Source organism: Lissotriton vulgaris, chromosome 1_1 (assembly GCF_964263255.1).
Source record: "Lissotriton vulgaris chromosome 1_1, aLisVul1.2, whole genome shotgun sequence".
Taxonomy (NCBI): domain Eukaryota; kingdom Metazoa; phylum Chordata; class Amphibia; order Caudata; family Salamandridae; genus Lissotriton; species Lissotriton vulgaris.
In genome coordinates this window covers 1,075,873,125-1,076,161,482 of record NC_141685.1, presented here as the reverse complement: position 1 = coordinate 1,076,161,482, position 288,358 = coordinate 1,075,873,125, and the positions used below count along the sequence as shown (strand labels likewise).

Here is a 288,358-nt window from a genome sequence, read left to right as displayed (position 1 = left end):
CAAGAACCAACACTTCTCAGCAGGGCTGCAATACTTTACACTGTCAGAACCAACAATTCTCAGCAGGGCTGCAATACTTTTCACTGTCAAGAACCAACACTTCTCAGCATGGGTCAAATACTTTTCACTGTCTGAACCCACAATTTTCAGCAGGGCTGCAATACTTTTCACTGTCAAGAACCAACACTTCTCAGCAGGACTGCAATACTTTTTACTGTCAGAACCAACACTTCTCAGTAGGGCTGCAATACTTTGCACTGTCAGAACCAACACTTCTCAGCAGGGCTGCAATACTTTTCACTGTTAAGAACCAACACTTTTCAGCAGGGCTGCAATACTTTTCACTGTTAAGAACCAACACTTCTCAGCAGGACTCCAATACTTTTCACTGTCAAGAACCAACACTTCTCAGCAGGGCTCCGATACTTTTCACTGTCAGAACCAACACTTCTCAGCAGGACTCCGATACTTTTCACTGTCAGAACCAACACTTCTCAGCAGGGCTGCAATACCTTTCATGGCTAGTACAATACTTCTCAGCAGAGTTGCAATAGTTTTCCTGGTCAGTACTAATACTTCTCAGCAGAGCTGCCATAATTCTAATCACCAGTACCAGTACTCCTCAGCAGAGCTGCAACAGTTTTCACAGTACCAATACTTCTCAGCAGTGCTGCAATATTTTTCACAGTACCAATACTTCTCAGCAGAGCTGCAATACTTTCACTGTCCGTATTAACTCTTCTCAGCAACGCTGCAGTACTTGTCATAGTCCGTACCAACACTTCTCAGCAGAGCGGCAATACTTTCAAGGTCAGTATCAACAATTCTGAGCAGGTGCAGAGGTACCTGTGCGCACCAAGTGGCAGCTACTGATGATAAAGGGAGAGGAGGATGCTTCAAAAAGTGGGAGAAGATATGGTCTCCCTGGCGAAAATACAGAGACATGTAAAGGGGGCGAGATTTTGCTAACACACTATTCCACCCAGCAAATCACGTCATAAAGCAAGCTAAGAACGACTCATGCCTCACCCATGCTCCACACAGTATGGAACTATAAGATTCTTATGTAGCTACTGTTGCTCGACCCCACTACACTGTAATACAACATGGGAATTCATAATTGGTAATGTATATGCAGACACCTTCATCCTTGTGATGCATTATGAGCTTGTTTAATAAAAAGGTTTATAAAAAAATAAAAACAATTCCCAACAGGTGCAATATTTGTCACGGTCAGTACCAGCGATTTGCAGCAGGACTGCAGTGCCTTGACCCTGGCAGTATCTTCCGCTTCCCAAAAGGGCTGCAACATTTCCAATGCTCCATCAAAGTCAGTTCGCTGTAGGTATTTTGTGAATATAACCACATCTCTCTCCCTTCCACTGGAGCACCTTCCTCCCTTGGGTGATGCTGATGAAACACCCTCAGTTCAGCCCATATTTAACTAGACAAATAACTTCCAGTGGCTTTAATGCAATTGGCCGAAGAAAATATATATATGGTCCAAATTCTGAGCTTCTGTGCCTGGGCAACAATAAGTATTTCTCCAATACTTATGAGATAGGTCTAAGAATGATGTGCTTGCTGCTGACAGCTGGGTGCAAGCTGCAAGTACAAACCATGGTCAGGCTGACTCACCTTCTCCCTTCAGAGATTGTTAAAATGAGCACTTATTTAGGTTGGATATGGATCATAGTATGGTATATGCTACTTATATTGAGTACAAAGTCTTCCAGTGCCTTGGCTTCTTAGTGCTAAAGGCTATCTCAGCAATATTGGTGGACTGAGTAGTGGTTAGCACTTGTGTATCCGGTGTGCCCTTTGCATTTTGTTTTTTCCAGTACCCCTTTACTCTTGTTCCAGTGACAGTGTCCAACAGCGTTGTGGCTTCTGGGCCCAGTGTTCCAGACTGCTTCTTCTTGTCTCTGTAGTAGGGTAGTCCGGCATCCAAGTTTTCCCTTACTAGTGTCCATATTACTCTCTACGTACATCTCCTTCTCCCAGTGTTTGTGTCTCCTTGTCCCAGTATGTATGACTACAAGACGTCTCAATGACTTAGAAGCTTGCTGTTGACCAGTCATGTGATCTGCAAGTTCTTTGTTGGAATCCCAGCAAGACCAACTCATCCTTCCAAGGTCAATTAATTGAGCGTCATTGAAGTGGATAATAGTAATATCTGTTATTTACAGTGTTAAGAAACTGTAAAGGTGCAATTTGAAGCACTATATAAAAGCAATTTATCGAACCAGTTAATATCTGTGCCCCTTGTACCTGTGTATGTGCAATTCACCCTGTATCAGTTTTTTTCCTATTCTCACCATGACTTCCCATGTTAATGTCTCCATTTCTCCCTGAGGCAGTGTTTCCCCACAGTAGCATTGCCAGTGTGCTATGGATCCTAGGGCTAGGAAGAAAATGGACCCATGGCTGCTGTCTGAATTATGAAATACAGCAATAATTAGGGTTCAGTGGACCTCTCAGACCACTGCTCCTGCTGCACCAATGAAAGCTACACCCCTGTATCCCTATGTCCATATCTTGCTGTGAACACAACAAGATGATGGACGGACTGCTGAAAACTTTCACCCACTCACCCCAGTCAAGAGATCCAAGTTCAATCCATCGTACTTAAGCTCACTTCGCCACCCCAGTTTGTACCCAGCCATATGCAAATCAGTCTTGACCCTGCTCCTCATGGAAACAGTCCAGCCCGATCTGCCAGACCAGATCCTCCCTGGTTGAGAAACAAGCATCCTAGGACCGGTTTCGGGGTATCACCCCTCATCAGCCAGGCTAGATTGAATTCAGTGGCACAGCGAGCAAGGGACCCACGTGTGGGCATACCCTTGACACTTAGTGTGAGCATAGCAAACACAAGATGATGGACGGAGTGCTGAAAATTTTCAACCACTCATCCCAGGCAAGAGTTCTGGGTTTAATCCATCTTTCTTTTGCTCACTATGTCACCCCAATTTGGACTCAGCCATATGAAAATCAGTCTTCACCCTGCTCCTCATGGGAACAATCCAGCCCAAACTGTCAGGCCAGGTCTATGTTTGCCCTAAGTGGCCAACGGTATGCACAGACGTCAGGCCCCTTACAAATACATGCGCCTAAGACTTGGTGGATCCCCCCCTTTTTGGTGACCATGCCTTTGTTGAGGGGACCAAGCGCTGCTCTCGCTGCTGGTGACAATGTATTGGGGGGAAGGGGTCCCTTTGTCGGTTGTGGCCCCTGGAGACCAGTGCGTCACACAATGCCTGAAGTCCACTGTTTCAAATTCACCTGTGGGTCAGGATTGACTACTGGGATGAACAAACAACCTGGGGCCCAAACATCACAGGGCCAGGTAGACAAATTTACTCAGCTGGGGGGTGGTGGCTAAAAGGGATGCCGGCTGTGGTACAAAAGGGGGTGGTGATGGACGGAGCATCTGAATCAATCAAACACACTCACACCCAGTCAAAAGATCTGGGTTTAATCCATCACCGTTCTTTAGCCCACTCTGTCACCCCAGTTCAGACATGGCTATATACAAATCAGTCTGACCCTGTGCCTCATCGGAACAGTCCAGCCCGAACTGCCAAGCCATGCCTTCCCAGGACCGGAAACAAGCTTCAGAGGACCAGTTTCTGGCATTCCAGCCGTCTTCAGCCCGGCTTGCTTGAATCCAGTGGCAAAGTGAGCAAGGGACTCACGTCTGAGCATACCCTGCCACACTTATGGCGGCTGTGGCACCCCACCGGACCCTCAGCTTAAATTTTGTAAGTGATCCAAGACCTGCACTCCTCTCTGGAAGGGAAAATGGGGGAATTGAAGGTGGATGTGTTGTTGTTGCAGCAGGATCTGGATAATACCCCGGCGAGAGTGGCAGGGTCCAAGGGTCATATCTCAATAACTGAAGCCAACTTCCGTTCCTGGCATACTATGGTCTCAGGTCTCCAAAAAACAGTGCACCAGCTTGAATTGTGAGGGGAGGGCAGTTCCCGGCAGAATTGTTGGGAATCCAGAGAGTGTAGAAAGGTTGTCACTGACCCAATATGTAACCAACTGGCTGACATCATGGCTACCGAAGGGGGAGCTGTCACCATTCTTTGCAGTGGAGAGAGCACACAGATCTCTGGCAAAGAAGCATCTGCCGGGCACGCCTCCCCGACCTATCATAGCTCGCCTCTTCAATTTTGCAAACCGGGTCAAGTTTCTGAAGGACTTGCTGCTGCAGGGAACCCTGACTTTACCCGGGAATGGTCTTTCCCAACTACACACCTAAGGTCCAGCAGCTGCGACGTTCCTTTCTAGAGGTCAAGCAAAAACTGCGTGCACATCAAATCCAATATATGCTACTTTTACTGGTACAGCTGAAGGTCATCTTCCCAAAAATTCTGCTCTTCTTTGAAATGCAGCTTGGACTTGGCTGGAGGAGTGACCCTCCTTCTGGCAGGCGGAACACCCCTTGCCTGCCCATTGGGAAGGCCCAAAATGAAGTCTGTGCTGGGGCTGCCACCCTGCTACAGATTTGCCTGTATCTCCCGGTCCCCCTCCCCTCCAGATCTTTGGATCCAGGCCTGACACCCAGAGGAATATCTCCTTCTCTGCCGGTGGCTAGGGGCCTGGCCTCTTGCCTCTACTTTGTGCCGTGACCTCCATTGGACCAGATTGCTTTGTCATGATATGGGTAGCTCGCTGTGGATCACGCCGACCCCTAAGTTCTTTCTTTTCTTTTTGCTGTCTGTTTTATTGTGAGTTGTGCTCTTGGGTTTGCTTTAGGGAATGGAGAAAAGGAACTTCATTGGGCTTTGGTCGCCATGTTTGAGATGTTTCATAGTTTATTCCGGTTCATGTTCTCGAGGTATGGGGTGAAGGTGGGTTGGGGTTATTACTATTAGTATTGTTAGGTTGGTTTGCTTATTTTTCACTTACACCAGACTACACTACGCATACCGCCAGTCGTCACCGGGCCAGGACTCCCTCTCTTGGTATTCTCCCACTATCACACTAACACATATCATGAGCAACCAAGCTTGTACAGTGAGACAGGGCATGTGCCTCCTTCTGAAATTGAACGTCAATGGCATCCTAGACCCTGTTAAACGAGAGAGAGTGTTAAAACAGGCCAAAAGATACTCTGCAGACATGCTCCTTCTACAAGAAATCCACTTGGTGGGCAACAGATGCCCATTCCATTCTTGCAGGGATACACGCAGATATATCACGCTGGGTGTACCCCAGGGTCACAGGGGATGGCCATTCTGTTGCACAGACACTTTCCACTTGAGGTTGACAAGGTTTAGCATGATACCCTCAGCCGCTACACGGTGATCTCTGTCCTCCTCCATGGGCACCCAATTGCACCTACCAGCATTTATGCCCCTCCTCCACTTACGCAAAACTTCTTAAAAACCCTGGGAGCCTTGGGGGGGGGCAGTTCCCCGCCCGACACTAGGTCCTGAAGGGTGACTTCTATAGGATTGTGGACTGGGAACTGGTCAGGATATCTAAGACTGAAGGGGTGGACCGAGGGCCTTCTTCCCTTGCACGATTTCTTGAAGCTATGGGTTTGGTGGATGTGTGTGCACACCTGAGGGGTGGGAGGGGGGGGGGGGGTAATAGTAGACTGTGGCATCAGCTTGGGGTTCCTTGCCTGCGGGCCGCAGTCGGAACTCATGCTGGGCCTTGCGACCTACCGGACTTTATTGCACTACCCCTGTTGTGGGTCTGAGACCTGGAGGGGAGCTGCCTTTTCGTGGCCTCCCCCTTCCAGCTGCCTCTTACTAGCTAGGGTGGCTCTGATGCTGTGGGCGTGGCCCGGGAAGGACTGATCGGCCTATGTGGCAGCATTGTGGGATCAGAGAGGCCTGAGGGACGCTCACAGTGGTAGAACCAGCCGCTCTGTCACCTGTTGTTGTTCCATCGTGGGGGGCACGAGGTGAGGGTCAGTGGCTGAGACCTTCTGCGGCCCACTGGTGGTGGGCTGGCCCGTTTCGGTGGTGCCCCCCTCCTCTCTACCTCACGGACCTCTGCTGTGTTGGCACCCGGGCATTGGGGCGGCCCGCATACAGTGTACAGACTAAACTCTAGAGGGGTTCCGCCGACCCCTGGATGTGGGCAGCTTGCACTCATTCTACGGAACCACACGTGGAGCTGCTGGTGAGCCTTGCTTTTGACCAAGTCGGCATTCGACTAAGTACGCTGGCCCTACTTACACCTAGTTCTAGAGAACATGGGCATCGGCCCATGGATTCCTGATGGCCCCAAACCTGTTACACCTCCCCCAAAGCCAGGGTGTATGTGAATGGAGTGATGTTGGCACCATTTGCCTTAACATATGGAACCAGTAGGCCTGCCTTCTTTCCCTATTGCTCTTCGCACTCTACATGGAGCCTTTTGCAGTGAAGGTTCGAAGAAATCCCTGCACAGCGGGCATCCCTATGGGTGGGAGAGAACGCAAGGTCATGTTTTATGCAGACAATGTCCTCTTGACCCTCACCGATCCAGATAACACCTTAGCAGTGGTGATGACAGAATTGACGGCATTCAGTGTAGCCTCAGGGTTCAAGACCAATTTACAGAAATCCTCGATCCTTGGCTTGACCATCCGCAACTTGGTGAGAGCCCGGCTTAGTTCAATATTTCATTTTCAGTGGGCAGACCAAGGAATTCCCTACTTGGGATTACAGATCCACTCCACATATCTGGCCACAGTTGCAAACAACTATGGGAACCTCCTTGCGGTACACGGTGCGATCTTACCACATGGAAGTCTCACGACCTCTCATGGCATAGGCGTATGCAGCAGACAAAATGACACAAAATGACACAAAATCCTTTATGACCTGCAGATTTTTCTCCTTCAAACCCCCCACGGATGCTGGACAAGTTACAATCCCTCGTTTGGGACTTCATCTGGGAAGGTAAGCTGCTAGGATAGCCAGAGCATGTGCTTACCTCTCATTGTCAGCGGGGATTCTGGGGATTCTAAATCTGCGCTGCTATTATCAAGTGTCACAGTTACGTTACATCGTGGAATGGTCCCGACCATACACGGAGAAACACTGGTGCTTTATACACCAGACAATCGCAGGCATCCATATTTGGAAAGTTCCTTGGTTACCAAAGCCACATAGTCCAGCCAGTGTTTTTGTCTCGCCAGTAGTGAGAGCTTCAGTTGGGGTCTGGGGCAGGGTACAACTGAAACACAGCCTCTCTTCGCCCTTGTCCGAACAGAAGACTTTGATAGGCAACTCAGACTTAACACCCACTGCTAATGGTGAGGTATTTACGGCATGGCAGGAAGCCAACTGAATGCAAGTTGGGGACTTGTTCAATGCTGAGGGACTTATGGGTTCCCAGACATTGCAATCTGCCTATAAACTCCCCGACATGACACAATGGCAGTACTTGATAGTCGCCCATGGGGTGACACAACCTTGGCTCCGACCACACGCTAGTTTAGTGCTCACGCCCTTTGAGAAGTGGCTGCTTACATGCTTGACTGGCAAAATACTCCGGTCCGACCTCTATGCATTCCTTGTCACACCTCAGATTCCCCTAAAGTCCCTCGCTCGAGCTAGATGGGAGATGGAATGTGGGCGGCCGTTTACAGATAGAGAATGGAATGACATCCTATACCGTGCTCACACCTCAGCCCTTAACACCACTAGTAAAGAGATGTTTTTGAAAATCGCCCACTGTTGGTATCGTACCCCAGCAAGGTTCGCCACTTTGGACCCTGCGAGTGGTGGCAGCTGCTGGCATCAACACGGGCGGCAGGGTACCCTTACCCACCTCTTATTGTGTTGCCCCCAATTGGAATCCTTCTGGGAGGGGATTGTGGAGGTGGTGAATACCATGTTTGCAACTGATAATCCCAGGTTCGCTAGCTACATCCTGTTGGTTCGCCCCAATCCACTCACCTACCCGCTACGATCTAGTAGAGGCAAAGCATGCATGCTGGCACTGGGAGGAGTCAAATAGATTATCCTTGCTAGATGGGGTACTGAGGCACATGTAGACTGGTTACACACATTATGGGAAATACTAGGGACTAGTTGACCGCAGTAGCTACGCACCACCTCCTCTTCCCCCGTTAAGATGTGGCAAATATGTTTTAAGTACTTATCTGCATAATACTGAGAACTGTCCTGCCCACGCTATCTACATATATTGCCCTTAACAGCAGCTGACGATCCTGACCCATGCTAATCCATCTGAGAACATATCTGCATGCAGTGGCGCCAGTGCAGGCCCGGAGCAACACCACTTCCTCGTTCTGCACCTATCCCCCCTGCCCTCTCTCTACGTCTTTCCATCTCCTCCCCCTTTTTCTGTGATGCATACATAGTCCGACTGTTGTTGTTTCACCACTGGCCAGTGGATGTAGGTGGGTCAATCTGTTTTACTTTCCTTTTTATAATAATCAATAAAATAGATCTACAACCTAATATTGAATTATATGTTCAAGGATGAGCTGGAGAAGTAGAAATAAGAAAGACAAAGTTCACTATCCAGTGTCCTCTTGTAAGATGGGGGCCTTGGGAGATGCACACTTTACCCATACCATAAAACGTCTCTGTATCCCTTGTAAAAAAAATATACTGGTGCTACAATAACAAAAACGAGTATGCCCATCTGATAACCGTGTCCCAGTGGAAGATAAAAACAACTGACAATCATATGCAAAGAAAATGAACACTACTTGATTATACTGTCCTGTAACATAATGCCAATTACCGCCCCAGTCCCATTTTATGAAGTATCAAAACATATGTGCTACAAAATAAAATACCTGGCAAGGTGCTACCTTTGGTTACTTGGCTGCTTCCAAGGTGCTGCCCATATAAATTAGAAGTGCTACTCAAATATATTAGGCTACAGTCAATTTCATTATTTTGCTGCTCAGCCACGGACTCGTTTTGCACACAGTGATTGGCTGGATCTGACAACCAGGAGAGCAATGCATCCACTGCAGGGATCTGTATTTGACCCATGGACACAGTTTCAATGCTCAGCATGGTCACTGAGCCATTCTTTCTTCTGAGGTTGATAACATGAGTAACTTTGGGTTGAGTAGAAATGAACACATTATATGACTCGGGCTGTTCTCCACCAGAAACCAGCATGACAAGAATAGACCCCCAAAACCCTACTTCAACCAAGCACTCACACCTAGTAAGCAAAGAAATTTCCAAATTCAGAAGGAAGCTATTGTCATCTGCTTTGGATGCAGATACCTCTACAGATATGGACATGCCTTTTAGGGTCAACCAATCACAATCAGCTGGTATTTTTTTGTGGAGGGTCATCATCCAAATCCACCCCACGATTCAGAAAATGTACTCTAAAACTCCAGGAGTACTCATTCATTGTCCTCAACTGGCTATGGTGCTGGATCGCAGTGTACTGCATCCCACCATCCCCAGCCTGTAACCAACATCGATGCATTCCCATACCATGTCCACCTGAGCTTGGTCCTCTCCCAGGTCCTGGTCCACTTACTGGTTCTTCTGGTCCTGCTGCAGGCCCCCTCGCCCTCCTCCCTCTGTTCTTCCTGGCCTTCTTGGTCCTGATTCCTCTAGTCCCGGTGTACCTGGAACTCCTGCTCTGATCCTCCTGGTCTTGATCCACCCGGCCATAGTCCTCCTTCAGGTCTTGGTCCTATTCTCAATTTGTTGATGCTGGTTCTGCCCCTAGCCCTCCTAGGCCTGCTCCTCTTTTTTTTAGTTCAGTAAAATTTTATTGAATTTTAAGAAAGGAGAAGTACATAAAGACATACAAAAAAGTGAAGGAATTCATTAAAATACAAAGAAGCGAAAAAGAATAATCATAAAAATACAGTCAGCAATAAAATTCATCGCAAGAAAAAATTTGCCAATTAAAGGAAAACAGAAGAAGGGGAAGGAGGGGAAGGGAGGGGAAGGGAGAAGGGAAAGGGAAATATACATTTCATAGCATAAATACTTAAATAAGTAGAGTTACCAATACTACATGAGCAAGAAAACAACAGTAATTATAACTGTACATATGAATCTATAGGAGACCAGAAAGATTGAAAAGTTGAAGAATTATGATGAACACCTTGTAATGACAATTGTGCACCTCTTCTTGTAAAGATAATCCAGGACCACCAAGCATGGACTGAAAGGGAAGAAGCATCCTTCCAACAAAAAGTGATGGATTTTAACGCAGCCGATACCAGAAAATTAAATAATTTTGCTTCAATATCATCAAGGGGTACACTCAAAGCAACAGATTTACATATAACTAAATTATAAGAGGGTAAATCAGAGATAGGCAAAATTTTCTTTATCACATTCCATACTTCAGACCAAAATTTTAAAATAGTCGGACAATCAAATAACATATGACGTAAGGAACCAGGATGTAAATTGCAATGCCAGCATAGATTAGATGGTAATAAGTGAGCTTTAAATAAACGCAATGGTGTCCATAAGGAATTAAACAAAATATAAGCATAAGTTTGATAAATAGATACTGGTAAACATCCAGAAATAGAAAGGGACCATATTAATGACCAGGAATCATTTGGCAATGATAAAGATAATTCATTATTCCAGAAAGTAGAAATTGTATCAACATTGGAACCTAAGGATACGGTGAGTTTCCTATAGAAGACAGACACCGCTTTAGAGGATAAAGAAACAGTGTTAACATAAAGCATAAAATCAGCTGTCATTTTTGAAGGAATGCCATTGGGGAAGGAATCTAAAATAGATTACAGAGATATTGATATTTTGACAGATCAGATAAAGGCAGATAAAATTTTGATTGGAGTTGAATAAATGGAATAAACTCATCATCCATGAAAACATCTCTAAGATAAAAAATACCTTTAGCAATCCAGGAAGACCAAAAGGAAATATTTCTATTTAATTTTATCAACGCACTATGCCACAAGGACAAATGTACTGTAGAAAGTAAGGGGGATTCAAGATTGGAATCTAAATCATTAAAAATTAATCTTGATGATTTAATTATGGAAGAAGAATGCACAATTTTAGAAGCGGGAGACATGGTTAACAGGAATAATAAAGGAAAAGGTTTAACAAGGGAAGTCTCAATATGAAACCAGATAGGAGGAGTAAGCATAGGAGATATATTGAACCATAACGAACTCTGTTTAAGGATAAATGCTTTATGATACAACAGGAAATCAGGTAGGGCAAAACCAATATGACATTTGGGGATTTATAATTTTTTATAAGCAATACGGGGAGGCTTATTATTTCATAAAAATTTCGATAACAGTTTGTCAACATCTTTATAAAATTTGAGTGGAAATTGAGTCGGGATCATTGCAAGAGAATAAAATATTTTTGGGGCAATAGTCATTTTAATAGATTCCATTCTCCCCCACCACGAAAGATGAAGGGAGGACCATTTGGATGTTTTTTGTTTAATATAATCTAGAAGGAAATCACAATTTAATTTTAAAGTAGCATGAAGGGATGATGAAAATAATATTCCAAGGTATTTCAATTTGCTCTTTTGCCAAACTATATCTGGGGAGGGCAGCATATCAGGAGTACATAACATATTTAGTGGAAAAAATTCAGTTTTAGTAACATTTGACTTATAACCTGACACAGTAGAATACTTAGAAATAATATCAAGCAAAAAAGGAACAGAGGAAACAGGATTACTAATAAATAATAACATATCATCAGCATATGCTAAAGTTTTAACAGTAACATTATTGATATTAATTCCCTGAATGTTATCACATTTTCGAATGTAATTAAGAAATGGCTCTATACCAAGTAAAAACAAAAGAGGGGAGAGGGGACAACCCTGACGAGTTCCTCTGAAAAGAGAAAATTGGTTAGTAATCTGGCCATTAATAAATAATCGAGCTGTGGGAGCATAGTATAAAGCAGAAATCATACGAATAAAGGAGGGGCCAAAATTAAAAGATAACAAAGTTTTAAATAGAAATTGCCAAAGGATTTTATCAAAAGCTTTTTCAGCATCTAATGCCATAACACCAGCAGGGCTAAGGATAGTGGGGCTTTGCTCAATAATATGTAATAACGTTCTCGTATTATTAGCAGAATATCGATTTTTCATAAAACCAGATTGGTCAGGGTGAATAATTGAGTGAAGGATAGGTGCTAGCCTGGAGGCGATAATTTTAGCATATAGTTTACAATCTTGATTAATCAATGAGATGGGCCGATAATTAGCAACAAGGGTAGGGTCTTTATCAGGTTTGGGAAGTACAACAATTAAGGCCTCAGAGAAAGAACCAGAAATGGTACCTGAGGAAGAAAAATGAGAAAAAATCTGGCTCAAAAAAGGTAAAAGATGATGATGAAACTCTTTATAAAATTCGGCAGGAATACCATCAGGACCAGGGAATTTTTTCTTTGGAAGTGATTTAATGGCCGAAAGAATTTCTTCCTTAGTAATGGGTAAATCCAACTTAATTTTATCAGAGGAAGAAATGTGAGGTAAATCAGAATGTTGTAAAAAGGAATCAATTAAAGAATCATCACAATCATCAGGTTTATTATATAAAGTGGAATAAAAATTCAAAAACTCATTAGCAATCTCATTATGGGAAAAGGCAATTTTACCCTGAGGGCATTTAATGGAAGTGATCTGAGTTTTGTCTCGTTTAATACGTAAATAATTAGCTAAGAGTCTACCAGATTTATTGGTGTTAAAACGAAATTTAGCATTGGATTTAGAGAGTTGTATACCTGCTCTAGTGCTGAGAATAGCATTGAATTCATACCTCAGCTTTTGCAATTTTACTTTATATTGGGGATCATTAGACGAAATAAATAAACGCTCAAAATGAGCTATTTGCTTCTCTAAAGATTTAACCTGTGAATTAAACTTCTTATTTTCATGAGCCATAATAGAAATAGTGGTTCCCCTAATATAGGCTTTAAATGCATCCCATCGAGTGATAATAGAGGTGGAACCTTCTGGATTGAAAGTGAAATAATCCTGAATAGCCTGAAGTATTTTGGGTTTGTGAGTGTCATTAAGAACAATGTCGGAATTCATACGCCATCTAGACTGTTTAGTAAATGATGAGGATACATTTAAAACAAAAGAAATCATAGCGTGGTCTGAAATGTCGATGGTACCAATGGTAGGATTATTTGCAAATTGAATAAGGGAAGGGGAAAGGAAAAAATAGTCTATTCTGGAATGGGAATTATGAGGATTGGAGAAAAAAGAAAATTCTTTACCAGTTGGGTGGTGTAATCGCCAAATGTCAGCTAACTTGGTGGTTTGAAGAAAAGTCTTAAAGGCATGAAAAGTCTTAGACGGTCTAAATCGAGATGTAGACAGTCTATCCAATAAGGGATCCACAAAAATATTGAAATCACCACCAAAAATCAATGGAGCATTTCCCAACTTTAAAACTTCAGACGTAACAGTTGACCAGAAAACAGGATCCTCAGACGTAGGGCCATAAACATTAATCAAAAAGAAAACAGAGTCATGAATTTTAACTTTAGCTATAATATATCTGCCATCAGAGTCTGAGATCTTATGCAAGACCTGACAATGCAACCTTTTGGCACAGAAAATAGCGACCCCATTCTTTTTACCTGCAGCAGGTGGAGATACAATAGAGTCCACCCATTTTTTGTTCATATAACTTAAAACTTTATCATCAACATGTGTCTCCTGGACAAAACAGATGTCAGCCTTAGAATTACCTAAATAATCTAAAATTTTTAAACGTTTTACTGGATGTCGTAAACCTTTTACATTAAGAGAAACAATTTTAATATTATGAACATTAGCCATTAGGATAGTAGAGAAGGAAAAGAAAGAAATGGGAACAAGAAGAAGGCAGGATAAGACAGGTTAAGAGAGTAACTCTGATTGAAAAATAGGAAAGGGAGAAAGAAAAAAGAGAGAGTACGCACAAACATACAACATTAATAAAGACAAGGAAACGCACACCCGTTCCTCAAGCATGGCCAGTTACCGTTGGAGCCCATAAAGAAATTTAGTTATAATCCTGCCATAAGAATCCAGCGAGATGCAGTCAAGAATTAGGGTCTTGTGTATCCATTGATGGAGGAACTTGCTGCTCAAGGAAAAGACGAAGATCTTCTGGACGCTGAAAAGATTTAGAGACATTGTCTTTCCAGACTCGCATTGTAGAGGGATCAAATAGTCCATATTTGAAGCCAAGGCTCCTCAGTTGTGGATGAAGAGAAGAGAATTCTTTACGAATAGCCACAGTTTCTTTAGCAAAATCCTGATGGATGAAGATTTTGGTTCCATTCACCAGCAATGAAGGTATTTCACGAACAGCTTTCCGAATAAGAACCAGATGATGATGACGTAGGACCTTAAATATCATCTGCCGTGGCTTTGAATGACGAGGATTACGATGTGACGGAACTCTATGAGCCTTATCAATTTCAAATTTTTCTGCGAACTTAATATTCAAGAGACCAGGCAAAAGAGATTCAAGATAAAGTCGACAATTGGTCCCTTCGATTTCTTCAGGCAAATTAAAGATGCGTAGATTATATTGCCTATTGCGATTCTCTAAGTCCAGCATCTGAGAATGCATTGGAATAATTCTTGCCATTAAAGGTGTAAAAGCATCCAACTTATTCTTATTATCTTGGATTTTAATGGCATTATCTGACATCTTCATGGACATAGAAGCCATATCTTTACGAACATTTTTAATTTCTGAGGCAATGGAGTCAGTATTCAAACGTAAGGCTTTAATTTCCTCCAAAATCAGAGCCAAAGAAGGTTCCGAGGATTCCACCACTTTAGATTTTGTTGGAGGAGGGGAAACCTGTTGCTTCCTTTTATTTGTGGGAGGATTTTTTGAATCCATTTTGAGGAGAAAATATGTTCCTTAATATGAATAAAAATAGACTGAGACAAAATTACCTCAAAATGTGAGGAAAATTGTAAATATGGACCAATGCAGCATAAAACACTGAAAAAAACCCAGGTGCAGCAGCTAAACAGAGCTGTAGGTGGAGCTAGGCCCAAGCCAGCCTCTTTCTTAATTAACTCTCCGCCCCCAGGCTCACAATCTCGGCAGGACCTCGAGGAGCAGTATGGAGCAGAAGCATAGGAGGTGAGGAGAAAACTTCCGCCGACCAAAATCGCAAGAAAAAGCACTCACAGGTGAGCAGAGGCTTCAGGAGGCAAGCGCTGGTATTTTCGCTGGGTTTAATGCAGGAAATCGTCGTTAAAACGAGCTAAAAGCTCCTAGGAATCACGGAGCTCCGGTGGCGGCGGCCATCTTGGTTGACGCGCTCGCGCGTCTCTGGCCTGCTCCTCTTAATACTAATCTTCTTCATGACGTTCCTATTGGCCCTGGTCACAGTGTTCCTGAAGCTGGTCCACCTGCAATTTCCTGTTCTTGTCCCCCTGGTTCTGGTCTTTCTCGTCTTGGTCCATCTGGCCCTGGTCCACTGGCCCTCCTGATGGTCCTGTTTCTCCTGGCGATTGTGGTCCTCCTTCCTGGTCCTGCTCCTCCTTTCCTCTTGCTGACCAACCAGGTAGCATGTTCACTCCTGTCATTCGGGTTTTTCTTTTTCCTTGCTTTTAATGGCTTCTGGACTTTGGGGTGGAGGAGGGTGGGCGGAAGGCTGGCATATCCCCCTCTCTAACCCGTTTTATTTTTCTATAGGCGACGTGTCCACTAAAACACTTGGTTTACACAGCCACCGCAGAGATCTATGTGTATTTAAGTGTATCCAGCAAGTTTCAAGGTATAACAGTACATTTAATCTGGTGAATAATGCACTTACTGGAGAAAACTGTGCTTTCTTGTCAGAGGTTTGAAGCATCGTCAAATAGCTCAAAGCATTAATGTGCTTGGCTGAGAGCATAGCAATTAAAATGTAGGTCTCAGACATATGTTTTTTGCAAGATAGCACAGTGCTGTAATAATGTTGTTGCAGATATTCTGGTGCTGCCTCGAGACTAAAAGTTACAATCCTGGCAAAATAGACTAGTGAGTAATGCACCCACTTCAAGCTGCTCGCTGCAACCTGCAAGGCATAAGTTTGAAACCTTGCAGGTTTTAACTCAAACTTTCATTATTGCTAGTCTAAGGTTCATATCATGGCTTTCTTTGCATAGTACTTACCATTTACAAAGTGCCACAAAATGCAATTCCTCGATGGGCCAAGCATTAGGCTTCAGCTCTGTTTAGTTTGGGCTCCAACTAATCCCAGCCAGGAGATAATTTGGACAAAAGTAGTGACTAAACCATTAAGGGAGGTATTTGCTTTTTTCCCCCAAGGGAGCTCATAGTGAATTGCATGCTGTGTCCTATGTGCTGATGTCAGATTTAGCATCAATCTTTAAGACACAGATGGGATGATTTTCTGGAATCAGTCTGGGTAGCTGATCCAGTTCAAGATTCGCTTCTGAATCTGGAATTTGGTTGAAACCAATTCTGTTCCAACTCGGCCTGTGACCATGGCGGGTCTACTCCTAAGAGACAGCTGCCTGGTAATCTCATCACTTCCCAAAAATCATGTTCTCCAGTTTGGCCATGTTGATCAACAGGGATTTGTGAAGACCTAATCCAGATTGGGGATTAAAGTCGGCTATCACTAACTCTTCAACATGTTAGACACAATAATAAAAGAATGTCTAATATGCCAAGCAGGTAGTCAGCCTGATCATTCAGCTTATATCTTCACCGAGAACATTCCACATCACCCATGAGTCTGAGCCATTCGGACTGTAGCTACATTACAGGCGGGATATGCTATCTATTTGTCATAGATCCCTACGACAAGGAACTGGAAGTGGAGGTTATGTTGCCCAACGAAGCCAAATAATCAATTTGCAAGATAGAAAATATCCTGGATTCCTAGGGGTTACTGAAAGAGTTGCAGGCCAACAATAGACCACCTTTTCAAAACCAAGAGCTAGCAAATGACCTTGGTTCACACAGGATCAATCAAATTTGTATAATTCTCTAATGCTCCCAGGCCAATGATGGAGCAGAGGGGTTTGTACGTACCTTAAATAAAGTTCATCGCTTAGCCCATGCCACAGGGCAAAACCCAGGGAGGCTATGTAGTCATTTGTGGGGAAATATAGTTACACTCCTCGCCTGACCACAGTACATTCTCTTGTACAACTATGGATTAGACGGTTGCCAACACCATCCCACATTACACCACCTAGATTCCAGCCCTTGCTGCTGACAAAACCACCTTACATGATTTAAACCAGTGCCAGTTGTTTATCTTGAATATTTGAGATCAATGTACTGCAAAAGGTGCTGGTAAAGAAGAAACATTCAGGGATTAAATTAAGACTCCCTTATAGATATTGCTCCTGGGTAGTATCAGAAATAAAAAGAACACTAATAATAACTGACGTTGACGAAAACACAGACACAGGAAATGTATCATTTTTCAAGAGATTGCAGGGGCCCTTGGAGCTATCCACAAGAATTAATCAAGACGAATCATCTCAAGAAGAACTCACTTTCTGTGGTTTAGAGCAGTGTTTCTTACCCCTTTGATGTATGTTGACCCCCAACTTGATCATATCTAGACCCGGTGACACCTACAGAATCTTTATTGGAATCCGGGGACCTCACTGAGCCATTACTGTAGGCGGAGAAATCTGAGATAAGCATTTTAGATGATTTCAACTGCAAAACAATACACAACATATAGAAACAGGCATTCATCAAACTAAGACAGAAATGATGAAACATTTTGTTTAAACACAAGCAAATAAATATATTTTTAAATGTTAATAGAAAGGTTGGCACTTTTCTGATTTCAGTTGAGCCCACTCATCATTCATACTATATTCTGTTTTATGCACTTGCACTGCTCACACACATCAATCTGAAGATACTAATTTATTTTTATCCTCCAACTTCAATGTCCTTCACATTTGCAGAATGCTTTAAAATGTTCAGTTGTACATTTTGCTTCTTTACTTATATACACTTTATTATTCCTAATATTGTTTGATTTTCTAAGCAGTAGGGGTCCCCCTGAGTAGACTTCACGGACCCCGGGGACCCTGGACCACAGGCTAAGACCCACTGGTTTAGAGGATCCTTTGGACATGCCACCCTCTCCTGGGGCCCTGAGTATATGTAATTCGAACCTTGCTCCCATCTCTGTGACTATTACTCAGAGGTCCTATTTTCCTGAACCGAAGTACGCTATGAGGATTCCTGTCTCCCCAGCCTTTACCTAACCTTGGACCCCTCATCCATCCAGTCATATTAGATACAACATGAAATCTAATCCGGTGCTTTCCCAGAATTAGTAAGACTTTGTTAATTAAACTCAGTCGTTCCAGGCATTTGCTAACTGTTGATGAACCGTAATTGCTCTCGTTCTGATTTGGGGAGTGATGTAGTGTTGCGGATGTTCATTAGCCAGATAAACACGCCTGTGGAGTGTAGTTATTGGTTTTGTCCGCAGGTGAACTGTTAAATAAAAGGCTCGATCAAATGTGCCGGATTCGGTTGTATGATAAAAGATGAAGTACGAAAATGCAATGGTGCAAAGATATAGTGGACAAACGTTGGCTGCAAATATTTAAGCTTTACATGCATCTAGTGTAAAGTATCAACACAGCATCTACAAAAATATTGTACCTAAACTAAAATGTAATTTTTTTTAATGACTACTTTTAAAATATATGGAAAATAAATACCATTTATACATTCATTTATTAAAACTAAAACATTTAAAAAAAATATGTATGACTTTAAAAAAAAACTATCAAAGGATAAAAGGAAATTTTATCATAAATTACAATAAATTCACTATACATATGAAAGTAATTCTTAAATAAAAGCATATCATATTAGTAATTTGTATTACAGGAAAACACACAGCACTTGCATACAACTATCATTACATTTTTTTAAACTATAAAAACATATTATAAATTTAGTCAACAATTAGTAATTTCTGAAAATGTGTAACAACATTTTTTAAAACACTAAAAAGCATAGCAAAATATTACAAATGTATTAAAAAGCAAATACAATAGAAACATGATTAGATTTAATAATATATATAATTATAAATTAAATGTTTTAAAACTATTCAAAAATTATTTTCAGGATACAGTAATATAGTAATCTAACACCATTCCAAAATAATTCAATAATAAATATATAAAAAAGCTATTTAAATACACTATTCTAACATCAATTCTACAACCACTGGGGCAAATGCATGAGGGGTGGGGAGTTACATTTACAAATAGTGGGGTACAAGCATATATTGGGGTAGGGGCAGATTTACTATTTTAACTTCATTCTAACAAGCCTCAGAAAAATGCATACATTGAGCAGGGTCAGAGTTACTATTCTGACTTCAGGCAACAAATATTGATGAAAGTGAATGCATTTTAGGGCGAGGGGGTTGGAGATGGGGAGCATTGGACATTGGGCAAATGTGCTTTTCTGACACCTGTCTAACAAACACTGGGAAAAATGCATGCACTGGGACGTGGGAGGGGGACGTGTGGTGGAGGGCAGGAGATCTACAGTTTAATGAGCATTGGAGAAAGCGCATAAATTGGGGAGGGGCATATTTACTATTTTAACTCTAGTATAAAATTGCTGCAGAACGTGTTTACATTAGGAGAAGGGGTGCCTGACTTACTATTTTAACTGTAATGTCACTTAAATTGGGACAAGCGCATTTAATTTAGCGGAGAAGAAAATTACTGTTCTTTTTTTTTATAATCAATTTTATTGGTTTTTGAGCCACAACATAGAACAGTGCATCACTGTGATATACAATACAAACCGTCATTTTCCCTGATTTAGCCCGCAACCTATATATCCAGAATGATCCTGTACTGCCCTTCCCGGACCCCTGACTTTAGCCAGGGTATTGTCAGTTCAACAAGCTCAACCATTTGCCCCATATGCGTTCATATTTGGCTGGGCAGCCCTGTGCCTCGCAGACAGATTTTTCTTCGATGGCGCACCAGTCTAATCCCTTACACCATTTCTCAATAGATGGAGATGTAGAGTCCTTCCAAGAGCTGCAATGTCTCATTTGGCCACCATGTTAGCCATCCCTAGGAACAGTTTATCAGCGCGGGAACTGTCCATTACCTCCATGTAGATGGGAGAGAGGCCTAAGAGGGATCGCCCAGCACAGTGTCTCACTCAGTTCGGCCACTATCGCAGACCAGTATTTAGAGACGGAGGCAAAGGACCAAACCATATGAAAGAAGCCTGCAGGTTCTGCCTCAAATTGCGGGCATCTCAGGGTCAGGAGGAAGCCTGCATGATGCAATCAAACAGGGGTGAGGTACGCACAATGGAGATAGTATATTTGAATTGGACGAAGCCTGGCCGATATCGTAAGTATCATAGGTGCCATCAATGCGTCCCTCCAGTCCTCCTCCTCTAAGGGGCCGAGCCAATGTTCGCAGCGGGTCTTAAGAGATTCTAGGGTGGATGAGGAGTTGTTTATCAGAGACTGATAGATATGAGACGCCCACCCTTTCCCTAGATTACCCATGAGGAGCGTAGCTTCTAACGGGTTGAACTCTGATATTGCAGTATTTTCAGGAATGTGAAGGGTGATAGCGTGCCGGAGTTGGAGGTACTTATAAAATTGAGTGGAGTTTAGAAAGTATACTTGCTGGAGGGCTTGGAAGGAGGACAGGTGTGCTCCCTTCCATACTAAGTGTGTGATTCCTATCAGGTCCCATTTTCAGAGATCCATCAAAGTCGCTACCTCTTTCAACCAAGTACCATGCCAGAGGGGCGTCTGTAATGTGATTTTGGCCTTCCAATGTGCTGCAGTGCTGAGTGCCGCGCCAGATGTGATATTCTAGTTACTACTGGCAGAGGGTGGGGAATTGGGGCCCCATAGAACATGGCTTGGACCAGTGGAAACCGAGGTTCTCTAATTTCTGCCGGTAGGCCGGATCAGACTGTTGAACCAATCGTGGATCACCAAGAGACGAGTGGCTAAATAGTACATGAAAGGGTGCGTCATCCACAACCCTCCGTCGTATGGAGCCCTCTGGCAATATGCAGGAGCTAGTCATGACCTCGAGCCACCCAGAGGAAGGTCATGGTCACACCATCCAATCCGCAGAACCAGCTACTGGGAAGTTGAATTGGAAGGTTTTGGATCAACTATAAGAGGCAGGGGAGTACCATCAATTTGAATAGGGCGATTTTACCAAGAGGATTGAGGGGAAGAGTTTGCCACAGACCGATCTCTTCTTTTGTATGCTTAAGTAGAGGGTTAATAATAAGAGACTAGGTCAACTCTGAAAGAAGCAGGACCCAGATACCGAGATTCTTAAAAGAGAGTCGTCTTAAGGGGATGATTGTTTGCCAATCTACACAGTCTCTCGGAACATAAAGGGGCACCAAGGTTGACTTGGCCAGGTTAAGGCGCAAGCCCGACGCTTCTTCAAAAGGTTGGAGGATTTGGAGGCATCTATGGCCGGAGTGAGCTGGGTCCACGAGGAAGAGCAGGAAGTCATCCGTATATAAGGCCTGCAGTCTTCATGGGAACCCTGCCAGCGCCATCCTTGTATCTGCCTGTTTGCCCAAATGATTGATGAATTGCCAGGGCAGAGAGGAGGGAAGAAAGAGGGCACCCATGCCGGATTCCTCCCCTGAAGACCTCTGAGAGTGCCCTGTTGATGAGGACCCTGGCTGATGGGTTTGAGTGGAGGACCTTTACCAGCTTTCTGAATTGCGGGCCACAGCCCGCTCTCTCCAGCACATTACCTAGGTATAGCCAGTCAACCGTGTCAAAGGCCTTTTCAAAATCAAGTAGCAGTAGGGCCAAATAAGGTGGAGGAGATGGCGATGGGTGATGAGCGAGTGCCACGTGGAGGCGTCGCAAACAGTGCCTTGTACCTCAATACAGCATGAAGCCACATTGATTAGGGTGTATGAGAGTATGGAGTACCCTCTTGAAACTGGTGGCAAGAATGGTTGCATATCTTTTAATTTCAGTGTTTATAAGGGAGTTCAGTTGGTAGTGGGAACATGAGGTCGAGGGCATGTCAGTTTTGGGGGGAAAGGCGCCTCTCTCTAGCACCTCCTCAAATAGGGCGTGTAGTCGTGGGATCAGGATTTCTCAGAATGTCGCATAGTACTCCGCTGGGAGACACTCAGGACTGGGGGTCTTATGGGTAACGAGTAGCGAGATCGCCTCTCCAATTTCTTCGCCAGTAATTGAATCATCCAGGGCCTGGGACTCCCTCTCTGAGAACCTCGGAAGAGGGATTTCCTGCAGAAAGAGTGAGCTAGAGTCCAGCATCTGTGACTGGTCCATGGAATAGAGCTCCGTGTAGTATTCTGCAAATGTTTGTGCAATTGCGGCGGGGTGTGAAAACTGCGTCACTGAGCACCTCGGAATTCCGGAACTATCCGGTTGGCCAGGAGGTGGGAATCAAGCCAGTGCAGCAATTTGCCATTTTTGTCACCCCAGCCGTGGACTCGAGCAGCCGAGGACCTCCACAACATTTTGGTAGATTTGAGGGATATGTGCTTAATCTCTTCCCTTAGTAACTGGAGCTGCCTGTGTTCAGCTTCTCCAACTGCCACAGCCGTGGTCTGTTCTAGGCGAAGCTAGCTGGGATATATGGTGATCCTGCCTTAATCGTTTGTGTTTAAGGAACCCTTTATCGTATCCTCGGATTGTAGCTTTACACAGCTTCCCAAAATGTGCCCTTGGATTGTACTGTACCCTCATTATTGTGGAGATATTGCTTAAGTACACCCTCAATCATCTTCCTATATTCCCGTTTTTGAAGAAACCAGGCATTCAGCCTCCATATAGGCCGTGGATCGCCCATGGGGTCCCCCAGCTGGAGGAGGAGTGGGCAATGATCCCATATGCCTTGAGCTAGAATTTAAATATCAGTGACCGTCTTACAGTCGGGAGCTGGCATAAAGATGAGGTCAATTCGGGAATGGGTGTGGTGTGCGGCAGAAGTATGGGTATACTGGAGTGTTCTGGAGTTCCAAGTGCGCCAGACATCAGATGTCCAATCTGCAAGCTGCTTCACGCTCCTCTTTCTATGGGAAGATGGTGTCCCCGTGGCATCCCTCGTGGGTTCTAAGACTGCATTAAAGTCCCCACTAATCACAGTCAGGCCCTGGGGGAGGGAGGATATTACATCTACAATGGCTCGTAAGGTGTGTTCCAGATTTGCTGGGGGGATATAGAGCGATACTAGATAAACCTTGGCCTCTCCTAGGGAATCCGTAAGGGTCACAAAGTGGCCCTGATGATCGTGAGATGTTTGGACCAGTGTGAAGTTGAGGGAGCTTTGCAGAAGGATCGCCGTTCCTCTGGATCCCCAAGAGAATCCCAAATGCAAACCCTGTCAAATCCCTGTTGTGTTAAAAAGGGACACTGATTCTGCAGCAGGTGTGTCTCTTGTAACAGAAAGACATCAGAGGTAAGTCTCCGTGCATATTTTTGGATTGCTGCCCATTTGACTTTATCCTGGAGCACATTGACATTCCACGAGGGGACTCTGAGGGGGTCACCCTCTCTGTAAGACCTTCGCATTATGGCTAGGTAGCATTGCGTGGGACCAAGGGTCTAGGCAACCTAATGGCTCCAAGTGACAAGAACCTAGGAGCAGATGGGTGTAACCAGCCATGCTACAGGGGAGGCCTGGGAGAGCATCATGAACATTATTCACAGTGTTGCAGATAAACAAAACAGTGATAGCAATAGCAGGGATAACAGCCCCTATCCAACCCCCCAACCAACAACCCACCCTATACTTCCTCAGTTGAAGCATCTGTTGCCCGATAGCCAAACACTAAGGGGCCGATTCCGATGCGGTTGGAAACGGCTCGGAAAAGTCGGTCGGAGCCGTTCCAACCGCATTGGAAAAGGCTGTTCGGATTCCTTTCCCACCAACCCGTTTTGATGGAATCCAAACCGGATTTCCGAATGGCTTGCCACAGGCTTGGAGAGCCCGGCTGCCATTCAGAAATCCTCCATCAATCACTCGGGTGCCTTTTTCTGTCTGAGAGAGTCCGGTGGAAGATTCCCTCAGCCTTTCTGTGCTGGGCTTTCTGACACAGAAAGGCTGTCAGAATCCTACTTTGGGGGACCCCAGCAGAGCCTCCATTGGTGTAAGGCCTCCAAATGGCGGCCTAGGGGGCATCTATGGTGCCCCTTGTTGATCCCTGCACCCGGTGGCAGGCACCTTGAGGTGCCTGCCACCTGGTGCATTGCTCTTTGCAATGAGAGCATGCATACCGTTCAGAATGCATGCCCCCATTGTAAAGTATAGTATTGTGACCGAACAGGGTTCGGTTGCATTCTACTGGCGGGGCTGTAACCATTATAATGGGGTAGGTCGGAATGGAATCTGAACCGGATTGCCGAATGGCTTGCAATGGCCTGGGAGAGCCCGGCTGCTATTCGAAAATCCTCCATCAATCCCTCAGGCGCCTCTTTCCAGATGAGGGATTCTGATGGAAGATTCCCACAGCCTTTCTGTGCCGGCCTTTCCGACACAGAAAGGCTGTCGCAATCCTACTTTGGGGGCCCCCAGCAGGGCCCCCATCATTGCAAGGCCTCCAAATGGCAGCCGAGGGGTCCCCTATGGTGCCCCTATGGTGCCATCCTGTTGATCCCTGCACCTGGTGGTCGGCTCCTTGAGGTGCCTGCCAAGGGGTGCCGGGATGATCTGCACCTCTTCTCTTTGCAATGCGAGCATGCATTCCATTTGGAATGCATGCTCCCATTGTAAAGTATAGGATTGTGACCGAACAGGGTTCGGTCGCATCCTACTTGCGGGGCTGGAACCGATGACAGGAAGTCATTCGGTTCCAGATCCCAACAAATGTCGGACGGACTCCAGTCCGTCCGACATCAGTATCAGTATCAGCTTTTCTATGCGATGACGACCTTTCTTTCAGACCCCAGATCATTGGGCTGTCAGGGAAATGCTTCTGCATTTTGAAAATGCTGCGGAAGTTTCTTCCGTTGTTGTCTCTGCAACATAAAAAAATCATTGTTCAGGCTTTGATAGGCTCGCGTCTGGACTACGCAAATGCCCTTTACCTCCTTCCCAAATATCTTCTGGCACGTCTGCAGATCATGCAGAATTCTGCTGCAAGAGCCATGTTTGGTCTTCAGCGCAGGGCAAAAGCCTCGGAGTTGCACTGGCTTCCTGTCTCTAAGAGAATTACTTTCAAGGTTTTGACCCTTGCCTTTAAGGCCCTTCATTCGATTGGCCCAAAATACATTGGGAAGCGTATGGCTTTTTACGCTCCTAAGAGGACTCTACGGTCGGCCTTGTTGGCCAAAGCCGACGTTCCCTCCATCAGACATGCTCGTATTGGAGGTCGCTCCTTTCGATACTTGGCACCTAATGCTGGAATGAGCTTCCCGTCTCCCTGAGAAAAGCCAACAGTCTGTTCTCTTTCAGAAAGGAATTGAAGACCTGGCTTTTCTCCCAATAATATTCTTTCGGCCCTCAGTGAGTTGCTGTGTTGTGTACTCCTTTCCAGTTCTCTTTGCCAAAGAGCTGTGCACTATAAAAGAGACCATATAACATAACATAACATCGGGCCCTTAATGTGTAAAATCAACTAGCTTATGAAGCTTAGTGTAGAGGACACGTGGGGGACCCCTCTGTATATCAGGATCTTCCAATCCTCCAGTTACCCAGGTCCATGCCGCCTGCAAAGTATTGAAAAAATAATTCTTATTGTGAAAGATCATCTTGAGGTGGGCCTGGAAGAGGAGTCTGTAGGGCAAGTTTAGGGCTCGTAGTTTCTGATTTACAGTGAGGTATAATCTTCTCAGTGTCCCCTTGGTGAGGGATGCAAGGCCCCCTCTGAGCCTGGGAAACCTGAAATGGGAGCTCCGCTGCTTCCGTTACCTGGGGGTCCACATATTCCACACTGTGGAGGACGTGAAGAAGGGCAATATAGGGAAGGTGCTCTGCTCGCTTAAAGGCACAATCACTTTCTGGGGGAACTCACCTTCTCGGTGATGGGTCGCATCTCACTACTTAAAATGGTGCCACTTCCCCGGCTGCTCTACTTTTTTGTAACACTACCAATTTGGATATCAGTGGCCTGGTTCAGAGAGCTGGACTCCTGCAAGTCGGCTTTTATATGGGGTCAGGAAGCAGACGGTAAGCCCGTAATACATTAAAGCATCCCAGACTGGGGGGCGGCATGGCAGGTCTACTACTTAGCAGGACAACTGCAGAGATTCACACAATGGGTTGCAGGAAGCAGGGAAACCAGACAGGTGGGTGCCCCCGTTCGCCCTGGAAGGGTCCGCTGTGTTCCGAACCCTGCTAAGGACGATCAGGCCCCAACAAATCAGCAGTAACGAACACAAAGTGATACATCGTTACTGGGGCAGGTGCCTGCGGAAAACCAAAACAAAGCCACCATGTTCCCCAGAGATGGCGCTGCCGCTACTGGTAGCCCTTCCCCACGGAGGACAGTTGCCAGGCCTGGATGATTGGGTTGAAGCAGGCGTGACAAAAGTCGTGGATCTTTTCCGGGACGGGGAGCTCCTCTCCTTTGAGGACTTCAGGGCCGACTGGGACATACCACAAGGGCACTTTCTCTTATATGGGGCCGTCATGGGAGCGATAAGGCGACATTGGGGTGCGGGGACGATGGAACCCCCGCGACACTACACATGCGAATATATGAGCTTGGCGGGTGGAGCCATCAAGGCTGTGGCCTGCCTCTACAGGGCTATAGGATGGGACTCCATGCAACCACTGGACAGATTACGACACAAATGGGAGGACGGCATTGGCAGGCCACTGGATGACAAGGTCTGGGACAATGTTTTAGAGCGAACTGCCAAAGTATCTCGGAATGCCCGGTTTAGACTGATCAGCTTCTATACACTCCATCAAGCCAATTTAACCCCAGAACGTATCAACCGATATTTCGATGGTGCGCATGTTAGATGCCCGAGGTGTCAGAAACAGGGGGCGACTTTTATACATATGATGTGGAGCTGTGCCTCCTTAACCCACTATTGGCAGAAAGTGACACAAGTGACAACGAGGGTGACAGAAGTTAGAGAAGGTAGATAAACAGGCACCGTCTCTTAGAAATCAGAGCAAATGTCAAACTTGAGAGGTCAGGTAAATGTCTTACGAACAAATGTTGCAAAGAAGATACTACTTAAGATTGGGCGCACCCTTTATGACAAGGTCAATATAGGTGAGAACCCTATGGGTGCGGCAACTGCACATACAGAATGCAATAAGATTTATTAAGAGGATAAGGTGGTGTGTGGATGCCTGATGGTGAGAAGGGGAGAAACAAGAGAGATCAATGTAGGAAATTCCTCCTGGCACTGTACTCTTAAAATGTGTAAGATAATGAATGGATTGAGGAATACGTGCCATCATTCAATATATTATGCCCAACTTGACTAGCCAATGATGGGAGGAATTAGAGCAGTCAATAGAACAGCCTGAAGTCAGAAGTCACTGGGCTCCACACTTTTACAGTACAATTTTATAAGACCTACATTGTCCTACTGGTGGAACCCTTTACCATATTGTATAACATTTTCCGTAGCCAGGAGGGAATCACCACTTCTATGCAAGGGGCAGGCTTGATTCACAAGCTAGGAAAAGGCCCAGATTGACGCACATAGGCCATTTGCATTATTTGATGTCGACCTAAAGATCTTCATGAAGATCTCAGAAGATAGATGTTGGTGCTCATGCAGGGGCTAACAGATGCAGACCAAGTAGGATTCATAAAAGATAGAGAAGAAAGCAACAATGTAAGGAGAATAGCCCACTTAGTAGAGGCGGTGATGTGTAAGAAAATCCTTCATTTCTACTCAGAGTAGACGCCAAAATGTAATTTGACTGGGTGAGTTGCAAGTATCTGGAGGCGGCCATTGTGAACCGGGTGAATTTTACCCCAAATGTGTTTCCGGGTTTCTTGCCAACTATAAGAGCCTGGAAGCAAGGGTCAGGGTTAATGACACCCTTCGCAGACCTTTACATTTTGGAGGGTGCTCACACAAGGATATCTGGTGTCCCTCCCCCTCTTTGCCCTGGTGGTTGTACCACTAGAAATTGCCCTAAGACAAAAGAAGGGAGTCAGGAGAATCTCACCTGGAAGACAATAGAACAAAACCTTCTTTTTCACTGGTGATGTGATGCTCACTCTTACTGTCCCAGAAACATCCCTCCCAACAGTAGTAGATATACTTAGCTGACTTTAAAGCGGTATCAGGCCCTAGGGTTAACCTTGGGAAATCTGAGCTCCTGAAGCTGGCACTGATGGGTGAGGACCTAGATTGGGTGGTAGTAGTTAGTCCCTTACGAATGCTACTAATTTACTAGAGCTGAACATTACAGGAACAGTGGAATTCTGATACAATGTTAACTGGCCGGAATTGAGAAAGCAAATAAAGGATGAACTCCATAGATGGAACCCCCTTTACATATAATGAATAGGCAGGATCTAAGTACCCAAAATGACTGGTGTTGGGTCTGCTTTCTTTCCCACACTCTCCCAGTAGCGGTGCCGGCAGCACAGCGTACATCGCCCCGAAAAGACATGATGCACGTTTATGGGCAGGAAAGAGAGAAAGAATTCAAAGGTACACTACGCAGACCTCCCCCTATAGAAAAGGAAGACTAACCTAACCTGATATTATCACATATTACAGAGCTGTATGCTCAAGGTTCCTGGTAGAGTGGATGGCCATGGAAAAGGAGAAGTGGATTTTCATGGATAGGTCAGTGGTGGGTAACGATCTATGGGATCTCCCATGGTTGATCAACCAACATTAGCCCTGGAATATGTACATGTTAATACCCGTCAGGTCTATCCTTGAGATATGGATCATTGTCTCTGGAAGGGAGGAATAACAACATTTACTTTTCCTAACACACCAAAACACACAAATCTAGACTTCACACCAGCCCTGGTAAGAGAGGAATACTAGAACTGCTCACAGAGAAGATGCTCGGTGATATCCGATATATTTAAATAGGGGGTGATAAAGGCATTTGAAATGATTATGCTATCCAAGGAAAAGACAGGATGCAGTACTTTCAAAATATGCTTCAATGGGTAATGCACCCTATCATTAGACAGGCAACAGGAACCTAACCCCCATGAAAAGGTTTGTGAGAATACACTTAGGCATCCGGGGAATGATCCCAGGCTTATGCTGGGTTTTGCAAGAGGCGGTGGACCAGTGACCTTAACATGGAAATGCCAGCAGGGAGACTGGAGCCAGGTATGGCCACCCAGCTGTAGAGCTGTAGAATTTACAGATGTGCTCCCCAGAGGGAGACTTCATACAAAGTGCTGTACAGGTTGCACTTAACCCCAGCCTCATTGCGTAGCCTCCATCCCAATGCTTCGGAAAAACGTTGGAATTTGAGAAACTGAGAAGGGAACCAAGTTGGTTGTTTGGTGGGGAAGTCCAGCCATCACTATTTTTTCAAAGGCGGGCATAACACATTTAATTACTTTCAGTCTGTTATGCCGACTGGCATGTACGGAAGCAGCAAAGGACCCCCACTTCTGCTTGTCTAGGGAACGTTTCTGTAAGGTGCCCCAGCTGTGGTTCAGGCTTTTCATTTCTGTTTCCCCACTTCACCTCCAGGTGTTTTTTGGACTGTCTATCTTATGTTTGCCTTCTGGGGTCCACAGGAGAGCTGTTCTTGTAATGGAGTCTTGTTCTCTTTTGATAGTGTATCCTGTCCACCTAAATATTTTTCTCATAATGATGATGTCCTTGCTCTCTTGCTTGCATCTGGAGAGCAATTCCTGGTTGGAGATTGTTCATGGCTAGAAAATAATCAAGATTCCTTTCATGCGGTCTTAAGCCACATTAAAAAAGTCTTGCGCAGTGTGAGAGGTTGGCCTAGTATATGGCGCTCACTTATTTAAGTGAAGCACCCTGCACTAATCCAGACAACCCTTATGGGGATTTTAGTGGTCTTACACAACCTTAGAAAGCTCTCTAAATGGTAACTGTGGAGAGTAGCCTCCAGGCTTAGTCCAAAAGGAGAGTAGAGCAGCTTGTTTTACCAGTACTTATTCTTATGGCATGGGTAAGTGAAAAATAATTACACAGTGTAGTTATAAAAATATGTCTTTTGTTACAAACACTCACTAACACAATTGTACTATCTCGTACTCTGAGATGGAAACACAATACACACAATACTTAGGAAATAGAGCATGTAAGTAGCACAAAGACACAGTGGTCTCTAGGGGGAGACTTAACTATATACTAAAACAGTGGAATGCGAACCACGACTCAAGTCAAGAATGGACCCAGAAGACATAGAAGAGCCAGGGACCCAAGGAACCACCCAAGATGAGTATCTAGGAATCCCATGGAGGTCGTGTGCAGAGTGGGAACACAACGCGTGCTCAATCTCAGTCAATAGGTAAGTCACAGTTACAATTTTAAAGAAGAAGGACCCTTCACAGCAGATGCCCACCAATGTCGGAGATGCAGGTGAGGTTGACGGTGCCCTTGAACTTGCAGCTGTGCGGACCGGCGATGCTGTAGAAGACCAGGAGCTGTTCACGAGTTGTCCCATGTCGTATGTCGAAGGCCAATCGGTCGATGTCTGACAGGGGCAAGAACAAGCCTTGGCAGAGGCAAACAAAGTAGTCGACGAACAAGGTACAGTGTCAAGACCAGCAAGCTCCAAGTGACTCACCAGGATCACGTAAGTTAGAGCAGGCCCGAGCAAGCAGGGGAGTCCACTGAAGCCAAAGAAGACCCTCAAGAGGACCCACAGGCCGAAGGCACAGAAGTCGCAAGAGGACCTTGAGCAGCTCACCAAAGAGCAAGGCCCACGGTGCAGAGGAAGCGGTCAGGGCAAACAGTTTGGCTGCAGGAGTTGCCTGAGGTTGGAGCTTCTTGGAGCCCAAAGATCTCTGGAGGAGAGAGTCAACAAGCCTTGGCAGCAGCTAGTCGACGCGGTGCACAGGGGTTCTGTTCCAGGGATTCCAATGAGGGATACTGGCCTCAAACTCGGTATGAATACAGTGCAAGCCTTGAGGGAGTTGCAAAACAACCACCTGTTTTGCTGAGCTTTTTGGAGTCCATAGTTGCCCAGGATCAGCAGACCGGTCAGCTGCGTTGCGGTTCCTGCAGATGCAGTTGAGTGACTCCTTCACTCCCAGGTAGAATCGTTCAGGTGTCTTGGATGTGCACAGGCCTTGTGAAAAACCTTATGGAGCACGGACACAGACATTGCAGTAGACCAGAAGGACAACGAGACCAGGAGCAGTAGGAATCTTCCCCTGTACAGTTTCGGTTCCGAAAGTGAAGTCCAGCAAAGTCCAGAGTGTCCAGACGGTCGAAGATGCAGTGGTATGTGATCTGAATCTTGTCCCACGACAAATCTAGAGACCCACCCACAGTTAAGCTCTTAAGTATCCTTAGGAAAGGGTTGGGGAGTTGCAGAGGTCCATCCTAGAAGAAGGCCTGGACAGTGGGGAGGTTACTCCCATGTCCTTTGTCAAGTTACACGCCAACGGCTCCCTGAACTGGTTTGAACTGAAGTATGCAAGGGGGCATCAAATGTGCCCTTCAAGCTGTCTCAGTGGCGCTGGTCAGCACCCCCACCATGTACCAATACACTAAATCCTGTCTGGGAGGTGGTCACACCTCCCTGTCACAGAATACCTATAATTCTGCCTTCCCCTGCTCGAGCTTGGCTCAGTAGCAGGAGGGCAGAAACGTGTCTCTGGCTGGCAGCAGCCCTAGCTTGATTACCGCTTCTGGAAGAATGGTCCCGGGAACACTGAGGGCCCCCCGGAGGAGCTTTACAGTGCAAGGAATCACACCCCGCACACTGTTTTATGGTGTGGGAGGTATGATTCCAACATGTTTGATATCAAACTTGACAGGGTTCATTACAGCCATTTTAGAGAGGGTCATTGTGTAACTATGCATGGCCACTCTATATGTCAGATGGCTGTTGCACTTACAACCCGGGAGAATGGACTCCAAAGGTTGTAGGGGTGTCCTACTCATGCAGGGACATCCTCACACGTAGGACCCAGGACCCTGCCTTCAGGTTTGAAAGGCCTACCTTAGGGGTGACTTATAGGTTTTAAGTGTAGTGACCTCAGATATAGGGAAACCTATATCTGTCGAAAGTGGTGCTAGCACCAGCTTACACAGGCTGCAATAGCAGGTCTGTAGTCACAATTTGAGTGGTATCTCATGGGTGGCATAACACATGCTGCAGCCCATGTGAGACCCCTGGTGTACCTATGCCCTGGGTACCTTAGTACCATATACTGGGGACTTTCAAGGATACACCAGTAGCAAATCTCGAAGGTATCTAAGCACTCACTGTGTCCAATTTAGAGAAGAAGCACAGAGACGGGGGTCCTGATTAGCAAGATCCCAGTCAAACTAGTCAGGATAACATAATGACATCAGCAAAAAGTGGTGGTGACCATGAAGGTAACCCTCGGCGGGTAACTCCGTTCCACCACCGGAGTTTGTGGAGATTTGCCTTCTCCACGCTCCGTGGCGAATGCGGAGTGGCAAAAACACTGCCTCAGTGGCGGAGCGGAGTTAGTCGCTTCCTCCCTCCTCCCAAATGCTTTAAAAAGATATAAAAAAGGCACTTACCTGTGTTTCTGTCACCTTCCTGCCTGGCCGCTCTCCTTCCTGCTCTTCTCGCATCCTTCTTCATAGAAAAACCCACTACGTTGTACGTCTTGCAGGAGGGAGCTACGTGTAGCTTCACAGAGGTTTTTTTCAAACTCCGTGGAGCTACTCGTAGAGGCACTACGCTAGCTGCGCCAAGGCCAACAATAAAGCAGATCCTCCTTTCATACAGGCAGGGATGTGCCAGCTGACCCTGGTGTGATTCCCTTAAGCAATCAGGTGAACCAGCTAGACTCACACATGCAGAATGATATAATCCTACTTTGGCACATGCTGGGAGTGGCTAAAACTCCGGCAGCCCTGCACTGAAAAAAAGAAGGCCTTACCTGTCCTTGCCGAGTAATTTAAAACATCGTGGCAGCTACTGGCCCTTGACAAATTGACTCATGACACTGTAAAGAAATTCATGAAGATATAGACCCTACCCCTACAATACCTGTCAAAGATGAACCTTAAACAGTTTGATCCACCTAGATTATGACCCTTGCAATTATTCTTGTGAGAAATGTTTATGAGAGACTGTTCATAATTGCTATGAGAGCGAGGGGAGGGCTACCTGTAAGATTGTGTGTCTTGACAATATTGTGTGTAGTTATATGCTACTAAAAGATCGTTGGAGGCTAGAGACAAGGGGGAGTTAATGTTACATGTTTGAGCACATTGTGCCTTTGGTTGTTTAATATGCTTAAAACTTCAATATAAATATATGAGTAACAATACTTCATACATTTAAATATAAAACAAACCTTGTAAATATATAAAAAATAAAAATAATATTTCACAAAATAACAAATACATCATAATTGCACTAAAGTATTTTAGATTTTTTTTTAATGTGTAGTTAACGATTTTTAATTATTTTTGTGTAAATTACGCCATTTGCCATAAGGCCCATTAGAAAAAGTTACACATTCTTGTGAATTGTGTGAGGATAAGAGAAAATCATGAGAAAATCTTAATATTACTCACAATGACATGACCATTTCTTGGAATTTCAACATCAGTCTTAAGTTAAGAACGCTCTTAAAGTTTTTAAAAGATTTTCTTAAGTTAAGAGACTTTATTAAATTGCTCTGTATATTTTAAACTTCAACATTATGGTTAAACAAAAAAAAAACAATATACTTACCTTTGATATTTGTGTGCAGGATATTTTTATAGCCTCGATATTTTAAACACATTATTATGGTAACAATATTTTTGTGTTCATATTTCAATGGTTCACCACTGGGCACATGGTGTATGAAGATCAAATGAACACGTCTGTTTCAGATGCAACCCCTCCTTCCCCTGTTTCAAAAAGGGACCTCAAACTCCATCTCCTTAAAAATACTTTCCTGAACAACGTCAACTGACCTAGACCTCAATATTCCGAGTTGACTCCCATTCAAGGATTGTTGGTGAATGGACTATGCTAATCACCTTCTTTTCTTTTTATTTTTTCTATCCCCCTCCGTTGCACAGTTATTTATTGTTCATGCTGTATTCTTTATCCCTGGTTTGCTTACTTACTGTCAGCCTTCTAGGTAATGTAAGGTTTTTCTTTTATTTCTTTTCTTTTCACAATGTGTATGTGAAGCGCTCTGATACCTACGGGTCTAGCTAGCGCTATACAAAACTTTTAAAATAAAAATAAATAAAAGACACATGCTTGCAATCTACAATGCAACAAGCGCTTTCAACTAATAGAGAGTGGCCAATTCTTAAATCCAGGGCCAACCTGATACTTTTGGCCTGAACTGCAAGCGACCTGCAGCTTCTGGTTTCAGGCTTTTGTTGTCAACATTTGTGTTTCTGTTAAGGCTGATAAAACTAGAGTTATTTTTTTTAAACTTACTCCAAAGCCAAGTGCTTCTTCTTGAACGCTGACCTCATTTCCTGTACCCAAAGGTATAAAGCCATTAAAAAAATAGGGGACAAACTTAATAAGAAAAGCCAATTCATCATGGTTAAAAATATGATATGTGAAAGAGACTATTAGTTATGGATTCCTTACCTTAGAATTACCCCCAGCGTCAGACTGGATCCGGAGAATTTTTCTTCAACAGTACCCCTGCGGGTCGGTAGGTGGCATCAGTCAACTCTGCATTTGTCGTTGGCGTCATGATCGCCGGAACAACATTGCAGTATCTACTTAGATGCCACCTCTGCGCGCTGACGTCGGTTCTTACTTTTTACGTACCAACCAGCGCCGATCTGGAGAGGGCGGCACCCTTAGTCTTTTTGACTAGAGTTTTCATTTTTTTAGTTGTTCGACTCCTGTGCAAGGGATGTCACATCGACGGACCGGCTTCAAACCATGTGACTCCTGTCACAAGTTGATGTCGGTCACGGACCGACATCTCGTGTGCCTCTGGTGCTTGGAGCGCAACCACAACCCGAAGTCATGCTCCGACTCCCGGGCCATGAACTCAAAGTCTTTAGGAGAGCGGTCCCAAAGACTTCTTGAGGCCTGGCAGTCAGTACTGTGCAGCTCTAGGTTCCAGTCAAGAGGTAGTATGCGGGACTGGTCGTAGAGTCACCATCTTCACTCCTCTTCGAAGTGTTTGTCTTCGGGTAAGTCGAAGCACAAGAAGTAGGCGAATAAGTACCACCGCTGTTCACCTTCTCCCTGTCCGTTGGCAGACGCAAGCGGGATACAGAAGGTAGTCATCCGGCTCTGCCCGCAGAGCCTGTTGGGTCGGCTCCGAGCTTCCCTCCCTTTCAGGGAGCTGGGGCAACCCCTGCCTAACTTCGTAGCTTTTACAAAGCCCTCCAATCCATCTTTGGCAGCCTGACTCCACTGGCGCCCCTTCGGGCCCCGCAGACTCGGCTGGGGGTTGTAGGCCTTCGATGCTGGCGGCTATGGCTGCGGCGCCGTAGGGCCCCCAGGGATCCAGGCCTGGATCCGGATTGGCGCCAGTCAACCTTAAGACACCTCCTCCAGCGCCTTCCGACGCCGGCTGTGTCCCCAGCCGGCATCGACCCCGGCCTCCCCCTAAACATAGACATGGAGCCTGACTAGCACCGTCTGGTACTTTTGTATCTCTGTTGTATCCTGGCATTCCTTAATGCCCTGAGTGTCAGCCAGAGGAGGTGAGGAGGACTGGGAAGGGTCTATTGACCCTCTAGCAGACTAGTTGGAAGACCTGGACTGGAGAGAGGAACTGGGTGAAGCCAGTGGTCTGGATACATCCACAGACCTTGGTATGCTATTGAGGAGGGAGCCTCCTACGCTGTGGTGTTGCCAAGGGTGGCTAAGGCCTTGGGCCTTGAAATACCCATGGTGGCAGTCAGGACTAACCTCCTGACTGAGGTGCTTTAACCAGCAGCAGCCTCTTCAGAGCCCCTGGTGCCGTTCAATGAGGCCCTTTCAGACATCCTTCTGGGCACCTGGTCCAAGCCCAGCACAGGGTCTCCTGTGGATAGGATTATTGCCTGACGCCACCGCCTGGCCCTGGGCGTTCCCACTTTCCTCTCTCAATGCCCTACCCCTGAGAGCTTGGTGGTCCAAGCCTCAACGTCCAAAGGCGCGTTCCCTACTGCTCCCCCAGATAGGGAATCAAAGAAGCTGGATGATATTCGGAAGAAGATGTTTTCTTCCGCCAGCTTAGGACTATGTTCGGTGAACGCTGCATGTCTCTTGGGCAGTTACACCCACTCTGTGTGGGACACGGTCGCGCAGGTGCTGCCACAGTGCCTGGAGGAGGCCCGTCCGTTCTCTCCCGTGCAGTTGCTGAGGCTAGAGATGCAGTGATGTTCACCATACGATGTGGGCTGGACAGCGCCGACTCGCTAGGCAGGGCGATTTCAACATCAGTAGCCCTGAGACGCTACGCTTGGCTGAGGTCCACTGGCTTTTCGGGTAATGTCCAATCGATTCTCTTGGACATACCCTTTGATGGCTATTGCTTGTTTGGCGACAAAGCGGACAATACGCTTGAGCGCTTTAAGGATTCTAGGGCTATGGCCAGATCCTTGGGCCTCGCTACCACCTCTCGCCCCGCGCAGTCTGCTCTTTGCCCCTTTCATGGCTACAGAAGGGCAGCTCCACCATGTTCCACCCAGAGCCACAGGCCTGCGCAAGCTGGCTAGCCTCTGCACGGCCAGGGACATGGGCCCCAGCATTGTGGGTGTGGGGGCCAGTCCACCAGTGTCCCCTCTGAAGCAGCCTCCAAACCCTCCTAGTCTGACCTTTCAGTGCCACCAGCTGAAAGGGGGCGGCAGGATCTGCCATCACCTCCCCAACTGGCAAACCATCACATCGGACAGGTGAGTTTTGCAGATAGTCCGAAGGGGCTACTCCCGCCCTTTTGAGACTACCCCTCCGCCCAAGCCAACTAAGCTCCATCGCATGTCGGAGGATCACTTGGCCATTCTCTGCCAGAAAGTTATGGCTATCTTGGCTAAGGGAGCTTTCCAGCAAGTCCCTGCCCCAGAAATAGGTAGTGGTTGTTACTCCCAATACTTTGTGGTCCCCAAGAAGGACAAAGGCCTGCGTCCTATTTTGGATCTCACGACGTCAACCGTTTCCTCCAGAAGGAGAAGTTCAAAATGTTGACGTTGGCTCAGGTCCTGTCTGCCCTCAACCCTGGAGACTGGATGATAGCGTTGGACTTGCAGGACGCCTATTTTCACATCCCTGTCTTGCCCGCATACAGGCGTTACCTAGGGTTCACAGTAGGCCATGAGCATTTTCAGTTTACTATGCTCCTCTTTGGTCTTACCAGTGCCCCTCAGGTGTTCATGAAAGTGATGGCAGTGGTTGCAGCTTATCTGCGCAGATCAGGGGTTCCAGTCTTACCCTTTCTCGACGACTGGCTGTTGAAAGCGGGCTCACCCCAGGCTGTAGTCTCCCATCTCCAGACTACAACGGACCGCCTGCATTTGCTGGGGTTCACTATCAACATGCGGAAATCGCACCTGATTCCCTCTCAGAAGCCCCTTTTCATCAGAGCAGTTCCGGACACAACGCAGTATCGGACTTATCCTCCCGAGCAGCAAGTCTGGGATATTCGGGCTATGATTCCGATGTTTCAGCCTCTATCCTGGGTTTCGGTGAGAATGACCCTGTGGCTGCTGGGCCTCATGGGCTCCTGCATTCTGCTGGTAGATCATGCCGGTTGGCATATGCAGACTCTGCAGTGGCACCTGAAGTTCCAGTGGGCACAGCATCTGGGGAACCTTTCCGACTGCATCCAGATCTCGAAGAGCTCTGCACTCAAATTGCAGTGGTGGCTAACGAACCAGGATTAGGTCAACAGCAGATCCCTCTCCCTTCCCCAACCAGACTTCACTGAGTGACAGATGCGTCACTTCTGGGAGTTCGGCCACATGGGAGAGGCGAAGATCAGAGGCCTCTGGTCTACGGCGGAGTCCGGCCTCCATATCAACCTTCTGAAGCTTGGGCAATCCATCTTGCACTGAAGGCATTCCTCCCCTCTGTCAAGGAAGAGTAATGCAGGTGTTCACAGACAACACCACAGCCATGTGGTACTGCAACAAACAGGGCGGGTGAGGTCATGGACCCTATGTCAGGAGGCTCTTTGCCTTTGGACATGGCTGGACCATCAGGGCATATCCCTGGTGGTTCAACACCTGGCAGGTTCCCTGAATGCCAGGGCGGACAAACTCAGCCGCCAGTGCTTGATAGATCTCTCAGAGGTTTTGCAAGGTCTCTTTCAGCAGTAGGGTGAGCCTTGGTTAGATCTATTCGCCACCAAAGAGAATGCGCAATGTCAACAGTTCTGTGCGTTGGAACTTCCAAGGCTGCACTCACCTGGCGGCTCTTTTTGGCGCGAGTGGAGTTGCGGTCTTCTTTTCGCCTTTCTGCCTATACCTCTTCTGCCCAGAGTGCTGGAGAAGATCAAGCGTGACCGGGGCCAAGTAATTCTACGTACTGGGCACAAAGAATGGTATTCTAAGCTCTTGATCATGTCCATCAATACTCCGATCAGGCTGCCCCTTCGAGAGGATCTTCTATCGCAGCAGCAGGGGATGTTCCTCCACCGGAACCTGTTCAGCCTCCACCTCCTTGCGTGGAGATTGAGCGGCGGCAGTTGACAGCCTTCGACCTTCCTCCTGAAGTCTGTAATGTTATCCTGGCAGCCAGGCATCCCTCTACTAAAACAGTATATGCCTGTAGATGGAACACATTTGTGGCATGGTGCGCAGCAAAGGCTGTGGATCCCATTTCTGCCCCCTTTCTGATGTTCTCCTCTTCCTACTTTCTTTGGACCAGCAGGGCTCTGCTCTGGGCACCCTCAAAGGCTATCATCCGGTTATTTCGGCCTTTCTTCCCCTTCCTGATCAGCCTTCTCTTTTCAAGTCCTCTTTTGTAAATCCTTTCCTTAAAGGCATTACTCACCTGTTTCCTCCTATTCTTTTCGAAATGCCCCAGTGGGACTTGAACCTTGTTCTGACTTACCTTATGTGCTCTCCCTTCGAGACGCTACATAATTGTCCTCTCAGACTCTAGACTTTAAAGACTGATTTTCTGGTTGCCATCACCTCTGCTCGCAGGTTGAGTGAGCTTCACACTATTTCTTCTAAGCCTCCTTTCCTTGCTGTTCATCCAGACAAGGTTGTCCTCCAAACTCGACCTTCCTTTCTTCCCAAAGTGGTTACCTCTTACCACATAAGACAGACCATCACTATAACCACTTTCTTCCCAGCCCCGCATCCTTCTAAAGAGGAGGAGAGGCTCCACCGTCTGGATCCAGAATGCACTCTCTCATTTTAACTGATTCGCACAAAACAATTCCGGGTGGATGATCAGCTCTTTGTCGGCTATGTGGGCGCCAGGAAAGAGTCAGGCAGTGCAAAAACGAACCATCTCTCCATGGGTCGTTCTTTGCATTGAAATGTGTTGTTCCTTAGCGAAAAAGGAACCTCCAGTAGGGTTGTGTGCCCATTCTACCAGGGTAACAGCAGCCACTACTGCTTTGGGATGCAGAGTCCCCCTTCATGTCATCTGCCTGGCAGCCACGTGGGCTTCATTGAACATGATCACTAAACATTACTGCTCGACAGCTAATTCTGAAGGGACGGCTTCTTTGGCTGCTCCGTTATTCTAACGTAAGGAATCTATAACTAATAGTCTCTTTCAGATGAACAAGTTACTTACCTTCGATAATAATATATCCGCAAGAAACATATATTAGTTATGGATTCCTTACCGCCCCACCCATCCTCCCCGTTCTGCGAACTGACCTCTAAAGTAAGGGACTCCCTTTCAGGGCCCTAGTTTTATGCACCAGTGGTCAGTGTCTTGCATGGCTCTGCGCTTCTGGCGTGGAATGTCGTGTAAAGAACTGTAATCAGCGCACAAGGGCAGTGTCTAAGTAGATACTGCAATGTCATTCTGGCGATCACAACTCCAACGACGAACGTGGAGTCGATCGATGCCACCTACCGACGCGCAGGGGTACTGCAGAAGAAAAATTCTCTGGATCCAGTCTGACGCCTGGGGGTAATTCTAAGTTAAGGAATCCATAACTAATATATGTCTCTTAAAGATATATTGTTACCAAAAGTAAGTAAATTTTTTATGTGGAAAATGCTTTTGATTGGTAAATCTGGCAGAGATGAAAATGACAACAGTACGGAATATGATCACAGACACACACAGGCGGGAAACATTCTTTATGACGCAACTTTTACCACGCAGTACCTTTACAACGTAGGTTTTTCAACGCAAGTCATTACAACGACTTGCGCTGGGGGGGCGCTCTAGGATAGGTAATAGTTTAATGTACTATCCAACATCTTCCCTACTATCCACGGGGACTGGAGTTGGAATAGTAAATTAAACTATTCACTATCCAGCACCCCCCAACGCAAGTCGTTGTAACGACTTGCGTTGAAAAACCTGCGTTGTAAAGGCATGCGTGGTAAAAGCATGCGTTGTAACAACGTACATCCCACACAGGCACATAGTTTTGTTCTTCTGAGTGAATGATTCATTAAAACGATACAATAGCAGGGAAGAAATAGAACTAGAGCAGCGCCATGAAGCCTTTGGTATCAGAGCGCTATACAATTTTCAAATCAAATCCAGTTAAGCAGGACGATTTACAGTTTTGAGAACCAGTAATAGCTTGGTGTAAAATGTGGGCGGATTGTAAAATTATCCTACCTCATTGAGATTCAATCTGATGTTTTATTGAGCCGAGGCACATATTTGACAATTGCATAAAGTCCTGAAAAAGCACCCAATCTATAGCATAATCAAGAGTTTATTAAGAATTGTATGCAAATCAAACCAACAATAGTTCTTCACGCATAACACAAAACGAAGACCTAAAGCGGGACCGAACTTGACCATTGATGGGCTGGCCTTTCAGGAAGAATGGCACTGCCAAGTGGGCCATCTTGGAAAGGCTGAAAGCAGGCTAGTCCAACACTGAACTCTACTTTCACTTTAACCAACGGGAAGCATTACTGAACTAGACAACCATTCTCAACAAAACCAAACACAAATAAATACACCCAGGCAGTCATACACAATAGAGGGGTTGCCCAGACTAGGAAAGCGCTAGGATTCCATTGTAAATGAGGCAATACCAATGTTGCTAACATAACATTCCTGCAGATTTGCGCCTTTCAGAGGGGCCTACGTACGGGGAGGCCCTTTAAAGACGTAGCAAGTAACCTGTCAAGCTGAGCCTCCTTACGATCCGTCTTCCGAGGCAAGACGCGCGAAAAGATTAAAGGGTCTTGTGTATGAGGAGAAAAAAACAGAAAGCGCAACATTTTGAAGCGTATGGATGCTTGTTGCCTGTTTGTCATAATGTGAGTCCTGAAGCCACGAAGAACTACAAAAGAAAAGGAAAAGGTGTCTGTTCATCTTGTTAGGAGTGAAGCTGAAAACGAAATGCAGAAAAAAAAATAGAAACAATTGAGAGCAAATAGAAATTTGTTGTGACAGCCATAAAAGAGATTTGCAATGGAGGCAGACTGCTTTGCACCACCCAAGTACAGGGCCATCGCTGTACTCATCATTATCCCTTGTAAGGCCCACTACTCACCACACTGATGGAAAGGAGACAAAGAAAGCATGGATCAGGCATCCACGTCTCATTGGGGTTCCACAATGATCACTTCAGATTTATTATCGGTCCAGGTCATAGCTCCTTCAGTCAAAAATCCCTGGTCATTTACACTCTGGCCAGAAATGCTCCTCAAACACACCAGGCTCCTTAAATTACCAAAGGCAGTGGTTACCTCCCATGGAACCTCGATAGCGTGAAGGTCACTATTTTGTGCATTGCCCTGAGATTAAGGGAGACAAGTTGACAATGTCACCGTAGTGGCTGTGTGTGCTTTTACCTGGATTGGGCTCCCATGTTTTCGAAGGCCTTCCTTCCACAATGCTACTTACACTGAGAGTTGAGTAGGTTCAATCTGTTTCATTGGTTTAACAGGCATCTGAGAAGGTTAGCATGTTTATGTGACAGCATGGTACAGGCATGATTAAGCGTAGTGCTCAGGCCCTGCCTCTCTTAAAGCAAGGACAGGGAAGGAATCATGGGGTCTGATTTCCTCAAGCGAAAAAGATGACAGAAACAAGTTAACTCAATCTTAATCATCTAACCAACATGCCTTTAAGTTTGACCAAAAATTGTAATCTTTAACATTCTAGGATTTAGTCTTGGGCGGGAACCGCTATGGTTGGTGGAAGAAATGTGTCTCAGGTGCTTTCAAGCAATCCTGACCGTGTTCAGGACAAAACTGACATTAATCTATAATGGAAGCAACCCGTTTCTGGTCGTAGAAGATCCAATCTCACTGAATAGTAAGCTGAAGTCATTAATGTGGAACCGAAAGGTGTTGTCAGAATTTGAACGCGGATGTCTGATCCACTGTTTCTTTCTCCTCATACTATCAATGTGGAGTAGGCGGGATTCTTGCAACGGATAATGATGAGTGCATCTAAGGCTCTGTAATTGGGTCTTGTAGAGCCGCCGGTCTGCCATGACATCCCTTGGAATACTTTGTTGTGGCTGTCACTTCACATTTCTGCGTGCATCCTCTGCTTTTTGTCGTTATTTTTTATACTTCATGCCTCTTCTGCTACTAACAAGATGAACACATATTCATACAAGTCTTTTGTAGTTCATCATTGCTTCCTGACGCGCATCATTTATTGCACAGCCAGCCTTCATGCACTTCCAGATGCAATATTTTTTATATTCCTGGTACACTCATCTGTCTTGTCTTCCTCGCCTCTTTTTATCTCTGAAAATAGAAATTAAGGGCTGGAAGAACCGCTCAGGTCTCAATGTGGATTGTTTTCTTTGCTATTTTCTTATTGATCCCTTTTAATGGGCATAGTTTGTGTATCAATTGTCATTGATAAAAATGTGCTAGAAGATTTGCTTATAGCCAACTGCTAAGGGCCTTACTGGTTGTTTAACCACTTCGATGCTGATGACGAGCTTAGCCTGTCATCAAGCTTACCTGCCGTGTGCTGATGACAAGCTGAGCTCGTCATGTAACGCGGTTATTTTAAAAAATGCCGCACACAGCGGGAAAAGCCGCCGCAGCGATGCGTTTAAGGCACTGAACCGAAGTTATAGGCCCAAGCTGCAGGTGAAGGCCTATAACGAGGGTGAGTGCCTTTTTACAACCGGTATAGCCCCAGGCCGAAGGGCTAAAAGGCTATTAAAACATTCCACCCACTCAGGGTACAATGTTATAAATTAAAAAGGGAGAAAGAGAAAGACAAACATTGGAATGTTGGAGCAGAATGCTTATACCAGCCGTTATAAGTCTGGCACCACTCTATTTTCAATGGAGCTCTCAACTTTCCAGTGTTCCAATATAGCCTTACTGCCCACTGCCAAGGGCTATACTGATTGTTAAAGGCCCTGCACCCGAGTTATAGGCCTGAGTCACAGGTGAGGGCCTAGAAAAAGGGTAAGGGCCTTTAACAACCAGTATAACCCAAGGTAGAAGGGCTGTAAGGCTATTAGAACATTCCACCCACTAAGGGTAAAATGTTCTACATTAAAAAGAAAGCAAACAAAAGAAAATATATTTGAATGTTGGCACAGAAGGCTTATACCAACAATTATAAGCCAGAGCCACTCCATTGTCGTCAATGGAGCTCCCTACAGTCCAATGTTCTAATATGGCCTTAGAGTCCGCCATTAAAAGCCTGATCCAGCGTTAAAGGCCTGAGCAGAAGGGGAGGGCTTCTAACAAGAGAGCGGGCCTTTAATGGCTAGTAGAACTCGCTATGGAGGGCTCTAAGGCTATTAAGACATTCTGTCCTCAGAACATTCCGCCCCTAGAGGGCAGAATGTTCTAATTTGAAAAACAAATGCCTCACAGAGCCCAAGGGAGTTGAAATCCCCTCTGGCTCTGTGAGGCCTTTGTTCACAGCTGTTGCTGAGAACAAACATTGGAATGTTGATGCTCCGGACTTCTACCAGCCGACTTCTCCTTGTCGTTTGCCCGATCCGACGAAGGATGCGGGTGGTGCCCCTCCCGCGGCTCCGTGTGCGGATCCCGACGAGTCAGCTCCGCTTTTCCCTCCCTTTCCGGGACCCGGAGCGACTCCTGTACAGCTTCGTACGTTGTACGAGGCGATGCATGCCATCTTTGGGCAGCCTGGACCCGCTGGCGCACCTTCGGGCCCTGCGGAACCGGTTGGGGGGGGCCTAACCCTTCTACTGACGGCACCAGCCGGTGCCACAGGCCCCCTGGGATCCAGGCCTGGATCCAGATTGGCGGCGGTTGACCTCATTACACCTCTACCAGCGCCGCTTCCTCCGGCACCATTACCGCATTCGACGCCGGTCAGCCACCCGGCTGCGTCGACCCCGACCTCCATCCCAACGTGGACCTGGAGCCGGACTGACTTCGCCTGACCCCGGATCCAGCACAGACAGGGGTTTTTGAGCCCCTGTTTACTCCTGGGGTCCCTTTTCAGCCAGATTGGTACCCAGAGGATGAGGAGGAGGACTGGGAGGGGTCAGGAGACCCTTTAGCTGATCAGGTAGAATCTGAGCAGGACGGGAGAGAGGAACTGGGGGATGCCAGTCGTCTGGACACCTCCCCTGACCTTGGCATGTTGTCTCCTCCTACTGTGGCTACGGAGGAGGGAGCTTCGTACGCAGTGGTGTTGCGTAGGGCAGCCGAGGCTCTCAACCTCAAACTTCCTACCGTGGTAGTCAGGACTAACCTCCTGACAGAGGTGCTTCAGCCAGCGGCGATCTCTTTGGAGCCTCTGCTTCCGTTCAACGAGGCCCTTATTGACGTCCTTTTGGGCACTTGGTCCAGACCTAACTGGGGGGCTCCCATGGATAGGATGATTGCCCAACGCCACCGCCTGGCCCTGGGCGACCCCAATTTCCTTTCCCAACACCCCACCCGTGAGAGCTTGGTGGTCCAAACCTCTACTTCCAAAAGCACATTCCCTACCTCCCCACCGGAAAGGGAATCCAAGAAGCTGGATCATTTTGGAAAGAGGATTTTCTCTTCTGCCAGCTTGGAACTGCGGTCCGTAAACACCGCATGTCTGTTGGGCCATTATTCCCACTCTGTGTGGGACTCGTTGCGCAGGTGCTGCCTCAGTGTCCGAAGGAGGCCCGGACAGTGCTCTCCTAGACTGTTGCCACGGTGAGGGATGTGGGCAAGTTTGCCAACCATTGTGGACTGGATACTGCCGACTCTCTGGTTAGAATGATTCCTACGTCAGTAGCTCTTAGACGCTACGCCTGGATGAGATCCACTGGCTTTTATGGGGATGTCCAGAATACACTCATGGACATGCCCTTTGATGGCCGTTGCCTTTTTGGCAACAAAGTGGACAAGGCTTTAGAGTATTTCAAGGACTCACAAGCTACGGCCAAGTCCTTGGGCCTCTCCAGCCACCACGCTCAGTCCGCTTTTTGCTCCTTGGATGAGATCCACTGGCTTTTATGGGGATGTCCAGAATACACTCATGGACATGCCCTTTGATGGCCGTTGCCTTTTTGGTAACAAAGTGGACAAGGCTTTAGAGTATTTCAAGGACTCACAAGCTACGGCCAAGTCCTTGGGCCTCTCCAGCCACCACGCTCAGTCCGCTTTTTGCTCCTTTCGTGGCTACGGAAGGGGTGCCCCGCTACATCCCGCCCATGGCCACAGGCTGCAGCAAGTTATCCAACCTTTGCGCGGCCGGGCGACGTGGGAACAACCGTCATGGTTCCGGGGGCCAGTGGGCGGGCCAGTCCAGCAAACCCCTTTGCAGCAGCCTCCAAACCTTCCTAGTATGACTTTTCAAGCCCATCAAAACCCAGTGGGCGGCAGGATTCGCCATCACCTCCCCCACTGGCGCACCATCACTTCGGAAAGGTGGGTTCTGCAGATAGTCCGAAGTGGCTACTCCCGCCCCTTTGAGGCTACCCCTCCAGCCATGTCACTGCAATACCACCGCATGTCAGAGGATCACCTGGCCCTTCTCCAGCAGGAAGTTTCGGCTTCCTTGGCCAAGGGAGCCATCAAGCGCGTTCCTGTCCCAGAAGTAGGTTGTGGTTGTTATTCCCACTATTTCCTGGTTTCCAAGAAGGACAAGGGCCTGCGTCCTATCTTGCATTTCAGGAACGTCAACCGCTTCCACCGGAAGGAGAAGTTCACGATGTTGACGCTTGCTCAGGTTTTGTCTGCCCTCGACCCGCAAGACTGCATGGTAGCAATGGACTTGCAGGGCGCTTATTTTCACAACCCCATCCTGCCGGCCCACCGGCGTTACCTGCGATTCACGGTAGGCAACGAGCATTTTCAGTTTACCGTGCTCCTCTTTGGCCTTACCAGCGCCCCTCGGGTGTTCAGAAAAGTGATGGCGGTGGTCGCAGCTCATCTGCTCTGATCAGGGGTTTCAGTCTTCCCCTATCTCGACGACTGGTTGTTGATGCCGGGCTCGCCCCAAGCAGTCGTCTCCCACCTCCAGACTACGGCAGACCGCCTGCATTCGCTGGGGTTCTCAATCGATGTGCCAAAGTCACACCTGGATTCCTCTCAGAAGCTCCTTTTCATCGGAGCAGTTCTGGACACTGTGCAGTTTCAGGTCTATCCTCCCGAACAGCGAGTCCAATCTTTCAGCCTCTATCCTGGATTTTGTTCAAAATGACCAAGAGCCTGCTGGGCCTCATGGCCTCCTACATCCTGCTGTTCGATCATACCAGATGGCATATGCGGGCTCTGCAGTGGGACCTGAAGTTCCAGAGGGTGCAGCATCAGGGGTAACTGTCAGACTGCGTTCAGATCTCGGAGGGCACTGCTCGACAACTGCAGTGGTGGCTCACAAACCAGGATTGTCAGGCAGGCAGGTCCCGCTCCCTTCTCCATCCAGAACATACTGTGGTGACGGATGCATCCATTCTGGAATGGGGTGGCCACATGGGGGAGGCGGAGATCAGAGGCCTATGGTCTTGGGCGGAGTCCGGGCTCCATATCAACTTTCTGGAGCTCCGGGCGATCCATCTTGCACTCAAGGCATTCCTGCCCTCTGTCCAGGGAAGAGTAGTGCAGGTGTTCACTGACAGCACCACCACCATGTGGTACTGCAACAAACAGCGCGGGGTGGGGTCGTGGACCCTATGTCAAGAGGCCCTCCGCCTCTGGACATGGCTGGAACATCAGGGCATATCCCTGGTGGTTCAACACCTGGCAGGTTCACTGAACGCCAGGGCCGACAAACTCAGCCGCAGGTGCATGATGGATCATGAATGGTGTCTTCACTCGGAGGTGGTGCAAGGTCTCTTTTGACAGTGGGGAGAGCCTTGGTTAGATCTATTCGCCATCGAAGAGAACGCGCAATGTCAGCAATTCTTGGGGACTTGAACCTGGTTTTAACCTATTTAATGTGCGCTCCCTTTGAGCCGCTTCACAACTGTCCTTTGAGGTTTCTAACTCTTAAAACTGCATTCCTGATGGCCATCACTTCTGCCAGATGAGTGAGTGAGCTCCAGGCACTTTCTTCTAAGCCTCCTTTTCTGTCTGTGCATCCGGACAAAGTTGTCCTCAGAACTCGTCCGTCCTTCTTGCACAAAGTTGTCACTGCCTTTCACATCGGGCAGACCATCACTTTGCCCACCTTCTTTCCGCCTCCGCTACCTTCGAAAGAGGAAGAAAGGCTCCACCGTCTGGACCCAAAACGGGCGCTTTCCTTTTACCTGGGTCACACCAAACAGTTCCAGGTGGATGACCAGCTCTTTGTAGGGTACATGGGTGCCAGGGAAGGTTCGGGGCGTACACAAGCGTACTATCTCCCGATGGTTCGTCTTGTGTATCAAAATATGCTATTCTCTTGCTAAGAAGGAGCCTCCAGTGGGGCTGCGCGCCCATTCCACCAGGGCGACGGCAGCCACTACTGCTCTGAGACGAGGCGGTGCTCTGAACGACATCTGTCAGACGGCTGCATGTGCATCGCTGCGCACCTTCACCAAGCACTATTGCCTGAACAGTCATGTCCGGAGAGACCGCTTCTTTGGCCATCCTGTTCTCCAGGGCTTTCTGGTGTGAACTTGGTTCACAGACTCACCTCCAGGGTTGGTATTGCTGGGGTATCTATTCTAAGGTAAGGAATCTATAACTAACGTGTTTCTTTCAGATGAACAAGTTACTTACCTTTGGTAACAATATATCTGTAAGAAACATTAGTTATTTATAGATTCCTTACCGCCCCACCCATCCTCCACGTTCTGTGAACTGATTTCTATGGTTAAGGTTATCCTTTCAGGGCCCTAGTTTTGTGCACCAATGGTCAGTGTCTTGAATGGCTCTGCATTTCTGGAGCAGAAAGTCGTGTACAGAACTGATGTAAGCACGCAAGGGCGGCGTCTAAGTAGCTGCCACAACGTCATCCCGGCAACACGACGCCAACGATGGACGCGGAGCCGACCGACACCACACACCGACGCGCAGATGTACTGCTGAAGGAAAAAAGTTTGTCTACAATATGTGCATTCTATGTTTGCTTTACTAATGTTTTAAAATGCTTTACGTTACACAGTTAGAGTTATTTAGTTACATTTTCACATTGTAAGATTAAGGATGACTTGAAAATTCCATTTCAGATTTTAAAGGGGCCTTCCAGTGTGGGGGGGGGAAACATTTCTCTTTACACAGTCCTGCATTGCTATCAAAAATCAACAAACAATAGGCTTTCTAGAACGTTCCTTTGTTTGATGACGTCTTCTTTGGTTTAATCTATGATTACATTACACAACGCATGGCACCTTTAAGAGCCTTGAACTGAGCACCTTACCAGCGCCTTGACATTAGGATCGAGGTACAAGAGACAACGGGAGCCAGAAGACCTACACCGGCCAACGCCCACTGTTCACCGCTTCCACCAGTCGCGCCGCCGCCCCGGGACTTCACATCCCGGCAGCCTTCACGGTGGCGCGTTCCCTGATGCGCTAGTCGCGACAGGAGGGGCTACAAAGCAAGCGAGCCCTCGGTGGAGCGGGGGGATTTGAACTGAGCACCTTACCAGCGCCTTGACATTAGGATCGAGGCACAAGAGACAACGGGAGCCAGAAGACCTACACCCGCCAACGCCCACTGTTCACCGCTTCCACCAGTCGCGCCGCCGCCCCGGGACTTCACATCCCGGCAGCCTTCGCGGTGGCACGTTCCCTGACGCGCTAGTCGCGACAGGAGGGGCTCCAAAGCAAGCGAGCCCTCGGTGGAGCGGGGGGATTTGAACTGAGCACCTTACCAGCGCCTTGACATTAGGATCGAGGCACAAGAGACAACGGGAGCCAGAAGACCTACACCGGCCAACGCCCACTGTTCACCGCTTCCACCAGTCGCGCCGCCGCCCCGGGACTTCACATCTCGGCAGCCTTCGCGGTGGTGCGTTCCCTGACGCGCTAGTCGCGACAGGAGGGGCTACAAAGCAAGCGAGCCCTCGGTGGAGCGGGGGGATTTGAACTGAGCACCTTACCAGCGCCTTGACATTAGGATCGAGGCACAAGAGACAACGGGAGCCAGAAGACCTACACCGGCCAACGCCCACTGTTCACCGCTTCCACCAGTCGCGCCGCCGCCCCGGGACTTCACATCCCGGCAGCCTTCGCGGTGGCGCGTTCCCTGACACGCTAGTCGCGACAGGAGGGGCTACAAAGCAAGCGAGCCCTCAGCGTCGCGGGACGCGAGCGGGACGCCCCGGGCTAAGCCCGGGCAAAGGGCGGGCCCTCTACGGCCCTCATCGGCCAAAGGAGGCTGGGCTGGGCCACCCCTCTAAAGTCATCCAAGGCATTGCGCGAACGAGGTACCTATCTGTGCTTTAAACACTTGGCCAATTTAACCTATTGACATTGCATCCTCTTCTGACATATTATGAGGAAGCCAGTTAAAAAGCCAAAGATGCCCACACTAAGATCAAGCACAAAACCGAAAGCGGACCCTCCACAACCACTACCAACACTAACCGCCATTGATAAGATGTTGAAACAAACTATAGGGGCGGTATCAAATGCCATTGCAAACACGGAGAGAAGGATGTCCCTACCACCTATGACTATTGTCCAAGACACACAGGAAGCACTTATCAATCTATCTGCAGTCTCCTTAGACCCTGCAGATGATCCTGACACTAGTTTGGCTATTACCCCATCCTCTTTCGTCAATCTCCCGTGCGCCCAGGCTCCCACCGAAATCAGGAGGGAGCGAACGGACTCACACAAAAATAAGAGGAAATTAAACACCACGGAAAACAATTGGCCCAGGGAAGGTTCGAAATGCGGAGGAGAAAAAGGCCAAACCAAAACTACAAATCATAATTTGGTGACACCTATAAATCCGCCCACATCAGGAATACCCTGCTGGATTACCAACATGGTGGCTGACCTCAAAACGGATCTAGAACACACCATTACCGCACTGATTAAACCTCTTATAGCCAAAATTGATAGGCTAACATCTCTTGTAAACAACAAGGGTGTTGGCCCCAAAGGCCAATCAGGACAAGATGGCACCTCAATAACAACAAAACAGGATGGGGGCCTAACTTAAAAACCAATGAAAGATAAGGCCAACCCAACAACGGATTTGGCATCAAATAACCCCCCCAGAGCTCCACAAACAAGCACAAAAGACACACAAAAGGTCATTACATCACCGAACACGGGTAAGACCAACAAACAAACAATTTCCCAAACAAACAAACCATGCCAAGGATCTACTCAAAAATCACTTGGAAATAATGACCAAACTCCTAATGTGAACCCTAAGACAAATCCGACCCCATCAGCAAATGCCAAAGAAAATAAAACAGCAACCCGCTTCAGGACAATTAATCTCCCTCCTGAAGCTTTGCCCTTCGTAGTCGTGCTGACAGGAGTCCCACCCCTAAGAGAGGGCAAAAGGGAAACACAAGTAGAGTTAAAAAACAAATGTGCACAGTGGCTACAAATACATAGACCACTACCCCTCAATATTCACGGAGAAATTCTCTCAGTAAGAAGGGGGGAGTGGATCGGTAAAGGTACAAAGACAATAGCAGGGGACATAATTACAGTGAATTTTAGAGACATTGCAGCAGTTAACTTTATCTGCAATGCTCCCCCCAGCAGTGCCCACTCACAAATCCACCCTGTACATTTATCTTACTTCTACCCCTATGCACCTCAAAGACCTATGCAGAGAAATAGACTCCCGATGAATAGGATCCCCCAAATGGATCTCCAATATAGACCGACCCAGTGGCAAATGCCATATTATGCGACCCCAAATTACGATCCCTTTTTATTGCAGCACGCACACTGGAACAGGTTTGGCGCACTTGAAGAGGTCGATTGACATGCATGGGGAAGACAAACTCCTAAACACACAAGGTTGAGTGAGGTAGGGACTGTCCACAATAGGAACAGGAATGGGGGTTGGGAACAGGTCAGAACCCGCTCATAGCAAGGAAGGCGGTAATAAGTTTCCACAAACAAGTAGGGGAAGATGCGACCTGACAAAAATTCCAGATCATAGGATAACCATTGAACAGAGTAGATTAGCTACCCACAGCAGCCCACAACCCTGCATTGATACACCAACCACAGAAGAAGACCAGGCAGTGTACCCATTAAGAGGACTAGCAGAACAACCCAAGGTGGATACTTACGAAAACCTACAAATTGTATCCTGGAACATAGCAGGACTAGCGGCCAAATTTGAATCTCAAGAATGGCTCAGTTATATAAATAAATTTCAAATCATATGCCTGCAAGAAACATGGGTTGCTGAACCAAATGATTATAGTCTAGAGGGATACAAATGTTTCTCCGTCCCGGCCAAAAAGGTATCTTCAGGGAGAGCTAGTGGGGGACTAGTAATATATGTTAACCTACACATCCAGGGTACTTGGTCAAATCTTAACTGGGTCTCACACAATTTACAAGTAGTAAGGTTTCGCTCCAAAAGACTAAATCTTTTTTTAGTTAACTGGTACAACGCTGTTGGCACGATGGAAAAGGGAGCAGCTGTAAATGAACTGGACTCTTGCTTAGAAAATCTGAATTCCTCAAACAAGACACCAAACCCCCCAAGTTTAATACTTTTGGGGGATTTTAACTGTCACCTTTGCGACAAATTAAAACCTTTTAACAAAGATTGGTCAAGATGCACCATAGTGAAAGGGCCACATTTTACTCATGCAAAAGAGGGATGGGACCTTGAGAGACTAACGAAAAGGCACAATCTGACCCAAACTTTAGACCTCGCTGAGCTGGGCGAAAACGGAGATCTCAACCCAACATACAGAGGCAGAGGCTGCCAGTCTTATATTGACTACATCTTAGTCTCGCCCGTACTAAAAAGAAACATCAGTAAAATTACAATAGATGCAAGCATCTTTAGCGACCATAACCCGGTGACACTCACAATAAAAGGGTTTGATTTTAAATTAGGCCCAAAGAGAACTGACGTAATAGAAACGGCAGTGGATCAAGGAAGGAGAATCAAATGGGCCAGGATTGATGGGGACACATTTTATAAAAGACTGATAACAGAGGGTCTAAAAGCAATAAACACATGCCTCGATCCCAGGGCGGAAGGAGTCCTAGTGGTCAGGGCATTTGAAGAAATTGCATCACACGTAAATAATCTCCTGAAGACTTCCAAAACTAGCAAAGTGCCCTCTACCCCCCGCTGGTTTGACTCCCTTTGTACAAAGGTGTATAAAAAATTGAAACTTAGCCTCCATGCTAAACCAAGGGACAAGTTTACAATAGCACAGAATAGATCTGAATACAAAAAAGCTTTGAAAACTCGAAAGAAAAGTCTACAAATTCAAGCCTGGGAGGACCTAAGGGACGCTGCAGAAAGGAGAGACACTTCAAGCTTCTGGAAGGTTATCAATACCCCATGCTTCCAGGACCAAGGAGCACCAAAAATAATGAATATCATCTTACCAGAACAATGGCAGAATCACTTCCAGAGTCTTTATAACCATACAGGTCACTCAACTCAGGGCGACGAACCAAGGATAACACAGCCTGCAAAATTGGATTTTTCCCTGAAAGAAGTTGAAATGGGAATAGCAGGGCTTAGTAGAAATAAAGCACCCGGCCCGGATGGAATTCCCCCTGATCTATTCCTAAGCAAACCCGATCTATGGGCCCCGTTGCTAACTAGGGTTTTGAATGAGGCAGTGGTGGCAGGATTGCCTCGTTCCTGGTCAACAGCAACCATAGTTCCGATATACAAAAAAGGGAACCGTGACGACCCTCAATGCTATCGCCCCATTTCCCTCATTGACGTGACTGCGAAAGTATTGGGGCGAGTCATCTTACACCGTCTGCAAGAATGGGTAGTGGAGCATCAGGTCTTTTCGGACATCCAATATGGTTTCAGGGAGGGCAGATCCACCACTGACCAATGTCTGAACTTATATCTTCTGACAGCAAAATATACCATCGCTGGCAAGGGGTCCATTTTCATGGGGTTTATGGACCTTTCCGCGGCTTTTGACCGCGTAAACAGAAGAAAGCTCTGGTCCCTGCTTATAGAACTAGGAGTGGATCAACCCCTTGTGGACACTCTGCAATCTCTTCACTGGAATACATCTGCAAGCGTGAGGTACAACCAAGAGGGAAACAAGACCGACCCCTTTGCTTGCACCAGTGGAGTGAGGCAGGGTTGCATCCTAGCGCCCTTCCTTTTTTCCATATATATTAACTCCCTGGAAAAAGATCTCCTGAAATTAAAGGTGGACTCACCCCAAATTGGTCATCGTGCAGTGCCGGTACTTCTTTACGCCGATGACGCGGTACTGCTAGCCAGAACCCCCCTAGGATTACAAAAGCTGATTGACGGTTTTGTCGAGTTTATGGATAAGCTGGATCTAGCGACAAACCTGGAAAAATCCTACATCATGTCAACAGGGCCAATGAAAAAGGGGAACTTTACCCACCATATTGGGTCACATAAAATTGATCAGGTTAAGACTTTTTCATACCTGGGGGTACTGTTCGATAACCATCTTAATTTCAAACCTTTGGCGGAGAAACATGCAACGAAACTGGCGGCGTCAGTAGGAGCCATCATGGGGTACGGCCAAAGACTGGGAAGGTGGTCCCCAGAGCAAATACTAAACCTGTATAGATCAATTTGCTGTGCGAAGGTAACCTATGGTGCGGAAGTATGGGGTTTCATAGACAACAAAGCACAGCAAATACAGATAGAAGAAAATAAATTTCTGAGAAGAATCCTGAAAGTGCCCCAGAGTGTCCCGGCCTACATTATCCATGAGGAAGTGGGAGAACCTTTTATAGAAGACCGAATTAAAGTTAAACCTCTCCTGGCATGGGTTAAAATATGGACCAACCCCGAGGCGGCTTTAACAAGACAAATTATAATGGATTGCCTCAAACGTGATAAAGGACACAATATACCCTGGCTGAAGTACGTTAAGAACTCACTAGCAGAGATTGACTGTATAAACCTCTTCACGTCCCCAGAATCTCTAACTGTTGAGAGCAAAACAATGGTAAAAAAACTCTTTCCTGAACGGTTACGGATAATTAGGGCAGAGAGTGAAAGTCACAAACCCACTGTTTTATCTTATTGTAAACTTACAGCGAAGCAAGGAATGGAACCATATCTGAGGGTCATGTATAATGCTCAGGATCGTTATTTCATGACTCGCTTCAGACTTAACATGCTCCACCATTTATTCGCGGTTCCGGCTGGGTTCACTCACACAGTGGAGGAGAAGGGTACCTGCGGCTGCGACAACAGGTCTCCGCAGGATACCCTTCACTTTGTTTTATTGTGTCCATCTTATACAGTCCCAAGACGTAAGTTCCTGGCGGGGATTCTGAAAGAATCAAAGTTTAGACAAGCAAAACTGGCCCTGAAGTTCCTACAGGAAGCTGAAGACGCTTACACTCTATTCTGCACTATAAACTTTATCCGGATAGCACTGCGGCTAAGGAACACCAGAGAAATAGGACTTTAACATTACCTGACCCCTTAAAAAAATGAACTCCTTTCTCCATTAGCCTATTGAACAATGGTTTTAGCTAAACTCACCTTTTATCTTTTTTTTTAATCAGAAATTCATTTTTATAACATTTGTGTGTATATTGTATATGTGCTTTTATGGTGTCTTTTTAAGTACCGAATAAAGATTACAAATTGAAATTGAAAGAGCCACACAACCCCTCACTAGTTAGGTGTTTTTTATCAGCAGATTGTGGAATCCTAAAACCAAGAAGGCTCAGTATTGAAATGGGAGATACCTCAATTCTATACTAATTCATTGTTAATATGTATTAACGGAGGGAGTATAGGAATGGTGAATTTTACTGGTCTGTTCGACCTCCTGTGCAGTACTGGGAGGGGAAGTTGGCAAGTTGTCATAGCCTCTTTGGCATATTTAAGATCTTGGGGGGTTTGGGCAGGAAGGGATACTGAAAGCACCTATGATAGGATGTATGATTTGTAAAAGCTGAAGGCATGGGAGTCTGTTTAACACGAGATGCAGGAGCAACAAAGTCTTGACGGTATTCAGATTTCAGCAGCTTCTCTTGACTAAAATGATGCTAAGGCACAGAAGGCTGTGCACACATTTGCGATGTGCATTGGTTTGTTATCACAAATGTCGGTGTGTATGTTTGGATGGTAATTTCAGCTCCATGGTATATGGGCATATTCCCTTGCCCTGAGTGCCCAACTGTATGTGACTCTGGGGTCCTGACTTTTCTATAGGCCTTGGTGTGATGCTATACTAGTGTGTGTGCAGAAACCTAGGCTTGTCCCTAAAAACATGAGGTCCACAACCTGTCCTGTGCTGGGTTCATCACCTAAAGCAGTGGTGGCAGCATGCCATATATGATAATGTGTAGTGTGACCTGACCCCTCTCATGTAAAGTTATGCTGTTAGGTGAGATCCAGCTCCTAATGTGTATGTTGAGTGTATATATGTGTACAGTGACGCTGTGATACGTGTATGGTAGTAGGACATGTGTGTGTTCGTGGGTGAATGTGTAATGAGGGGCACAGAACACTGATTCTCCGCCATGCCACCACACGTTTAAACCTTTGAGTTCCAGAGGAAAATATTTATAAGTAATTGATGTATACGTGATAATCCATGACAACATATTCTAAGCGTCTAAATGTTCTGGCTCATTGTAAAAGGACCAAGGCTGGACTGCCCAGCCGGGCAATTCCCCGGTAGGCTGGAGCCCCCGGGGGCCGGTTTTGACACTTGGAGGCCGGGTTCAGCCTCTAGAAATGGTGGTGCTCATAACTTGAAAGAGTTGTTTTTATTCTAGCGCACATTAGGACGTCTGCCCATGCGGGCTGAATTTTTAATTTTTTCCAGGCCTGTTTTAAGTTTCCAGTCCGGTCCTGAAAAGGACTGATACTAACTCACATACAAATAAACCCCGTCCATGTATTATTGAAGATATACAAGAATAAATCATTATGGAATATTCCTCTTAAATCCAACCAAAACTAGTCAATAAAAAGAGGCTTTATCACATGGAGTGGTGTTGAATATTCGTTAAATTGCTTACCTATGACTTTATAGGAAATTATAATACATAAGGCCTTTGCCTCTCATAGGAAGTGCACAAAAGGCCTCCCTTCTAGCAGAAGGCAGTGTATTTCTCGAGGGAGTAGTACTGCTGTACCACACAAGGAGCAGGACCTTGGACGAGGGGCAGAGCGAGAAGCAGGCGGTAAGGAACTGGCATAGGAGGTCACAGTGGCAAAAAGGCACTGTTGGTAAGTATGAAGATAGGGTTAAGTGGCATGGATTGGCAATGAGTTGTATACAAGGTCACTGGAATTATGTGGCAGGGGAGAACCAAATTATGTGTCAGAGTTGACTAAACAATGCGGTAAGAAAACGTAAATTATGCGGCTTAATGCAGCATATTTCATGATAATATTACTTAACTATTTTCTAATTTTCACTCATGCCAACACTGGGCAAATAGTTCACCTCATTAGCACCAGTTTACCAACCAAATATAGCAATACACAACTGAAAGGGGACCAGTCAACTTTTTTAAAGGGCCTTACACTGAGCGGGAACACTTGTGATGTTTCTAGCATCTTCTAATCCATGTTTACTAGAAACAAATGTTTTTTTTGTTAAAATCTACAGATTATGCAGCAGATTATGGATTCTTTGCCTAATGCAGCAAATCCATAATTATGTTGAAAACACTGCAGCTTCAGAATCACATCATTTGAGTGGCCATGGTTGTATGTCACAATGTTGAGTAAAAAATATCATCCGGGGGGAATATTAAGTGCAGAATATCTACTACCCTTATACTGTCATGGTAAGTACAGCTACGTAAGTGTAGATTTACTATACATATTTCCACATCTGCATACCTGAAAGATCTTAATATATGGCACATAGACGTGAAGAGCAATAAATCCATACTTACCTATCTATATACTTACCTTGGTGTTATCCATAGTCTTAGCCAATAGTCTGCCCTTATTATTCCTGTAGAGAGGTAGTTAAAACTCAATATTGCGGTATCATACCTGGCAGGTGGATAGCTTGAGGAACTAGTGGTGTGAAATGCAGGCACCAGGAGGCAGCACGAGGAGTGCCTAATGGTTAGCAGTGTGAGTAGCTGGCAGTGATGGGCACTGTAATGATTTTTCCCTATTGGACAACGTGATGAGCTTGCCATTGGTGTGCAACGTGGGAGATGGCGCTGGTGATCAGTGCTAGTGGCTCCCATGGGTGTCAAAATGGATCCACTTCCTGATTTTCATACACAAAACGGGCCTGATTCACAAAGGTAAAATTACTCATTTGTGTAAGTTTACGCTTTTTCAAAATATACATAAAACTGCATTTAATGATAAGTTTATGAGTGCTGATACTTCACAATGGGGGCAGAGAACTCCACACATAAAAAGATAGGATAGGTCTGTATGTGCGAAGTTCTTCTCCCCGAATGCCGAGTCTCCGCACTCATAAATTTATTGTTTAAATGCAGTTTTGTGAATACTGAAAAAAAGTAAAATTGCACAAACATGTAGGTTTACCTTGTGAATCAGGCCTTATGTGTTGTGCAACACTGGATTACTTTGTGATGATAAAGAGATTGAAGTGAATTGGGGAAGGGAGCAAAGATACAAACACCATGTTACTGTACAAGGTACTAGGAAAAAGCCATCGAAAAGTATTTTCCAGACTTTCCTCAAGCTCGATATGTAAATAAAATATGTTGCTCTGTGAGCATGTTCCTAGCTATGTTAATATACTCATGCTGACCCATTATAGCACACTAAGCGACCATAACCTTTTGGTATTTACTGATAAGTGTTTAATGAGACCCAACGGGATCCATTTGTCAGTCTTCCAATTATAATAGATTGAAATACAATTATCACATGCAGGTTTCCTGGGGGTGATTACTCACTTAACTATTTTACCAGAATTATACATTTGGACAGGTAACACAACGATCTCTGCAACAAAATCCTTCATCAGCTGAGCTATCTTACCAAAAACAGAAAGTTGTGGCCTACAAATGCCTGGTTACTCACCGGTAATCGTCATTACTCTGAGTTCTGGTCTTCCCGTCCCATTCCTTAATCACTGATAAGGAATGGGACGGGAAGACGGAGGAGGAGGTAATTATACTTTATGCTCTGCAGCGGGCACATGAACGCTCCCTACTGCGTTCTCTTATGATGCTTCAGGCTTGCTACAACCAAAGATAGCATGATTGACTGTGGTGGTTAATGCACTTGCTGGAGAGAAAACTTTTCACCATTTTAACCCTGAAACTTGCTGAATACTTGTAGATCTATGCATATCCCTTGACCCCAGTGTGTCAGTGGACAGATCCTACCAGTGTTCTCAGCACTAAAGTATAAAAAAGCACTAGCAACGTGAAAAGGGGCTGTTGAGACGGTACTGCTGGGCTCTTGTTTTCAGTTTTATACAGCTTCCCCAGTCTAAATATTTAGAAGCCAGTATGCGCAGAGCTCTCAAGTTGTCCAGGTCCATGTAAGAGTAGAACATGTAGTCCAGGTTTTGGCTTTGCATTCTGGTACTTATAGCCCTGCTTATATAATGGCATATTAAATTTGATTAACAAAAAAGTGGTTCTGTTGGGTAGTAACAAGAATTACTTTAAAGGAGGCTGAAACAGCTCAGAAACACAAAACAAGCAAGCCTCTCTGAAGGAAAAGTTTTTATATATTAAAAACAAGGATAAACAATACACGGGAATTACTTCATTCCGTTTTAGTACTGATAAATACTTCAAATTTGTGAATAGTGACTGTGGTGAACAAAGTGACTAGTGCATTGCATATAGTGACACTTATATACAAACATGTATTTACAATAAAACCACAGGGGGGGAGAGGGGAGGGAAAAACAAACAAAGTGTTTTCTGTCGTTGTAAGGCCAGTATTGCGAAAGTAAATATTCCAAGGAAAGCAGATGGTTAATGTACAAGTTCCTGGAGCTATCTTGGCCAAGGAAAAGCGTTGACGTTTCGACCCTAGTTGTGCCCCAATTGGTGGTCGCAGCGGGTCTTTATCAAGACAGGGGGGCTGGAAGGAAGGGAAATAGGTATCAGAGAGGTGCTTGTATTTAGCGTCAAAAATTTGACAAGAGTCGCTCAAGGTTACTTACAAAGGGATCGGTCGATCGGTAAGTGGTTCCAGAGGGAAGCCCGTCGGTCAACCTAGATGGAAAGGAACTATTTAGACCATGTGGAGTTAAATTGTTATGACCACATAATTAGTACAGATCAATAATGGAGGGGCAAATTTCAAAAGTGCCTAGGTGATTTTAGAATAAAGATCGAAGTGCCTTGGTGATAAGGTTAATTAAGTTAACCTGGTTTAACCTTGAGGATTACTATTGGAAGGGAAGAAATTATTTAGGAAGTGCCTAAGTGATTTTGAGCTGGCAAGAGTAGTGCCTAGGTGATTTAGATTAAACTCGGTGCAAGTCCGAGATCCGAGGTCTAGAGAGATTTATTTAAAACAGCCAAGGTAATGCCTCGGTGATTCGGATTAGTCTCGGTAAAAGTCCGAGGTCCGAGGTCCATAGAGATTAGTTCAAAACAGCAGATAGGATCGCTTACCCTCTGTGCAGTATTTTCAGAAATAAGTGTTAGCGAACAGGACTGAGCGCCAAACGAGCTATCCGGGAAAATGCTCGAACTGAGAAACCTGAGCCCGGGACGTTAAATATGCTTGTAGCCAGGCAACCCGAGTCGGAAGTTATGACAAACACCGACTTGTCCAATCAGAGTGGAGGCGTGGGCTGAGGAGACGTAAGACTCGTCTCCTCGTGGACGCACGAAGCGTCGGTTACTAAGCAACATACGAGAGTTGTGACGTGCCGATCCTCGCCCAATCAAACAGGGGGCGTAGGAAGGTGAAACGTCATGCTCAAAACTTCGAGGGCGTTTGCTACATGAGTAACTGCAGGAGCTGCACTATATCTGGCCCATGCTGTCATGGGCTCGTGAATTAAGGTGAAGGACAATTAACGCACTTCAAGTGAATTATTATCACAAAAATTCAAAATTGGGAAACAGCATCCAAGAATACATTTTCAGAGGGGGGTGGGTGGTTCTGAGCAGAATTCATGTTTAAACCAAATATACATTTTCCAAGGGCGGTGGGTGGTTCTAAGCAGAATTCATGTTTAAACCAAATCAACATTCATGTGTTACCATATGTTATGATCACAGTAAAGGGATAGCGATTATAAAATTGCAACATAAAGAAATGCATCAATCATTGGCTAATTTCGAGAACAAGGAAACAGGGGAAAAAGGTCCATATTTAGTCTCTCAGGGGATAAATGTACCCTGCTTACAGTAAGGCCATCTGTTTTGAAATTTCCTCGTGTTCATTCAATCCCTGACTCACAGAGTTCAATGTATGGATCCATTTGCACTCCTTTCTGCTCAGTGTAGTGGACAGAGACCCCCCTCTTGGGTTTGCATTGATTTTCTCTAGGATGCGCCAGCGCATACTTTCAGGATCATGATTTTGAGTTACAAAATGGTCTACCATGGGTGCACCCTGCACCTTGCACCGAATCCTGCTCATATGTTGCAGTATGCGGGCCTTCACTTTCTGTGTCGTCTGTCCCACGTAGGGTTTATTGCATGGACATAGGATGATATATATGACGTTGGAAGTATTGCAGTTTGTCAGGATAGGCAAAGTATATGTTTTGTTGTTGTAAGCAAATGATGGTCCATCCATGCACAGAGGGCATGCTTTGCAGGTACCACATCTAAAATGTCCTTTTATAGGAGGTAGACCCAGATGGTCTCTGAGGGTTGCTGGTTTGGGTGGTTCCAAGAAGGCTTTAACCACATTATCTTTTATATTCCTACCCCTTTTAAATGTAAAAAGTGGAGTCACATCGGTATTGAGTTCAGATGCCACCAAGTTCCAGTATTTCTTTATTGTTTTCTTCATAACGTTGCTCCTTGAGTGGATGGTGGTAACACAGACTAGGCCAGCGGCGTTGAATTTTTTGTCTTTGGGGGTCATTAGTTCTTCTCTCAGGCAATACCAGGCTCTTTTCTTAGCCCGTTTTAAGAGTCCTGATGGATAGCCACGTTCACGTAGGCGTTTAGTGAGTGTCTCACATTCATCGAAGAAGTCTGTTTTTTTGGTGCAATTACGCCTAATCCGCAGATACTGACCAAATGGCAAATTGTCACGTAGATTCCGTGGGTGATGGGAATCATATTTCAGTAGGGTGTTTCTCTCCATGGGTTTCCTATAGAGATCACAAATTATTAGACCATCCTCTGTTTTGAACGGAAGATCCAGAAATGCAATGCTCCTTTTGTCATAGCTTATGGTGAATTGTATGTCTTTGCACCTTGCATTAAGCCAGAGAAAGAAGTATTTTAAGTCAGCTTCAGAGCCCGTCCAAATCATGATCACATCATCGATGTAACGTTTCCATATCGATATGGAGCTGATGAATGGATTCTCTTCTGTATACAAGTGATGTTCCTCATACTGATCCATGTATAAATTCGCCAAGCTTGGGGCATAAGTCGCTCCCATTGCTACTCCTTTACATTGTAGATATAATTGCTGTTTGAAAACAAAATAGTTACGCTTCATGGCGATCTCCAGGAGGTCAATCAAAAAGGAGGTAGGTATCCAATGTGGTGCAGGGCGTTTTTTCAGTATGTCCTGTATGCCCTTGATTGCATTGTCTTGGGTAAGCATGAGCGAATTTTGCGGATCTCGCGTTCGCGAATTTTGCGGATTTGCGGATTCGCAATCCGCAAAATCCGCGAATTCCCGCGAATTTGCGGATTTTTTTTTTTTTTGTGTTCGCCCGTGTTTCTGCCAGTTCGCGAGGGTTTTGTACACTTTCGCAAATTGCGAACTTACCTGTCGGGTCGCAAGTTTCGCGAACTTGTTGTTTCTACGTGTCCAGCCTGTTTGGGACACTCTTCTTCATCACTGCCACTCTCTGTCACCACTGCCACTCTCTGACTACTCATGCCACCCTCTGGCCCACCCATGCCACCCTCTGTTTCATCACCACACCCTCTGGTTGTCCAGTGTACATTATTTTCGGCAAAGCAAAGCACACCTTCCCTGCCTCAAGTGACCTGAATTAATTTGGGGCTGATTCATGTGTCACAGAATATTTTTTTAGCTGGCACCTGCTTCCTTAGTGCGCCCTGATTAGTGATCTTTTGCACTTGCTAAGTGCTTTCATTGTTGCAAAATTAGTTACAACACCTGCCCTGCCCCAACTGACAATAATGAATTAGGGGCTGATTAATGGATTTTAACTTCCAGCCTGGCTCCTGCTTGTCTCCCTTAGCTGTAATTCAGGACCTTTGTGGCATATGTGTAACTATTCTGAGGTTCAGAGCAGGGTCACATACTAGTTTCAACTGGCAACTGAACTCTGGAGGGGCCCCTCAGGAAGCACTCCAGGAAATGGCTACTAATGATGAGCCTGAACTTTTGAACCTGGTAAGTAGTTACTTTCAGTTTTGCTAAAATCGTATTTCTGCAATTTTGCACTTATTCGCGGGGCGCGAACTCACGCGAACAGTGCGAGCAGTGCGAGCAAAATCCGCTGCTCGCGGATTTGCGGATTTTGCGGGAAATTCGCAAATCTCGCGGATTGCGGATTTCCCGAAAATCCGCAAAATCCGCGAGCGGAACGGATTTTCCGCCCACGCCTAGTCTTGGGGTATCGATGTATACAATGAAGCAACATCTAATGTCACCATGAATTGTGTGGCTTCATCATCATCGTTTATATTCAATGCGCAATGGTCCGTGATCACTGTCCCATTCAGGGACCAGAGTGTATGAGATATTACGCGCTCAATTGCCGGCCTATTCACTTTCCTGAAACATTCGAAGTGATACGATTTCACCCAATGGCTGTGTAAATAGGCCGGCGTTTGAGCGCGTAATACCCCATACACTCTGGTCCCTGAATGGGACAGTGGTCACAAACCATTGCACATTGAATATAAACGTCTTTCAGACTCTGCGTTTGAGATAAAAACATTTAAGAAAGTGCTGATCGATCAGGGCTTACATAATTCGGAATTCCCGTTTTGGATTGTGTGACCTATTTCTTTGCCCTGAAGAAGCCCGCAAGGGTGAAACTCGTTGGCTGATGTATATTTAATAAAGAATAAAAGGATCTACAAAACCATCTAGTGAAAGACTCAGCATTTCTGTCATCGCTGTCTTTTATCATCTGTGGGATTTAAACCCTATGAATTCTTGCCTTTGTAACAATGCCTCTCTCAGTTTTTGTGTTTTCATGTTGTATTTGAAACCATAGTAGGTGGCTGGTTTCGGGAGGTGGGCATTGATTGTTCGACATTATACAGAATATTTTCTGAATTATTTATAACTAACACTGGTAGTTGGTGCAGCAAAATATACCCTGCCGCCATTCTTGTATGTAGTAGACAAACTAAAAGATCAGAAGAACTAGACCTGGAATGTTAGGAACAGAAAGAACCAGATCCAACAGTAAAAGGAACATAACCACGAGGACCAAAACTAGGGAGACCATAAGAACTAGGGCCAAGTGAATAAGGACAGGGGACCAGTGCTAAAAGCACCAAGAATAGGAATAGGGGATCACAGCAGGAAAGAGCAATTGGACAAGGGCTAGGTGTTTTAGACCACGAGGATGAAGGAGCAAGGAGGACTAAGAGAGCTATGATCAGCGGAAGAAGGAGCAAGGCCATAAAGACCAGGACTTTAGGAAGAGCAAGACCAGATAAACAGGAACGAACAAAAAGATCAGAAGAACTAGACCTGGAATGTCAGGAACAGAAAGAACCAGATCCAAGAGTAAAATGACTAATTTGAAACGAGAAGTAGGACCAGGAGGATTGGGAGAGGGACCAGGTGGTGGAGTACCAGGAGGACAACCTGGACCATGAACAAGAGAATCCAGGAGTTTCAGACGATCAGGGAGGACAGAAGCAACACTAGGAAGGTTGAAAGGAGCAGGAGAGCAAGGACCAAGGGACCAGAACAATAAACCACCGGTCCAGGAGGAACAGGACCAGGAAGACCAGGATAAGGGGCAAAGGATATGAGACCAGGTGTAGCATCCTCAGGAGGATTCGAAATAAGAGATACAGGAGGACTATGAGTAGTAGAACTAATGCCTGGAGCACTGTCAATACGCTCCGGACCTGGAGAAGCATCATGACCAGCAGAACGAGGATCTGGGCCACAGCAATGAGGAGGACTAGTATCAAGAGGAACAGGGGGTGGGCAGGAGAGAGACCAGGAGGATCAAAAAGACTTGGACCATGATAAGGAGGCCCTGGACCAGGAGAACTAAAACCATAAAGACGAGGGCCAGGAAGATAAAGAATTGTTGAGGCCCATAAAGACCAAGACCAGGAGGACTAGGACTGGGGAGAAGAGGACAAGGTGGATCATGACAGGGCCAGGACAGGCAGGTGCACTAAGAAGAAAGCCAAGAGGATGATGGGAGCGAGGATTCAGAGGAGGAGGGAAGGCTAAGAAAGAGGAGAAGAAGCAGGAAGTGGTTTATGATGACGAGGAGGGGTAGAAGGTTCAAGGGTAGGGGGATGAGGACTAGAAAGAGGAAGCCAATGTGATTCTTGGTCACATATATAAGTATATACATGCATGCCATGCCCTTAATAACCAATGCCACTCCTCTCTTAAAAATCTTATTTGCTCTTATTTCTGCAGCCTCTTTAGAAACCCCACACTTTTCATCCCATATAGGACTTCTTAACCCCCGCAACTCTCTTAAAATGTAGTCTGTATTCGACCACTACTTATGCTGTTGGTAGATCCAACGCTCATAATTTCACGCTTTCTCTTTTTTTCAGCTAGTACATATTTGGGGACTCCCTCATCTTTCACAGTTTTGGGGGCACTTTCATACCCACAGTTTGGAGGCGTGGATCTGTCTGTGTGGTCGCCCCAATTTTACACTTTTGTCAGAGGGAGACATTTTTAACACATTTATCTCACTGTGACTATTACGCCCTTGTGTGATTTCTTTGCCTGCAAAGGTTCTGATGGACTCTCTTAATTACATGCAAACTCACACGGTTTATGGGGACATTTCCGGGAGCACTGCACCCTGAAACGGTCCCATGAACAGACAGTTTCAGGGTGCACGTTCACTGCATGCAGTGTTTTGGGGTGCTCTCCTTCCTTGTATTGCTCCAAGGACAAGTCGTTTCAGTGGGTATCCCTCTATATATAACACTGCTTGCTGTTTGCTTGGGTTTGGAGTTCACTCTCTTCCCAAAGTTTTTTCTGCGTTTTCCCTCTGTTATTTGTCTCACACTTGCATTTGGAGCACTCTTCCCCACGGTACAGTTTTAGTTTGGGATGCTCGTGCACAGCACTAGAGCGCCCTGGTTTCCCGCGTACTGACCTCTCATGCCTGACCTCTGACGTGGCCTGGCACGGCGCCGCGTCCTCCGTTCACACCGCGCGCGCTACGCCTCGAGCGCTCTCGTGGCAGGCCGCACCGACAACTAGTCAATAGTGCTCTGCGTCTGGGAATGTGGGAAAACAATGTCCTTGTACTGAAACACAGGAGTGTACGCAGTGACAAAAGTAAGTCAGCGTGAGCGTTATAAAGTATGCGCACAGACATTCGTGCATATTAAAATACGTTTGTTTTATCGCAGCAAGTGTAATGACAGCAATTGTGCCTGTGTGATAAATTCAGTGTGTACAGCTAATGTAATTCGCGAACGCAACGCGCTATTTCTCACTACTCTTCTATCACTCTTTTGAGGAAGCGCTGAATCTCACCACGATACGTACGTGTGCGTGTCACAGTGTCAGTCAGAGGTCGAAGTGGGCAGGATCCGTGGGGCTTGACGTCCCCATACGCCTTTTTTTTAAAGTTTAAAAATAAACACTTCTACATTTTGTGAAAAAACCACCGTCCCGAGATGGTAAATTCCGATAGTTGAAATGCTTCTGCTGAAGTTCAAGGCAGTGCTGTGAAGCCAGAGGCGGGCTAGACTGCTAAACAAGAAACGACCCTTCATGTCAGGGTGGCAATTTGATGAAGGAAATGTAAATGTGCACAACTGGTTAATCTGCAAATGTGCAGGGTGCTTGAAAGCCCTTGTTGGGTTTAAATGATACAATCACCTAAAGCTTCCAGATGAAACGGATTTATTCTCTGTGAGTGGTATTGCACTACATATAGTCTGGATATTGCTAAAATCTATGTTTTGGAAGCACTTTTTTGTATTAAACCTATTTGTACATTTTGTAACACAGCCAACCTTATACTGTGTGTAATGCAAATTTAAAATAATGACTTGCATATTCACAGTGTTTTCTGTAATGGGCTGGGACCTCCTACCACTAAAAATACACAAATCACTATTATCCACCGCACAGTATAGATTCAATTCTGTGGCTCTCTGGTTTGCATTAGCAAAGGTTTTGTAATGTAAAATGGTGCACTTCTCCCTGATTAACTTAACTTGTATTTATTTTTCATTAAAGCTGTGGGTCATTTTATATGTAGTTACCTGGAGGTGAAAGAACAAAAAATAAGTTACAGAATATTTTTTTTGCCATGCCTTTGACCCCCCCCCCCCCACATGCTCAGTGACCCTGCCCCCCCCCCCCCCCCTGCACCAACATCTCAATTTTCATACTTTTTTAATTAACTTTGACCGCTGGTGTGATCACAGTGAAGTGCATGTGTGTGTGGATACAGTGACGCGTCTGTGCAGCTACTGCAGGGGGTAGCTGATGTGGCTGGCTGCATAGGGAGTAGATGGCGTGCAGTAGCTGATGGTGTAGCACACGGTGTGGGATGGTGTAGGGTGTATGTGTTGCATTTGTTTTATTTTAGGCTTTTCTAAAGGGCTGACGTAGGGGAGTTGATGAGTTAACACATAGGAATCTAGGTAGAAAACGATAGAAGCAAAAGCTAAAACATAATAGAAATTGAAAGTTTGAAATGTAATGTTTATTAGATTGGCAATAAATTTGAAAGGCAAAAGTAGATTTTGTTTAGAATTGTTCTAACAATATTCCTGCACAGTAGCTTAACTCTAAACAACAACCCTAGCACTAATACTAAGCCTGTCATTTGCCATATACTGGTGTGTTCCTTCATCCTAACCTGTAACCCACACTTCACATTAACCCTGTTACCTACCCCATTTCTATCCAGATCACTAAGCATGACCCTAACCCACTCCATCATCCTCACCCTACCCTTAATACTATACACAATCATAACCCTACCTATCCCTTACCTTTAACCCTACCCAATACATACCAAACCCTAACTCTTCCCTTAACACTATCCCTATTTAAAATAATTTGAATCATTTCTAGACTATTTTCAGGCGTCCTACCTGGGAGACCTCTCGCCTCCCAGCTGCTCCTCCCTCCCACCTCCTCCTCCCTCCCACCTCCCCATATAGGCCGGCCGCTGCGCGGTGAGGAGAGCGACCCTTGACCCTACCAGGTAGGTCGCTCCCTCTCCGCACAGCACCGCCTGTGTGTACCTGCCCCAGCTGCCGCCGCCACGGCTAAGGAAGTTCGAGGTCCTTCACCACCTGCAGGCTACCACCTGCGCCTCATCCCTGGTGGCCAGTGGTAGGCCGTAGGTAGGTTTGTTCATCCTCTGCTTTGTTGCTTTTATTGTATTGCCTGTGTTTTCATTGTTGTGTCTCCGACTGCTGTTGTCTGTCTTCCCCTGCTGCCTGTACGTGGTCCGTGCCCCTTTTTCTTCCCTCTGTTCCCCTCGCTGTCCCCGTGCTCTCTCTGCCCGGTCCTTCCTTCTGTGCCCCTCGCTGCCCCGTGTGCCTGCCCGGTTTTCCCTTCTGTTCCCCTCGCTGCCCCTGTGCATCTCTGCCCGTTCTGCCTTCTGTTCTTAGCTGCCCCTCTATTTCTGTATTCTGTATTTTGCCCTTTTTGCCCTCTGTGCCACTCGTTTTTCCCTAGTTTTTGTGTCTCTTTTGCCTTCTGTTCCACTCGTTTTTTGTGCCCTTCTGCCCTCTGTTCCACTCGTTTTTTTGTGCCCTTCTGCCTTCAGTGCCACTCGTTTTTTGTGCCCTTCTGTTCCACTCGTTTCTTGTGCCCTTCTGCCTTCTGTTCCGCTCGGTTTTGTGTGCCCTTCTGCCCTTTGTGCCACTCGTTTTTCCCTTGTTTTTGTGCCCCTTTTGCCTTCTGTTCCACTCCTTTTTTGTGCCCTCTGCTCCACTCGTTTTTTGTGCCCTTCTGCCCTCTGTGCCACTCGTTTTCTCTCGTTTTTTGTGCCCTTCTGCCCTCTGTGCCACTTGTTTTCCCTAGTTTTTTGTGCCCTTCTGCCTTCTGTTCCACTCATTTTTTTGTGCCCTTCTGCCCTCTGTTCCACTCGTTTTTTTGTGCCCTTCTGCCCTCTGTGCCACTCGTTTTTCACTTGTTTCTGTGCCCCTTTTTCCTTCTGTTACCTCCGTTGTCCCTCACCGCCCTCGCCGCTGCTTCCCCTGCGGCCCCCCCCCTGACTGCCCAGTGCTCATTCGCTGCCCTCGCCTCCCAGCTGCTCCTCCCTCCCACCTCCCCATATATGCCGGCCGCTGCCTGGACTGTGCCCAGTGCTAGAACCCCAGGCCCCCGCACATTTCACGACGACCGCCGCCACTACGACACCAGCTCTCTGCACGCTCTCGACTCCTGACTGACCCACACCTGCTTCAAGGCCACCCCGAAATGCACACATGGCCCCTTAACCTGCCGGAACTGCAGCTACACCAGCCTCAGAGCCGACGAACCACCCGTCAAGAAAGACCCCAACCACCTCCGATGCATACTACTGAACACCCGCTCCGCACGCAAGCATGCCGTCGCGCTCTGGGACCTGCTCGACACAACATCCCCGGACGTCGCCTTCCTGACAGAGACCTGTTTTAACGACTCCTCCGCACCCGACATCGCCATAGCCATCCCAGACGGCTACAAGATCGCACACAGAGACCGCATCAACGGAGTTGGAGGCGGAATTGCCATCGTCCACAAGAACAGCATCAGGGTCTCGACTAGCACCGCTAAACATGCATTTCCAGACCCACACAGACCCTGACTCCACCCTCAGAGGCACGCTTGTCTACCGCCCCCCCGGACCCCACCCCCACTACAGTGACTACATCGCCGACTTGGTCAGCATGCACGCCCTGACCTCCACCGACTACATCCTCCTCAGAGACCTGAACTTTCACCTTGAGAACAACAACGACAACAACTCCACAACCCTGATCGATTAGCTCGCCAACCTCGGACTGAAGCAACTCGTCACAATGCCCACCCACTCCGTCAGCCACACGCTCGACCCCGTCTTCTCCTCAAGCCCACACGTCTTCGTCGGCCACACCACCAAACTCCTCTGGACCGACCACCGCTGCATCCACTTCCCCTTCCAGAAACCCACCACACACCACCGCACCCTACAGATCCCCCCCGCCGCTGCTGGAGCAAAATCACCGAAGACCAACTACATGCATACCTCGCTTTCAGCCCACCCACCGAACCCTCCAACACCGACGACGCTGCCCATAGCCTCAGACGCTGGATCGAGGACTGCACCAACACCCTCGCCCGCTGAAGAAACCCCCCCACTGAGACACCAGCAAGAGGGACAGCCGGTTCACCCCAGACCTCCTAGCCTCCAAGCAAGCCTGCCGGAAACTAGAGAAGAAATGGCACAGTGAACAAACTCCGGACAGCCACGCAGCACACAAGGACGCCATCCACAACCACCACCACCTCATCAGGGTGGCCAAGAGGACCTCCTTCAAAGACCGCCTCGACAACAACGCGCACAATAGCAAGGAGCTCTTCAACATCGTGAAGGAACTCTCCAACCCCAGCTCCAACACCAACGACATCCCGCCGTCGCAAACCCTGTGCGACTCCCTCGCCACCTTCTTCCACCGCAAGATAGCCGACATCCACAACAGCTTCAACACCCAGACAGCCCCAACAGACAGCAACACAACAGACCCTCCGCACACCATCGACCACGACCCCTGCTAGCGTGGGCTAGCGTGAGAATCAATGACACCATTAAGACCATGCGCACAATCCACTCCGGCCCTCCGTCAGACCCATTCCAGCACCACGTCTTCAACAGAGCAAGCCGCTCCATCGCACCCCACCTGCACAACTTCATCAATCTCTCCCTCGAGACTGCGACCTTCCCAGAGATCTGGAAACAGGCCGAGATCAACGCTGTGAGAAAGTGCCATCTTTCTTGCCTTGGTATGCCCCCACTTTATTCTGAACTGCTGATGTGCTTTGACTGAGTGTGCCCTGGGTTCCTGCCAACCAGGTACCCAGGGCCGGTGTTCCTTCCCTAAAACTGTGCTGAAACTAAAAACCCACTTGGCCTCTCTGGCCACCTGTCAGCCCCTAGTTAATGGTACCCTAGGTACCCAGGGCATGGTGACCAGAGAAGACCCCTGAGGGCTGCAGCACTTATTGTGCCACCCTCAGGGACCCTGTACCCTGGCACCCACATGCTGCCCTTCCAGGCCGAGTGCCTAAGTACAGAACTAAACCAAGAGTCGACATGGCACACATCCCTGTGTGCCATGCCCACATAACCCAATGCCCTGGCATACTTCAGTCACCCCTCTAGCTGGGTGCCCTATGCCAGAGGTGTGGGCACGGGTGCATGAGCCCTGTGCCCCTACAGTACCCAGGGCCATTCCTGGGCACTGTAAGTGCAGTGATGCCATTAAGAGTATATGGTGCTGGGAGGTTGTCATTACGAACTCCACAGCACCATAATGGCTACACTGAAGACTGAAAAGTTTGGTACCAAACTTCTCAGCACATTAAACCCGCACTGATGCCAGTGTGGGATTTAATGTAAAATGCACCAGAGGGCATCTTAGAGATGCCCTCTGAAATCCTAACCTACAATCCACGTCTGGGCTGAGTGGCTGCAGAGGTTGCCATACATCCGACATGTTGCTCCTGGGCGGAGAGCCCCCCGCTCTCCTGGGCCTGCAACAATGCACATCCTGGGCGAGGTACTAGGTCTCCTCCCCCAGGATGGGCAGGGGAAAGCTTCAAAGGCATGCTGCCTCTGCAAGCTTCTCCAGACCATTTGCTGTACCCATCAACTGGCCCCCACCAGTTCTAACTCCCACTCTGGCGGGAAGACTGGCGGGAAAAACTACATCAGGAAGGAGGGGGGGGGTGCCAGCCTGTGCCAAACCCACCCCTCAGGTGGGGGAGACGAGGTGAAGCACGACCCCGGGATGCAGCCATCTTGTAGATAGGGAGCCCTGCCCAATCCCAGCTAGGCTCCTGCCCCCCTCCCACAGGAGAGGAGCAGACTGGGGGTGTACTCACCCCAGGACAGGGACCCGTGGGTCTCTCTACTTGCCCTACCTGTAACGCCCCTAAATTCAGTATTTAGTGGCTCCCTGAACCTTCCTTTCTCAGATCTCTGATACAAAAAGAAGAAAGAAGATCAAGAAGAAGAAGACCCGCTGTGCAGCTCCTAACAACAGGACGACAACAACTGATTTGGCCCCAGCCCTACCGGCCTGTCGATCCTGGAGCCTGCTCCTGCCTAATCCCGGCGACTCCTGCGGACAGCAACCTTGGGACACCCGGAGGACCTGCCTGCCTTGAACCTCTTAAAGACTGGGACTCCTATAAGCAGAGGTTCTGCTGCAACCCCCACCTGGTGCCAACCAGGAAGCTCCAGACCAGCCCACTCTGCACCCGCCGAGCCCGGGCCTGGCCCAACCGAACCAAGACCACGAGGACGTTCCCCCGGCGACTGGGACCCGAAGTCCCGTGCCCAAAGACCCTCCTCGACGAACCAGCCGACGCCTGCAGACTCAGAACCAGGGGCCATCCCAACCGCGACCAGCCGAGGGTAAGCTTTTCCGACACCCAAAGACACCCCTGCACCCGGTGCCCTACAGCCCCTTGTGCCTCCCTTTGGGGTAACTACCTGTGCTCCAAGATCCCAACTTACCTCTCGAAGTGCTGGTCGCCCCTGGAGAGTCTTCGTCCCCGAGCCTGCAGCCTTTGTTCCTTTTTGACCTTTCCCATTGGATAACATTGAGTGCCCGACGGCTCAAGAGCACCCTGCACCCAGCCGCCCGAGTGCCACTGGCTGTGCCACCTTTGTCCTATCCTACTTCCCCCCTTGCCCTGAGCAAGTGACCAGGAGCCCAGCTCCCACAGCCGCGTGGCCTGCTAGCCAGCAGCCACCAACCGGAGGCCCCCTTTCCCTCACTGGATATCATTGGGCCTACCTACCTCTGCACCCGGACGGCCCTGCGCTGCTGGGGCGGAACAACTGTACTTACCTGACCCTGGGGGACTCCTGAGTCTATACCCGGAACCTTAACTTCACCAGCCAAGTACTCACCTGGAAACCGGTAACTCACTTGCCTGCCATTGGGTAAGATTGACCCATTTTGACTCGAAAATTTTCTAAATGTGAAGTTTCAAAAACTGCAAATATTCATATAAAATCAGCCGAAGTCCGAATTCCGAAGTACTCACCTGCAAGCAGGCGAGAAGCCAGTACTGTACTTTGTAGCCCAGTACTGAACCGCAAAAGTAATCCTTACCAGGTTTACTAGTTATCTGTATTTTCTCCATAGGAACCCATTGTATGCTTTTGAAAACTTGAAATATTCTTTAAAAATCATACGAAATACTGAAACGCAATTACCTACCTGTTTTAAGTTCAGACCCCAGTGCTGGCCCTAGAAGCCCAGTACTGGATTACAAAAGTAACGCAACCATACTTTACCTGCAACCTGAATTTTCTCCCATTGAATAACATTGCCAGATTGTCATTGAAAAGTTTCTACGTATGAACTTTTAAAACAGCTTTATATTCATGAAAATTCACCACAGTAACTAAAACGTAACTAAAAGTTTTTTGCTAATCTGGTTTCAGCTTAGACCCCAGGACTGAATCTAGGATCTAGTCCTGGAACACTAAAGTAATCTGTACTGTAATCAACTGTTCTTTTATGGTAACCATCCATTGAGCTCAATGCTAAAGTGTGTCTAGACTTGAGTTGCCTTCAGCAACTCCTGTACCTATTGTGTTCACCAACTTCATTGCTTCCTTGCAAAGTAATTACATAAGAGTTCTCATATCTAGCAAAGTATATTTTTATGCCTGTTGGTTCTAAAAATAAAACAACTATATCTTTGGATATAAAAACCATTGGCCTGGAGTTCAGTCTTTGAGTGTGTGAAATCCTTTGCTGACTGAGTGGGTACAACAAATACATAGCACGGCCCTCTGGTACTGCCTTACTGCTCGACCAAGCTACCACTTTTGAGAGTAAGGTCAGTCCTGACTTTAACCTCTGTTATACCTTTGGGGTTTGTGGACTCTATACACACTGTACTTCATTATTGTCCAGTATATATAGAGCCACTTTCTCACAAACGCCCTACTCAAAAAACCTAAGGCAGACCCAAGAGACCTCAAGAACTTTCGGCCCATCTCTCTGTTCCCCTTCCTGACCAAGGTAATCGAGAACACTGTCAACAGACAGCTAATCCGATACCTCGAAGAAAACAGAATCCTGGACCCTTCCCAGTCAAGGTTCCACAGCAACCACAGCACCGAGACTGCCCTCATCGCCGCCACCGATGACATCAGGACCCTGCTGGACAACAGCAAGACCGCAGCACTCATCCTCGTAGACCTCTCTGCCGCCTTCGACACAGTCTGCCACCGCACACTACGCACATGCCTCCACGCCACAGGGATCAGAGACAAGGCTCTGGATTGGACCACCTCCTTCCTCTCTGGCAGAACCCAGAGCGTCCGCCACACCCTATCTGGTCCAAAGCCTCCGAGATCATCTGCGGTGTACCCCAGGGATCCTCCCTCAGCCCAACGCTGTTCAACATTTACATGGCCCCGCTCGCACACGTAGCCCGACAGCACAACCTCAACATAATCTCCTACGCCGACGACACTCAGCTTATCTTCTCCCTCACCAAGGACCTCATCACCGCCAAAGCCAACCTCCACGAAAGAATGAAGGCCGTCACCGACTGCCTTCATGCCCTTGGGCTAAGTTGCGCATTACAAGACTCCATTCATTCATTCATTCATTCATGAATGAAGACCAGCCGTCTGAAGCTGAACTCGGACAAGACGGAGGTCCTCATCCTCGGCTCCAACCCTTCAGCCTGGGACGACTCCTGGTGGCCGACGGCACTGGGGGCAGCCCCGTCACCCACCGACCACGCACGCAAGCTGGGACTCATCCTCGACTCAACGCTTACAATGACCAAGCAAGTCAACGCCGTCTCCTCCTCCTGCTTCAACACCCTTCGCATGCTCCACAAGATCTACAGATGTATCCAGACAGATACAAGAAAGACAGTCACCCGGACCCTCGTCAGCAGCAGACTCGACTACAGAAACGCCCTCTACGCGGGAGCCCCAACCAAGCTCATCAAATGACTACAACGCATCCAAAATGCCTCGGCACGACTGATCTTCGATGTACCACGCCACGGCCACATCACCCCCACCTGAGAAACCTGCACTGGCTCCCCGTCAACAAGAGGATATCCTTCAAGCTCCTCACCCACGCACACAAGGCACTCCACAAGACCGGCCCATCCTACCTCAAAAGACGGCTCTCCTTCTACATCCCTAACCGCCAGCTACGCTCCGCCGACCTCTCACTCGCCACCGTCCCAGCCATCCGAAGAACAACCACCGGTGGGAGATCCTTCTCCCACCTCCCTGCCAAGACATGGAACACCCTCCCACTGAGCCTACGACAGACCCAAGACCTGCTGACCTTCAGGAGAATACTCAAGGCCTGGCTGTTTGATCAGTAGCGCCCCCGTGTCCTCTCCCAGCACCTTGAGACCCTCGCGTGTATGTAGTGCGCTTTACAAATGTTTGATTGATTGGTTTTTCATACATTTTGTTTGCAATATCTTGTTTCCTTCTAACTTTCCAATTCAAATCTTCAATATTTCTGACTAATTAATTCAGTCTTATGACCAAGTATCTGGCCATAGGTCATCCTACAGCTCTATTTTGGGATGTTTGCACTAGCACAAAATAAATATTTATCATGAAATATTAATACCATAATCTAGGTAAATACTTAAGAATTCAGGTCCTAAAGGTACAGCGCATATGTATCAAGGAATTGCTGAATATGTGAAGTACTCATGAGCTGCTACCTCACATCCCACAAATGCAATTCACTAAGGTATGGACGGAGATCTCCAGCTAAGCTAGTTCTATCTCTTGTGCACAAGTTCTCTGCCACAATGTACAATGTTTTTGGTGTACGCGTGGGAGAGACAAGGGGAAGTGGCTGGAAAGGGACATGCAAATTGAAAAGTTACTAACCTTCAGTATTGCTCTTTCTGGTGGATACTCTATCTAACCACAGATTGCTCACCTTCTGTACATTACAGGCACCAGGATGTATCCAGTTTTTCTTGCCAGCAACAACTTCTACTTGCCAACAAGTAGCGTTGCATGGCTACACAGCAATCTCGTACCAGCCCATAAGTGATGGAGCGGGCCACATATAGGCCCCACCCATGAACACTAGCATCAATCAATCAATCAGTCAGTAGTTTGTTAAAACGCAACTACTCACCCGTAAGGGTCTCAAGGCGCTAGGGGTGGGGGGGGGGGTGCAGGTTCCATTCCATCAAGGAGGGGGTCTGTCGAAGAGCCAGGTTTTGAGGTTTCTTGCGAAGATGGGGAGCGATGTTGTCTGTCTGAGGTGGAGTGGAAGGGCGTTCCATGCTTTGGCCGCGAGGAAAGAGAAGGAGCGGCCTCCCGTGCTGGTCTTTCTGGTGCGGGGGACCTCGGCGTAGGAGAGCTGGGCTGATCGTAGGGTCCTTTGGGGTGCGTGTAATTTGAGCCGGCTGTTCAGGTATGCTATTCCGGTGCCATGGAGGGCCTTGTGTGCAAGGGTGAGCATCTTAAAGGTGATTCTCGCCTCGACGGGGAGCCAGTGGAGTGTGCGCAGGTGCTGGGAGATGTGGCAGTGTTTTGGCAGGTTGAGGACCAGTCTTGCGGTGGCGTTCTGGATGTTCTGTAGCTTGCGGATGAGGTTTTTGTTTATTCCGTCGTAGAGTGCATTGCCGTAGTAGAGTCTGCTGGTGACCAGGGCGTGAGTGACTGTCTTTCGGTGTTCGAGGGGGATCCATTTAAAGGTCTTACGAAGGAGGCAGAGGGTGTGGAAGCAGGAAGATGAGACAGAGTTGATCTGGCGGTCCATTTTGAGCTCAGAGTCCAGGATGATTCCCAGGTTGCGTGCGTGGTCTGTGGGGGTTGGCGGGTTTCCGAGGGCGGTTTGCCACCAGGTGTCGCACCAGGCGTCGGGGTTTGGGCCCATGATGAGTACTTCTGTTTTGTTGGTGTTTAGTTGTAGGCAGCTGTTTTTCATCCATTTGGCGACGGCTTCCATGCCTTCTCGAAAGTTGCGTCTGGGGTGTTGGGCTCGTTGGATAGGGAGAGGATGAGCTGGGTGTCGTCTGCGTATGACACGATGTTGAGTCCGTAGGTTCTGACGATGGGGGCAAGTGGAGCCATGTAGACGTTGAAGAGCGTCGGGCTGAGGGATGAGCCCTGGGGGACTCCGCAGGTGGTAGGTGTGGGGTCTTAGAGGAAAGGGGGAGTCTGACCCGTTGCGTCCTGCCGGAGAGGAAGGAGCAGATCCAGTCGAGGGCCTTGTCCTGAATTCCTGCCTTGTAGAGTCTGCGTATTAGGGTGCGGTGGGAGACTGTGTCGAACGCCGCTGATAGGTCTAGGAGAATGAGGGCTACTGTTTCTCCTTTGTCCAGTAGGGTGCGGATGTCGTCTGTTGTGGCGAGGAGGGCGGTTTCCATACTGTGTTTTTTTATGAAGCCGGATTGGGAGGAGTCGAGGATGTTGTGTTCTTCAATGAATGTGGCGAGTTGGCTGTTGATGGCTTTCTCAATTACTTTCGCTGGGAAAGGGAGCAGGGAGATGGGTCTGTAGTTTTTGAGGTCGGTGGGGTCCGCTGAGGGTTTCTTCAGGAGGAGGTTGACCTCGGCGTGTTTCCAGTAGTCGGGGAACGAGGTGGTCGCCAGGGAGCGGTTGATGGTGTGGCAGAGCATGGGTGCGATGGTGTCAGCGGCTCTGTTGAAGATGTGGTGGGGGCAGGGGTCCGTGGGGGCCCCTGAGTGGATTGACTTCATTGTCTTCAGTGTGTCTTTGGTGGTGAGGGCTGTCCAGTCATCAATCGCTGGTTTCCGGGTGTCGGGGTGGTTGGTGAGGGTTCAGTGTGTTGGTTGTCTTCGTCGAAGTTTCTTAATCTTTTGCTTTTCGTGCTCTCAGATGTAGACAGTTGTTAACAAGATGTAGATAACAGTGTGGCCTTATTGTGCTCTTGTAATATCCAGTCCACCGAACGGAGAAGAGGGAGTGCAGTAGCGAATATGTGGTTTTGTAAAGTATCCACCAGAAAGATTGCTAAGGATAAATAACTTGTTCCTCTGATGAATACTTCTAACCACAGGTTTCTCACCTTTAAAATAAATAATATAGCAGTACATCCCAAAGCTGGAGGGTCTGAGGACTGGACTCAAACCAGGAAGTCTTGCAGGGCAGTAAGTGCAAAATGGCCCTCCTCTCTGCAGGCCTGGCTATCACGGCAGTGTTGCTTGGTGGGCAAATGCATCGATGCCCAGGTTGCAGCATGGCGGATGTCCAGGACAGGCACTCTCCTTGCCAACACAACTGTCGCACATTTAGCCCTGATGGAATTAACCATTGTCACAGAGGTTCCTGTATATGCATTGAAAATCTGCTGTGTCGCTCTGTCAACGCGTCAGTGCCATAAAACAAACTTTCAATATCTTTTTTCTTTTCAAAAACAATATCCCAAAGGGGCATTTTCTTTTTGAAAAGTGACCCCCTCAACGTGGGAGTTTTCTTCCTTGGCGTGGGAGATCATTCAAATATTTTTACTTTCACTTACCATCAGATTGTAGAGGCAGTGTGTGAATGTAAAAGCTGTCCATTTGTCCTTCCACTCTACATAGGGCGGGTGGATAAAAGGCCAAACCTCTGACGGTCATTACACTGTCGAGCCATCGGAGGAGGATTATTTCAGTGGCAGAGACGGGGTGGTCTCTATGTCTGACATACTTAAGTTGCCTGGCTCTAATTGAGTGGGGTTAGAAATTAAGTTTGGTGGAGAGGGTATTCTGTTGCTATTGCGAAGGAGTGTTCTCTCTGCCAAACACCAAATCATACCCTTAATCTCCACACATAGTGAAGATTTAGTTGTAGACCCCTCCCCTGTTGCTGAGACAGGAGGTCCTCCCTAGAGGCAACGGTATGGGAGAGCAGATGTTTAGGCTCAAGAAATCTGGGTACCGCACTATCTGAGCCTATTCCAGGGCAATCAAGAGGTCTTGGGCCCTGTCTGTCCTGGTTTTCTTCAGAACTCAAGTCAGGAGAGGTAATGGTGGCAATGTGTAATGTAGAACATATCCCATTACAGACAATATGCATTTCCCAGTGACTCTTCTGGAGGGAGCTCATAGGCACAAAAGTTCATTCTAGATGTTTTCTGCAGTGGTAAAAAGATCTAGCTAGGAAAAGCCAAACTGATGGCAATGCCGAATGCCACCTCCGTATGGATGGGTCGATAGTGGTTCGCCAGCCAACACTTGCTCAGCTCATCGGGTCTGGTGTTATGAGACAATGCCAGTTGGTGGGCCACCATAAAGTGCTATTTGTAAGACTGTCTATAAAGGTGCAAGGCATCCTGGCATAGGGTCAAGGAACCCACTCCACTTTGCTTGTTGCAATACCACATGGCCTCATGTTAGCCATGAACACTTTTAACTACTTCCCCATGGTGGTTGTCAGGAAGGCTTTCTAGGCTAGGTGGATTTAATTAAATTCCAAAAGACTGATACGGAGCTGATGCTCTGCTGAGACCAGAGGTCTCCGATGTCCATCTCTCCCAGATGATACCCCCACCGTAGCAGTGATGTGTCTGTCACAACCGTGAAGACTGGGTGGTAAAGGGGGAGTGGCCTTCTGTCTGCCACCAAAGAAGATCCTGAGCTCTTTCTTGAAAGGTTTTGTTGAATTTGGAGAGACAGCCCGATGCTGGGCTGACTGAAACCTAAGGTTCAACTGCAAGGACCTAAATTTGCAATCTGATATGGTGGGTGATTGAAACTAAGAGCCTAAGAAGTGTCAGAACCATCCTCATCGAGACCTAGGACTGAGCTTGAACCATCAGGACCATATTTCGAATGTCTCAAACTCACTGCGGTAGAGGAAGAGCCTTCAAAGCCACCATATGCAGATTAGCCTCTAAGAAGGGAAATCTCTGCCTAGAACTCACGTGGGATTTAGGCACGCTGATGGATAACATGAGGAGGTCAAGAGAGCGGCCACTGTCCAGAGGTGATCAGCGACTGACAGTGCTGCGTCCTCACTGAGCCGCCAGCCATTGAGGCATAGGAATACATGTATTGCTGGCACCTCCAAAGATGAGCTGCAACCACCATAATCACTTTTGTGAACACCCAAGGTAAGGCAGAAGGGCAGCCCAACAAATAGGAAGAATCATAGGGCCAGACTAGCTGATAAAACTATATTTTTGTTAGAAATGTCAATACATTTTGATTTACTGTCTGGGGTGGGCTTGAAGGGGAGACTTTTAGATTCACCTTACTTATCGATGCCTGCACTGCCAGGCTTTAAGACATACAGGGCCAGATGTAGGAGCCTTAATACCGGTCGGAAACGGCCGATTTCGGCCGTTTCCGACCGGTATTTGGCTTTTGAGATTTAGGGGGCATCTGATTTACAGAATCGGTAAATTTACCGATTCAGTAAATATACAGAATCGGTAAAATACCGAATCGGTAAATTTACCAATTCTGTAAATCAATATGTAGGTGGCACTTCACAGAGTGCCACAGGCCCTTTAGGAGTCGGTATTTACCAACCAATCCTATTGGGTGGTAAAATACCGAATTCAGGTGTGCATGCACACCTGTGTCATGTGACACACAGACATGCCCTTAGGGCATGTATGTGTGCCACATGTCACACAAGCCTGTACTTGGGGTGCTAGAGGGTGTCAAAGTGACACCCCCTGCACCCTTGCAGGATTCGGTATTTACCGATCCGGTAAATACCGAATCGGTATTTCCTATTGATTCCTATGGGCTTCAAGGCCCATAGGAATCAATGGGCAATACCGATTCGGTATTTACCGAATCGGTAAATACCGAATCTTACAGATTCGGTAATTGTGTTTTAAAAATTACCTACATCTGCCCCCTTCTAATTTACTGATTCATAAATACCGAATCGGTAAAATTCGGTATTTATGAATCGGTAAATTAAATTTACCTACATCTAGCCCACAGTGTTTTGTCGGAAAAATCAGGGCTGCCATGGGCTTGCCGATATTGCCATAGTTTTGACCAAGTGGCTATGAAGGTATCTGTGAGAACCACGTTAGTGACAAAATAGGCTCTAATGAAGGGAGCCCTCTTTGGGAATATCAGTCATCAATTTGGCTCTTTTTTTCAACCATAAGCAGTTGTAAATCTAGCGCCTCTGTCGCTCTTTGTACTACCACTGCAAAGGTGGCACTTGTATCTGTTTGTGGGCCAGTTGATGAGTGTAGCTTGGTCTTGGGAAAAGTGTCTAGTCCACTGGTATTCTGTAAGACTAGATGAAGACCTTCATCATTGTCATGATGGGGGAGTAGATTATTCACCACTTGATCATCAGGGTGCTCTGGAACATTTTGTAGGTCTGCAGGGTGTCAGAATTTAATACAAATAGGGATTCTAGTCTCTGATAATAATGCCATAGTGCCATAGTAGAGGAGGCTGAGGATCTGGCTGAAATACCACTGGTTGTACCTGGACAATCTTATATTGCAACACAGGCTTACCGTGGGCCAATACCGGTTCAGGGTCAGAGGCCAGTATTGGGATCAGATCTGGCAGGGACAGTGACTCAGAAAGGACTGGTGTTGACCCTAGAGACAGATTTAAAGCCTGCACTGACTATGGTACAGGGCCGGAAGTGGGTCCCAAGGGACCAGCTGGCTCCAGGGGAGATACAGCAGATTTAGGCACTCTAGAAAGGAAAGTTAGGCGGTGCCAACATTATTATATTCAGTCTTCACTTTATGTGGGAAGGTTTTGCATGGGTGAGTGGAATGTGTGCCTGTATATGAACGGGGAAATGTCTGCCGTTTGAGGACAATGTAACATAATTTTGGATCTGGAGCTAGTTGAGATACAGAAATGTACGGCTCTTACTTTGCCTGGCTTTTTGATTCCCTGTAAAGGGCATGCTCTCAGCAGGTCAGGTTGCACGGTGAAGAGGATGTGCTCATTGACGGGTTGTGATATGGAGGCATTATCGGAGTGCACCGCCAAGTAGAGTCTTTGCTGCCTCTGTTGCAGGAAGCCCATTCTTCACCCACCTACTCTCATCCTGCCATTTCTTTTTCGTACCCCCGCAAGGCGTACCTTAACTCCTAATGCATTCACCCTGTCAGTGATCTCCTGCTACAAGGCCGCTTATCTGCTTCACTTAGGGAGTGTGGGGGCAGAACATGCAGTTCCCTATAATGATCCTTTCCAAATTTAACTACAAGTTCTGTGTCCTTCTCAGTGAAGTTCCTCTTTGTCTTAAGTGGAATGATATGGACCATGGTGGCTGTAGGTGATGTGTGGCTTTACATCATCTCACTGCACCAGGTAAGGTGGCATACGCTACAGTGTGGGCAATGCACATTTGCCTTCAGTAGAAACATTTGGCAGGTGTGTGAGATTTTCCTCAGATGATTTGTTCTACTCTTTTTAATTCAATATTTTACATAGCCTAGGCAGGCACCTAACAAATGCCCATAAAGCCACCAATTGTAAATGTATGGTCGTATTTTGAGTCGTATGTTACCCCACCCATTCTCAAAAGTGGGTGAGAACCATAGCTCCTATTACCAGGCATGAAACTCTACTGGGAGTTTCTGAATTGCATCTAGGTAGAGACTTATGCTCAGGCTTAGGCGGCAATCTGCATGTGAGGAGATCTCCACTCATACATTTTCCTTTGTGAATAGGCAAATAGCGTATTAAATGACTTTGTATTTTGTGAATGGTTATAAAATATCAGGACAGTATTCATGGAGTTGATAGCATTTAAATAAATAGACAACCTGGCCCCTGCTTACTTACCAGCTATATACCAACATACTGATTGAGGAGTACTAATGGGTCTTTGCTGGTAGCGCCCACTATCAAATTTTCTTGGATAGGAGGATTTTTTTCCAAATTCATTTTGCAACAACACAGAACAGTCTCTCATTGAACTTAAGAATCAGAAAAATGATTTGAACAGTTAAAAGTGCAATTAAAAGCCTATCTGTTCTGCATCCATGTCTTTCTCCTCTCTGTAAGAAGGTAAGAGTTACGATGACCAGTGCCACTAGACCATAGATTATTCGGCACTTTCAAAATGCAGTTTAGTACCACTAGTTGCAGCAGTAATGACTGTAACCATGGAGGTGTAGATGTCACAGACTTTTCTTTCAAGGTCCTGGGACTCTGAAACATTTCATTGGTTCCAAGTATTCCTTTTTGCATCTTGAGTCTCCAAAAGGTAGTATGGTTGGGAAGTCAATGATTACTCTGAATGGTAAAGATGATTTGATACAGTGATCCTCCGTGACATATATAATGTCACTTATTAGTATCACCGTGTGCAGAACAGTAAAAACAAATATTCGCTAAACAACAGAAGGTCCTAGCACATCCCCAAGGTGAGATGCAGCTCCAAGCAGTTTTAGAGTTTGAGTGGAATGATTCTGTCATAATAATAATATTAATAATCCATGGACAATATTATCATATAGTGAACACATGAGTCCTCACCTGTTCTTGTTTCTCAGTTGCTTTAGTATTTTTTTTTACAGTGCACAGTAAGTGGAAGAAAGGTGACAGAGAATTCTGCAGTGTATGTAGGGTCTGTAGTATGGCCCCCCTTTCCTCTTGGTTCTCAGGCCCATGGGTGCAAGGAGTAAACCAGTGGGTTTGATCCCCGGAAAATTAGAAGCTGACAGAAATGTTGCAAAGCACTGAAATGTATAGAAGGCCCAAAAACCCACCTGACCGGGGCTGACTGGACTTCTCACGCAAAAAACACATTTGTACCTTAGTTGTCAAAGAGCTGATCAGAAGCAGAGTCCCATTGTCTATTCAATGGGGCTACCATATCTTCAGTGCTCAATGCCGAGGGGCACTGACACAGTTCAACAGGAGCTATTTAGTTTTCCAACTGTTCCCCTGAGGCACATATCAAACAGGGAGGGGACTACAGGCTTCGTGCAATTGATTATAGTATCCTGTAGGAATCAAAAATTAAGGCAGTGTACCTTGTGAATGGCTGTCTCTGCGCGAAGATTTCAGGTGGTAGCAGTTCCAACAGACCTGACCCACTCTCTGGACCCACTCATTCCCACTTGTTTGCAAATTGGGACAGTTATGAACTTGTAAAGACACACTGTATAATGTTTTGCAAGGCATGGAAGACAGCATAGATTTGAGCTGGCTGTAGGCAAAGTGTGCTTAAATTTAAGGCTCATTAATAGTGTAAAGATGGCCTAGCAGACCATAAAACAGGCCCACAAACAGCCAAAAACCAGCCTACACACTGACCTGTTGGACTAGCCCATTGGGCATTGTCTCGTTACCCTATGGGCCAGTCGACCCTGCTCGGTAAATAGCACTTTATCATACTGAGGCATTGCGGGTAGATGCATTAAATGGAGGTCTAGGTTCAGAGGATCTGTTGATGCTGGCCTGGTGTTGTGACGTTTATTGCTTGGATCAATGGATAGTGTACTGGTGATAGTGCATTACATACTAAGACATTGCTGATAGTGCCGTGAGCATAGCGCTTTACCTAATGCGTTATTTAGGATACTGCCTAAGGAAGGTGCTTTAGGAATTGTAGCTTATGGTCTGGGGATAATACTATATGCACTGGGGCTTTGTAGAAAATGGCTTCAGGATGGGGCACTTCATGTTGGGCACTAACGAATCGGCCTAAGTGCCTGGTTGCTGGAATACTAAATTCGTTTTTGTGGCCCGGGCATATTTTAGGCACAACTTAGACGAACTACTTTGAACTTATTATCCTTTTTCATCTCATTCAGGCCCTAATGATGTCCAAAAATAATGAATTATATGTTCAGCTTTCAGGCAATGGGCATGCACAAACATCCAGAAGCTCATGCTGCCCAGCGTCAGGCGGCCAAATAGTTCAATCAACCAATCAATCAGGGAATTGGCGCTACTCACCCGTGAGGGTCTCAAGGCACTGAGGGGAGGGGGGGTCCAAACGTAAGCTGGAACAGAGATTGAGAAAGTAGTTTCTTTTTGCGCTTGAATCTGGATTTCTCTTGTCTTCCGGCCAACCATATTTTATGTGAAATTCTGTGTCTAACCAGCCTCATCATAAAAAAAACCAGTGGATCTTTAGTGAACTAGTGCATAATATTATGAAATATCATTTTAATTTCTGAATATTCGCAATCACAAATATATGCCCTTCTTTCATAAGTGTCACTCTCACAGCAACAGTGAAAATCAAAGCACTGTTCGGAGGGCTTGGGACCATCTTTGTGAGACACCTGTCTTTTTTCTTTAATTCTCCTCCTATGTATGGTCCCTCCTTTCCTCACACTGTGTACACTTCTCTGACTAGATACTGACCTCTGCGGAGTAAAAATTAGATGGGGCAGGAGACAAGGAAACGAAGGGAGTAAAGGGAACAGAATATAGCGAGAGAGATGTAAAAGAGGGAGGGGGAGATAGTGATAAGGTAGAAAGATGTGGGCGAGCTATGGAAGGACGTAAGTTATAGAGAGAAATGTGATCCTGTAGGAAAAAAAGATGTAGAGAGGGAGGTAGATGAAGAGGAAGGGAGAAAGATTGAAGTAGAGAAATTGGAATGCTTCCGAGTGAGATAGAGAGAATTGGAGCTGGGAGAAATAAATATGTAGAGAGGGACAGAGTGCATGGCATGTTGAGGTAGAGCTCAATGCAAGTTAGAAAGAGATGCGAGTCAGAGAGAAGTAAAGGCAGAGAGAGTAGAGGTAGAGACTAGAGGGGACATGAGGTAACACGAGAAGCATAGATATATCCAATACATAGGGAGATTGGTGAGGTAAAGAGAGGGGCATACTCAAAAGGGATTCAGAAAGACAAGTCAGATAAACTGGAGCAATGAGGCAGAGAAATATGGCAGGGGTGGAAAGAAAGATTAGATGCAGAGAGAAAATAGGTAACATATAGAGTGTTAGAGGTGAGGTATAGAAAGATAAGTATGTGAGTATGAAGCAGAGGTATGTAGAGAGGGTGAGGTAGAGAGAGTTGTGAGGTACAGAAAGAGGTAATGACAGAGAGGAGAGGTAGAGAGACGTAGAAAGATAAATATATAGAAAGATAGATGAGGTAGAAAGGGTTAGTTGAAATAGACAAGAAGCTGCAGAGAGAGAGGAGAGAGAATGAGGAGGTGATGATAAAGAAAACGAGGTTGAGGCAGGAAAGAAGAGGTGGCAGGAAAGGAGTAGGGTAGCAAGAGAGGTGAGGTAGAGGGAACAAAGGTAGAAAGAAAGAGCAAAATGAAGAGTTGTGCTGTGAACGAACAGTAAGTCAAATTGTAAGGCCAGCAAAGTATAGCCCCTTTTATAATACCCCTAGCCTAGGGAACTTCAACCCCACTCAAAACGTAAGGTTCTTGGGAATTATTGTTGAATCAGACTTGGCGTTCAGCCCCATAAATGCTGTTGTAAAATAAATGAACTTCCACAAGCCTCTATCAAATCTTCAAACAGGCTACCGAGCACAGCTGACCAGATCACTAGCAGTGGTCTTGCTGGCCTACCTCTGTGTAGTCTAGACAGGCCTACCCAAGGCACTCGTTGACTTGCTTCATCATACACAAAATCCGACGGTAATGTTTGCCCTCAGTTGTAACGAACATGACCATATCAACCCCAGCTTAAAAGCATTCTGCTGGCTTCTGTTGTAGCCAGGTTCAAATTCAAAGTAACATGCACCATGCTCAAAGCTCTCTGAAACAAGACCAGAGTACATGCAGAAGTGTGGAGCTAGGCTAGATAACTGCGAGCAACCTTTAAACTGCCAAAACAAAGGCCACTTGCCAACTGAAGGTAGAAAGACTAAAACACCAGGACACGTCCTTAGGAGTACAGTGCCCAAGCCTGAAGATGGTTGCCTTAGCGATGGGAGGGTACAACCAAAATGCCCAAATCTTTTAGACCCTATTGAAAATTAAACTGCTGAGCCACACTTAGCACATAGCCACACAAATATATTCAACTGTTTGATTTACTTTATGGTACTGTGAAGTGTTATGTTATGTTAATTTATTTTTTCTAATGCGCACAGCTACCCAACAAGGGTTTCCCAGTTCAGGCCCTGAAAGAAACTCTGAAAAACTAGATAAGAATTATTGATTAAATAGCCACGTTTTTAATTGCTTGCGAAAATTGGGGTACAAATTCTCTTTCCGCATCACGTCAGGTAAAGAGTTCCACAGGGTTGGGTCAAGAAAGGAGAATGAGCGACCTCCCATTCTCACCAATTTGAACCTGGGAATTTCGAATTTCTCTTCCGTGGAGGAACGTAACAGGCGGGCGGGATGATATGGGCGTACCAGATCTTGTAAGTATTTGGGTGCAGAGGCATTCTTGATTCTAAACACATTTGAATTTTGTACGGTTTTCCACTCTGAGCCAATGCAATTCTCTCAGGGCATTAGACATGCTGGACATTCTAGGAAGTCTGCACAGCAATCAGGCTGCAGAATTCTGCACCACCTGAAGCTTACGCAGCACATCCCTGTTTGCACCCAAAAAAAGGATGTTTCCATAGTCCAGGCGAGATGTTACAAGTGCCTGGACTACCGTCCTTTGGGTAAAAACAGGGACATCCAAATGATTTTCTTTAACCATTTGAGGATGGTAAAACAGGTGGCCGCAGTTTGTACTGCCTGTTGTTTTATTGACAATTAAGTGTTGATAATAAAGCCAAGATTGCGGACCTGAGAGGAGGGCATAGGTAAAGGCCCCATTTCAACGGGCCAATGTTGAAGGCCCCAATGTTCTTGCCAAAAATGAGAACCTACGTCTTTTCTCCGTCTTTTCCCCATTGAGCTTCAGCAGGTTAGATTGCCTCCACGATGCAATATTACGCAAGCCCAATCGCAAGCCCAATTGCAGGATAGAGGGACCCAATCTCTTGCCAGCCAATAAGGAAAAGATTATCTGAGTGTCATTGTCGTACGAGAAAAGCGCCAACCCTTGCTTCTTCAGCAATCACTGCCAGAGGTTGCACATAGATGTTGAAAAAAAACTGACTCAAAATTGAGCCCTGTGGCACCCCGTACGGGGAAGTATAAGACTTAGAGGCGGCCCTGGAGGAGAAGACCTGGAATGTTCGCTCAGATAAAAGTGCCGATCCAGAAATGCCCAGAGCATGTAGTGACTTTATTAATACGGTATGAGAAACCGTATCAAATGCGGAACCATGGTGGAACCATTTTGGTGCAATATATATATATATTTTCTACAGCGCTAGTGCAGGATGTCTGACTCTTCAGAGCACTTTAAAGGGAGTCAGGAAAGGGCATAAAAGGAAATGTGTGGAAAAAGGAATGCCCAGACATAAGTGCTGTGCTCAATGTGCCCCTGGAACAAGCTTTGGGTTGCTTGTGTTCCGGTTCAGGGAAGCCCTGGCTTTGCACGTTGGGCTGGACTGTTTCTACTGAAGAGGATCAAGGCTGACTTGCGTATGGCTGGGTCAAGTTTGAGGTGCTTTGTTGGCAAAAAAAGTGATGGACTGGGATCCGGCCTGAGAAATTACCAATGGCTGAGATTAATTCAAGCATCCTACTCATCATTTTGTTGTTTACTTCAGTGCAAAGCCCTAAATGTGACTGATGTATGCCCAGAAGGGGTCCTGTGCTCGCTCTGCTACTGGAACCTAGAAGCACCCAATTGAAGAGTCTCAAGTATGGTAAGACCAGATTTGGGTTGCTTGTGTTCCAGTTCGAAGGAGACCTGGCTTTGTAGTTTTGGTTGTACTGTTCCTATTTTGGGCTGGGTCTAATTTGAGATGGCATGGTGGACAAAAAAATGATGGACGGGGGTGAAGCCCGAGTAATTACTAGTGGCAAAGATGAATTCAAGCATCCCATTCATCACTTTCAACCCATTCATAGATGGGTAGTTTATTGCATACAATATGTTTATGTGGTCTTGTCATGTTACATAGGCGATACCATATAAAGGGTAGATGTTGGTACAGTGGTATGCAGTTGATGCCAATAGATGGTATAAAGATGAGTCCATATTCTGGGTAAATACTGCAGTTTGAAGGTATGCAATTCATGCCAAATAACGGTACAAAGAGCCGCACACTGGGCACTCACTGATGCATGGCGACACCTAAACCCACATACCCGCCTATACTCATTCCACTCCGTTCCCCATAATTTACGGGTGCGTCTGGACAGGTTCCTTTGCTCCGCGCCGATTCTCCCTAAGATTGTCTCCAGGGACTTAATTGGGCAGGATTGTCTCGGACCATGATGCTCACATCGTGCGACTCAACTGGTGCCCCCCGCACCCACCCGTCCCCACCTGGCGACTACCCCGGGAGTGTCTGACCGACCAGGTCTTTCAACACGCGCACACGCAGAGTGTACAGGACTTCTTCATACTCAATGCAGGCACAGCTTCATCGGTATTGGTGGAGTGGGATGCATTCAAGGTGGTGGCACGCGAGAAATGTATCAAACAAATCATCGGGGTTTTACGCACATTAGAGTAGGCACTTCTCAAGGCGGAACAGCATCTTGCCACGGTCACTAAGCGGGTCGACCTTTCCGAGGAACATGCTGCGCTTACGGCCGCGGCAAAAACGGCTAACTAGGCGGCTTGCGCCGACCTTCGGAAATATAATTTCAGGGCTTATGCCTCCTGGGTGCATAGAGAAAGGGATAAAACAGACGCGATGCTTGCCTGGTTGGCGCGGCAAGACACCGATACCAAGCCAATTACTGACATCATCAATCCTGGTGGCATCCTAGTGCACTCCCAGAACGAGATCCTCTTAGCGTTCCAACACTATTACGCGGCAGTGTATGGCACTCCGACCCAGTCCTCCCCGTGCTCAGTGGATCATTACCTTGATCCGCTGCCGTTACCCGCGATCACAGATGCCGACAAGCATGCGTTGGACTCAAAGATAGTGCCAGCTGATATCACCCAAGAGATACGTGCCCTGTCCCGTAACAAGGCCTAGGGCCTTGATGGACACCCGCTGGAGTACTACACGGCATTCTCTCCTTTATTAGTCCCGCAATTAACACACATGTTCGCAACGGTCCTTGAGCAAGGGGTGTTACCCCAATCCCTGCGGGAATCTATAATCGTGACTTTTCTGAAACCGCATTGGGACCCACACCTCATGGCGTCTTATCGCCCCATTACGCTTTTGTCCGCCGATTGCAAACTCCTAGGGAAAATCTTAGCCGATAGATATATTCAAATAATACGCCCTCTAGTCCACCCGGATCAATGCAGGTTCGTCCCCGGCAGGAACACCTCTCAGAACATCCGCAGCGTCTTTCATGTGCAAGATCAAGTGAAAGACATATACCCGCGTTCCGCCTGCCTCATCCTTGACCTTGAGAAGGCTTTTGACACCCTCACCTGGCAATATCTATTCTCTGTCTTACATCGCCTCAACATTGGCCCCACTCTCATAGCGTACACGCGACTATTATACACAGATCTAACTACATCGGTCCGAATAGGGAGACACATCTCCGCGGCCTTCGAGGTTCGGAGGGGAACGATGCAGGGCTGCCCCCTTTCGCCTCTCCTCTTCGCCCTAGCGGTCGAACCACTGGCCATTAGATTGCGCCAAAAGGGCATCCCACTCGCTGGCGTCACTCATAGCGTTTCCATGTACGCTGACGATCTTCTAATCTATGTGCAGGACATCTCGGCTGACCTGACCTCCATATGGACGACGCTCACGGAATTCGCGGACACCTCCGGCCTCCGGGTCAACTGGGACAAGTCTACGGTGTACCCATTCCACAGGGACTTACCCCCTCGCGACGTCTGGATGGGGTCAAAGAGGGTGTCCTGGACTACAGAGGCTCCCCTATCCCTCGGGGTCCGACTTTACCATTCTCCTGCAGACATATTTGGGGGCAACCATTGCAGAGCGCTCGCTAGCCTTCGTTCGGCGGTCGGGTTTTGGACCAAGCTCCCACTAGCCCCGATTGGCCGAGTGGCCTTAGCTAAAATGGTAATGCTCCCCCGGCTCCTGCATCACTTTACGAATCTGCCGGTGATTCCACCCAAAACTTTCTTTCGCGACTTCAACTCCCTTCTTGGTACACTCATCTGGGGATCAGGCAGACACAGAATAGCGCTGAAGACCCTCTAACTGCCAACCATGCAGGGGGGGCTTCGGGGCCTCGTCCTACGAGTCTTACTTCCTAGCGGCACAACTCCAATGGCTGTCTTACTGGATGGCGGGCCGGCACGCACATGAAACATGTACCCCAACAGATAGGGTTCCCACACCGGAGCTTACCCGCCTCCTTCTCACGGGCACCAAACCGCAACGCACATATCCACTTTACTCCCGTTGGCTGGCTGGCCTAGACTCGAGTCGTACTTCCCGACCAACATGCTCACGGCATGGACAGCGTGCGGGATCACGGACATGGAGTCCCTATTTGAAGAAGGACAGCTTAAACCATTCCACCGCCTGGTGGCTGAGTACGATCTCCCCCGAGTCAATTCCTGCGGTATCGCCAACTCCTCGAGGGCTTCCGTCCCCATCACAACCTCCACACCGGAGAACCAGACACACATCCAGTCATACATGCTATCTTGCGCATGGGGGTAGGTCGACACTTAATCACCTGGTTATACAAGGCGCTACGCGAACTGGAAAATACACCCCTGGTGACTTTACGTGCCCCATGGGAGGAGGACATCGGACGTCCACTGCATGAGTCGGAATGGGTCAAGGCCCTTGAGGCCCCCAAAAAGATATCTAGGAAAGCCCGATTCAAAAACATACAGTACAACATACTCCATAGGGCGTATCTGACGCCAGCACGTTTACAAAAATTCTATCCCGACACTCAATTCCTCTGTCCCAGGTGCCACTCCCCGGACGCTGACTTTTGCCACATGTTTTGGAGCTGCCTCGACCTCCACTCCTTATGGCGGACTGTACATGATACTCTGAGAGACCTCATGGGACATACGACCCTGGCCACTTGGGAAGCTAGCGCGTTAGGCATATTCAGAATACAGAAGCATCTTAAAGCGCATAAGCGTTTCATCTCACTAGCATTACTACTGACAAAAAGATGTAAAGCTATGCACTGGCGATCTCCCACGGACCCCCCTACAGAGGCTTGGGTGGGAGCGGTATGTAAATGGGCAACGGCAGAGGAGGATGCTCTACGCGAAGAGGAGATTAAGGGAGCCCGAAAAGACCCCATTTCCATGGAATGGGCCATGCTACTCCACCGCTTTAGACAGGTGACACGTGACGTAGACCCGGATACACACTCGCCTGCTCCCGCTGCACCTCCTCCTCCCGCGCAGGCACGTCCGCGATCCCAGAACCCCCGCTGATGACACACCTGTGCTGCCTACAGTTGCATTCTACACCCCGTACTTCTGTCGACTGGTCCCTGCACACGACCTGACACAGAAACTCCACCCCTCTAGCAACCCTGGCATATTATCGCACGACTCACTGACCCATTAGTCACCCGACCCGTATCCTTCCTGATCTGCTCGCACTCTGCGCCCACATGCATCTTTCCCGAGTTTACACCCCCCCAATTCTCCAACGATGCTGGTACATGGACTCTACAGATTCAACCCACTTGCCACCGATATAATGGAACTTTGTAAGAATGTTCTACTTTTTATTGCCTATATATCTAACAATAAGATCTGTATTGTTCAAAGAATAAAATGCCAACAAAAATAAGTTTAAAAAAAAATAACGGTACAAAGAGGATTACAATTCTAGGTAGATATTGACATATGATGGTACGCAGTTTTCATCAAATGATGGTAGCCAGACAATTCTCAGTTATTTGCACATATTAGTAAAAATTAATTCAGTTCATTTATTGATTAAGACCTCTACTGAGATCAACAATTAATATAAAATAGTTTGAAAACAATATTTTAATAACAACCTCTATACAATCTAAAAAGTTTCAGAAATTAGTTAAACATGTAAAAAAACATTGTCACAGGCAAATTCTTCTGGAGGAAAAAGAATTACATTAATCAAAGCATCCCCATTAGTTATATTAAATTTAAAGTATAAAGAGAAAATATAATTAATGCAAGGTTGTGCAATCTACGGACAAATAAATAAAACATTATTTAGGTCTTAGGTCCCACCTTTACACAGGTCACAGAGACCAGTCACATCTTTCAATGAAGAATAGTGCCTTTTATAAGCATTCAAAGATATAATGTCTAACCTGAGTGCTAAGATAACCCGCCTGGGTCAATGATCAAGTGAAAATGAGAGCGACTGTTGTGGGTGCATAAACTCTACTTTATTTGGTAAGGATGAAAATAACTAGTGATTTACAGTGGTTACTATCCTCCATGAAACTAAGTCTTTGGATAGCACTCTTTAAGAAATGCTTAAGTTGTCCAGGAGACGTGTGAAGATATTCTAACTTACACTTTAGTCTTTCCAGGACAAACCTAACATTTTAGTAAGTGTGAAATTCAAATTAGAATTGACAAAATACTATTGTAACAAATCTTCTGTACCTTCTGAAGCATGTAGTAGACTGTAGGTCCAGTGTATAATGCTAGCCATGGCAAATGTAGCAGAACTAATTAATGCTAATTCTAGACATAAGGCCTGAACTGGAGTTTTGTGACTAACAGTTGTAATTTTTCGCAAGGCCTTCCCTTTATACAGGTGAAGAGAGGACCATTTCTCAATAGGGTTATGCTCGCTTAAAAAAAGTCAGTCAAAAATTAATACAATTTACTCAAATTTTGTTGCAAACCAAATTGGAGTTCAAATCAAACAGAACAACGTTTTTAGTGTACATGAATGAATGAATGAATAGCGTTTTTATACCGCGCAAAACTTAGCCCCAAGGGGCATCAAGGCGCAATACGAACAGACATGGAAAGTCCAGACTCCAGATAACTAGACCAGACGCCATTGGGAGAGCAAGAATCTAATATGCTTGAGAAAAAAGCCAGGTTTTGAGAAGTTTTTTGAAGATTGTCAAGCAGGATTGACTGGTAAGCTCAAGGGGAAGGGAGTCCCACAGTTTGGGAGCCAAGGTGGAAAAGGCTCTACCTCCCCATCTAACCTTAGCAAACCTAGGGACTATCAGCCTATTCTTTGAAGATGAACGAAGCGTTCTAGTGGGGGTGTAGGCACACAGAAGAGATCTAATGCCTTCAGATCCTGAGCCATGGATAGCACCATGGGCCAGACAGAGAATTTTGAAGGAGATCCTAGATGGAATTGGGAGCCAATGAAGGTCCCTTCTGGCCATTGTTGCAGACGTCCTCCTAGGGAGGCTAAGAACCAATCTGGCTGCAGCATTTTGCACCATTTGGAGGCGATGGATAGAGCCTTTATTGATGCCACCGTGAAGGGCATTACAATAATCTAGCCTCGATAGTACTAGGCCAGTTATTGCTTGTTTCCGGGCTGCCAAGGACAGGTAAGGGGCAATTTTCATCAGTAAATGGAGGTCCTAGGAAGCACAGTGTGGGAGAACGTTTTGTTACATCTAAAAATGTAGCTAATAAATCATGTAAGTAGATGGAAAAAAGAAGAAGAGACATGAGAGACATTTCTTTTTTAATCCATTCCCAGTACTGATTTTAGGGGTGAGCTCTTTGTTCCCCCTTCAACTCTCTGCACTATGTTGAGGGGTGGAGTGCTATAACTGCTATCAACAGCTTCGGTGGGATGGGACTCTCAGTCCCCGTAGGTTTTTCTAGAGCAACTTTATCAAAGGCTGTGTAGAAATCTATAAATGCAGGATACGGAATTTGTGACTTTCTAATTACGTATTTATTTATTAAAGTTTTAACAGTCGCAATACTGTCAGTAACAGAATGGTTGGGACGAAATCCTGCTTGTTCCCGTGGTATAATCCCAGTAGCAAAAAAAAGAATATTGCCGTTGTCCTAAGATGCAGCCTGCAAAAAGGTTCCCTGTTCCATCAAGTAGCGCAATCTAGCAGAAGTTACTGGGTAGGAGCAGTGAGCCTTTCTTATGGACGGGAATTATGATACTGCCTTTCCATGAATTTGGGGATTAGCCTGTTAAAAACAGTATCTAAAAAGAGGAGTTAAGAATTTCCCCTGCGTCGGTGGCCCTTTTTGTTACTATTACTGGAATTCCGTCAGGGCCCATAGCTGAAGAAACTCTTGTTTTTTTATTTTTGCAATCACCTTATCTTGTGTCGGAGGAAAGATCTCTCCAGAGGTGGTTGATTCAAACTGAAAAGCAAATTGATGACATACAGTAGATCAGTTTTTGCTACAAAGATGTGAAATGTAATCTGTCCAGACTGGGCCGGGGATAGGAACTTTATAAGGGTTTTTTTTGGTACCACTTTGCGCAGCAATCAAAGATCAGAAAAGTCTGGACATCTTCCTATTAGCCACCTGCTGTAAATCAATCTAGTTTTTGTCAGCTATTCTCCGTTTTCTGGCAAAGCAGATCCTTTTTCTTTTTTCCAAAGGGTTCGGATTTCTTTCTTCTTGCTAGGGGAGTGGTTCACAAATTGGAGGCGAGTGAGATTGTTTATATCTACAGAAAGTTTCTTAATAATGGGATTCATTAGGGTAAAATTCTTTTTTTTAATCTAAAGTGTTGTCATTTTGGAACTTATTTACTACTGCAGTATAAGAGGTTCATAGTGGTTAATTGGGTTTGCCATTTGCAGAGACCGTTAAGAAATAATAGTAGAGAATGGAAAGTGAATCCTTCTAAGATCCACATAGAGCTTTCCCTGCCTCATATACACAGCTGCTGTACTGTTGCCAGGATTCAGGGACTATTTTGCTGTTTATTCTAGCTTTAAGACCAAGGTCATATGAAGAGTGCCGTAATCGTCCCCTTAAGTGGGGAATAACTTCTATTGCAAGAAATAATGAGTATAAGTCATAACTAGGGATTAGATAGTCAATGATGGAAGCACCAAATTACCTCTTCTTGAGGGAGAGGCTGGAATATCCGGGTCGACCCTCCCATTCAGTACTACTGTTTATTCCGAAAAGTGATTCTAGTAGGATTCTTCCTCGTATATCTGCTTTAATTTCCGTTGGGAAAGAGGCTTCTTCTAGATCTTTAGCCCTGGTTAGATTTAATAATAATGTGCCTAACATTTTTGTGTTAAAGTCCCCCAATAAGAGAATATTGTAGTTATTACCTCTACTTGGGAAAGAGTCTACCAATTGGATAATTTGATTCACATTTTTTTTATTTTACTGATCAGTAGGAATGTAAGCATTGAAGAGGAGATGGGAATTATACTGCTTACAAAAAGAATTAGGAAACATTATTCAGACCCCTTGCAATTTACTAGATGGCAAAACAAGAATCTTGTATGTCCAGTATAGGTTAGTAAATAACAAAATGGCGAGACCCCCTTCAGCATAACCATTGGTGGTAGGATCAGTAGGAACATAACCTCTAAAGAATGAATCTAAAGTAAGATTTCTTGTAACCCAGGTTTCCTGAAGACAGATGTTTGAAGGATTTAGGAAGAGAAGCAATTTTTCATTCAGAGAAACCCGCCATTTTCCAAGATATTATATTAGGATTATTGCTAAAATGCAGGTTTTACTATTTTGTTTTAATTTATTCCACCAGCAATCCAGGACCAATAAACTCCCTCATTTCTAGTTGAAGCTGATTCCGCTCTCTGTTGTTTAGTTTGTCTTCCGATTGGGCTGACGTGCACAACAAGTGAATCAGAGTAAACCTTAGGGTGTGAGCATGAACGGAGTATCTAAAAAGGCCTGATTTGAGAATTAATTGTTAGTCAAGAGACTATAGGTATTGTTCAAGATTGAATACAAGATACTGCGGACTTCATAGTAATTTTTATATAAAACATCGCTATCACTTAAGATTATTGAGGGGATCTAATTTGACCAGAATTCAACTTGCACAGTGGTAAGGGATTGTATTTCTGGAAAATTAACCAGTTTTACTTCCGCAGATGAGAGTGAATGGGGTTGGATGTATCGATGCAAAAGACGTGATAGTCTTTGCCTATTTAAAGGACTAATGTTTTTGGGAGAAAGGTCTTTTATCTCCATTATTGGAGAACACTGGGACAGGAGAACTTCTTCTGTTCCTACATTTATTTTATTAGAGTTTGTTACTACCAGAGGAACGTAAGAGAAGGAGAGAGTACTCTCAGAAGTATGAAGACCGGTTCTAAACTCTGGTGCCTGAGGATTTAGGGAACAGTCAACATTAGTTGAACTGGGTAGAGAGGGAAAATTGGGAGGTTCAGAGGTTTGGTCTAGGATTACTTCTGGAATTTCATTGCTTCTGTTGTCACCTTTTATGTTCGAACTTCCTTTTCCATTGATGAAAGAGGCTGTTTAAAAATGGGAAAATAACGGGGGAGATTGAGTCTTTTGAAGAGGTGAATGAGAAGGTTGCTACTCATCTGGAAACAGCTTTTGCAAAGAGAAGACAGTGGCTTAAACATTACCCTCATCCTTGTTTTTGACCAACCCTTTTCCTTGTTTTTGACCCTCACATACGCTTTTCCTGCTTGGGTAGCCCATGACCTTCTCTTTGTTAAGTTCTTGTCTTGGGAGGCATTTACCTACCTTTGATACCTCATGTGGATCCTCTGGCATACTTCCCCGACGTTATTAAAGGGGAGGAGGCCGCTTTTTTCGAAATGAGGCAATTTAAGATTGCTGATAAAGTTTCCAAGATGTGATCCGTTGTTTTTTTGAAGAGCTTCATCATTGACTCCAAGATTCTTTTAAGAGTCTGTAGAGCATCAGAAAGATGCACATAATCTTCAGGCGGATGATAGGAAGCAATTAATGAAAAATGGGGTGAGCAAGAAAGGTCATGTGTTGGAACTGGTTCCTCGCTTAAGGTACTATTAAATAGATTAAAGGTTTCTTTTTGAACTTTATTTATATATATGTTTTTTTTACCTCGAGAGAGTGAACTCAGGTCTATGTCTGAAGAGGTGAAGTCCGGAGGCAGATCTTCGCCTATTTTCTTAGTAGTCTTAGAGGAACTGTCCAAAGGGTAGAGACTCTGGGTTTAGGCGAAGATTTTGCCTCAGATTAATTTCAATGGCTACATTATGTGAAGCCGCTGGATTTAGCCGAAATTTTTGTCTGGGATTAACTTCAGTGGCTACATTGCATAGAAAGAGTTGAAATAGGGAAGCAACGTCCTGACTATCTTTCTTGAGAACCGCTAACTCATCTTCTTCCCGAGGTCTTATTTTAGGTAAAAAGACTGGGATAGTAGTGAGGTCACTAGGATAGTAGACGGGACCTCTACAAAATAGTAAATATCTTGAAATATCTACCTACCATTGAATGAAATCATCATTCAGTCAAATATATTTGCCTACGAGTCACAGTGGTACAAGTTATTTACAGTGCTACAAAAGAGCAAACAGTGGTTTGATGCTATTGCTATGTGTAAAAAACAAGTTATAATTTATTTATTTATTTAAACTTGTATTGCGCACAGCTACCCTCAATGGGTTTCCCGGCGCCAGAGATAGATAGAAGAAAGAAAACAAGCAGAAGGCCCAAAACAGAACTGGCTATGCAGGGAAATTAATTGAACAGAAGAGTCTTCAGTTTTTACGAAAAGGAAGGAGATCAGTCTCAGCTTTCAAAGCCAGCGGGAGAGCATTCCACATCTTTGGGCCAAGATAAGAAAACGAGCGGCCACCCATTTTGGCCAGTTTAATTCTGGGAACAAAAAAATCGCCACTAGTGGAAGATCTTAAAGTCCGACCAGGCTTATAGTCTTGAACCAGGTTCTGCAAGTATTTAGGGGCAGAACCCTGCCTGATTTTAAAAAGGAGGCATAAGGTTTTACATTTAAATTTTACATTTTAATTGACATGTGTATGGCATTGTATTGCATATACTGCATGCCGTATTGCACCATGTACTGCTCCAAAAACCATCTATGTGCTATGGTAAGGAAGAAAAAGAATAATTACTTGTAAACGTAGTTTTCCATCTTGAGCCTACGCTATATATACTTGTGGTCCTTGATTGCACCATCCAATGGCTGAGTCTGGAAAAACATCTTGTTTACATGTCTAAAGTTGCATACGAATGCTGCTCATCATATTGAATGATCTGGTTACTGCTGTATGGCATAAGTTGCGTACCACCATATCATAGCTATAACTGATGATTTGAATTCATCTGTGAATTGTTGTAAGGCACCTTCTTCATAACATTGTATAGTAATATGTACCCATCATATGGAAAGGAGTTGTACCATCGCACAAGAACAACTGGGTGGGTGAGTTGCAATATTTTCTTGGAAGTTTAAGAGCCAGGGGCTGCAAATTTCCGGAGCCAAAGCAATATCTCTGAGCAAAGATTTGGTTTCATTTGGAATGAGATTGGCGAGGAGGGGCCATGCTTTTTTATGTGCGGAGGTGGTCATGTACAGACTTGATTGAGTTAGTCTGTTGGCACAAAAGGACTTGTTAGCCCAAGGGCTTTAATTGTAGTTTCAGGATAATATGGAACTCAGAGGGACTCCATATTCTAGGGACTTGCCTTGGGAAGTCTCGCCAATTTCACAAGTTTAGAATACGTTTTTAACAAGGGATGTGACTTGTTGCAGGGATGGGTCCGATAGACTGTTCTAGATTTGGTGGTTGGTTTCTGCCCAAGGAGGTTGGCTGCAACTATGTGCTCATGGAGCTCAACTGAATCAGCTAGTTTCAACAATTTGCCATCGAAGCATGGGTTAGCAATGGACCCTGGCATTTTGCAGGTCAGTAAGGTCTAGTGTTGGTTTAAGGAGAAGGTGGGTTACTTGGCTGTAGATGAAGGCTTCGGGACATTCATGAATAGAAAGAGCGTTGGTATCATCTAAAGATGGAACACCTGGCAGGAACCAGTTTAAACCATTATGTAGCTTGTATTGTTATGAGTGCATCACATTACCCATTGCTGTAAGCAGTGTGGAACCATCTTTTTTTAGAGAGGTTTGATTCTAGAATTGCTGCCATCCTTTGAGCCCCAACTTCGAAGAATAATTTGTTCTTTTATAAGATGTAGTCACCTCTGCCGAAAACAGCCAATGGAGAGATCTTATAACCAGAGAAACGTGACAGAAAGGGCAACATTTGTGTGGCCCTGGGCTCAAACAACGCGGACAGCAAGCAATGTTTCAGGTGGTTTTATTATATTAACCCCTTCTGTGCTGGGCTGTTTCCCCCGCTGTGCTGGGGGGGCGGGGTGGCGCGTACAGTGCCCCGGTGCTCATGACAAGGTTAGCTCGTCATGAGCTACGGCGCTCCGGTGCTCATGACGAGCTGAGCTTGTCATGGCCACACCCGTTCCAATGGAACGTTCAGCACAGCAGGGGAATCAGCCCAGCATGCGAGCGTTCCACTGAACGGGCGAGGTCATGACGAGCTCAGCTCGTCATGAGCACCGGAGCGCCGTAGCTCATGACGAGCTGACCTCGTCATGAGCACCCAAGGGGTTAAATGGCAGATAAAGTATGAATTTGAGTCCTATGGTCTTTCTTGTTGGACGTTGTCCCCTTTCAAGTGAGCCGTTCTTGAGGGAGCCTTTCTTGGATTCATGGACAGTAGGCGCTCCTCAGAAAAGAAAAGAACAAAAAGAAAAGCTCAGTAAGAGAGTTGTCTGGGTAGACCAATAGTGAAAGGGAAAAGGAGTGGAGAAAATTGTCACCCGTTGTCCGTCTATAATAATCAATGTAGTGGGAAAAAGAAGCTATGATCCATTCGGCTTCCAGAGGTTTCAATAATAATCAAAGGGAGAATGGATCACTTGTCCTGTTAAATCAGGGTCTTTGTCAGGTTGGAACCAATTAAAAAAAAACCTCATAAAACGTACACAGGCCGGTGGCGGTATATCTTGATTCTCCGCCTCGGTGTAGCGTTACAGCATCATCATCGTCAGTCTAAATTGATCAGAATGGTCACCCCTTACATCCATAAGTGCCTACTTAGTCATACACACCACACACACATTTAAAAATACTGTGGAGTCATTATACAAACCAATGTTGGCACAAAACATCCGTAGTAAGGACTAATACATTTGATTTGCCAATACGGGGCTAATTTAAATCTATCTACATGGTTACTCCCCATAGAATGATACACGGTGTATAGACTAAAATTAGTGATACATATTATCTCACTGAGTACTAAGTCACATTTCCACCAAAAAAAGGTCAGCCTTAAATGACTAGCGTAGTTATTTAATATATTAAGAACTGACAAACAACTTTGTAGTTATTTATTATACTAATGACTGACAAACAACTTCGGGAGATAAATCTACTGTGCTTTTAACTACGATTACAATATTCAGTGGTTACAACGAGTGTGCAATGCGATATGCCAACCAAGTTGCCAACCAACATGGTTGGATTAGTCCTTCTGTGATTTTCATAGCTTCGCTATGTAAATCGTCGCTCTACGCGGCCCCGCGTCTACCGGGACGCCGCGCAGAGCCAGAACAAGCCACGGACTTGACGGGGCGGGTAAGAGAATGATAAACATTGGATTGAAATTCTCGGTTAAGGTAAGAGATATGGCCACTTTACTCTTGCCTTTTTTCGAACATACTCCGCTTCCCGCTCGGCGGCATCCTGAAGAACGGAATAGTGACACATGATTAATGTAACCGCTCTGTTTGTTTACTTATTGCAATTAACTCCCGCAGTTTGTTTGTTTTTTCTTTTGGTTCTGCTAACTACATGAAGCCACAAAGATTACCACACAAACTAACTTTGCTCTCACAATAAAGGTGATGACGATGATCGTCTGTGGGGCCTAAACTAAAATTATAGACTTGACCTCCTACCCCAATACTAGTTTAACCCGTGAAAGTACAATCAATCAAGTCAGCACTTACTAATACACTACTTGTCTGATTGGTTAACTATTAACCAGTCATGCCACCTCGTTTGCCTCCTAAATAGGGTCCAGCCAGGTGTTTTAAGGCTCTACTTTGAACAATCTACATTTAAAAACACTATAGCATCACTTACATACCGGTAACAATATAGATTACCTCAGACATACAGGGTATATATTTGAAAACTATGATAGTATCAATATCTTCTTTTGTTTGCAATTCCAGATACTACAGATCTGATTCACTATGTAAGTGGTAAGTTAACCACTACAATTAGGGGCAACAATAAGCACCCTATATATTTTGGTCCTGAAGAAAGCCTCGAGAATGCACAAGAGGGCTGAAACATGTTGACCCAATAGTGCAGTAGACTGGCAACTTGGCCTACAATCGCACCCTTTTATTTTTATTTTCTCACATCACTCTTCTCAAGAATAAAATGTTCACGCTATATTGTGATGTAGATAATTTTAATTCACAGCACTTGAGCACCTGCACTCTTTCCACTTAGTGCATATTTCTGGACACTACTGGAAAATCAGTTGGTCTACCTCCGGGTGGAGGACAGCATACTAATTATCTTAGAACCCTATGATGATGCTGTAACCCTACACCGAGGCGGAGAATCAAGATATACCGCCACCGGCCTGTGTATGTTTTATGAGTTTTTTTTTAATTGGTTGCAACCTGACAAAGACCCTGATTTCACAGGACAAGTGATCCATTCACCCGTTGTCCGTCACCAGTGATTATGCGGCATGCGTCGCCCCGTATTGTTGGATCGCCCCTGACACGCAGCAGCAACTAGGAATCGCTACAACTTGGGCAACCCCTCTTTCATCCCCTCCCTTAACGGGTTAGCGTTTGTGCTTCCCTTCCCCGGAAAACCTCTGAGGCGCATACGTACCTTAGATAGCCATCCCCAGAAAACCTCTGAGGCGCATACGTACCTGAGATAGCCACGCTCCTCCAGGAACGTGGCTGGCCAATTTGCGGTGCTCGAAAGGGTCTGACTCCTTCTTTTCCTCAGATACTGGGAGCTCTGTGCTCAAATCCTCTGCCGTCTTGGACTCCGCCCTCAGGAGTGAGTTGGTCCCCTCCTTCTCGGCAGTGGTCTTCCGTTTCTCCTCCGGTTGCTCGCTGATATTCAAGTCTGGTGTCTCTGGCTCCTTTTGGCGAGGGCAGTCCCAATTTCAAAGACATCCCGTCATAAGCCCTGCGCCAATTGGGGCATGTTTCCCGAAAAGAACATCAGAGGGGACTGAAAATAGAGGACAGGTGAGATGAAAGGGGGAAACTGTTCGACATCCTCCTCCTCGGGGGGCGGTTCGTTAGGCACCTCGTGACAATTTGGTATCCAGTTCCACCCCGTATTCAACGCCTCTTTAAGGCCTCAATACAAAATTTCCTTAGCTTACTCGTGGGCACTTTTTATACAACGCAGTGTGGTGTCTTGAAACTAGGAAGCTAGGAAAAATCCAAGTAAAACAAAGACTAGGGGTGAGAGTTAATAGGCCTCTGCATGCCGACTTGGACCAACGTGTTTTAGCTCGTGTCTAAGAAGCATTGGATCTTCTAGCACTTTAAGGTTTGAGGTTAGAGGAGGCATTCCAGAATTTGGTTGCACTCACTACAAAATCTAAGCTAACCAATTTAGTTAAAGTACTGAGGTTGGTTTTGGTGGTATATCGTTTTAAATGCTGGTGAAGAAAGGATGCCATATGAAACCCTAAGGCATTATGAAGCAAACAGGGTGATTTATATTGTATATGCTCTTTAACTCACAGCCAGACTTTTTCGTGCTGGTGTCACATAATCAAGCCGGTGTAGACCACAGAGAGTGTAACTCTGCATTCTGGAGATGTTGCATTTTCACAATCAAGTCAAGTCAAAAGTAACTTTATTTCGATTGAATTTACAATCATAAAAAGTACATTTAAAAACAAATATTTGCAACAGTTTATAAAAAAATTTCATTTACTCATTAATTACTGAAGGAAACATAACACTATGAATCAGAACATTGAGAGATCATTCAAATTCAACTAAACACTGACACTCTATACAGAGATATAATAGCATAATAGTCATTTGAACAAAAATAGAGTCTTAAGGTGCAGTAGCCAGTATTTGGGAATGGATTTTCAAACATGCTTTGAGGTAGCAGGCTACAGTTTTGGCAGTAAACGGAGTATCTAAGTGCTGAAGTGCCAAAAGAGCCGGTCTGCATCTTCTCAGTCCTAACTGTCGGAGAAGTGGGACCAACCAGCGTTTACGCGGGGTCTCATAAAAGCTGCAGAAGAAGGTTACATGCAAGGTAGACTGGCGAGTATGTCCATCACATGGACAACTAGCTAATTCACGTGACCAATCAGAGGGCACAGGCAGTGAGACAAGACGATAAAATAAATCAAACCGAAATCTGGTTAAAACATATCTCTCATAATTAGACAGAAAAAAAGACAAATAAGGTTGAATGCCATAGGAGGATTGAATCGTCGTTAAATGAACGTTTGACTGTTTACCAAGTTCTGAGCACAAACGTAAATCGCTTAAATGGGCGACACACAGATTCTTCAAAGTTTTTCTTGGTATAGCCAATAGTGAGACAGGGTCAGTGAAAAATGCAGGGCAATTCAAATCATTCAAAAATTTAAAAACATCTAACAGCCAGGGAATCTTTTTCCAATAGGTCAATGTAAGACAATCAGATATTAGTGACCTAGTAAGGAGACATTGCTCCTGGGTCCATATGCGATGCCAAAGGAGAATCGGCTGGTATCTAATGATGTCAGTTAGATACTCCCAACCGAGCTCCATATGGGTACCGTAAGTAGAGGCGCTTCGGGGAAGGGCTAATATGTATTTCAGAAAATCGTTTTCAGTTGTTTGAAGCTCACTAGCGGGCGAATAGCCCCATACACCTGCTCCATAAGTGGCCACGCTCATACATTTAGCTTGGTAAATCTTCAAAATTGCGGCAGGGGCGGGCTTGCCCAGTTTCCTTGAAAACGAAGTCAACGCCGATGTTGTGCGTTGAAACTGCAGTTTCTTACTGGAAATGGCAGGTTTCCAGGACAAATGTTTATCAATAAGAATCCCTAGATATGGATATGTATTAGCAGTTTCTAACCTGGTCTTCCCAATAAAAAGAGATTTAAATTTTTGAGCTTTCTTGCCGATATTCATGACAAAAGTCTTGGACTTATTTACTTTAAGTCCAAGAGAAAGCATGAATTGGCAGTATTTGTCTAGTTGAATCTGGAGTTGATTGGGTGTCCTTGCTAAAATGACAGAATCGTCTGCATATAGTAATGCAGGGATTGGCCGGGTGTTTATGCAGGGGAGATCTTTGCTGTCAACTAGCATCGCTTGCTCCAGCCCGTTTGTGTAGATGTTAAATAGGAATGGAGCAAGGACGCACCCCTGCCTGACGCCTTTTACAATGTCAAATGATTCCGAAAGCTCCCCTTTGATGCCATATCTCACACAAGCTTTTGCATCCGAGTATAGCTCTCGGAGAAAATTCAGAAGTGCAGGATCTATGCCCAGATTACTCAGGATCTCCCACAGCTTGGAATGAATTACACAGTCAAATGCGGAACTCAGGTCCACATAGACTAGGTAAAGATTACCGCCTTTGGCCCAGGCATATTTGCCCATGAGCAAAGTCAGGTTTAAGGCCTGTTCAACAGTGCCCAATCCCTCCTGGAAACCAAACTGTAAGTCGGTTAAGATCTTATTCTCTGAGGCCCAGTCCCGGAGACGCTCCAGAATTAGTCTACCGGCGACCTTGCCCAGAGAATCCAAGAGGGAAATGGGCCTGTAGCAGGCTGGATTGTCGCGTTCTCCCTTTTTAAATATGGGTAGAAGCACAGAAGTGGTCCAAGAATCAATAAGGCCGATCTGAGTCACTGCGGACATGACCTGCGTAACAATTGGGGACCATAGGTCTAAATTGCTCACAAAGATGTCTAATGGGACCCCATCGGGGCCGGGGGCTTTACCGGTCTTTGAGGAGGTCAGCGCAGCAGTCACCTCCGCTAGATCGAAGTGGAGGTCAATAGGATAGATATTATTGCTTGTGAAAGCTGCCACCTCTAATCTAGAGGCCTCGGTTGTTAAGGTGGGGTCCCCAAAGATCTGTGAGTAGTGCGCTACCCATTTTTCAGCGAGTACTGCCACATCTAGATGCCGTACAGCAGTCGCATCGGCTAAAAAGGGGGCCTTAACTGTTCTCCAAAACAGGGTACTGTCCTTACTTAATGTGCTCTGATGTAGTTGGGCCCAAAGGTTGTTTTTTATTTCCCGTTTGCGGGATTTTTGTGCCATCTTATAGTTTTTTCTTAGGGAGGCAATTAGGGGCATGTCCCTGACTTGATTATGTAGAGCACTTTTTAGTGCGCGCAGGGCTTTACGGCAGTGGGAATCAAACCACCCTCTAGAATCCTTATCGTGAATCTTATGTTGACGTGTAAGCTCTTGTCGAATAGCTTCTAAGATTTTGACAAAACTAGAGAGGATCAGCTGAGGGGATGATGACTTCTCCAAACAGTGATAGATTAGGGGAAGGGTTTTTTGGATAATCTTGCTAGTGACCTCTGAGGGATTGATCTTTGACCATTTGACAGTATAGCCATTCATTTTACTCATCTCCAGGGAATGCTGCGTTAAAAGGCTTGTTTTCGAACAAGCTGGGGATGGGGTATTTAGTACTATAGTAATGCTATTGGAGTAGTGGTCGCTTGAAGGATCAGTACCAGTTATAAAATGTTTTAGTCGATTGTTTAAGGATTGAGAAGATAGAATAAAATCAATAATAGTAGAAAAACCTCTACCGTGAAAAGTCGGCTTAAACTCGACAGCAGGACTCACTAGTTCATTCGCATATTCGAGTTCTAAAGCAAAAAAACAGTTATTTAAAGCGTCTCCAATACTACTATGGGCAAAGTGGGCCAGGGGGACATCGTGCTCATCTTGGAGCCCACAAATACCTTTTTATAGTTGTTACATAGATAAACATTGAAATCCCCACCCCACACAACATGACATTGTAGCTGCGGGTTCTTAGCTTTCTGGTCCTGCAAATATGATGCGGTTTCTAACAAAGATTTTACACAGTCAACAGGCATGGAATTATTATACATATTAATGAAATAATAACAAGAACTATTGTCTGGAACTAATTTGAGGATTTGAAAGATTGGAGATACTAGCGGGACTTCCATAGTCGTAAATGGGATTAGGTTGGAAATGTAGATAGCTAAGCCACCCTTGGGTCTTCCGTGAGCAGACGGTGTGGCCGAAAGATGAAATGTTTTGAAGCCCTGAATGTGGATAGGGTCAATTGCCCAGGTTTCCTGAAGGCAGATTAACTTATAATTATTGATCACATCTAGCCAAGACTGGAGGTGAATTTTGGATCTAAGGCCAGCTACGTTCCAATATAGGACTGGAAAATCCCGGGTTGATGGCAAAATAGGGTTTGAAATCTGTGGTTCGTCAGAAGGACGTGGGGGTTGGGGCAGGGACTGGACAATTGGGACGGGAAGGGAAGAAGTACGTTTTGGGTCACAGAGTTGAGGGGTGATAAGTTGTTGACTCGGAAGTGAGTCAACTGGGGTAGTTGACTGGGTATAACACGGATCCTGATAGATAGAAAGTGACGACTGTTGAGTCAAGGTTTGCTGGGGAGTACAAGACTCGGGATGGATACCAGACGGGGATGGCAAAGTAGAACCAACCGTCCGAGTGCTCTTACAGATAAGTTTGGGGTTAGTCGGAACATTGTTGGGGCCGTTGTCTAAGGTAGGTGGGGTTGGTGGTCAGTCTACCATATCCAAACAATCATATCTATTGGATAATGGTGGGCCTCTCCAGTTGTTAAAGTGGCCGGGTGGTGGATTGCTAAAACCATAACCTGACCACTGATCTCGATCTCTATTTCCACCCCAGTTCCCTGCCCTAGTCCAGGACCACGGAGGACCAGCGTTGCGTCGTGTGGTCAGGGGGTAGAAATACGACAAATTATGGGTGGCTATCCCTTCAGTGGAGGTATGATCACCCCAGGAGCAGATGTGCTCAACTGTGTTAGGATCTGCAAAGTTTACTATAACGCAGTCGCCCTGGATGTTTTTCGGTTCATTGCCTAACCAGGGCACTCTGCGCACAGTGGTGACTCTGTTGTCCATAAAGATTGGGAGAGGTCTGTTGTTGGACAACCAGTATATTACTTTATTTTTTAGTGACCAAACCGGTTCGTCCTGGTTTGGGGAGAGTTCCGGGACACCTGTCAATATTACTACATATGGGGATGCCTCGGGTGGGAGATGGATAGGGTGGCTCCTTCTCTTTCGGTTTTTCGGAATGGTGTTAAATCCAGTAGAGTTTTTGGGATGGGTGGGGGCAAGGGTGGGGACAGCAGGGGTAGGAAGGGCAGAAAGAGGGTTTGATTGGGTAGATGATATTGGCTTAGGATTGGTTACAGGTTGGGACGGTATGGTAATAGAAGATTTAAGGAGTGATTGTGGCTTGATTGTAGGTGCTGATGATTGTTTTTGAATGGGCTTCTCTGGGGCTTTTTGTTTGTTGGTATTGGGATTCTGCGCAGAGGTTGCAGGCTTTGATGTCTTTGTGTTAAGAGTGGTGGGCCTACCTTGCGCCAAGTTGGGATCCTTCTTATTTCCCTTACTTGGATTTAGGCCTAAAGGCAGTTGAGTTAGTTGGGTCTGAACCAAGTGCAGAGCCTTTTCTATTGGTTCTAAATAGGATTTGAATAGGTCTCCAATTCTGCTAAGCAGTAAGCTGTCGTTGCTGCATGTGTTAGTTGTAAGGTTACCGTTTTCCATATCTCCTCCACTGTCATAGCTACTAGAGCTGGTACAACTAACGTTCAGGTTAACCGAATTAGGATCCACTGTTTGTACGCTTGACAGGGAAGGAGGTTGGTAGGGGGTTGTGGGGTTAAGGATTAGTGGGGAAAGATGAGAAACAGAAGGAGTTGCAGGGATAGTTGTAGGGGGAGGAATGATGATGTGGTGAGACTTAGTAGTTGCCTTCTTCTTCAATTTTTTGGGAACTGCTCCTTCTCGTACACCCCTGGCTATAGAGGAGGAGGAGGGAGTAACGTCTGTTTGGGTAACAAAAATGACTGGAGATTTTTCAAGAGAAAGATGCAATTCAGAAAGATCTAGGGACGCAGATAGGTCCACTGTGCGAGGGACAGTGTGCATCTCTGCATGTACTGTCAACGGAGGGGGTAGCTCAACAGGACGCTGGGGGGTTTTTGCAGTGGCCAGTAAGCCCATTGAAGAGCGTCTGGCAATCATCAGGTCCTGTGAGACCCTCCGTTCCAATAGAATGATACCCTGCTCAATGGCATCGTTTGCTTTAGTTATGAATTGGTCTATTGGCCCAATAACCTCAGCAGCAGTTTGAGCCTGCTTCTTAACGGTATTCCTGGTGGTTCTCGGAGACATGATGCAATAGGAGTCGTAACAGTGCAAAGGTACAGTGAGTCTAATAAGGCTAATAGCGAACTACAGGGACCTGGTTAGAAGTATAATCAGTGACAAAATATAGAAACAAACTGAAATAGGGTGGCCCAGTCCAGTCCTGCCCGGTCTTGAACGGGCTTAAACGGGCCCGCCCTTGGCCCGGGCTTCGCCTCGCGCTTCGACCCGCGCGCGTCCCGCGTTGCGTGAGGGACTGTTCAATTTATTGTGAGCGAGATAGGGGGCGTGGCCGCCGGGGGAAGAGGCACTAGCTGTATGGTGTAGAGGCTGCTGGTCCTCGCAGTCCCCCGGTAAAGGCAACAGGTAGCTTGAAGGTCTAGTGCACGCTGGGAGCGTGCAGGCTGTCCGCCGAATGCGGAGAAGCTCCCACCAGCGGCGCGACCTTACCAGAACTGATTGGATTTAGCAGTGCGCCCTCCGTGTTCAGCAATAAGGTGACCTCCTTCGTGGCAAAGCAAGTTCAGTCAAATGAGCGGCACCCGCGAAGCGGGTGTCGCGAAAAGTAAATAGAGCAGATGGGGGGCGTGGCCGCCGGGGGAAGAGGCACCAGCTGTATGGTGTAGAGGCTGCTGGTCCTCGCAGTCCCCCAGTAAAGGCAACAGGTAGCTTGAAGGTCTAGTGCACGCTGGGAGCGTGCAGGCTGTCCGCCGAATGCGGAAAAGCTCCCACCAGCGGCGCGATCTTACCAGAACTGATTGGATTTAGCAGTGCGCCCTCCGTGTTCAGCAATAAGGTGACCTGCTTCGTGGCAAAGCAAGTTCAGTCAAATGACGGGCACCCGCGAAGCGGGTGTCGCGAAAAGTAAATAGAGCAGATGGGGGGCGTGGCCGCCGGGGGAAAAGGCACCAGCTGTATGGTGTAGAGGCTGCTGGTCCTCGCAGTCCCCCGGTAAAGGCAACAGGTAGCTTGAAGGTCTAGTGCACGCTGGGAGCGTGCAGGCTGTCCGCCGAATGCGGAGAAGCTCCCACCAGCGGCGCGACCTTACCAGAACTGATTGGATTTAGCAGTGCGCCCTCCGTGTTCAGCAATAAGGTGACCTCCTTCGTGGCAAAGCAAGTTCAGTCAAATGAGCGGCACCCGCGAAGCGGGTGTCGCGAAAAGTAAATAGAGCAGATGGGGGGGGTGGCCGCCGGGGGAAGAGGCACCAGCTGTATGGTGTAGAGGCTGCTGGTCCTCGCAATCCCCCGGTAAAGGCAACAGGTAGCTTGAAGGTCTAGTGCACGCTGGGAGCGTGCAGGCTGTCCGCCGAATGCGGAGAAGCTCCCACCAGCGGCGCGACCTTACCAGAACTGATTGGATTTAGCAGTGCGCCCTCCGTGTTCAGCAATAAGGTGACCTCCTTCGTGGCAAAGCAAGTTCAGTCAAATGAGCGGCACCCGCGAAGCGGGTGTCGGGAAAAGTAAATAGAGCAGATGGGGGGCGTGGCCGCCAGGGGAAGAGGCACCAGCTGGATGGTGTAGAGGCTGCTGGTCCTCGCAGTCCCCCGGTAAAGGCAACAGGTAGCTTGAAGGTCTAGTGCACGCTGGGAGCGTGCAGGCTGTCCGCCGAATGCGGAGAAGCTCCCACCAGCGGCGCGACCTTACCAGAACTGATTGGATTTAGCAGTGCGCCCTCCGTGTTCAGCAATAAGGTGACCTCCTTCGTGGCAAAGCAAGTTCAGTCAAATGAGCGGCACCCCACCCTCACAATCAGAAAGATATACATTCCTAAATAGGCATTATTGGTTAAGTCTAGGCATGATATAACTACTGCCAAGATTGTTTGCTCCCTTTGAGGGAAGTTTAGAAATTTAAAAATGTTCTTTAGCAACCGCAGATGGGAAGGAAAATAGAACTTATTACAATTGACATCTGGTCCCTCGTAGAAAGTTCATGATCCACCATCACTGCTCCTAGGTTTTTACCTTTGTGGTGCATACTGAGCATTGTCCTAAGGCATCCAGCCAAATCTCCACTGATCAAGCAGTGGGTAGTGTGCCACCCATCATTATCTTCATTTTGTCTGGATTTAATTTGAGGTGGTTGGTGTATAGTTACCTGTCAACCTAAACGAGATTGTTTCTGTAAGCTTTCTTATAATGTGCAATGAAAAAAGTGACTCTAAAGATAGATCGGAGATCAAAATCATAGTTGTCATATCTTAGGTTCTGTTATTTAAGTTAGAGAATCAAAGATAGTAAAAATGAATGGTGACAAAGCTGCTGCCTGCTAATCATCACCTGTCAGTAGACTACAGTGAGAGGCATAAGAAACAAGATTACTCAGGGAGGCCACATTCAGCAAGACGGTAATGTCGTATGGAATTATTGACAGTGTCAAAAGTGGCCAACAAATGAAGCATATTCACGGGTATAACAGCGTCACCACCTGCAATTATGTCACCAACTATTGCTGTAGTGACAGCTGTGGTGCTGTGTGATGGACGTAAAACAGCTTGGCAATCATTAGGTATTTCATTATCTTTAATGAAGGCTTGAAGTTGCATTCTTAAACTCTGGCCCAGCAACTTCACTAGATACATGAGATTTGATATATGTCTATTGTTCGACATATCAATGGGGTCTGATTGAGACTTTTTAATGGGAGGTTATTGTCGCTTGCTTCAAGTCATGCGCAACCAGCCAGATCCTAAACATGTCATTAAGGGCTGTAGTAAGAACAGGAGTGACAAAGGGTACAAATATTTCTTTAAAAATCTTAGCTGAACAGGCTTCAGAAAGAATCTTAAAATGTAGCTGTCTTTTTAATAATGGTATACATGACTTCCATAGATTGGGTAAAATTGTGAAGGTTAGGGATGAGTGCGCTTACAAACCTCATCCACAGAAAGGTTGCTCAAGTCAAGATCATGGCAGTTAAGTCTTAATTCTGAATAAATTTTATCAATTTTAGATTTGAAATATTAGTGAGTTCAAAACAACATTTTTTAGCGGACGGAATAGTTTAGCTATTATCTCTGGGCTCCAAAGTTCATTTATATTTCATGAGACATCTTTCTGTAGGGAAGGGACCTGTGCCAATGAATTATAGTAATACGCTATTTTGTCCTTAAGAATACCCATTACTTATAGTCTACACAATATCTCAAGAAATGATTTTGTATGAGGTCATAATTCCATTCCCGTACAAATATTTTTATCCGTGTTAGACTTGCCACTATCTCTGAAAACTAACATTTCTGCAGTTTCACAAGATTAATTGAATGAGAACGTTCGTCTCTTTAAACAGCCTTTTTTAATCCCTCCACATTAAATAATATCCTCTTTTTCTTAATCTCAACTAGATCTTTTTTACCTAATTTTGACCTATGTGTGAAATAGAGTAGGATAGCGGTTAGACCATATAACGGCAAGAAAAGAGGAGATAGAAGGATATTTACCCTGAAAAGAACAGAGAAGTACCAGCGTGTGACCTATAATCGGTGTTTTGTTATGTATTAATTGCCACTAAAATAGTCCTGAAACTGAGGTTAACAATACTTCACACTCCACCGGGCACATGAACCCTCCAAAGATCCATGTTGAGGGTCAGAGATTTGCTTGGCTCACTACGAAAGTACTAGAATATACCATGATATCTTCCAAGTAATTTTATGGGGAAAATGTTCTCAAAAATGCATCAATTTGGGCTAATTTTTTTAACCCATACTCAGGGGTCGAGCATGTTCCAAAAGTCTCTGGCAGAACTTTGACTCACTCATTCAGTGCAATTAGGAATGAGAATTCATTCTCATTCACTTTCTTAGTTCTCTAGCTACCATTGCTTGCGACAGTCCTTCATTTCTATCTGCTTGAATGTTCACCATCCAACCACTACAAGTCCACTTAGCAGGGCACCCCTTGAAGAGCCCTGCCACCACAGCACAACACCCTGCCTCTAACTTATGATCGTCTTGTAGAATGTTGTGCTAAATCTATGGTGGTGCAATGCAGCAGTAAAGGTACCATATGCCCTGTTCACCAGAGTTAAAGATGTGCTGGAAATAAATGTTGAATTAGGTGTGGTAACACCTTTGCTACGCATTTTTGGACTATTCTCCATATATGTGGGATTTTACCTCTTTTGATGGCGTAGTAATGCTTCAGAAACGTGATAAAACAATTCCTACCAGCATTTTTACCACAAAATGGAACATTTCTCTAAAGAAGAATAATAAGCAGTATTCTGAATATTGAATACTTTTCCTCAATAAAGGTAGCTATAGTGGCTATGTAAAAGTCACAGATATTTCGGGTATGATTGGTTTGGATTAAGTGTTCACATCATGGTCCAGCCTTAGAATGTAATCTAGAGGACCGAAGGAATGGACATACGACTTCAGAGATCCTGGGCAACAATTCTTTCATCTACATTTGGTGGTGGTCCCTCAATCTTTGGGGTGGTTCACACTTATTCTGATTTTGATTGATGGCTCGATGTCTGTAGCGCAATATCCGCATCAATGATTTCTTGTATGCGTGGAGATATCTGGGTAGCATCTGTGTTCTTGTGCATGGTTGCGCCAAATCGGCTGTCAAGCTCTCCCCTCAGCTCTGTGAATACCTGAATGATGCATTAAACGCAAACTAAGGGGAGACCTTTAATGTGGCAAAATAGGGAATTATGTCTTGAAAAACCAGAGCCTACAAATATAAAGCATATCTGATGCAAGATCTCACCCGCCATTACCGTTCAGTGAATGTCAATATGGCTCTCTTGGTAGATGGTGTTAAAAAACACGGTCCGCCAGCATGTGACGCAGATCTAGGATCTGGACCGTCGCTGGCTCGTGATGTACAGTGGGCAGGAACTGGTGCAGTGTCTTCTGTCAAGTTGGCATGGCTCCATAAACGATCCTCATTGCAAGCCACAATCCGTGCTTCAATCTGTCGACTCTCAGGTATATGGTTTGAAAACCATCTGCTATTAGTCCACTTTCAGAGTTTCATTGTTCCTGCCCATTTATCCGTGTAGGTGCCCTAAGTGGGTAACCAAGACAACATATAATACAAATTCACTGACGCCTAGTGCACGGTAAAGGCACGATTTCTGTAATTGTCTATTGTGAGTCTTTAGAAAATGAGGTGAAGGGTTTGACAGTGCAATCGTGTGGGCTGGCTAATTAAGCGCGTGACGCTAACACTGACGGTGTTGCTAATCAACAGCAAAGTAACTTTGTCCCTGGATGAGTACACACAAATTGTACATCAAACTCACCATGCCTTTGCCTTCTTTAGATGATGCATTTGTGTGCTAACTTTAGCTGTTCAGTTTCTGTCTGGGTTTGTTCGTCACAGCGTGAAACATTGGTCAGGGTCACCACGGCCGGTCCTAGGACTTGTGGGGCCCTGGGCGAAAGGGAATATGTGAGGCCCCTCTCATTTGAATGTGACATCACAAGAATTGACATCATAGAAACCCAACATCACAGGACTATTGATCATCTTTGTCATTGCTGAAGAGACCTATGGGCATATGTACAACAGAATGGAGAAGTATAGCGTCAAGCAAACATTGCTAACGCCACCCTTCGGCATTCTGAAAACGCAGGGCTGCACCATATTTTCAAGAATATGATGCAGCCCTGCATTTCCCATGCGCTGGCGCTAAAGTAAGCTGCCTAACGCCAACGCAGGTACCCTTGCACCATAATGCAAGGGTGCTTGCGTTGAAGGGAATCTTGAAATGCGTTTTGTAACTTCTATTTGTGCTGCTTAATGCAGCAGACATTAAAGTTGCAAAACAGCATTTCTTTTTTAATGATTTATGTGCAGGAAGTGGGGCCTTCCTGCACATAAAGTATCATAGGCAATTTGCTGTTTCTATGCGTGCTTCACAAGGGGCATAGGATTGGATAGCAAATCTTTAAATAAACAACGCCTGGGGAGGAGCCAAGCGGTTGATAGTAGAATAGTTTTGTTAGTTGCACCCTGGCTGTAAGACTGCAGATCAGGAGTTTGAATCTATGCAAGTGCCTTCCTGGGTCCATTATATGAGCGTCAATAAATAGTATAATAGTAACTACTTAGAAAAAGTGGAATGAAACACTATTATATGTAAGTGATAATTCAAATGACAGCTAAAAATACCTTTGACAGCTAAAAATACCTTTGACACACCACCACATATGTATTGTACATTTCACCACTGCGTTAATACCCAATGAGTTGTGTGCATCTTAACATGCTAAATATTCTAGGCAAAGGATCAGAATAACATCACTGTTACCAAGCATTGACAAAGTCAATAGGTCTCACCTATAAGAACTATTGGCTTTGGCAATGTGTATGTGCCGTGTTGTACACCAGTGTGGCTGCTCTTCAGCATAGGTAAAAGTTAGAGGCATGGAGTAGCTTTGAGGGAGTGGTAGGAGCAGACTGTCATAGACTGGATTTTTTGGAGTAGAGTGTTGTCGAGTGGAGTAGGCAGAGTAGAGTGTCATACAGTTGAGTAGAGGGGAGTAGAGTTCAGTGGTTCAGTTTGCGGAGAGTGTTGTAGAGTGGAATGGGGTGGAATCGGGTGGAGTGGGTTGGAGTGGATTGAGATAGTGAGTGAACTGGATTGAAGTAGATTGGGGTTGATTGAGGTGGATTCATTTGATTAGAGTGGGTGGATTGAAATGGGGTGAGGTGTATTGGATTGAGGTGGATTGGAGTAGGGTGAATGAAAGAAGGGTGTATTAGATTAGTTTGGGGTGGATTGTATTGGGTGTTTTGGAGTGGGGCGAATTATTTTGGATTGGAGTGGGGCAGATTGGAGTGGGGCTGATTGTTTTGAATTGGAACTAATTGGAGTTGTGACGATTGGAGTGGGGCACATTGTTTTGCAATGGAATGTGGCAAACAGCTTTGGGTTGAAGTGGGGCAGATTGCTTTGGGTTGGAGTGGGGCAAATTGTTTTGGATTGAGTGAAGCAGATTGTTGTGGGGAAGATTTTTGGGGAATGAGGTGGATTCGATTTCAGTGCGATGGATTGGGGAGGAGGTGGATTGGATTGGGTTGACGTGAAGTGGATTGGATTGGGGGTAGATTGGATTGGATTGGGGTGGGTTGGATTGGTGTAGGGTGGGGTGGATTGGATTGGAGTAGGGTGGATGCGGTGCATTGGAGTGAAGTGAATTTGGATTGAATGGGTGGACTGGGGTGAGGCAGATTGGAGTGGGGCGGATTGGAGTGGGGCAGATTGTTTTGGATGCAGTGAGGCTGATTGGAGTGGCGCAGAATGTTTTGGATTGGATGGGGCAGACTAGAGTTGTGCAGATTGAAGTGGGGCAGATTGAAGAGGGGCAGATCGTTTTGGGTCGGATGGGGCAGACTAGAGTTGTGCAGATTGAAGAGGGGCAGATTGTTTTGGAGTTGGGCAGATTGGAGTGGAGCTGATTGGAGTGGGGCACATTGTTTTGGGCTGGAGTAGGGCAGATTGTTTTGGATTGGGGTGGAGCAAATTGTTTTGGATTGAGTGGGGAAAATTGTTGTGGGGAAGATTTTTGGGGATTAGAGTGGGGTCGATTGGATTGCAGTGGGATGGATTGGGGATGGGGTGGATTAGATTGGGGTGAGGTGGATTGGATTGCAGTGGGGTAGGTTGGATTAGGGTGGGTTGGATTTCTGTGGGGTGGATTGGATTGGAGTGGGGTGGGCTGTGATACATTGGAGTGAAGTGAATTAGGATGGAATGGGTGGAGTGGGGTGTGGCATATTGGAGTGTGGCGTATTGGATTGTGGCGTATTGGATTGTGGCGTATTGGAGTGTGGCGGATTGGAGTGTGGCGGATTGGAGTGTGGCGGATTGGAGTGTGGCGGATTGGAGTGTGGCGGATTGGAGTGTGGCGGATTGGAGTGTGGCGGATTGACGATTGGCGTGTGGGGGATTGGCGTGTGGGGGATGGGAGTGTGGAAGATTGGAATGTGGCAGATTGAAGTAGGGTGAATTAAAGACGTGTGTAATAGATTAGTTGGGGGTGGATTGGGGTGGGAGGGATTGGATTGGGGTGTTTTGGAGTGGGGTGAATTGTTTTGGATTGGAGTGGGGCAGACTAGATTGGTGCAGATTAGAGTGGGGCAGATTTTTTTTAATTGGAGCTGATTGGAGTTGGGCAGATTGGAGTGGAGCTGATTGGAGTGGGGCATATTGTTTTGGACTGGAGGGTGGCAGGTAGCTTTGAGTTGAAGTGGGGCAGATTGTTTTGGGTTGGAGTGGAGCACATTTTTTTGATTGAGTGAATCAGATTGTTGTGGGAAGATTTTTGGGGATTGGAGTGGGGTGGATTGGATTGCAGTGCGATGGATTGGGGAGGAGGTGGATTGGATTGGGTTGGGTTGAGGTGAGGTGGATTGGATTGGAGTGGGGTAGATTGGATTAGGGTGGGTTGGATTGGTGTGGGGTGGATTGGATTGGAGTAGGGTGGATTGTGGTGGATTGGAGTGAAGTGAATTAGGATTGAATGGGTGAACTGGGGTGAGGCAGATTGGAGGGGGCGTTTTGTAGTGGGGCGGATTGGAGTGGGGCAGATTGGAGTGGGGCGGATTGGAGTGGGGCGGATTGGAGTAGGGCGGATCAGAGTAGGGCAGATTGTTTTGGATGGAGTGGGGCAGATTGGAGTGGCGCAGATTGTTTTGGATTGGATGGGGCAGACTAGAGTTGTGCAGATTGGAGTGGGGCTGATTGTTTTGGAGTGGGGCAGATTTTGGATTGGAGTGGGGAAGATTGGCGTAGAGCTGCTTGGAGTGGGGCACATTGTTTTAGACTGGAGTAGGGCAGATTGTTTTGGATTGGAGTGGGGCAAATTGTTTTGGATTGAGTGGGGCAGATTGTTGTGAGGAAGATTTTTTGGGATTGGAGTGGGGCGGATTGGATTGCAGTGGGATGGATTGGGTGGGGTGGATTGGGTGAGGTGAGATGGATTTGATTTGAGTGGGGTAGATCGGATTAGGCTGGGTTAGATTGCTGTAGGGTGGATTGGATTTGAATGTGGTGGATTGTGGTACATTAAGTGAAGTGATTCAGGATGGAGTGTGGCAGATTGGAGTGTGGCGGATTGGAGTGTGGCGGATTGGAGTGTGGCGGATTGGAGTGTGGCGGATTGGAGTGTGGCGGTTTGGAGTGTGGCGGTTTGGAGTGTGGCGGTTTGGAGTGTGGCGGATTGTATAGGGCAGATTTTTGGGGATTGCATGGGGCAAATTGTTTTGGATTGGATGGGGAAAATTGTTTTTGATTAGATGTGGCAAATTGTTTTGGATTGGATGGGGCAAATTGTTTTGGATTGAAGTGGGGCAATTGTTTTGGGATGGAAGTGGGGCAAATTGTTGTTGGGCAGTTTTTTGGGGATTGGAGTGGGGTGGATTGGATTGCAATTAGACGGATTGGGGAGGGGTGGATTGGAGTGGGTTGAAGTGAGGTGGATTGGATTGGAGTCAGGTGGATTGTGGATTGTGGTGGATTGGAGGGGGTGAATTAGGGTGGAGTGTGGAGACTGGGGTGAGGCAGATCGGAGAGGGGCTGAATGGAGCAGAGCTGAATGGAGCGGAGCAGATTTTTTGGGATGGAGTGGTGCCGATTGGAGTGGCGCATATTGTTTTGGATTGGAGTGGGGCAGACAGGAGTGGTGCAGATTGTTTTGGACTAGAGTGTGAGGATTGGAGCGTGGTGGAGTGGAGGTGTATGGATTGGTCTGGGGTGGATTGGATTAAGTGGGGCGGATTTGTGTGTGGTGAAGTGGATTGGCGTGGATTAGCGTGGTTTGGAGTAGTGCGGATTTAAGTGGTGTGCATTGGGGTGTAGTACATGATTATGTGCTAAAACATAATTTCAGAAAATGCACATAAGAAAGAAACAAAGTAGCTTTACAATACAATAATCCTCATCTTTTGAGAACAGCGCCCACAAGCAAAAATACAAGAAAACTTGAGTGCAAAGTAATCAAAGACTTGGCAAAATAAAAGAAACTTAACTAATAGATTTTCCACACCTAGCTGTATTTACTAGACATCCCTCTAAGTTTATCACTGTTGACCTGGGCTGGGAAGCAAACATGCTAGTCCCTCTGTGTAAGAAAATCTAGTGATCCAACAGTATAACGCTGCGAGGCCAAGGACAGGGCTCTCCTGCCCTGGGCCTCCTAGCACTACACAATGGCTACAAAGCCTGGCGAAAGGGGCCCACATCTAGACTTTCCAGCCTGATGGAGGGCTGCGAGGCCCACCTGCCCTGGACTTGGATAATGTCCCAGTGATAGGGGCCCCACACTTAACCTTGCAGCCTGATCCAGTGCTTCTAGGCCCAGGGGATGAGGATCACCTCCTCTGTGCCTGGAAGCAGTAGTGGGACACACTGATAAATACTGATCTACTGTGCCAGTCTGAGCTGGATGCTCCCTCCTCCCCTCATCAAATTGTCCTTACCTGTTAATGTCTGGCTCCTTTTGGAAACAAAAGAGTCTTCTGTTGCCTGGAAACGGAATACACAAAGGGCAGACAATGTCTTTTAACAGCGGTGCTGTCCTGCCCTCGTCCCTGAGAGCCCACTTTGCTGCCGTCGCGTCCCCTACCTACTCTTTCCACTCCCCCACCATTGTAGCCTCAGGAATGCTACCACGCCCTGATCAGCGAGGTCAAGATAGACACCTTGCTTAACATTGGCAGTGTGATCGCGTTGTGGAGGGTCCCTGAAGGAGCAGGTGGGCTGACTATGAAAGTGAAGCATTTCAGACAGAAGCGGGCCCCATGTTTTGAACTGAGCGCGGGGCCCTGGGCAGCTGCCCTCACTCACACTGCTAATGCCTAGCGCCGGCCCCGAGTGTCACACGTGGGTGAATGGGGAAAGAATGGTTGGTCGGGTAGTGTTCCTGCCTCAAATTCAGCCTAAGTTGTGGCAAATCTTTCATATGTCAGGGCACCTCAGATAGCCATTTTCAACTCCCCGACATATGGTCTCGCGAGTGGAGAGTGGGTTCTGTGTCAAGCGTGATTGGTGTCAATCCCACTGCTACTATAGCTCCTTCCACTTCAGTTCAGACTTCTCAGCGCTCAACATTGGCACAGTCGGTGGTGCGGCAGACCGCCGGCCCCGCTAAACCGTCTGTTCGCGAGGGGTGACTGCATAAAGCGAATTATGCAATTGAAACCCTCTGCTTCAACAGTTAAAAATAACCACAAATTACCCTTTTTAAAATGCAGGCAGATGTCTTCGGGGGAAGCTCTGGCGTGCTGCGCGCTCTTGTTTGAAAATGTGTTTTTTTAATTCTTTTTTTTTCTTGAATCTGAGTTATTTCCATTCCCTGTTCTGTAATTTCTGATTTCTCGGCCGCATTACTGTCCACGGAGAAGTACCTTGCGCGTCCTGCACTTTACCAGAGGACCATGGTCCGAGATGTTCGCTGCCGAGGGTCTACCTCCGACAAATTTTGTATCTTTTTTTGGTGGACACATTGTTTGGAGGTACTAAGCGGGCCGTACACCCACTCCTCCGGTCGCAGGCTCATTCTGAAATAGGAGATGCTCGTCTTTTTCCCGTGCCTCCATGCGCTTTGAAGCCTTCGGCGCTGATCACTGTATTTCGTGCTACATTTCTGCGTTTGTATCCCAATGGAGAAGGCTCTCTTTTCTGAAGAGGACCCCATTTTGAACGCATTCAGGACTTGGAAATCTTGTCTACGCCGAGGGCGGGTAAAAGTCCTTGGGCCTATTGTGGATTGCATGCATGTTGACAATGCTCTTTTTGTTTATCAATGCTCTTTTTGTTTATCCTACGACGTTTTACCCTTCTTTCCTTCTTTTTTTCTGCAGACAGATTTACTTTTAATTCCTTTTTCCTGTGCTATGAAAGTTCAGCTTTTAAGGCCTCCATTTTAGAATTACCAGTTTTTTTATCCACTCTTTTTTTTAGAAAAATTGGGAATACTTTTTGTTCTATATTTGTTTTTTCCTTCTCTGTGCATTGAAAAGATAGAGCTGTTGGTGCGGGAGTAGGAACCTCAGGTTCAAAAAGCTTCTGTAATGAGGAGGGTTCAAGTTCATCAAATATGTCTACCTTTTCTTTGCCAGGATGATTTCTGCCACCATGAGGTGTACCAGCCTGGGTGCAAGAGTCCCGACAATTATGGTGGAAAGCAAAACACGTTTGCGTAGTTTTGGACTGATTTGGATTATATCCCGAATGAGGTAGAGGAGGGATCCCGTTACAAAGATTAGACTTGTGAAAAGGAGGAAATGTACCAACTTTAGTGTTCAGAGATCTTCGGTCAAAAGTAAAAAAAATTGTCAAGGACAAAAGTGAGTCCAAGATGTAATCTGACAATGCTGTTGAGGTGCTTTTGTGGTGCAACTATTTTTGTATTGTTTGAGGTGTTTTGTCGTGGTTTCGCTTGATCACTATAATCACACTGCTTCCATAATATCACTAATTTGATTTATATGCATGTTGACAGACAGAGCAGCGTAACTGGTCACCTTCCCCTGGGTTCCTGATACAGGCACTCAGTGCAATTAGTGGTGGAGAAAAACAATTACCAAAAGCGTTTTCATTGTCGTGGAGGACGGGGTCAACCTAGACGCCCCATGTGCAAATGTACCTCATTGGCCCTCTTATAGAAATACAGGTGTATTCCACTCCAGCTGTTGTATCCAGCGGTCTACCATACTCGTTCCATTCCTTTCAGCAGACTACCTACCTCCTCCGGGTAAGACATCTGGACTGACAACACCTTGTGAGGCTTGCCCTCTCCTTAAGGCCTAAGGATGATACAAGACTCAAGTGTCAAAAGGAATCCCACAGCTGCCACTAGGCGCTGGAGATGAGGAGGATAACTTGTATTTTGATCAGAGCCACGCAAAGCCTTTGGATTTTGAGCTACAGGCCTAGAAAGTACATTTCGTAAGTGACCATATTTTTCCTCATTGCTACCAGTATGTGTGTGCATAAGCTGGCCCAGTGGGCTACATATCGGTGATCAGTACTTGAAATGGAAAAACAGAAGTGCAGGTACTCTTTACCAGAGTACCTGCTCGTTTCTAAGAAATGCTGGTACTCTTCAATTAAAAGTATTACGTCTCTATTGAGAAGTTCTTGTACTCTCCCTCTCAAAATAAAAAAGTGCTGGTACTCCGTACCGGATAGCACCAGCCCATTAAAAGCACTGTTGGTGATGGTTAACCATCAACGGTTTTAGGGCATCCGTACTCCATAGATATTGACAAACACATTCCTCGGGCCACTGCGCTTCATGTGGCCAAATTATGTGCTTATTGGGCCCCTTAGCTCCAACCACCCTGCTGTGATGGCGACATTTCATGGTCTAAATAACATAACAGGCTTCAGAGTTTGGGTCTGAGGCCTACAGCAACACCCACAGATGCATTCCTTGTGCAGCCCCTTAGCAAGAACCCAAATCCCACTTCTGACACCATTTTTGCAGTTTCAGACTCAGAGCCCTTAGTGGGTCACATCTCTGAGTAAAGGTAAAGGGGCCGCACTTCTGGCAGTAGTAGGCATGCCTCTAGTTGGATTGACTAACCCTGTCCCTCTTTGTAATTCTCATCGAAGCCTCATCTCCAATATAAATATTAAGCAAGCTGTTTTCCCAACAGGGAGGACCCCAGCCAGGCCCCTCCTGGCCCCCAGTGAAGAACTGCCCTGCAGTGCTCTGAGTCCCGCCCCCACCACCGCACATGCAGAGGATTAGAACAGCTATGGGGGCTGTCCGTGCCAACAGGTGAGTCTTGCATGTCTGATTCAAATGTACTTCTTGAAAGAACAAGTCGCGCATGTTTTACATAAGAATTTTTTGTGATGTTGTATCTTTGTTTTGACGTAACGCAGTTAAGGATGTCTTACCTCTTTTGTAATATAATCCAGTATTCAGCAATGTTATGTCTTTGTCGTTAAGTAATTAATTTTTAATCTTATTTATTTTCGGAAACACCCCGTGTTTTTTGTTGCGATTTAGTGCAGCCTTCTGGAGTGCTGTATGCCACAAGCTTTGACAATTTACTTCACAGATTTAACAGGACTTTGACACCATTGTGCTATGGCAGGAAAAGGGCCCAGCTTATGGATGACTTGCCCCAAACCCGGTTATTTCATTCTTCCACCCAAATCTACGTTGCTATCACAACCCGAAAAAAAATTCACACCAAAAACTAAATATAGCAGCATTAGATATTGTTTCTCTGCAATCTGAATTCAGATGCAAGTGAGAAAAAGCAGCGAAACATTCACTGACAATTTAACTCAATCTACTAGTAGGTACCTTAATCGTAGCCCCTTCATCTACCCATTTGATGCTGCAAAGAGAATGCTGGCAAGGCCACATGTGATCTCTTAGTCATTAGCAAAGCTGCCCGGTACTGGGCGATTACTAGCAGCTCCCGAGCAGATAACCTCAGATGCTGTCTTTCTCCTGCGTGCTGAAAATGATTCTGTTGGACTGACTTTCTACACGTGCCCCCAGTCCTCCTCCTCTCAAGACAAGTGTACGTTTGAACCTCCCCTTCACCACCCCCTCGCTCCGGTCTGCTGCCATTGCCTCCTGAAGCACCCACTTCAGGATTTTACATCTAACCAGCTCTCTTGGAGGTATACTTAATTTTTGAAGGGGTTAAACTGAGGACCCTCGACACGCCCATTTATTTTCTATCGCTGCTCATCAATCATTTCAGTAACCATTATATAACAAATATACGTGTGATTTTTACCTTCATTTGTATTGTTCAATTCATTATTTTCATGTGCATTGCCTTAGTTTATTTCATAGTAAATTATAATTTTATCTCCAAACTAATAAGCTGAATTTCTGTTTACTCTTACAAACCCCTGATTTGTCCGATTCTTAATTTGTAGGGAAAAAAAGTAAACATCCCAAAACTTTTCTTAAGGGGTTGCTTCTGAATGTCGGGTTTCCAGAATGCTAAGTCTGCCTAGCTTTAAGTTAACGTCATGCGTCTTATCTCCACCACCATACATTTCCTGCCTGTTTATCACATTCATGCGAGTTCTTTTTTATACCCCATTTCTCCTCTTGTCTCTGTTTCCCCATGTTTCTCTTCTTCATCTTTTTTTCCTTTTCTGCCTTAGTCTCTCTTGCTCTGGGTAAAAGCTTGATGATGAAAAATAAATCTCTGTCCCCAAAAATGATTGTCAGTGCCCTCCATCTGCAACCATCCATTCCAATTAAGCATGGTAAAAGACCATGTGACAACATCTTTTTTTAATTTTTTAAAAAATATTTTATTTAGCAAGATCATAATACATATATCAAAACAGAAGAATCAATTCATTTATGTTAAATCACACTAATAGTTATTGCCTAAAAAAGACATCATAAGTTACAGAATCGTGATCTTTCATTATAGAGGGAAAAAAAAGAAACAAAAACAAAATAACAACAAAGGCAGATCATTTCGAAGGAGCAATATCATATCATAGTAAAAATATACAATTCATAGCTCTATCAAACAAGGAGCATTAGAGGTTCTTCTATTTTCATACCAGTTAGTAATAGAAGCCCAAATCTGGGCGCCAAGAATTCTAGATTTTCTTCCTCTAGTTCTGTAGATAGCTTGCTCTTGTTTGTAAATCCCCAAAAGTCGACATACCCACATTTGAAAGGTAGGTACCTCAGGCTCTTTCCAGCGGGCAGTCAGTATAATTCGAAACACTGCCATGCCAATAAAAACCGACATTAGTTCTTCATTGGTATAACCCAGAGAGTCATCATGTCCTAAAACATATACAGTCAGTGAGGCTCTTAATTTGTGTCCAAAAATTTTTGCCCAGAATTCGAAAATAATTTTCTTTATTATGTCTAATTTGGGGCATTCAGCGTACATATGCGTTAGATTCGCTAGAGGCTGACCGCATCTTGGACATTCATCATTAGGCTGTAGGCCCCAGGTATATAATTTTGAGGGTGTAAAATAAAGATCATAAATTGTTCTGTAATACTGGGCCGTGAGGTTAGAAGCTAAAAATTATTTGGAGGACGGAGTCAGACAAGTGTCAATATCTACATTTGGGTTATCTAATTTTATTACCCATCCTCTCTCAACACGTTCCAAGTAATCTCTGAGATTTTTAATCAACATCTCATATAAAGTTCCTATCCTAGTGGCCCGCCTATCGATAATTTCAAAAAAAGGGATACTTTCTAATTCAACTTTTGGTGAGCAGTGTCGAATACTAGTATAGACTTGAATATATTTTAGGTAATCAGTAGGGGGAATCGAAATTTTTTGCTGTAGGGCCTCAAATGTGGCAGTCGGTCCATTGCAGACGAAATCGCTCAAAGTGATAATGCCTGATTTCTCCCATTTTCGAGAGGTGCTGTCGTTAAGATATGCTGGTAAGATCGAGCTATGCCAGAGAGGGGTGTATTTAGTAAATTTTGGTATTTTTAGGTGTTTAGATGCATATTTCCAGATCTTCCATGCATCAATAATAACCTTAAATTTTTTTTTTTTAAAGTAAGACGGTTCTACCTGCCTTAATAACATCCCTCTAGCTTCATCCCCTAATATCAGTTCATAGATGGAAGGTATATATTGATCAATTATGGGAACAATATTAGATTTAGTGTTAAATAAGGGGGCCATTTGCTGAAGGAGAGTTGCCCATAAATATAATGTCAAATTTAGAATGGCTAACCCTCCCCTATGCTGTGGTAATGTAAGAAATGGCAGCGCTCTCCTGATCTTCCCATAATTCCACATACATTTGCACATGGAAGAATCTAAAGCTTTAATAATGTTGTCCTCAACCATTAGCGTGATCGCACGAAATAGATATAAGATTTTTGGGAAAATATTCATTTTGAGATAATTCCCCTTACCTATTATTGACAAATGCAAGTTATTTACTCTAATGAGATACCTTTTAATTTTCTTAACCATCGGGTCATAATTAAGTTGTTTAATTTCCTTAACATCGGGAGATATACAGACCCCTAGGTATGTAGCCTGTTTGACTCTGAAAGGGCTCTCAAATAAGGTATTTCCTGTGCATAGCACCACAGGTTTATCCCTATTCAGGGAATACCCTGAATAAGAGCCAAAGGTCTGGGTGATTTGCTCTATCTCCTGAATTGCCTCAGCGGGGTTGGATGTTAATACCGCCACGTCATCGGCATAGGCTAGGATTTTAGTGTTAAATATACCAACTTTCACCGGTTCTATTAGTGTGGAGGTAAGTAGTTTCAATATTAAAGGGTTAATGTAAAGGGCGAACAGTAATGGGGAGCACGGGCATCCCTGTCTCGTGCCCCTTTGGATATTAATAAACTCTGATTCGATACCGCCTATGGTGAGTTTGGCCTTAGGATCTACATAGAGTGCTTTAATAGATTTAATAAGACCATCTCCAAAGTTATTTAATTCCAGAACACCCTACAGGAACTGCCAAGACACTCGATCAAAGGCCTTCTCGGCATCAAGCAAGATCATTGACATCATGCCCCCCGTGGCTCCCATGATGTCAAAAAGGGAAATGGCTCTCCGGGTATGATCTGTCGTACTCTTTCCGGGAATAAAGCCATGTTGCCACGGGGACACAAGATGTTCAACGACCCTGCTAAGCCTGTTAGCGAGAATCTTGGCATAAAGTTTCGAATCAGAGTTTATAAGTGATATAGGGCGGTATGAGGATGGAAGCTCAGGAGGCTTTCCTTTTTTGGGGAATATGGCTATGTTTGTACTTTTCCATGGTTCAGGTGGTATGCCATGATGTTGGACTCCAAGAAACAAGTCTAATAAATAGGGCAATATCTGCTTCCCAAGTATTTTATAAAGGTCCAAAGGGATTTTGTCGGGGCCGGCAGCTTTTCCATTGGCTAACTCTAGAAGTGCTATTTCAATTTCGGTAATTGAGATTTCCTTATCAAGATCTTCCTTAACTGAATCATCAATCATCCTAGTTAACTCTGAGTGTAATAGCCAGTTAGTTAGAAAAGTTTTAGTATCTGTTACCAGCTGTATATCTTCATTTAAATAAAGTTTTTGATAATACCGTTGGAAGACCCCTACAATATCCGCAGATGTGGTGTATTTCTGCCCCTCAGACTCAATAGTTTGTATCGTATTATGGGATTGTTTCTGTCGTGTACGAAAAGCAAGTTGTTTCCCAACATTTTCACCACTTTCATAGATGTTTCTTTGATTTACCTGGAAAGTCTCAGCTGCTTTTTGTGTTAGGGCACTATTCATTTCTGTCTTAAGGACTAGTATTTTCTGTAGGGTACTCTGACTTTCTTCCCCACGATGTATCTGGGTGGTGTGTAGTACCTCTAAACTTGCTAACTCCAAATTAAGTTGTTGATTTGCATTATCCTGGTTCTTTTTGCGTTTAGCAACAACGGCAATGGTCTCTCCCCTTAAAGCTGCTTTAAAGCAGTCCCAGACCACAAATCTGGGGGCACTATATTGATTGTAATCAAAAAAATCCTGAGCCCAGAGGGTTATATAAGTTATGTACTCCGTATTCACAAGGAGTTTTCGATCAAATGACCACTGATGTTTGGGTCTCTTATAGCTAATAATATCAAAAGTGAGGATAAGAGCATTGTGGTCAGATAGTGTTTTGGGAGACTTAGCTATTGTTGACGTGGTAGCGTTCTCAGTAGATAATATAGTCAATCCTGACATACTTATTGTGGGGAAAGGAAAAGTAAGTATAACCAGGATCATTCCCGTTCTTCAAATCCCAGACATCAGTTAAATTATGGCTATCCATAAGTTGCCTTACTGCCCTATATACCTTAGGTTTACGCCCTTTATAATTCTGATATGATTCTGATATGATTGACTATTCAATGTAGCGCCCAACACTACATTAAAATCTCCGCAAGTAATTAATAGACCTGTCCAAGATGCCAATTATAACTCAAGATCTTGAAATATCTGGGGGTCATCTACATTTGACCTATAAACCGAGCAGATGGTAATACCTGGATCAAGTTGTACTATAACCCATCTACCGTGTGGATCGACCAATCTACGCCTAGGTTGGCCCAAAAATGTTTTTGCTAAAATAGCGACCCCACGAGTTTTGGACGTTTGCGTTGTTGAAGCAAGGAGATTATAGCCAGGTATATTTAGCAGCTCTTTCTCTCCCACCGGAATGTGGGTCTCCTGTAAGCACAAGACATCATAGGAGTCTTGACGAATTATTTGATATAGTTGTACTCTTTTGGCCCTATCATTCAGGCCTGCGATGTTCCAACAACAAAGTTTCAACTTCCCCATTGTATACATTCAGCAGTTATACCAGCAATATCACTATAGAGCATTTTTCGCTTAAATAAACATACCCACAATTTAAATTTCAGATTTCTTACCAATAATTGAACATTATTTGTTACAAACTTTAATATGTCTCTTAAGTATTTGAACTTGCTCTCTTTATTTTTTTACACTCCCCCCCACCCCCCTGACTCGACCCCCTCCACCCACAAAGAAAGGCAATGAGACTCTCTTAGAGTCTGTAGTGATGGAGAAATGTTCCTTAGCCAGTGCGCAGCAGTGTTAAATAATAAGTAAGAGAACATCCGAAGGAAAAACATTACAATGCGGAAACGAGGAGAGAGCAAAGAACAACAATCAAAGAAGAATGAGGAAGGTAAAATGAGAAAAGGAGAGGGCAGGGAGGGCATTGAGGATGGATAAAAAGAAAAGGAGAGGATAACAAAGGGACATACTCTTCATGCATTGGTCTTTAAGACCATAACCCATAGTATCGCATAATACAATCATAAAATCAAATATTCATACGATCAGATAATATGATATAATATAATATATATGCACCTAGTCACTTAATCAAAAATATAATGTCCCATATACCCACTCCATCAATCTACCGACAAAACTTCTCCATCTTAGACAACGGTTGGGTAGCTTTATTGCTCCATCAGATATAATCTGTATAGATAAAGACGGACAAGTAAAATAACCATGCTATCCTCCTCCTGCCCCCATCGCTCTCCAGGTTCTATATTTAGTTAATTCAGACTGTCTAAGTACTCTTTCGCCTTGATCTCAGATGTAAAAAATATTGTTTGTCCTCCGAATATTATTTTCAATTTAGCTGGATTGTTGAGGTACGCCTGCGCCTTCTTCTCCAAAAATGGCTTAATTAATTGTCGTAAGCGCCATCTCCTTTCCACAGTTACGTGGCTGAAGTCTGGTCGTACAAAGTATGAGATAGAATCGAAATTTGCCTAGCTTAGTAATGGTAAGTTTCAATTCTATTAAGGACACGGAGGCGAGGATTATGCTTTTCTCTCTTCGCTGTTTATTCACATAAAACCACAAAGCAGTCAGAAAAGCATCAAAACTCGAAAAAAGATTTTTTCATTTATATTCCTAACACAGGAATAATCAGAAACACATCATAATAACATTTTCTTAGAACCACAACTCCCATCAGTCCAACACTAGATAGTCCTTTTACAGTGTCCATAGAGCCAAAGATAGGGCGCCCATCTCGTGAACTCCTCCTCTTTCTTCGTCGCGAGTCAAGCCAAAGTCTTAACGATCCTGTTTCGCACCATCATTACCTGGCGGAAAAAAGAACAATGTGAGCTTTGCCATACCCGCCAAAGCCTGAAGGCAAATCACCAATAGCAGTACAACAAGTCGTCAAAAAGCAACCAAAGAGAACGGTATACACTGAATTCAATCTGGAAAAACATTTACTTACTCCAGTACGGGCGGGATCTCCGCAGGAGGTATGGGTGGGATAATCCTCGCCTCCGTGTCCTTAATAGAATTGAAACTTACCGTTACTAAGCTAGGCAAATTTCGATTCTATGTCAGGACTGGAGGCTTCGGATTATGCTTGTTCAAAGCTTGTTTACCACCAAACTTGCAATATCCATCACTGGCTTGAAATAAAACCTTTTGAAGGTTGAATCTGAAGACCAATCCGCAGCACGCATTAGGTCTTCCAAACGTGCCCCAAGGGCGAATGCTTTGGAGGCCATGGCCCCTCTTGCGGAGTGAGCTCCGAACTGTTTTGTATCAATACCAGCTTCCTGTAACACCCATCGCACCCAACGGGCTATAGTGGGGGAAGAAACCGCCTTATGAGGTTTGCGCAACGCAATCAGGAGCTGCCGCTTGCCCGGAGGGCGAAGTTCTGTTGTAACATCCTCATACGTTTTTAAACATTGTACCACACACAACTTAGGGACGTCCGCAAAGGCCGGGTATGAAATGGACCTTGTAGCAGACTTCGTGCGGCGGCCCACGGTAAAGGTAACTCCATCTGGAGAAAACACTCTCGCCGTGATATACAAGGCGCGCACATCAGACACCCTACGACACAACACCAAACAGAGGAGCATAGCCAGTTTGGCAGACAATTCCTTTAATGAAAGATACTTGTTATGCTGCCAAGAAAGAGAAAGGTTTAACACCACATTGACGTCCCAGAGGACAGAATATCTCGGTTCCGGTGGTAAGGCAAGCCGCACTCCTCTGAGGAGTCGACAGACGAGGGGATGTTCCCCGACCGCGACTCCATCCAACTTTTCATGAGCCGCTGATATGGCAGACCGTATCGTGTTAATAGTCCGGTATGCTAAGCCAGCCGGAGACAACTCCGCCAGGAAATTCAGGATGGGAACGAGTCCTGCGACCATGGGATCCAATTCCCGTCGAAGACACCAACTAACCCACCTGGTCCAAGCCGATCTATACGTTTTTGCAGTGCTACCTGCCCAGGCTTTGGACAAAAGATGCTCAGCCGATTCCGAAAGGCCTGGGAGCGACCAGCGTCTCCGGAAAGCCTCCATGCCATGAGGCGGAGAGAACCCTGGAGGAGGTGATGAGGGTCCCCGTCCGGATTGAGAAGAAGACGAGGGAGCCGGGGGAGTAGGATTGGAAAATCCCAGGAAAGTTCCAGAAGAACTGGAAACCACACTTGCGACCTCCACACGGGCGTCACCATCACCACTTCCGCTATCTGTCGGCGCAGCTGGGCCGCGGCCCGCACTATCATGGAGAAAGGCGGGAAGGCATACGGTCGTTCCCGACTCCAATCCTGGAGGAACGCATCCGTCGCTTCCGCCAGAGGGTCCGGTCTCCAGCTGAAAAATCTCGGCAGCTGGAAGTCCAGTCGGGACGCAAACAGGTCTATGGAGAAAGGACCCCAACACGTTGCCAGCCAGTGGAACACCTGAACATCTAGCTTCCACTGGCTGGAGTCTCGCAGATATCGCGAGTGCCAATCCGCAACTTGGTTGGCCTGTCCCGGAAGGTATTCTGCCGTTACCGAGATCTGATGGGCGAGACAATAGTCCCAAAAGTCCTTCGCTAGATCCGCTAGCGCTCGTGATCGCGGACCCCCCAAATGGTTCACATACCGAACCGCTGAGACGTTGTCCATTCGTAGAAGGACACAAGACTTCACTGAATCTCTGGTCCAGCAACGGACGGCAAAGGATCCTGCTAGAAGTTCCAAGCAGTTGATGTGAAGCCGCTCTTCGTCGGATGACCAAGCGCCGCCTGTGGAGAAATCCCCGCAGCGAGCGCCCCAACCGGACCTGCTGGCGTCGGACTCTATCACCAAGTCCGGAACGGACCCGAAGATTGCTCGGCCGTTCCACGCCTCCATGTGGGTGAGCCACCAGGTCATCTCTTCCTTGACCTCCACTGACAGAGGTATTAGGTGGTCGTAGGACAGCCCTCTGCGCAAATGATGCGCCTTGAGACGTTGGAGGGCCCGGTAATGAAGAGGGCCCGGAAAGATCGCCTGAATGGACGACGAGAGGAGTCCCACCACTCTGGCAATCTGCCGAAGAGAGGTGTGCGACTTGGAGATTGTCTGTCGCAGTTCGTGCTTGATTTTGGCCATCTTCCTGGACGGAAGACCGAGAGTCGCGTGTAACGAATCCACCACAAAGCCCAAGAACACTATGGTTTGGGCAGGCGTGAAGACCGACTTGTCGCCGTTAATAATGAACCCCAGACCCTGCAAGAGGGAGACTGTCTGGGATAGATGAGCGGTCAACTTGCCCGGGTCCTGGGCCATCAGCAAGATGTCGTCCAGATAGACGATCAACCGAATCCCCTGACTCCGCAGGACCTCTACCGCCGGATGTAAGAGCTTGGTGAAACACCAAGGGGCCGAGGAAAGCCCGAATGGAAGGGCCTTGAACTCGAAGACCATGTCCCTCCAGCAAAACTGGAGGAAACTGCGTTGAGGTGGATGGATGGGGACCACTAGATACGTATCCTTGAGGTCTAGGCGAACCATCCAATCGTTCGGGAGCAGCACGTCCCTCAACAGATGGATGCCCTCCATCTTGAAGTGATTGTACACTACCCAGCCGTTGAACTCTTTGAGGTTGATGACTGGCCGTTTGCCTCCGTCCACTTTCTCCACGAGAAATATATTGCTTAGGAAACCGTCAGGGTGACGCGTTGTTCTACAAATAGCCCCTTTGCGCAATAGCGCCGAGACTTCCTCGTCGATCAACAGCTCGTCTGGCTGAGAGAAAATTATGGGACGAGGCGGCCGTAGCTGGCGCGGCTGATCGTAAAACTCTATACGGAACCCCTGCACGGTCTGAAGGACCCATGCATCTGTCGTAATAGCCGCCCAAGCCCGTGGGAAACATGCCAACCTTCCCCCAATCACAACTTGCTCCGCGGGGATCACACTCACCGTGGGAATTGTTGCCACCGGAGTCGTTCCTAAAGCCTCCACGTCCTCGGAAGCGCTGACCCCTTGTCGGGTAGAAATTGTTGTAGTTCGCAGAGGGGTTGTAGTGTCCTTTGCCGGAGCCCTGCCCTTTATTGGGTTGGTTTTGACCGCCACGGCCGGTCGTGAGGCCCCTGCCACGACCAGCCCCTCGGGAAAAACGTTGGGGGAAGACCCTTTTGATAGTGGACTGGGCCTTGTCCAAGGAAGTGAACGTAGAAACGAATTTTCCCAGCTCCTTGATAAAGGGTTCTCCAAAGAGACCCCCTTGCGCAACAGCGCCCGCCTCCGAAGAGGCCAAATCTCCCAATTTGGGGTCCAGTTTGATTAGCAGGGAACGACGTCGTTCCGTTGAAAGGGCGCAGTTCGCGTTTCCCAAAAATATGACTGCCCTCTGCGCCCAGTTCGACAACACCTCCGGGCATATCTGGGTGCCCGACACCTTGGCCTCCTCGGCCATATCGAGAATTTTCGTGAGCGGGCCTATGGCGTCCAGTAGCTTGTCTTGGCATGAACGCCAAGAACGATCAATTCCCTTACGGGGATCTTTAACAAACTTGGCCATGAAAGTGGCCATCTTCCCGTCTAACTCTGGTGTCATAGCTACCTTACCCTCCAGAGTATGACGGGGACACTCTCCTCTCAGGCAACTGCGCGCCTCCTTCTCTAAGGGCTTGCGGAGGCGGCCCGCCACAAACTGCGCGACCTTGTCCCCAGGCAGCCGACCGCGGATGAATTATCTCATCCGGGTCGAGCATGCCCGAAGTGTCCTTGGGTAACTCCGCCACGGATGTGGACGGTCGCCAAGACCGCACGGAATCCTCGTCCTCCTCATCGGTATCCGCAGGGGAGAGTCCTCCCGGGGAGGGAGGGGCAGTGCCAGCCGAGGTTGAGAGGACCTGAGGCGGGAGCGACACAGGTGCAGGCACGGTCGCCTTAGCCAGAAAAGTGTCCCGTAGGCGTTCAACAGCGTCCTTATCCACGCCCTGCGCGTCTTCTGGGCCTTCGTCCCTACAAACGTTCTTGGCCGCCGGTGGCTGTCCAGGGTCAGCGACTGGCATCCCTGCCAGGCCTAGCGCCAACTTTGCGCACTCCTCCACTATGCGGGCGGACAGCCTGTCCTCCATGGGCCCTACAATCTCCTGTACACAACGGTAAATCGACTGATCTACAGCCGCATAAAACTCATCGTCTTGGAGGTACTGATGAAATTCTTCCTCCTCAACGTAATACCCCTCAGCCATGACGCACCTAATGCGCAGCTACAATTACAAGAAAACTGAGGGTTTTGTTGGCGTAGAACCTGCCAAATATGGGCTAACCGGAGGCTAGCAACGTTTGTATGCCGGCGGAACCTGGCAGTCACGAAGGCAGCACCAGCCTTCACAGCGCGCCGACCCTCTCACAGAGACCGGGTCACACCGCCTCCCAGCGCGCTTAAGCGGGTACCAACCCCAGCGGCAGCAAAGCTGCAAAAAGGTGCTCAAACCTGCCCGTAGGCGTCAGCGCGGTCGAAACCACCAATACAGACCCCAACGGGGCGTTCAGACACGGGATAATACAACCCAAGAAGGGCGTCAGGGTTAGGCGGCAACAGGGCTCTGGCGCGACTCCTTCTCCCCAGCGCGGCTCCAGTCAGCGAGACGGAACCGCGCTAGGGCAGACGAGACGCTACGGTGCCCTCTAGCGGTATAATAGGCACCGCGGCACACACGGGGACATCGCGTAAGGGGCCAAGGCGTCCCCGCGATGAAGGGGCTCTGTAGAAGGAAAACCAAACAGAACCCGCCAAAACCCAAGTAACCAACCTATACAGTATAGGATTCACACCACACAAGAAAAAACCCCCCACACACAATTTTGTGAGAGAGAGGGAGAAATAGCACTTAACTGGCTGCGAAGCAGCAAAGAAAGAGGAGGAGTTCACGAGATGGACGCCCTATCTTTGGCTCTATGGACACTGTAAAAGGACTATCTAGTGTTGGACTGATGGGAGTTGTGGTTCTAAGAAAATGTTATTATGATGTGTTTCTGATTATTCCTGTGTTAGGAATATAAATGAAAAAATCTTTTTTCGAGTTTTGATGCTTTTCTGGCTGCTGTGTGGTTTTATGTGAATAAACAGCGAAGAGAGAAAAGCATAATCCGAAGCCTCCAGTCCTGACATAGAATCTCTATTGCGTCGTGCTTCCGGCTTAGCTTTATCGGAAATAGCCTGTCTTAAAAGAAAATTTCCAAAGTATACTAAAACTGCATGAGGATAGCCCCCCTGTTTTGCTGCGGGTTTGAGAGACAGTGGTACTCTATGGGTGCGTTGGACTTCCAGGTCCCAGTTCCAGGTGGAAAGCTCAGGGAGTGTATCACGGAAAAGTTGTATGATGAAGGCGCGGATATCATCGCCCTCAATTTTTTCCGGAATGCCAAGGACACGCAGGTTATTCCAGCGTAGGCGATTTTCACAATCCTCTAACTTCCACCTGACGTCCTCTAACTCAGCCTCATGGGAGTCAACTCGCTCTTGGGTTGCAGCAGCTTCTGTTTTATTGGACAATATACGGGTCTCCATTTCAGTCATACGCTCGTTAAAAGTGCCCACTGTTTTAGTTAATTTGCGTACCACACCCTGAACTTTATGAATGGCTGCCTGTGCCTTGTGCCCATCTTTTGAGGTTTCTTCACGATGGGAGGCGATTGCCTGAAGTACCATGTCCATTACTGTGGTCAAGGTAGCCTCTGATTGAACCGGGTGGTCCATTTGCAGTGAACGAGAGGTATGAGGTGCTTGATTTTGGTTTGCGGACTGGATTAACGGAGAGTAATCCCAGGTCAGGTCTGATGCACCATGGTGGCTCTTTTTCTTTCTTAAAACAGTTTTCCGATTCCCCCTTGGATCATTAGTTTTCAAGATCCGATCACTGTCAGTGGTAACGTTGGACTCGGTGTCATCCCCGAGATCCTCCTCAGTATCCTCCGAATAGTCAGCATCCTCAGAAAATGAAAAAAAGTCTGTGGGAACCTTATCAGTTTCAGGCATCTCAGAGACTGCTGTACTTTTTATACATGGTTCTTTCCCACCTAAGCTTCCTTCGAGAGACTCAGCATTCTCAACATTCTCAGTTATTTCCTGATTAACTAATAAGGTTTCCCCAGAATCACCAGAGTCACAAACCAACGAAGCTTCCTCTATTACTTTCTGTATCCCCAGGACAGCAGGTGTAAAAGATATAGGAATAGCCTCTCCGGGGTCACAAGCCATTGAAGAAGGTGTTATTGTCTGTGTTAACGCCTGAGCCTCCAACTCGAGGGACGTGGCTGAGGTGGCAGACAGACAGTACAAGCCCTTTTGATTATGTGACAAGAGAGTCCCTGAGTAGTCAGTTAATGTCATTTGGGGGGTCATACCTTTGGCATATGTATCCTTTTCAGGTGCGACTTCTAGGCCCTCTGATGTATTTTCGGGTATCGGGGCTTCCATGGAGATAGACTCGGATACAGCAAAACCTTCAGCCTCTCCACACCGCTCTGATACGCCATCGGCTCCCGCCCCCTCCATGTTGCCTAACAGAATCACCGCCGCCAGCTGCGGCTTCTCAGCACCGGCCGCATGAGGCTTCAGAGGCGTTTTTATCGAGGAGACGCCCGGGGCTCTACGGAGCAGCTCCACCACTGAGGGGGTCAGGTGTAGTTTCAGCCTGCCTTGCTGTCCTCGCTGACTTAGGTGTATGCTTTGTGTCAGGAACTCCCGCTTCGACACCATTAGCAGCACAACACCGCCTCGTTTCACCACCAGCTCCCGATCACGGAGGGCTTGTCTTGCTGCCCTCGTCTTCGCGGCCGCGGCCACCGCAGCAGGATTCTTCGGAGCCATACCTTCGGTATTGAGCCTACCAGTCATGCAGGTAACTGTTAACTGATTGTTGTCTAAAGGGCGCTTGACTGACAACAGACCAGTAAGTAGCCGTAACACTGCAACACCAATTAAAGAGGAAAAGAGGGAAAGCTGAGTATGCAATACAGCCTTCCTCTCACTTGCGGCCACAGTGGATTTTCGGGTATTTACAGCGTCCATATCCATTTTCTCGCCTCTGGCAATCCCCCTTTTTTTATATTTATATATTGGTATTCTTTTCGATGGGGAAACATAAATCAAAGCAAAAACTGCTTAATCTGGCATTACTTCAGGTTCATAGCGTAGCGCCGCGTAGCTCTCATCCGCATTTTGCCTTACTGCCGGCACTGGTCAGGGAGACATCTCACGGCGGTCTAGCATACCGCCGCCATCTTCCTTTCTCTTCTTCATCTTTCTTTCCTTTTCTGCTTTAGTCTCTCTTGCTCTGGGTAAAAGCTTGATGATGAAAAATAAATCTCTGTCCCCAAAAATGAGTGTCAGTGCCCTCCAAACTGTTGACCTCTGAGGCGGAAGCCGGAGGACTTTGATTGAATTTTAAAACTGTGTTAATTGTTTTTTAAACTCACTGTCCACTTACCAGAGCACTGTGTGTTACTTTCGCCGAGCAGTCTCCCTGCTACACCGTGCTACAGCGGATCTTAACGCTGCGCCAGGGTAATATTCCTCAGCCGCCATCGCGGCTCGACCGCTGAGACACGCCCACACGCGAGGCCACTCCCACTTCGAAACCCTATTAAAGCGCTGACTGATAGGGCGCCACTCTAAAACTGTTGACCTCTGAGGCGGAAGCCGGAGGACTTTGATCGAATTTTAAAACTGTGTTAATTGTTTTTTAAACTCCTTGTCCACTTACCAGAGCACTGTGTGTTACTTTCGCCGAGCAGTCTCCCTGCTACAGCGGATCTTAACGCTGCGCCAGGGAAATATTCCTCAGCCGCCATCGCGGCTCGAACGCTGAGACACGCCCACACGTGAGGCCACGCCCACTTCGAAACCCTATTAAAGCACTGACTGATAGCGCGCCACTCTAAAACTGTTGACCTCTGAGGCGGAAGCCGGAGGACTTTGATCGAATTTTAAAACTGTGTTAATTGTTTTTTAAACTCACTGTCCACTTACCAGGGCACTGTGTGTTACTTTCGCCGAGCAGTCTCCCTGCTACACCCTGCTACAGCGGATCTTAACGCTGCGCCAGGGAAATATTCCTCAGCCGCCATCGCGGCTCGAACGCTGAGACACGCCCACACGTGAGGCCACGCCCACTTCCCTCTCTATAAATGTGCCTTCCACGCAAGCGCAGCGGGAGCGCCCAAGGCAAGCCCGTCTGCGCCCGTCCGCGCTCGACCGGGCTCAGGGCCAGAACCCATGCCGGGGCCAGCTCCCACAAGGGTAAGTTACTCGCGTCGGGACCTCCTAAGTCTCAGACCCTCTAACAACAGCACGTGCAATTATGTTCATGACTTAGACGGACCTTTCACTAGCTGTACACTCTGTCACCCAGTCCAGCTACAACTCACCAATCCACCCGTCTCACACCCTGGCCTTAAATTAGCCGCACTGAATTGCAGGTCACTCCCTATGCATGCTCTGCTCATTAACCACCTAATGGTAGACCACGACCTTGACATTCTGTTCCTTACGGAAACGTGGCTCACTGACCACTCGGACTCGGACGTGGTCTTAGCCCTACCCCCGGGCTTCCTTATCCAGTCCCAAACACGCCCCTCTGGCAGAGGAGGCGGACTAGCCATCCTCCACCGGGATCACTTCTCCTGTAGAACTAACAATGCCCACATCTTGGACTCTGAAAGCTGTCATTTTACCATCCAGCTAGCGCCGACAAGTTCGCTGTCAGGCCTCCTAGTATATCGTCCTCCTGGCCATTTTGGCCCTTTCGCTAGCGCTCTCCTACAATCAATATCATCACTGGCCCATTCTACTTCCCACTTCTCTATACTAGGAGACCTCAACATCCTTTTTGACGACCCCCTAGACACAGGGGCAGCCGATTTGATCCTAGACCTGGCGGCCTACGGCCTCCAATTGACCAACTCCGGAGCCACACACATCAAGGGTCATCTGCTAGACCCAGTGTTTACCAATATCCACACCCTTCAAGCCAAAGCGTCCCTTCCCCTCCCGTGGAAGGACCATTTTTTGGTCCCTCTCCTCCTGCCAGGGGCATTCAGGAAGCCCCACAAGCCCGCCACCTACACCAGGGACAGGGCATGGTCCAGACTCTCTGCTGAGGACTGGACCAGTGCCCTGAACTCTACAACCCCTAGTCCACCGGAGGACCCGGTCACAGCGGACAGAAAGTTCAGGGAGTGGATCTCCACCTCCCTCGATTCTATCCTCCCCATAAAAACCTGTGAGGATAAAAACGGGAAAATAGGATCAGCCCCATTGTTCAGCCCGGAACTCAGAACTCTCCGCAAAGAATGCAAAAAAGCGGAGCGACTGTGGAGAAAGGACTGGCTTCATGCCAGCAAGGACGCCTACCGTAGGTCGGTGAGAACCTATAAATCCACCTTGAAACTCACTAAAGCCTCTTATTACAACGCCAGAATAAAAAATTCCACCAATTCGGCAAGAGAATCCTACCTCATCGCCAAAGAGCTTCTGAAAATACCAGCGCCCCCCTCTTCCATCATGTCCCCTCCGGACAGAAGTGATGAACTGGCAACCTACTTTGACTCCAAAATCTCCCGTATCCTAGCCTCCCTCCCACCTCCCAGTCTGTCTAACTACACGGACACTGATGCACCTATTAACCATACAGGAAACATCCCACACCCTCAGTTGACCGCATTTAGGGCAGTATCTCTGGACGAAGTAGGAAAGACTCTGGCCAAGATGAAAAGCGGCTCCCCCCGTGACCCCGCTCCCATCAGATTCCTGAAAACAGTGGCCCCTGCCATCGTGCCCACTATCACGGAGCTGATCAACATCTCGCTGTCCCAAGGCTCTGTCCATCCGAGTTGGAAGAGTGCTGTAGTCAAAGCTCTTCTTAAGAAACCTCAACTGGACCCCACCGATCTGGCTAACTACAGGCCGATCTCGCTTCTCCCAAGCATTAGCAAAATGGCCGAGAAACTGGTCAATGTACAACTGTCCCAGTTCCTCGAATCTAACAACCTTCTGCGTCGGTCCCAAAATGGGTTTCGTCTCGGCCACGGCACGGACACCGCCCTCCTCGCTGTCATCGAGGAGGCAAGGTGCATTTTGGATTCAGTAGGGTCAGTGGCAGTGATCCTCCTGGACCTCAGTGCAGCCTTTGACACGGTGAACCACCGTGTCTTACTCCACCGGTTGGCCGGGGCAGGACTCGGGGGCACTGCGCTCGCATGGATAGAATCTTTTCTATCAGGCCGTTCGTTCCAGGTATGGGACGGCAACTCCCGCTCAGCCCCTCTCCCCCTCTCGAGCGGAGTCCCCCAAGGGTCTTCGCTAAGTCCCACTTTGTTTAACGCGTACATGGCCCCTCTGGAGGATGTAGTCGCCCCATTCGGGATCAAGATAGTGAGCTACGCGGACGACACGCAATTAGTCGTCTCACTCTCACATCTTGACAACCACCCAGACAATCTGTTGAACTGCCTCCAGGAAATCCACCACTGGATGTGCGAGTCATCACTTAAGCTCAACGGATCTAAAACCGAAGTCATGCTCATGGGCAAGAAATGGACTACTATCCCCCCATCGGTCTGGCCCGACGTTTTCGGCGAGGTGCCCACCCCGAAAAAAGAAATCAAGACTTTGGGAGTCTGGCTCGAACCAGAGCTGTCCATGAAGACCCAGGCAGCCAAAACAGCAGGAACCTGCTTCGGACTCATGCGTTCCATCCGCAAGATCCTTCCGCTACTCCCTCCCCTATCAAGGAAACTCTTGGTTCAAGGTCTGATCCTTGCTCGGCTAGACTATAGCAACGCTGTCTATCTAGGAGCCCCCGAATCTACCCTGGCAATACTTCAGCGCACCCAAAATGCGGCTGCCCGGCTCCTTATGAATCTCCCCTCCAGAGCCTCTGCCAGACCAGCGCTCAAGGCCCTACACTGTCTTCCAGTGCGTCAGAGAATAGAATTTAAGGCTCTGTGTACCGCCCACAAACTCCTCAACGGTCTAGGCCCTTCTATCTTGAGAGACATGGTCACCCCATACAAGGCTCCCAGACTCCTGCGCTCGGATAACGAGCGCTTGGCCAATGTCCCTAGATTCAGGAAGGTGCGCACCGGCGGTCGACGCTTCGCAGTAAAAGCGTCTCAGGATGGAACTCGCTCCCCTGCTGCCTGCGGCTGGAACCCTGCCACCTCCTCTTCCGTAAAAAACTGAAAACTCTTCTTTTCCCCAAATAGTACCTCTTTCCTCCCTTGGTCACTACAAGTTTTTTATAGCGCGGGGATGCCTCCGGGTCACCAGGCGCTCTACAAATCGTTAAATAAATCTGCAACCATCCATTTCAATTAAGCATGGGGAAAGACCATGTGACAACATCTTATGCATTTTGATGATCATTCTCTTTTTTCATGGGTGCTTTTTTAGTAATCTTTACTAGTTGCTAGTTGCATCTCATCTGTAAAATAAACATAAAACTGTAATCTAACAATTCATGCACTTTCACCATCCTGTTCTTTTGTACTATCTTTTGTAAGCACCAATTATGCCAATCGGTTTGTCATTTTACAACATCTTATTGCCTTTGTCAAAACTTTGTTTGTGTACTTGGGAGCAAGCACTTATACGAACATCTTAAAAGTTTATACTGCTGAAAATAAAGCAACCTTTTGGAGGTATAACATGAAATTGTGCTGCGCCATTCATGGCGAACATACTGTATTCAATACATAGTCTGTCCAAAAAGAAGAGGGATTTTGGGTCAGCCTGTTTCAGCTATTGGCTTCTTTTCCTTAGGGAACTTAAGAAATTGGCTTTAGAAATTGTCGATCACATCTTGGATCGGAGAACGAAATAAGTAAGCCTCAACTTCTTTATAATACTAATATAGGTATATCCTTCCAGCACCACTGGAATGCATGTGGGACTGCTTTACATGTGTAAAGTATACTTTTTCATCACACTTCTAACTTAACATCGTATCCATGCATTATACACAGAAAGCAATCTTTGTACAACTGTAGGCATTTTAATTGCATTTGTCAGCACTAAAGTGGAAGCGTTAAACTATCGGCTTTGTTTCTATGGCATCCGTTTTCCAGATGCTTTGGCTAGTGCTCGCTCGCCGGTGCCTACCCGAACAATTCCTGACTATGACATAACCTATCATGCAATCCACATACAGAGTCACAAAAATATATCTAAATAACCAACAGAAAAAAGGTGACACCAAAATAGGCCCGTGTACTGATCCAAGATGTGCTTGACAGTGCTGTAAGAAAATGGTTGAAGATTTGAAGACAAAACAAACTCAGACATATTCAGTCCATTCCCACTGTATCAGTTTTTCAGGTAATTTTATTATCTTACCATACCTATTAATATTATCATCATCGTTGTTCTGTGAGAGATAACTTGTAAGTTCTTTCCCAGTTCTACTTTCTTTTTCCATGTGGATCTCTGTTCAGAGTCCAATACTGTCTGTGAATAAATATTTCTTTTATCATCATTATTCCATGTCAGTCATCTGATTAGTGCACGCAATAAGTATTTTGTCAAGATTCTTTAAAATATTGTTATTATATTTCTTCCAGCATCTTGTCAAGATTTCTCGTATTTTAGAGTATCTATTGCATTGAATCTTATTATATGTATACATGTGCTTGTTAGGAATCAAAGGAAATGTACCATAATAAAAATAAGGTCTGAAGGGCTAAACAGGTTTAAACTTTTGATGAAATCTACCTTTATCCGTAATGCAATCCATAACATATCATATTTTTCGTGTCAAAGAACAGAAATGTAGCAGGCTACTTCATTCACATGCTTATGGGTCGTAATAAGTAACCACTGACATACTCCAGTCCCTGGATGGCGCAGATTGTACACCTGGTTCCAGAGAGTGTCTCTGTGCCACACACACAGGAAGAGGCCATTGTTGCTTTTTGGCATTAATCACTGTTAGACCTGACACCCTTGGCGTGGTTTTCCCCCATCATTTTGCCTCTGCCTCCTGTATTTTTGATGCTGTGCTGGATTTCGTTTTTGCTGGTTTAGATGCTTTGGACACTCTGCCACTGCTGATCAGTGCCAGAGTGTAAGTGCTCCCTATGTAAATTGTCATATTGATTGGGTATACCTGATTGGCATATTTGTATCACCATGAAGTCCCTAGTAAAGTGCACTGTGTGTGCCAGGGCTGGTGATGACAGATGCTACTAGTGGGCCTGCAGCGCAGATTGCGCCACCCACATAAGTAGCCCTAAAATGGTGTCTCAGGCCTGCCAGCGCAGGGCCTGTGTGCAGTCAGTGGACTGCCATGTCCGCCTGGCCAGTGTCCCCACTGGCTGGGCCTAACCCTTCCCTGTCTGTGCACATCAGTCACCCCTATGGAAGGCTCAAGGCACCCCCCTGGGCAGGGTGCAGTGTATGGGTAAGGTAGAGCATGTACTAGTGCAGGTAACATGCTCTGGTAGTGAGCAGCAGCCATTTTGTGTGCTCACTGCTGCAAGGTTATCTTGCTCCATAGATTAACATGGGGGAGGCTGGTCCCAATGGATACCAGCCTATCTTCCCATAGGAACAAGAGGGGACATAAGTGATTGATATCCCTGAACTCAGAATTTAATAACACATCTTTTAGGAAAGGTTGTTTTTAAATTCTGTGTTTGAGAATAGTACTTTTAGAAAGTGGCTGTTCTCTTGTCTAACCTTTATGTGTGCCTGGGACTGTTTGTGGATTGACTGTCTGGGTTTAGGGTGACAGGGGCTGCAGAGCCCCCAGGGGGTTATCTGAGCCAGCCCGTGGATGAAAGGCCGCATCTGCTGCCAAGAAAGTGGGAGGAGATAGCACATGGGAGTGACTAGGGCTGTGCCTGCCTGACCACAATGCTAGCTCCACCTCCCGCTGGGCGACTGTCACCTCTGTCCCTGATACTGAAAGAAAGAAGGAAGCCAGGAAACCCCCAGAGCCCCAACAACACCCAGAACTGGTTTGGACCGGGCTCAGGGCCCACTTGCACAAAGACTTCAAAGGACTTCAAAGACTTTTTGGGGTATAAGTGAAGGACCCCTGACAACAGAAAATCAGATTCTACAATCAAGAGGAACCTCTGCTGGAAGAAGGACTGCTGGAGAAGTAAAGGAAGATTGCCTTGCTGTGTGCTCTAAGGGCTGACCTGTTCTGCTGACCAACTGAAGCTGAGGAGAAGAGGGACTTTGCTGTGTGCTGTGCCCCTGCTTTCTTGAACCTAAAAGACTTTACTGTGTGCTGTGTCTTCACTGAATCTCCAAGGGCATGAGAAGAGCTGGCCTCCTGTTCCTGGAACCCAGGGTTAAAAGGTTCCTAAAGAAGCCCCAAGACGCTGTGCCAATCGTACTGTTTTGACCTGGAGCGTGCTTGGTGATCAACTGCTGAGTGTAAGAAGGGATCGGTGTGCTCATCGGCACATTCCCAGCGAGGGTCGGAGGTCTGTGGTGCCCCCCCTCGTGGAATCTGCTCAAGAACGGTTGTGAGGCCAAGAGGGCGGTCTTTCCGTGACCTGCGCCTTCGAAAATCATCTGCCGCCTGATCACCGCCACTGCCCGGGGCCAGAAAACCTCTTTCCAAATTGCCGTCCTGATCGGAGCTGCGGGGCCGAAGACCGAAGCCGCCGCGCTCCCATTGGTTGGAGGTGCCGAGCCCCCTCACCAACGCCGCGACGGGATAGGCCTGTGCGCCGCAGCGTCATCTCTGTTGCCGAGTTGTAATTGGCTGGCCCGCAGCGAGTCATCGCAGGCCTGTCCCGGGAGCCGCACTGCCAGTGGCTGACTCCCGGGCGTGTGTGAAGGATTGACCATTGTGCCGCGACCGGATTGGTCCCCTTGATCGGGACTTCCGCAAGAGCCGTGTGAGCAGCGCCTAAGCCGGGGAAAGACTGACCCTACCTCACCGAGGGATCCCTGGTGAGCGATCTCTCCCCCTGGCCTGCGTCCCCGCGCTGAAGCGCTGCGTCAGCTCCCCGCCGCTCCCCGAGGACCTGAGAACAGGCGGAGGGCTGCCGGGACCGGCCGGGACCGAGGGAAAGCCTACATTGCTGGCGCGAAGGCGCGAGGATCACGATGAGGCGCGCTGAGAGCGCCTGGTGCTGGAACAAGTCTGGTCTCATCGGCATGGTGCGCCCGGAGCTCGTGGTGAGCCGCGCTCACGTGATGTGGGCCAGGTAGATTGAGGGGCTGATTCTGAAAAATAAACCACACGCTGGCATTGCTTGATTTACCTCAGTTGAAGAGCTAAATAGCAGAGATAATCGGAGGTACTATATTTCTTTTATATACACTGATTAAGAGACTTGAGACTATTTGTTTTGAAAAAAACTTCCTAATGACAACTGCAACCGTTAAGATTAAGTGCAACATATTCCTGAAGAAGTAAATATAGTATATTGCTGATTTTTACTGCTGCAAATAGATAAAGATATATTTTTATAAAATATACTTACCTGCGTGGTCTCAGTTTGTGATGGATTGGGGATTACTGTTGTGTTGAGTGCATTTATTACACACATTGCCTTGGGGATAAGCCTGCCTGCTCGCGCCAAGCTACCTAGAGGGGGAGCAGGGGTTATCTACTGTGTGTATTCCTTCACCCTGACTAGAAGCAAGGGTCCCTACTTGGTCTAAGGTACTTACCTCTGCCAATTAGAGACCCCCAGATCTAACATTGTTGGACAGCGGTGCGGATTTTGAACTAATAATTGCACTTGACCTGCAGTGATTTCTTGTAAATCACTAGTCTAGTTTAGCAGCACAGGTTGCACAGGATTTTTTCTTTTTGGTGAAACCTATTTTTTTTAAAAGGTTAGGAAGCATCAAGTCTCAAAGCTGTGAGCGAAGTAGCGGAAATGGAATTTGAAATTCAGGAGTTGCTCATCTACAGAAAGGAGCAGCTAAAGCAATTCTGCAAGCAGCTTGGATGCCCAGTGAAGGGCAGTTCTAACAAAGAAGAGTTTAGGAAAGCTCTAAGGGCCTGGTGGGAGGCCAAACATGTTGACTCAGAAGAAGCTACTGAAGAGGGAGGCACACAGTAGAATGCTTTTGTACCCAGTGATTTGCCAGTGAGGTCAGCGTCTAAGGCTGGCAGCAACCACTCCAGTAGGGTTATTTCTCCAGAGGAGCTGGAGGATAATCAGAGAGCTAGGGCCCATGAGATTGAGCTTTTTAAACTCAAAGCCCAAGCAAAAGAGAGGAGACTACGCCTTCGAAACTGAGAAGGAGGCGGAGGAAAGGAGGAATGCTCTCGCTTTTGAAGAGAGGAAACTCCAGTTGGCTCATGAGTTGAGCATGAGGGAGCTGGACATTAAAGCCCAACAGGTGGGGTCCAGTCCTAATGGTTGCAGCGCACAACCAGTACAGGCTGGTAAAGTATACATACCAAAGGATCTGGTACAGAATTATCAGAGGGGTGAGGATATTTATGCGTGGTTTAGATCGTATGAGCTTGCCTTGAAGATGAATGAAGTGCCTGAGAAGAGTTGGGGGGCAGGTTTGTGGAAGCACTTTGAGGCCTCTGGGAGGGATGTCTTGGCACCCTTAGAAGCAGCAGGTACTTTATCCTACCCCGCTATGAAGGAGGCTTTATGCCTCAGGTATGGGCTCACGCCAGAACAGTACCGCCAGAAGTTTAGGAACTTCAAGAAGCTTGAATCAAGTACTTGGGTGGAGTGTGTGAGTATGTACATGCCTGCACTGGAAGGTTGGATAAAGGGCAGCAAAGTTACTGATTATGTGGGGTTGTGTCACTTGATTAGTTGGGAGCACTTAAGTAGTCTATGTGTTCCAGAGCTGCACCAGCATCTTTTAGACAGCAAGTTAACTGATCCCAGTGAGCTTGCTAAGGAGGCGGACCGCTGGACTAGCACCAGGGTCCACAAGGGGGTGGTAAGTACCCCAGCCGAAGGTGGACAGGGTCCCCAGCAGAATAGTGGGGGGGACAAGAGTAATCAAAAGGAGTCTTCTAAAGGGCTCCAAAATTATTCCCAAGAGAAAGAGTCTCAACCCCGCAAGCCTAAGAAGTCCTGGCTCCATAAGGGCAAGCAGGACAACAGGTCCCCGCCTACTTGCTATTCATGTAGGGAGGTGGGGCACATTGCCCCCAAATGTCCAAACAAACCTCCATCACCCACTGGTGCTCCAACACCGGGGTTAGCCAGTGTAGCTTAGGGAGGGGATTTCATTTCTAGTGGGGAGGAGGGGTTAGCAGTGATGACCCTTGTCTCTTTAGGAGACCAAGAGATAGCCCAGGAAACCTTGCTGCCCTTAAACACTAAGAAATATGTGCAGAAGGTGACCATCAATGGAAAAGAGATAGAAGCTCTGAGAGACTCAGGGGCCAGTGTGACATCTGTCAGGTGTCAATGGGTGTCTGAAGAGCAGATCATTCCCAATGTACTCCGTCCTGTGGTGGCAGCTGACAGTTCAGTGTGCCTCTGCAAGTTGGCACGTGCTCCATTTGAGTGGGGAGGAGTCTCCGGTATATTGGAAGTTGTTGTAAGTGATGCCTTGCCTGTAATTTGTCTATTAGGTAATGACCTGGAGAGCTCTCCATGGAAAAATGTGGAGCACAGGACTCACTTGGAAATGTTGGGCTTGCCTGCGTGGATCTGTGTGACCACGCGTGCAATGGCAGCAAGTAAGGGTGGATTAGCAGAACTGGAGACTGGAACAATGGCCCAGGGACCTGCCAAGAGAGGAAGGGGTAGAGGGCGCGGGAAACCAGCCCCCACTGTTCCCACGGTCCAGGAGGAAGCAGAACCTGAGGGGGACGCCCTGGAACCTACAGGGGAACAGGTGGCCGAACTGGCGGAATTGCCTGAGCTGTCCCAGCGGCAGCATGATGGTGGTCCCTCCAGGGAGGAATTCTGCCAGGCTCAGAAGGAGTGCCCTTCTCTCATTGGTGTGCGGCAGCAGACTGCAGACCAGGCAGCAGGCCTGGAGTCCAAGGAACATTTGATCTACTGGGAGGATGACTTACTTTATAGTGAGCCTAAGTTCGCTGAGCCCGGTGCAGCCCGTGTGCTGGCGGTACCCGAGCGCTTCAGGAACTTCCTACTGGGTCTGGCTCATGACGTGCCTCTCGCAGGACATCTGGGGCAAGACAAGACCTATTACAGGCTTGTCACCCACTTCTACTGGCCCCAGATGAAGAAGCACGTCGCTGCCTTTTGTAAGTCTTGCCAAACTTGTCAGGCCAGTGGCAAGAGCGGAGGGAAGTGCGTGGCACCCCTCCAACCCTTTCCTGTGGTGAGCACCCCTTTTGAGAGGGTGGGCATTGACATCGTGGGGCCCCTGGACCCCAAGACAGCCCAAGGCAACAGGTTTATCCTGGTCTTGGTGGACCATGCCACCCGGTACCGGAAGAAGTCCCTCTCAGGACAGTCACAGCCCCTGTGGTGGGCCGTGCCTTAATGGGGATCTTTTCCCGTGTGGGGTTCCCCAGAGAGGTGGGAAAACCCCTCAGGATGTGTTCAGCTATGTGCTGGCCATCCGCAACCAGACCAAGCGCTTCAGGAAGCTCGCTCAAGAGAACCTGGAGGCTAGCCAGGAGGAAATGAAGAGATGGTATGATCAGAACACCTCTCTCATGGAGTTCCAACCTGGTCAGAAAGTGTGGGTGATGGCGCCGGTGGAGCCTTGTGCGCTCCGTGACAAGTGGTCCGGCCCATATGAGGTGGTGGAGCGCAAGAGCGAGGTTACCTACTTGGTTAACCTGAAGACTCCCAGGCAGGCCCTGAGAGCGTTACATGTGAACCGCCTCAAACCCCACTTTGAGAGGTCAGAAGTGACTATGCTCATGGCTACAGATGCTGGAGGGGAAGAGGATAGTGATCCTCTCCCTGACCTCCTGGCAGGCAAGGAGCAAGATGGGTCAGTGGATCGGGTGATACTCTCACCCACCCTGACCCCAGAGCAGCAGAAGGACTGTCGCCAGGTCTTGGGTCAGTTCGCCCCCCTGTTCTCCCTGACCCCAGGTGTCACCAACTGGTGCGTCCACAATGTGGACACTGGAGATAGTCTGCCTGTGAAACAGAAGTTTTACAGGGTGGCTGACAAGGTCAGAGCTAGCATCAAAGAAGAAGTTTCCAAGATGCCAGCGCTAGGGGTAATTGAGCCCTCCAGCAGCCCCTGGGCTAGCCCCGTGGTCTTAGTGCCTAAGAAAGCTGCTACACCTGGTGGCCCCCCAGAACTCCGTTTCTGTGTGGACTACCGTGGGCTCAATGCGGTCACCAAGACTGACGCGCACCCCATCCCCAGGGCTGATGAGCTTGTGGATCGGTTGGGAGCTGCCAAGTACCCGAGCAACTCTGATTTGACTTCAGGGTACTGGCAGATTGCCTTAACTGAGGGGGCCGAGGAAAGATCAGCATTTTCAACGCCAGAGGGGCACTTCCAGTTTCGTGTCATGCCCTTTGGGTTGAAAACTGCGCCTGCCACATTCCAGAGACTGGTCAACCAGGTATTAGCAGGGCTGGAGGAATTCAGCACAGCATACCTGGATGACATTGCTGTGTTCAGCTCCACTTGGGAGGAACACTTGCAACACCTCTGCGCAGTGTTGAAGGTTGATCATTAGAACAATTAGTATTCTAGGTCGAACCAACAGTGATAATTATCACAATTAGCTACCACCCCATCAGAGAGGGAACACTCACCGAGTTTAAACGTGGGTTTGACTCACTATTTACTCACATTTCTCCCAGTCCGGATGACGATTAGAACATCAGGAGAGATGATTAGTATTCTAGGTGAAACCAACATTGATAATTATCATGAGTAGGTACCACACTACTCACTACCCCACAAGGACACTCACACTCATCAAATAGCAAAATAAAAAGATCTCCACCAAAGTGACCCTTCGGGGACCCATAGGGGTTTGCAGCGCCGGCCCGACGAGGAGCACTCTCCAGATGATGAAGCATGACATCCCAAGGGATATGTGAGGGCAACAAGAGACATTCTTTTTGAGTGTCCCCTAACAATTGGTGCAATACCTAGTAATCTATTCTCTTTTCTTTCTCTTGACACCCTCAGTTTTTTATTAGGAACAGTAGCCCCTTTTTGAATTGTATATTATCTTTTGGAGCACGGTTACTAGACCTTTATCAGCTCCAAGTCTCCCTTCTTCTTTATACGATAAACTTTTCAGTCTACGCCAGCAGTGGCCCATGCAGTTAAGAGTGTTGGGGCCGGGTGGGGGGGATTTTGAGAGACCACAACGAGGGAAAATTATTTATTTATTTAATTTCCCCTCATGGTCATTTGTCGAATTCCCCCTCCCAACCCGGCCCCACCGCACCACTGCTCTACGGCTCTTACCTGCACGGGGCCCCCGCAGGTGAGCTGCCATGCCCCAACACTCTGAAATTCCAGAATGCAGTATTCTTGAGAGTTTGAGCCTCCAGGGAGATATTGGCAACATTCTACCATATGATAGAGACAATCTAATATACTTGCACAGTCCCAGATATGCAGTGGCATCTCTCAGGATTTGATTCCAAAATCCTTTCACAGGGTGGTGGTAATTTTACTGGCATGTAATGTTCTGACTCAAAGACATTGATAGAAAATGTATTTCATGCCACAATATTTTATTCTCCTGATACAGGATTTATGCGAAACATTTAATTGGACTAGATACTATCAGTGGGGACTATTTCTCCAGTTGCACAGACATTTGGTTTGAATCTAGTGCTTCTGCTGGGCACACAATTATCTGGTGGGCACATCCATATATCGCTTCTGTAGACAAATAACTCTCCTAGGTACTGTCAGAGACCTTAAAAATGGGGATATTCCATGGCTGCACCATTTATAAAGGATGAAAAGAACCACACAGTACCCAATAGGGAGACAGGACTTACTATTTTGGTCAGATGTATCTGGTCCTATGCAGCGTTGTGCCAAAGTTAGAGTGGTTCTGGCATTCTGAAATTTAGAGTTTTGTACTCTAGCACTGGATTTTTCAGAATTTATATGCTTGAATCATTCTTGGTTGTCGAATTGGAAGTCCCAAAGTACTTTACAATAGCAGTAAAACTATTATTATAGATTAAGATTACAGAGTAAAGTTTGTTTATTAACACATTCTCCTTATTAAACAACCCAAACACCAGCAAATGAGCTCAATGTGCTTTGAAAGCCGGCCCAGTGAGGCCAGCATATCTGAGTCCTCATCCTGGGATCTTCCCCCTCCGCCTGGGACGACTCCTGGTGGCCCCCCGCCCTGGGCATCGCACCCAAACCAACAGACCACGCACGCAACCTGGGCTTCATCCTGAACTCCTCCCGGTATACAACGTTTAGCACTCATTTTTTACCACGCACTACCATTACAACTCAGGCATTACCACGCATACCATTACAACGCATTGCGCTGGGGGGCGCTCTAGGATAGGGAATAAGTTTAATTTTATATCCAACACCTTCCCTAGTGTCCACGGGGACTGGAGTTGGAATATAAAATTATACTTACCACTATCCAGCACCTCAAAGCGCTATGCGTTGTAACGGTATTCGTTGTAAATACCGCGTTGTAAAGGTATGCGTGGTAATAGTATGCATGCTAACGTCATACATCCCTCCTCCCTCTCCGTGACCAGACAAGTCAACGCCGTCTCCTCGTCGTGCTTCAACATCCTGCGCATGCTACGTAAGATCTTCCGGTGGATCCCCACCGAGACCAGGAAGACGGTCACCCAGGCCCTCGTCACCAGCCGTCTGGACTACGGCAACTCCCTCTACGCCGGAACCACCGCCAAACTCCAGAAGAGACTCCAGCGGATTCAAAACGCCTCAGCACGACTCATCCTGGAAATCCCCCGTCGCAGCCACATCTCCGGACACCTGAGATCTGCACTGGCTCCCGGTCAACAAGAGAATCACCTTCCGTCTCCTCACCCACTCACACAAAGCCCTACACAACCAAGGCACAGGATACCTCAACAGCCGCCTCAACTTCTACACTCCCACACGCCAGCTTCGATCGACCAGCCACGCCCTCGCCGCCGTCCCCCGCATCCGAAGAGCCACCACAGGAGGAAGGTCCTTCTCCTACCTGGCCGCCAAGACTTGGAACTCCTTCCCGACCCACCTCCGCCTGACCCAGGACCACCTTGCCTTCAGGAAGCAGCTCAAGACCTGGCTGTTCGAGCAGTAGCGGACCCCTCCTCCCCTAGCGCCTTGAGACCCTCCGGGTGAGTAGTGCGCTATATAAATGCTTTGATTGATTGATTGATTGATTGATTGATTGATTGATTGATTGAGTTCTGCAGCGTGCTCTGTGTGAAGTGAGTTCCTTGATAGATTAACTATGCTCTTGAGATCAGATACTACCCTAAAATATCTTTCCCTTTTCTTGGGAAGTGGCTAATAGCCTCTTCGGCTGGGAGTTTTTTGGGTTTAAGTCCAGGAAAAACTATGCTTTCTTTTGGTGGCTCAATCTTCAAAAGAGAATAAATAATTGTTCAAGGCCTTGTGCTTGATGTGGTTTATAAAAAGAGGATGGTCCAACAAGGTATGCATGTACTGTCTTCCTTGTTAACCATTAGGCAAGAGATTTCAAGAATTAGACAACTCTAAAAGTAAAGTTCCTTAAGAAGGGATACTGACAGAGGGTCTCAGCCCATCTCTATTGAGTGTTCTGGTAAGGAGTTTAAAACGCAGTATATACTTCAAGAACACCCGTAGTTCTGAAAGACAAATCTGTGGTTTTCCTGACAAAACTGCCATAGACACAAGTTGTCCAAGACATATTCATTATTGCTGGCTTTATCTGCAACCTGCTGATTGATCCAACCATCCTTAGCAGGGCCATGGAGAGAGCAGACATGAGTGCTTTGGTGGTAGCTTAATGGCCTTCCGGCAATTCTACCTCTTTTTGTACTGCACCTCCCGTCTTCAAAGGGAGAAGGATGATCACCTTCGAGAAGCGGCTCAGTACTAAGGCTGCAACCTTAATCAAAGCTACAAGATTTCTGGCCATACTGCAGTACATGATAGATCCTCTGGGTGAACAAAGCTTTATTTGGACCTCATCCTTCGGCCAAGAAAGAAGAAACCAAGGCCATTTGCAAGATAGGAAGGCCTACCTCTTTGGCTACCATTAATAAAGTTCTGGATATGGCAAGTGCTGGCATTGAACAGCTGTCGTGGAGGGCAGACATGTATTGCCAAGGTTGTCTGAACTTTTCCAGCTGGAAGTGCAAAATGGGGTGTAGAATATACCCTTTGCTGAAGAAACGATTTTGGAAACCACATTGATGTACTGATGAAGCAGAACAACCTATCACGGCTGACACTAAGAGAGCAAGCTCCATAGTTGTCCTCCAATTTCAATATCAGCCACTTTTTGTAGTGCAAGGTTTCAACTAGCCAACATCTTGTGAAGACTACCAGTCCCCTCAGCAATACCATTTCTACAACTACGAGTATTTGTATGATCTGCATATTCTAAATCTCAACAGAGATCCTCATACTACTGGTGTTAAATGCAGAGGAAAATCCCAATCCAGATCTCTAGGCACAATGAAGGGAGGCAGACTTCTGTAGTAGGGGATCTCTGTGTATAGTCATAATCTAGTGAATAGTACCGCCCATGTGCGTGGACCCCGGAGCAATCAAAAATAATCTCTTAAAGTGTTGAAAAAATGCAGAACTGCACAGACACTTAAGAGAGAATTTAAAGACATATAATGCAGCCTATAAAAGGCTACACTGTCCAGTACTTCGGCTAGAAATTCCACCAAAAGTCCACAAAACAGCAAAGCCTGTCCAGATTTCCCTTGCCTTCAGCACAAACCCCTCTGGATGATAGAGAGGAAGACATGGACAGACAAGCCCCATAGGCTGCCATTATGTGCCTCAGAATAGGATACTGTGCCTTTAAGAGAACTTTCCAGAACTTCACAGTATCCCAGAATGCCCTGCAGGTCCCTCTTACTTTCAGTTCTTTTTTCCGGCTCCTGCTAGCAGGACCCTGGAGCATTGAGCTCTCCCTTTTGGGAATTATTTGGTGTTTTTTCACTATTTTTCACAGTTTAAGTACTTTATTGTACTTTGGGGTTTTTCTTCTTGGTTTTCTCACTCTGTTTTTGTCGAAGATGCCTTCCTTATTCGAAAAATGACCGGAGTGCTCCAGGAAAAAGGCCAGTTCGGACCACCATGAGGTGTGTATCCTCTGCCTTCCAGCTTCTCATGTTCCAGAGGAGTGTGCTATCTGCCAAGGCTTCTCTGGAAGGACCCTGAGGGAAAGGAAAAAGATCAGACTTTAGGGTCTCGAGGAAAGAAGACTGAAGGCTCAAGGTGGGTCTGGAGGGGCTTCTTCTGCCCATGCTGAGGCCCCTGGGGGGCTCCCCAGGGGCAGGAAGACCAGCAAACGTCACCATTCTCCGCCTGGGTCCATTGCGCCCACTACGGCGTCGAGAGGAATGACTGTGGTCTGTTCCCCATCGTCGGAGACGAAACGACGTCGAGGCTCGGCGTCGAGGGATGTTACCAGACCTTCGAAGTCTCCGGTGTCTGTGTCATCGTCATCCTCGTCGGCGTCCACGTCGACGAGCCAGGCGTCGGCGCTCGCCGTCGAGGCGATACCGCCGTTCGCCGTCGGCGAAGAGGAGGCGAGCGTCGTCGGTGAGTTCCTCGCCGTCAAGGTCGCCGTCGAAGCCCAGGTCGCCGTCGAGGCACAGGAAGTCGCCGTCGAGGCATGGGAGGTCGCCGTCGAGGCGCATGAGGTCGCCGTCGAGGCACCGAGGTTCGACGTCGAGGCACAAAAGGTCTCCGTCGAGGCACGGAAGGTCGCCGTCGAGGCGCCGGAGGCGTTCGACGCCGAGGAAGAGACGCTCGACGTCCAGGGGCCGAAGCTCGCCGTATGGTCGCCGTTCTTCGACGCCGAAAAGAGGTGGAAGTAGACCTGACACCGTGGGAGGTTCGCCTACGTCCCAGGCTGGAAAAGAAGGGGGTTCTCCGCGCTCGGTGTATTCCAAGGTGTATACCCCGTCGGGGAAGATGACTCCCCCCTCCTCCGTTACCGAGGGGTTCCCGTCCGAGGACACCTACTCAGCCTCCGTTGCCTCCACCACAGCCTGGATCAGGGTTGCCTGAGGAGCCACCTCCGGTTCCTCCGAGGTCGACTTCGTTGCCTAAGCTTCCGACGCCTCCGAAGGGTACGCCTAGACCAAAGGCTCCGTCCAAGCCCAAATCACCCGTTCCGGTGGACCCGGTTGATCGTCCTCGGCCGAGGAGGTCCCGTTCACGCTCCGGACGGAGAGGAAGATCAAGGAGTCGTCATAGGTCCTCCACCAGATCAAGGCGTCGCCATAGGAGGAGGGGGTCCAGGTCCCGCACGGGCTCTTACAGGACCCATACTTCCTACTCGCCTACCTTATCGGATTCTCCAGAGACCAGGATCTCTCCAGTGGACGACATTGCCACGTTCCAGGAAGTTCTCCTGAGGGGGGCTGCGAAGTTAGGTATCACGGTGACGGCTCCAACACCTACGACGTCCGTGATATTCCAGACGCTTCACAAGAAGAACTTGTCTCGCCCTCTGCTGCCTCTAGTGCCTGGATTGAAGGAACCTGCGGAGGAGCTGTTCCTCACGCCAGCGGTGGTGAAGGCCGCTCCGTCCCGGCTTCTGAAGAAGTACAGGGCCCCGGATTCGGACCCTGCATTCCTGAGGATGGATCCGGTACCGGATTTGGTGATTGTGACGGCGGCCAGGAAATTACATTCTACCTCCCCGTCATCCACTGTGCCGCCAGATAAGGCGAGTCGGTGGATCAACTCAGCAGGAAGGAAAGCGTGTGGGACCGCTTCCGCAGCAATGAAAGCTGCCAGCGATACGGCTCTGCTAGGCCGTTACGACCGGGCGCTGTGGGACTCCCTTCAACAGTTCGTGGAATTGCTACCGAGAGACAAGAGGGAGGACTTCCAGGAGATCCTCAAGGAAGGGATGCTGGTTTCAAACCAGGTAATCAGTGCAGCGGCGGACACCTCCCTGTTGGCCGCACATGGTTACTGCCATGGAATAAACCAGCGGCGGCATGCCTGGCTCCGGCTCACGTCACTCAAGCCGGAGGCCCAGCAGCGGGTGGCCAATCTGCCCTTTTCCGGAGAGACCCTTTTCGGTAAACACGCAGATGATAGATGGCCCGCATGAAGGCGGAGGCAGAGACCCTGACTGCTGTGGGCTTGGAGAAGCCCAAAGAGAAGAGATCCTTCAGGCCTTTCCAGAGGCGCTACGGCGCACAGGGAAGAGGACGGGGGCAGTCTTCGGGACAGCAGCAGCAACAAAAGCAGCAGTTCCGGAGACCCTTCCAGAAACGTCAGAAGGGTAGAGGAGGGCAACAGTCCTCTACTGCGAACAAGGGCCCGGCCGGGTCTCGACCCTGAGCGGTTACTTCCCCTTCATCCGTTACCCGCTCCGGTGGGGGGAAGCGTTCAATTTTTTCTGGCAGAGTGGAGAAAAATTACTCAGGACAAGTGGATGCTGAATATTGTTTGCAATGGATACAGTCTTCAGTTCATCAGCCCTCCTCCAGCGATCCCTCCGGTCAGCTCACAGTATCAACTGCGTGAGCTCCAGGCAGAGGCCGATATCCTGTTAAGGAAAAGGGCGATAGAAGACGTTCCTCTGTCTCAAAGAGGAAGAGGTCTGTACTCCCGGTTCTTTCTGGTTCGCAAGAAGGACAAGAACGAGTTCAGGCCCATTCTGGACTTGCGGCAGGCAAAGAAGTGGATTCGCAGAGAAAAATTTCATATGCTGTCGTTGCATCAGATTTATCCTCAGTTGCAACAGGGGGACTGGCTTTGTGCCATAGACCTACAGGATGCGTACTTCCACGTGCCCATCGCGTACAAACACAGGAAGTTTCTGCGATTTCAAGTCAGCACCAACCATTACCAATACGCGGTTCTGCCTTTCGGACTGAAATCAGCGCCCAGGACATTCTCGAAGTGCATGCCAGTGGTAGCGGCACACCTCAGGAAGAACAAGGTGTTTGTCTACCCGTACCTGGACGATTGGTTGATCAAGGCCTCCTCCTTCTCGGAAGCTCAAGCAGACTTCCAGAAGACGTGCGTTCTCTTGAACAAGTTGGGGTTGCACATCAACATGTCCAAGTCTGTCCCGATCCCGGTCCAGTGCATTCAATACTTGGGAGCCACCATCAATACGCTGTCAGCAAGCGTGTCTCCTTCGGAGGAGCGACGGCGATCGATCCTTCGGAAGGCTCAGGCTCTTATGACCGCTCCATCTACAGCAGTGAGGACGGTGTCTTCTCGACTGGGGTCGATGGCCTCTTGTATCTTCCTCACTCCTCATGCACGACTACACATGAGACCTCTGCAGGAGTGCTTGGAGGACCAATGGGACCAGAGGAAAGGATCTTGGGACGACAAGATACGACTGTCTCTGCATGCTCTTCAGTCTCTGAAGTGGTGGTGTTCAGCGGAGAATCTCCTCAGAGGGGTTCCCTTCCACAAGGACATTCCTTCTCAGACTATTGTGACGGATGCTTCTCTCCAAGGCTGGGGAGCGCATTCAGGAGACTTACAGATTAAAGGAACGTGGTCTCAGACCGAGTCCACGTATCACATCAATTTCCTGGAACTCAGAGCTGTTCACTTGGCACTGAAGGCCTTTCATCCGTCCTTCCGGACCAACTCTCTGCTTGCACAGACGGACAATACAACCACGATGTATTACCTCAACAAGCAGGGGGGGTTGAGATCGCGCACCCTGTCTCGGGAGGCGCAGACGATCTGGCGCTGGCTTCTGGCCAGAGGATTGACGATAACGGCTACCCATCTGCCAGGTGTGCAGAATGTTCAGGCGGACGCACTGAGCAGACTGATTCTGGAAAACCACGAATGGGTCATAAACGACGACGTACTAGGAGAAGTCTTCGAAAGGTGGGGGACTCCAGACGTAGATCTGTTCGCCACCGTCGAAAACAGCAAATGCCGAGACTTCGCCTCCAGGTACTACCAGCAAGGGACGCTGGGGAATGCACTCTGGATCAACTGGTCGAACAGCTTTGTTTACGCTTTTCCGCCCATTCCCCTGATTCCAGCGGTGCTCATCAAGCTGTCCCGGTCCAGGGCACGGATGATCCTGATTGCCCCAGAATGGCCCAGACAGTGGTGGTTCACGGACCTTCTACACCGGTCCCTCCTTCCACACATATGGTTGCCGTGCAGGCCGGACCTTCTCACGAAGTTCGGGGGGCAGATGTTCCACCCCAACCTCTCGTCCTTGAGTTTGGCGGCATGGCTCCTGAGATAGTGCAATATGGCCATTTGAATCTGCCCGAAGATTGCATTGACATACTGAAGGAGTCTAAGAGACCTTCCACTCGGACTTCCTACGCTTACAAGTGGAAGAGGTTTTGTATCTGGTGTGTGTCCAGGAACTTTGACCCAACGACGTGCAAGGAAGATGTCATCCTTCCTTACCTTCTGCATTTGGCGCGGTCTCGCCTTAATGTTCATTCCATTAAGGTTCATCTTGCTGCATTGACTGCCTACAGGAAAAGCCCTTCACAGACTTCCTTCTTCCAAATCCCTGTGATCAAAGACTTTTTGGAAGGCTTGAAGAAAGTGTTCCCTCCAGTCAGGCTTCCTTCGCCTTCATGGGAATTGAATGTGGTGCTGTCCAGTTTGATGAAGGAGCCTTTTGAACCCATTCATAAGGCTTCGTTGCAGCACCTGTCCTGGAAGGCGGCATTCCTCGTGGCCATTACATCGGCCCGCAGGGTGAGTGAAATTCGGGCGTTGTGTTGTAATGAACCTTGTACTGTATTTCATGCTGCTAAGGTTGTTATGCGTACTCACCCTAAATTTCTTCCCAAGGTTATTTTTGACTTTCATGTCAACCAAACTATAACTTTGCCTACGTTTTTTCAGAATCCTTCATCTCCAGCGGAAAGGTCTCTACATTCCCTGGATGTTAGGAGGGTGTTGAAATTTTATCTGGATAAGACCAAAGACATTCGTAGGTCAGACCAATTGTTTATCAATTATGGATCGGTCAGGACAGGTCTTACGACCTCTAAGCAGTCCATCTCTAGGTGGATTGTGTCCTGCATACAACTATGTTACCAGAAAGCTAATAAGACCTTAGGAGGTAAGCCTAAGGCTCATTCCACCAGGGGCAAAGCTGCCTCGATCGCCTTGCTCCGTAATGTGCCGATTGCAGAAATTTGCAAGGCCGCCACTTGGAAGTCGGTTCATACCTTATGCTAAGCATTACTGTCTGGACACTGATGCCAGGGCGGATCCTCAGGTTGGACAGGCTTCGCTGCGGAATTTGTTCGCACAATAGTGGTGTTGGTTCTTTTCTCCACCGCCGCTTTGGTGTGGGGATGGGCTTGCCATTCTATTCACTAGATTATGACTATACACAGAGATCCCCTACTACAGAAGGAGTAGTTTCTTTTCTGTAACTCCAGTTCTGTAGTAGGGGTATCTCTATTATAGTCATAAGCGCCCGCCCTCCTCCCCGGTGGAGACAGATATTCATGTAAGGAATGCTACAGGTCTGGCGTGTTACGCCTTCAAAAAGAACTGAAAGTAAGAGGGACCTGCAGGGCATTCTGGGATACTGTGAAGTTCTGGAAAGTTCTCTTAAAGGCACAGTATCCTATTCTGAGCCACATAATGGCAGCCTATGGGGCTTGTCTGTCCATGTCTTCCTCTCTATCATCCAGAGGGGTTTGTGCTGAAGGCAAGGGAAATCTGGACAGACTTTGCTGTTTTGTGGATTTTTGGTGGAATTTCTAGCTGAAGTACTGGACAGTGTAGCCTTTTATAGGCTGTATTATATGTCTTTAAATTCTCTCTTAAGTGTCTGTGCAGTTCTGCATTTTTTCGACACTTTAAGAGATTATTTTTGATTGCTCCGGGGTCCACGCACATGGGCGGGACTATTCACTAGATTATGACTATAACAGAGATACCCCTACTACAGAACTGGAGTTACAGAAAAGAAACTACTCCTTCTCACCTACGCTGCCCAACCATTTTCTGACTACTTCCTCACAGTGCCCCATTCCACAGAAGGTGAGTGTTCAATGCAAGATAAAAGGATTACTCAATAAGCAGACCAGATAGTGAAAGAAGCATCAAAGCGTACCAACTGCCAGTTCTGGAGCGTGCAGGCTCTTCAATCTACATTCTAGAACTTCGTAACCCCAATGTTCCATTGTTCTAGTCTCTTCCACAATGTCCTGTTATCTTCTCCGGTGCAAGTGCCATAGGTGATGGACAGATACCACAGTGAGGTTGCGGGAAGAACTGTAACCTGCGTCTAGGAACAGCAGTCAGTCAAATCAAAGTGGTCCTAGGCACATGGTGGGTCCAGTTTAGGCACTTGCTGGAATTTATTGAGAAACCTAATTAGTTCACATTTTGGAAGAAGAATCCATCAAGACTCCAGGCTCTTTAAGGCAATATCATCTCCATGCTGCTAAAAGGAACCCCAGAGCCCCACCCCAGATCACAGCGAAACAAAGGATTCTACTCAACATTTCTCCACTTGGAAGAATTCCAAAAGGCTGGTACCTCATCTTGGAATTACACCAGCTGAACAAATTCCTTAAATGACAATTGCATAGTAACTCTTCAAGTCCTTAGTTAGCTCTAATAAGAATTCGTGATATTATCAGAGTTACAGTACATATATTTTCATATCGCCTAATTGAACGGATAACATTAAGAACTGTTTCCCAAATCCTACCCCTGAGAAGGAAAGTTTATAACATTCAATGTACACATACAGATGCTTCAATCTCTGTGTCGAAAAGACAAAATACTTCAACATCATGGATCAACGATTTTAGAATTTTAGTCAGTCAGGGAAAGCCTACTGCCTTTCCAAACACTTTCTATTTAATCAAAGCCAAAGGGAAGAATGACAGCTCATTGGACAAGCAGTGTGCGGAAACAGCAGGCCTGTAGGAAAAGAATGTCTTTTGAACATTTGCAGTGCAGCCTAATAGAATAGCTTTAATTTATTCATGAAGTACTGCTATTTGGAATCAGAAGTTGCAACAGAACCAGCAGTAGGGTAGGCGGTTTTTCGCAAGCAGGTGAGCTTGTTCTCCTAGTTGCAGTTTGGTGTTTTTTTATGTCGATAAAGATTTGGACATGCTGCTCACTATTCTGATTCAAGCATATGGATCCATGAAAGATCCAATGCTGGAAAAGACGGAAGGGTCTTATTTACAGCTTGGCAGACAAACTAATCTGTCAGAACGTGACGAATATCACGTCTGTTATATTACAAGTGCCATTTTGTAACGGAGTATTCCATCCACTAAACTAAATCAGGCCCAAGGTATTTAAATGTAACTACAGTCTTCTAGCACTGTTATCTTTCAAATAGATTCACACGAGGCCATTCCTCCACCCTGATTCAGGAGCTCAATTTGAGGTTAACCTTTCACAAGGGCTTTGAAATCAGAGCAGTGGTGTCCGGTAGGGGGAGGGGACTTCAGAGCAAATGTACCTCATTGGCTGCTTTTTGAGTGTTTTTCATTTGTGCTCTGTAGGACTAAACAAACATACTTTTAAAGTCATTCAAGTAGCACTGTTTACTACTACGGTAAAGACAATGGCACTCCAAAATTCAACTACAGGAAATATTTAAAGTATGAGATACTATAAAAGATACCAATGTGGAGAATTTCAGTTAAATGCAAGTAGAATGTTTCTTATGCCACCCCTTTGTTGTAATATGATGCATTGTTCTTTGATGTCACACTTTTGTCATGGTTATATGCAGTAATGTGTGACATATTGTAATATTCTGTGACATCATATATTTGTTGAAATATGCCGTAGTGTTCTGTGATGCCACACTGTTGCAATAAAAATAGAACCTGTATATTTCCCACACATCATACAGTCCCTACTGCAGTTGAACAAGGAGATATTCAGCCAAGATTGCATTGTCATGTGACTTAGCATAGATGACATAATGGAGGGCATTGTTCATTTAATGATGCCTGAGGGCAATTAGAGGAATCATCCTACTCTTGCAGTGAGTTACAAGGGTTGTTGGTCTCGTAATGCGTGAGCACTGGTGGTGGTAGCTGGCAGGGGTCAGGTGGCTTTGTGGAGGTGTGATGGGACTGATGCTGTAGTAATCTGAAAGAAACAGGTTAGTATTAGATTCTTTACCTTAGAATATCCCCAGGCGTCAGACTGGATCCGGAAACTTTTACGTAGAAATACCCCTGCGCGTCGGTAGGCGTCGTCTGCAGCTCGGCGTCCGTCGTCGGCGTCGTTGGCGCCAGGATTACGTCGCCGGAGTACATAGACGCCGACCTCGCGCGCTGACGTCAGTTCTTCTTTTTTCCGCGCCAGCTAGCGCAGATCCGGAAAAAGTGGTACCCCTTAGTCAATTTTTGACTAAACTTTTTCGATAATTTTTTTGATCCTTTTCGAAGTCTAACGACTCCGACGGTGCCGGTAGGGAGGCCCGGGTTTAAACCCTGCGCCGACTGATGTCGGTTATCGACCCCCACCGCCAGTGTCTTCATTGCCTGGGCCTCGACCACGACGACAAGACCTGCTCCGACTGTCGAGCCATGACGTCTAAAGCTAGGCGGGAGCGGTCCCGCAAGTGACTCGAACTCCGGCAGTCGACCCGCGCCGTTCGAGGTCCCGGCCCGCGAGGAGGTCGAGGGATCGGTCTCGGGGTCGGAGCCACCATAGCTCCGGGAGTCGTCTTCGGGTTCAAAGTCCTCAGGTAAGCACAAGAAGTCGAAGAGATGTCATCGCTCTTCTGACTCCCCCCCGACGCTCGTGTGACGCTGCCGGGGGTTCGGGCGACACGCCTCCGCAGCTCCGCCGGAGGAGATCGAGGCCTTCCTCACGGCCATGAGGTCGCTCACTCCTCCGTCGGGCTCCTCTGCGCCTTCGGGCCCAGCGGCCCGCACTGGGGGTTCCATCGGGTCGGGCGCTTCGGCTCCGACGCCGTCGGGTGCTTCGGTCCCGGCGCTGCAGTCCCCTGCAGGATCCAGGTCCGGATCCGGGTCGTCGCCGGTCGACCTCACAACCTTGCAGGCGCTGGTCCCCAGGGTGTCGCCCCCGGCACCGCCTCCGAGCGGCGCCGTCCCCGATCCCTCCCCCGATTCGGGTGCGGCGCCGGAACGCACCGCTTGGCGCCGTATCTGACGCCGCTAGGAGATTTCTATTTCTATGACCCGACCCCATCTTTTGGTTCTGAGTCTCAGGAGATGGGTGGCGAGGGGGATTGGGAGGGGTCTGAGGACCCTCTGGCACGGGAGTGTCAGTCTTATCAGGACTGGACAGGTGAGCTAGGGGAGGGCAGTGGTCTGGACACCTCGCCGGACACTGGTTTTGTCTCCCCTCCACCGTGGCTACGGAGGAGGGGGATGCCTATAGTGTGGTACTGACGCGGGCGGCCAAGGCCTTGGGCCTGGAGCTCCCCGTCGGGGCCGTGAGGACTAACCTCCTCACTGAGGTCCTTAAACCGCAGGCAAGCTCGGCAGAGCCTCTGCTGCCGTTTAATGAGGCCTTGTCTGACGTTCTTCTGGGCACTTGGTCCAAGCCCGCTACGGGTCAGCATGTAAATAGGAACGTGGCCAGACGCCACCGCCCGGATCCGGGCGACCCTTGCTTTCTGTCCACCCATCCCACTCCCGAGAGCCTGGTCATCCAGGCCTCTAATTCCCAGACCGTATTCCCGACCGCTCCCCCCTATCGGGAATCCAAGAGGTAACGAGCAATACGGAAAGAAGGTATTCTCCTCCCTGAGGTTAGGGCTGCGGTCAGTCAACACCACGTGCCTCTTGAGCCGTTATACCCACTCTCTGTGGGACACGGTCGCGGACGTGCTGCCACAAGGTCCGGCGGAGGTCCAGACTAAACTCACCCAAGCCCTTGCGGAGGGTCGAGATGCAGCACTATGCTCCATCCGGTGTGGACTGGATACCACGGACTCACTGGGCAGAGCGATTGCAACGACGGTGGCGATTCGTCGCCACGCCTGGTTGAGGTCCTCCAACTTTTCGGATGATGTCCAGAACACCCTTATGGACATGCTGTTTGATGGCCGTCGCCTCTTTGGCGACTAGGCAGACCATGCGCTTGAGCGCTTGAAGGACTCCAGGGCTACGGCCAAGTACTTGGGCCTCTCGGCCCGCGCCAGCAAACGGCTGCCTTTTGTTCCTTTCGTGGCCAAGGAAGGGGCACCCCCAGACGTCCTGCCAGCCACGGGCCGCAGACTACAATCTAGCGCGGTGGCGGACGTGGAAACTGCTGTGGCGTCGGTCGGGGACAACGGCGAGGCCAGTCCACACCCACCCCCGTAGTATCCGCCTCGAAACCCTCCTAGTTCGAGCTTTCAGGCCCATGTGACGCCAGTGGGGGCAGTGTTCGCCATCACCACCTCCACTGGCGCTCTGTCACATCGGACAGGTGGGTGCTGCAAATCGTCCGAAGGGGCTACTCCCTCCCCTTAGAGGCGACCCCTCCAGCCATGCCACCGCGATACCACCGCGTGTCGGGGGATCACTTGACACTTCTACGAGAGGAAGTTACGGCCCTCTTGGCCAAGGGGGCCATCGAGCGCATTCCTGGTCCAGAAGTAGGGTGTGGTTGTTACTCCCACTACTTTCGGGTACCCAAGAAGGGCAAAGGGGACCTGCACCCTATCTTGGACCTGCGGAACGTCAACAGCTTCCTCCGGCAGGAGAAGTGCAAGATGCTGACACTAGCTCAGGTCCTAGCTGCCCTGGACCCAGGAGACTGGATGGTAGCGTTGGACTTGCAGGACGCTTATTTTCATATCCCTGCCCTGCCTGCCCACCGACGTTACCGGCGGTTCACGGTAGGCCACGAGCACTTTCAGCTTACCGTGCTCCTCTTTGGCCTTACCAGCGCCCCACGGGTGTTCACGAAAGTGATGGCGGTGGTCGCAGCTCATCTGCGCAGGTTAGGGGCTTCAGTCTTCCCCTACCTCGACGACTGGTTGTTAAAGGTAGGCTCGCCCCAGACAGTCGTCAGCCACCTCCAGACTACGGCCGACCTCCTGCACTGGCTGCAGTTCTCCATCAATGTGCCAAAGTCACACCTGTGTCCCTCTCAGAAGCTCCTCTTCATCGGAGCAGTTCTGGACTCGGCACAGTTTCGGGTTTATCCTCCCGAACAGCGGGTTTGGGATATTCAGGCTCTGATTCCGATCTTTCAGCCGTTATCCCGAGTCTCAGTCAGGTTGACGCTGCGGCTTCTGGGGCTGATGGCCTCCTGCATCCTTCTGGTGCATCACACCAGGTGGCGGATGCGGACTCTGCAGTGGGACCTGAAGTTTTAGTGGGCCCAGCATCAGGGCAACCTGTCCGACCATGTCTTGATCTCGGAGGGCACTGCAAGACAGTTGCAGTGGTGGCTCACCGACCGCGATTGGGTCAGTGGCAGATCCCTCTCCCTATCCCAACCGGAGCACGTAGTTGTGACGGACGCGTCCCTCCAGGGCTGGGGAGGCCACATGGGAGAGGCAGAGATCAGAGGCCTCTGGTCTCCGGCGGAGTCCCGGCTCCACATCAACCTTTTGGAGCTGCGGGCGATCCAGCTTGCACTGAAGGCATTCCTCCCCTCTGTCCGGGGAGTGTAGGTCAGGTGTTCCCAGACAACACCACCGCCATGTGGTACTGCAACAAACAGGGCGGGGTGGGGTCGTGGACCCTATGCCAGGAGGCTCTGCGCCTCTGGCAGTGGCTAGAACATCAGGGCGTGTCCCTGGTGGTTCAACACCTGGCAGGTTCCCTGAACGCCAGGGCGGACAAACTCAGCCGTCGGTGCATGATGGATCACGAATGGCGTCTGAACTCGGACGTGGCACAAGGCTTCTTTAGCAGTGGGGAGAGCCTTGGTTAGATCTATTTGCCACAGAAAAGAACGCGCAATGTCATCAGTTGTGCGCGTTGGAATTTCCAAGGCGGCACTCGCTCGGAGACGCTTTTTGTCGCGAGTGGAGCTGCGGTCTGTTGTACGCCTTTCCGCCTATCCCACTTCTGCCCAGAGTGCTGAAGAAGATCAGGCGCGACCGGGCCCACGTTATCCTTGTGGCTCCGGACTGGGCACGAAGATACTGGTATACCAAGCTACTCAGTATGTCTGTCGATCCCCCGATTCATCTGCCTCTTCAGGAGGACCTTCTGTCGCAGCAGCAGGGGACGGTCCTCCACCCAAACCTGTCCAGTCTTCACCTCCATGCTTGGAGATTGAGCGGCGACATTTGAGGCCATTCAACTTGCCTCCTGAAGTTTGTGATGTAATTCTGGCAGCCAGGCGTCCCTCCACAAAGTCGTTATACGCCTGCAGGTGGAACAAGTTTGTGGCATGGTACACAGCAAAGGCTGTGGATCCCCTTTCTTTCCACAAAGTCGGTATACGCCAGCAGGTGGAACAAGTTTGTGGCATGGTGCACAGAAAAGGCTGTGGATCCCCTTTCTGCCCCTCTTTCTGAGGTTCTCCTCTTCCTTCTTTCTCTTGCCCAGCAGGGCTCTGCTCAGGGCACTATCAAGGGCTACCTTTCTGCCCTTTCCGCCTTCTTAAGGCTACCTGATCAGCCTTCTTTGTTCAAGTCCCTGGTTGTTAGCAGATTCTTAAAGGGCATCACTCATATGTTCCCCCCTGTTCCTTTCGTGATGCCTCAGTGGGACTTGAACCTTGTACTTACTTTTCTGATGGGCGCTCCCTTCGAGCCACTTCACAACTGTCCTCTCCGTCTTCTTACCCTTAAGACTGCTTTCCTGGTTGCCATCACCTCTGCCAGGAGAGTGAGTGAGCTCCAGGCTCTTTCATCCAAGCCTCCATTCCTTTCTGTCCATCCGGACAAGGTTGTGTTGCAGACAAGACCCTCTTTCCTGCCCAAAGTAGTCACAGCCTTCCACATCGGGCAGTCCATCACCTTGCCCACATTCTTTCTGCCTCCGCATCCCTCTAAAGAGGAAGAGCGGCTCCACCGTCTGGACCCCAAACGTGCGCTCTTATTATATTTGGATTGCACACTCCAGTTCCGGGTGAATGACCAACTCTTTGTTGGTTACGTGGGGGCTAAGAAAGGCCGGGCGATGCACAAGCGGACCATCTCTCGGGTCGTGTTGTGCATCAAGGTATGCTACTCTTTGGCTAAGAAGTAGCCTCCTGTTGGGCTGAGGGCCCATTCCACTCGGGTCACGGCGGCTACTACTGCCCTCGGCCGGGAAGTCCCCTTGCAGGACATCTGTCAGGCAGCTACGTGGGCCTCGCTGCACACGTTCGCAAGACACTACTGCCTGGATAGCCAAGTCCGGAGGTATGGCTTCTTTGGCCGTTCCGTCCTCCAGGACTTTCTGGTGTGATTATTGGTTCGCAGACCCACCACCAGGGTTAGTATTGCTGAGGTATTTATTCTAAGGTAAGGAATCTAATACTAACCTGTTTCGTTCAGATGCACAAGTTACTTACCTTCTGTAACGATATATCTGTAAGAAACAGTAGTTAGTATTAGATTCCTTACCGCTCCACCATCCTCCCCGTTCTGCGAACCGATATCTAGGGATAAGGTCATCCCCTTTCAGGGCCCTAGTTTCATGGCACCAGTGTTGGTTTTGATCATGGCTCTGCGTTTCTGGCGCGGAAAAGCTGTGTATAAGAACTGACATCAGCGTGCGAGGGCAGCGTCTATGTACTCCGGCGACGTCATCCCGGCGCCAATGACGCCGACGACGGACTCGGATCCGCAGACGACGCCTACCGACGCGCTGGGGTATTGCTACGCAACAGTTTCCAGATCCAGTCTGACGCCTGGGGATATTCGAAGGTAAGGAATCTAATACTAACTACTGTTTCTTACAGATATATCGTTACCGAAGGTAAGTAACTTGTGCGTTGTGGCTGTAGTTTTATAACGTCAGAACGGGTGGTAACTTTCAGGTGACATTTGGCATCTGTATGTCTAGCCCCTTTCTTCAAACTCATGGAATTTCCGGGCTGGCAGATCACTGAATGAGGTGCCCAATGCCAACTAGATTAAAACAGACCCCATTTGCAGTCCAGCTGGTGTTTACCCTGCTCCAGCAGCACGCCCTCTAACATTCAGGGCCCTAGTTCTTCTCTCTAAGTGGTCTTTTTGCTCAGCTCTCACATTATCAGGTACCCAGTGTAGGAAGGTACATCCTGACTATGGTTGCCCCCAACTTTTTGCCCTGTGTTTTAGCTGGTTTTGGACATAGTCGACCTGGGACCCTGCCAATCAGGACCCCAGGCCTACTGCTCTCTCTTTAAAATGGATTCCATGTACCCTAGGTACATTTCCAATTGGTACTGGGCCACCCTATCAGACCCTGTAACTCAGGGCATGGGTGTACCCAGGGCTGCCAGGGGCTGCAGCATGTATTATGCCACCCCTGGCTGGCCTCTTAAATTTGACACAACTGGCTGCATGACAGCTGGGGCAAAGTCGTGTAATCACCCTTTGCTGTAGGTGTAGTATACCTATACCTAACCCTAAAATGGACACACAGATTCCTATCAGTCACTCCTATGGCAGGCCTTGACAATCCTGAAGGCAGAGTGCTTGGAATCGTGTGAGATGGTGCTCTGGCATGAGCTGAGCCTGTCTGCAGCTTGCGGAATCAAGTCCTAATAGCTGTTCCATGATATCGCGTACCATATACTCTTAAGTGCATTATAATCCTCGCGGTTAAATGCTAACTTTGGTATTGCTTTATCAAAACATGTCGAGTAAGGTGTCATACGAATTGGGATACTAACCCCTCGCCAATTCTGGCGACGGGGTTAGCATTCCACCCTTCTAGAGGGACACGACATGTATGTAACTGTGAACCCCGGTTAAAGTTAACTGAAGCCTCAGCTCCACAACATGGATGCTGCCACCACAGACACGAGTCTGACCCCCTGCAGCTGGGAGTCCTTCCAGTGAGGGGAGCCTGGACAAAGGGTTTCCTGTCAGGGGCGGTGCTAGCACCGTCCCAGACATGGTTTTGTGTATCCTGGGTAGGCAGGGCTTTACAGGAAGGTGACTGCTGAGTGGCACCCCGGTGCTCACTACGCATAGGCCGGTCTGAACCAGTTCCAGGGGCACACCAGCCCCTGGCCTGGGGAAGTCCGGCATGGCTGAGGGGTGTAACCACCCCCCACCTAGTCCCACCCATAGGCAGGACCTAGTCACCGGGTCAGCCCCCTTTTTTAGTATAAAGATGGGAGCGGGCCCCCTGTTAAAATTAGATCATCTTTGGAATCAAGATACCACTTTCTTCGAAAGGACTTCACGATTTCTTCTTCAAGATTCTCCCTTGTGGCTAAGGAGTAGTCACCCTGCATCCGCAGGCACCATCCTAAAGAACACTGCGGTCTGCTGCCAGTCCTTCATCACGAATCCGACGACCCAGCTCGACGAGACCCGGCTTCCCTGGCACCTCTGACCTCTACTCACCTCCACAGCCAAGCTGAGAACCGTGAGTGCGACGAGACCTCAAGGGACCGACGATCGCCAAGACTGCACGACATCTTTATTGCAAGCCCACCGAGTCTTCCACTGGTGAGTGCTTTGGGGTCCGAGAAGCCCCAACCCTGCGCAGCTCCAGCACCCAAGATCAGCCTCCCTGCATCTCCACGATCGGCGTGGGGCCCTTCTGCTGTTTGCTGTGCACCGCGTTGTTTGGCTACTAGCCGGCTGGCTTGTGGCCTTCTAAACGACGCCCGACGACAACCCTTCTGCTGGTCTGGTTGCTCCAGGCTGGCCCTTGCTTCCTTCTTCAAGAGAGGCACCCCGGACCCTCCTGGTCCACTCCAGACGCCATTTTAGGTCCACCGCGTGGGCTTGAATTTGCCAAGGCTTTGTTGCCCAATCCTGGGTCCAGCGACGCCGACAGTTTCTATCTTCGTGGGACAGCTCGATCCTCCATCCTGGTCGCCGACAACGCCTCCTGGTCCGTGAGATCTTCGAGTCAAGCGTCACCCACTCACCTTGTCGAGGTGGCTACCATCCGGTGCCCTCCTGGTGCCCACTGACTACTGGCTAGTAGTCTCGAACTTGGTCCCCTCTGCTTTCAGGTGTCATCTATCTTCAAGATCCAGGCTTGGATCCGACTGAACTTTCTTCACTGGTCACCGGCCAGCATCTTTTCTTCCGGCTCCTGGTCCGTCTACGAGGATTCCCGACGTCTTTTCAGACCTATGCAGCTGCAGCCCCTGGGCTAGGTAACTTCGGCATTTCGGTGCCCCAGCATAGCCTCACTATCCAAGGGTCAGAATCTACTTTCGTTTTCTCCCTACCAGGTCGGGTTCACCCGAGAACACTAACTTTCTATTTCCTAGCTACCATAGACTTTTGTCCCGCATCTCGCGTGAGAGTGCACACACTGCACCCGAGTCCCCTAGGCCTCCTAGACGTAATCTAACGATTCCCTAGTCAAGTCCTAGCGATTCCAAAAGCTATTAGTACTGTACTTACCTGCTAGGAATTTCGCATTCCACTTTCAGAGTATATGGTTTTCCGTGCCCCTCGGGCATTTGTATATACTGTGCTAACTTAAGTATTTTTGTAAGAGTTTTGGTTTGTGCTTAGTACCCTGTCCTCATAAAGAGTACAGGGCTGTTGTGATCTTTAAATAAATAACTGTTTATTTTCATAACACTTGTGTGGTGTCCTTTCACTTGGTATTCAAGGGGTATATGTGTGGTAAACAGCTGGCTTAACGCGCCCTCTCGAGTCTTTAGCCTTAGACTGCTCGTATCCACGCTACTAGGATAGCTGGTCTATAAGGTTGACTTACAACCAATCATCAATAAGGGTTGCTGGACTGATACATAGTGTTCACTAGAATAGTGAGCACTGCATATCAGGCCACCTTCTCACATTGGTGAGCAGCGGTTGGGATTTGAGCTTGCTGTTGTTTACCACACGTATCCTAAGAATATCTTGTTGAAAGATCACATAAGTACTGTTAGGTACATATAACTAAAGCTTAGAATACTCTGAGTTCTACTGAACCAGCTGTTGCAGCTCCTCAAGGCTTAGCACACCTTGGCTGCAACTCTAGCAAGGGACCAGTAGGTAACACATAGTGTAGGTAGGTGCATCACTTACACCACACTAGAAGCAGTATGTCGGTCACAGGAGGAAACACTGAGTCTCCCCTTGTGTCAGTTGACCCTCCACAGGTCATCCCTTCAAAATATACTGCTCTTAGCTTCCATGAGATGAGACAAGTGTGTACTCTCAGGAAACTAAAACAGGGGTCTAACCCCACCACTTCCTTTCTGATTGGTCTCTTAGAGGCCTATGATGCCAGTAGGGCTGGTAACCCAGACCCTTCTAATCCAGAAGGAAGTATGCCCTCCTTACAGGGTCCCTTTGATATCCATCCCCTCCATGAGGCAGATGATGCTGAGGAGGAGGATGAGTTGTCTGGGGATGAGGCAGATAAGGGACAGCTAGAAGTCAGTAGACTAAGCAGGTCCAACTTAAGCAGACATGAGCTTGGTACTGGGGAACTCCTGGGCCCACTCTCAGGTCAGCTTAACATTGGGAATGGACGAGTTAGGTCTCTATCAAGAGGCTCTAACAGATCCTTTCGAACCAATGGCTCTCTCAACTCTTCTCACAGAGGGATGTCTTCCCCTAAGAGGAGAGTGTATGAAGCTGAAGAAAGGGCAGTCAAACTGAGGATTGAAAGGGAAGAACTTGCCCTGGCCAAAGAGAGACTTGCCCTTGCTAGAGAGCAAGAATTATGTGGGCTAGTTCCCACTGGTGGCAGCAATAAACCTAGCAATAGGGAAAGGAGTTTTGATACAAAGCACCTGAATAAGATAGTGCCCCCCTTTAAAGAAGGGGATGACATCCACAAATGGGTTACTGCTTTGGAGAGAGCCTGCACTGTGCAGGGTGTTCCCCAAAGTAAGTGGGCAGCTATCTTGTGGCTCTCCTTTGATGGTAAAGGTAGAGATAAGCTCCTCACCACAAGGGTGGAGGATGCTAACAATTACCAAGTCTTGAAAAATGTACTGGTTGATGGGTTTGGTTTAACCACTGAACAATACAGGATGCTGTTCAGAGACACCCAGAAAACTCAGTCTCAAGATTGGACTGACTTTGTTGATTGTGCCACTAAGGCTTTTGAAGGCTGGCTACTGGGTAGTAAGGTTACTGATTTTAAAGGATTGTATAATCTAATTATGAGGGAGCAAATCTTAAGTAATTGTCAGAACCAGCTATTACATCAGCACCTGGTAGACTCTGAGTTGACCTCTCCACAGGAATTGGGTAAGAGGGCAGACAAATGGGTCAGAACCAGGGTTAGGCCTAAAAACCAGGGTGGTGACCAGAAAAAGGAATCAACCAAGCCTCAAGAGAAGGGTGGGGATAAATCCACAGAGAAGACTTCCCAAGGGCCCCAAAACTCCAACAAGGGTGGTGGGTCCCAGAACACTCCTTCAGAGCAAAAGAAACCTTATTGTCATACCTGTAAACAGGTGGGCCATTACAAAAGTGATGCCAGTTGCCCTAAAAATGGCAATAAGGGAAATGTACCCCCAGGTAATACTCCTAAACCTCCTGTTACCACTAGTGGTAATCCCCCAGGTGGTGGGAGCGCCCCCAAGAATGTGGTGGGCATTACTTTGGGCAATCAGGAGGACTATGGCCTAGCCAGGTTCCCTGACCACACTCTTGTCTGTGAGACTGGCATGGGGTTTGCCAACTTCACTACTGGACCCCACATTCTGGGGAAGTATAGACAAGAAGTTTTATTGAATGGTCAGAAAGTTGAGGCATTCAGAGACACAGGGGCCAGCCTCACCATGGTGAGTGACCATCTGGTCCCCTCTGCTCAACTGACCCCTGGTTTTACTTATCAGGTGACAGACATTCATGGAGTGAAGAGAAGGCATCCCATGGCAGTAGTCAAGCTCAGTTGGGGTAATGTCACAGGGCCCATGAGAGTGGCAGTGACAGATAACCTACCTGTAGATTGCTTACTGGGGAATGACCTGGAACTCTCAGCATGGGCTGAGGTGGAACAAGAAACTCATTCCAGAATGATAGGCCTATCCAGACAGGTTAGTGGGGCAGTAATAGCTACAGCCCCAGTCCAAGCACCATTCCTCCCTGAAAAGGTTGGAAGGGCAGTGGTAGCCACTGCCCAGGCTCAGACAGACTTTTCAGAACAGGATAGGAGGGCTGTGACAGTCACAGCCCAAACACAGACTGAGTGCCCTCCTGAAAAGGTTGGCAAGGTTGAAATGGTCTCAGCCTCTACTCAGACAGATAGTGAGGTTGTGAAGCCTGAAACAATGGATCACTCCACTCAAACAGAGAGCATTGAGGAGGAAGAAGAGTCTTCCCCCTCCCAGACACTAGGTGAGAGCCAGCCTCCTCAGGGAACTGACTCTACCCCTGTTGAAGGAACTGCCCCAGAGGTAGTCAGGCCTAGCCTGGCAGAGCCCCTGATGGCAGTGGACCCTTCCCAGGTGGGACCCAGTCTGGAGCAGGTAACCTGCACCTCTCTACCCTGCCTCAGTCAGCCCAGGGCTGAAGAGACCAGGGAGGTCAGTGGTGGACCCCAAAGGGCCCCCTGTCCAAAAGAACCCCTTAATCAGCAGATTAGGATCACTGAAGCTGGTAAACCTAGCCAAGTGAAAATAGAGCAGACTCCTGAGGGATCCCCCTTAAAAGTAGTTAGGGAACTCCCACAGCTGGACACTGTTGGGCACAGCCAAACATGGGGGCTAAAAACCCCAGACCTGACCTGTCCCTCCAGTAAGCCAAACAGAGGGACTCAGCCTCCAGCTTTAGGTAGCCAGAGGCTGACCCTGAGAGCTCAGTGCATCTCAGCTAAAGAAAGAAAGGCACACATGATGGATGGTGATTGGAGGAAGTTGAGCCCAAAGGTAGAGGAGCCTCACTTCAGTACTCCATCCCAGCATCAGCCTTCTTCTTTCCCAAGACACACCAGAGACAGAGATTCCCTATGGTGGAGACCCTCAGATACCCTTAGGGTGAGGGGTTGCCTAGTGGACCATGACACAGGGGGAAACCAAGCCAGAGCTGGTACTTCCTTATATGGCCACTTAGGTAATAGAGGCTTACCTGGACAAGGATAGCCTTATCTCCTTTCGTTTGGGGGGGGGTTGTGTAGGAAGGTACATCCTGACTATGGTTGCCCCCAACTTTTTGCCCTGTGTTTTAGCTGGTTTTGGACATAGTCGACCTGGGACCCTGCCAATCAGGACCCCAGGCCTACTGCTCTCTCTTTAAAATGGATTCCATGTACCCTAGGTACATTTCCAATTGGTACTGGGCCACCCTATCAGACCCTGTAACTCAGGGCATGGGTGTACCCAGGGCTGCCAGGGGCTGCAGCATGTATTATGCCACCCCTGGCTGGCCTCTTAAATTTGACACAACTGGCTGCATGACAGCTGGGGCAAAGTCGTGTAATCACCCTTTGCTGTAGGTGTAGTATACCTATACCTAACCCTAAAATGGACACACAGATTCCTATCAGTCACTCCTATGGCAGGCCTTGACAATCCTGAAGGCAGAGTGCTTGGAATCGTGTGAGATGGTGCTCTGGCATGAGCTGAGCCTGTCTGCAGCTTGCGGAATCAAGTCCTAATAGCTGTTCCATGATATCGCGTACCATATACTCTTAAGTGCATTATAATCCTCGCGGTTAAATGCTAACTTTGGTATTGCTTTATCAAAACATGTCGAGTAAGGTGTCATACGAATTGGGATACTAACCCCTCGCCAATTCTGGCGACGGGGTTAGCATTCCACCCTTCTAGAGGGACACGACATGTATGTAACTGTGAACCCCGGTTAAAGTTAACTGAAGCCTCAGCTCCACAACATGGATGCTGCCACCACAGACACGAGTCTGACCCCCTGCAGCTGGGAGTCCTTCCAGTGAGGGGAGCCTGGACAAAGGGTTTCCTGTCAGGGGCGGTGCTAGCACCGTCCCAGACATGGTTTTGTGTATCCTGGGTAGGCAGGGCTTTACAGGAAGGTGACTGCTGAGTGGCACCCCGGTGCTCACTACGCATAGGCCGGTCTGAACCAGTTCCAGGGGCACACCAGCCCCTGGCCTGGGGAAGTCCGGCATGGCTGAGGGGTGTAACCACCCCCCACCTAGTCCCACCCATAGGCAGGACCTAGTCACCGGGTCAGCCCCCTTTTTTAGTATAAAGATGGGAGCGGGCCCCCTGTTAAAATTAGATCATCTTTGGAATCAAGATACCACTTTCTTCGAAAGGACTTCACGATTTCTTCTTCAAGATTCTCCCTTGTGGCTAAGGAGTAGTCACCCTGCATCCGCAGGCACCATCCTAAAGAACACTGCGGTCTGCTGCCAGTCCTTCATCACGAATCCGACGACCCAGCTCGACGAGACCCGGCTTCCCTGGCACCTCTGACCTCTACTCACCTCCACAGCCAAGCTGAGAACCGTGAGTGCGACGAGACCTCAAGGGACCGACGATCGCCAAGACTGCACGACATCTTTATTGCAAGCCCACCGAGTCTTCCACTGGTGAGTGCTTTGGGGTCCGAGAAGCCCCAACCCTGCGCAGCTCCAGCACCCAAGATCAGCCTCCCTGCATCTCCACGATCGGCGTGGGGCCCTTCTGCTGTTTGCTGTGCACCGCGTTGTTTGGCTACTAGCCGGCTGGCTTGTGGCCTTCTAAACGACGCCCGACGACAACCCTTCTGCTGGTCTGGTTGCTCCAGGCTGGCCCTTGCTTCCTTCTTCAAGAGAGGCACCCCGGACCCTCCTGGTCCACTCCAGACGCCATTTTAGGTCCACCGCGTGGGCTTGAATTTGCCAAGGCTTTGTTGCCCAATCCTGGGTCCAGCGACGCCGACAGTTTCTATCTTCGTGGGACAGCTCGATCCTCCATCCTGGTCGCCGACAACGCCTCCTGGTCCGTGAGATCTTCGAGTCAAGCGTCACCCACTCACCTTGTCGAGGTGGCTACCATCCGGTGCCCTCCTGGTGCCCACTGACTACTGGCTAGTAGTCTCGAACTTGGTCCCCTCTGCTTTCAGGTGTCATCTATCTTCAAGATCCAGGCTTGGATCCGACTGAACTTTCTTCACTGGTCACCGGCCAGCATCTTTTCTTCCGGCTCCTGGTCCGTCTACGAGGATTCCCGACGTCTTTTCAGACCTATGCAGCTGCAGCCCCTGGGCTAGGTAACTTCGGCATTTCGGTGCCCCAGCATAGCCTCACTATCCAAGGGTCAGAATCTACTTTCGTTTTCTCCCTACCAGGTCGGGTTCACCCGAGAACACTAACTTTCTATTTCCTAGCTACCATAGACTTTTGTCCCGCATCTCGCGTGAGAGTGCACACACTGCACCCGAGTCCCCTAGGCCTCCTAGACGTAATCTAACGATTCCCTAGTCAAGTCCTAGCGATTCCAAAAGCTATTAGTACTGTACTTACCTGCTAGGAATTTCGCATTCCACTTTCAGAGTATATGGTTTTCCGTGCCCCTCGGGCATTTGTATATACTGTGCTAACTTAAGTATTTTTGTAAGAGTTTTGGTTTGTGCTTAGTACCCTGTCCTCATAAAGAGTACAGGGCTGTTGTGATCTTTAAATAAATAACTGTTTATTTTCATAACACTTGTGTGGTGTCCTTTCACTTGGTATTCAAGGGGTATATGTGTGGTAAACAGCTGGCTTAACGCGCCCTCTCGAGTCTTTAGCCTTAGACTGCTCGTATCCACGCTACTAGGATAGCTGGTCTATAAGGTTGACTTACAACCAATCATCAATAAGGGTTGCTGGACTGATACATAGTGTTCACTAGAATAGTGAGCACTGCATATCAGGCCACCTTCTCACACCCAGAGCTCCCAAGTTTCCGGGTTCCATGTGTGTGTAGCTCATCCAGTCTGGGTTTATTCGTTGCATGCTGGGACTGTAGTCCTGATTTTATAATGCGATAAATAGGACTACAAATACCAGATTACGAAGGAAAATCTGGTCTGGATGAGCTACTTACACAGGGAAATATAAATGTTCTGGGTACCATGTGGAAATGTTTCATTTTTCTTGAAAATGAACCCTTCTACAAACACAATATTTTCTTTTGGGCCATTTTTCTTAATCGTGGCTGGTGGATAATACTGCGTTTCATGCCATCCTAAACTGTAGCAGCAGAGTCTAGGTGTCTACTTGGCTTTTCTCCGCTCCCCAAGCTCTCTTGACATGAGGTGCCATGCGTCGTCTACTGTTGGAATTTTTCCAACTGCCCCATGGTCTTTTCCAGGTGGACCATCTGCTGGTCAGGCTCTTTTGTGGCAGATTATCGCCTTAGCCAGAGGTGCGATGGATGGCCTAACCTATAATTTATTTATTTATGTATTTATTTAGCAGCTTATATACTGCAAACTAGGTGTCAGAGCACTTTACATAAGTACAGTTACAAAAACACTAGTCACACTAGCTAGATAAATCACATGTCCAAGTGCCAGACGAAAAAAAGCACCTACCTGCACCTGGTACCATGTCTTCTTAAAAATACACCAGAAAAAAGAAAAGACCTATTCAGAAAACAATAATGATAGCCTTTAACAGATGCATACTGAAAACAATTTTTGACACTGTCCAACAATCAAGCACTAGAGCAGTCCAGTAATACAACCACTGAAACCAGACCCATCAGCTGGTAGTGAAGTACTCACCTTCAACACACTAGAGCTACAGCAAACAATACAATTGAAGCACAACACTGACTTACTCCATTGTATGCAAACTGAATATTGGTAGCACAAGACTATCACAAATGTATTCGGTCTCCTGTACCACACTACTGCCCATTTGTACAGAAAAACAACCGGTAGCAGGGAACATTAAGGGGAAACCTGTGGCTATCACCCACAGCCCCACAGGTTATTACACTTCCCTGCATTTTCACTACATGGAGTACTTCCACTTGCAACTTTGTACATCTCTTCCCCCACATTGAACTCATGTGATACTTCTCAATGCAACTTCTCACTTCTGAGTCTTATGTTTTCTCAACTTTTCATACTGTGGGGTACTCAATTAAAGTGAGGTAAAATTATTATTCATAAAGAACAAGTTACTTGCCCCAGTATTGGAACTTTAATAAAAAATACCATAGTAGTAGGTACAAAAGAGATAGGAAAGACCTAGGCCTCATTCCCTTTTGTAGCATATCAGCCTCTTTTTGTAAAAGAGACCAAACTCTAGGCATCAGTCAATCAGAAGAGCCTCACCCCTGGAACCTTCCTGACGGAACCTCAGAGCCTCATATTTTCTACCGCACGTTGTGCTAGGGAGTCTCCATTGAGCTCTGCTCTATTTTCAACTCTTTCTAGTAGATTTCTATAGTTTTTTCTTCAGAAATTTCTTCAGTTTACTTCAGAGATCTCTCCTTTTCTCAGGATGTCTGAAGTTGAGAAAAAGAAAGCCCTTTTCAAGCCCTGTTCCACTTGTGGGAAGAAAAGGCTGTTTGTGGAGGACAAACACAAGGATTGCATTTACTGCCTTTACCCGGATCACAAGGCAGAGGACTGCAAGATTTGCCGCACTCTCTCCACCAAGACCTTGAGAGATCGTGCTGGAAGACTGCTTACATGGTTGCAGAGGCAGAAGGAGAGGAAACATGGAGTTTCCAGTGATGAGGAGGAATCGTCTTCATTTGCTTCCTCTAAAAGGTCAGTGAAAAGGGGTAGAGATTCCCCATCTTCCTCTGTTGGGCGCCCCTCAAAGGCTTCAAAAAAGACCCCCAGAGAGTCTGATGGCCGGGGTTCAGGAAGTTCCCCTCACTGCAGTGGGAAAGATAAGGCAGAACTGGTTTCGCCTCCTAAGGGTGAGAAGACAGACCCAGCCTTCAAAAAACCCTCCTCACATTCTTCAGAGAGGAGTTCCAAGTCCTCTACGACAAAGACATCGTCGACGGTGGCTCCGTCGACGAAGAAAATGAAGCCCAAAATCCAATTGGTCTCCGTCGACGGGCTCGTCGGCGGGAGGGTCGTCGACGAAAGCTTCGTCGTCGTCGTCGAAGAGGGTGTCGTCGACGGCAGCGTCGACGGAGGGTGTGCCGACGACATCGTCGACGGAGGGTGTGCCGACGACATCGTCGACGAAGACGTCGTCTACGGCTTCATCAACATCGTCGACGAGGAAACCATCATCGTCGACTGCAGTGACGACGACGGCAGACGACATCTGTACTTCCAATATCGTCGACGAGGATATCTCCAGCGTCGACGGAACCATCGACGATACTGGCTACGGAGAGACGAGTGACGGTTTCTTTGACGAGAATCACTCCTGAGATGACATCCCCGAGAAGGGTGACCTCTTTACCGCCTACTATGTTGTTGGACCAGGAAGACTCTGAGGGAGATGGACAGGATGTTTTTGAATATGCCAATAGCCCGTCTCAGCTCCTAATCAAGAGTCAAGACACAGATTCAGAAGGGGCATATGACCAAGGGGCAGGAGAATATCATCAAATGGCCCACTCTAGGAGCTATGAGCCACAAGACATGGTTTCGGTTCCTACAACATTCCTGCATGACCTCCACAAGATGCTGCAGGACTATAAGTCAAGAGCGGAAAGACCAACACCACGTAGGTCCGCTCCTTCGACACCAGTGAGGAACCAATCATCTGTAGTCCCTCCGGTGCTTCCGATACAGACGCCGCCTCAACCTCAGAGGCCAGTGCCTCAGGCTACGTCAGAGCCAGCCGATGATCCAGAAGGGGATGATGATGATGATGATGTTTCATCTGATGGTAATCAAGACTCGGATCATGAAGGAGATGAATATAATGACTACGTCATCCCAGACCAAGCTTCGCCTCTTCAAGACTTGGGAGATTCACCTCCTGCTGACATCGGCAGTTTTCACCAGCTGATGGAACGTGCAGCGGGGAGATTTAAACTGGTAATGCCCGCTCAAACCACAGACTGTTTCTTATATGATTTTAAAGAAACTCACCGCAAAACAACAAGGTCGATTCCAATTGTGGAACATTTGTGGGAGGAAGGTTTGAAAGCTATGAAAAACCCAGCGACGGTGGTCCCTGTGCTACCGCGTCTGGATAAAAAGTATAAGGCACCAGATGATGGACCTGCAGCGCTAACGGGCCATTCAAAACCTGATTCTGTCATCTCACAGGCAGCACAGAGGAAGTAACGGAACCCCTCTGCTCCCTTAACTCCCCCTCCTGACAAGGATGGACGACGACTGGATAACACGGGCAAGCGGTTTTCATCGATAGCTAGCCTGCTAGTTCGTGCCGCCAATGCCTTGGCGATATTAGGACGATATGATCGCCAATTATGGTGCGATATAGCTCCATATCTACAACAACTTCCACCGGAGTCAGTGGCGGAAGCAAAGAAAACTTTACAAGAGGGTGAGGCGGTCTCTATGGAAATGATAGACTGTGCCATGGACATTGCCACAACGTCTTTTCGGGCATTGGCAGGAGCGGCAGTGTTAAGACGCCAAGGGTGGCTGAAGGCAACTTGGTTTAGACCGGAAATTCAAAACAAGGTCCTTGATCTGCCCTTCGATGGCGATGCCCTCTTCGGGAAATTGATCGATGATACTCTTCAAGAGATCAAAAAAGACACAGAAACAGCCAGGTCGCTAGGAACCCTCCAGTATCGCAAAACTCCTTTCAGAGGTGCGAGAGGCAGAGGAGGTGGTTATAGAGGTTCATACCAACAACAGCAGCAACGCTATTCTTCAAACAGCTCAGGATACCAACAAAACCGCCAGTCATACCAGCAAAGACAAGGCCAATCTTTGAGTTACTCAAGGCCTTATAACAAGGGCAAGCAGGCTGCCCGTGGACGGGACACGTCCAAGCGCCAATAGCGGCTTCCTGGCTCTGTCTACTGTTCCCTCCTCCAAGAGATCATCAGTTGGAGGCAGGGTGTCAAAATTCCTTCAGAACTGGTCCCAAATTACATCGGACCATTGGGTGCTCAACATCATAAAACGAGGACATACTTTGGAATTTATGGAAGTCCCTCCACCCAGGCCCCAGGCAGCCATTCAATCGAAACATCTGCGTCTCCTAAGGCTTGAGGGACAACAAATGCTCTGCAAAGGAGCGATAGAGCCGGTTCCCTCCAAACAACAGGGCCAAGGTTTCTATTCCAGGTTCTTCCTGGTGAGAAAGACGCTGGAAAAATGGCGCCCCATCCTGGACCTCAGGGAGCTAAATGCCTATCTCGTCTCCCTATCGTTCCGGATGGTATCCCTGCAGGATATATTGAAAATGGTCAGCCCGGGGGATTTAATGGCCACGCTCGATCTGGAGGACGCGTACTTCCATGTCCCGATTCACCCAGCACACAGAAGGTTCCTACGCTTAACAGTAGCCAAGAGCCATTTTCAGTTCAGAGTTCAGCCGTTCGGTCTTCGCTTTGCCCCAAGGATTTTTACGAAGGCGCTGGCACCGGTGGCAGCATTTCTGCGAAAGAACCACTTCCAGGTCTTTCCTTATCTGGACGATTGGTTACTGAAGGCCCCGTCCAGAAAATTAGCGCAGGACCCTGTGCAGGCTTGCACCAATCTGTTCCAGAATCTGGGGCTTACTTTGAACAGAGAAAAGTCCACGCTGATGCCCTCAAGAAGAGCACGGTTCCTAGGAGCAGTATTAGATTCAAGGCTCTCGAGGGCGTATCCTACTCAAGAGAGGATTGCGAAACTTCAACGGTTGGCAGGAAACCTTCGGGGAAAAGGTGTCTTTCTGTACGCAGCTACAAGTCGCTGCTAGGAGTGATGTCATCATGTATTCCCTTAATTCCACACTGCAGACTGCGGATGCGTCCCTTGCTGGAACAACTGGACCTCCAATGGAAACAAGCCAACGGCTCGTTCGAGGACAAGGTGGTTGTCACTCGGGAGATGAAAGAAGCAGTGATTTGGTGGTCACATCATAAAAATTTGTGCCAAGGTCTATCCTTCGCAAGCGTACCATCGCCACAGATACTGAAGACGGATGCGTCATTGGAGGGATGGGGAGCAGTGATGCAGGATCTGCAAGTCAGCGGCAATTGGTCTCCTCGCGAACGGAAACTGCATATCAATCTGTTGGAGCTGAGAGCGATCAGGCTAGCCCTTCAAGCCTTTCTTCCGCAACTCCAGGGTTCACATGTGCTCATCAGGACGGACAACACCACAGCTATCCGTCATGTGAACAAAGAAGGAGGATCGAGATCACTCCTCCTGTCGCGAGAAGCTCAACAGATATGGGAATGGTCAATTCTTCAGAGAATTTCACTAAAGGCGGAGAACTTACCAGGAGTGCTGAACGAAGGCGCCGACAGACTGAGCAGGTTATCCTCAGTCAGTCACGAGTGGGAACTAAAACAGCAGGTTCTGGATCTACTATTTCAGACATGGGGCACACCGGAGGTGGACCTATTTGCAACGCCTACCAACAAAAAATGCCGGTCATACGCCAGCAGGTTCCACCATCAAGGCTCATTGGGCAATGCTCTGTCGATAGCCTGGACGGGGAGGTTTCTTTATGCGTTTCCACCAATTCCCCTGATTCCACACCTCATCGGGAAGATGAAGACAGAACCATGCATACTAATCCTAATAGCTCCAGCATGGCCGAGACAATTTTGGTATACAGAACTACATCTGCTGTCGCTAGTTCCTCCATTACTGCTGGAGGAGGTTCCGGATCTTCTGACAATGTCCGGAGGACAGGTTTGGCATCCAGACCCAAGATCATTGCACCTGACTGCAAGGCTCCTGACCAGCGAGAATTCATGAATGTCCCTCTTTCCAAGGAGATCAAGGACATCCTTTCCCAGGCAAGAGCACCTTCAACGAACAAGACATACAAATTAAAATGGAGAAGGTTTTGTATTTGGTGTAAAAAGGAAAGGTTGATCCTTTTACTTCAAAACCTCATCAAATCCTGCCTTATCTACTCTCGCTAGCAAAGTCTAATCTGACCCATTCCACGATCAAGGTCCATTTGGCAGCAATTTCAAGATTCAGGAGATCTGACTCTGGTCCTTCATTGTGGTCCTCAAGGATTGTCAAGCAATTCCTGAAAGGCCTGTTCAGGGTCTATCCACCAGTGAGACCCCCTCCTCCAACTTGGCATTTAAACTTGGTCCTGGCTCAACTGATGAAGGAACCATTTGAGCCGATTCACCGCTCAGAATTGAAATACTTGTCATGGAAATTGGCTCTACTCTTTGCTCTGACTTCGGCTAGGCGAGTGGGGGAGTTGCAGGCCCTTACTATCCAAGAGACGTTTTTACAGTTCAAAAAGACGGTCATCTTGCGGACGAACCCAAGATTCATTCCTAAAGTTCCTACAGACTTTCACTTAAATGAGCCAGTAATTCTAAAGTCATTTTTTCCAAACCCAGTCACTCCAGCGGAGAAGACATTGCACACTCTGGATTTACAGCAATGTCTAAAATTCTACTTAGACCGTACCAAGGAATTTAGAAAGACTTCGCAATTGTTCATTGCCTTTGGTGGTCCGAGCAAAGGTCTCCCTCTGTCCAAACAGGGGATCTCAAGATGGATTTCGAGTGCTATTCTGCATTGCCACAAGATAGCAGGAAAACCTCTGGTGGGCAGGATCCGTGCTCACTCAACAAGATTAGTGGCGTCTTCAACAGCCTTCTTTGCGGGGGGAAAATATCAAGGAAATTTGCAGGGCTGCTACCTGGAGCAGCGTGCACACGTTCACTAAGCATTACTGCTTAGAGTCATTGCAGCAGGATGAGACGGCGGTGGGCCAGGCTGTCCTGAGGAACCTCTTCAAGTGATTGGTGAGCTTTCCTTTCTATCCCAACTTCCATTGGTAACACATTTTGTGCTTTCATTTATAATGTTATAACATACTTATTTGCAAAATGTGTTTATGGTGTTTACTGCTTGCTATTCTGATACAAAGCATGGGAATCTATGAAAGTTCCAATACTGGGGCAAGAAAACAAGTTACTTACCTGTAACTTTGGTTCCCCAGTATTGGTAACTTTCATAGATTCCCATTCGCCCACCCACCTCCCCGGGGAAAGCTCAGCCTTCAGCAAGTAGGGTGTCTAGCACACAACGGCTACGAAAATCTGAGGCTCTGAGGTTCCTTCAGGAAGGTTCCAGGGGTGAGGCTGTTCTGATTGACTGATGCCTAGAGTTTGGTCTCTTTTACAAAAAGAGGCTGATATGCTACAAAAGGGAATGAGGCCTAGGCCTTTCCTATCTCTTTTGTACCTACTACTATGGTATTTTGTATTACCGAGACTCCCATTCCGACGACGGGGAATGATACAAAGCATGGGAATCTATGAAAGTTACCAATACTGGGGAACCAAAGTTACAGGTAAGTAACTTGTTTTCTTACCTTCGGTAACGCTTTTTCTGGTGGATACATTATCTGCCTGTGGATTCCTCACTTTATGAATATCCTGTGCGCCAGCATTCCGCTGAGACTTTTTCCTCACTCTCCACACCGACGAGGTTGTCACATTGCCATGGCTCCGCACGCGGCTCCGCATGACGTCACCGGAGTCATAAAAGGACCACGTCGGCGTGATGACGTCAGTTCCACCCATTTTTTCCGTGCCTCCGAAGCGAACGGGGGACCGACCATAGAGACAATGCATACATAGTACACAGTATTCACACAAATACACACAGTGTAAAGTGAAAAGGGAAAGCAAAAGAAAGCAAGCATTTCCTATAAGGCTACACAAAGGCAAACAGAGGCAATACAAAATGACAACCATATTAAACAATACCTCTTTTAAGGTATAAAAGGGTGGACAACGGGGAGAAGGGTGGGTCAATGAGGAATCCACAGGCAGATACTGTATCCACCAGAAAAACGTCTTCTGATGGAGACATCTGCCTGTGGATTCATCACCTTATGAATAGAATCCCACAGCAGTCCCACTCCCAGAGGAGGGTGTCCACCCTTCTATACCAAAAATGCGCCAAATGGCCGTCCCTCCTCACTTCAGAATCTAAGCAGTAATGCTTTGCGAAAGTGTGGAAAGGAGGCCCAAGTTGTGGCCTTACAGATGTCCAGCACAGGAACCCATCTGGACAAGGCTGAAGTAGATGATTTAGCCCTGGTGGAATGAGCTCTAATGCCTTCAGGAGGCTCCTTACCAGCCAGAGCGTAGCAGATCTTGATGCACAAGATGATCCACCTGGATAGAGTGCTCTTGTGCACCGACCTGCCCTTCATGCTTCCAACGTAACCCACAAAGAGCTGATCCTCCAAGCGCAGGTCCTTCGTTCTATCCAGATAGAAACTAACTGACCTCTAAGGATCCAAGCGGTGAAGCCTCTCCTCCTCCTTGGAAGGGTGAGGGAGAGGATAGAAAGTAGGGAGGGTAATGGACTGCCCTAGATGGAAAGGAGTTACCACCTTAGGCAGAAAAGAAGCCCTGGTCCTGAGAACCATCCTTTCAGCATGAATAGTCAGAAACGGAGGCTTAGAACTCAAAGCTTGAAGCTCACTCACCCTCCTGGCCAAGGTGATAGCCACAAGGAAGACCGTTTTAAAGGATAGTAGTCTCAAAGGATAACTATACATAGGTTCAAATGGGGAACCCATTACGAAAGTCAAAACTAGATTCAAATCCCACTGGGGCATAATGAAGGGACTAGGCGGAAACATATTTGTAAGGCCCTTAATAAACCTTAAAACAATCGGAGATATAAAAAGAGAAGGCCGATCAGGCAAACATAGGAATGCCAATATAGCCGAGAAATAACCTTTAACAGTAGCCACAGCACAGCCCTGTGGAGCCAAATACTGCAAAAAACAAAGAACAACAGAAAGATGAGTTTTTAAGGGATCAATAGACCTCTCTCCACACCATTTAACAAATCTTGACCACCAGTAGGAGTAAATGGACTTGGTGTAGTGTCACCTGGCAGATAAAATAATATCCACCACATCAGGTGGAGAGAGCAAGAATTCAGGTTGCCCCGTTCAATCTCCAGGCATGAAGGTGCTGGCTCTGTAGGTAGGGGTGTAGAACCTGCCCCTCCGACTGCGAGAGGATGTCTACTCTGTGAGGGAGATGGAGCCGAAGGTGCGACGTGAGGTGAAGAACGTCTGTGTACCACACCCTTCTTGGCCAATCCGGGGGGATCAAAATAACTTTGGCCCGGTCTTGGCGATCTTCCTCAGAAGCCGAGGAATCAAGGGTATGGGAGGAAACACATAAAGGAGTTGTGAGCTCCAACTCAATTGAAACGCGTCCCCCAACGCTCCCTGCATCTGAAACTGGAGACTGCAGAATGACGGGCAGTGCGCGTTCTCGAGAGTGTCAAACAGGTCCACCCGAAGCACTCTGCCTCCAGGATTGTTAAGGCCTGCCATAGGAGTGACTTATAGGAGGATATGTGTCCATTTTAGGGTTAGATATAGGTATACTATATCTAAAGCAAAGGGTGATTACACCACCTTGCCCCAGCTGTGTTACCAGCCAGTTGTGTCGGTTTAGATGGCCAGCCAGGGGTGGCACAATACATGCTGCAGGCCCTGGTAGGCTTTGGGTGCACTTATGCCCTGGGTACCTATGGTACACTGTACAATGACTTACAAGAGTGACCCAATACCAATTGGTAAATGCACCTAAAGTACATGGATGTCAATTTAGAGAGAGAACAGCTAGGCTGTGGGTCTGATTAGCAGGCCCACAGCCAGGGAAAGTCATAAACCAGTGAAGCAAAAAGCAAAAATCTGGGGTGACCATAGGATTGCAGACCCTACTCTCCTACAGATGGGCCAGGGTTCTTTTGTCCTCTAGTAGTGATTTTCTTTTTGCCGCACTATTGGCTATTTTCCTAAAGTGTACTTGGTCTGTTTCTTTGTTCCAAACTTCTAGTAGTTCCAGTTCGGACAGACTGGTACTCAAGTTCAAGTTCAAAAGACCTTTATTTGAATTTCATAAAATTCATAAAAGTACCACGATTAAAAACAACAATTCATTTACATTATACATTATTAAAAAGAATTTATGATTAAAATGTAATACAATTCTATTCTGTTGAGGCCAATTTCAGGGATTTTCAATCGTTTTACGCACTCGTGTTATCAGTCTCAGAAAAGTGCTAGTGCGGAAAATTAGTTCATCAGAATCCAGGGAAACCAATATTCTGTAAGACTCCTTAAGTGAGAGTGGTCTGTGTTTCTTAAAATATGGGGTTAAAAACCATTTAATATATCTTAAATAAAATTTACAGAAGAATAGGAAGTGCAGATCATCCTGTGAACTAACACCATCGCATGGGCAGGGGTTAAAGCCTGTACTATGTCGGTAACCCAAGGGGAAAGACAACAAACATTTTACAGAACCCGCTCTTAGACGAAACAAAAGTGATCTCTCCCAACTGGTCATAGGTAGGGAGAGATAGGGCGGGAGTGGTTGCCTACACAATTCATTTCCCAAATATTTTGCAACAGTTGATTTCGATGATTCTCTTCTCATCCGTTCGGAATTATAAAGTGCATACAGTGCATGTTTGACCTCAACTTTATCCTTGAGCTCAATCCTGGTAGGGTCTGAAAATAGATTGCCTCTGTCCACGGCGCTCAGTGTTTTGAAAACTCCTGAGAGCCATGGAATCGCCATACCATGATCACAGTTTAAGCAATCTTTTATGATATTTTGTGTGAGGATAGCTGAATTGTTCCTCCAAACCCTAATCCAGAAAAGTGCTGGTCTGGCTGGCTCTGATAAAATCACTTACATAGGGAAGATTTAATTCATTATGACAAATATAATCAGAGGATGAGATTGGAGCGCCCAATATTTTCCTACAAAAACGGCTTTCTTCCCGCTGAATACATGGGCTGCTTCCCAACCCCCAGACCTCAGCTCCATATGAGGCGACAGGTAAACACTGTAATCTAAACATTTTTAAAATAGCTCTGGTGGCACCTATTTTCTTCGTGTGAGGCAAGCTTAGAATAGAATTGGTGGCTTTCGAGAACTTGCTCGTGGCGTGGGCCAAATGCCCGCTCCACGAGCCGTTCGCAGCGAAAACCAATCCTAGGTAAGGGAATGTAGGGACAGATTCGAGTTTATCTGTACCTATCTGTATGGTATTGAGCTTCCTTTTCCCGGGGCCACGTGACATAATAAAAGATTTTTTTTAATTTACCTGCAGATCTAATCCCTCCATAAAATGAACAAAACTTTGAACAAGTAGGCGGAGGGCACCGCATCATCTGCGTATAATAACACTGGTAGAGGTTTCCCTAGGATTATCGGTACATCACTAGTAACTTTTTTCAGACTACTGGATAGACCATTAATGTAGATAATAAACAGCAGGGGTTGCTAAAACGCACCCCTGTCTCACCCCCCTGCCGATGTCAATAGCTCCAGAAACTTCACCGCCCATCCCAATTCTGACCCGAGCTTTCAGATCAGTATGGAGATAGGCCAGGAAGCCGACAAGGGCATCGTCTAACCCGTAATTTAGTAGGATTGTCCAGAGTTTGGATCTATTCACTTAATCAAAAGCGGATGAGAGATCCATAAAAGCTAGGTAGGTGGGGGACGATCGAGCAATACTATACTTCTCAATTATCAGTTTTAGGTTCAAGCATTGCTCTACTGTCCCCACCCCACTCCGGAATCCCATCTGACACGGGTCCAGTAAGTCTGTGTCTTCAGTCCATTCAAGTACCCTGTTATAAATTACTCGTCCCAATAATTGTAAAGTGTTGTCCAAGAGGGAGATCCGGCGGTAGTTAACTGGTACCGACCTGTCTCCCTTTTTAGGTCTTGTGGCGTTGAACAGCGCGTAAGCGCTGTCTCCGCCAGAGATCTATTGTCGCTGGGTCTGCTTCCCAGGAGACAGCACCTGGCCGCGCGCATCTCCAAAAAGGCGATCGGCGCAGGCCAAGCGCGCATAGATCAGACATACTTTAGGGCCTACTGGGTATTAAAAATAGTGCAAACCTGCTGCAGTGGTGTGTGTATATCAGGCTGCTCAATACTGGGTCAACAATTGGATTTTCCCTGGGTTAGCTTGTTCTGTCTTCCTTGCTGAAAAGAGCTTGCTTAACTTTATTAATTCTGCTTGCAACAGCAAGTAATATCATGGCAGTAAGGATGTGATTGAAGCTGAAGTTGCTCAATGGTGTAGAGATTTCAGTGTGGATAATTGAAAGCGTTGCAGAAACAACTTGTATATTCCAGTAATATCCCAGTACAGTTAGAAATAGTTAGGCTTAATGCCTCTGCCAAAACATTGGCTGAAATATTAGCAAATAACTGTACTGCCCAACTGAGTATCTAGAAGAACACCTGTCATAAGGCTGTACTTTACAATGGCAATGCTTTCTCTACATGCAGACAAATTCTTGCATATTCTCTCTATCTTTACTGGTTTTTATTAAGTTGATAGGGGTTTCCGATTCACATAACTGTTTCCTTTTGGTGTTTCGGTAGAACTGTTATAGTTTCATAAATTCAGAAATGTTAAGGGAATATTGAGGAAATACTATGGAATCTTTTATGTTCTGCATGAAAGAACGTTACGTTGACGTAGATTGACGTTGCCGAGGAGAATGGCCGAAGTTCTGAAATAAATGCTAATGGACGTGATGGGATGGTGAATGCTGCGCAGATTAGGAGGGGTGAAATGGATGATACAACTTTATTACCCAACTTTATTTCACCCCTACAAACATGAGTATATATACCTATAACTTGATAACCATATAGCATTAGGACATGGAAGTGTTCCAGACTAAGGCATCCTTGTTGGCATCCTTTTGTCCTGTCACTAAAGATCTTAAAGTATCAATTAAGCGCCTTCGATGATAACGTTGCCTTCGTCACCCTAGGGGACTTATTGCACAGCAATGTAGTCAAGTCAGACATATCAGATCAATAAAAATACATAGTACATGTTCTCCTGAAAAATAGATGGCAATAAACATAATAAGTGATTAATTCTTCTGAGTATATATCTTGTACTGATGTAGATCAGGATGCATGCCTTAATACAAAGTAAATCTGCATTTTCTCTGAATATTAACTATGTGTAGAAAAAATCCTAAGAACCCACCTCTATGACATTTGTGACATATATATAGCGCCATCCTCTAATTAGTGTCTGGACAAGTTGTAGACTTCAGTGTTCAGGTTTAAGTGCAGGATGTATAAACAAAAATAATCCGAGTAGGTCATCAGCCACAATACTATCACCCAAGCCCGCTGATCACTTCTTACTTAACAAAACCAATTCATTAAGGGCATGACTCCTTAAAAAATATTGCCTGGTGGGGTAATATGAGGAACACTGTCAACAGAAAAATGTGTTTCTGTTCGAAATTGAGTAGAAAGATGCAACTGAAGGAAGAATCTAGCTTCAAAATATTTAACTTGCTAGGGTCAAAAGGTAGTATTATTTAATGTGGTGCAGAATCACTAATTGTGGGCATAGTTTTGCTCTGCCACGCATACAAGTAATTGATTTCCTCATAATGTACAAGTTAAAGTTGTATCACGGGTGATACTAGAAGATGTGTGGGTATATTGTGCATCCATTTCCATGCATATGCTAGGGACATTAGAATAGATTTAAGGGTGCAATAAATAACAAGCATTTGCAATGCAATAGGTCTCGCATTTGCGGGAGTTTGAGCTAGTGGCATTGTAAATAACAATGCTTTTATTTTTATGTTTTAAAAACCTACAAGCGGTGCATAACAAAACCCACTTTGTATTTATAATCCTTGCTTACGAGAAGCAAGGCTGGCAGTAAAAGAGGCGCAGTTACTGTCAGCCTTGCTTTTTGTAATCAACAACTGTACGTGCAAAGTGTAGGTTTACGCACCTCTTGTAGGTTTTCAAAACACATAAATAAAAGGCATTGCCATTTACAATGCCAATAGCTCAAACTCTAAAAAATACGAGACCTATTGCATTGCAAATGCTTGTTAAAGATTGGGACGATTGTACTAGTTGCCCAAGTATTTTATTGAAGTTTTGTATAGCGCTGGCTGGACCCGAGGGTATCAGAGCGCTTCACAGCAAACAGAGAGATGCAACCAGGGCAATAAGCATAGAAAACAAGAATCAGAAACGATAGGAGGGAAATATAGCCTGCACACCAAAAGAACAACAACAATAATAACGCAGTAAGAGACGGAGTTCGGGGGCGAATCAGTTAGTTCTGAGTTCCGCAAAGGCTATCAGATTTCTGTTGTTGGGAGATGTAGCCGGCATAGCCGCTGTTGGTAGCCTGTTAAAGACATTAAGAAGAATTGGTGCCTATAAGTCCAAATTATACTTAATAATATCAATGGGCAAACCATCAGGACCAGGCGCCTTGTTTCCAAGGCTCTCTTTTATGGCTATTTCTACTTCGTGGGCTTCTATCTGTAGACCGCGCAATTGTCCTGGGGTAGGAGTTGTCAGCTCCTCAGACGGTGCTGCATACATTTTTGAGAAATGGGTCTCCCATACACTGCTAGTTATGTTACAGCTAATTGGTGTAAGCTTCTTACCCATTTCCCTTGTTTTCCTGACTGCGAACTAAAAAGGCCCGCTACCTCCAAGATTTGCGCAGGTAACCAGCGATTCCCACTGTTCAGAAAGTAGTGTAGCCTTTCTTTCTGCTATTTTAGTTTTATACTGTTTATACTGTTTCCTGGCTATCTGGACAGTCATTTTGCACCTAGGTTCAGTATTAAGTGCCCTTCTTAAGTCCTTGTTTGCTAGTGAGCAGGCTGAGTCAAACCACCTTGGTTCTTTATCTTCCTTAGGTAGCGGGACTGACAGAAGAGTTTTTATGGTTGAATACAGTTTTTCAAAGTCAGCAATTATCCTATGGTGATTGCCATCCGTGAATGAGCAAGACTTAATCAGATGCGGGTATTTAGCTTGTACGCTATCCAGAATTGCCCCACTGTCAACCCCCCTCCATTTTAGTCGCAATCCGTCAGTCGAGGGTGTGATATCTCTTGCACCATTTTGGTTCGTATAATCCGGACTGGGGGCAAAGTTCAAAGTTACTATAAGTGGGTTGAGGTCGCCGAATGATGTCACCATCACTGTAGACTTTACTATACAATCTATTAAGTGAGGCGACATAAAAATGTAATCAATAGTAGAACTGCTATCCCTGCTTGTAATCGTGGGGGCGTGAGAGGCACTAGGACTAAGACCTGTTGTCATGGCGTCACCAAGAGTAAATTCAATTAGTATATTAGCTAATTCGGTACCCCTTCGTTCCGCCTGGTCTAAATGAGTCCTATCCTCAATCCCATGATTCTTTGTTAACTTTGCATTAAAGTCACCCCCAATTAAAATCCCTGACCCAGCATCAGTTAGTGGGCTGAATTCCAGGTTGTGTAAAACCTTTGACAATGCCTCAAAGTTCTTATTTGGTACACAATAAAAATCATTATTATAAAAATTGATTAAATAAATCCTGGTCTTTGACTTTAGCTTGTATTCAAATTCAAATTCAAATTCAAAATTAACTTTATTCGGATTTCAATATGAAAACCACAAAAGTACGTATTCAAGAATTTGAATGTTCGGGTTCTCACTAGACAAATCTCTGATTGAACCACCAGCCAAAATCTTAATCCCAATGAACAAACCACCCACTGCTCGGCCAAAACTAGGTTTGGGTGATGTTATACTGAAACAGTGGTAACCTTCTATGTGTAGGTTCCCAACAGCCCACGTTTCCTGAAACATAACAATGTCTATGCCAACAATTATCTTAGCCCATAGGGGGTCTGAGAGCCTAGATTCCAGCCCCGCCACATTCCAGCTAAGAATTGATAACCCACAATGGCTGCGATGTCTGGTGGGCTTTCTCCCAGCACTCCTCGCTATATTAGCAACATGTTCTGGTAGTGTGGGGGTTTTATGTTCATATGTGACCAGAGGGGTGGCAGTGTGGTCGTATATTGCTGAACCCTAGGTCGCATTGGCTGACATTACGGGTGGTCGTTCCTCATTAGTATTGCCAACTACTGGGCGGCCGCTATTGGCATTCAAGTCATCGGCTAGTCTATTCTGAGTATTCTAAGTTGGTCTTTCTTCAGCTACTAGTGGGTATCCCTTGTTTCCATTACTTATGTCTGAGCTTCCAATGTTACTACCATCCATTTTATTCAGTCAGTCCTGCTCATCTAGGTTTGAAAAAGCATATTCAAAGCGATTATGGGTTGGGATGTTAATTAGTGGCCTAACTTCGTTCAGCTGCATATATTGATTTGGAATGAATGCTGGATATGACCTTTCCCTATGGTCGTAATGGGGCGTTGTTGGGAATTGGTGGGAAGTACAAAGGGGGTGCTGGCATTGGGGCCTGGTGGCGCCGGACAGGGCCATTCAGGTAATTAATGTCTTGGTTCTGGGAAAAAAAGTGGGGACTCAATCCTAGAACTAAAGTTTGGATCCTGGTGAGGTACGGCGATATTGTTCGCCATATTTGGCTTAGGGGGAATCAGGTGTCTGTAAAAGTAGCCCAGTGGGAGCAGGGTGGTGTTAAATTCCCATGGTGAGGGTAGTGGAGCACTAGCCAGTGTTTTTTCGGCCCATTGGGGGTTCTTAAAATGTATAGTTATACAGTTCCCCTCAAACTTTTTCCTTAGTGGGCCTATCCAGCCCACTCTCTGGGTGTGCATAATCTCCCTAGCCCCTTCCATTGGGAAGTTGCAATTTGCAATTAACCAATGTAAGGTTTTGTTTTTGAGGGAAGTAGGGGTTTCTTCTTGGTCCTTCCTAAGTTTGGACACATTAACTAGGACCAACACGTACGCCCCGCATTCAGGCGGCAGGTTAATACGTGGTGGGATCTGCCTCATGTTGGTTGCCATGTTTTGGGCGGGCTGGGCCGTAGGGAGATTTTGAGCAGGGTTATGAGTTTGACTCGTTTGAATCCCCTTGCTCTGTTCAATGTTTTGCCCCTTCCCTAGTTCTGTCGCTACATTGGTAGTATGAGGGGTGGCCATGTGATTAGTGCTAGACTTTGCTGCCAGGTGATTGGCAGTAGTCCCTTTACCTGGGACCTGTGGGGTTTTAAACGTTGTGGTTGTACTTGGAGCTGGGGGATTCTTAGATTTGGGGCATGTGGGTTTTGAGGAGCTTAATTTAGCTCCCACGCCAGTAGACGCCCCGTCTCTGGATATGTTCTTAATGGGAGCACTTAATTCAGCTAGTTGTTTTTCAATGCGTGTGAGTCTACATTCTATCGGGGACAAATAGATGCTAAGAAGTTCACCCATTCCTTCCAGCAGGTGATCATTTACAGTGTTTGCATCAGATTTGTCCTCTGTGCCCGGCAACCTCCCCTGGGGCTCCTCGCTTTCTATCTCTATGGTTGCATTTGTTCCACCTGTGTTTAAGTGTGGATTAATGCCCTTCCTAGGTTTCCGTTTGGGTGCGCTGTGTTTCCTAACCTTAGACATATTATGCTTTGTTGTGTGTTTTGCTTGTTTTTGTATGGCGCCCTCCCGCCTGCCCCTTAATTGCCTCATACTGTCTGTAGTTGCTTCTTCGGGAGTAGGATTAATGGATAGGTTAGGAGTTCTTTCCAAATCCATTCTAGGTTCTGAGTCAGAGTCTATCAGAGGGATTGATGTTAATAAATTTACCTCATTTGGTATACTGTGAATATCGGCACGAACATCAGTTATAGGTCTGATGTTGCTAGTTCTAGCCTGGATGGGTGTTATTGCAGATGCAATGGCTCCAAGGGATAATCGTTTAGCTAGGGCTAGGTCTTGCGAAACCCTATGCTCCAGGAGTAAAATGCCCTGATCTATGGCATCATTGGCCCTTGTTATAAAATTATCTATGTGGCCTATCACTGGTGCCCCCCCAGCTGCTGTTTTACTTCTGGTGCCCCTAGTAGACATAGTGTAGATTTTAGTAGAATCACAATATAAATGATACTCTGATCAGTCAGGACAAAAGACAGTGGGGCAAATATCGGGCTTGGCGAATATAAGAAGCAATAAGCCGTTTAGCACAATAAAGTTCGCAAGGAGAGTAGTAGATGCAAGGCAGCGTTTTATCCCTCTTGTGAAATATAGGAGTGTCCAGCAGAGCGTCCAAATATGTCGATGAGTCAAGAATTGTTGGAAAGCAACATACCTTGGGGGCGCTTATAATGCCGATGTTAGGGGGGTGCACCCGGCCCTGCCTCCTCAACCTCTGAGGGCCTCAGAGGGCCCGCCCTTTGCCAGGGCTTAGCCCGGCGCCCACCCGTGCGTGTCCCGGGATGCGGAGGGAGTGTCCTGTTTAAGGAGCGCCTCCGGGCGCGCTGTGGCCGGAAGCAGGAAGTGGCCGCAAAGCTCCCTGGGAGCTGTAGTCTCTAGCCGCAAGATGGCGTGGAATGGCGGCGAGACCACCGCGTTTGGGCACCAGGAGCGAGCGAGGAAGCGTCTGCCCGGCAGGTAGGGTGTCCTCCAACTGGTGCCCTCCGTTTAGTCCCCGCTCCACTGAGGGAGCGTCCTGTTTAAGTAGCGCCTCCGGGCGCGCTGTGGCCGGAAGCAGGAAGTGGCCGCAAAGCTCCCTGGGAGCTGTAGTCTCTAGCCGCGAGATGGAGTGGAATGGCGGCGAGACCACAGCGCTTGGGCACCAGGAGCGAGAGAGCGAGCATCTGCCCGGCAGGTAGGGTGTCCTCCAACTGGTGCCCTCCGTTTAGTCCTGGTACTCAAGTAGGTTCCCCATGAGTTTCTCAAAGGCTCACTACTCTGAGTGTTTATTTCTTGCCAACAGATATGGTCCATTGACTCAAGTGGGGCGGAATGGAGTTTGTGGCATAGTTTTGCGAACCTCGTCATGGAACAACATTTTTGGTTTTGTAGCCCAAATTCAAGCCGAACTTGAGCTGGAGATGCTGATTTGGGTAGTTTAAATACAGTTTTATATATTTTGTTTTGTAGTTCGTTTAGCGGTTTGGCCTCTCCTCCAAGCCACGTTACTAGACCGTATGACAGGGTTGGTAGCATCTGAGCAGCCATAACTTTTAAGAGGTGGTTGTAGTTCGGGCCGTCCATTTTTAGTGGAAGTTGCCTGTATGAGTAAATTAACGTTTGCGACTTTGCTTTTATTGCCACAGTGTGCGCTTTTTTTGTGTTGCCTTGCCCGAGAGTCACGCCTAGGTACCTGTAGGATTTCTGTTCTTCTAGCGCTGACTCGTTGATTGACCATTTAAATTTGATGTTCTTTTGCTCCACTAGTCGCAATACTTTTGTTTTTTCTCTATTTAATTCTAGGTTTTCTTGGTCTAGGTAAGATTGTAACATGTTTATTAGACGTTGTAAACCTATTGGAGTCTTGCTTAGTAAGACAATGTCGTCGGCAAACTGCAGGATTGGAATTAAAACGTTGCCTAGTTTGGGAGCGTGACTTTCGGTTTGTTCTAGGTTTCTGCCTAGGTCTGCCAGGTACAGTTTAAATAGGCAGGGGGCCAAGACACAGCCTTGTTTTAGGCCGTCCTGGGTTTCAATTTTAGATGTTAAGCTGGACCCATGACCTTGTTTTACCCTTGCCCATGTGTCACTGTATAGGCATATTATTGATTTAATAGGCTACTGGGCAGCCCCCAATCTTTGAGCTTTCCCCATAGTCTAGACCTGCTCACTCGATCGAAGGCTGCCTTTATGTCTACAAAGCACCCATATAATCTTTGATTATTTGTTTAAGCTCTCTCTATTAACAGGGCTAGGGTTGTCAGGTTTGTTGTTGTCCCCATTCCCTTTCTGAAGCCAATTTGGAAACTGGGGAATAAGTTATTGTTTTCCACCCATTCTTTGATCTGCTCCAGGAGACATGAGGCATATAGTTTAGCTTCTACGTCTATTAACGAGATCAGCCTATAGTTCCCCGGGTTTCTTCTATCACCTTTTTTATAGATCGGATGGATGATGTTTCCTTTCCAAGATGGTGACATATGGCCATGGGTGAAGACTTGATTGAACCAAACTGTTAGGTGGTTAGACCAGAAGTCCTCGTTACTTTTGAATACGGCGGTAGGGAGACCATTTGGACCTGGGGCCCCCTCAGGTTTGAGTTTTTGTATAAACATTTTCACACATTTGCTGGAAATCGTGTTGGCTGGTCGTTTGCCAGTTTTTCACTGTCCAGGTCGTTAAGGTTTGTCACGTTGTCGTGGGGACCAGCTAACTTGCGTAATTCCGTTTCTTTTGTTGATCCTCGTGTCTTGACGTATGGGTGGAATTTTTTTCTTAGGTAGAGGTTCCTTACGCGATCTTCCCATCCAACGACACCAATTTCGGGGTCCTGTGACATTGCTTCACCGTTATTTAGGTTGTTAATGATACCCCAGAAGTCCCTAGAGTTTTGCTTCTTACTTGCAAGTAAAAGTTTTGTCCACACAGTTTCTTTGTATTTGGCCTTTGCAATCCACACCATTTTACTGTATTTTTTTCTCAGGCTCCCTATGATGTTATAGTTTGAATTGATTCCATGTTTTTTGTTCCTCAGTTCCTTACGTAACTCCCGGGCTATTTTACTCTTTTCTTCTCTTAAGTCACGGGTGTACCAAGGTTCTCTTAGCACTTTTGTGCCTTTTTGTGGAGCCGGGGGGCGGAAAGCTTGTGGATTAAGGTCTCTACCAGGTGTTCCCAAGTTTTTACATGGTCACCATCGTCTTGTTGTCCACAGTTTGTCATAAAGGTACTTGCTGTTTCCTGGATTTCTTTCGTTTTTCCACCTCTCCATCTTATTTTCCGCAAGTTATATTTCTCTGGTTGCTGAGACAAAGAGATTATTTTGTCGGACCAAGTTACTGCAATATTCATTCGTATGATTTGGGGAAAGTGATCACTTTCTGTGCGCTGGACTATGTTGTAGTCCTCAACGGCGTCTTTTAGGCTATTACTTATTATTGTAAAGTCTATGGTTGACATGGCTTTGCCGCTCATGTAGGTTGGAGCTAGTGTTGAGAGCCCCTTTTTGGTCCTTTTTAAAATTGTTAGTCCCAACGTGTCAAGTTTATTCAATGAGGATGGTTTGTGCCCATCTAGTGAATGTTTGTTTTGATTATAACTGAATATTCCGTGTCCCAGTAAATTTGAGTTGAAGTCCCCTGATATTATCAGCGGGCATTGCTTATTTGATTCCTGTAGGCCTTTGATTAATTTAAACAGAATTTTCATTTTTTCTTTTTTTGCTGAACGATCAGGATGAATGTAAACGTTTATTATAAGGAGTTGCTGCTGGGGCTTTCCAGTAACTTTTATTGCTTGAACCCAGTTCAGCCCCACGTCCAGATTCTCGGTTTGCCAATTACATTTCTGTGACACATACGTTGATAACCCTCCACGTGGGTGCCCGTAATTGGACAATCTCTCAGCTAGAATGTGATGTTCAGAGATTGGAGGGTGTGTCAGGTTCCAGGTCTCTTGTAGAAGAATGATGTTGTTTTTTCGAAAGAAGGATAGAGTTTCATGGTCCTGGTCCATGCCACTGAATCCATCACAAACAAATAGAATCTCAAGGACTAAATAGCACAAGTAGACATTCAGATATATATCTACCAGCATAGAGTCTACCACGACTCGCTATTACATAAAGTATATAGTCAGAAATCACTGTGAAGACTATAAAGAGACAACACATACAAATCACCTCAGGATATTTGGTATCCCATCAATACACAATCTTGTGCCCAGTGTCATCATCTGGGATCCAAACAGTCCTGTCCTGCCTCTCTTATTAATCAGAGATGGCAGCAAAAAAGGGGGCTGTATCCTTCTTGTGATTCTTACAAAAGGAAAGACAAATTAGATTGTGTTAGTGTTAGTGAAAAATTGGAGATTTTATGTGGTCTCAAAGTATGCAGTGCAAGTATGAATGTGCAAATTAGTGTATTCTTAAAAAGGATCAACTACCGAGATGATATACTAACTACTGATAATCATACCAATTCCTCGCAGTTCTTCTACTAAAAGCAGCGTGAAAGGGAAAAACAGAACAGTTCGAAATTAATCACTGTTAAAACCTGGTCAGCCATTCCGGAGTTTTGACCCCTGGCTTTCTTCAGGACCAATCAATATTATTGCCACTGCATTTATACAAAAAATCAAGAGAAGTCATACATACAGTTTCCCTGTTATGCTACTTGTATTCAAACCCTTGGTGAGCATGATGATAGAACTGCATCTAGGGAGAATAAACAAACAGAATTCTCTTAATATGTACGCCCTTCATTTGTGATTACTCTGTAGTTACAATTGATTTTAATCATTTCATAGCTTTATTGATAAGCTAAGGGGGGGCTTACCATCACTCCTCAAGGAATAAACCTCACCTCACTCGGCACCAGCTCGGATTTATGAGGCCCGCTCTGTAAAAAATGTGTCCAACCACAAAATTTGTGTGAAAATAACATGATGTTACCTGGATCATCAATATAACAATCACACATCGCATAGCAATCTATTAAAACCTCGCAGCCATTGTAAGGAACCCAGCCGGATCTGGCATTTATCATCACGGAATCAACAGTCTATATTCATTTCAACAGATTGCAAATGATTTTTATGGGTATATTTGTCAACAGCAGCCAAGTTGGCAATCAGTTCTTCTGCCTTCTCAAAACATGTATAAAAAATATATAGAACAATACGTCTGTATATATAGGTCCACTGTGTGTTAGCTATAATAAAGCAAACGTACTAGATCGCCATTTGGCTAAACAAAACAATAGACCGCATGAAGCACGTCCTCAATTTGATATTACAGCGAGGTCTGCAGACTAGCAAAGTATATCAGTGTGTGTACTGACTATAGCCCAACAACTATCTTGTATTGCTGTAACGCTGCATATTCAAAAACAAATCTATAGCGCATACTTTGCTTAATGCCCTGTCGTGATCTAGAAGTTATTAAAGAATTCACGGAACTAAATGTAAATGTAAATGTAAATGTAATTGAGCTTATATAGCGCACAGCTACCCACAAAGGGTTTCCCGGCGCTTGCTTAGGGAACCCGTCCTGGTATTCCCCTGTGAGATAACCCCGGCAGGGTATCCACAAGGTGAAAGCCAGGCATCCCGCCGCGAGGGGCCGTTGTGGAGATTAAGCAAGCTATTGCCCAGAGTCGCAGGGTGTGAACCCGTGAGTCGAGAAGGCACCGGAGCGAGAATTATCGAGTCCGTGGAATTTTTGAGCCCAAGACCCACCGAGGCGGGGAATTGAACCCTGGTCCAGGGCCGATCTCAGCTTCCGGGTCTGCCGCCTCTAACCCCTGAGCCTCACTTCTCCACAGGGAAAGTATGTTGCCCCAGTAGTACAAGCTGTTAAATTTATTATAATACATGTCTGACCTACAGTTGCAAAGACAAAAAAAAACATAATCAGCTATACTTTTTTGAGGAACAAGAACCGGTTTGGAAGCGACTGGACGAGGGGAAAGTAAGTCTTCCAGGAGTCTCACGATTTTCCGCACCTTGCGAGCGTTTGAGTGTCTGATGGGGTAAAACCAAGTGCTAATGCCTCCAAGCATGTGTATATGACCTTTTTTATTAGGTATAATGGCTTCAGAAGAGATCTCCTGAGGGTGTCAGAGGACGTACAGCAGCACAGGAGGTGGAGCCTTGATTCAGACCAATAGTTACATAGTCTGCAGGCCCTCTCCTAACTCCATGGGGCCCATTGGTTACAATCGATGATTTGCAGGCCTAGGAGGTGCATAAACATGATATTCCTGCGAGCCAGTCCGTTTAAACTGTCTGAGAGGTATGATTACGGTAACCCTAGGGGATAAGAAGTTTTTAAAGTCCAGAGATCCTGCTGGTGCTAGATCTGTCTCGCCTGCTTGTTTATAGCCCTTTTCCAGACTGTGTAAGAAATGGAGTCTGATTTTAGAGCTGATTCGTCAATTTGTAGTGATTTTATAGCCTTTTCGATTTGTCAGTTCCATGGACTCTCAACGGTTTCTTTTAAGCAGGCTTTAAAGGTGTTGTCCGGGGCTTTTAGTAACATTATGTAATATTTCAGTGTATTGGCCTCACAAGTAAGAGATTGTCTTTAGAGGCCCAGCTCGAGTCTTAATCTTGCCCTACATGTGTATTTGGGGAGTTGAAAATGTTGTTTGTAAGTCATATTTTGGGTGCTATCAAGACTGGCCACTCACACCTCAGGGAAGGCCTGGTGCCCATAGCTTAGGGCAGGAAGAAGGGTGGCTTTTATCACCTTTAATATGGGATCGGCTGAGGCTCTGCTCAGGTTCTGATTGAGACGTGTCAAGCGGTGTATTATAGCTCCAGCTCTCATTTTCAGGGCGGCTAGGTGGACTGGTAGTCGAGATGGCTCGCTGACTGGTAGTCTAGAGGACTCGCTGGATCATACCCCCAGGTAGTTGTACTTGGGTGTCGATTTGATCTTCCCAGACCCAATGCTCCAGGTAAAAAAAAATCTTTTTTTGACAGTGAACGAAAATCAGGACTTTGGTCTTATCCTGATTTATCTTGAGGGCATTTGGCTTGATTATATTCATCGAGCTTACTCAGAGCACGTTGTAGACCAGATTTGGCGTGGTCCAATATGACAATATCATAACATATTGTAAGATGTGCTGTTTCGATTTCGATTGGCCCAATTGTGGAGGAAGCAGGCTGCTGTGCACCAAGAATTTCCTACGGTTGGCAGTATAGAGATTGAACTGGAGGGGTACTAGAATGCAACCTTGCTTTAGGCCATCTGTGGTGGAAATTTTTGTAGAGACGGTCAAATGACCTTTTCTCACTCACACCCATGTGTTCTTTTGCAGAGAGATAAGGGCTCTGAGTAGGTCCTCTGGGATCCCCCAAGCGTTTAAATTCCATCAACGAGTGTTGCTGGCCACTTCGTCGAAGGCAACACTAAAGTCTCTGAAGCAGCAGTAAAGAGGAAGACAACTTTTTTGGGCTGCTTGATGGCTCAGGATGGCTAGAGCAGTGATGTTGTCAATTGTGGAGGCGGCTGCACAAAACCCTGTTTGGAAGTATGGTAAAATGTTATTTTCCAGTACCCATTCTTCTAGTAACGTGAGAACACACAGAGCATAGGCCTTGGTCTCTAGATCTAGTAAGGCTATAAGTCAGTAGTTAAAAGGAAGGGAGGGATCTTCTTTTTTAAGAATTGGGCATAAAATCGAGCCTCTCCATGAGTCAGGTATCTGGCCTGTGATGAAGGTGTGGTTATACAAGGGGGTTGACAGCTTGGTCTATTCTTTAGGAGCACACTTAAATATAGTAGCTAGGAGGCCGTTAGACCCAGGCTCTTCGTCGTTTTTCATGATATTCAGGAGTCTGCAAGGCTGGGCATGGGTAGTCAGCGCACATGTTTCCTTCGGCTACTGTCACCTAATAGGAGCTTCAATGAAACTGGGGTATTCGCTGAGGTATTGTTGGGTACTCGTTACATACAACCTCTAACAACAGGATGATGCTACTCTGCCCAACTTTGCATACCATATAGTACTCCCCCATACAACCTCTAGGAACAGGATACTACTGTTTCTCCAGTTCACACACACTCAAGTGTACAGCACCTGCATCTCTCATGACGGGGTCCTTCTCTTCCCCCCATATGCAACAGTTGGATATGCACCACCAGCATGTATCTACACAACAACATTCAAATAGATACTACACTTTATGCAGGACTCCAGATGGTGGCATCCTCCCCCCTCATCGGTGGCAATCCTCCCACTGAACCGAAGAATATCATTCCATTTGTTTGTAGAGAGAGGGCTTGCTGCACCATTATTGATCCATACCACATTTCAGTCTGATGCCCCTCCTCTTTGAACAATGTCCACAGATATTTCTGGGGAGAGATGCTCCTCGATAATGAGATTAGGGCAGAATTTTGGAGTAGGAGCATGGCAGGATCCACCAAGAGTTTCCACAAGAGCAGAGAGGCAGCCTTCAAATCTGACCACTCTGGAGCTAGCCACGAACATTCCTCAGTGTATGATAAAGAAAAGGTTGCCCATTCAGAAACCACATATTTGCTGTTCCACAGATAAGCTGCCCTCTGAGGATAACAGGCATCAAGGGGTTGGCAGGTGAGAAGTCTGGTGACCAGTGGTCTTGTTGTATCAGGGAGCTGGATGATCACCTGAATGGAGGAACCTTTAGAGTCAGAGGAAGGCTACAGAAAGATGTTTGCATTTGAACTTCTCGTAGGAGCTCCTACCTCTAGACCAACACCATTTTGATTAAGGCAGCTTAACTGTCAACCAGTTGGCTCTTGAATGAGGGTGAGGACACACATTTAAGAGAATGATTCCATGAAAGTGAATTGACAAATACTTTTGGACTGTTTGCAAAGAGAGTGACCTAATGGAAGTCTACAACTGCATGTTGCTTTTTTGGAGGGTATATCTTATATAAAAGAGAGTGACATGATGGAGAGCTGGCAGGAATACTAATGCCTAGTTTAGTCTCTGACATTCCAAGGGGTGATACACTGGACAGCGTCCTGTGAGGTCCAGCACCGTGTTCGTCTAAGATATCTTCCTTGATTCCTCTTTGGTTTTTGTGAGCATTGCACCAAACCTTTCCTCAGAGTCTTCTCTGAGTCGATGCAGTGCCTTTTCCCTGGGTTTAAGTTCCAAAGAAGTCCAGGCACTGTAATCTTCAAGGTTGTTCCTTAGCTTACCAGTGTTTGCTTTTGTTGTATTTATGACTGGTTTGGGGGCATTTGTGGGGGATGTAAATTCACACTATTCAAGACCTTTCAAGGGCTTTGTCATGGGAGAGGCTGGATATTCTAATTGCTCTATATGGCCCCTCATTACTTCTGGTGCCTTCTAACCTCGATGCTATTGTCAAGTGGGGAGCTTTAGTGCCCAGTACTCTGGACCTTCTCTCAGTCCACTGGTGGAGCCCTGAGCTGACCCAAGGCTCCACCCCTTATTTCCAGCACAACCCTTGGAGTGCTATCTTGTAAGATTTGCTTGGAAAGCCTTCCACCTCTCCTTGGACACGCCAGCCTGACAAGCCCTGCTCAAGTACAGATTGTTGCAACTGGAACATCAAGTATTTGGTCACATAGGGGTTCTGGGATTGAGCTGATGATCTTCCTTTTGCCTCATAAACTGGGGTATTCCCTATGAAGAAGGCTTTTTGCCTAGGTGCCACAGTGGGGTTTTCCCTGTTCGAGTACTCGGGGCAGCCTCACACCGGGCTCAACATCCTAGTTCTCCAGCTCTACTCTTGCAGCTTGTTGGTGTCATTTTTCTGTAGTGCCTTTCCCTGTTCTTTGGTGTCTATATGGGTGTACATCACACCACAGCAGACACTCTGTTTACCCCTCGGGCCCTCTGCTATGGTGAGAGTTGATACTCACTGAGCATTCTTGGGAGTCAGTGTTGCAGAGCTGCACCCCTGCTACGTTGCCAGCAGGGCACTTCATACCTTTAATGAGGCACCAGAGCACAGTTGTGAATGGGTAGTATGTTTTGCCATGGAAATGCTCAGATGGAAGTGTCTGTGCCGGTCATGTAGCATGTTAATAGTAATTCTATGTCATGTCTGAGGATCAGATTGGTGCTCTTATGCTGTGGCTTGCTACGTAGTGAAGTGAAGTGAAAGGAGTGAGAATAATTTGCATATTGTATGTATGGAAAGAAAATGCATAGGTGGGGTGTACTTCGGTGCCTTGTGTTTCATGACCCTAGATCAACCTTGTTTTTTCTGTCATACCCCTGCCCTTTTAACAGTTCTCTCAGGCCCTTTTCAAAGGGGGCATCTAACCTGAGTACACTGATATCACAAGACCCTGCTAGTTCCCATCTACCCCCACCTCCTGGCCTCCTTATAGGTACGCCTTCACTATAGGTTACTCCTGGGGCACCGTGCGACTTCACCATGACCTCCCTTGGTCTCCTTGTGGTGACCTCACCCTTTGTCAATCTAGTGTTTGACACCCATGTATGTAGGCCTTCCTAGATCTATTTGGTTTCTGTCCATTTGATGAGCGCCTTCGGGTCTTTTTAATGACTTGCTTGACCCTAGGGGCCACATAACTCTCTCTCTGTACTTTGGTGCCTGTTAGTGAAATGCCCTCAACGGTCACTCTCTTGGAGTCTTGGTCAGCATGCTGTGCTGAAACATGGCCCCTCGTCCCACGTGGTTTCTCATGACCTTTTCTGGGTTGGTGCTGTGGTGGAACATAAAGTGTGCACAGCCTGAGTAAGACTTCAGGTCGTTCGTCTCTAAAAGGCTGCCATTTTTGCTTCTTGGAGAAGGGGTCTCTTCAGTTACTGGCCACAAACTGGCACCCCTTATGTTTCCAAGGAGAAGCTTGTACTGATCTTTTCCACATAAGAGTTACCTTCAGAGACATGGTCTAGAAGCAGCTGATGCCATCTCTGTGGTATTTACATCTCTGTTGATTTGCTTATGATAGGTCCAGTACTTTTTATGCCTTTGCACTGTAGCTAGCAGCTGTCCGGGACCAATCACACTCTAGGCATGGTTTGGCACATGTCCATCTGAAAGAGACACGTTAGTGATAGATTCCTTAACTTAGAATATCCCCAGGCGTCAGGCTGGATCCGGAAAAGTTTTTCTGCTTAGCTGTACCTCTGCGTGCCAGTAGGTGGCGTCCGTCACTGGCGTCGTAGGCGCCGATATGACGTCACGAAGAGTACTTAGGCGCCACCATGCGCACTGACGTTAGTTCTTTCTTTTTCTGTGCCGAAAGCGCAGATCCGGATTGAGCACGTACCTCGGTCATTTTTTGACCACTTTTTTGAGACTTTTTGTCTCCTTTTCTTGTCTCGTGGTGCACGTAGGGATGCCCGGCTTTAAGTCTTTTGGGTCGTGCCACCGTAATATGTCAGTGGCGGACCCCCATGATGTCTGTCTCTACTGCCTGGAGCATGACCGTGACTCCCGGGATTGTCGGGACTGCCGTGCCATGGCCCCGAAGGCACTACGGGAGCGGTGCTGGAAGTTGCTGGAGGTCCGGCACTCCTCTCACTGAAGCTCTGGGTCTAGGGGCCATTCACGGGACTGCTCGCGGGACCGGAGCCGTCGCTCATCGGACTCTAAGCCTTCACCTTCGGATTCCGGTAAGAGATGCCATAAAAAGAAGTCAAAGAAGCGCGTTTGCTTTCCGAGACGGACTTGGGGGACAGGGGCTCAGCCCCTGCGGCTCCTCCGGGGCCTGGGAGTCTTGGGGCCTACCCGCTATACCCGGATCTGTCGGCAACTCCCGAACAGGTGCAAGAGTTTCTCGCTGCCATGGACCGCCTGTTTAGGCCTCGAGCTCCCGCCAGTACGCCTGCGGGCCCCGCGGTCCTGTGTCCCGAACCTGTTGGCCCGGCAGGACCGCCTCTGGTGCCATTCCCGGAGCCACTGGATCCAGCGCCCTCGCCTCCAAGCACCTCAAGGTGCAGCGCCGCTGGCCCAGTCGCCGCCCTTGGCTCCGGCCCCAGTGCCGCCTCTAGCTCCGCCACAGGCACCGCACTGGGTGCCATTTGTTCCACCCCTGCCCTGGACCATTTTTTTCCGGCCTGGGATCCACGTTGGGCTGATGCTCCGGCTGGCGCCGCTTCCGGCGCCGCTGACCCCCTCTCCGGCTCTGGACCTGCCGCCGCGGCCGGCCCCTTCTATCACAGAACCGGACGAGAACTGGGACGGCTCCGAGGGCCCCCTTGCAGTGTGACTCCGAGCAGGTTTGGGTGGATGACCTTCAAGATGCGGGTGAACTTGATGTGTCTTCTGACCCTTACAGAGGTGCTCCAGACGGCGTCTACGTCGTGAGACCCGTGCTCCCGTTCAATGAGGCCCTTACCGAAGTCCTCTTGGGTACTTGGTTGCGGCCGGCCTCGGGGGCACCGGTGGATAAAAACATCGCTAGGCGTTATTGCTTGGCGCCTTGTGATTCCGCCTTCTTGACCTGTCACCCCACGCCTGAGAGCCTGGTCTTTCAGGCCTCGCCATCGCAGAGTGCTTTTCCCTCGCTCTGCCGGAAAAGGACTCTAAGAGGCTGGACCAATATGGCAAGAGGTTGTTTTCCTCAGACCGTATGGGGTTGAGGTTGGTTAATATTGCCTGCTTATCGGGCCGTTACTCCCATGCAGTGTGGGATTCGGTGGCGGAGGTTCTGCCCGAGTTCTCTGCAGAGTTCCAGGCTGTCCTTTCCCAAGCGATTGTGGAAGGCAAGGATGCGGCGAGGTTTGCCATTAGGTCTGTTTGGACACAGCTGATTCGCTGGGCAGGGCAATTCCCACGACAGTGGCGTTGCGTTCCACTGGGTCCTTACCCGATGTCCAGAGCTCGCTCATGGACATGCCCTTTGATGGCTCCCATCTCTTTGGCGACAAGACGGACAATGCCCTGGGGCGTTTTGAAGACTCGCGCGCCATGGCCAAGTCTTTGGGTCTTTCCACGAACGCCCCTGCCACGTCTGGGTTTCGTTCCTTTCGTGGCCAGGGTAAGGGGTCCAAAGCACCCACCTCCACTAAGCCTGTGCAGAACCAGCCCCAGCGTGCCGCGACCATGGCTTCCGCAGGGGTGGGTCTGGTAAAAAGCGAACGGGTCAGTCCACCTCCAGCCCTGCTGCTCATGCCTCAAAACCTTCCTAATCCGAGCTTCAGGGAGCACCCCACGCCAGTGGGTGACAGGGTACGTTACCACCTCCACCACTGGCACGCAATTACCTCGGGCAAGTGGGTGCTGCAGATAATCTGTCACAGTTACTCTTTCCCCTTTCTGTCCTCCCCTCCGGCCATGCCACCTCGGTACCACCGCATGTCGGGGGATCATTTGGCACTTCTCCGTCAGGAAGTCACGGCCCTCTTGGCCAAGGGGTCCATTGAGCGTGTTCCCGATCAGGATCTAGGGAGTGGTTGTTATTCCCACTACTTCCTGGTCCCCAAGAAGAACAAGGGGGGCCTGCACCCCATCTTCGACCTCCGGGACGTCAATCGCTTCCTCCAGAAGGAAAAGTTCAAGATTCTCACTCTGGCTCAGGTCCTGGCTGCCCTGGACCCTGGAGACTGGATGGTGGCTTTGGACTTGCAGGACGCCTATTTTCACATCCCCGTCCTGCCGGCCCACCGGCGTTACCTGCGATTCACGGTAGGCCAGGAGCATTTTCAGTTTGCCGTGCTCCCCTTTGGCCTTACCAGTGCCCCTCGGGTGTTCACGAAGGTGATAGCGGTGGTCGCAGCTCATCTGCGTAGGTCAGGGGTGTCAGTCTTCCCCTACCTCGACGACTGGCTGTTGAAGGCGGGCTCGCCCCAGGCAGTTGTCACTCACCTCCAGACTACTGCCGACCTCCTGCACTTGCTGGGGTTCTCCCTCAATGTGCCGAAGTCGCACCTGAGTCCCTCTCAGAAGCTCCCCTTCATCGGAGCGGTTCTGGATTCAACATTGTTTCGAGTCTATCCTCCGGAGTAGCGAGTCCGGGATATTCAGGCTATGATTCCGCTCTTTCAGCTCTATCCCTTAGGCTTCTGGGCCTGATGGCCTCCTGCATCCTGTTGGTGGCCCATGCTGCGTGCCCATTCGACCAGGCCAACAGCTGCCACTACTGCCTTGGGACGCGGTGTCCCTCTGCAGGATATTTGTCAGGCAGCTACGTGTGCCTCGCTGCACACATTTACCAAGCACTACTGCCTTGACCGTCAGGTCCAGAGAGATGGCTTCTTTGGCCATTCTGTGCTCCGTGACTTTCTGGTGTAATCCTGTTCACAGACCCACCACCGGGGTTGGTATTGCTGGGGTATCTATTCTAAGGTCAGAAATCTATCCCTAACGTGTCTCTTTCAGATGCACAAGTTACTTACTTGTGTAACGATATATCTGTAAGAGACATTAGTTAGTGATAGGTTCATTACCGCCCTGCCCATCCTCCCCATTCTGCAAACTGGTTACTAGGGTTAAGGTCATCCCCCTTTTAGGGCCCTAGTTTTATGCACCAATTGTCAGTCTCTTGCATGGCTCTGCGTTCCGGCACGGAATGGTTGTGTACAGAACCGACGTCAGCACGCATGGGTGGCGCCTAAGTACTCTCTGTGACGTCATTTCGGCGCCTACGACGGCAGTGACAGATGCGGAGCCGCAGGAAGCCACCCACTGGCGCGCAGAGGTACTGCTAAGCAGAAAAACTTTTCCGGATCCAGCCTGACGCCTGGGGATATTCTAAGGTAAGGACTCTATCACTAACTAATGTCTCTTACAGATATATCGTTACACAAGTAAGTAACTTGTGCTTCTGCAAGTGGCTCGGGTTTCTGGTTCAATTTACACTGCTAGTTACCATCTTTTGTTAGTGGTTAAAGTAGATTCTATGAAGCAGCTTACAAACAGCCATTCCGGTTCCCTAAAAAGGTATCTGCATGCCTGCTTTTCCAGGTCCTCCAGGACTGTACAAACATGGAACACTCTTTCCACGTACCGAAGAGACCAAGCCTGCAGAATCTATTGAAGAAGTGGGTCTTGCCCAAATGACCAATCCATTTATAGAGTTGTTGTGAAAATATTTGTACAGGTGATTGTAGTCACTAGACTGTGAGTTCCCCGTCGTGACTGTCTTCCCAGCTCCATAATCTGGTTTGAGACTATCTTCTGGCTGTCACTGGCTCCACCATATACTTCTCTAGCTGGCCTTCTGGTGAACCCTTCTTCAGGTTATGTCCAGTTGACCAAATGTCCAACTGTTTTGTGGTAGATTCCTACAGGCCTTTCACATTGAAATATGTCTAATCTCCTCAGCTGGGCTCTTCACTCCCATCTGTGTGGGACATAGGTGGAGTGTGCGTGTTCACTCTGCATGTTTGAGGTAGAGTGAGCGTGGAGTGTTTGTTGTGCTTTGCTGTATGAGGAAATGAATCCATTTTAAAACTCGGTGGATGGCTGACAAAATGGACACTGCAGACCTTTCCTGCTTCTGTGGCTTTGTTTCACATCGGGTTGTAAAGGCTCCACCTCCTCTTCCTGCATTTTCTTGGAATCAAAAGACACACACCAAGGCCCCTAAACTATACATAACCGAAAACAGAGAGAAGCTTTTGTGTCTTTCAATTAGGAATACATACTTGGTAGAAACCCAGGTCATTGCGACATAATATTTTCGACCTAGGAAGGAGGCAGCTGCAGCATGTCTGCGCTAACTTCTGAGCTCCAGATCTGGAGTTTATGACTGCCAGCTCACTTCACCAGATGAGTAACTAAAGCTGAAGTCCTGCTTTCTGCTAGAAGTGATGTCTGTAAAGATTCTTGAAGGAAATTGGCCCCTTGTTGAATTAAAAACGGCACTGGAGGTATCCCTCCAATAAGATGCTACCTAAAGAAGGAATCCACAACCCTCCTGGAGAAGAGAAGCTGTGCAGGAGGACTAGAAGCCTGCAGAATGAAAAGCACTGCGCGAGGACCTGGAGAAGAATTAGCCTCCTTGAAGCTGTGGTAAGCCACTTTTCACCCGATCCCCCAGTGGCTTACTTCTACCCAAGTACCATGCACAGCTCCTTTGTTAATTGGGCTGATGACCCCCCATGGCAGGCTCTTCCCTTGGGAATACAGAGCAGTAATCTTTTGGACCCAGCAAGCAGCTCATGCTTAGACACATATCCCTTATGGACCTGTAAAGCACAAGGTCACTCTGCGTCTGCTCCTGGTTCTCTTTGTACATAGCACACCCCTACAAGGGGAAGGTTTTATCGGCATTCCATGTTGGCACTTTCTGGATTTGGAGCTCTTGGCACAGTTTGCCTCTTGTCCTTTTGTGAGAAGTTAGCCTGGCACGTGATGTCCACTAGTTCAAGTGGGCACCTTGTACCAGTCTAATCGACCCTTATTGATGGTGGTTGTAAAGTCAACCTTATAGAAAGCTATCCTGGTGGTAGCATGAACCAGCAGTCTTCAGGCTAAGACTTCAGTAGGCGAGTTAAGCAAGTTGTTTTACCATATATAATCCCTTGAATACCAAATGAAAGGAGACCACACAAGGTATATATCAAATATATATGTATTTAATCTAAATGCAACCCCTCTGCACTCTTTATGAGGTCAGAGGTCAAAATACAATACAAGTCACACAGTTAATATACGATAAGTGCACAGTATATATGTTATGCCCTAGGGGCCTCACAAACCATATACTAAGAAAGTGGTATAAGTACCACGTGAGAGTTAGAAAGCAGGTCTAGGGCCTGTAGAATCGCTGGGACTACACTGAGCAACCAAAGGTTAGGACGTAGGAGACCCACGGGAGCCGCGTGCAGTGTCTAAACACAGGCGTGGGTTCCCATTGACTTTCTATGAAGTTCGTAAAAGTTACAGTTTAAGGACACTTCTGGATGGACTAGGACGGAACCCTTTTAGACTTGGACACTAGGAGGGCCAATACCCTCGAGACTACTGTTGCGTTTTAGGCCCCAAGGAAGACTCGTACCCAGTGCTCGGGATTAACAGGGCTTTATTTCTTTTGCCAGATCCCCGAACTAACTTCCCTATCCGCTTCCGCCTGACCGGTTATACAGACAAGGTCAGGCGGAGGACATGACACCTCCCCCCTTTATACAATAATGCTTACTGTCTCTCAGAGTTCTTCAATGAGTCGAACAGGTCGTTTGACCACTCTTCTTGGGCAACTGCTCCGTGCTTGTTCAGGAGTAGGACAGTCACGTGTGTCTTCTAGCCTCACTGACTTAGAACATGCTCCATCACTGTTTCCTCCGTGATTCGATGAGTCCGTTTTGGACTCGCTGTCTTGGGATTGGACGTGAGCGGAGGGATAGTATCTCTTGAAATGGGATATATTTCGAGTTATCTTTTTCCTTCCGACTCAGCGGTGATCATGGTCCCTTTTTGACTGGAAACTCGCATCGGGTGGGCGAGGTATCGACTGTCTGCCTTAGTCTTGTGGTCTTGCTTCACCAGCACCCAGTCTCCTAAATGAATGTCCCTCTCTCACGCATGCCTGCGCTGGTCAGTGTAGTCTTTCATCTTTGCCTTCTTTGCCTGGTCTAGCTTTACTAGAGTGTCTAGATCGGTGGTCACGATTCGGGTTTGCGGGACGGTGTTTGATGTTGGCAGTCGCGTGCGAGGAACTCGCCCGAGCATCAGGGTGGCAGGGCATTGATTCATGGTGCTGTATGGCGTGGTCCTGTACGCTCGCAACACTTCGTTTAGTGCTTGCTGAATGTCGCGGCGAGCGAGTTCTGCTTGCTGGACCGTCTTCTTGAGAGTCCCCATGAATCGCTCGACCATACCGTTGGCTTGAGTCCACATGGGAGTGATTTTCCGGTGTTTAAAGTTGAGGTGTTTCGCAAATTCAGCACATTCGTGGCTGTTGAACGGTGGTCCATTGTCTGTCTTTACTCCTATAGGTATTCCCCATGGCACGAACGCTTCGTCGATGACGGGGATGACAGCCGACGCTTTCGTGGAGTACACTTGCTGTGCGATAGGGAAGCGGAAGTATTCGTCCATGATGACGATGATGTACTTGCCTGATTTTAATGGCCCGAAGAAGTCGATAGCCACTTGTTGCCATACCCCCTCAGGTAGTTCAGACATCTGTAAAGGGGTTGGTGGTTCCTCTCGCCCAACGAGCTGACATGAGGCACAGTCTTTGAGTGTGGCCTCCGCCATGTGGTCGAGGGAAGGAAACTAGACACGTTCTTGGAGTGTTTTCTTGGTGGCTATAACTCCTCTGTGCCCTTCATGAGCGAGATTAATGATTCCCTGGCGAAGTCGTTGAGGAATGACTATCCTCCCTCCTCTTAACAGTAGACCATCCCTGCTGATTGACAGTTCTGCCTGAACGTGTTTAAACGCCATCAGTTCTTGAGCATCCGCAGATGCATCCTGGCGGCGGGTGCCCAGGTGTTTCCAGGAGTTGGCGCGTATCCGACCTATGATGCCCTGAATAGTGGGATCCTGGGCCGAGGCCTCTTGAATGGCTTCCAGTGGCACAGTGGGGAACGTGCACTGTCGATTACGAAGTGGATGTACTCCTCCGCTACAGAGCATCGTTCACGCGTGTGGGATTGCAGATGCCTGGACATGTAATCTGCTGGGTTTTCAGACTTTCCAGGTTTGTGAATGATGGTGTAGATGTAGTCTTGCAAACGGAGGCCCCATATTTCTATTCGCGGCGGCATCTTCGCTCGTGGATTGCCAAAGATGGTGATGAGTGCTTGGTGGTCCGTGAAGAGAGTGAAGTGCTTTCCGTAAACAAACAGATGAAAATGTTCGCCCAGACGACCGCAAGACTTTCCTTCTCGAGCTGAGAGTAAGCCTTCTCTGTGTCAGTGAGGCTACGGCTGGCATAGGCAACCACGTGGCGTTGATCTGCCTCATTGTTATATTGAGCCAGGATGGCTCCCAGTCCCACCGGACTAGCATCTACAGTGATTTCAGTCTTTCGTTTGGTGTCAAAATAAGCTAGATTGATGGCGGTGCTCACAGCCTCCTTGATTGTGTTGAACGGGTGTTCACATGCAGGTGACCACAGGAACTGTTGGCCTTGGCGGGTGAGTTCCCGGAGTGGGTAGCTGATGGTGACATAGTCTGTAGCGGGCACAGTAGCTCACCATTCCCAGGAAGAAGCGAAGGTCACTGACGTCCTGCGGTTGTGGAGTGTCCGCAAGGGCAGACACTTTTTCAGGATCTAGCTTCATGCCGTCCTTGGAGAAGACATGTCCGTAAAATTTTCGCATGGACTTGTGGAATTCACACTTGTCTGGATTGAGGGTGAGGTTGGCGTTGAGTAAGGCGTGGCACACCTGGTCCAGGGCTTTGTCATGCTCCGTTTGATTCTCTCCAAATACTAGGATGTCATCGCTGTAATTAAAGGCATTTGGGATGCCCTGTATAACCCTCCGAATGGCCTCTTTTGAAAGATCTCTGCGGCGGAAGATATTCCGAAATGTAGGCGTTTATATCGGAATAGACCTTGATGGGTGGTTAAAGTGGTGATATAACGGGATTGCTCATGTAGTTCCAATTGGTGGTATCCCTTGTTGAGGTCCAGCTTTGAGAACACAGTTGCTCCATTGAGTCGAGCAATCACATCACTGATATGAGGTCCTGCATGTCTTTCCCTCTCGATGGCTGTGTTTGGGGCCCGCATGTCAACGCAGAGGCGCACTTTGTTTTCTTGTCCTTTCTTGGGCACTACCACCACAGGGGACACACATGGGGTGGGCCCTGTGGATCTTTCAATGATGTCCGTCCGCAATAGGTCTTGGAGCTCGTCATCCACTGCCTGTTGCAAATGAAATGGCACCTTTCTGTGATGTTGCGCTATCGGGGACACCTGCTCGTTGATGTGTAACTTGACCTTGAATTGATTGAGTTTTCCGAGGCCCTTGAACAGGTTCGGGAATTTGTTGACGATATCCGGGGAATCATCCACGGTGTACAGAAGTTCAACAAGTTTAAGGCGCTCTGCTGTCGGCAGACTGAGGAGGCAATCCGCTGCACCCGGACCCTCAATTACGTGGATGTGTGTTTGGATCTGTCAGTCTTTATAGCTTAGAGTCGTGCGGAATTGTCCCAGGCAGGGTAGGGGCTTCCTGGACATCCACGTGTAAACTCGAACAACAGCTGGTTCTAGTCTTGGCTGAGGTTTCATGCTGTTGTATTCCATGGCACATATGTAGTTTAAAGATGCTCCTGAGTCTAATACAAATTTGGCTGGTTGACTTCCTATTTGAATGTTCAGCCGCGGGTATTTTTTTAGTCTGTTGGGGTCTGACACCATACATACATATTCGTCACTGTCTTGTGGCACAGGCTTGGGAGAGGACGATTCTCGGGACGTTGACCTCCGAGATCTACGTGAAGACAGTTGAGTGAGTGCTTGACCTCGAAGAGCTGGAGGAGCGACTTTGCCTTCCTCTTACTGCCCTTGCGTGGTGGCGAGGTCCTGAACTTGACTTGGCTGTCTTTGTTTCGGACCGACGTGTCTGGCAGGTTGCTTCAAAGTGATTTTCTCTCCCGCATTGGTGACACTGTTGTCCTATGGCAGGACATTGTCTCGAGTGTGGATAGTCTTGACTGCATCTGTAACATTTTGAGGCTGGCTTGTTGGTGTGGTAACTTCTGGCTCCAGTGCGTGACGAAGTTGTTCGGGAGTTCTGCATCGGTGTTCCTGAATTGCGGCGGTCAGGATGACGCCTCGAGTCCATGTGTGATTGCATTCGAAATGCTTGTTCCTTTTTTTCAGATTTGCTGGCTTCCATTTTCTTAGCATGGTCTTCGGCTTGATCGTTGATGCGAGTGAGTTCTTCGATTTCTTCCAGCGTGTAATGTTTCTTCAGCAAACGGCGGCGCAGTGATTCCGATTGGCATCCTTCAATAATTCAGTGTTGCACGCGTCAAACTCGCAGTATCGGGCTAGGCATCGAATGCGAGCGATGAAGTCACGCATTGGTTCATCTTTTTCTTGGGAAGCAAGGTTGAACGTGTATCCCTCGTAATCCAGGTTTCGCTTGTGAAGAAACTTCCGATATAGGGCACCTTTTACATCCTCATATGAGGTGGCAGTGGCGGCGAGTAATTCTTTGATAATCTGCGCAATGTCCTTTCCTATCAGATTTCGCAAAGCTATCAGCTTCTGCTTGGAATCTTGCACCTGGGACCCTGCCATAAAGTCCTCAAAATCTTCTGCCCAGCTCTTCCATTTGGGCCCCATGCTGTTTCCAGACGTCAATTCTAGAGGCTCCAGCGGGCGCAGGTATGACACTCCCATCATCATTGGGCGCGGTTGCAGGGCTTGTGGGGTGGACCCTGTGGCTTCTGGGCCTGAGGTGTCAGGTTCACCTGGCATCTTGAACGTAGATATGGGCTTAGTTGGCCGTGTCAAGCTTTATTCTGAGGAATTTTTGCAGGTTTCTGACACTTGCCTGACCTCAAGATGGCAGCCGTGTCAGGAACTGATGAATTCCTATGCACAGTGCCTGACTTCAAGATGGCCACCGAGGCGGACACAGGGCTTTCCTTATAAAATGGCTACTTCAGTTTCTGGCAGTTTTTTTACTGAGGGCAGTCGTTGCTCAGGCTCACCCTGCATTTGCAGCTACTCCTGCTGCATGGCACCCCGTGGCTCACAATTTCTAGCGCGATTGCGTTTTTCGCGCACTTTTTCCAGCGTCTCGGGCCGATCTTCGCGCTGCGGTCTCAGCGAGTGGCAGAGCGGTGGGTCAGCACGATCCCACCCTCGTCGCCTGTGTTGCGTTTTAGGCCCCAAGGAAAACTCGTACCCGGTGCTCGGAATTAACGTGGCTTTATTTCTTATGGCGGATCCCCAAACTAACTTCCCTTTCCCTTGTTCCCGCCCTATCCGCTTCCACCTGACCGGTTATACAGACAACTACCAGAGTACTTGTGTTACCTCACCCACGGAACCCGGGTGCATAGGTGTCTTTTGATGTCGGGTTTTCGTTGTCGTTTTTTATGGAGAGCTGCAAAAAAGTGCTGCAGGCGACCAGAGGAAAAGTGTCCGGGTGGATCCAAGGGTGGATCAGAGATGTGAAGAACCTGAAAGCAGAGGGGACAGAGTCTGGGTCACTAGCCAGTGACCAGGAAGGTACCAGGGAGGAACCAGGCGATGTTGGGTGCTTTAAGGTGAAGAAGGTGAGTTTGTCTCTTCAGCCACGAGGTCCAGGAGCCATCGACGATGACCAGGAGCTGGATTCGAGCTGTCCCACGATGGATCTAGATCACTGCAGCGTTGGTATCCGGATTCGACCAAACAAGCCTTGGCAACCGCAACCCACGCAGGATGTCGAGATTGGCTCTGTTGTAGACCAGCAAGGTCTGTGGCGCTTCTCCTTTTTAGGAAAGCTGGACCAAGCCTGGAGCAACCAGGATCGCAAGTTAGATTCAAGATGGCGTCTTCAGGGGGCTCACTAGTCAATGGGCAAGGAACCAGGAAGACGCGTCGAGCACAAATGTAAAGGCGGGGCCCACAGGACACTCGCAGAGTGTGGGGGCCTGAGCTTCGGTTCAAATGATGCTCGGGCTGGGGCTTCTCGTACCCCAATGCACAACTTACTGAGGCTTCAGGAAAGGAGTGCAGGTAGCAAAATGCAGGATGTCCAAGATGTCCGGTCCCACGTCTCTCGTGTTCACCACTGGTCTCAGCTTTGCTGTGGATGTGGGTTGGGGTCAGAGAAGTCTGGAAGTCCCGTTCTTGAATCGCAGTCTTCGGGTTCCGGTGGAAGCCTTGAAATTGCAGACCAGCAAAGTTGCTAATGGTGCCTGTTTGCACAGGGTGGTCACTCCTTGACCACAAGGGAGATGTCTTTCGTCTTCTAGTCAGAATAGAATGTTGAAGGTCCAAGAGTTCTGTATCAAAGTTTCGTTCCAGGATAATCTAAAGTCCTGGGTACACAGGTCCTATACTTATGCTAAGAATGGGGGCTGGATTACCTGACTAGGTCCCTCCTATGGGTTGACCTGAGAAGGGGGTGGTTACATCCCTTTCCCTTTGTGCAGTTTCGCGCCAGAGCTGGGGCTGGAGTGCCCCAGCAACTGGTTTGAACCGGGCTATGCATGGAGCACCTTGTGTGCCCTAGGCAGTGTCTAGATGCATTTACTGAATGCAGCTCTCTCTGCCCCAATACACAAAACCCCTGTGCTGGCACCTCCCTGGACAGGAAACCTATTGTCCAGGCCGCCCTTGCTGGAGCTTCCCCCAGCAGCAGGAGGTCAGATTCGTGTCTGTGGCAGCAGCATCCATTTTGTGATGCCGAGTCTCTGTTTAACTTTAACCGGGTAAAGCAGTAACTTACATGTCTTTTCCCTCTAGAAGGGTGGAATGCTACATCCGCCGCCAAAATTGGCAGGGGGGAATATTCCAAAGTGTTTGACACCTTACACAACATGTTTTGATAAAGCCAAACCAAAGTTAGCATTAACCGCAAGGATTATAATGCACTTAAGAGTATATGGTATGGCTACATCATAGAACAGCTATAAGGCGATGGTTCCGAAAGCTGCAGAGGGGCTCAGCTCATGCCAGGGCACCCTCTCACATAAAACCAAGCACTCTGCCTCCAGGATTGTCGAGGCCTACCCTAGGAGTGGCTTATAGGTGTATATGTGTCTATATGTAAAGGTAGATATAGGTATACTATATCCAAGTAAGGGGTGATTTCACCACCTGGTGAACAGACCTGTAGTGTCAGTTTGGAAGGCCAGCCACGGGTGGCATAATACATGTTGCAGCCCCTGGTAGGCCTGGAATGCACCTATGCCCTGGGTACCTATGGTTCACTATACAGGGACTCATAGGGGTGACCCAGTAACCAATCTGGTATGTTCCTAAAGTACATGGAGTCCCTTTTATAGAGAAAGCAGATAGACTGGGGCCCTGAATAGCAGGGTCCTCGGCCAACTAAGTTGAAAACCAGCAAAACACCAGGAAAAAAGTTGGGGTAACCATATAGTCAGATTCCACCTTCCTACACCTTTTATCTTGCATGTCTTTATCCCCCTTAGGATCATTTATGTAAAAAAATCAGCTGGCTTCTGTTTTTGTGTTATCTCCCTCTTCAATGCCTCCTTTATGAGGTGGTGCTGGAAACATTTTCAGAGTTGTGGTGCTGCCATTATTATTACATGACTGACACCCTAGGGATTGTGAAAAATCCAACCATCAAACAAAGAACAAGTGTAGCACATGTATTCAGCAAGAGATTCGTAGGAGTGTAGTATGCAGCTGGTGGTGCATTTTATGGCACTGTTTGACAAAAAAAATACTAAAGCATGGTGTGGTAGCACATGGTCCTTTACAGGCAGTACATTTTCAATTGAAATGGCCCATACATTTGCACAGGCATACAGTTTTAGTTATAAAACTATATAGCACACAACATTCTACGGAATCAGCCCTCCTATACACTGCTGAATCCTTGAGAGCCTCCTTAGACCAGGGGAAAAATGATGTGCTGGTCTATTTAGATCTATCAGCTGCTTTTGACACGGTCTCACATGTCATTCTTCGGGACCATCTCGCGTTATGTGGTATCTCTCATCTCGCCCTGGCCTGGCTTAAATCGTTTCTACAAACAGAAGACAAGTCATCACTCTTGGAAATTATCAGTCAGCAGAAAAACCTCTGCTCTCCGGGGTTCCACAAGGGTCTATTCTCAGTCCAGCACTCTTTAACGCCTATATGTCCCCCCTGATCAGTCTGATATTGTCCTTTATCATCGAGACTATCTCCTACGCGGACGATACACAGCTGATCCTGGTTTCAGATCAAAATGGCTGAGGAAAATCTCCGACAATGCCTCACAGCAGTCTTTCATTGGATGAAAAAAATCACTTAAAATGGGTTGTCTGACGTTACAATGCATGCTTTTACCCTGCATGCCATTGGAACGCAATTTTTTACCCCGACTTGCTGTTGAGGGTACGCTGGATGTTGGAATAGTAAAATATACTATTCCAACTCCAGTCTTTGCAACAGTAGGGAAAGTGTTGGAGTTGAATCAAACACCTTCTACCCCCTACAGCAAGCCATTTTCGTTGCATGGTCATGCAGGGTAAAAGCATGCGTTTTAACGCATGCGGTGTAACAGTTGTTTCCCCTTAAAATGCAACTCGGAAAAAAATGAAATTAGGCCACTAGGGAAAGCCTATGGTGGCCCTCAGATATTCCCCTCCATACAGTAACAGTAGCCCAGAATGCATGGGTCAAATTCGACTCAGCACTATCCTTTCACCATCAACCCCAAGCAGTGGCTGGAACCTGCTTCCACATTATAAAGTCACTTAAAAAGTTATTTGAACTACTTCCCTGTATGGTAAGACAGGCAGTTTCAGTGGCCTTAATCACTTCCAGATTGGACTATTGCAACAGCCTCTATGCAGGAGTCAATAAGTCGGTCTTACACAAGCTACAGACGGTACAGTACGCTGCGGCCCGACTAATATTAAAATGGCCTCGGAGCTCTTGAGCTTCTGCATAGAAGCTCTGAATTGGATGCCCATCTTTAAAAGACTTGTTTAAGATCCTGATAATTACCTTCGGAATCTTTCATTCCTCAGGCCCTCACTATCTTCAGCCTAGGTTCGCACACTATGTTACATGCCGTACCCTCAGATCCTTCAACGCTAACCTACTAAAACCCCCTGTTTTCAGATATGTCTCAAAAGGGGTGAAATCAATTGCAGTGATAGGGACCAAGGCCTGGAACCAACTGCTTAATCACCTATGTTTCATTCAATCAGAAACTCTTTTCAGGAAAGCTCTGAAAGCCTGGATTTTTACGGCTCCTGATGCTTTATGCAAGGCACTTATCTAAATTCTCTTTTCCAGGCTCAGCCATTCTGTCTATTAATTCGTGTAGCGCCATGATACTTTATAAACACTTTATAACATAACATAACAAACGATAATGTGAGGAAATGGGGGTTCCGTGGATATTTCAATTGTGTGTCACCATGTGTATTGATGTGTTTTGATCTAATTAAAATCCTGTCACACTTCAAATTGACATCCTACAACCTTTCCTTTCACAAGACCTTTGTCCCAGCAAGATTGTCACATGGTTCACTTTAAAAAATCCAGTCACTTTGAAGTCAGAGAAATAAAAGTAAGCACCAATCTCCATTTTTAAGGAATAACCAACAATATCTCAGAAAAAATAGCCTATTTGACCTCTCTTTGAAGCACAGCAAATGTGACAAGATAAAAAATAATTTTAAAGGCAGTTTTATTACTTACTTACCTTCTGAACTCCAGCATAGTTATTGTGGGGGTGCTGCAGCACCCCTTGCACCTCTACTTCCAGTGCCTATGCTCATGGATCCTCAACTAAATTCACTGGTGCCCATCATAGTGGTTTCCATCTCACTGGAGCTCCTCCCTTGGTGTTCCATGGATTGGGGTACAGCATTTTAGCAAACTGACAGAGTCTGAAAAGTGACATCACAACCCTAAGATCCTTGATGTTACAGGGCTGATCCCGTGTCCCACTGATCACCCTTAGCATCCTGTTATTTGTGGCTGAGGGCCTATCTAAAGGACAAGGCGTGGAAACTAGCCACTATATATTCTTCTTAGAGCCCTGTGTACTTCCTGTTCCTGCTGCTTGTTTCATGACATATGGGACCGAGGGCAACAAGGGCAGTCCCAGAGATACCAAAGGAAAAGTTAGGGTTAGCAGACCACTGAATGCTCCTAATAGACGTTCATTGTTTTGTTTTGTGTGTTGGACTACCTAAACCACCTTTGGTTATATGGAATCCTGGGCTTGTAATGTAGGGGCCCCAGTAAATACTTGTTGCTCCCTACAGTCATGCTTGTATTAACTTTCCTAAAACCATTTCTTTCGTCAGCCCACTTACCTACTCTTGTCTAGTCTAAGTGGGTCCTAGTCATAGCTCTTCATAGTTCGGGAACAGGGATCTACCAGCCTCTTGGTGTGGTTCTTCATTAGGGTCTAGGCACGGTTAGACCAGTGATAATGAACGTGGTCCTCTTTAGCAACCTTTGTGCTGGGCAGAAATGATATGTTTTAGGTGTCCTGAACATCCCAGAATATAAGGGAAGGTTGACATTAGCTGTACCAGTACAGGAGTCAGGGAAAAGTTAGTATATTTTGTGACATATTGTCCGTGTCTTGATTTACTGCAGCATTTTGTGGTGTTTTATCTGTAGTGATATGATGTGATGTCTTTTTGTATATCTGTGTTGTAATATGACGGGCTATTATTTGATGTTGTATATATGTGGTAATGCGATATGATGTAATATAGTTGATGTACTTTATTTCAGTATTCCGTGAAGTGGTATTGCTCCTGAAAGTGAAACAGTATTGTGATGTCAAATCTGTGTTGTAATATGATGTTTTGTGGTGTTTTTTCTCTGTTTCTATATGACGCACTGTCCTCTGACATATCAGCTGATATATGATTCAATGTTTTGCATTTGATGTAATTAAATTCAGTGTTCTATGAGGTCTATGAGGTTGTGTCCATTGTAATATTGTTCAACGTTTTGTCATGTCAAATCAGTTGCAATAGAATTCCATTATGTACTATCTCTTTTGTAATATAATGCAGCCTTCTGTGGTTTATGTGCCTTGCCATTTGCGGTACAAAAGGGGGTGGTGATGGACGGGCTGGACTGTTCCCATGAGGCACAGGGTCAGACTGATTTGCATATAGCCATGTCTGAACTGGGGTGGTGGAGTGGGCTAAAGAACGGTGATGGATTAAACCCAATCTTTTGACTGGGTGTGAGTGTTTGATTGATTCAGATGCTCCGTCCATCACCACCCCCTTTTTTACCACCCCCTTTTGTAACCCTTATCATTTGCAGCAGTGTTCTGTAATGGAAGTGCTTGCTAGTGTTAAAATGCAGTGTCCTTTGATGTCCTATGGCTGTAATGTGATGCAGTATTCTGTCATGCAGTGTTTTCTGTGTAATGTCGCACAGTTTTCTCTGCCATAAAAAGATAGAACAGTCCCATCTTTTTATGTGCAGAAACTCCGCAGTCATAAAGATATTACTAATAAAATACCTTTGTAAATGGTAAACAATTGTAAACTTACACTAAAGTGTAAGTTTACCTTTGTGAATCAGGCCTGCAGTGTTTTGTGATGTATCTATGTTCTAAAATGTAAGTCGTCCGTGGTGTATGTATATTGTAATATGATGCATTGTTCTCTGTGTATTTGGCTCAGCTTTATATGGTGTCATATTTATGCTGTAGTAAGAAAATGTTCTGTGGTGTCTTTCTGTTGAATATTGTAAGAAATTGGGTGATTGCATTGAGGGGCATGGAAGCCAAACTCAGGCACCAACCACAATCCTTGTCAGTGTGAACTACAAAAGTAACTAAATTAACCTGTGCTTAATCCTCTGGTAGCCTGGCACAAAAGCAGTCAGGCTTAACTTAGAGGCAAAGTGTAAAGTATTTATGCAGCATACAAACAGTACTAAAGTAAAAACACAGGAAAACCTCCAACCAATTTAGGAATCAAAATTACATTTTAATACATAAAATGATACCAGAACAATAAAAATCCAATCAATAGAACCAGTGATATGCAATTGTAAAGTTTTTAGTGAAAGTAACACCCAAAAACACAAATCTCTGCTCACGGTCATCTGTACTCGATTGACTGAGGGGAATTAACTGGTTCAGCCGACAGCGATGGAGAACGGTTTGGATACAGGGTGCAGATTAGTCCTGCTTGAAAGATACGTTCTGTGTCCAGGGCAAAGAGTTCCATTCACGATGTAGTTGGCTGTAAGGAGCAGGTAGAGTGTTGCGGATGGCCGTTGCTCTATCGCAAAGATCAGGTCGGATGTCGCAGACGGTCCTTGTGGAAGTTTCGTGTTGGCGCTCACCGATGACTGTGGTTGCTATAGTACGAAGTGCAGATCTTGCGTTGCCGGTAGTCGCTGGCGTTCACTGTTGTATGAAGAGTCGGGTCCACCAGAGATTTGTGTTGGTGGTAGTCACAGGCAAGTGAGTCTGATTGCAAACAGGCCTGTTCATGGTCCTAAAGAGCCTACAAGTTCAGAATTTCAACTTTCTTTACAGGATGAACTTTATTGATGCCAGCCATGGGTCCAAGACTTCAGGAGGCAACACTTGAGATTCAGGAACTCACTCCAGCAGAGACCAGTTGCAGGTCCAGTGCACCAGGTCAACTGGGCAGTTGCAGAGAGCCCTCTGGAGCTTGTTGTGGTGTCCCTGATGCTCAGACAGGAGGCAGTCAACTGACCCTTGGAGTAACTCAGGTAGCCTTGGATGGAGGAAGCAGAACCAGTCTTTCTTCTGAAAGATCTGGGCGGTTCTCAAGCAGCAGATCTGCCCTCTGAGGATCAAGGCAGTACTTTAGTATCAGCAAGGCAGTCCTCTGTCGAGCAAGGCAGGCCTCAAGCAACAGGAAAGTCCTTTGTTCCGTTTTGTGGCATATCTGATGTAATTTGACAAATGTTCTGCTGTGTCGTATTTATGCTCTAATATGCTGCTGTGTTCTGTAGTGTGGCATTCTTTGGTAATACAGCACACTGTTCTCTGATGCTCTATTCATTTTATTTAATATGAATCAGTGTTCTGTTATTCTAGTCTTGTGTTACAACATGTGAACCGTGATGTGTTGTTTCTATAGTAATATAACACAATGGTCTATGGTGATATAGTATTATTATTATTATTTTATTTATTGTTTCAGTTTATTCCATCAGTAAGATTATACTTAAAGAATATTGAAACCAAGTTCCTTTGTTTAAAAAATCCAACATTAATGCTTTGCTCATAAATATAAAATACACAATACCAATGAAAATTGGGCCAGCTTTCTTCTTCACCTAAAGACGCAATACCATTGTACATTTTGGCCAGCTTTCATCTTCACTTAAAACAGTATGTTATGTTTGTATAAATATGCGATGGGAGGAAGAAAATTACATTAAGGTTGGATTTTAAATTACCAAATTGTCAGTGATATATGTAAATATAAACGTGTGCTTACATATTTGTACAACCAATGCCCCGCTTGTGTAAATACGCAATGCCAAATACAAGCTTCATTTGAGCTTGTGAGCTCTGTCCGATCATAGCTACTGAAGTTTGGGCTGAGGTTGATCAACGCATATCGTCCCTGGGTGCGGAAGTCTGTTATGCCAGGGTGCCTCTTAATTCTGGGCAGAGGCCTGTAATGCAGGGGTGCCTCTTGATGCTTTTCTCCCCTTTACAAAATCTACAAGATATCTGACCACAGTATTTCCACGTTGGCTGATTAACCAAAGTAGTATAATTCCCATGCGCAAAATCATGAGTTGGCAATTTATTTGTACTGGATAGGGGATTACAAGGTAGAAAGATGGTGTAAAAGTATTGTATTATTTGAGTACCATCCATGCATGTGAACAGGAGCTACATTTTATTTTGTCTTCCAGACAAGATTGCCGCTTTAGGGCCCAGTTTGTTGCCTTTTTGAAGCCATCATTTGACGCTACTACATCCCACAGTTCTTTTAAATGCTATTTTGAGATGGAGGCGTTCGAGTGCTTGTTATGGTCAGACCGGTGGTCCCCTTGAAGTGCCAACCATAGCGTACTATTTAATGGGGAATGTTGGTTTTGACTAATCTTTTACCAGGTCTTTATTGTTCTTGCTCTTCTAGCTAGGTCTTGTTTTGTGAGCCCAAATTCGAGCCGAAGTTGCGCTGGCAAAGAGCCTTGCGGGAGGTTAAAAACTCATCTAAAGATGTTGATCTGCACTGTATACAGTATTCCTGCATCCCTTTTTCTTATCATTAGCAACCACAGAGGCTGTCCGACAACCCCAAACCAGGGACAATCAACCGATACACCAAACAAAAGGTTCATGAGGAAAATCACTTTGACTGTGCAACTCAACACATCTACTTACAACTAAGAATAGAGAATAGATAGAGAAGAAAAAAAAGGAAAAAGTGAAGAAGCCTTTCAATTCACAAACTCACTGTTTACAGTATCAAAAAGTCATTATTTATTGCACATAGTAAGAAAGAATTTTTTAAAAAGACAATTACGCTCAAGACAAGGTGCTGGTATCAAAAGAACAAACATATCACGAACCAGACAGGTGGCAAACACAAACATTACATGTCACACTAAAGGAACAACATAGACATAAATAATGTGTCCTTCAATCATTTTTGGCCACAAAAGCGTCGACAGCGTTTCGACTGCTGTAATACTGCACGGTCATCATCAGGATTCACAATTCACTTGAGCCTTATAGGTCTGTATAAAAACTTTGGACCCATCAAACATTGATCCTTGTCCTCAGAAATAACAAAGTGCCATAAGCGAACTTTAGGTAGAGCACAATGTATCAAATACACTTAATTGAATTAGTCCATAGTGTGAAGAGTCCACCATACGTTGCGCCCATTCAATCGGCGGCTGCAGTCGGGTGCACTCAGCGTTTGACTGTCCTTTCAAACTCTGAGTGCACCCGACTGCACTCTGATCACTTGTCGTGGTCTGCTTACACTGCTCAATCAAAAATGCGGTTGCTAAAATATTGATTGTTGTACCTGCACCTTTTCTCAACCCGGTCTGGTTTAGTGGGGTGAATTTATTTTTGTTTGACCAGTCTGTCAAATCTGCCAGTAGCAAAGATACATTATATTTAGCTTCAGTGTCCAGGAGGCCTATAAGCCTATAGTTAGTTGGATTTACCCTGTCGTCTCCTTTATAAATTGGATTTATTATGGAACCTTACCAACTTGCGGGTACAATGCCATTAAGCTGGAATTTCTCGAACAGCGTGGCCAGTATCGCTGACCAAAATTCTGCGTCTTCTTTGCAAAGGGCCTGCGGTAAACCATTTAGCCCATGCTCTGCTTCTAGATGGCCCTTCAATAGGACTTCTTTGATTTTTGAGGGTGAGTAAAAGTTATGATCATCTGCGGGCTGCAGTTGTGCTGACTGTATACTTTATAATGCCTCTGATTCTGGAATTCCTTTGCTGAGCAAAGATGTAAGCATCTTTGCTACTGGCTTGCCTAGCTGATTCGCCTGCAAGGATTCTCGCATATAAGATGGGTGGTTTATATTACACGTGTCTGAAAGGTAGGTCACCCATACTTGCTCTGTGATATTGGAATTGTTTATCATTTTTCTTGTTGCATTAAGTTTGTTTATAGTTTCCCAGAATGTCCTTGGGTTACTTTGCTTGGCATTGTATATTAACTTGGTCCAAAATGTGTCTTTCTCTCCGTTCTTATCAGTCCACAGTTGTTTCATAAATTTAACGATTTCAAACGTTCGCAAGGAGAATTGAATGAGGCCCATTTCAGCTGCCCTGTGACTTTCTTTTTTCCCCTTCTTAACCCAGCACAAATTGGAGAAAGTCGCAGTTTCATTCTTCTCAATGATGGCTCGACCGATGGAAGACTGGAACTGGACGAGGAGGCTTGTTTTAATATGGTGGTACTAAAACCTAGCCAGGCATTTATTGGATCAGCCATGTTATTGATACTGTAGGTCATTAGGTTTTTAGCGAAGATTGGGAGGTCTGTTATGTGCTCATTTGACCAGCGTAAACGCTTTAGATTGGTTGTGCTTGTCGTGCCAATTTCTGTTGGAGCCGTTTTGTGAGTACATGGGACTGCTTTCAACATGAACGACTGATAAGAATGATCATTGTCCATTGTGTATTTAACTTCAAAACAATGGACTAACTGTAGCAACAGCAGAGTAACAATTGGTTAATCAATATTTGATTGGAAATTTGGCCCGACATAAGTGAAGTTTGGCGGTGTATCGTCTGTGAATCTTCTATTCAGGACTCTCTATCCCAGAAATTGCACGGTCATGGCAAATTGTTCTCCCGTATAATCTCAACGCTTTGATGGTATATTTACTTAGTGACATTCCAGAACATGCTGTCAACGTTAAGTATGTCGTCTTCATCTGGAGTGTGCATTATGTTTACTTTAAAGTCTCCCGTCAAGATTATTTCCCATAATGGATTACTTTGCTTATTAGTTGTTATTGTAGTTTAGGGTGCACATAGGTATTATGTAAAAGTACAGGAGGTCTCTTGTCCTGTGACCAATTACTAATTTTGATTATTTAGAGGCCAGGGTCTACATAGGTCTGCTCTCCTGTATCGATTTTTAGGCCATATGATATGTAGACAGCTAGCCCCCCTTTCGGCCTTCCGTAGCATTTAGATTTGGTATCCTTTTTTTTTATACTGCATGTAACCTTCTATTGGGAGGTCTGCCACTGACAATGTTTCTTGAAGCACAATTATGTCAGCATTAGCCCAGGTCGATGGGGGCAGTACAGCTTGAAGCAATAATTTAGCCCCAGCTATTTTCCAAAGTAGGAAGCGGAGAGCTGTGCGGTCAGGTCCCTGGTTATATTGAGGATGATGTCACCTGGAGCATGGTGTATTCAGGGCAATTTAAATCCCGTCCCTGCTGGAGTTGTTGAAAGATTTCATTTGGCATGGTTCATCAGTTTGACCCCTGAAGGTGCTTCTTGCACCTCATAGTATCGATTGAACAGTGGGCTACAGAGGAGATGAAGGTTTATTTCTCTGTGCCAGTGGGAAGGGATATCCTTGAGTCTGTTATCTTTTTAGTCATATGCCCCATGTTTCAAAGATGCTAACAAAGGTTAAAAGCGCTGATGCTATTTCATCCGATCTCTTATGTTGTTAGAGTGGCATCTGGTTGCAAAGATTTATCATTTGGTAGGAATTCCACAGCTAGCAGATCTTTTGATGTTATGGCTTTTAGCTTAGGGATCTCTCCAAGTAACCAAATGATGTTATCCTTATTGATAATGTCCTGATGGCAGTAGGTTACGTATTCTGGTTTGCATATGTTTGTTGTTCATGGCTTCCTCATTGAAGGAGCATTCCTGGCTATCGGAGGACCTTGTTAGGTTTCTCGATTTTGGTGGGTCACTTTCTATGCTAACAAAACTTCTTTTCCCCTGTTGGCTTGAGTTGTTGCCCTTCCATGGTGTGGGCGATCTTTTGTGGTGCTTTGTTGATACCAGGATATTCCCCTGGACGAGAATCTCACTGGCTGAGGAACACACTCTCTTTGCCAGTGACCAGGCGAAATCACCTGCAGTTTTGCGTCAGGCTATCGTTGAAGTTACAGAAGAAGAAGTCACGCCTTAAAAAGTGGTACCATATCTAAGGAAAAACACGGGGAGACGCCTTAAAGGAGACAGGACCCACCACTGGGTAGACAATAAAGAATTGGTCTCTTTCTGGCTCATCAGAGAGAGAAATAGACAATTGCAAACACCAAACTATTAATCAGAAAGATGAAAATTGTAATCCTCAAGAACGTGCGTCAAGGAGTGGTCGCTCATCAGATTACTCCAAGGAAAAACATCAAGCCATTCTCCTTTTGAAACAAGCAGGGCGCCCAAGAATCCCTACTTGGGAAAATACAGTTGGTCATGCTTGTCAAGCTTCAGACAAGGAAGAGATGATTGAACAGGATCATCGCAAAAAGGTTAAGATGAAGGAATACGTGGACACTAGCAAGAAAGCAAACAAATCAACAATAAGGGATATGGACTGGATCTTAGTCAGGCAAGAACAGAGAAAAAAGACAGCCAGCAGGTATCATGAACTTCCGTTACAAATGGCTAATATAAAAGAAATGATGATTGCAAATCGTAATAGCATAAATAGAAGTATCTCTCACTCGAGTTGTGTGATCTGGGAGTCCATCACCCTTCTGCTATTTCAAAGAGTGATGCCTCTGGGGCTAATCTGGAACAGTTCAGGAAACATGATCCTTAAGCCACTCCTTATTAAAGAAATGTAAAGATCTATGTCAATAATGAAAATCAACTTTTTGTAAGTGAGGGGGGAAGTTGTAATGTTGTCATGGTATGATAGCAGGATGGTGCTAGGATCCTGTGTTTGAAGAGAAGCAGGGAAAGGGACTCAGGCAGAGAATCTGAAGCGGAGGAGTCAAGAGGGGTATAGCGAGGAATCAGGGAAAGTTGGAGCAGTGTGAACTCTCAAGAAGAATGAATAATAAGCAGTTTACATCTTACTTGAGCGTTGCTGTTTATTGCGCAGTCACTGCACTACAGACAGCCCAGATGCTTCTTCCAGCTTTGCAGCCATTGGATTCTTTAAAAAGTAGAATTTTTGATTTGGCGTTATTTTCCTAAAGTAGGAGACTATTGAAGTTGGGGTAGCTTCTAGTAACGAAATTACCTGAGGTGATTTAATTTATTTGTTCTTTTTACCTTCGGCCCTCTATGTTGGGCACTTCTGGGATTTATAAACTGGTGCTGTTGGGTTTTACCTGACCTCATTGTTAAGCCATGTTTTCCCAATGCCTTGAAAGTTTTTTTGTGTGGTCAGCACTCCCCTCTTTTAATATTTGATGTAGTCTCTTGATATTGGTTTATTTGGTGTCTTCGATGAAATTAAATTGTGGTGGTTCCTGCAAAGCCAGTTGCCACCAACTTCTCACTCGCCTTCTGGTCCTGGATGAATTGGCCTGGGAGGGCGGGCACATAGTTAAGCAGGTTGCGTCTTAGGTTTCCTTATGGAGGCATACTGTTCCGTGATGTTATATTGCTGGTAGTGTTCTGTGATATGCCGATGAAAATATGCTGCTGTGTCCAATTATGTTGGGTGTCTATTTTAATATGACACAGTGTTCTGTGATGTCACATTTCTGTTGGAATATTAGATTGCGTATTCTGGGGCCTTTTTCTGTTATAGAATGAGGCAGTATTTTGTGATGTAAGGATACATTGTATTTCTGTTGCAGTGTGAGACATTATTTGGTGATGCAACTTCTGCAGACTGACGCCTTGTTCTGTGATGTCATTTTTTGGTCGAGCCTGGGCAGCGCATGTGCTGCTCTGCGAAGCCTGCTGTATTAGAGTATGGACTTGAAGCCCCGCCCACTCTGTCAATATTTGTCATTGGGTTGTGTCATTGTCCTTCATAAATGCTGGTTTCTGATTCGTTATTAGGCTTGTTAGTCCCTCCCTAGTACCCCCTTGTCTTCATTTGTAACCTCCCACAGCGTCTGTCCCTTTTACTTTGGTTGTTACACGGTATGTCTTCTTTGGTCTGTTAGCACTATTTTCTTTAATGAGTCCCTCTTACTGCAGGAGGGTCTCTCATGCGCAGTTGTGACCACCGGCTTGTTTTACTCGTAGCAAACAGGGAGCTCTTCAGGGGCCGTGGGAGACACAAGGGGACAACTCAGCAATGCCTTTAGGGAGGTCATGGGTGCGTGATGTAAATTCTTCTAGATCTGGCGTGTTTATTTTGTGAATGAACATCTATGTTAAACATGAATATGCTGTAGGTTTGCTCCTCCATTCACTTGCTTAAAATCATGACTTCAACAAAGGGCTCCTACCCTCTTTTCTCAATGTGTTCCTCTGTGAAATGGATCCAAAAAAGAAACAAACTTTGGCGGCAAATGTCTCTTTGGACACACTCTCCCACAACCGCAAGCGCGAACCCGACCAGAAGGTATTGGAGCGCAGAACGCTTTACTGAGCAGTTTTCCGGTGCCTAAGTGGCACCTCGCTGCGCTTTGCTCCTCGGCTCAGATCACCTGTAAATGGTGTGCTTTTACTCCCAGCTTAATGTTGCTCTCGCTCTTTTGCTTTTCTCCACCTGCCTGCCACATTGCTCAATCGTTTGCTTCACTATGCCCTCCGTGCCCCTTCTTCCACTGCGTCATCATTTTTGCTTCCTCACACCCTCCCCGTCTATGTTCCTTGTTTGCAACCCCCAACACACACTTTTAAAGAAGCATTTGGAATGCAATAGGTGACCATTTCGAAAACCGGGGGCATACCTTGCTAGTGCCATTGTAGGGACCACCGACGCTGAATCGCTCCCCTCCGCCGCCACAAAAGCCACACCAGCGGCCGCAGCGGGAGGGGCGCGCTCGCTACAGGACTCCATTTCCGAGGAGCCCTAGCGGCAGACCACGCCGCCACACCTCAGTCCTGCACCAGGAGGCGCTACAAAAGAAGGCCAGCCCCGGTGGAGCGGGGGGACCATTTCGAAAACCGGGGGCATACCTTGCTAGTCCCATTGTAGGGACCACCGACGCTGAATCGCTCCTCTCCGCCGCCGCATAAGCCACACCAGCGGCCGCAGCGGGAGGGGCGCGCTCGCTACGGGACTCCATTTCCTAGGAGCCCTAGCGGCGGAGCACTCCGCCACACCTCAGTCCTGCGCCAGGAGGCGCTACAAAAGAAGTCCAACCCCCGCGTCGGGGGATCGCGCGCGGGTCTGCGCCGGGAGAAGCCCGGGACAAAGGCGGGACCATCAAAGGACATCATAGGCCAGAGGAGGCCGGGTCGGAGCACCCCCCTTGGTACTGAACCAAGAAAAGAAGAAAAATGACTAAAGGTACAGATACCCATTGACTATTCCCGGCTTTTTACAGGTCTTTCCTAACGGTCACCATAGTCCGGTAGCTGATACTGATTCTGTGTTCACTATTACAAGCTATCACGCTATGACTTGCAAGGGGGGCACTAGAAAACTTTCCTCCCAAAGTGACTTGCTTAGGGGAACATTGGACTATTATATTAAGAGTGCAATACTGCCCATTGCAAGTGAATTAGAGAGAATAGAACGATCCCCAGCTATGGATAGTTCTCTCAGTATGTGTTCTCCTCCACAGACTGCTGATACAGCCCCAGCTATATCATTACTGGAAGAATTAAATAAAATGTGTAAATCCACGTACGCCCCTGTGGAATTAGGAAATGTGCAAACTACCACTCCTATCTCCCCTATAGCAACGACAAGTCCTGGGTCCAATTGTTCATCTCAACTAACTCAAATTCTACAGGGTACTCCCCTCATAACACGACCAATAGCAAATTCATTATCCGCAGTTTCCACCCAGGTGCTCTCTGCCAAAAGGAAGAGAGATGGGGTCAAACAAACGGGAAGTCAGGCCAAGCAACAAAAACTAAACCCAAATCCCCCACTACCCAATACTCCTAGCACTGCCACATTGAAAGCATCTACCCAGGCTTCCTTACTGGCCTCGCTCGAAAATATGATGAAGTCAATTATATCCCCGTTGATTGACAAAATGACTAGCTTAGGGGATAGGCTCACGGGCGTCGAGGAAGCAATAAAGGCTAATTTGTTACTTATAAAAACTATGGGAGGACCCGCACAATTACAGCCTCCAGCCCCCACAGAAACGCCTAATACCACCGTACAAAGCAAGACCACCCGTAACCAACTAGTTACCCCACATACGAAAACCTTAAACATCTCGAAAGCCGCCACAACACTACGGAGTTCTTACTCTAGAGTTGGGCCGAATAAAGAAACGTCATTTCAAAAAGGAATAGCGGCTAATTATGACAATATGCCACATAAAACCAACCATCTACATTTGCCACCAGAGGCCGTTCCTATTGTGTGCGTCCTCTCAGGAGTACCAGAACTCCCAAAGGGGAAACACGAAAGACATCAGGACCTAAGAAACAAGGTAGTGTTCTGGCTAACCAAAAATAGACCTCTGCCCCCAATATAGATGGCACTATACTAAGCGTTAGAAGGGTGGGCTGGCTTGGACCTCTCCCAAAAGATATTGTGGGCGATTTGGTACTTGTAAAATTTAGGAATAAATATGTCGTCCCATACCTCCAATCTTGGCAGCCACAAATAGGTGATGGGCCTATATCTATCTGGAGTCTAAGTGAATTCTACCCTAGAACATTATATGTCCCGTCGCAACGAAAAAAGGCACAGAGCAACCACCGGATGGGCAGAAGTGGTCTTGTACCGAGTGGTCATTTCACCTCCACGTTCAATTAATTTGATCTTCTTTCTTGCTGCTCAATGATTAGCTGATTTATTCTATTGATTTAATCTTTTCTTAACAGATGTTACTTTTTATGAAATGAAATGTATTGATGTATTGGTGTATATTTATGTACTGTTGTTGCTTTTATGATTTTTTATACTGAAATCGAATAAAGCTAATCAAATCAAATCAATAGGTCTCGCATTTGCGAAAGTTTAAACTATTGGCATTGTAAATGACAGTGCCTTTTATTTATGTTTTAAAACCAAAACATAAATAAAAGGCATTGTCATTTACAATGCCAATAGCTCAAAGTTGCGTAAATGCGCGACCTATTGCATTGCAGTTGCTTGTCTTTGAGATGTTTGTGTTTCTTTGGTGTAGTTTTTCCTTTGAGGTTGTAACTCACTGTGCTTTGATGTCGTATTTACACTATAATATGACCCAACGTTCTACATTGTTTTTCCATGGCGATACAATGCAGTGTGATGCATGTATTGTGGAACAATGTTCTGTGATGTCCTATTTGTGTTGTGACAAGTTGTTGGGCAGCGTCGGATTGGTAAAGTGGGCACTCGGGCAATGCCCGAGGGGCCGGTGTCCAGTCCCAGCAGTGGGCTGCTTTTTAGGTCTCGCCTGTCAATGCACTTGCGCATTGAGCTTGCGAGAATATAGGGGCTTATCCAGAGGTTAACCAAACTGGCGATTTCATCCAGTGCCCGTGAAAGCAAGCTCAATGCGCAAGCGCATTGACATAAAGCGCGTGCACATCAAAGCCAGCCATCTGCCTCCAGCAGCTTCACTTGAAAGGCATCGCTCCACCCCCTGCTGCATCAAAGGCTTTCGTCTTCTCTTTTCGAGAGCCTGCGCTGTCCTCATGCATTTCTCCTCCCCGTCACCATTTGTCTCTTCAAAGGCTCCGCTCCCTGCCCCCCGCCTGTACCACTCTCTTACTCTCCTACTCCCACCTCCCACGGAGCGCATGGCACTGCATACATTTTACTTTGACGGCCGCTAGGCCGTCTCTCGCGTTTTTTTTTTCTACGGCCGTCTTTTCCGCCCTCTTATCACCGCAGCGCATGGCACTGCTTACATTTTACTTTGACAGACATGTAGGCACCACAAACACAATTTTATTTGGTTTCCTTCCCACTTCATGGTCGGCCGCAGCACTTTACACACAAGCAACGCTCGCCCACGAACACTGTTTGCTTTACTGTGAAAACAAAGCCTCTCCCTCCCACCCCCACCCTCCCGCAGGAACAGTTCCACTTCGATAATGCTCTCTCTGTGTCGTGAATGCCTTGTTAGAGGGAGGCAGGAGGGCTGACTTTAGAAAGCGCATTTCTTAAAGGTGCACAAACTCACAGCCGGTGCACGGAAGCTGCTTCTCGCCTCTCCTTGGCTTATCGCACCTCACTCAAACATTGCTACAACGCGTCATCAGAGGCCCCACGCATTGCACTGCGCACATAACATTTATGTACACTGGAACCGCGCTTCTTGTTTGAGCGCGGCGCACCAGCAGCGATTGATTTCCAGTGCACTAGGTACTATATACAATAGATTTTAAACTTTCTATGTTCCTCTCCTCCACCCCCGGAGAGCGGGGAAGGCCTCGGAACCCTTCTAAACAGCACTCTTCTTTTTCCCTTTTTGCTTTATTTGCCTCCCCTCTGTTCCTGCTTGACCCCGATTCCTTGCCCAGCCTCTAATTGTTAGTCCTGTCACTGTTTGCTTTCTCTGACCCTCCGTCGCACTTGCTTGATTTCTGTAAACCTAATATGTCCCCTTTTTGGGTGACTTTCTCTGACCCTGCTTGTTTCACTTGCCCCTGCTTGCTTCCTCCAACACTCTTCTGCCCCTTCTTGCCTTCTCTGACGATCCTTTATCCCTGCTTGCTTTCCGTGCTTTCCCCAGATGCCTTGCCCTGTCCCTGATTCTCTGTCCTGTCATTTGCTTTCTCTGGCCCTCCTCTGTCGTTCCTTGCTTTCGAGGACCTATTGCATTTGCAATGCTTGTTTTTTTAGCAGTCTAGGGGGCGATTTGGCGCTTTCTGCGCGTTGTTCCGATGCTACCAGCAGCCCAGAGGTGTCACTCCCTTTCTCTCGCTGGGGCCAGCCCACTTGCACATGCATAATGAGCGGGGCAGGGGCCGGAGCAAAGGTGGCCTCACTTGTATTCAGGTGTGTTTCACCAGTGCAAGCTAGTCCGAGCATTTTTTGTACCCTCCACCCATTTTTTTAAATAAAAGTTCGCCGAAGCAGCATTTTGCAAAGGCAAAATGTAAATGTGGGCCACTTTTTTTGATGTTGCCCGGGCCGATTTTGAATCCCAATCCAACCCTGTTGTTGGGGTATTGTATTTCTTCTCTGATATATAAAATGTTGCTGAGTTATGTGATATATTCCTGTTGCAATCAAATACAGTGATCTGTGAACCCATATTTCTTTTGCAGTGTGAGGCAGTTTTGTGATGTAGCGATTTTGATGTTGAAATTCTGCAGTCATATGGCACAGTCATGGGCGTAGGAAGTGTGGGGGACGAGGGGGATATATCCCCCCAGATTTTGGAGTGGAGGGGACACGGGGGACAAGACTGGGGATAAATAATTTTCCCCTCTTTCTGTATTCACAGGGCCATTTGCGCGCGAAAGCGCTTTGTACAATGGCCCTGCCCAGGCTGTACTTGACCTATGACTTGCCCCCAGTTACCTGTGATCAGGCTGCACGCCTGATGGGACGGAAAGGGATAAAGCCACCCCACCCTCCGTCATTGTGTGTCTCAGCCCGGGCTGGTTGACTTGCTCGGCAGGGCAGTGTCTGGAGTCTTATCTCCAGAGCGCCCGATTTTTTCACAAGTCTTTTAAAGACCATTTACATCCCGCTTGGAACTGGTTAAGGGGGCTTTGTTGTTTTATTAACTGGTTCGTAACCCCTGTGTCTCCACTCAGCCTATTCCTGTACTTTGTATTTAGTTTTTACGGCCACAGTGGGAGAAAGCATTCAGTGAAAAGGCATCTCATGGGTAGGGATGCCACCCTTTCCAAAAAAACCAAAAAAACAAAAAACGGACATTTGTTGTGTTCTTCTTTAAGAGTCTGCAAGAGAACTTTAATAATATATTGTTACTTAATTTTATTTTTTGTTGTAATTTAGTCTTTAATGTTGGTTTCCCAGAGCTATGACATGCTGCTTTATTGGAATCTTTTAAACCTGAATAACTATTTTCCTATGGGGGCATTCATTTCTAAGCGTTTAAATGCAAAATGTAACTGATTTACAAATGTACAAGCTTTTGTTGCACTTGCATTACATAACCATCATTGCATAGCCTCAAAATCAGTGTTCAACTGTTGAAGCGCCTGCTCTTCCAAATGCAAACTGCTGCCACATTTTATGTTGGGGTTCAGTGCCTTATAGACAATCCAGTTTAGCCACGGTAAGGGCATTCTCTCTGGGATTTACAGCTTGGAGTCCATGCCCAGAATAATGAACCTCTGGCAATACCCCAATCATTTGAAATGCTGTAGGATAACTCATCAGAGTCAAACTTTGTGATGGGGGGGGGGGGGGGGGGGCTTGAGAAACTTGACACCTTCTGCAATTATATGAGCTAGAATCAGAATCATTTCTCTCATTGTTGAACTCTGCTAAAGTGCTAAAGTTAGTATTTTATAACTTCAGTCATGTTGGTCTAATTGTATGTGTGAGCACTGTAAAAGTTCTACAAAACCAGAAAATAATTTGTGGTGCAGGTATAAACTTGTAATACATTCTTCATTGTTACAAGTTTGATTACTTTCAGTTATGTTCAACACATGTTATAAAGTTGATATCTGTTGCCAGCAAGGCTTGCGTTTTGTAAATTCAAAGGGGGAAAACATTGTAGATCAAAGATTTTCCTGGGCTGCAGCGGGGCAGATGTGAACCTGAAACCATTTTTTTGTAGTTTACCATAGTGGTGACCATATTGCAATTGATGCTAGAACTCCTGTTCTGCTTTGCAGTTTTCTACTGCAGGGGCTACAGCGTCTGGAACTGACAAGAGTGCCTGTAACAGGTCGGAGACCAAGAGACTATTTCTATGGAACTCAGCGTAACAGAGTGAATGATTTTGCTGATTCAGTGCAGGCAGTGTACATATAAAGTTGTATGCTGGCTCGACTGAGGCACAGAGTGGAGAGAAGGTCCCACCCCCCACCTGACACAGCGAACAGAGGAAAGGATGGCAAACCGAACAAAACATAGGTGAGCAGGGTATGGTCCTGAGATAGGGCAGAGGAAACGGGCAGAAGGAGTACTTGATTGTGGCTGGACAGTGGGAAAGATGCTGTAAATAAACCGTTTGTTTCCTCCTACTGGCTCCCACTTCCAGGTTAAGAGAGCCCCTGCCATAGGGATTGGAGGTCCTCCTGAAGCTGCTTTCATAAGATATACAAGTTTAGTAATTTCCATGGGACAAGAAGGCAGCACTCCCCATTCCTCCCTACTGGTACTTCAAGCACTGTTCACATTATGTTTGTAGTCAAATGTGATCGAAACTGTATTTTAAGCCTTCTAACAATTAGTAAAATAAGACCCATCATTTTGGTGTCTCTAAAGTGAAGAGCTTTTTTGTGTTGTGCTGTTGGTAGTGATGACCGTTACAACACACATTGTCCATGAAGTTAATGTAGAGGCACCCCACACTCTGCTGAGTGATTACAAGATCCCTAGTAAATGTAGAGTTTCAGCAGTAAGCAAGGAGCACCTACTAGGACGATACATACTGTGATCTCCAATTGAAATTCAGGAATTGTGTTCCGAAGCGCCTCCAGAGAGCCAATGGTGCAACAGTTATGCTAGAGGATGCTTGAAGCCATTAAACAATAAAAGTAGTTTGGCACTCAGCATGACAACATCCAGATGGAGGATCATGTGCATCTGATGGTGTTTTGCTGGGTATAGAGACAAAATATCGACTCCAAAATATCGACTGGACATAATATCGAGTTTTAAATATAGACTGGACAAAATATCGACTGGACATAATATCGACTACAAAAATATCGTTTTTCAGGTAAGTGAAGTAATATCGACTGTATAAAATATAGATAGCAAAAATATCGATTTTTTAATAATATATAATATTTTATAGTGTATTTTTATGTAATAATATGTGTGAATAGTGTGTATTAATGTTATTAAATATTTTATTACATGAATTTTGTTTTGATAATAATTGCGTAATGTAATTCTGTAGTGGGTTGTGGGTTTATAGGGGAATAGGGTGGGAAGTAATTTAATAATAATTAATTAATTAATATATGTTTGTTAATATTTTTAATTAATAATTAATTGATAATTAATTAATATTAATTAGTTAATTAATTAATATAATTTTGAATATATTTTGTATTAGTAAATAATTGTTAATTAATTAATTGTAATTAGTTAATTACATTAATTAGAGTACATTTTTTATATATATCGTTTTGTGTTATTTTTAAGTAATTAATTTTGATAAAATAATATTAATTATTAAAATAATTACACCTAATGTTCTAATATATTTACTTTATTGTTATTGTTAATTAATAATTAATTGGTAATTAAATAATATTGATAAATTTTGGGTAAAGGAGCATTTTTAGGGTTCAGGGTCAGTTTTCAGTTCATGGGTAAAGGGGTATTTTTAGGGTTCAGGGTCAGTTTTCAGTTCATGGGTAAAGGGGTATTTTTAGGGTTCAGGGTCAGTTTTCAGTTCATGGGTAAAGGGGTATTTTTAGGGTTCAGGGTCAGTTTTCAGTTCATGGGTAAAGGGGTATTTTTAGGGTTCAGGGTCAGTTTTCAGGTCATGGGTAAAGGGGTATTTTTAGGGTTCAGGGTCAGTTTTCAGGTCATGGGTAAAGGGGTATTTTTAGGGTTCAGGGTCAGTTTTCAGGTCATGGGTAAAGGGGTATTTTTAGGGTTCAGGGTCAGTTTTCAGTTCATGGGTAAAGGGGTATTTTTAGGGTTCAGGGTCAGTTTTCAGTTCATGGGTAAAGGGGTATTTTTAGGGTTCAGGGTCAGTTTTCAGGTCATGGGTAAAGGGGTATTTTTAGGGTTCAGGGTCAGTTTGGGGTTTTTGGGTAAAGGGGTATTTTTAGGGTTCAGGGTCAGTTTTGGGTTTTTGGGTAAAGGGGTATTTTTAGGGTTCAGGGTCAACAAATAAGATTTTAAAAAATTATTTTTATTATTTTCATTTATTATTTTATTATTATAATTTAATTTAAGTCGTTTTAAGTATATTTTAGTAATTAAAATTTAATATTAATTTAATTTAACACTGTTTTTAATAAAGTCGATATTTTTTACATCTATATTTTTCTTAACGATATTTTGTACTCAATATTTTTGTACTTACCTGTTTGTAGATACAAACTCGATATTTTGACTGTCGATATTTTGTCCACGATATTTTGGCAAGTCGATATTTTGTCAGTCGATATTATTTCAGTGATCCGTTTTGCTAACGATGTGCTGAGATTTAGGAGGAAATCAAGTGATGGAATTCTAGGGCGGTTCCCCTTTTAGATGGGTCCGTTCCCCCCCTGTGAAGGTAATCCTCAAAAATGTCTTTGGATGCTGGGACCTTAGACATGGATGACCACTGAGTGTGTAGCTCATGTGTGTCAAGTAGGATGTGTGTGTAGATTAAACGCTATATGAGGCGATGGGCACTCAGGAATCCATTTTAATTTCCTGTTCTGGCGAAGTGCATAAGGTAGTGGTTAGAAAGAGCCCAGACACCATTATGAATTGTGGGGTTCCTCCAATGCATTACTGGTATCGTTTGTGGTGGACCAGACTCTAAGGATTGGAATGAAGGAGACTAAGGTCCTTTTGTAGTGTTAGGAAACCCTTTGCTCCCTCTAGCTCCATTCTTTCCTGGCGGTGTTCCCCACAGAAAGATGAGGGAAATTGAATGGAGAAGCCTCTCCATCTTTTGTGCCTTAGTTTGGGGTCTCCTCTGACTGGACAGTATAACCCTGCCTTCCTGCTGGCACTGGAGCAAAGGCTATGGCTGTAAGGAATACACCAAAGACGAGGACTGTCTGAAACAGGTCAGAGAGCTGAGTTTGTCTGCAGACTTTCTAGAAGTACGGTACAGAAACCACTTGCCAATGTGCCAGGATCCCTGCATCTTTGTAACTGGAATTTAATTCATTTACCACTTCAAAGATCATTTTACTAGCACAACTTTTAACCAAAAGGCTTCAGTATGTGGCCAGGCTCTATACTGTGCATATACAACTCACACATCAATACAAGGATACGTTACTCCGGGTGTTTGGGTATACACCCTGCATTCAGACACCTCACTCCTCCTTCTCATCACTCACCCTTCACTTTCACCCTCGCCATGCACTCACAGCGATCAATCAATCAATCAATCAGTGACACTTATAAAGCGCGCTACATACCCGTGGGGTCTCAAGGCGCTGGGGGGGGGGGAGCCGCTACTGCTCGAACAGCCAGGTCTTCAGCTTCTTCCTGAAGGAGAGGTGGTCTTGGGTCAGGCGCAGGTCGGTCGGGAGGGAGTTCCAGGTCTTGGCGGCCAGGTGGGAGAAGGACCTTCCTCCTGTAGTCGCTCTTCGGATGCGGGGGACGGCGGCGAGGGCGTGGTTGGCTGATCGGAGGTGGCGTTTGGGAGCGTAGAAGTTGACTCGGCTGTTGAGGTAGCTCGGGCCTTGGTCGTGTAGGGCTTTGTGTGCGTGGGTGAGGAGGCGGAAGGTGATTCTTTTGTTGACGGGGAGCCAGTGAAGGGCTCGCAGATGTCCGGAGATGTGGCTGGTTCGTGGGATGTCGAGGATGAGTCTGGCTGAGGCGTTCTGGATCCGCTGGAGTCTCTTCTGGAGCTTGGCGGTGGTCCCGGCGTAGAGGGCGTTGCCGTAGTCCAGTCGGCTGGTGACGAGGGCCTGGGTGACGGTCTTCCTGGTCTCGGTGGGGATCCACCAGAAGATCTTCCGTAGCATGCGTAGGATGTTGAAGCATGCCGAGGAGACGTTGTTGACTTGCCTGGTCATGGAGAGGGAGGAGTCCAGGATGAAGCCCAGGTTGCGTGCATGGTCTGTCGGTTTGGGTGCGGTGCCCAGGGCGGGAGGCCACCAGGAGTCGTCCCAGGCGGAGGGAGAGGAGCCCAGGATGAGGACCTCCGTCTTGTCCGAGTTCAGTTTCAGGCGGCTGGTCGTCATCCACTCGGCTACCTCTTTCATCCCTTCGTGCAGGTTGGCTCTGGCGGCGGCGGGGTCGTTGGTCAGGGAGAGGATCAGCTGGGTGTCGTCGGCGTAGGAGATTATGCTGAGGTTGTGTTTGCGTACGATGGCCGCGAGGGGGCTCATGTAGACGTTGAAGAGGGTGGGGCTCAGAGATGATCCTTGGGGGACGCCGCAGATGACTTCGGTGGCCTCTGACTTGTACGGTGGTAGGCGGACTCTCTGTGTTCTTCCGTCGAGGAAGGAGGTGATCCACTCCAGCGCCTTGTCCTGGATTCCGACGTTGCTGAGGCGCGGTACTAGGGTGCGGTGGCAGACCGTGTCGAATGCCGCGGAGAGGTCTAGGAGGATGAGGGCCGCTGTTTCTCCATTGTCCATCAGGGCTCGGATGTCGTCGGTGGCGGCGATGAGGGCGGTCTCGGTGCTGTGGTTGGCTCGGAAGCCGGACTGTGAGGGGTCGAGGGATCCGTTCGTCTCGAGGAAAGCGGCCATCTGCTTGTTGACGGTCTTCTCGATGACTTTGGCTGGAAACGGGAGGAGCGAGATGGGGCGGTAATTCTTGAGGTCGGTGGGGTCCGCTGTTGGTTTCTTGAGTAGGGCGCTGAGTTCGGCGTGTTTCCAGCTCTCGGGGAAGATGGTGGTGTCGAGGGATGTGTTGATGATGTCTCGCAGGTGGGGTGCGATGACAGCGTCGGCTTTGTTGAAGACGTGGTGAGGGCAGGGGTCGGTCGGTGATCCGGAGTGGATGGAGTTCATCACACTCATCATGCACTCACACAATTCACCCTCCTCCTTTGCTACACCCACATGAGCGCATTGATCACACTGCATGCACATGACACTCCACTCACTTGTCCCTTTCACCGCTCAACCTACACTCACAGCCATCATACTGAACTAACGCTGTTACCCTACACTCACACCATTCATCCTCCTCTTATCCTGCGCTCACACAAACACACTGCTCACCCTACACTCACAGCGACCACACTGCACTAATGCCCCTTGCCGTTAACTCATGCCGTTCTCCCTCCACTTACCCTGCGGTCACATCAGTACACCGCTCACCCTGAACTCACAGGGATCACACTGCACTCACACCATTCACCATGCACTCATGCTTTTCACCCTGCACTTACACAAGCACACCACTGACACTGCACTCATGTGCCACTTTGCTGCTCAATTTGTAGTCTCACTCAAGCAAGCACATTTTCATTCACATGGGCACAACACTCGCCCTGTACTCGTACTCATATCACTTAAACAAGTACAGCACACACCCTGGAATCACACCAGTTACCCTGCACTTCATCCTCTCACCCTGCACTCACGCAGACAAACCTCTCAGTCTGTATTCATACAGACACCCAGTTCATCCTGCCTGCACACAGAGACAATAGTGTTCCAGACTCATAGGAACACACCACTCACTCTGCACTAACTCCTCTCACCGTGCACTCACCAGTCACTCTCACTGATCACCCTTCCCTCTTGTAGCTCACCCTGCACCACACACAGGCACATCACTCATCCTACATTTACACCGTTCACACTGCCTTGCACTTGCTCCTCTCACTGCGTGCAATCATATCACCAGACACTCACATGGGCCCTCCTTTCACCCTGCATTCATGTAGCTCACCTAACACTCACATCGACACATTTTTCACCCTACACTCGCACCACTCATGCTGTATTCACTCACACTATTCACCATCATCCAGCACTTACATGAGCACACCTCTTACTCTGCACATATAAACAAGACACAACTCTCATGAATCAACAAATTTGTACAAAGGCACCCACAGAATACAGGCTCTTTCGGTAGTACTAGATGCCTATCTAATTCCATCTGCAACAATGGGGCTGGGGCAAGAGGAGAGAGTGGACTGAGAATGTGGGATGGCACAAGGAGGGAGACTAGGGCGGAGGCTTTAGGGTATGGTGCTGGATTGAAGAACATGTGACAGCTTCAGCCATTCCTAGCTTTCCATTCACCACAATGCTTCATCTTGAGACATGCAGTTCTTTTCTTACATTGCAAGTTGGGTCTCAAAAACCCCAAAATGTAAAGTGTTACTTGATGAAATCCATAGTTGCAGAAGAAGTCAAGCATTTCATAAGGTCAGCTGGATGCTGTGATACTACATGTTAGAATCTGGATTAATTAATTTCCAATACTGAAACTGCTTGATCAATTCGTGAAACCAAACATAAGACCCGCACAGCTATTTTAAGAAGTGCATTTTTCATTCACATCATACTTGTAACAAACATTGTCAAGGCAATATATTATTATTTCGAATAACGTATAGAGAATCTGTTTTTATTAAGTTTTACTAAAAGGCAAGGCAGGTAAAGCAGAAACAGCAGGGCAAGCTTTTCTAACACAATAAAGGCAAATGTACTAATTGAAGTGTGAGTGTGTGTGTGTGTGTGTGCAAGAGATATAGTGAGAATGTGTGAGTGTATGTCTGTTATGCATGCAAGAGTGGTGCTGGTCTGGCATACTGGAGGTTATTCATGCCTTATGGACATGGGCACTAACAGCATATGGATGGGACTCGTTACCTATGGCCATCTGCAGGCCTTGACATGCTTCTATGAAGGCACCGTCAGTGGCTGTGGGGTCTCAAACTGTTTAACTGATAAAGCTGATAACCCATTCATACCCAGCAATAGGGACACAGAACACCCACCACCACACCTGCCTGAAGGCCCTGATATGATGCACATAATTCTTAGCATATGAGCTGGATCCACAGCAAAATGTTGGAACTGATATTTGAGGTAACTCTTGTCATAAGATTTCCAGTACTCATTTTATAAATGGGTTGTCAATGGCATAATTCTGACTCTTGTATACTGGAGGAAATTTTTAAAGGTACCCATGACTTTGGCTGCAGTATCCATGGTAACATTCTGGTACTGTCATATGGAATGTAGTCATTGGCATAAGTGGCTCACCCAGGAAAAATTAGGACCTTGGTATAGTGGAAGTTATTTCTGACTTAAGACATTTAAAAAAAATCAGATTTACTACTAGGAAAAGCCAGGCTTCCAAGGTACAACATGAAAGTACTGGAATATATTTCATGAATGCCCCCTAAGGGTCTGCTGCGTTTTTCGAAATTTGATCCCAATTTTTTTTAACAATTCTCCGTAGTTGAAGTCTACTTTCCCTTAAATCATGTACAAGAAATCTGTTAAATCATTTTGTTTGCTGCAGTTTGTGGTATATTAAACTCCACCACTTACATAGATCTTTTTCCTCCTATAATGGCTATGAGGTTAGCTCTGACCCCACTTCTGTAAATGCCTGTCCTACCTCATTGCTGGGAGCAGGACTTGCTTTAAGGCGGTGCAACCGGTACAGCCGCACCTGGCGTTGACTTTGGTGGGGGCACTGTGTTTAAAAATAATATATGGTTTAAAAGTAAATGAACTTCCTTGTGCATCAGGTAGTTTTCCCGCAACAATAAAAATGTCAAGATAACGCTGGTTATTAATGTTCCTACTAATAAGAGTTCGAAATGTTGTCTAGTGGAAGTTTTAGTTCATCGTAAAGTAGGGCGGAGGGTTAATGTGCCTGCTTCAAAGAACGTGTACCTTGCAGATCATAGAACTGAGTGAACTATGAGTAGCACTATAAAAAGTATACATGATTTTTCCAAATGTGTCTAATTACTTTGTGAATACAAATAACAATAAAGAATGCTTACAAACTGTGGCAACATGCGTGCCTTTCTCAATGTTACACTTTAAAACTATGTGATCATATAAATGGGCTGTCTGTCTCATGCGACAGGCGATTTCTAAAGGGTCACTGGAAAGACCACAAGGTTGTCCCTGTCCCCCCCAGAAATTTAGTGTCTCCTACGCCCCTGGTCGCAGTGTTCTGAATTGTGATGTATTTCTGTTTTAATATGACGCAGTTGTAGGGCATATGTCAGTGCAAATTTCTGCTGTAACAGATTGTGGCCGGGTGTTTTGTTTTTACTTATTTTCGATTATATGCGACGCAGCTTTCTGTGATATATCCTGATGATGAGGCTACTGGTGTGGTATGAAGGCTTTCGGAGAGTACTACGGTAGAAACGGTGTGGCACTTAGGGCCACGAACGGTGGATGACGTTTTGGCTCGTGGTGGATTTCTGACGACATGATGACAGGTGTTACCAGCCCCATGAGAGAGGTTATTTCACGTCACAGCAGGGTACATCAGGCTGCATGGAGCCACTGAAAAGGTTTTATGATGTCACGGTGTCGGAGCCCTGCCGCGCAGCGGGTCGTTTATGGAGGGACCGCGGTGGTTTGAAGTCAGCCCATTGACGTCACGGTGACAGGTGGTTGAGAAGGGCCGCACGGGTGAATTGCGGTCGTTTGTTGATGACACAGCCTTAGTGCATGGACGTCACGCTGACCCCAGGGTTGCGTAAGGCTGACGTCACGACGACGGAAGGTTGCGTAGGGCCGACGGCCGTGCGGATTTAACAGCAGTGGTTGCTGATGCCACGGCCTCAATACATTACTTTTCACCAGCGATCCTATGACCTTTTGACACGGACTGGGGGCAGTGAGCCGTGTAAGACCCCCGCAGAGAGGTGGCCGGACGGCGTGACTCTCGCGGCGATGCTACCCTTTGGATCGCGGCGACGCTCCGCGGCCCGGGGAGTCTGACTTCACCCCGCTTGATGGATAAATTACAGGCTGCGGCATCTTTTTCCGCGCCGCGACGCCCGCAGGTTGCCGCGGCAACCGAGTGGTCCTGAGCCCCCATCGCACATAAACATAGCCACAGATGGTTATTTTAGAACAGCCCCCTGACAAGTGAAATGTTATATAATGGAACGCGCTGGAACCTTCTGGAACATCACAGATCGGTGCGAGCTTTCTTCAGCAGGCCCCTTGGTGTGAGCTTTCAGCAGCAGTATTCTCCGTGCGAGATTCCTCTAACAGTACGGCACTAGCGTGAGCTTCTACGTATGCTCACATTTATTGCAGCGGTGCCCGTGAACTTCCTCTTACTTGTGGCCTCAATGAACGCTTCCTCCGGCAGCGCCCTCAGTGTGAGTTTCCCACAGAAGTGATCTCAAAGGAAACTTTCTTCAGCTGTGCACTCGTGTGTGAGCTTGTCGCCCAGTTGACTCCTGCAGCAGTGCTTTCACTGTTCTTCCTCCAGTGTCCTCAGTATGAACTTGCCCCAACAGTAGCCTGATGTGAGCTTCTTCCAGAAGTACCCTCTAGTGTGAGCTTTTTGGTGTACCCTCAGTGTGAGCTTCCTCCAGCAATGGCCTATCAGGGCGGGCTCACCAGTGTGCCTACAATATGAGCTTCTATGCAGAAGTACCTTCAGTGTGACCTTTCCTCAGAACTGATCTCACTGTTTGATTTCTCCAGGGTCCTAAGTATGAGCTTCCCTCAGCAGTGCCCTCTTGTGAGCTTCCCCTTCTTTCAGCAGTGCCCTGCCAGTGTGAGCTTCTTCTATGGGTGTCTGCAATATGCCCTTATTCCAACAGTGTTCTGTCAGTGTGAGCTTCCCTGCCCCATGTTCCCTCAGTGTAACTTTCTTCACATAAGTGCCTTGTCAGTGCAAGCTTGACCCAACAGTGCCTCGGTGTGAGCTTTGTAGCTATGCCTGTCACTGCTAGTGCCTTCTGTAATGCTTCCTCCCAGCAGTGACCTGCCAGCGTGAGCTTACTGCCAGCAGGGTCCTGAAAGTGTGAGCTCCCCCCATCACTGTCTTGCTACTATGAACCTCCTCCCCAGTGCCTTCAATAAGAGCTTTATTCAGCAGTCCTCTCATTATGAGCTCCCCTTGCGATCTTCCCTCATGAGCGTCCTCTTAATGTGGGCTTGCCACAACAGTGTCTTGTCAAAGTGCGTTCCTGTAGCTGTGTCTACCTGTGTAATGTTTAATAATAATAGCAAGTCTTGTAAAGAGCCTAGCTACTTCAAATGAAGTGCCCGAGCACCAAGGTCCAGAGTCACGTGAGAGAAAATGCTTATATTACCACAAGATAAAACAGACCTGAACATCCAAGTTTAACATTTTTCTTTAAAAAAGAACTTCCGCTTGGGCCTTTAGAACTGGAAGGAAGAGAGAGAGAGTTCCAAAGTTTGGGTGCTAGATAATTGAAGGACCTACCACCAATTCGAGCTCTCTTCGATTTGCGAATAATGGCAAACTTAACATCTGCAGATCTCAAATTCCTAGATGGTACATAAGGTTTGGTGAAAGTTTGGAGATAAAGGGGTCCATTGCTGGCTAAGGCCTTGTAACAATAGAAAGGGCTTTAGAGGGCATCCTCTGTTTCCGCGGAAGCCAGTGCATCTTGATAAGTGCAGCTCTATTAGAAGCATGTTGTGGAAGATTCTGCAAAAGGTGTGCTGCAGCATTCTTTACATGTTGAAGTCTATTCAAACATGGTTGAGACACACCAAGATACAAAGCATTACAGTTGTCCAGCCTAGACATAACCAGAGTTTGGACAACTGTTTTTTTAGGCAGACTCTAGCAAAAAGCGAATACTTTTTTTAGTCTTTAACAGCCGAAATCGTTTTCCTGCATGTGCTGTGATTAGGCTACAAAAGGAGAGTTTATCATCAAATGGGCTGATTTTTTACCTTAGGTTTGGGGAGAGTTAGTGGACCAAGGCTATTGGTCCACCCGACAGTAGACAAGATGTTGGGCTGTTTACCTAGGATCAGTACCTCGGTCTTCCCTGCATTTAATTTGAGGCAGTTGGAGTCCATCCATATGGCGACTTCCGCAAAGCGCAGTCAGAGGGAGGAGGCCATATGATTGACATTCTGTGAAAGAGTAATGATAAGCTGAGTGTCATCCGTGTATGAGAGATGGTAAACCTATAACATTAAATAACCTCAGCCAGAGGACGAACATATATATTAAAGAGAGTTGGACTAAGGGAGTATCCTGAGGCACTTCTTACTGCAGGAGTAGCACCTTAGAGAGGAAAGGTTTTTCGGATACCTGGAAGGTGCACTCTTGCATGAAGGAGGCAAACCACATTGAGACTTTGTGGTCAATGCGACCGTTCCAAAGTCTTTCTCAAATTGCTGTGGGCCACAGTGGTGAATGCAGTACTGAGATCCAACATTAGTAGTGCTGCGGAGTCACCAGCATCCAAGATCTGGCAAATTGATTCAGCAGCTAGCAGCAAGGCTGACTCATTGCTATAGTAGGGGCGAAAGCCCGCCAAAGTCTTATGAAGCAAGTCAATGACCTCAGTGCAATTGGAGAGCTTCTTATTGACATGTTTTTTGGGTATCTTAGTAAATAGTGGAAGCAGCAAGATGGGACGATAATTTTCAGCCTTGCTGGGGTCCAACAAATGTTTTTTTAAGAGTGGGACCACCATAGCATGCTTCCACCAGGGACCGGGACAGAAGCCAGGGAGCTATTTAATAGCTCACATAAAACAGGATGAACAACCTCCAGGCCTTAATCCAGGATGGAGAGGGGTACTGGATCAAGCAGGGAGCCAGACTTGATGAAGGGTAGAGTAGGGTCAGATCTTCAGATTCGATGGGATTGAGATTCAACAGCTTAGACCGATCATCTGATGAATCAAACCACACATTAGGGTAAGGAAATGCTCTGGCCATAGCGGGAAAGGAGGCATAAATGTTTGCTACCTTTTCGGAGAAAAATTGAGCTAAAGCCTCTGATGGCGGGGTTGAAGCTGGGACTTGAGACAGAAAGGAGATATATTTGACAATAGAAAAAAGTTCACGAGAAGAGCGTTGGACAGTTTGGATTGTGTTGGTATAATAATCACACAGAGATTGATAAATATGGCAAAGATAGAGTTTAAGATCCGCTAGGTAATCCGCTCTGCAGGCTGTATCATATGCTCTGCACTGCCCCTTGAGGAGGACCGGTTTCAGGATTTTTGGGGCCGAGGGCAGAAAGGGGAAGAATGATGACCCCCCCCCTAATTTTCTTTTGCACTGGCTTCACAGGATGTGACATAAACAAAAAGTGACTTGGCAGTAAGTGATATTACGGTAAGTGACATCACAGCATATTATATCTCCACATCTCAACTGTTCCATATCGTTGACGCTAAGGAAGCAACTTTACAAGAAGCAACTTCCCCAATACGAATATCAGTAAAATATTATATTTGCTGCTTCATTACCCATTGTTACTGTTCCACCCACTGTCCCTAGCGCTTACAAGCTACAGTGCCTTAGTGCAAGCGCTATACAACTAGAACAAACGATTAAATAAAAAGCAATCAAGGCCGGCAGAACCTGCAGCTCTTTCATTTCATTTCATTTCTGGTGAATGTTTACATTACACGTTTCATCAGAGCTCATTGTTTGTTGCGTTGCAGTCTCCACAGCTTGTACTCTTTCTGTTTGCTTTCAGAATACCTATTCTTTAAAAATCCAATGCAGTATGCACCATCAGCATTGCTTCACTACCTCTGAACAAAAAAAACCCTGTTGCTAGCAGCAAAGGAGGAGTGTATTTTAAGTCTTAAAAGTCCAGAGGGGTTATAATTACAGGGCATTTGGCATCATTTTCACCATTATTGGGATTTGCGTCATTTAAACCCAACACATGTATGAAGCCTGGAGAGGAATTATAACAGAGCCGTTGTGGAATGAGTGGGGATGAACAAGTGGAGGTGCATAATGCTACCCTGGTCTAGGATCACGGAGCCTTTCTGTCTTAGTTGTTCCCTTTCTGGTTTGTGGATGGGGTGTTTCTCTCCTGGGTTGGAAGGCACCAGATGCTGTTGTTGTTGCATATACATGGAAGTGGACCTTTGCAGCCCATTTCCAGCTTTAACAATACTTGTGGTGTTGCCATGGTGCCACTGGCCTTAAAGCACGGAAGGAAAATGCAAGGCTTCCTGCTTGCATAGTAAAAGGCAGCCATAATTGAGGTAAAAAGGCCTCCATCCAATGGGCCCTTGTGTCACTGCACCTCCTGCACCAATGCCCTGACCAAGCCATACTCTGCCCAAAGCACAGCACCCACTTATGCGATGCCCTGTGCCAGTCTGCCCCCTTACCTTAGCAGTGTCTGAAATTAAACAAAGCCAGAGATCATGCTAAATGAAAGAAGTAGCACTTCCAAGACAGGATATCTATATTTACAATCACTGCCTGACACGCAGTCCCTCTTCCAGTTCAGTCCCTTTCCCCTGACCTTATGCTTGCCTTATTGTTTTGTCTTTGCAGTTTTATATAGCGCGGACCCAAAAGCATAAGAGCGCCTTATATGAATACCAATTGCTTTACAGAATTTGCCCAGAATCCCAGGATGTTCGAGTCTACCTCCAGACTCGAACGTGGTTCCCCAGCTTCATAGTCGGCCACACTAGCCATTAAGCCACTTCCTCTCTGTAAAACATTTCAGTGCAATGATAGTTGTATGCCTCCTGTCCGTTGCTCTGCGGATCACAAGCAAATTATAAAGCTGCGGGAATACCCCACCACCCCCTCCTTCTAGTGCCTGATGCAGTGCCCTGGGCAGCGGCCTAATAGGCCCATGCCTTGTACCCACCCATGCCTCTGTAAGTGCTCTTGGTTTGGCATTCACCCAAGAAAGCCATATTTTTTTCCCCAGCAAAGTGAATTTCCTTTAAACAGTGCCCAACCATTGCTGTAACTCCCCAGTGCTGCACCCTTTCCTTAGCAGCGGCCGTCAGTACTCCGAGACCGGACAGTGAGACCCTCTACCAGCAGTGAAACTTTTCTGCAGTAGCCGTAAGGTGCCAGGGATCTCCTACAACGTAAGTCTCCTCCAGCAGGGTGAGATCTCAGCAGCATGTTGAGCTTCTTCCACCAGTGCCCTCTAGGTGTTTACGTTCCCTTTGAGCTCCCTTTGAATCAAAGCTCTGCCCACCTGTCACTTTTTAGCGTAAGTTCACACCACCAGTGCCATCAGTATGGGATTCGTTTCAACCGTGCCACATGAGTGTGAACTTCCTGTAGCACTGCCCTGTAGTTATGATCTCTTCCCCCTGTGTATTGTTAGTGATAGATTCCTCTAGCGCTCCTGTCCGTTTGTGCTCCCCTTGCTGTTTCCTATCAGGGTGAACTCCCAGAGCAGTGCCATGCCATTGTAACATCCCTCCAGGAGTGCTCTATGTGTGTGCTTCTCCCAGCAGTGCCCTGAGCGTGAGCTTCCTCCAGCAGTGTCCTCTGGTGAGCTTCCCCGGCAGTAACCTCAAAGTGAGTTATCTCTAGCAGTGCCGTGCCAAAGAGAGCTTCTGTAAGTGGCCTGACCATGAGCTTCTTCTCGAAATTCTCTTCAGTGTGATCTTCCTCTCCCCTGTGTCCGCACTGTGAGCTTCCTTCAAGAGTGGACCAGTGTAAGGCTCCCCGACAGGGCCCTCAGCAGTAGGAGCCAGTGTGAGCTTCCTTTAGCTGTGCCGTCGCTTTGTGCTTACTCCCATCAGCACGTCCGTTTCACCTTCCTCACTGAAATGCTTAGCCAGTGTGAGCTTGATCTAACTCTGTCCTGTAAGTCTGGGCTTCCCGGTAGTATTATTTTATCACTGTAAGTTCCTCCTGCAGTGCTTTCTTGGTGAAAGCTCCATGCCAGCAATGCTCTATTAGTGTGATCTCCCTGTCAGAAGTGCCCTGTCAGGGTGAGATCTATTTCAGCTCTGCCCTTTCAGTGTGAGCTTCCCACAGCTGTTGCCTGTCACTGTGAGCTTCCTCCAGCAGCGTTCTTCCAATCGGAACCTTCTCCTGCAGTGCTGTTAGTGAAGATTCTGGCATTGCCCTCAGTGTACGTTTTCTACAGAATGTCCTCAGTGTGAGCTTCCCCAATCCCATGTGATCTTCTTCAGCAGTGCCCTACCAGTGTTCAACCCCTCCCCCATTGCCTTGGGAACCCCTCTCTAACTGTTGGTCTGACTGCCAAGCTTCTCACCGGATAGAAAGCGATCCCCACAGAGGAATTCCTGCTTCAGGGTCTGTTGAACTTGTCTGACCTCGCCGGACCCGCTTCGCGGGTCCCGCAGCGCCTTGTGCCCCAGAGGCTGCTGTCACTGTGGAAGCTGAGAACCAGAGGCGCGGGCAGGTAAGAGAGCCGGCGGGGCTGCGAGCACGCAGGCAGGGACTCCAGTGTCCAGGAGCCCCTGCGCACCCATTCTACACACCTGGGCTGCTCTCCCCGCTGGCCACGCCCCCGCCTGTTAGCCTGAAAAGCCGGTTGCCTGCACAGACCTACGGAACCCCTCTCTAACTGTTGGTCTGACTGCCAAGCTTCTCACCGGATAGAAAGCTATCCCCACAGAGGAATTCCTGCTTCAGGGTCTGTTGAACTTGTCTGACCTCGCCGGACCCGCTTCGCGGGTCCCGCAGCGCCTTGTGCCCCAGAGGCTGCTGTCACTGTGGAAGCTGAGAACCGGAGGCGCGGGCAGGTAAGAGAGCTGGCGGGGCTGCGAGCACGCAGGCAGGGACTCCAGTGTCCAGGAGCCCCTGCGCGCCCATTCTACACACCTGGGCTGCTCTCCCCGCTGGCCACACCCCCCTGTCCGCCAACCAATTAGCAAGCACCAACAGAGTTTAAAACAGACCATTGTCCCCGCTCCGCGGGAGCGAGCGGGAGCGTGCCGGGAGAAGCCCGGGACAAGGGCGGGACCGTCTGTGGCCGTCAGGGGCCGAAGGAGGCCGGGCTGGGCCAGTCCTCTGATATTGCCCTTAACGGATCGTATTGCAATAAGTGATAGATAAGTGCCTTACATTGTTGTCTAGTAATAAGGTTGGTGAGCACAATAATAATGTCTGCTTCCCCAAGTAGTACTATTCCGACGACCCCACCTGTTGAGACTGGACCACTGGTAATCGGACCACTGGATAAATTCTTCTTTAACCGCCCATCCCAAAACATTGACAAAGAGATAACACTTGCAGAGAGGCGCGCTGAGCGCAGATTGTCTATTGAACTACTTAAAAACTCTGTGGACAAGCACCCTGCTCAAATCTACCCTGCATTGGTAACACCGTTATCCTCAGTAAATCTCCCTGTTGTAACTGAACATTATGATGTACCCACCAAGGAAACAAGCAAGGACAATGTAACTGAACTGATTTCTCCTTGTGTGAGTCATATTGATCCCATGATACTTTCAGAACCAGGTGCCCAGGTTACCTTGCCCCAACCCAAGCTCGGATCGAAAAGAAAAGGACTACTGTACCAAGAAAATGTCAATTTTCTAAACCCCCACAAAAACATAGAAAGGTACATAAAAGTACGTGTCCTAGAAAGGCTGTCACTGAAGCAAGTTGTAGTATGGGAAGTGTACAGGATGGGGATGTTGTTTTATTAAACAGCCCAGATCCCAGTAGCATTAATTCCCCAGTGACAGGTCTCCCAATTGATGATAAGCTATCACCCCTCCAAAACTTGATTCCCACTTAGAAAAGTTGCTTCGATCAATTCTTTCCCCGATAGAGGAACGAATTAGTAAGCTCTCTGACCGACTAGACCATTTTGAACAGGTAACGCTAGACAATTTCTTCTCACCAAAAGCGTTGATAAAAACTCATGTAAGGGTAGATGTAAGTAGTAAGTCCCAGAGCAATACCCATTGTGCTACTCAGGAAAAGGGACGAAGGCAACAAACCAACTCTCCACTGCCACCTAAGTCAGGTAGTGCGGTTGCAAAAAGACCTTCTAAGCCTGTTGATTTAGCACCACCAGGTCCTGCTGTAAATCCCACTAACAATGTAATTCCAGCTCTGACTGAGGCGCAGCAACCGCCTCCAATACCAAATCCTCTGTCTACCGCTGGACCAGGGGGTAACGTGTGTCCTACAGTAGGCAATGCTCCAGCACCTACCCCACTAACTAATACCCAGTCAGCAGCAAATAAACCTGCACCCCGCCCTGTTCCTATAGTTACCAAACCAATCCCACCACCCTTGATAAAGCCACCACATAGGAAACCCCCCATGAACCTTACCCCAGATTTGTTCCCCTATGTAGCAGTCCTCATAAATGTTCCACCACTACCAGTAGGACAGAGAGAAACCTTCCAGATGCTTAAAAATAAGATCATGCACTGGTTAAGGGTGAATCGGCCTCTAACAGGAGACGTCGATGGTTTAATCCTGGGGGTAAGGAGAATAGACTGGATAGGCTATACAACCAAAAGCCTGGGTGGGGATTGTATTGTGGTTAACTTCCAAGATCCAAGGGTGGCAGGATGGTTAACTAGACAGGGATGGGGCATAAACAAGGGAGGAATTGGAATTGTCGACCTTACCTTCTTCTATCCTCGTCCAACCAGTGTATCGATTAGCCTGCTTAATGAACACATAAGCCCTCCCAACCTCTCATGGCCAATGATTCCCACACCGGCTCCACTATCACAGTGTCAAGATTATATCACCGGCCCGAAATCCAACTCTCCGGTTGGATGGCAAGATCAAGGGTGGGGATGTTGACAAACGCCCCAATATTTGTGTAGTAGCAGAGGAGGAAGTAATAGTAATATAAAAGGGAGTTGTGAAGAACTTGATGTTAATGCTGGTCCAATCCCAAATGCTAGGAACACTGGAAATGGGAGTCTGATTGTGGTGGAAGGAGGCGGGGTAGCAAATGTTAATGACGGAGCAGGGGAACTACCCACACCTACAGCAAATGAGGATGATGACACCGATGGTGGTTTTGTGAGGGTAACTGATAGTCTTGCAAACCCAATGATTCCTCAACCATGTTCCAATAATAATAAACCTAGTGGGGGCGAGGTTAGCCTTGGTATGTTTTTATCTTGGAATATTGCTGGGCTGGGAAGCAAGTTAGACTCACAAACTTGGGTAGAATATATTAATGGGTTTGATGTGTGTTGCTTCCAAGAAACTTGGGCTTGCGACCCCGTTTTCCTCTGTGGCTACTTACATTTTTTTATACCAGCCTCTAGAGGAGGTAGGGGTCGGCCAATGGGAGGGCTCACTGTATGGATAAAGCAGGACCTGGAAATTTCTATCAAAGTGTTGGATTTGGGTATTAGTGATTTACAATTGTTAATATTTTCATCAAAAAAGGGGGATGTGATCGACCTGTATAATATCTACGCAAGAGGCATCAATTCAGCTAACTCTCCCACCCTAGAGGTGCTGTCCGCCTCCCTAGAAACTAAGTCCCAAGACAGCAGGGTATTAGTAGCCGGGGATCTAAACAGGACCTTCGAACCTCTTGACAGTACAAACGATCTCTTAGGGAAGGATGAGGACACTCTTTGGGGAGTACCATCTTTATGTTTAAATCCTGTCAAGCGGTGGACGAAGGATATTCTGCTACTAAATGCCATCTGTATGGAGTATGGCCTAAGAGCCCTGAATGGGAGAACACCAGGGGACAAGGAGGGCAGTTGTACCTTTGATAATGGCCATAGCAGGAGTAGAATAGATTATGTAATATGTAGTCTCCCGCTGTGGCAGGGAGTTCTTGATATGGCCATTAAGCCCAGATTAGAAAGTGATCACAATCCCCTTTGTGTGACCCATAGGTGGTGGAATGCTGGATCCCAAAATATGCATACAAGAAATGACCACATCCCAGTAATGGCTAATGACGCACGAAGGCTAAAATGCCCAAGGGTATTGGCAAATGAAGGAACAATGACCTTCATTAATCTTGAGGTGGATAAGGCAATTTCCACTATGGAAGCGGTAGAATCAATAACCCCCGGGTCCAGGGATATTACAGACATCCATAATAAGCTATTTTCCCTCCTTAAACCATGTTTCATACAGTCAAAAAATAATAAAGGGAAAAAACCCCCGGAAGTTGCTAGGTGGTTTAATTGCCAGTGTAGATCTGCCCGATTGACATTGGGCCAAGCCATTAGAGAAAGAGACAGTGCTGTAATTAGAGCGGCTAGGAAATCGTATAAAATAGCCATTTCCCAGGCAAAGAGGAAATGGGATGAAGACCATTGGGCAGAGTTAAAGGAGGCTTCTAGTAGTAAGGACTCTAGGCTTTTTTGGAAAATTATTAAGTGGGGTAGAGGAGGTACCCCCGCAAGGCCCGATAATATTGTAGCCGAAGAAGCCTGGGTTGAGTACTTCAGACCACAATATGCAGAAGTAAAGTATCCTGGGATGGGGGAGGTCACACTGCCAGTCTTTGCTACTGACAATTTGTTTTCCCTCAAAGAAGTTGAGAACGCAATTAGCAATGTCCAATGTGGGAGGGCACCGGGGCTAGACGGGATACCCTCGGACGTCTTTAAGCACGACATGAAGAGATGGGCGAGGTATATTTTTTTGCTCGCCAAGGGTGGGGTGGTCCCTGAGCTTTGGCAAGGTGCAATCATCATACCCATCTACAAAAAAGGAGATCTGTCTCTCCCAGCCAACTACAGGCCCATAAGTCTGATAGCAACCATACAAAAAGTAATGGGGAAAATGGTTGTAAATCAGCTTATGGATTGGGTGGATGATAACAACGCTCTTTCCCCCTATCAGGCAGGGTTTAGGCGGGCCACCAGCACAATTGATCAGGTCTTCCGTTTCACTATACTGCGGTGGAGGACGGTTTTGCTTGGCAGGGGCTGCCTGTATGTCGCATTTGTCGACCTGCGGGCAGCCTTTGACTTGGTCCCCAGGTACAAGTTATGGCTGGTCCTGCAAAAGCTAGGCATTCCGGTTGAATTGCTCACCCTAATCATGCGACTGCATGAATGCAATTTCACAAGAGTTCAGTGGGGAGGGAATGGTGAGTCAACATCGGACTTCCCGGTGGAAAGGGGGGTCCGCCAAGGCTGCGCCATGGCACCCCTACTTTTCTCATTATTCATTAATGGGATTGTCGAGCGAATGTTAGACGTGAGTATAGATGCACCTTCGTTAGCGGGTGTCAGGGTCCCGATCCTGATGTTCGCTGACGACACCCTAATCATGTCAAAGACTCCTGCAGGGCTACAACGTGCATTAAACATATTTGATGTTTTTTGCAAAGAGCACGGTTTAGAAGTAAATGTGGGTAAGACGAAATTAATGGTCTTTTCCCCATGCCGTAAAATTCATCCTAGGGTATCTCTGAATAACACCAAGCTAGTGGTGGTTAGGGAGTTTACGTACTTAGGGGTCCAAATAGCAGAGGGCTCGGGTTGGTCTCATCACCTGGAAAAAACGGCACTAAAACACCGACAATCATCAGGGGCACTGCGGGGGGAACACAGAAAATCCAAGACTAAACCCATTAAACCTGTCCTTATAGTATATGATGCAAAGGTCCTAGGTGCGGCCTTATATGGTGCAGAGTTATGGGCTTGGGAGAACCTGTCGACCTTACAGATATCTGAAAACAGGTTCCTCAGAGGAATCACAGGTCTCCCACAGAGTACCCCCTTAATACCACTGTTCCTGGAGCTGGGTAGACGGTCAATTAGTGATAGAGCGCGACTGCGCCCTGTTCTCTATTGGAGACGTCTTTGGACAACCCCAGAGATTAGGCATTATGCTGATGGTTTCCTGGCAATAATCAAGGAAGACAATTTTCACAAGATAAAGTGGCTAAAAAATCTAAGGGCCATGCTAATTAATTTGGGTCTTTCTAATCTTTGGACCAACCCGCAGGGGGAAGTCTTCCCAAGTAAGGAAGCCCTCAAGTCCCAATATTGGGATTGGGTGGATAACAGCCTTCTGAGAGGCACTAGATCTGACTCTTTGGCGGGTCGCTTCTTGGAAGTCAAAATCTGCCCTATCTTAGAAAACTATTGGGACAGCATCACAGCCCCACTGGACAGGAAGTTAGTCTTCCAGTTAAGATCTGGCTCCCTCCCGCTAAAAAAACTAACTGCGGGATGGCAGAGGCCGACCACTATGTTTTGTCCAGCGTGTGAAGCAGCTGTTGAAAGCCTAGGCCACTTTTTATTTGTCTGCAAAGCCTATTCGTCACCAAGGAGGGCATGGCTTACCCCAGTATGTAAAAATCTTGGGACACGACACAGTGCAGTGGCAATGAGAATCCTATGTACATCTACCCAGGAGTCGATAGTTCTCGGGGTAGCCAAATATCTGGGGTGGGCTTGGGCAATCAGGCGGCGGTTGATGGGTGGGCTTAGTTAACCTGGTCTATATTTTTTCTTCTCCTTTTACAAAATCCAATGTAATTGGTTATATATGTGTATTTTTATATTTTGGTATTGTATGAGCTTGCACAAACTGTTTTATAAGAATATGTATATGTTAAATGATCTGTTTTTATCTGTTATGTTTGATTTTATGCTGTGCTTTTATGAGAAAATTATCTCGAATAAAGCTTGTTCAATTCGAATTTGAATTCAATTCGAATTGAATGACAGTTATTATTTATTTATTTGCCTTGGCTGTGTTCATTTCCTCCTGCAGTGCTCCCTCAGTTTGATTTCCATCAGCAGTGCCTTGTCACTGTGAGTTCCTTCCTGTAGCTGTGCCCCGGCAGTGTAAAGTTTATCCTGCAGTGTCCTTTGAGTGTGAGTGCTCATGGCTTGCTTTTACTTCGACTTTTGGGAGTTTTCTTCAGTCCTCGTGATTTCTTCCAGAAGTTTGATCTTCCTCTGAGCAGTGCACTGCTATTGGTATAAGACTCAAGTTCTGCACGTATTTTTTCCTAACCAGTGGCAGTGTGGGATCTTCTAGCAGTGAAAGCTTCCTCCAGTAATTCCATGTCCGTGTACAGGCCTCAAGCAGCACGAGCTTCCTTTGGCAGTGCCTCGTCGGTGCTATATGGCCCCAGCAGGGGCTTCCTAAAGGAATGCCCTACCAGTGCTGTAGGACTCCTGCAGTGTGGCATCCTATACGCTATATATTGCATAGCATATAAACATATTTATATATATATAGAACACCCATATATATGTACACGTTTGCTTAAAACTGTTATATCTGACGTCTGTATATATCTATATATGTATATATATTTAGATATAGCTATATACACACACACATACAAACAAAGTCAGATGTACATGTTTTATGCACATCGCACGTCTTTGGAATAAAAAGTACTTGGATAAATTAATGTGACTGACAAGGTGTGGAGTCTGTTGGCTCCATATACTTTCAGGAGCTTTGAGGGTGGGGCACAAGGAGAGGGGAGGGGAGGAGAGGGGGTTAGGGCAAAAAGTGGTGGGCATGAGCCCTATCTATCCTCCCTCTAGATATGCCAGTGCTTTCTCTTTTCATTGTGAGCTCGCTCCAGGAGTGCCAACATTGTGAGTTTAATCTTAGCTGTGATCTGTCAGTGTGAGCTTCCTGAATCAGTGCTCTGCCAGTATGAGGTCTCTCCAGCTATGCCCTATCAGCGTAGGATCCCCGGAGCAGTTACCTCAGTGTGAGTTTTTTCCTTAACCCCCAGGAGAATCCCATATTCCCTAGGTCTGTATCCCCCTGTGGTGCTCGTTATCCATCCCACTCTTGACCATCTTTCTCTTTCTCTTTTTCTGTCACCCCACCTCCAGGTACAGCATTGTTTCGACAGATGAGCAAGGCCTGCAGATCTCCACCTTAGACACTAACGGCTACTGGAACGGACACCCGCTTTCGTCTGGCCGCCGCTCTCGGCGCAACCGCTTTGTTAAGAAGAACGGCCAGTGCAACGTCTACTTTGCAAACTTGAGCAACAAGTCTCAGCGTTACATAGCTGACATCTTCACCACGTGTGTGGACACGCGCTGGCGCTACATGCTGCTTCTCTTCTCTGCCGCCTTCTTGGCCTCTTGGCTCTTCTTCGGCTTCCTCTTCTGGGGCATCGCCTTCCTACATGGTGATATGGCTGTAGGAGGCGGCTTACCCAAGCCTTGTGTCATGCACGTCAACAGCTTTGTGGAGGCCTTCCTCTTTTCAGTGGAGACCCAGACCACCATAGGTTATGGCTTCCGTTATGTGACAGAGGAGTGCCCCCTCTCCATCATGGCCGTAATCGCCCAGTCCATCCTGGGCTGTGTCATTGACTCATTCATGATTGGTACCATCATGGCCAAGATGGCAAGGCCCAAGAAGCGGGCTCAGACACTGCTCTTCAGCCATCATGCTGTGGTGGCCATGCGTGATGGCAAACTTTGCCTGATGTGGCGGGTGGGCAATCTGCGCAAGAGCCACATTGTGGAGGCTCATGTGCGTGCCCAGCTCATCCGCCCGCATGTGACTGCTGAGGGTGAGTACCTACCGGTGAACCAACGGGACCTCAACGTGGGCTATGACATTGGCCTTGACCGCATCTTCTTAGTCTCACCCATTGTAATTGTTCATGAGATCGACGAGGAGAGCCCCCTGTACAGTGTAAGCCGTGACGCCCTGCAGGGCCAGGACTTTGAAATTGTGGTCATATTGGAGGGCATGGTGGAAGCCACTGCCATGACCACGCAGGCCCGTAGTTCTTACCTAGCCAGCGAGATCCGGTGGGGACACCGCTTCGAACCTGTGGTCTTTGAGGAGAAGAATCACTACAAGGTAGACTACTCACGCTTCCACAAGACATATGAGGTGCCAAATACGCCGGTCTGCAGTGCTCGTGAGCTACAGGAAAGCAAGATCTCTCTCCTGCCCTCGCCCAGCGCCTTCTGCTATGAGAACGAGCTGGCACTCCTGAGCCAGGACGAGGAAGAAGAGGAGGAGGCTGGGGCTGCTACATCCCAGAATGATGATCTGAGGCGGGCACTAGAGCTTGGCAGCCACATGGAACTAGATCGATTACAAGTGTCCATCCCGTTGGACAACATCTCCTACCGACGAGAATCAGCCATTTAGAAAGACTTTCAACTTAACAGAAATTTTGAGGGTACCAAGTATGTTCCCATGACCTGAACTAAACCCTTTCGAAAAATGGTGGTGGGTGCGCCATCTGTATACTTTGCACATGCGTTCAGCCTGGATTTCAGGAATAGTACATTTCTGTATCTGGGATAATTTTGCACTGGGTCACCCTCGTCTTGGGAATATCACTATGCCTGCTTCCAATTTTAGGGCCGGTAGTCCTACAAGACAGAAGAAGGTGGGATAGTGATAGTGGGGTATTCTAGGTCAAATTTGCACTTTAGTTTTGAGACTGAATGATTACAGGAGAAGAATGTCTGCTTCTGGGAAGGTGACATGGAAATAAATGGTGGCAACTGAATACTCTCTCAGCATAGAGAGGCAGACTGGCTTAATGGGTTTAGCAAAGTTGCCAATGTGGCCAGAGCCTCCAAACCGCCAGAAGGGCTGAGTGTCGGGCCACTCACATTTTAGACCTACATTTAGCATGTGGCTGACTCTGCCACCAGTCCAACTGCCAATTGGGAATCTAATTTGAATTACCTGTCGCCATTTTGTAAGGTCTCACAATTTCCCTTTGGGGGTAACCAGTTACTCAGGCTGAAAATATGGCGAGTCAATGCAATTTCTATGTTGGGTCTCCATGTTTGCTCTGCAAATATCAGTGGATGAAGGACTTCCAACACACACTTTCAAGGCAGGAACCCCAATACTTCCACCAAGGCACTCTGAACTACAACCAGCGCAGAATAGACTGCATCTAAATGAAGATCAGTCGTAAGAGGAAGATGACTAGGAGGAGCCTGGTGGGGGCCAAGGGCACATGCTGGGTTGAGAAAGAGGGCGCAAGCAGCCATGTTCCAGTTGCGTGCTTCTATATGATATATTGTACATAGCCGTGCAAGGACTACTAAATAAAATCTACATCTACTTCCGTGTGAGGGTGATGGGGCATGCTTTCTGTCTCTGTCGAAACAAACGCTGATCATGGATTGATATTAGCTTTAAATTCCCAAAAGCTGTCCCCATATGCCTTTACCCCAATCCTTTATCTGCCTTAATCTCAACGGTTAACATATTGGCTTCATCCACCCCACCCTCTACCCCCTCTCTTCTCACTTTTTAATTCCATGCAGTTCCACAAAATCACAAATCCCAATCCATCTCCCTACCCTCAGTTCATCAGATATGCAAACTTCAAACCGACAGCCTTCCAGGACCCTCTCCTGAACTCTTTACATCCTCTCCCCTTAATAGTTCCTCACCCCGCAACTTCACATATCCTAATTTCAGTCCACCACTTTACCTAATCTCAGGCCTTCTGTTGTAAGGAGATTAGGTAGGCAGCAGGACACGTCTTCAAGTTATTAAGATAGATTTATTAAGATACACAGCATAGCAGTAAACCTCACAGCTGACCAGACCATCAACTGCCAAGGCTGGAATCTTCACATACCAGATAGAACACTCTTAGTTACTATGGGAGGTTGAGAAGGTAGAAACACTAAGAAAGGACTACAGACACCAAGTAGCCATATTGAAGAAAGTATAAATATACAACACATCTTCTCCTTTTACAGATAAAACACAAATGAAAGACTCAAACACCTAGTAAGAGTTAAAGCATGGAAAACAAGAAGAGGAAAACATATAACACATAGGAGGTGAGCAACCTCTTAGACTTCCAGATCACGAAGGCAAAGGGACAGAATCAAAACTATTGCTCACCTCCTATGTGTAATCTATCTTAATAACTTGAAGACTTGTCCTGCTGCCTACCTAATCTACTTACAACACCTTCACAGACTCTAATCTCAGTACACCCCACAGTGTAACCTTAACCATAACTACCCTGTAACCTCTGCCCCAAAAAGCCCGAATTCTTAGACCTCCACAGTCCCTCAATTCTACACAGCCTGCATCTTCAACGCCTCACGGTAACCTCTCCCTCACCCCTGCACAACTTTCACACGCTCAGAGACTGTAAACGAAGTACCTCCAGTGCAGGATTAAACCTTGTGGAGGCCCCTGGCTGGTAGTCAAAATTTCTCCCCCACGCCACCCCACAAATTATCTCCAAATACGTCGGCCGCTAGATAAAGATGTCAACATCACAACTGTGCATTATAGGTATGTATTTTGCCCCCTTTTTTTTTTTTTAACAAACTGACAGATGCCAGAAGATGAGCTTTTAAGAGACAAACTGTCTTGTGTCCTTACACCAGTTAACACAGGAAGCCAGGTAGAGTTTGAAGACTTCTTTATTAGTTCCATGTAAGTCAATACATAAGTCCTTGTTCATGTTGCCAGACATCTCTCCGGCACAGTATCCAGCTCTTACACCAGCCCCACCAGGAGCAGCATGCCTGCTGCTCAGCCCATCTCCAACTGTCACCACTCATCCACACAGGCACCCATGCATTCCATTCATCAGTCACACCAACATTCCGTTACCATCTTTCACTCTAGCTGAGCAACAGGAGACAGCTAGGCTGGATTACATTAAAAAACACTTAAGAAGATATAACAAACTGTTATGTGACTCTGAGGCAGTGTCTCTGGTGTAGTACTTTAAGTTGTTAATTGGTGCATTACATTAATACAGTATTTTCTCTATCGAGTCTTTAATATAAGGTTTTTGTTTCTTTGAGTTTTCATTTTATTTCTATCTTCTGGAAGCAATTGAAGAAAGCATGATTGTAATTGTCTTTGAAGATTAAATCAATATTATTTTGATCCCTTGTCGCAGGGCCTATAAAAGGAGTCGGCCCATAGGCCGGTGCCTACTTTGCCTATTTGGTAATCCTGAACAGAGTCCTTCACAGCCGCTAATTTCTCCCCAGCCTAGGCCTTCCCCTCCTCCCGCCTCACTTTCCCTGCACGTGCGCATCCAGCTATGTCCCTGCATCAGTGCTGTCATCACTGACGCCGTGCGTCCCTGGAGGGCAGGGGAATGGAGGCCGCAAATATTGATTGCTGCGTTATGTAAGGGTGGCTGGGTGGCATACACGGGGCAGCCGGAGTGTGCATGCGTAACACCAACAGAACAATTCCGAGGCACATAAGGCCTGACCTGCAGCACTCACAGTGTTGGGATACACGTACAGTTCTTTCAGTGTACCTCAACCCTGACATGCTGCACTGCTGGTATTCCATGAAGGGTGCTTACAGACAGCTCCTAAGATTTACAGTATTCATGTGCGGGGCAGGGGCGCATCCGCCTGCTAAAGTGCAGAGGAGCAGTTACAGTGAGGCGAGCAAAGGGATAGGGACTAGTCTGGGGTTTATAGGATTAAGGGGAGGCTACTGGTAAGGGGTTGGTAGAGTTTGGGGATTGTATTATTTAGGGAAAGGTTACATTAAGGGATTGTTTGGGATTTTTTATGGTTCATTGATGGACAGTGTCAAAGGGTGGTAAGGGGTTTTTATATTCAGGGAAGGGTAGTGTTGATAAGTATTAAGGTATTTTAAAGTTCAGGGAAGGGTAGCAGTAAAGGATAATAAGACGTTTTAGGGTTTAGGGGAGGGTACCATTAAGAGTAGGTAGGGATTTTATGATCGGGGAATGGTAGCATTAAGGGGTAGTAAGTTATTTTTAGGGTTCAGCAAAGGATAGCGTTAAGGGGTAATACTTTTTTTGGGTTCTGGGAAGGGTAGCATTAAGGGGTTGTAAGGGTGTCATAGGGTTCAGGAAAGGATAGAGTTAAGGGGCAGTAAGGGGTTTTTAGTGGTCAGAAAGGCTTGTATGGAATGGTAGCATTAAGGGTTAGTAAGGGCTTTTCAGATTCAGGGAATGGTAGCATTAAAGGGTAGTTTGTCATTTTAAGGGTTCAGTGATGGGAAGTGTTAAGGGGTATTAACCTCTTGGCTGCTAGGCGTTTTCCCGCTGTGTGCTGGAAAATCCCTGATGCCATTTATTCATGACGAGCTCAGCTCGTCATCAGCACACGACACCCGTGGGTGATGACGAGCTGAGCTCGTCATCAGCATCGAAAGGGTTAAGGGGTTACTACGACACAGTTAGATAAAGTATGCATGTAAAAAAAAGACTTTTAAACATTTTTAAAATGCAGCTTTTTGGGGATTGTCATAAGGAAAGAAAAACATTTCATTACATGTAACCTTCCTGCATTGCAGAAAACCCTCTTATTCCAGCTCTGGGCCCAACACACGATTTTACCAGTGCACCTCGATCCCAACCTGCAGTTTTGCCTGCTAGTGAAATGTAGGTCCTACTAACACCTCTGTCTATGCACCGCAGTCGTTTACAGTAGCCCTTCCATTCCAGCACCGTGACTCACACATGCTTCTACCGATACATCTCGAAGCATATTTTAGAAAAAGTAATGCATTGTATTTCAGCAAGTCACTTTGCTGCGCTGCATCACAAGGAAAGGGCAAAAATGCATACCTTTGCTGGTGCACAATGGGCAGCCTAGTGCCAAAGCAGGCACCTCGAACCATGATGCAAGAGTGTCTGCGTTGAATGCAGGATTGTATTTTTTGCAGCAATGGGCACCCTCCTGCACAAAAACAATCCTGAGAGTCATATTCCTCTTTCTATGTGTGCTGCAGAAGGAGAAATTAACGCCTTAACCGCGGCGGTTTTTCCGCCGCAGTGCTGGCGTTCTAAAAGGTGGGCGGTGCTTCGTCGGCCGTTGGCCAACGGCAGCACTGGGGAGGGAGTGCTCCCGTCGGCCAACAGCCGACGGGAGCACGGAAAGGGTTAACGGAGAAATTCAATTTAAAATCCATGTGAGTTGTGTGGCAACACCCATGGAACACCTTCCCAGGACAGAATACAGCAATGCAGTGATTTGCGTTGCGTCTCTCCTGATTTATCAAGCTTCGCAGGGCCACACAAAGTGGCCTTCCGTGGCTTGATAAATCGCACTTTAGGGTTTGAGTCGCAACTGTGACGTCCACTCTTGATAATTAGGGCCCCTCATTCCTTATTTGCATGGTCCTTGGAAAATCTATTCCCACCTGGGTCTGCATAAAACTTTGTCAGTACACCTCATTCCTGTTCTGCAGTACCCCTTGCAATCCCAATATTGGGAACTTCTACACCCAGCTCTAAAGCGAACCGGAATGCAGCACCCGCGGCTATTCCTTTACTCGATGCCCACGCACAGCTCTGTCAGTGCACCTCATCCCGACCTTTAGGACCTTGTGCTATTTCGGTGCTAACACCCACCACAATCAGTGTAATTATTTGGTTAAGTGACATTTTACGAGCGAAGGAATTGGAAAGTTCTCGCTTTGTCTTTTCCCACGTGTGCTGCTCCTATACTGCCACCTAGTGGCCTTTTAAAACATTGCACCCTTTTTTCTGTAATCCACTTTTCGGTTTAAATCATCTAATAATGCTAGCAGAATTTAGAAGGATCGTTTGTGGTAGTGTGGCCATCTTTCCATTATCAATTCGCAGACCACATTGCGGGCGCAGAGCATCAGAGGACTTTTGTTGGGGCCGTGAGAACTATGAGTCGCGGGGGCCGGGAGGACTATGAGTCGCACAGAGCATTTTTGGGAGTTAATTCTTAACCCTCTCTTCTAAATTAGGCCATATTAAAAGACACAAAGCTGCAGATTGAATTTATTGGCTATGATTACTCACCATGATTTATTTAAGTTCTTATCCCTTTGCTACCTCCCAGAGTAAGCCTTGACTGCTCTCCATTACAACTTGTGCGAGACAGATTTAGAAAATGAACTACTCTGGTATCAATCAGATAGCATGAAGTAACAATAAGCTTTGAAACACCAATGTTAAATATCAGTACCTACCTTTCTTACTGGCTAGTAACATCATACAGCCACAGGCCCTGGTCCAGTGCGTATGTTTTAGCCGTGGAGCTGGAATACTTGACATCTAACCATGGCTTTATCACTTCATCGACATAAGCTTGAAGTAAACACTGGATTTTAAAACTGGGTAGGACCCACAGCACTGTGACATTTCCTTGGGAAGTGCAACTCCTTTTCATTGTCAGTATAACTATGGTCTAGGTTACTAAATAATCATGGCCTCCAATTTGGACAAACTGCGCTTTTGGGTGATCCCTTTTTGAACGTTTTCTTCTGCTTCATTTTTGACAAGGTAGGACTTATTAAGACTCAATATAAAAGCTTCTAGTATGGGTGTAGTTTAAAAAAATTACTGCATATTTCTTGTGGAAGGGAAGAAGTACCCACTCTCGTAGTATATCTGCCAAAATGCAGTACAGCACTACATTTATAGCATTTTTAGCAAGTAGTAGTGTGCTGTAGACTCGGGTCTCCTACTTCAGCAAACTATTTGATCCTGGGCAAGTCATACTTTTCCTGTGGCTGTAGCCATTGTTCTGACAATATGTCAGCATTATGAATAAGGCTAATGCAATAATTAAACACCAAGGGCATACTCCCAGGACAGGTCCCAGCATGGTTTTTACTCACACATTCATGGCTGTTTCTCAGCAGGCATCTGTATTTGCGCCTCAATAGTGAGCGTGCTTCTGGAGCTTCTGTGGTGCAGCCTCTCCATCCCAGCCATAGACATGTACCTTTTACAGCTCATATAGGGCTGAAAGAGAGAGAGTTGCCTTATTTAGAGAGAGTTAAAAGTGGCAGGGAATATAACTGTGGATATGGGTGTCCCACAGACACCCTATGCAGGCAGTGGAACAGGAGCCACAATTCCAGGACAATCCCACAAAATGCAGGGAGTTTGGCCTTCCTACTTTGTGGCATTAAGTTGCATTATATTTTTGTATCTTGCTCATACCCCTGACCGGGCTACACATACCGAATAGCAGGCCAGGGTTGAGGTGCACTGGCAGTGTGTTTTATTTCTAGGCCAGCTGTAGGATTTCAGGGTGCAATCGGTCAGGAGTGAGTTGTACTTGCAAAGCTACACAAATGTTACTGGAATAGCAAGGATTGAGGCGGTCAAGAGCATTTACATAGCAGTCATTGTAAGAGGCCCTGGACTGGGCTAGCAGGGGGTGCTGTATTCTAGGGTTGACAGACAAATCTAGCTAATAACCCTTCAAACAACCTCAGCTGCCTCGCCAGCCAAAACAGAACCTTCGTCTGTTAACCCTTCCTCACAGGAATCAGCGACCTGTCACCCAAACCTTTATGAAAACAGTTTGACAAGGGGTTCATTTCTAGGTGGAAAGAGCAAGCAAAATGCATCACCTTAGCAAAGAAACTGAGTTCACTACAGTCGAGTCCACAGAACTGATGGAACACCTTCACTTCAAAATACTGGCCAGCCCCACTGCCGCCCTCCGAGGAACCCTCATCTACCGACCCCCTGGACCCCGCGGACCCTTCGCCAACTCCATCACGGACATTATCTCCCCGCAGGCCATCGCATCCACTAACTACACCCTGCTGGGAGACCTCAACTTCCACCTCGACAATCAACTGGACCCCAACACCACATGCCTCCTGGACAACCTCCACAACAATGGACTCTGCCAGATCGTGACCGAGCCCACGCACTCAGCAGGACACACCCTCGACCCCCTCTTCACTACAGGAAACTCCATCCCCTTCAGCCACACCACCGAACTCCCATGGACCGACCATCGTTGCGTCCACTTCACCTTCAGAAAACCCACCATCCACAGACAGCAGCACCTGCTTCCACAAAGAAACTGGACCAAAATCACCGACGACCAGCTCATCTCCTCACTCAACAACTCCACCTCAACCATCGCGGAAAACGACGACCCCAACACCGCAGCCTGAACCCTGCATAGATGGATCTCGGACAGCACCAACACATAGCCCCCCTCAAGAAAAACAACAATACCTGTGCCAAGGAAGCCAGATGGTTTACCACCGAACTTCGAGAGTCCAGGCGCACATGCCGCCGCCTCGAAAAGGCCTGAAGAAACACCAAATCCACAGAAGCCCACAACAACTTTAGAGCCGCCACCAACGCTCACCATCAACTCGTCAGAGAAACGAGGAAAAAAGTGATTGAAGACAGAATCTCCACCCACGCACACAACAGCAAGGAACTCTTCAGCATCATCAAGGAGTTCGCCCAACCCACCAGCGAGTCTACCGACATCCCTCCCTCACCCTCTGCGACAAGCTCAGCACCTTTTTCCACCACAAAATCAAGAGCATCTACGACAAATTCGACGAAGACAACCAACACACTGAACCCTCACCAACCACCCCCGACACCCGGAAACCAGCGATTGATGACTGGACAGCCCTCACCACCAAAGACACACTGAAGACAATGAAGTCAATCCACTCAGGGGCCCCCACGGACCCCTGCCCCCACCACATCTTCAACAGAGCCGCTGACACCATCGCACCCATGCTCTGCCACACCATCAACCGCTCCCTGGCGACCGCCTCGTTCCCCGATGACTGAAAACACGCCGAGGTCAACCCCCTCCTGAAGAAACCCTCAGCGGACCCCACCGACCTCAAAAACTACAGACCCATCTCCCTGCTCCCTTTCCCAGCGAAAGTCATCGAGAAAGCCATCAACAGCCAACTCGCCACATTCATTGAAGAACACAACATCCTCGGCTCCTCCCAATCCGGCTTCAGAAAAAACCACAGTACGGAAACCGCCGCAACCGACGACATCCGCACCCTACTGGACAAAGGAGAAACAGTAGCCCTCATCCTCCTAGACCTATCAGCGGCGTTCGACACAGTCTCCCACCGCACCCTAATACGCAGACTCTACAACGCAGGAATCCAGGACAAGGCCCTCGACTGGATCTGCTCCTTCCTCTCCGGCAGGACGCAACGGGTCAGACTCCCCCCTTTCCTCTCAGACCCCACACCTACCACCTGCGGAGTCCGCCAGGGCTCCTCCCTCAGCCCGACGCTCTTCAACGTCTACATGGCTCCACTTGCCCCCATCTTCAGAACCTACGGACTCAACATCGTGTCATACGCAGACGACACCCAGCTCATCCTCTCCTTATCCAACGAGCCCAACACCGCCAGAGGCAACTTTCGAGAAGGCATGGAAGACGTCGCCAAATGGATGAAAAACAGCTGCCTACAACTAAACACCAACAAAACAGAAGTACTCATCATGGGCCCAAACCCCGACGCCTGGAGCGACACCTGGTGGCCCACCGCCCTCGGAAACCCGCCAACCCCCACAGACCACGCACGCAACCTGGGAATCATCCTGGACTCCGAGCTCAAAATGGACCGCCAAATCAACTCTGTCTCATCTTCCTGCTTCCACACCCTCCGCCTCCTTCGTAAGACCTTCAAATGGATCCCCCTCGAACACCGAAAGAGAGTCACTCACGCCCTGGTCACCAGCAGACTCGACTACGGCAACACACTCTACGCCGGAATAAACAAAAACCTCATCCGCAAGCTACAGAACATCCAGAACGCCGCCGTGAGACTGGTCCTCAACCTGCCAAAACACTGCCACATCTCCCAGCACCTGCGCACACTCCACTGGCTCCCCGTTGAGGCGAGAATCACCTTTAAGATGCTCACCCACGCACACAAGGCCCTCCACGGCACCAGACCAGCATACCTGAACAGCCGGCTCAAATTCCACGCACCCCAAAGGACCCTACGATCAGCCCAGCTCTCTTACGCCGAGGTCCCCCGCACCAGAAAGACCAGATCGGGAGGCCGCTCCTTCTCTTTCCTCGCGGCCAAAGCATGGAACGCCCTTCCGCTCCACCTCAGACAGACAACATCGCTCCCCATCTTCGCAAGAAACCTCAAAACCTGGCTCTTCGACAGACCCCCTCCTTGATGGAATGGAACCTGCACCCACCCCATGCGCCTTGAGACCCTTACGGGTGAGTAGTTGCGCTTTAACAAACTCCTGATTGATTGATTGATTGATTGACCCAGTAATACCCCCACCACCCCATGACTTACCCTTTGCCTAGTAGTCCCCTACCGGTAATAAACATCCTTAAATATGCAACCCAAGTCCTAGTCAGACCATTACCTGATCTCTGTCTCCACAGAGGATGACTCTACTCACACCTCTCCCATATAAGCCCATTCCACACAAGCATTCGAGGAAGACACCCTTCATACAATGGTATTCAGCATGAGTAAAGGAGGGCTGGATTTTCAGGAAACCAATGTAAAAATATTTGCATAGTGTGAATCCGAAAGGAACTCATTTATAGATCCTGAAAATCTGGCATCGGTCCATACCTCTTAAACATGCATGGGACATATCTGGTATAATACGTTACGGGAATATTTCAGACTCATGTCTCTGCATCAGCAATGCCCTGGGAACATCTTCTCTACATCTTCCCCGCCACAATTACTAGAGCTCTTGATACATATGCAACAGTTTGACTGAAAAAATGGGAAGCTGCCAACAAGCTGTTAGACGCAGAATTGCTACTGACAGATCCCACAAGACCCTATCACGAAGTGCTCTGTAGTAAAAAAAAAAAAGAAAATGCCCACAGCCCTATATTAATCTGCCAACACTCAAATCAAACCAGTGAACTATTCAACATTTTCGGGGAAGTGACATATCCAGAAGCACTGACATAAATCGTTTTTAATAAGTTCTTTGGGATAGAAAACTCGTAATAAAAGCTGGAAACCAGGTAGGCATTAATAGGTGAAATAAGAAAATAACTGTAAAAAATGAAAAACAGTAAGTGCAAAATTAAGTATTTAGGTTAAATGGATATGTTGAGCAAAGTGATGGGGTTGTACCCCATATGTTAAAAAAAAAGAAGCAAGATAGATATTTACTGCATATTTCCAAAATCCTCTTCGAGATTGACAAAATAATTAAAACATAGGAGCCTGAGATTAATCACCACAAGATCAATAAACCACAATTGATATCAAAAGAGCTGTCTGCTTGCTTGTACTCAACATTACTAGTATCGCCAATCATTCTTCGAGGTAAAGATCAAGAAAATATTGTAGTCAAGTTAGAAGAAACATCAAAAATGTAATTTCATCCCCATCACATCACCCAGTTTCAAGCCATCCTTCACCACCTCCACAACTGCAAGCTTTTCAGAATACATTCATTTGGCAGGAGTGATTGAAGCAACTGTTTAGCGGCAACTGCAGAGGAGCAAGCTGACTTCTTAGGTCTAGGCGTTATGTTCTGCAATTCGGTCCTTACATAGCGTAGTGTTCACTCATTTCTCTAGCCTCCTGCTGCGGTTGGGGATTTTGGTAGATGATGGGTTTTGTATTGGTGGGAGCTCCATGGAGGCTTTAGGTTTGCGAAGCCTTTTCCATATGCTGCATCAGTGTGATCAAGGAGTAGTGCAATTCCGCTAGTATGTGTGTAGTAAGTCTCTCTCGGTAAAGGAAACACAAAAGTCAATTTCCATGGATAATAACTATCGTCAGGTATATTCTCTTACTTGGATTAATTGTTCTTCTTAATGCACTTTAGAGGGGGCTCAAAATTTACTTTAAAATACTTTCAGAGTAGGTAGTGAGAAAAACATAAATAACATGGTGTGTTAAAGGAGCGGTTACTGTGAGATTCCATTTATATATACACTTGTGTCACCTGACTTTTCTTAACAATTTTGAAAAAGAACAGACAGGAACAGTCTCTACGTGCCCCAGTATGTGGGTCATTTATTTTCTTTGAGTGAGACTGCACTCTTTGCCCAAGATGCACCAGTCTCCCCAGTCACTTGTCTGCCCGCGTATTCTTTATACTGACATGATTCTCACCCCCATGCCATTGTTAGCACATCCCAGAACACTACACACTTCTAAAGACATGAATCAAGCCTAGAGTCCGAGAGGAAGCTGGAGGGAAGAAAAGCGAGAAAACTGACGGTTGCTTACTCCCTTGCTCCCATAAAAAACAAGGATATAAGGGATAGATATAGAAGCAATCTTCAGGGAACGGAGGTGCAAGCCTTAGGCCCTCTACAGTTCCAGGATGGCCTGGCGTCAGCTGGCAATGCTTTAGACTTGGCATTAGCAAAAAGAGCAATTGATTTTTTTTTTGGAAACGTAGTTTATTGATTTTATTTCACAAAACATACATAGTCCGTTACATAACCTTCACTAGCACTAATTCCCATTGCCATTCCCGGAAGCCCTAACAGTTGTACATATAATACGAGTCATATCTACAAGGCAACTTATGCTATCAGTGTCCCAATGTAACCTAGGTTTCATAGCACCCCTTACTTAACTACTAATTAATCCCTATTTTCCCTCCCTCTTCCCCAATCCCCCATCACCGATGCGTTCAGTTATATGTGACTACTGCAATATGCGTGCACAGGAGCAGTCGTGTATTGTTCTGTGTGATGAGCCTGTCATGTCTCGGGGCCATTTCTTAGTCAACCATCTATTCTGCTTCTTCGTCCGGTGTCCCATAGTCGTGCAGAGCCTGTACTAGCGCTTCCCATGTCTTTGCTGCTTCCAGCATTTTCTCATTTCGTTGTCTACTCGCAAGTTGATATCATATTGTGCTGTCATTGCTGGCTCATTTGAGGAACTCGTTTTTCCACCTGGCGCTATTGGGTCCTATTGTTGCCTTCCAGTGCTTCGTAATTTTGCGATTTGCCAATATTAGCCCCATGTCTATAAATTTGCTAGTGATCTTAGTCTTGGGCGTACGGGGAAACCAGTGCAGAATGCCAGTGGCCATATCGAACTCTAGTTGCCGTTCAGTTATCTCATTCAGGGTATCTCCCACCTCCTTACAGTAAAGACCTAACATTGGGCAAGTCCATAGCATATGTTCCAATTCCACCCCTGTCGTCGTGCACCTGGGGCACGTTGCATCATCTACTTTGAAATATTTCTTAAACCTCCCCGGCCTCAAATATGCTCTGTGAAGAATATAGAAATGGACTATCTGGAATCTTGCGTTTCTTGTACCCTTCCAGGCTCTCCGCACTATCTGCGCCCACGCAGTCTCCGGGATATCTTTTCCTATATCTACTTCCCATTTCTCTTTAAGCGTGCTTAGGGGTGCTAATCCTTCATTAAGCATCCTAGAGTACAGACACGTGACCGCTTTGAAGGTCCCCGCCGCCATCATGGTGTACTGGCAGGCCATTGTTGTCTTTGGTTCCATCAGGCCCTCTCGCCAGTGTGTTTGTATTGCCCTCGTCAGCGATGCGTGCAGCAGGAAACCCCCTCTCGGCAGATCAAACCTTTCCAGAAGTATTTGATAGGGCAACAGCGCCCCATCCTCATACAAATCTCCCACCATTTAGACTCCCGCTTCCTCCCAGGCCTGCAGTTGCGACCAGTCACCACCGTGCGGTAGTTCCGTCACCATACCTAGCGGGATTTCGGGGGCATATGGGTGTAATACAACCGCCCGTCGTTGCGATCAGTTCCAACACAGTCTGATCGTTTTCTCCTCCTGTGTGAGATCCCTAAGGTCTAGTCTTTGTAAAAAAGAACAATTGATGGACAGAATACAGAACATTGTCATACATTCACCCCAGTTAGAGATCTGGGCCTAAATCCATCGTTTTTTTGCTCCCCATGCCATTCCAGTTTGTACTCAGCCATATGCAAATCAGTCTTGATCCTGCGCCTAATGGGAACAGTTTAGCCTGAACTGCCAGGCAAGGTCCTCCCTGGACTGGAAACAAGCATCCGAGGCCCGGTTTCGGGGTTTCACCACTTTTCAGCCAGGATATCTTAACTCCAGTGACATGGAGAGCACAGGACATACATCTGGGCATACCCGTCCCACTATGGGTGACAAATGCAAAAAGAACAATTGATGGGCAGAATGCAGAACAATGTCATACATTCACCCCTTTAAAGAGATGTGGGCCTAAATCCCTCGTTTTTTAGCTCCCCATGCCATTCCAGTTTGTACCCAGCCATATGCAAATCAGTCTTGACCCTGTGCCTCATGGGAACAGTCCTGCCCAAATTGCCCGTCCAGGTCCTCCTGGACTTGGCATTAGGCAGCTGGCATTACTTTTCGTATGAGGCTGTATACCCCGAAAAAAGGGGCTGTATACCCCGAAAAAAGGGAGGGGGTTGGCTATCTTTTGACAGGGTACATCCGTCCCCACAGAGGCGACATATGATATAACTACACACGGTGGGTTTCCACTACAGCTCTTATGTTATTTTGGGGAGGAGTGAGTATTGTGCCTTACTGTTCTGCAGTTCAGAAAAGGGGGTGGTGATGAACAGAGTGTCTGAATTAAGCAGACCACTCTTACCCAGTCCAAAGATCAGGGCTTGATCCATCACCGTTATTTATCTCACTGCACCATCCCAGCTCAGAACCTGGCTATATGCAAATCAGTCTGTCCATGGCCCAGTGCATCATGGGAACAGGGCAGACTAAACTACCAAGCCAATTCTTCACCAGAAAGGAGACAAGCTACCGGGGACCGGTTTCTGGCATTTCAGCCGTCTTCGGCCCGGCTTGCTTGAATCCTGATGGTGCAGTGAGAAAGGGACTCATGTCTGAGTATACCCTGCCACACCTATAATGGCCAAAAACGATTCAGAAAAGGGGGTGGTGATAAACAGAGTGTCTGAATTAAGCAGACCACTCTTACCCAGTCCAAAGATCAGGGCTTGATCCATCACCGTTATTTATCTCACTGCACCATCCCAGCTCAGAACCTGGCTATATGCAAATCAGTCTGTCCCTGGCCCAGTGCATCATGGGAACAGGGCAGACTAAACTACCAAGCCAATTCTTCACCAGAAAGGAGACAAGCTACCGGGGACCGGTTTCTGGCATTTCAGCCGTTTGCATATAGCCAAGTTCTGAGCTGGGATGGTGCAGTGAGCTGAAAAACGGTGATGGATCAAGCCCTGATCTTTGGACTGGGTAAGAGTGGTCTGCTTAATTCAGACACTCTGTTCATCACCACCCCCTTTTCTGAATCATTTTTGTCCACCATAAGCGTGGAAGGGTATACTCAGATGTGAGTCCCTAGCTCATTGCACCATCAGGATTCAAGCAAGCCGGGCCGAAGACGGCTGAAATGCCAGAAACCGGTCCCCGGTAGCTTGTTTCCTTCCCAGTATAAGAATTGGCTTGGTAGTTTGGTCTGCCCTGTTCCCTTGATGCACTGGGCCAGGGTCAGACTAATTTGCATATAGCCAAGTTCTGAGCTGGGATGGTGCAGTGAGCTGAAAAACGGTGATGGATCAAGCCCTGATCTTTGGACTGGGTAAGAGTGGTCTGCTTAATTCAGACACTCTGTTCATCACCACCCCCTTTTCTGAATCATTACTGTTCTGCAGTGTTCGAGGGGTCCAAAGAATTAGGATTAACATTGTGTAGCTGGGAGATCTACTGCTGTCTTTATTTATCACTCCATATCACGTGGTTAAAAACGGTGTATCTTAAGAACTGTGAAATGAAGAACCCCAGTGTCATGCCAGCATGTTTCTGCTCACTTTCATAGGCCCCAACTAGGACCAGGTCACTTGTCAGAACGAGTTGGTTCCCTAACTTACTAGCATACCTAATATTGTACATATCTTAGTTTAACCTTTGGATCTTCACTTGGGGATCTTTCTATAGATGTCCACTTAAGGTTATTTTCAATGTGACGTTTTTCTTAAAAATTTCGAATTAGTTTAGGGGTTAACTTACCCATATGCATACGTCTCAGGTGGTCTGTGATCCGTATTTCGACCTTGCATGGGGTATCGTAGTGAACGTGAGCAAGTTATATAAACTACTCATTCAGTGGTGCAGTTAATATGACGTGTTTGACTCCAAGGTCCATTGATTATTTTACTCCAAGGTCATTTTATTACTCCAAGGTCATTTGATTATTTTTGTCATTGATCCTAGGTCAATTAAGGACCAAGTAGTCTCTTACCTTTTTTGTAGGAAAACAGGAGCCTCCGGATTAATATTAACCACATTTAGAATTCTCCAGTGGTTTTCAGTTTGCTTTTTTTAATCTTATTAGACAGTGGTGAAAATAGAGTGACTGTTGTAAATCTCTCAGATTTGTCTTTGGCTATATTTTCTAATAGAGTCCTCATTATTATTTCTAGCCAATTTCCTCATTTGCCCAACGATCTTCCTAGCCCATATTTTGTTGACAGAGTATGAGGTTGTCTTTTCATATGCTTCCAATTTAGAGCAATTTCTGCATGCCCCCAGGAACTGTTCAAAAAGTAGGTTCTCACTTAGGGAGCATGCTGTTGGCTGTCAAATAGGAGAAGTGATTTTTTTAATCTGTGGGTTTTTGATATACTCCACTTATAAGTTTAGTAAGGCCTCAGTTACCTCAGCCTGACCATGGTTATAGTACGGCCAGTATTGTTGGGCAGTTAGAGAGAGCTTTACGGACGTAATAGAGGCCACAAGTTAAAGAACTCTGCCCCTTCACCCCAGAAATTATGGGGGAACAGAATGTAGAAACAGCAAGCCATCTACCTCAATGGTTACGGCCACAAAGCACACACACTCTGGGCATCTGTGAAATTCTACAAAACTGCCTTCAATGAGCTGTGGTCTGGCCAACAAGGCATATGAAGGGATAGGGGTTATGCCAAAGTTCCAGAGAGGTGTTCAGAAGATGAATGTAGTTGTCAAGCAGGCCTCAGTTTCGAGAGGTATTAAGTAATCTGTCATTAATCATGTGCAAAAATAATAATAGCAGCAAACCTCATAGAGACGGCAAACAGCTGCTACTTCCACAGCCTCCTATTCTTTCATATGATTATCTAGGCTTAAGTCACTACCAGGATCAATATCATAGGGAAGCAAACACTGTTCTCCATTGTTGTTATTTGTGATTCAGATAAAAAAGAGGCAGTGAAACTGATTAACTGATGTCAAAAAGGAGATCCTGTCTTCACTCACCTTTACAGTGGGGTCTAATCCTTCTTTTCAGATCAGAGCCAGCTGGTCAGAATTAGCATAAAAGTTGCATCAATCAAAAACGTCACCTGTAGTGCCTCCCTTCTCACTAAATTGTCAACATCTATTTAGGGCCTTTGCAATTGTAACCATGCAACACCAGCCGCAGATCCAACTATACGCAGGCTGTTCACAGGTGTACAGCAGTCTGGGGAACAACACTGGAGCAATATGACAAACGGCCTAAAGCTCCCCCACCACTGGATAATGGAGAAGTAACTGTGCCTGAATTGAGCCAAAACTTAGAGCTTGTTTCTTCATTATGGGAATATTTGTTGATGTCCGTGTACAGCATAATATTTCCATGCAGATGTAGGAATAACAAAATGATCTCCGCTTTCCGGATTTTGAGAGAATGCCTATGAAGGAGAACTAGGTGTTGGTTTTGAAAATAGCTAAATTAATAGATTTGTCATTTACAATGCCAATAGTTATAACTTTCGCAAATGTGACACCTATAACCTGGGGTTGCGCTGAGTGATGCTGTGGTGGTGCTGAGTGATGCTGGGGGGGGGGGTGATGAGTGATGCTGGGGTGGCACTGAGTGATGCTGGAGTGGCGCTGAGTGGTGCTGTGGTGGTGCTGTGGTGGCGCCGAGTGGTGCTGAGTGATGCTGTGGTGGTTCTGAGTGGTGCTGTGGTGGTGCTGAGTGATGTTGTGGTGGTGCTGTGGTGGTGCTGAGTGATGCTGTGGTGGTGGTGCTGAGTGGCTGCGGTGGTGCTGAGTGATAATGTGGTGGTGCTGAGTGATAATGTGGTGGTGCTGTGTGATGCTGGGGTAGCGCTGAGTGGTGCTGTGGTGGTGCTGAGTGATTATGGGGTGGTGTTGAGTGGTGCTGAGTGATGCTGGGGTGGTGCTGAGTGATGCTGTGGTGGTGCTGAGTGATGCTGTGGTGGGGCTGAGTGAAGCTGTGGTGGTGCTGTGTGGTGCTGTGGTGGTGCTGTGGTGATGCTGAGTGATGCTGTGGTGGTGCTGAGTGATGCTTGGTGGTGCTGAGTGATGCTGTGGTGGTGCTGAGTGATGCTGGGGGGGCGCTGAGTGATGCTGGGGTGGCGCTGAGTGGTGCTGTGGTGGCGCTGAGTGGTGCTGTGGTGGCGCTGAGTGGTGCTGTGGTGGCGCTGAGTGATGCTGTGGTCGTGCTGAGTGGTGCTGTTGTGATGCTGGGGTGGCGCTGAATGGTGCTGGGGTGGCGCTGAGTGGTGCTGTGGTGGTGCTGAGTGGTGCTGTGGTGGCACTGAGTGATGCTGGGGTGGCGCTGAGTGATGCAGGGGTGGCGCTGAGTGGTGCTGTGGTGGTGCTGAGTGGTGCTGTGGTGGCACTGAGTGATGCTGGGGTGGCGCTGAGTGATGCTGTGGTGGTGCTGAGTGGTGCTGAATGATGCTGGGGTAGGGTTGAGTGATGCTGAGGTAGCGCTGAGTGATGATGTGGTGGTGCTGAGTGATGCTGGAGTGGCGCTGAGTGATGCTGGGGTGGCCCTGAGTGATGCTGTGGTGGTGCTGAGTGGTGCTGCTGAGTGATGCTGTGGTGGTGCTGAATGATAATGTGGAAGGGAAGAAAGAAAGAACGAAAGAAAGAAGGAAGAAGGGAGGAAGGAAAGAAAGAAAGGAATGAAAGGAAGGAAGGGAGGAAAGGAAGGAAGGAATGGAAGAAAGAAAAGGAAGGCAAGAAAGGATGGAAAGGAAGGAAGGAAAGGAAGGAAGGAAAGAAAAGAAGGAAAGAAAGGATGAAAGGAAAGAAAGGATGAAAGGAAAGAAAGAAAGGATTCTAATTGCAAGTGTCAACATGAACAGGCTTGTTTTGAAGATGTAGTCCCCAAATTTGAGATTCCACGACAGAGAGGGGCTGTGAAGGACGGAAAGGCGACCGGCATATGCCACGCGCTGCAGACATCAAAGGAAGGGTGGGAGGGGAAAAAACGCATTAGCGAGCGAGAAAAGCCATAAACACCAGGGGGGGCGGGGAAGCAGATTGCCTTCAAGCTTTCAAGCCTTTGCGAGGCCAAGCGCGCGCCTGAGGAAGCTTCATGGTTGAGTGCACAACATGCATTGCATGAAATCCGGCTGGTTTCAGAGATTTTCGTTCAGTAGTAATAGGTTTCGAGTTATAAATAACTCGACCAAAAAAAAGGACTCCCACGACTAGGAAGACCTATTATTGCAGGCCTCGAAGGACAGTCATGCAAAAAAAAATGTTTTGCGTTTCCCCTCTCTCCCATATACCATTGTGTACAGCAGCACAATTAAGCTTATCATGTCACTTTGAGTGTGATGAAACATAAGTAAAAAGCATTGTTATTTACAATGCCAATAACTCTAAGTTTCAAAAATGTGAGACCGATTGTATTGCAAATGCGTGTTTCTTTTTGCAACAAGAGACCGCAGAGCTAACAGGATCAGAGTCTCAATGGACCAGTGAGTATTTACCAGAGATCACAAAGTAACAGGTAACTTGTATTTGCAAACTGACAGACCTGGGTTAAGGAGAGATTAAGAGACGGAGTAAAGCCACACCTCTAATCTGTAGGTGTGTCTCAAGGGGGCACCGGCTGAAAATAGTAAAATTCAAAGGTTTTGACTAACACCAGAAGTAAAATGCAAAATGTGCTGCCACATTGCAAGCACAAACTCATGCATGCACTTGGGCAGCACAGCATTGGAAAGCTGTTTGAATTTTGGTCTGCCTTTCAATGCAAGGGGACTGGCCTGTGTTTGCCGATGGTCATGTATTATCCTGCCGGGTGGTGCAGTGTGTGACTGCACCTGGCTTTAGCTAGAAGAACACTTGGTGCTTCACATGTGGCTAACAATGAGTGTGCCAACAATGGCCTGTTGACCCCTGTAGCCATGTCTCTAATACACTAAGTACACTTTTGCAAAAGAGTTCTGTTTCCTCATGAAAATAAGGAAATACACTCTCATGGGGTCTATATTAAAAGAAGTTACACTCATTTTGTAATATCAAAGTGCCCTGGGATGCAAAAGAACTGGCGCCAACACCCACTGAGCCTCCAGGACACTTTTTGTAATGTGACCAGGGCCTCTGGAAATATGTGGCTGGGAGAAACAAATGATATGGCAGGTTGACTAAATAATGCGGCAAGAAAAGTCAAATTATGCAGCGTAATGTGGCACATTTTGTGATGGTATTGCTTCATTATTTTGTCACTTTTCCACATGATAGCACTGCCTGCAAGGACGGACTGGCCGTAGCCGGCATCAGGCGTATTCCCTGTAGGCTGGAAGGATGGGGGCCGGTTTTGCAACAGTGGGGCCTTTTTTTTGTTATTGGTGGCCAGTTTTGCAGCGGCCCCAGTAACAAAAGTAACAGTGCTTCACAATTGCACCCCCCACCCGCCCGGTGGGGGGGGGGGGCTGGTTCTGTAAAATTGCCAGGGCTGCTTTGGGTTCCGAGTCTGGCCCTGACTGCCTATGCAAAGATTTCACCTAATCGTTGCTAGTTTAACACCAAATACAACCATAAGCAATTGAAAGATGACCAGTGAACCTTTGGAAATGGCTTTCGACTGTGGTTGGTCCATGCCTCGCCACATTTTTTGTAACTTTTGAACCGTTTGTGCTAAAAATAAAAAAAATTGTTGTAATCTGCAGATTATGCAGCCGATGATGGATTATGTGATACATGCGCCAAATTAACAATCAAGCAGAAAACGCTGTAGTCACAGAATCACAAAATTCCAGTGGCCCTGCCTATAGTCACCTAGGTTTAGAAGTCAGCAGCAAGAATAGACATTGAACATGTGTCTAAAACTAAGGCTAACCCCCCTATTCTTCTCCTAGTCCCCTCCGCAGTAAAGAAATGGCTGTTGAGGGTTCACAGGCAGTACAGGGGGGTAACGGTGTGTTGCCATTGGCCTTGCAAGGGTGCCTGGTGTCATTTCAGCCGCAACAGGCGTTTTACTGAATCTTCGATGATGAGTGCTACTTCAATAGTGTGTAAAAAGGCATCTACATAGGGAAGAGATGTGGCGCAGCGGCCAGTGCAGCTGACTCCGGAAGCCATGTGACTCTGGGCAATAGCTCGTTTAATCTTCCCAATGGTCCCCAGCGCCTTGACACGTTTAGGTAATTGTTCGCGCTTTACAAATACTGGACATTTACATTTACATTTGCTCTGCATATACATATGAAATGTCCAAGTGGCAATGCTTATTGTATTTTTGTAGTAAGAGGTCAGAGAGAGCCATCGTTTGAAGTGACGTCAGCCAGTTGAGATATTTAAACTTTACGGAGTGGAATGGGAGGAAAATACAATGATGTGGAAAATAAGACTAGAGACCACAGCTGAGGCTCGCAGATGGGCGAGCAAAGGGCTATGCAGGAACAAGAGGGGGGCGGGGCAATGTCAGGCGGCGGCTGGTGCTGATTTATGGGCGGGAGGGGTGCTTGTCGTCGGGAGAGGGCCCCTCTCTCACACATCGCAGACTGGGTGCAGAGTGCCATGTCACAGCAGTGTATTAAGTGCCAGAGGTTCCTCGTTTCCATGGATGCCGGAAAACAGATTCATAGAAAGAAAGATTAGTGAACACTGTCGGTAGTAAAATATCGTCTACTGCGCGCCTTTCAAGGGAAATCTATCTTTATAGAGCTCAATGAGGGGCTGCATCTGCATACAAGGCAATTTCTTCTACAATTTCACTGTTCTGGGCATCTAGCACACCAGCGAGATGCTCAGGTGGAATCGCTTATTTCATCCTTGATCTTATACTTGTAGGTCATATAATTATGCGGATTTTGTTTTGTGTTGACAGGCTAGCTCTAACCATAACTCGATGAGAGGGTGTGGAGTTAAGGTCAGAGGAACTATGAGCTATGTTCGAGCCTCGGCGTCTAATCAAAATCCTGCAAATCTGAGCAAATAGCTAAATCTCCCTGTACTTTAACAAACAAAGAAATGAACATGACTTTGGGTGATCTAACCAGTGCTCAGGCAAAGCGCTTTAGGTCGAGTTCATACAACAGCAGGAGCGGTGTTATTCTGTAGGTCGGGAGTTCTTATCCCGACTTTGGGCACTAAAAACCGATAGAAGTGTGGATTTAAAGCTATAAAAAACACGCACTTATTTAATTCCTCGGACAATGATGTCAGTGAACCAAAAAAAAAAAATCCTTTGATGCAGCAGGGGGTGGAGCGGATCCCTTTGAAGTGAAGCTGCTGGCGGCACCACGCTGGGGAAGCAACAGATGGCTGGCTTTGATGTGGTGATGCGAGGCAGGCAGGCAGGCGGATAGAAGCGCGTGCACTTCTGGAAATCTGCATTTTTGAGAGCTTAGTTTAGCTCTTAGTTTCGCCCCAATAGTCTTGTCCTATTCATTCCTTGCGGAATGGAATAGGACGAGACCTAACAATAACAAAAGTGGTGATCAGAACAATAATAGCAACAATAATAACAATAATATAAATTTTGCATTAAAAAGGCAGGAGGAGATACAATGGCAGAGCTTTGTAGGGCCCATGTTTTGTAGCAGAAGGAGGGGGTGCTGCATGCCTGAAATGAGGGGCATAAGCAGGAAGGTGTGGGCGAGGGGGGCGCTGCTGAAATATCGAGGAGTGAGAGAAGTCAGGATTGTCATTCATTGACAGAGCTACCGGAAGGTTCCAGCATAGTAATAAGAGATGTGCTACAGGTCAGGACTGAGGCTGATTATCAGAGCTGAGCATGGGTCTCAGCGCTGCAATATCGGGGTGCAGCAGATCAGGAATGTGGTGCACTGAACTTAAATCCTGGAAAAGCAGGATATATGGCTTCACAATCGAGGCTCGTCTCCTGTATAGTTTGTCAGTCGTAGTACTATGATAGTAGGGGTACAGAGGAGGAAGATTGAGGTATAGAGGCAGAGTGTTGAAGTATCCATCTTGGGAGCTGCAAAACAACGTTAAAATGCACAGACACAGACTTTCCAAGCTGCTCGAAAGCACTGACAAAGTCATTAGTACAATCTTTTATATGGTGAAAAGCTTTTTTGTGTATCCATTCACAAAGACAGAAATTGATAAAAGTCCATCGGTGGAAGAGAGGGTGTGAGAATAGAGGGCTATTGGTAATGTGGCAAACATCAGGCAATGCAGGACTAGGAGAAGTAAGTGTATAAGACAGTTCATGGTGCCTATAGTAGACGTTTGTAGGCAGATGTATAAGGAGAGTGATTGAAGCAAGTATGACTTGCATGCAGCCCACCAAAATTGAAATTGTGTCTTTTGTACACGTCTGTGTAAACCTGCTTGAAAACATCTAAAATTAAAATGATATTTAAAAAATCACACGTACGAACTACCGACACCACAGGAAAATTTAACTTCTTCTAGTCTTTTGCATTCAGTCCATTTTAACCTCACCTGAATAAAAAATACACCTTTAGATTCATTGTGGTTCAACTTTGCAACTCGAATGACTCGGACTACCGGGTCCACAATACATGTGCACAGGCCTACCGCCCTTGGGCCGCACTACTCACTTCCAGTAAGCCTTGGATGCTAACCTATTTAGTCCTGTACTAACCCTTACTACACATGCATATACATATTGGCTAATTCCTATTAGTATGGGCTGATTGGTCTCATTCCTGAATCTACCTACTTGTCCTACCTATCGCTCCGGCATTTAACTAAAGAGAACATAAACTGCTGCTAATCTTGTAACGCTCTTACACATGGGCACCTATGTGTGGGCTAGCCCCAAGGTGGCATGTTGTAGTGCTGGTGGCATAATCCCTATTCACATGAGTTCCCTATCTGCAGTTCCCAGCCAGACCCCAAAGAGGATATGTGTTGAAATAAGACATCCTCCAGGTGAAGTTGAAGTGTAGGTATTTAATTAAGAATCCCATCATGAACATACAGCACCAACTGTACAGCAGGATACTCAGCTCTGGAATGCCAAATCTGCCCAAAGGCATGCATCATCGCATTCCATGACACAGCTAAGTTCCAGACAGCACATAGCTGGCTTTTAACCTTTCCCAAGATTACAACACATCCCCTTTTAATAGTGAAAATAACAAGAAATAGGAAACAAAACAGTGAAAATACAATAAAAAAATTGCAACAAGACCCTGCAAGCAAAAAAAATGATAATAGAAACACTGCAAAACAGGGTGTATATATATATCATACAAAGTTGCAGCAAGGAAGGTAATTATAGAAAACATAGCATTAGAATAAAACGTAGTCTTTTAACTTAACAGGCAGATGTTTACTTCTTCCTGAAGAAAAGCCTTCTTTGCAGCTGACATACACATCTGAGGGCTGAAGATCTAAACTTGGAGATGAATCAGAAAGTTTTCCTGTATATCTCACAAGTCTAGACATGCTCCATATACAACCCGTGTCAACTTTCACCACATTCTTCCTAATGGCACCAACGGCAAAGGGACCCAAGAAGCTAGATTTCCCTTATAAAGTATGCCTAGGATTTTTCACCATAACCCTGTCACCAAGGTGCCATTTCTTCTTCTTCACACACAACTTAGAGTCATAACTAGGTTTGTATTTCTGCTGATACTCAGAAATTCTGGTATTCCTGGTCTCAACAGAAATACCTCAATCAATACAAGCAGTCAGCCAAACTGGGTTTAACTTAGAAACCACCTTCCTTCCTCTCAAGGCTTCAAAATGTGATTTTTGTTTGAACACATTGGGAGTAGTACGGTGTGTCCACCAAGTATCCTTCAAAACACTATTGAAAGACACTTTAAATTCAAGAGCACGCTGAGCACAACTTGCCCCAGTATTGGAACTTTCATAGATTCCCATGCTTTGTATCATTCCCCGTCGTCGGAATGGGAGCCTCGGTAAATAGAAAATACCATAGAAATAAGCACAAAGTGAAAAAATAGGCCTAGGCCTCATCTCATTTTGTAGCTTATCCACCTCTTTTTGTAAAAGAGACCAAACGTCTGCAGTAGCCAATCAGAGCAGCCTCACCCCACAGAACCTTCCTGAGAGAAGCTCAGAGCCTCAGATTTTTTACCGCACGTTGTGCAAGGGAGTCTCCATTGAGCTCTGCTCAGTTTTCTTCAGTTTTTCTAACTTTTTCTCAACAAACTTGGATTCTTTTCTTCATGGCTGACAAGGAGAAGAAAGCCCTTTTTAGAGCCTGTGCCACCTGCTCTAAAAAGAGGTTGTTTGTCGAGGACAAACATATGGACTGTATATACTGCCTGTATCCGGACCATAAACCTACAGGCTGCCCGATTTGCAGATCCTTCTCAGCAAAGACCTTGAGGGACAGGGAAGGACGTCTCCTCACATGGCTTCAGAAGATTAAGGACCGGAAGGATATTATGTCTTCGGACAGTGAGGGCTCCTCGTCGATGGTGTCATCTAAGAAGTCTCAGAAATGGGGTAGGTCTCCCCCTTCTGCTTCAGGCGAGTCCCGTCACAAGGCCTTACCAGGGACCTCTGATAGGTCTGACAGGCCTGCTTCCCTAAAATCTCCTCACCACGGTGAAAAGGAGAGGCAGGGTAAGCCTGAGGAGCAACAGCCCTCAAAAAAGGTGAAAAAGTCTTCAACTATTTCTTCACCTCCCTCTGAGAAGGATAAGGGGGTCAAGAAGCCTTCAGCTCCTGTCCAAGAGGTCGCTTCGGACAAGAAGCAGAGATCGTCGACGGTTAAAATATCAGGTACGTCGACAACGAGTGTAAAAAAGGACAGCTCTGTGAAAGTTGCCTCGTCGACGGGCTCGTCGACGACGGCTGCGTCGACGACACCTGCACCGTCGACAGTTTTCAAAGCTCCAGATTCCTGCTCGTCGTCGACGAGAATGACCATCTCCACGTCGACGACGACGACTGCAAAGCTGGCGTCGACGGCGATGTCGACGACGAGGACGACATCGACGACGACGGTGTCGACGACGCCGGTTACCATGTTGCTGAAGACGAGCTCGTCGACGATCCCGTCGACGCTACCACCATCGTCGACGATGAGTCTCACCTCGTCGACGACGCAAGCCTCGTCGACGAAGATAGTATCTACGTCAGCGCTTCCATCGTCGACGCTGTGCCATAAGGAGCTGCCGTCGACGACGACGACCTCGTCGACGATGTAATCTTCCGAAAATCTCGTTTTTTCACGTAAAAAGAAGCTCATAACACCAGAGATGACGTCTCCGCGACAGGTTCAGAGATTGCCACCAAGTCTGCTGTTAGAGGATGACTCTGATGAAGAGACTTTCAGTGAATACGGACAGGCTTATAGCCCTTCTGACCTGCAGGTTAAGGTTCAGGAGGTTAGCTCTGAGGAAGAATGCATGGAACGACAGCACTATGTTCCAGAACATTATTGTGCGGAGGGGCACACTACTACCAGGCAGATGCCTTTGCAGCAGCCTACACGTCAGCTACCGGAAGGGATGGTGGCGACGCCCTCCACTTTAGTTGCGGATTTACAACTTATGTTGCAAGACTACCGAAAACGTTTCCCTACTCCTCAAGAGGCTCAGCGTGTGCATCCTCCCACGCCTCCACCTCAGACATTGCAACCTGTGGCAGACCACTCTTTACCTACAAGGGAGCGCACCCCTGTGCCGGAAGAACGCCCACAAGAGGTGGTGCGTGTTCATGATACTGATGATGACACTGCTTCTTCGGATGCAGACCAACAAGCGGATCCTGATCAGGATCAACAGGCGCCTTGGAATCCTACGGACCCGGCGGATCTGGACAACGCAGATCCAGACGACAATACCTCGCCTCCAGCGGACGTTGGAGGATTTCACAACCTAATGGAAAGGGCTTCTAAAAGATTTGGTCTTCCAGTGACCACGGTTCAATCGGAATGTTTCTTATATGACTTTAAGGAACCATTCAGGAAATCAGTACGATCCATTCCAATTATTGAGCATGTCTGGTCTGAGGGCTTGAAGGCTATGTACAACCCGGCCACAGCCCTCCCGGTGCTACCAAGACTAGAGAAGAAGTACAAAGCACCTGATGGCAGTCCGGCATGTTTGCTTGGCCAGCCGAAAC

At 47.0% G+C, this 288,358-nt stretch overlaps 1 protein-coding gene across 1 annotated transcript; it reads left to right on the top strand.

Annotated features, from left to right (window-relative positions):
- The first annotated feature begins 123,026 nt into the window (after positions 1-123,026).
- Positions 123,027-261,613, top strand: KCNJ4 (potassium inwardly rectifying channel subfamily J member 4). The gene is made up of 2 exons (XM_086936464.1): positions 123,027-123,147; positions 260,223-261,613. Exons 1-2 carry the CDS (start codon positions 123,104-123,106, stop codon positions 261,508-261,510), a joined length of 1,332 nt encoding a protein of 443 aa, XP_086792590.1. The 5' UTR covers positions 123,027-123,103; the 3' UTR covers positions 261,511-261,613.
- Positions 261,614-288,358: the final 26,745 nt, after the last annotated feature.

What these genes read in the sequence shown, in the direction of transcription:
- KCNJ4 (XM_086936464.1), top strand. Translation starts at nt 123,104, where the DNA reads ATGCAGAGGATTAGAACAGCTATGGGGGCTGTCCGTGCCAACAG. An exon ending in GGGGCTGTCCGTGCCAACAG is followed by an intron (nt 123,148 to 260,222) that starts GTGAGTCTTGCA and finishes CCCCACCTCCAG; the next exon opens with GTACAGCATTGTTTCGACAG.